The following is a 288,358-nucleotide window of genomic DNA, read 5'->3' on the forward strand; positions in this document are numbered from 1 at the left end:
CTAGGGCGCCCTTGTGAGTCGGCCTGACTACTGAAAGTCTGAAAATATCCGATCCTGACTACCGAATCTCGGAAAATGAGGTTCAGTAGGCGGGAGCGAGCGAGCGAGCGAGAGATAGAGAGAGAGAGAGAGAGAGAGAGAGAGAGAGGCTTGCTGGTCCAGGTTGTCGCTGGTCAGGGCCGCCTCCCACTGCTCTTGTGTCGGGCATGGCACTGGTAACGTTGGGTCAGGTTGGGTCAGAACCGATACAGAAAGTGCGGCAGATAAGGGGGGAGGGGGATGGGGTTAAAATAACTCATGAAACATGCTTATTTTACAGCGAGTATTATTAAGGAAGCGCTTCCCGGTTCTGCGTCGCTATTGTTGGCTTCGTCCCTCTGATTCAATAGCAAGATATTCATCACGCATGACGTAAACCACAACTCGCTACCTTGAGCGATTAGAGAGACAAATTGACGTCGCGTTGACAGCAGGCTCTGATAGTGAAATAAAACACAATTCCCCAGCGCAACCAGCTGTAGACGTATCTCTTTTAGAAAGGATCGCATTATAACAAGTGCTTAGGTGCTGACATTGTGCCTCACTACGAGGTCAGATCTTGTTTTCACGCCTCCTTTGAACGCTAACTGATGGTTACTATTAGGCGATGACAGAGTCACCATGTCTGGATGTAATAATTGGTATTTAGTAGTAAAATACATTTTTCTGGTAGGGCAGTTAGAAGCATAGCAATAAGCGTGTGAACTTTTGATAATTATTAGTGCATTGAATGTCTAGCCCTTTCGAACTGAATGCGTGAGAACTAATTACCAAAAAGCTTTTTTCTTTTAAAGCAAAAAAACGAGCTCTGCGGATTATACGCGAAATGCAGACCGCATAACGGAAATTTCTGTAACTTTTGGACGCCCTTGGTCCCGTTGAGTAATACTTCTTTCTTTTCTTTTTTTTTTACTATAAACCAAAATACAGAGGCATTAAGGGCTCTTAAAGTACGTACCTGTAAAAGCGCGATACGGGTCCAGTTAGCGAAAATTTGTAGGGTGTTGGAAATAACGTCAAGAGCCTCGCTGTCTGCAAATCTGCCAGATTCACATCGTTATAGCTAGCGGATTGCAAATCCTTTACAAGTTTGCAGTTTTCGTCAGACGAGTGGGAATAAAATCAACGAAGAAAACAATGGCAGAGAAATTCGCTTTGGAAAATTGTTTTTTTCTGAGAAGCCAAAGCCATTTTCCTCGAAAGTGCGCACACCTTACCCTCCATGTCCAAAACCGAAGCGCCCCCACATCTTGCCTTTCTTTCTTTTTTGAGGGCCATTAAAACTTAACGGGCCATTGAGGGGCGTATGCATAAAGTTTTGTTCTGAGCACAAAGGAACCACCTCCGCAAACTTAAATATTGTATATTGTAAAAGTGCAGGCACGCGGAAAAGTGTAATCCGCTTTCTGCTTTGAAGAAGAAAGCACTTTTCTTTATTGCTCAACAGGGGAGAAAAATCCTTAATACTGCAGTCATCGATGAAGGCTTGCATCACGAAGGAAACCTCAGAAATTCGTTCACGAACCTGTGGATTGTGTTCTTCCTTTGTACTTGTGCCCTTCCAAACACGATGTTATGGCTAACGATGAAACGTTCACTTTTCCTTCAGGAGGGTTTGGGGACGTTTTCCCGACTGGGACGTTGCATTTCGCGTACAATACCACTCCACACCGCAACCCTCTATACCTAACCGAACCGCACCACTTCGCTCCGCACCGCATCGCACCACACTACACCGGATCGCACACCATCAGTAATGGGGAAACAAAATTCATATTGTCATAACCTAATCACAAACGGCACCTTGGTCTACAGCTCTGGCCGACGAAGACTAGAGTATATCAGCATTCATACCATCCAAACCTCTAACATGTGCACTTATCCTTTAACCCTGAATGTGCTAGCGAGCCCCCCCCCCCCCCCCTTTCACAAATAAATCCCCCAAGAGGGCGAACGCAGTAGCCTGGCGCCAGCGCACACTCTCCAAAATCTCCACTATAATCACATGATCTTTCCCATAGGATATCGTGGATGGCGCCCAACATGAAGCAGCTTTATACCCGCACTTTCATCTTTCCCATATGCTATCGTGGATGGCGCCCAACATGGAGCAGCTGTATACCCGCATTTTTCCACTTTCTGTGGGAATGCATTAACGCATTAGAGCCCCAATGATCCATCAGCCATCCCACTTTCCCTTCTTGGAGGGCTGCTCTATTCAGTACGGACCCTTAAGACCATCAATGCCTGATTGATCAGGCGTGCATGATAAAGACAGCCAACAAAATCCTGGACTAAGGACACCAAACGAAAAGGATGATTACCAACCACCAGTCTTCCAGTTGTTGAAAACAAAGTTAATTATCGTCTTCTTATTTAATACCTACAGAATAAAAGGGAATTAGCGAGACTGATGAAGGGGGGGGGGGGGTTAGATTTCGTGAAAGTTGTGGTTTAACCGTGTTTATTCACATCAGTGACAATTATTTCTTTTTTTTTTTATCGTCGCGCTCTCGTGGCTCAAATGCCTTCACAGCTTCGAGTGACTTGATTCATGCTTGTCAGATGGCGCATCCGTGCGCCTAGAAATATACAAGTTTGGTTTAGTTTGTTTCATGGGGTTTAACGTCACCACAGCGATTTAGGCTATGACAGACTCCGTGGTGGAGGGCTCCGGAAATATCGACCACCTGGGGTTCCTTAACGTGCACTGACATCGCACGTATACAAGTTTGGTTTAGTTTGTTTAATGGGGTTTAACGTCCCACAGCGACTTAGGCTATGACAGACTCCGTGGTGGAGGGCTCCGGAAATATCGACCACCTGGGGTTCTTTAACGTGCACTGACATCGCACGTATACAAGTTTGGTTTAGTTTGTTTTATGGGATTTAACGTCCCACAGCGACTTAGGCTATGACAGACTCCGTGGTGGAGGGCTCCGGAAATATCGACCACCTGGGGCTCTTTAACGTGAACAGTGGAAACTTATCCAGTGTCTCTATTTGGAAGCAGCCTCGTTATACGTGTGACATGTTAGTACTTGAGCTCGGACGTGTACTGAGAGTAACCACGTGTTATAACGTCTGAACTGACTACGGTATGAATAGAACACAATGAAGGCAACCATTTCAAAAGAACAGCTGGAGAACGTGGCAGTTTGACAAGCGAGAAAAAAGATGGCGGTGATGTCCGTGAGATTTAAGCAAGCAAGGAACGAAACTAAAAAGTCAATGTTGTCCCTGATTTGCAGTCGGGGCCATATAAGTACGATGTTTTTTTTTTCTGGATTGTGGGTGGGGTAAATGCCAATAGACTGCCACCTCCGGGTTTCCGCAAGACTGAGCGTTCAATTACTGACACATAAATAAAGAATGTATGAAATTAGCGATCTTACTGGAGAAAAGAATGACCGAAGATGCAGAACAAAATGAGGACCGCTCAAATAAACCTGGCCACGATGTCATCCAAGATCTGCCTGGACGGTCCAGAGGGGAAAAAAAAAAAACACATGGAGGTACCTATTATCATTGCAGACAACAGTATTTAGCAGTTTCTGCGAATGGGCTTTACGTCAAACTGCGGAGTTAATAAAAGTATCGTCTCCATGAAACCGCTAGCTTCTGGAGCAGAAACTACGAGCCAGTACTACCACCGCTAAATCAGCATGCACTTTCAGAGGCGCGACAAATATGACTTGATCATGTTAGGTTAGGTTCGGTTTGGTCTTGGTTGCATCAGGGGAAGAACACAATGGTTTTAACGCGATATGATTAAGGCTTCCTGTCGTTGGAAAGCCGGCGTCAGCGCTGTCGTGGTTAAAAAGAAGAAATTAGAAAAGAAGCAATGAAATCAAACGTCTCTAGCAACTACAGAAACGAAATTCGTTTCTTCAGTTTGTGAGGCGAGCCCGCAAACTAGGACAATTTTTTTTTCTTTATTGCTTGGAAAAGCCATAAAAAAATGAGAACATGTAGAGTTAAGGCCTGAAATGCCTAGAGCTAATGCCTAATGCCACGCTTGGTGTAGATATGGCGATCTCGCGTAACGCGAGCTCGCCATATCTTAGCGATTTTCCACGGTCACAAATGTACTACAGTGTAGCTTTCGCTACAAAACCGCAGGAACAAACGGCCTAGACATTCTCTCTCTTAAGCTCTCGACTACCGTGCCTTCCTATCATCTTCTTTTTTGTTTTGTGGAAAAATAAAAAAGGGGCTAAAGAGCTGAGCTCAAATTTCGCATTAGAGGATGTCGTAATTGTTATGTATACGCACAACTGCAACTCGGCTTCTCATCATGTAGCGCCATCTCTACGTGGCCGCCTCAATCCTAACAAGGCTCCAGACAGCGCCACCTACGTAACCGCGACCCAAGTTCAAATCCTGAATAAACCTTAGTTCCTTTTCTGTTCACAACTGGGCTGGTCCGTGTCGTCAGTCTCTCCGACAATAACCAACATAACAGTAGTTACACTCCGAATTTCATAGTAGGCGGAACGACAAACCATGCCAGCCTCTACATAACAAACTCAAAAACCGATCCCCTTCAGTTAAGCTCGGAACAGTCCCTTATTTGCAAATTTGTACTAGTGGTAGTAGAAGTTTAGATAGTGCGCGCCATGCGGCATAACAAGCATGACAGCAAATGAAGTGGAAATAGCAACAGTGAAGCGAGACAGCTCTATTTGAAGTGCGCTATGCGGTTTGAATTTGAACTCTTTGATCTTTCTCTCAACGGGCCCCACATTTATGATGTGAAAAAAAAAAAAAGCGAGATAAATTCTCTTCTGGTCGTGCCTCTACCCGGCGCTCCAGTGAGGAAAAACATCTATCTTTTGATAATCACTCCCACTAAGAAGCCCAGATATTTTATTTCGACAAAACATCCACTTTGTCCCCGTGCCCCAACGAATAGCTAATAAGCAGCCTATAGCGCCCCACGCAAAGGGTTTGCAAACATGTCTGTGGGATCAGAGGATCTTGTAATGGAACTGGTTCTGGCAGTCAGTAATTTTGTGATTTTGGTATTGCTTAGTTTCATCAAGATTTGACTCCCATCTAGGTTAGCAAAACAAAAAGTGCATCTCCTAGGATTCGTTTTATCTGGATTCATCTCATCATCTTCCGATTTTCAAAGAGCCGTATCAAAGTAGAAAATGGATCGGCGCATGTTCCATCTTCCGCAAGCGCTGGCTACGAAAAAGAAAAAAAAAACAAAGCAAGAAATCACCACCACCACCACCACCACCACCACCACCACCACCACCACCACCACCACCACCACCACCACCACCACCACAATCATCATCATCATCATCATCATCATCATCATCATCATCATCATCATCATCATCCTGATTATACCCACTGCAGGGCGAAGGCCTCTCCCATATTTCTCCACTTAACCCTGTTCTGTGCCAGCTGCATCCATTTGACCCCTGCGAACTTCTTAATCTCATCCACCCACCTGACTTTCTGCCGCCCCCTGCTACGCTTTCCTTCCCTTAGAATCCAGTTTGTTACCCTCAGCGATCATCGGTTATCTTCTCTTCGCACTGCATGTCCTGCCCATGTCCATTTCTTCTTCTTAATTTCCACTAGAAGCAGTAAATGTACAGGTTCAACTGTCATTGAACAAGGTTTCACGAGCGCCAGCAATCGGTCGCAGCCGCAGTCGCCTATTCGATCTTAGATCGCTTCCACGTTTGGTAAGCTTTTATGCGGTGGGATACTTTGGCTTCTCGTTGCCGGATAGTTTCAGCAGCCTATCTGCAGGGCACGGCTGCAGCCTCTGTCTTTAGGGAGATGACGCATGTGCATGGCATATTAAGCTAGGTTGAATTAAGGAGCGGTGAAGATAGAACTTCGTGAAAACGATGATGAGCAATGCAAGACGTGAGAATGTGTTGCAGTTGGAATATGATGAGACGACAATGCTGCGCAGCTCTAGAGTTCAAGGTCAGGTTTTCACTACGCGTTGATTTAATTATTGTTTCGTGCCGTTAAAGACCACGTGGCAGGGGTCAACACCTTGTTCCATTGGTCTTCATTTCGCTCTTACTAGCATATTCCTTTGTTTGCATTGAAGACCCGAAATGCTGTTGTCTTTCGTGGGAATTGCATGATAAAATGGGAAAACAGGGGGTTGCAATAGCAAGAATTTTAGGAACGAGAAACAGGCACAACCAACATGGTAATAAAATTTAAATATCTTAGACTGTAAGGGCGGAACCACACAATATTGAAAACTACAAAACTCCTAGGCAACCAAAACAATAAGGGTTTGCGAAACCCAAAACATATAATGGATAATATCATTTTAGTCAGAACGAACAACTGGGAAGGCATCATCAATGCACGTAAAACAAAAATAAGAAATTATTTAAAGACGAATCATTTCTTCTGCTGTGTATTACAGTGTGGGAAGAATGTTAAAACCAGGCTACAACATTTCGATTGCTTCTTTCTGTGTGACGATTGTAAATGTCGCCAAAGCTGTCTTTGCATACATGATATTGTTACGAGATGGCATGACAAGCGATGTAACACGGTGACACAACAGAACGACGTGATGACATGACGATGAAATATGCTTTAATGACCAGCGGGCCTGGCGCGAGCACTCCGCTCCGCGGCACTGCCCGCTTCGTCATCTTTGTAGCACTACCCGGGGCCACCGAGTCCCGGTCGGTTGCTAGAAATCAATGCGTGAAGTGACGATGAACACATACACAGGATTAGGACATGAAATGCTGGACACCTCAATGAATGCGAAGATGTAATGAATGCTTGCCCCGGAGCATCAGGTCCAATCTTCACCGTTTGCCGAAGACCGTTTTTGAATTTTGAGCTTTGCAGTATGATAAACACATATCTCATTGTTGCCAAAATATGTCACTTGTTCACGAGATCCAAATAACCTCAAACTCACCATGACCAGACCCGTATAAGACGAAAATTTGGTGTACACTTAACGTGCTTGTGTAATCGCATTAGAATTCACATTTGCGTTTGCTTCTACTTTGTTGTTTCTTGCTCCCTTTCTTTTCATTTTTTGGTGGTTATTTGTGGTTGCTTCTTTTTTATTTGCCTTCTCCGATTCTCGCGTTCACTTAAGTTGGCTTTGGGAGCTTTTCAATTCTAGCAGAAGCCAGCTTTCGTGCCGAATTTACCTGCTACGTTGGATCAGCATACGAAATAAATCAAAATGCAGCTCCTCCATTTGAGTCCTGAGTGTAGCACATTGTGCACTCAACCTAGTTTTCAGAAACAGGATGGTGATTTTATCTCTTTGTATTTTCCAGCATCCAACGTTTTGAGAAAATATGATGAGGTTTGAACTTCATAATTTAGATGAACCTTCTGATTTTTTTTTTTTTTTTGTGAATGGCAGCTTTAGGGGTCATGTAATCCTCGCAATAAATGTTGGCATTCTGCGAAATTATGCGTACTACATCGAAGAGTGAGACTATGTGGCTCATTGTTATAGTTAATGCATTTTTTTTCTCAGGGTTTACTTGCCGGATGGGACGCAGGCTAGGAAAGGCGCTGTAGTGCAAGACTCCAAAAATTTTGACCACCTGGGAATCCTCTAACGCCCAGTATGCGGGTGGGTTGCGCTTGCTTTTTGCCTCCATCGAAAAGCTGCCGCTGGGGCTGGGAATCGGTCCCGTGTCCGTCGGTTCAGTGTGTTATCGTGAAAGTACGCGACTATGCTCAACCGCAGTGTTGCCTAATGTACACCATTACACTATGATTTAAGAAATATACATATGCATCCGTCGTTTCCCTGCTCTATATAATTTATTCACGGTGCGTAAACAGTAATACATCTTCACGCCAAGAACGACTGACATAGTAAGGCATACTATTCTGATCGGTGCTACTGCGAGCTGAGATTTGAGTGCTGAGTGTACTGTGCTACAAGAAAAGACATTTCGGTGTTTGCAGCACCTGTTCCTACAGACATTCCTGTTGTGTATGGTACGCGTCCTCGGTCACAGCTCACAGTCTGAATAATTAATTAGACACTTCATTCTATTACTACGCTAGAATCAACAATCGCTTGTTTCTTTTGAGAACGAGTATTTCTCATAATTATTTGACTTGGCTTCGCGAATGCCACAATCGGACGCGAAGGGCAGATGCTTCTGCGTGTTTGGGAGCACTTCCATCCACAGGATGTGATTGACTCTCGTCCCAGCTGGTTACACTCATAACGAGGTGAACACCAATATCCCTTCAAAGCCGATGTTAATTTGAAGGCCGTTTTGTACAGCGAACAAGAGATTCTGATTCGGTATGGTTTAACACATTCAATCAGCCCGTGCATATTAAACACCCTCATATTTCTTATAGGGTCTAAGTCTATGAGCAAGTTGTTGTGTAGCCGTTTAGGCAGACTTATACATTCTGTTGGTAAATGAGTGTTCATTCATTTGGAGCAGTATAAGACGCGTAGTTGAAACCTGCAATAAGGGGATTTCAATCTGGCCGCTCCAATCGTGAGGCGACAATGTTTCGAACTAGAAGACGTGAGAAATGAAGATGCGCAACCAAACTGACATTATGCAGTAGGTCCCAACAGCTTTGCCACGCTCACAGACAAAACATGTATTTTGGGGGGAAACTTTTGGTTCGCATTTAAGGGCATGACGCGATAGCTTATGTAACCACCCATATATGGTAAAGCCTCGCTTTAACCAAGTCGCATGAACGTACCTGAGTGGCCTGGAGGTAGCGTAAAGCGAATGCAGGGGTCCTGGTTTGCTGATTCCGGTATCACCCTCTCTTGTGAAAGTAGAGGCCGTAGTAGCTCCTGCCAATCTCAATGTCGGATAACCCTACTTTCAGTCAGTGCGTGGCCAAGTCAGTTACCAGCGCCATGTTCTCAATTTTTCGCTTATAAGGCCAACGGTAAATTTTTGATGAACGAGGGTTTTAATATGATATCGCGGTAATAATGCTAAAAGCTAAGCCGAATGACATCCAACAGTGCTGTGTAGAGACAAGCATACCATGAAGAAACAAGCAGGAGAATGAAATTAGAGGTTATAACAATATGCATAAAAAAGTCGGGCACGCCAAAATGTCGTATAGTCGTATAATTATTTTCCAGGACGACAGCCGTAAGACAAGGGCCTAGACAATTAGTGTAACAGCCGGAGAAGCATCACAATCTAACCGGTGTTTCTTACTCCAATGGTAAACGTGGTAAATCCTGTTAAGTGAGATCTTCCAGGTTTCGTGCCCAGCGCAATGGCGTCGAGGAGAGAACCAACGTAGAGAAGCTGAGCTTGTTGCAAGATATCGGTACCTAAAACCCAATCTCGCAAGTGCTGTGTTTTTCGCATATTAAAAACAAAAAAACAAAAAATGTGATGAAGGAGAAACGGGAATGATACACAACGTGCGAGCGTTTCTCGAGCTCTCCAACGCCAGGAGCCCGCAGAATTAATTTATAATCGCGATTTATTTGTCTGGGGCTTACTGGAAGGCATTTTAATAAAACAACTGACGTACGAGGCGCTGCTTGTTTGATAAACGTGGTTTTACTAGCTTTCTTTATCTCATTCGTTATCTCTATTGCTTTACGTCTTCCTTCCCCCAAGGATGCGCGCAACACGGTCATGCTCATAACATTAAATTTATTAGAAAGGAGTTCTTGTTCGTTTTTAGCTCTTCCTTTAATCCTGTTTTTTCTTTTTTTTTGTTTCTCGCTCGCACGATGATGAAGCAAATGTTCATTCCTTGCAAAAATATTTGATTGTTCGCTTATCCAAGCGGTTACTTTGGCTGATTGATGGCGATGCTGTTAGTTCAGCAAACATTAGACGATTTTACTAATAACGGCTCCAGAACACTTTCCTATGTTCTTCACTCTTCTGTTGTTCCAGAGTTCTCACTCGTTTATTCGCTACATAATTTTTTTGTTGCTCGGAAAAATTGCGCCTTTACGCGAAAAAGAACGCTCTCATCCATGACAGATATCAGGTGTACTCATTTTGGCTTATTTCATTTAACTCTGGGTAGTCAAAATAAGAAAGAGCTTGTACAGATAACCGGGCTTCCTCTCGTGCCTTTTGTCTCATTTGATGGTTTGGTTTAGTTTGTGGGATTTAACGTCTCAAAGCGACTCAGGTTATGAGAGACGGCGTAGTGGAGGACTCCGGAAATTTTGATCACCTGGGGTTCCATAACTTGCACTGTCATCGCACTGCACACGGGCGCCTTGATTTTCGCCTGCATCTAGAAGCGGCCGCCGAGGCCAGGATTCAATCCCGCATCCTTGGGAACAGTAGTCGAGCGCCGTAACCACTGTGCCACCCCGGCGGGGTTCTCTTTTGATGGATAGGGGTCCTTCGTAACAAATCGAGAATTTGTTGTATGACGTTTTGCTTGTTCAGCGATGTTAGAAAGCTGTCGGCAGCAGATCGAGCTCTCGCGTGGTCCGTACTGAAGCGCAAAAAGGCGCCCTGCGCCACGTGCGAAAGTCTAGGCTTAATTAAGCTCCACATGTATTGGGCGCGAGCGCCACCACTGTTGCGAATGGCGCTAGCGTCGATCTAGGGGAGCAAGTGGGATCACGTGATTCCTCTTATTCCTGCTGAAGCAGTCGCTCGATTGAATTTGTGCGTTTTAAAAGCTGATAGTAGCGTTTATTTCTGTAGTTTTGGTTGATAACGAGTACCAGCATTGCACTTTTTGATCTTGGATACTTACTCAGGTTGGTGAAGTTTATTTAAGCTGTTGCCACGCTCCTTTATTGCTCTGTACCCAGACGTACGCGACGGAACTCGGCGTAAGGCCCAATTGCTACTCGAAAAAAACAAAAAGCGCAAGGAATCTTTTTTATTCAAGATTTTAATGGCCAACAAAGCGAGTGATCATTTTCATAATGAGCGCAGCAGATATTTCAGCGAGATTACGTCCGTGCATGATTTGGCGCTTGGAGCGCCAGAGCGTCATTTGGATTTGGAGCGGCAGAGGGAACAGCGCGCGTTTTGATTCGCGCTTATTCCTTGTGAAGCTAACGAAGTCCTATTTCTAGCAGGATGGAAAAGATGCTGGCTTCTTCACGGAGCAGTGCCCTCCCAGTGAAAAGAGGGATCGCGAGGAGGCCAGAAGGTCTCAAATTATTCTAAATGAACGCGTTGACACGGAAGAGTCACAGAAGTGAAGTAGAAAATTCTGCCGCCACGGGCAGCGGTGCATGATGAGTCGTCTCAGGCAGCATGTGCTGTGCTTAGCAATTTAAAATGACGAAGTACGTGATTACGAGAGAGGTAGTGCATTACAACTTATGATGTGCTCAGGTATGCGTCAGAAAAGCTACTTTGCGCGAGGAAAACAAATGTCCGCCTTATTCAAGAGTGCCTGTGACGGTAGCCAGTGTGCAAGAATTCGGTGCGTGAAACGCACTTCTTCACACTTGCTATAAAAAAGTAATCAACGTCTTCCACACTGTTCAACTTGTTTGCCCTACTATGTTTAAAGGAGCAGGTGAACGGGGCCGCTTCCGGCGGTGCTATTCGAAGGCGCACAGCATCTGTCAGTCCCATGACATCTGCGCTTCTCTTGCAGAGAAATAATATCAATCAATCAATCAATCAATCAATCAATCAATCAATCAATCAATCAATCAATCAATCAATCAATCAATCAATCAATCAATCAATCAATCAATCAATCAATCAATCAATCAATCAATCAATCTTTATTTAATGTGCGCAGGAACAACCACGTGGTCTTTGTGCTGCAGCACAAATAAAAAAAAGAAACAGAAATGAAAAAGCACGAACATGTTTACACACACAGAGAGAACACAAAAAAAGAAATAAAAAATACATGAAATGAAACTGAAACGAAAAGTATCACGGAAAGTAAACAATCAATGAGTAGCATCACTTATATGCACAGTGAGAGAATTTTTGAGCACACCAGGAAAGAAAAAAAAAAGAACGGTAGACAGAAGAGAAAGAAAAAACAACAACAAATAACTGACATTGATTATAGCAACATAGAAATATACATAGAATAAACAACCATTCCAAGCGTAACAAGTGCATGGTACTTAAAACACAGGCTAGAAATACAGAATAATACAATAAAGAAGTAAAATTGAACAAGGGACAGTAAGATTCGAATCTAAAGTTTAAAGTTGAAATATAAGTAAGAAACGGATAAAAAGTAGTTCAAGGTACAGACAGCATTGAACAGGAGAAAAGGCAAAAAGTGAAGTAAATACAATATTGAGGCTAGAAAGTGGGAGTTATATGTGATAAAGTACTATTTAGAATACAACGCTACGAACATCCAATGTAAATGAACAGAGAGAGTTTTGGAAGATGTCAAGGTGAGGACTGGCCATAGGGTTTTCTTGGCAGGAAATACTGGAGTGGGTTGCCATTACCTTCTCCGGTCTTTCCAGTTGTGATGTATGGATGCGAGAGTTGGACTGTGAAAAAGGCTGACCGCAGAAGAATTGACGCGTTTGAATTGTGGTGCTGGCGAAGACTCTTAAGAGTTCCGTGGACTGCAAGAAGATCAAATCAGTCGATATTGTCGACCATAAACCCTGACTGCTCATTGGAGGGTCAAATTCTAAAGTTAAAGCTCAGTTACTTTGGTCATCTGATGAGAAGAGAGGAGTCGCTGGAGAAAGATTTGATGTTGGGAAAGGTTGAGGGTCGCCGAAGAAGGGGTAGGCAGCGAACGCGGTGGTTAGATGGCATTCTCGAGGCATTGCAGATGAAGCTATGTGATGTTAAGAAGATAGTGAGAGACCGGAAAGCGTGGCGTGACATGGTCCATAGGGTCACGAAGAGTCGGACACGACTGAACGCCTGAACTGAACTGAAGGTGAGGACAAAAAGAGTTAAATAACCACTGCATCCTGTCCAGAGGGGAGTGGGGATGAAGAGGAGAAACCTGAAATGGTCTGAATTCCCTCATGCTCTTTCGCGGAACGCGCAGTAGGATGTACTCTAAGAGCAGAGGGCACATAATGTGGCCATGAAGGAGTTTGTACAGAAATATGATGTCAAGTCTGATACGACGGCAGTGAAGAGAAGGAAGATTCAGTTGGGCGCTCCTGGTGGAGCGAGAGGGGGAAGTTGCGCAAGGAAAACGATAATGACATATCCGTAAAATTTTTTTTTGTACTCTGTCAACCTTGTCCAAGTTCGATTTGCAAGTGCCATTCCAAACAACCGACGCATACTCCAAGACCGGCAAGCATATGGACAGGTACAGTTTTAGGAACGGAAGTGGAGTATGGAACTCTCTCGAAAGTCTGCAAACGAACCCGAGTGTGCGCATAGCCCGCTGAGCAATGCGTTTAGTGTGAGAGGAGAAGCTGAGGGTGCGGTCAAAAAGTACACCAAGGTCATTAATTTCATCAACCCTGTCCAACAGCACAGAATTCACAGAATAATGGTAGAGAAAGCTATGTGTTTTACGAGTAAAGGACACAACCCTAGTTTTGGAAGAATTGAGGGTAAGTCGATTCTTCGCACACCAATCAGAAAAAGCAGATATGTCCGATTGCAACAACAAGCAATCTTGAAAAGAATGTATTACCTTGAATATTTTTATATCATCAGCATAAAGAAGAAACTAGGAGTTCTTTATCGCCGAGGAAACATCATTAATAAAAACGGAGAAGAGAAGCGGGCCTAGTGCACAACCTTGAGGAACTCCACTCGTTGCAGGGTAAACGAAAGAAGTCTGTCCATTGACACTGACAAAGCAGAAGCGATCAAGGAGATAGTTGCGTAGGAGGGCTACGAGTGAGACTTCAACGCCAGAGAGTAGAAGTTTTTCAAGAAGTAGTGAGTGAGTAACAACGTCGAAAGCTTTGCTCATATCACAGTACACAGTGTGAACCTGACCCTTCTGAAGGACTGCTGCAGAAGCATACGTCATAAACGTGACTAGGTTGGTAGAAGTAGAGCGACCCTACATGAAGCCATGTTGATTCGGTACTATGATATGTTTGAGATGGAAGGAAAGTACATTGTGCAAAGCTAATTCGAAAAGCTTAGAGGTTGCACATAGAAGAGAAATCGGACGATAGTTGGAAACATCAGATTTGTTTCCAGACGTGAAGACAGGAAACACGCGTGCCATTTTCCACACGCGAGGAAAGGCAGCATTTTTTAAACAGTTATTAAATATGGCAGTCAGTACTGGTAGAAAGATATAACTAAAGGCTTTTATTATGGCAGCTTGAATGGCATCAGGTCCAGGAGACAAAGATGGTCTCAGACGCTTAAGACTCTCAGTTATCAACTCCTCGTCAAAGAGAATGGAATTAGATAGTGCACCAGATGATGATGATAATAATAATAATAATAATAATAATAATAATAATAATAATAATAATAATAATAATAATAATAATAATAATAATAATAATAATAATAATAATAATAATAATAATAATAATAATAATAATAATAATTCATTACCAGTATCCAGTGACCGCTTACCTTTGACTGGTTTTGTGGCAGCTCCAGTATTTGTTTTTTTTTTCATAACAGCAACAGCGATGCTCCAGTCGGTGCGCGCCGTCGTCGCAGTAGTTAAAACTCGCCAACTTCGACAACCTGCTGTTTCGGTGAAGCGCTTTCTTACCGAATGAGTGGGTCTAATACCTTGAATTAAGCTTATCATAACCAAATTGAGATGTATATTAAATAAAGAAATAAAGGTAATATTAAAGCACAACTAAACTGCCTAGGAAAGGATCCTACAGCAGCAGTTCAACGCGGGTTATCCCACCTACTGCATGGCGCGGGCGCTTCCGAGAGATGGCGCCACGGTATGTCCTCGCGTAGAAAAGTTTACGAGACCGAGAATTGTGCGAACATGCCCAGCTCTTTTTAGCGTCTCTTGCGAAGCTATTTGCAATGCGCGGAATACGGGCACTTCAACCAATATCTGGCGACGAAATATTTGACGGGCAGTACGTGCAGAGGGAGGCTAAATTTGTTCCTCGATAATGTTTTCAGAATGAGCTTCTGTTTTATTTGGCTTGGTTGATGGCGTTTAACGTCCCAAAGCGGCTCAGGCTATTAGAGACGTCGGAGTGGAGGACTCCGGAAATTACGACCACCTGGGGTTCTTTAACGTGCACTGACATCGCACAGCACACGGGCGCCTTGCTTTTCGCCGTCAGCAAAAAGCGGCCGCCGAGGCAGGGATTCGATCCCGCGTCCTTGGTCACAGTAGTCGGGCGCCTTAACCACTGCACCACCCAGGCGGATTAGCTTTGATTCAGGGAATTTGATAACTAAAGGCGAAAACATACAAGCTAATGGCCGCTTGATTAGGTTTAGTTTGCGAAACGTTTCCTACGCAACTTGCTTGCACTTTTGCCCGGCAGGGGTGGTGCAGTGGTGAGACGCCCGACTACTGTGCCGGAGTTCCCGGGTTCGAACACGACCTCGGCGGCTGCGTTTCGTTGTAGGCGAAACGGAGTGGCGTCCGTGTGTTGTGCGATGTCAGTGCACGTTAAAGAACCCGAAATTTCCCGAGTCCTCCACTACGGCGTCTCTCATAGCCTTAGTCGCTTTGGGACGTTAAACCCCACAAACCAAACCAAACCTTTCTTGCACTTTTTCTTAACGATTTAGTTTATTTGCACTACTCAATATTTACTGTCAGAAAAGCAGCAGGGAACGGAATAGAGAATGTTTAGGACGCGTCCGTTCCACCTGTACATGTCTTCCTCGACGTATAACTTCTGAAGCGACGTGATCACCGAAATCCAGCTCAGTATGGATCATGATATGACACACTGAATCTCTATGGAGCAGAGCATGTAAACATGTAAAGGCACTCGGCAATTGGTTTCCCTAGAACTGGGTTTAGAAGACTTAATATTTACTGAGTGATAGGCACCCTTTCATTGTGCACCCGTTGATGTCAAAATATTTTCTCTCTGGAATGTTGCGAATGTGTTACGCTACCAGTTCTATCATGCCAGCGCCATGTGCGCAAAACATCCCAGCGAGCAATGTGGGGACGCAAAGGGAGCATTTGTCTGTAACTCATACAAGAGAGTGGAAGTTGTTTATAAGTTTTTAGAGGTGCCTTAGGGCTGACTTTGATGTCTTGGAGAAGAGAGGCGAACGAGCTCTGGTAACCCAGGAAAAGGAGAGCATCTTTTAGAAATTACAGTAGACGATGTCGCACAAACCATTTCGTAAACTAGTAGGCATAAACTTTACGCTATTTTAGGCAGCTTCGGGGGACAAAAGCCTTCTCCGCTAAGCCCGCACGTGTGAATATTTGTAATGCTATGGGGGATGCATAAGTCCAGAATAGCAGAGCAAGCTTTCGGAACATTTACATGGCGTTTCTTTATATTTATTCTATTTCACAAGTTATCTTGTATTCTAACATAAATATCATCACTCATGTGAAGGTTGTCAAGAATGCCTCTGCTTATATTACACATTATCCAGAAATTTATACGGGGTAGGTAGCGGCATTTACAAGCCTGAATGATTAATGCAACTAAGTTAGAGGCAGGGTTTAAGAAACGTTCACTCCTCCTCAGCATAGGATTCTATGCCCATCGAATCATTTGGCCTCAATGTTTTTCTTTTTTTTTTGTTGTTGTTGGGAAGAATTAAGCAATGAGTCTCTTCTCCCTTTTAATGTGCAAATTATTCACGCTTCGTAAGTTACATATTCAACACACGAAATATCTACCCACAGAAGCACTTCTTCAAGACACGATCAACCTAATGAGTTAGACGCGTCCGCGATTATTCAAGTTCCACACATCCTTTGGCCTTAACTCTTCACATAATTGATTTTAAGAACAGCTATTGTGTTGTCACAAAGGAAGCGGAATGTCCGGAGAATCCCGGAGCGACCTCGACGGATTGAAACCACGACCAGCCAACAATGGCCGAGGATACTCAAGTGGAGGTTGTGCTGTATCGAACAGGAGGTGCACCACCCGGCGTTTTCTAAATTCAAGAACACCGGGGCGCCTTATCCTTGGTGCGTTTCATACAAGAGATCATTGTGCGGATATCTACGTGTGAGATGGAATAGTACATGCCTTTCCTTGAGAAAAGTGACCTAGAGCCAATTTCTGTAGCATCACTTATGTAGAAGGTCAGATTATTGCTTAACTTTCAGGAGACTTCCCAGCCACGATGGTGCAGTGGTTAGGGCGCTCGACTACTGTGCCCAAAGATGCAGGATCGAATCGCGATTGCGGCGGCCGCTTTTAGATGGAGTCGAAAAGCAAGACGCCCGTGTGCTGTGCGATGTCAGGGATTTGAAATTTTTGAAGCCTTCCACTACGATGTCGCTCATAGCCATGACGTTAAACCCCGCAAACCAGATCATTCTGGAGACAAACAGGCTAACTGCAGGTACCGTGAAAAGCTTATTTGACTCACCTGAAAATTTTTGATTATTCTTCCACATTCAGATAAATGTTCTAAAACACAACTCTAATCAAACAATGCCTTTTTATTTTGAGACATTGCGCCACAGTTTGTGGCAGAAATAAAACAGCCAGTTGGGCTTTGTTAGCCAAATGAGAAGTATGTGCACTTGTGAAGCTCTTCCTAACTCGTGGCTTGTTGTTCAGGCACTTTCTTTGCCCGAGTAATGCAGTGAAGCAAAGAGCTGGTGTACATTTAGTACGAATGGATACACTTATACGGACGCTAGAGCCGAGCAATTATCTTTTCAACTGTCTTTCTTCCTTGCTCCTGATTGGCCTGCCAGATTGTGACATCAAATTCAATGTACCCTGCTATTCTGCGTGTTTTCGCATGTTATTGTCGGTCTAATCGGGATAAACACTGAATTCTTTTAATAAAATGCACTACGGTCGAACCAAACCGAGAATGATGTAGCTTGAATATATCGAGCAAGGAAGAAAAAAAAATCCTTGGAGCTGAGCAGATTCTAATTCGGGAATATCTCGTGGAAATCGAGTACAGAATGAAGCAGCTATCGCGGCAGCTTCTTATTTTTTCTTTATGGCGTGAGAAAAACTGCCGAAAATGAGAAACCAAAAGGCTCATGACTCAAATCACCATGTTGCATAATTTCTAGCTCGCCATACCCCCAGCAAATCCCCACCGTGACGGATGTCAAAATTCTGGAAGGCCCACAGTCGCTATCGCCGCAGCCAGTTGCCCTGCGCATTCAGTTTGCAACGCACTTTTGTGTCGTGCAGTGTACGAGGTCGTCCCCGTCACCTTTCATCTGAATGCAAAAGCACCCGCATGTTCTACTCTGTTTAACTACCTAAAACAGTACCCTTTTAAGGAATAATTCATTCGCCCCAGAGTATTTTTCTTCGTCAAAGGTCAATGCAGACCCAGGTTTCATAGTGTAAGAAATAGTAAAAAAAAAAAAAAAAAGATCGTTCATCTAGGATCACACGCAAATGAAATGCGTCCTGCACTGTTCTATATTCCGCTTTATATTTTCGTCCCCTTACAGGCTTTTTTTCCTCTTGGGTTTCATTCGCAAACTAGCACGTGCCGGTGAATGAAAAAGTGAAGAATTGCTTAGTCCTTTGAAACGCTACATACTGGAAAACGAGGCTATTATCAAAGATGAATAACACGCAATTTAAGAAATGGGTTCTAGCCCCCCCCCCCCTCCCCCCCACCAAAAAAAAAACAACAACAAAAAAAACCTCTCCTTCTCCTTCTCTTTCTACGTTCTCGTTCTTAAGGAATTCTCTCGCGTTATTTTTTTCTGTCATTCGCACGTGCACACAGATTTTACTCTCTGATATGAATCGGGGTCTTCGGAAAAAGCATATTGTTTTTTCGCCCTTCCGATTTCTGGACACACGATTGCTTTTTTTCTCGTCAACAAGAAAAATGGTACTCTTGCAGATAATTGGGATTCGTTGAGGGATGAAATATTTGAATGTTTCCGTTCTCAGTCTTACATACAATAATTTGGGAGTACTTCGCTTGACAACCCATCAGTTTAAAAGCCTGTAAAAGAACTCCTGAGCATATCTCATCAGTTTGTCTTCTCTTAAAGACATCGAAACGAGAAAAGAAATAAGAAACAAGTGCAAAACGAAATAATTCTTGCTTGACAATTTAAGGTTAAACACTGACGCCGAAAAACGAGCGAGACACAAAAAAGAAGTAAAGGAAGCGATCTCATTAAGCTGCTACTGATATTGTTAGTTTCTTATGCAGTATTATCTAAAGGAACACGAAAGGAAACGAGGAAATCTAGCGCCATTTTCAAGTAGACTATTACGCTGTCACCTAGGGCATATGCCTCCACCAGATTTGTAAAGAAGCCCGCCACATGTTAAAAAAAAATTAGCTGTGGTTTAGCTTGTGGTTATACCTGGAGTTACGCGAGAGCAATCTGCATGGCTACGCTTAGGTTCGGCTTGAAAGTAAATAAAGACACATGACTTTTGAACATACTAGTTTACTCTATAGTTTCGGTTTTATTTAAGCCATAGGGGAGTCACTTCACGTATGAGCACCCCTTGCCTCTCGTCGTTGACCATTCTTCTTGTTCTTCGACAAACATCCTCATCTAGATCTCACAGTGCTTTTCTTAGGTTTGGAAATTTTTTCTAACCATTGTTACGAACGAGCAAGAAAACCTGGTTGCCGATAGCCTCGCCAAGTGCATCGTGTGTGGGCATTAAGTTTTGAACGTCGATTATAGGCAACGCGAAGCAGTTTCGCTTTTTGCCAGCTTGGAATGAGGGGAGCCAGGTGGCAGCATCCACTTTTAAGCGCGCCGAAATCGTGCAGACGTCACGACTACACAAAACGAAGGGGAAATTTTATGCCCAAGGTTTCCGAGAAATAAATACGCCTTTTCTTGTTGTAAAAGCACGCCAAAACATGAAAATAAATTGGTAAGATCTGTAAAAATGGTTTCATGCTTGAAACAAAAATGGTATAGAAGTTTACTTTTTGCCGCTTAAATAAAATTGATTTCAGTGTTTTTCACAGAACAAAACAAAACTCAGGCCACTCTTTGCCGAGGATTGCCTCCACTTGCGTCCTTGTCTTATGCAGGCTCTCTTTTCGGTCAGCAGAAAACAAACATCGTTATTTGCTCAACCGGAAAGCGGCTTCCGCTTACTGGTCTCAGTACTCGTTATCCACAGGACGTCTCGTTTCGCGCGCATCTCCCAGAAGTAGGAGAAATCCGAACGAGCCACATAGTCTTCTTCAAATGCTTCTTTTTGCCGAGGTCAGCGTACTATCGGGCAGCAAAGAAACGCGATCCAACGTAGTCCCCCTAGTCGCGGCTACGTGGTATTGCCCCTCTTGCTTCACTCAGCGCGCTTCTGTCGTTTCGCAAAAGGTCGCCCCCTAAAGAAACCGCCTTTCTGTTCTCTCGTGGAGGGGAGACTTCTTCGTATTCGCCATCTGCCTGCGTCTGTTTCGAGTCCTTGTTTTGCGCGCGCTGCACGTTCTCTCTTGGATATCGTTTTCCGCGTCTTCTCTCAGTGGTGAATATGTTTTCTTGCTTGCATCGTCCGTCGTCACGAACGTTTTGCTTTGAAATGAAGAAGAAAGCTTTTAGTCCTGCTCTTTTCGAAAGAACGAAGTTCCTCTCTTTGACAGTCTGTTTAAGACCTGTCAATTGCGGCACTAGCCTAAAGTATACCCCTTGATTCGTTTTCCCGTTTAAATTTTGTTTACACTCTAACAATGACTTTTTGTCTTTGAACGCTAGCTTTTCGAGTGTGATAGCGGAATGCCATATCGTTAATAGTGTCATATAGGCATCTCCATATATCCAAATGCCATATTTCTAAACTTCCGCCCTGTTGACGAGTACTAACAAAATGCAGCTGTTTTAAATTGTCTCTTTCTCTTACTAATACTGGTAAGGTGTCCGTCTGTCGCAACTTCATTATTTCAAATTGACTTTACATGGGAAGACTCGCCTAAACACTCCAGGTATTCCCGATAGCATTCGTTCTATCTTTTATTGCGATAGCAATACTACGCCAGGTTTCGGCCCGTTGCGTAGTTCCGGGAAGGGCCCCGTTTGACCTTGAACAGCCGCGAAGAAGACGAAGACGAAGAAGACGACGAATAATAAGACGAAGAAGAAGACTACGAAGAACGTTCGGTCACCCGCAGCTAATGCTTTCGCTCCACGTTCGGTTCAGAAGCATTGAACCCTTCTCATTTATATGTCGGGTGGTAGCTTACGCTCTCGCGTCATACCCTTAAAGGATGGGCTTAAGCGTCCCCAATGATGTAACACCTTACACTTATAAGGCGTGATAAGGGAATGATGTAGCAGGCAAAAGAAGCTTCCGCCATTGCTTTCGAAATTCAACTAGGGTTAACCAGAGTTAAACCAGAACTAAAGTTTTTTTTTTGTCGCCCTGATTCCTACGCTGTTTTTCCAATGCATGCAATTTCGCTTAAACTTTGACTCTCGGTCGCATGTGGCGAATCTATGCAATACAATACAATAAAGCACAATACAATACAATACAATACAATACAATACAATACAATACAATACAATACAACACAATACAATACAGTACAATACAATACAATACAATACAGTACAGTACAGTACAGTACAATACAATACAGTACAGTACAGTACAATAGAATACAATACAACACGATACAATACAATACAATACATTTTATCCAACATCATCAGGATGTTGGGTAACACACGAATTGCAGAGTCTCCTTTACGCTCACTCATTAGTGTTTCACATGTACGCACTGATCTGAACAGTTGTGGGGCAAGTTAAACGTATGCTAGAGTGCCTCATCTCTGCACATTGCTGTGCATAACTCCCCGCCTCATTAACCCAGCCCCTGGTTCCGCGAATCCGAAGGAATGTCATCCGGACGCCTCAACACTAGATCGAACTAACGAGTTACTTATTTTTAGTGCGCTTCTTGCGAGTGACGCGGACTGGGGCTCTATCGGCACAGGATGTTTCCCTTTGGTTCGGAGTTGTTTATCTTAAGTGGCATGGCTAATATGAAAGCAGTGGATGTTTTCGTGTCCATAATACAGGTTCAACGACGCAGCCCTAGCTTTTAGGGCCATTTTTTTAACCTACACCACCTACACCAGTGCAGCAAAAATACATTGTAGGTATAGGAAAGTTTCTACACTGGTGTAGCTGGTGTAGTTTAAACAAATGTCCCTTTTGTTCTCTCTTGGTCGCAGGCTTACGACTAAGTCCCTGTTCCCACTAGAGACGTTCAGAGCAATGCTACGGTGACGTCAGCGTAATCCGTTGCGATACTCGTGTCCGGGATATGCCGATTCTTTCGCGTACTCGCGAATACTTGTTCCAATTAAGCGTGTCCGTGTCTTCCCGCGAGGTGCAAGGAAGCAGGGAAGGTTTTGCTCTGACGCGCTTTTCTGGCCATACCGTCATCCTGCGAATTCTAGGGTACGATTGTGAACAGGTGCGACATAAAAACTGTGATATATATGCTTGGAGACCTTGTGCAACTGCAATAGCTGAATATTTGAAGATGAATGCAGAATAGATTCATTAGATTCCGCTGAAGCTGGGATTTTTTCGATTTCTGCTTCACTGCCGTGTGCCACGTGTGGAATACGCCCCATTGGTAGCTATATAGAGCACGGGAAATCGAATAACGTAGAGTATATTAATATACTTGTATTTTATTTGCAGTATGAACAGAATGATTGTTGCATGGTGGACAGAGCGAAGCTGCAATTACAAGATGGGAAAAAAAGAAAACTGCAGAAGCGAGGCAATACGGACAACCCCGAGGTAAGGAAATCGTGTGAATAGTATGGCATTTTTTTTTTTACAAGCCAAGCAGTAAGAGCTATAATACATAAATAATGCAACATATACAAGCCAAGCATATATACAAGCATCGGTACCATGCTTACAGTTTAAGGAGGATTGCATTTGCCATTAGAAAAACAGTTTAGGAAACACTTATGCCTCAATTATAGGAACTTATCGATATCGTTTTCCTGAATTATTTTGTTATTGACTTTGTTCTATTCCACTACTATAATTAAATGCATTATATTTGGTGTATAGAGGGAGAAGTGAGGGCATTGAGACCTAATAGAAGAAGAAGAAGAAGAAGAAAAAGAAGAAGAAGAAGAACGCTCGGTCACCCGCAACTACTACTTTTGCTCCATATTCTGTTTAGCAGCGTTGAACCCTTCTAATGTTTTTTTTTTTTACATCTACCAGTAGTGGCCTGCACTCAAGCAACAGTTTCTTAAATGAGACTAGCACGACAAGAAGAAATCAGTGGAGGAATGAAATACGAAGCTGAAGAGGGAACATAGGAATAGGTCCTTTTGTGTAGAGCTTTCACTAAAATTGATCAACATGCGTTTTACATGGAATACATAGGGTCGCTAGTCCTTACTGAAACACGGCACCCAAGGCCAGGATTCGATCCAACGACTTTTTGTTCTGTACCTGAACGCCAATGCTGATGAGTCTCAGCAGCGTGTGTCCTCCACCTCAGTGAAGAGAGGATCTATTCACTTGGTGCGACGGCTAATGCTGGCAGTACATCGGATTCAGCAGAGTAGAACCACAGGCCATTTCTTCAGTGCGAGAGAGATGGGCGCCGGAGACAAGCGATGACGATAGAGATGCCACGGGACTGACTGTTCTTCGTCGTCTATACAATGCAATTATTTATTGATACTGCTGGCCCCTTTGGGAGAGGAGGGGCGTGGGACGGTGACTGTGTCAAGATTGGGAACAGTAGTTCACAACAAAAATTTGCGTTCGCTTAAATCTGAGAACAGCGCACTCTGACACTATCCAGATATATAGAAGGACAGCGTAAGGATTTACACTGAAGAAATACACGTTCACGCGAATAAAAAAACATACCCTGCTGCAATTTGCCACAAATGAAAATAGACTTAATGAGCTTAGTAGACTACTGAAAAGTGCTTCTTGCGATAGTTTAAAGTTCTTGAAATAAAAAAGAAATGCATATAAAGGTAGACGACATCATGAAAGGTAACTCATCATGTCGGCTATTGCTAATGAGGTTATACGTCTCGGTTGACAATGGCTGAATAGCAAAAAAAAAAAAAAAAATGGTACAGATGACCAACGCTGTCCATGCGGTTCTGTGTGCGTTAGCATTAGCCAGCCTATTAGACAGTTTGAGTTTCACGTGCGTACAGAGTTACGTACGCAAACGTGAGAAGTCTACGTGCGCTGCGCGCATTTCGACGGGACTACTTTTAGTTTCACGTACGTGGTGTACGTGAAGCAAAATGTATGGACCTTTCATACAAGCCTCGAAAAACTGTGCGTACGTGTTATGCCGCGCCATCTAGTACAGATGAACCAAACTAATTTTGTTTAGTCGAGCTCACCCAAACTCACCCAACGGCTTAGCAGCAAGAGTGGGGGCGCAGGGACGGAGGTAGCGCGTCGCCTCACCGTCGCTATTCTGCTCGCTAAGCTCCGCTACGGTGCCCCTTACTTTGACTTGACCGCAGCCAATTACAAGACACTTGGCTTACTTTATAACTCTGCCTTGAGGGTTATAACTGTCTACCCGTACACACGCGCATCACGGAGCTCCACAGATTCGCTCAGCTCCCACCAGTGGATGCACTTATTGCTACGCACCGAGCCAATCATGAAACTCGCCTGCGTCACACACCCAACGGGCATCGCCTCCTCACTCGAATCTTTGACGAAGCTAACCTACACTTGTCCATATTGGACCACCTTACAGCACCATGGACAGAAACATTGGTAACAGATCCAAAACCCCTTCCAACCAACACCAGATGGCCAGGAAGAGATCACCGACAACGCCACATAATTGATACACAAGACCAGCACATCGGTCTCCGCATTTATACCGACGCCGCCCTATATCATGACGATGACACCGGCATCACGTTTGCAACCACCGCTTACTACCAAGAGGGTTCACAGCTGCACGCTACTAGCCACAGTGGTCGCAGGTACTGGTCCGCAACTGAACTCGAATTAACAGCCATCGACGAGGCCCTTCAACACTGCACCAAAGGAACAGATCGTTTCATCAACATCTACACCGACAGTCAAGAGGCTATAAAAACCCTGCAAGCCCGTTCTTACAAGACCTCAGTACAACACAGCATCAAAGAGCGCTGCCGATACCTGCGAGAGACCTCACAAGTCTCGGTACGAATTCATTGGACACCTGGACATCACGAACAAGGAACGGGGAACAGAATGGCCCACGAGGCCGCTGGCGCGCAGCTAGAGGAAGACCGCCGGCATAGCCTTGATGTGGGCCCGTCCAATTCGGACCACCCTTACTGTTCTCCCGTCTCCTTCATCATACCGGACTTTGTCATCACGCGGCTTAAACATGAGTGGAGGGGTTTGTTGCGGGACCTTATCCCCGGTATTAATCCTCCGATCCCTTCCGGCCTCTCTCGTCCAGCCCAAGTTCTAACTCACAAGGCGCGAGCCGGTGCAGCGTACACACCGGACATCCTGAGTCAATGACGCCGAACCAAGATCAGCTGCCCCAACTGCCCTGCTGACTCCGTTGACCTGCAGCACTTGGTCTGGACCTGTCCTGGCACGGCTGGCCTCCGCGCACGCTACACATCTGCTCACCACATTCAGAGTTACGAAGACTGGACAGCCCCCAATACCAACGCCAAGCGCAAGCTTAGTGCCCTGCTAGACTTCATGTCAGAGTCTGGCGCCCTCCACCTCACCTAACCCACCCCCTTCCCCTCTAGGCCTCAGGTCATCCTCATGAATAAAGGTTTATGAATGAATGAACTGCCTTGAGCCGAGCCACGCTGCGGCCGTAGCCAAGAGTCGGTCGAATTGGAAATTGCAGTTCTCAACGTCGTTGCTCTACAGTGAACAATTAGCAAGACGCATACCTATATGCGTCCACCGCACAGCGTGTCGCATGCAGTCTTCGAATGGATTGCATTCTCTCACGTCGCGAAGCATATCCAGATCGTCGCTTTTGGAAAAGCGAATTCGCTGGGCAACAGAACCAACAGAACTCATGCTTACAACTTCACAACCTTCCCCCTACAACGGATTGGCTCTGGTTGGCTGCCGGCTTGCATCTGGCACTCTAGCCACTTCTCGCTCAACTCTGGTCTGGCGTGACCTCGCGAGATCGTTGCTATGACGACGACAAACGCTTCTGCGTCAGGCTTAGCAGCTGAAAAATCGTCCTTCTATCTAAAAAATAAAGGCTATTTGTCACTTGAAACTTTACTCGAGGGTAAGATTGGGTAAGCTTAAAGCGAATACAACAGTTTAGAACACGATATCGCACCGAGGAATTAGCGGCGAAGCTGTTATTGCTGTGAAGCGGGCGGGCAGGGCGTCGCCATGTTGTCAACTCTACGTACGCCAGCAACGTGAAGACGCCAACATGAAAATCCGAATCTCACGTACGTCCGTGAAACTCCCGCGGACTCTTCACGTTCTGCGCATGCGCACTGGTCACACGTAGGCGCTTCACGTACGTGAAGCTCCCACGTACGTGAAACTAAGACTCTCTATTGAGTCCAGTCGAGTTGCCGTTGGCTGCTTACGTTTGCTGTTTTCGTCACAGCTTCACCGCTAAGTGACCTCTTTGCATCATGTAGGTTCATTTTAACGATTTTTCTATGATGTACAGAGGCTTCTTAGATGTGCTTCACGCCTGTTATTGAAAGTAGAGGCTTATGTGCGGGTGTTTGGTGGGCGCTCGTAATCGGGAGATGCACGATCCGAGCCCAGAGGAAGCCCAGAAGGTGAAGGCATCAGCCAATGGGGTCAACTCCAGATAATGTTTGCCACGATGGGTGTTTTAATTATAACGCATTGAAAATTATAAAAAGGATCACAAAAAAAATGCGGCATCAGTTGTTCTGTCACAGAACTCGCCACATTTGTGAAGCAAATATTGCTTGCAGACCCTCGAGCGATCACAAAAGCATATCGAAATCCCAGCGAATGTCGTATCTATATGAAGAATATGGAATTGTTATAAAATCTTGAACAGCGCTGTTGAAGACCGGAAGATTAGGTAATATGATATGACTTCTCTTTTCCGCGTGAGCGAGCGAGTCATGTGATGCTTGCCATAAATATCCTCAATTTTTTATTTTGCTGAGTAAACATGTTGCGAAACCGCGCTCATCATGTGCCTTCTATGTTTCTCTCTGCTTCGTTGTTTTGCGCTGTTTCCAACCAAAATATAAAAGTGGCTGCGCAGTTTTCCAAAAGGTTGACGGAAGCACCATTTTCATGCACCCACCATTCTTTTGGTATTGGCCTACGGGGTTACGTTCTCGGATCAGCTCGGGCTATGAGGGAGCCTGTAGTGGAGGGCTCCGGATTGTTTTTGATGACCTAGAGAACGTAACGAGCCCTGCCACCGTAGAAGTCACGGCCGCATTTCAGTTTTGCCTGGAATAAAACGTGGCCACCACGGCCAGATTCAAACTCTGGTACCTCTGCTCAGTAGCCGAGCGCCTAAATAATGAGCGAAAGGGATGAATAATCTCTATTGAACATTTTAACCATCTTGCGGACAATAAAAACACATCAAAAATAAATACCGACTTCGGAATCTCTTGTGTCGGCGTGTCCGCAAGCAAGCAGTTTCCGGCCAATTCTTACGTTTCAAAGCTATATGCAAAACGGAAGTATGGAGCCGTAGCGGAAGAAAAGCGACATATGCGACAAGGATTCCGAATGCAGGCCTGCAACAGAGTTTAACTGCTTTGAACATACGTGAGCTCTTGCTTGCTTACGGCGGTATTCAGAAGCTGCAGTGTCTCAGTGCCGCTTCCGTATTGGCAGAAGGCGTAGTTCCGCGCTGAAAGGCGATGAATAAGTACCCGCGCTCCCCTCTGGCGTGGCTTCCGCAGCGGGCAGCTCCTGGAGGTAACATGGCTTGAGGGCGACGATTTTCCCTGGCTCCTGTTTTATTCATGGGGAGCGAAGGCATATGCCTCGTAAGGCAGTGCGAGTTCCTTCGTGGAGACGACGCGTTCTCGATGCGCGCCTTTTGAAAGCTCCCGCAGCGGCTCTGAGGGAGACGCTCGAGCGCGAGGGAAAACTGCGTACGGCATACTGTGTATAACGCAGAGCGTGAAACGCAGTGCACTACCAACGTTTACTTTTTTTTTTTTTAAAAAGAGAGCGTCACTATTGAAATTCGACTAGACTGCGCGATGAGAGGAAGCAAGCAGTATAGAGAGAGAAACCGAGCGTTTTTGGCTCTGGCCACGGAGTGATAGAAGCCTCCGTCATCCGGGGCTGAATGAAATGCGAAGAACGATACGATTTATTCTCTTCGCGGTGCTATCATCGGTTCTTTTTAATTAAAAAAAAAAAACATTTTTGGACCACTACGTACGTGCCTACGTGCCTTTCGCAACGAGCGCCGAGCGCCGCGTTTTGTCTTAACGGCACGATGGTTATCTGTGAGTAACCGAGCAATGCCTAACTTTAGAGACTACAATAGCGATCGCCAGTCTCGCGACGGCATCGTTCCTACTTCGTGTACGCACAGTTTCCAGTTTATAACAGTAGCTGACAAATTTCATTTCGCCAGCCTGGTGCGGTATTAGTGGTGCATTAATCAACATTTAGAATACGTTGTGCACATATTAAGTAAAATATGAAGGTAAAGCTGACAAAAGTGGTTCAAGTGGTTTTATAACTATGCTCAGCTGTTCAAATACATTAGGTAACCGGGATAAATTCTTGGAAATTTGCTGCCTCCTTCTCCTCTTTGTATTGATGCACGCATGAAAAGGAAGAGGCGTCCGTGTGCTGTGCGATGTCAGCGCACGTTAAAGATCTCCAGGTGGTCGAAATTACTCCGTAGCCCTCCACTACGGCTCCTCTTTCTCTCTTTTCACTTTCACTCCCACCTTCCTCCCTTCCCTTACGGTGCGGTTGAGGTGTCCGCAGAAAACAAGTGAGACAGTTACCGCGCCTTTCCCAATCAATCAATCAATCAATCAATCAATCAATCAATCAATCAATCAATCAATCAATCAATCAATCAATCAATCAATCAATCAATCAATCAATCAATCAATCAATCAATCAATCAATCAATCAATCAATCAATCAAAGCACAACACGACGGGAAACACGCCGTGTACTGCTTTCATGAATGTATAATATTGCCACGTGCCTAGCGCCGCGCGGCTGCCGTGCTTGGAGCCGACGACGACGAAACGGTTGTTGGCTCGAGAGGCGCGCTGGTGCTCGACACTGTCATCGGAGCTAGAAGCAAACCTGACTCTCTTGTCTTACCTTCACTGTACCGTGTACCTTCACGGCTTCCTGTGGCTTGAGTCGTAACAATATCCGACGCATAATATTCACTGCCACAAAGTGGCACTTTTTGAAAAACGTGTGTCCAAATTATCGACAGCTGCGAAATGGTATGCGGCAACACTTTACAATTAGATGCAGTGTATTCGGCAGGCATTCTCGGCTCTCATATAGAATCTCAACATTGATTCACGGTAACTAGTGTATACCTACAAGAGCTAGTTAGCGGATTAGTTGTTTCTGCGTGGTGATGGAACAGAGCAGGAAAGTAAAGAAAAAGGAATAATGAAAGACCACGAAAAGATGGGCAAGAGTGAAAAAATAACGGAATGGCAGAAATAAAACATCGTCGAAAAGAATCGCAGGCAACAACTCGCAGACAAATGAGGAAAATAACAGGTCGCCATGTTGAAATGGGCGCAAGACATAGAATGAAAAGGAGACATACAGAAAAAATGTCAACCTTAGGAATACTCATAACCAAAGCAATGAATGTCTATAGATGAAAAACAAAATACAACGATTAAAGACCGTCGGCACAATGAAAAAGTTATAGGCGTGCTCTTAACTCTCCTTACGTGAGGAAATATAAAAGTATTTCCAGTACCAGGCCTGGTTGCGTTATGAGCGCGCTCTGAATTTCTTTACTTTTTAACGTTCGTGTCCACGCAAGGCGGTTCGTGTCCTTGCGTGAACAGTTTTCTTTAATTAATCAATGTCAGCAATATGTGTAAACACTCTGTTTACATATCCTGTCCACAGCTCGTGGTGACATTCTCTAATGACTTTACTTTTCTACCTCTTGAGGCAAGAATGGTTTCAACTTATTAAATCCCGGTTTGATGGGCAAGAGAAATCGAACGTTATCTAACAAGTCTTGTAAAAGACCAAATTGAGCAGAATGTATTCATCGTTTTTAAGGTAATTAAAATAGCCAAGTGAACGCCGTTAAATCTGCATACCAATCCGCTGCATGCAAGATGTGGAAGTTGTCTTTTGCCAATGCTGAGCAGCTGCTGGCTACGTCTGTACCCCAGGAGTTTTCGCAGTACTGCACGGCTATTCCGAAACAATGCGTACCATTGATGCCGTCCCCGCGGCGTATCCATGGAAGGCAGCATTCTTCCTGGCATGCATTTTTCATTGGCCGCCCTTTTGTCGTACACGATTCACCGCTCTCCCTTGATGGCATTCTTGTGCTATACTTGGTGCGAGCACTGTCCGCAACCAAGCCGTGCCTACGTTGTTTTGAGTGGGAGCGTTTTTTCCCCGCTTGGTCTCCACGCTGGGGCGATATCGATTATTCCTCTAGTCGCTGAACCTTCTGTGCGATGTACGCATTCTGCGTGCTTTTGCATCGATGACGTGAACTGCTAGCAGGAAAACGGAGAGCTTGCAACGGATATTGCGTGCGAGAACTGGTTCAAAATGCCTGAAGCGAAGAGAGAAATGAAAGAACGGGATTTGAGATGCCGCATGACTCAGTTCCTTTTATCAGATACTTTTGCCAATGCCCTTTCTTGCCCTATCAAGTCTTGGAGCATCAATGGACAAGAAGTGGAAACTGCGACAGATTTTCTGTTCTTGGGCTCCAAGATTACATCGGAAGGAGACTGCAGCCATGAAATTAGGAGACGCCTGCTTCTGGGAAAGAGAGAAATGGTTAGCCTTGACCGCCTAGTAAAGAGCAGAGACATTAGTCTGCCAACCAAGATCCGTATAACTCGTGCTATGGTCTTTCCAGTTATGATGTATGGATGCGAGAGTTGGACTGTGAAAAAGGCTGACCGTCGAAGAATTGACGCGTTTGAATTGTGGTGCTGGCGAAGACTCTTGAGAGTTCCTTGGACTGCCAGAAGATTAAATCAGTCGATATTGTCGACCATAAACCCTGACTGCTGATTTGAGGGTCAAATTCTAAAGTTAAAGCTCAGCTACTTTGGTCATCTGATGAGCCGAGAGGAGTCGCTGGAGAAAGATTTGATGTTGGGGAAGGTTGAGGGTCACCGGAGAAGGGGTAGGCAGCGAACGCGATGGTTAGATGGCATCCTCGAGGCGCTGCAGATGAAGTTATGTGAAGTTAGGAAGATAGTGAGAGACCGGAAAGCGTGGCGTGACGTGGTCCATAGGGTCACGAAGAGTCGGACACGACTGAACGACTGAACTGAACTGAATCTAGTTGAATATTCTACGTTTATGTTAGTAGTTAGCAGGGGCATTCCTTGGCAGTGTGAAAGGAACAGAACGCCCAAATAACTGATAATATGGTTAGGTTATAGCTTTGCCGTACGACGCAATTATACCACCGAAGAGTGATAAGGCGTTTTGCGACACGCATACGACACGCGTGCTTAGTGGGCAATCAACACTGTATTTGATGCGAACAACTGTCGTCGTGACAGTAACAAGGAAATGTTTTTAATGCGGAGGAATCATATGGCTATGTCCTGTTGGCAAAATTTGTCCGCCGGAAAACGTCGCACCATATAGGTGAATTGAAAAAGTTTAGTTACCTTGGGTAGAATATTATTGATTGTGTAATATGTAGTATTGAGGTTGAGCAATTGTAGTTATTTAAGTAATTAAATCAACTGAATGAATTGAATGTTTCGCTCGAAGCGGCATCTTGTGTCAATGTGTTGGTGAAAAATATTCTGTAATAGCGGATAAAAAGATTTACGTGTTTCGTAAAATATACAGGGATGAGATTGGAAACAAATTTTTGTAGTAATTATTGAAATAATAATAATTAATTAATAATTAAAATCTTTATGCATTACTTGTATTAGTTCACTACTCATACTCAAGAAAACCTGGCGGATTCCATCTGCATCAGGACTGCTTCGAAGGGAGGGGACACGGTTGACAAGATTAAGTGGGTTTGCGAATAGGGAACAGAAGTCAAGACACGGGGAAGTGGGGACAAATCTGGGAATTTCACGGGGACACACTGATAATCCGACGTGATTATTCTTCCAGGGCCCAAGTTTCATGCACCGCATGTACGGATTCTGGAGTTTTGACCAGAGCTTTGACAGCCAGATCTCAGGGGCATTACTGCATCTACTGCATAGCACACCTTACAGTATTGTACATTTATGTGCATGTGGTAGCACGTGAACCGCTATAACCGCTGTTCTCTTCTTCCATATTTACACCTCTTGTTTTTTACACCTTTAGGAAACCAAACGGATAGCAGATGTCATGGAGTTGACCTGTATTTGGAGCAGCTTCGTAAATTTATAGATTGGCAGGAGCAATCCCACGGTGCGCTTTGTAATTATTCACAGCATTTAGAAACTGCAATACTTTACATTCCTGCGAACCGCATTGTGAGCATCACGCGGAAATATGTTTTCTGTTTGTATACCCACGACGCGATTATTTCCTACTTGCTCTGTGGAGGTACGAAGTCAAAAAAGGAAGTACCTACCAGCCTTACCCTGCAGCCGAACTCGGTTACATCGAACTCAGTGAGAACGACGAAGTATTTCAATACAGCGATAACCCCTTCTAAAAAGGGCAACAGAAAATCTGACCAGCGAGAATACACACGTTCCACGCAACTGAAGGATAATTGCCATTTACAAAGGCACTGCGTGCGCTCGATATATGGGATATTTCATCGACTGTGGGTTCGATAAATGCGAACAATAGTGCTATATCATTGTGTGCAGTTTTCAAAGAGCTATTCTGACTAGTTTTTGCTTATTCAAGGTCGATATTTTCGACTCCGAATAATTGCGATCTCGACTATATACACGGTGTCCCAGCTAAGATGAACTAATATTTATGACGAAAGCTATGCGTTCTTCACTGAAGTCATGTGAGCTTGGTAGGAGTCATGTAAATTACCCACTGGTATTTTTCGTTCCACCTGCTTGAATAATTAGTCGGCGTACACTATTACCTCTTTAAATATAGCTCTAAAGACTCAAACGTGCACAGGAAAATGCCGAGCGCCACCGAAACAGTCCAGGTCGGGTGTTTTTGACGAGGCAGACTTAGCGTAGCTCTCTTGATTGGGACAAAATGAAAGCCCGCGAAATTTAAAATAATTGTGAAGCCTCAACTTTCTTTGAACCAAGTTTCACGAGCTTTGGCCATCAGCCACAAGCGCACTCGCTGCTGCCGCTTCGATCTTCGGTCGCTTCAGCGCTTGGTAAGGCTTGAATAATTAGTCTTGAATTAAGGCTTGAATTAGGGTTAGTCTGGCTTCTCTTTGTTCAATGGTCTCGGCAGCCAGTCTTGCATGGTTACGGTCTCTGCCCTTAGCGAGATGGCGTAAGTCTATGGCGTATTTACCTAGGGGAAATGAAGTGGCGGTGCAGATGAAATTTGTTGAATTGACGATGTTCTGTGCAAAGCGCAGGAGTGTTTTTCAGTTAGAACCGGGTGAAGTGGACGATGTTTACTGCATAATGCGAGAGTGTGTGGCCGTTTTACACGAGGCATGATCGGCTCTAGCGATACCATAGTGCTTCCGAGTCGGGGTACCAAGATGAAGACCACGATGTTTGCTGCGGAGCGCAAGTTGAAAAACAAAAACAAAAACATGCGGCGCACGACTACGTGGCGCCATCTAAGGAACACATGAGGTAGTACAAGGTTCAGGAATAACGCATTGGCTCCTCGTAAAGTAGCACGGTAGAGCTGACGTTCCAAAATACCGCGTAGCGGCGGTCTCTGCGCGCCTGTACGCGCCGCGATTGCAGAGCTTTCATTCCCGACTTTCTAAAACGCTGCCGAATTCCCCCTTTCGGCGATGCTCATGACAGAGCTTCGTTTTGCTGCTGGGCACAAGATAAGTGTGCAGAACTACTGACAGTGCGCTTTTCGGCGCACCGGCTACTTCCGCGGACAGTTATCTTCTAGCCAGCAGCAACGCAAAGCTCTCTTGTACGCATTGCAGAAGGCTCAATATCGTAGTTTATTCAGTTGCGCCTGTGAGCGCTTTGATCACGGCACAGTCGAGCGCATGGAGCCCGCTGTTACGTGGTAATTTTTAACTTTGCAAGATTTCATTTTTGCTGAATAAAAAGGGCTACAACAACGCTGCCGAGTCGAAAACACTTTGATAGGACTATTTCGAGGCGCTTGAAGACTTATCTCTTCGCATGTGAATATTTATAGGGATAGGTAAAAAGTTTCTTCTTTAATAGCGAATAACTACTCAAGTAGAGGTAAAGAAAATATATCAGGGGATACCTATATGACTCGCAACAAAGCTCACTTGATCTCAGCTAGGAGGATGCTTAGGATTTCGTTGTCCATCTTCGCTGCAACACCATGCATGTATGTTTGGTTTGGTTTGTGGGGTTTAACGTGCCAAAGCGACTCAGGCTATGAGAGACGCCGTAGTGGAGGACTCCGGAAATTTCGATCCCCTGGGGTTCTTTAACATGCACTGACATCGCACAGCACACGGGCACCTTGCTTTTCGCCTTCGACAAGAATAAGATTTTTCAGAAGTTATAAGTGTGGAGGCGCTTCATCTTCAGTCAAATTACAATGCACCATCTAGCCCAACTTCAAGTTTTGTTAAACGGCCTTAAATTTCTGCGGCGAAAGCGTTGCGTGCTAAAACAGCGGCATGACACAACATTTTTTTTCAATGCCCAAGGTTAGACCAAGAAAATGTTTTTCAATGTACTTCATTCTAGTTAAACCTAGCACTAGGCCGAGGGAAATCCTTTGCCTATAAATTATGTCAACCGTGGGTGCTGGCTTGTCTGCAGAATGAAGCCCGCCCATACCGCTTGCTGCCCTACTGCAATTTTGTGATGCTCGCACTCCTATCTTTATAGGTACCACTACGCTTTCTTAATTTTTGATTTCGAATAACCAGAAGTGCCTGGGTGAATATCCGATAACACCAATAACAAAACTGAGTACCACTTTCTCCGTTCTGACTGTATAAACAGCAAGAAAGCAGTAATGAAGCTGCAGTAATGAAAGCAGTGCTGATATCAATAAATGTCGTGAATCTGCCAACGAAGACATCAGCAAGCATATTCTTCTGCTGCTAGAAAAGTTGCCTTTCTCGATCAGATATGAAAGCTGCAATGTTACACAATATCTTAGCGAGTAGGTGAAGCTACTCATTGAAGAAAGCTCGGAGACGGTGTACTGCGCCAACTTTATGATGTTTTGTTGTCTTCTCTTTACCGTATCTCCTCACGCTTACAAATATATTCTCGGATCTGGAAGCATCACTCTGCTCACCCAGTAACCATTCGCTCAATGTGTTCAAAGTAGGTTGTGCATGAATCTCCAAATTGAGCTTCACAGTGAACCGTTCTTTCGCTACATGGGATCGCAAAGATCGCCAAAGTATTGTGACGCTCATGGTGGATGAATTTCACATCAAGCCTTATTTGGATTACAAAGGAGGCAATGTTACCAGTGCTGCTCTGAACAGCTCATCAGGCGCGCCAACCAGCTCACTTGCCTTTTTGGCACAGAAGCTCCTTTACCATCCTAAAAGCAACAACGCTACAAGTGACACGCATAGTCACCCGCATCACCAATAGGCGGCCTGGCATGCGCGAAGAGGACACACTAAAACTAGTTAGCAACCTGGTAGTGAGCCGAATTATGTACAGCCTACCCTACCAGTGCCACAAAGAGAGCTAAATAAAACAAGCTGATGCCCTGCTACGTAAAGCGTATAAGAGAGCGCTCCGACTACCGCGCAACACGTCGACAGAAAAACTCATGGCGCTTGAATTTCAAAACAACTTCGAAGAGCTTTGTCAGTACAAGGAAGTCACTCAAAACGTCCCTTTCCAAAAACTCGACTCAAAGTATCTGCACAGGTTGCCGCGAAATGTAAATGTGAACTAGAAGAGATTGGCTACAGAGTAGTGTGTGTGTTGTAAGCAACAACAGTGTCGTAAACGCAATGATTAAGTATTACTTCCCATACCCTCCTTCTAAACAAATTGTTTATTCGCGTCCATCGACCGGATTTTTTTTGTAATACACCCTTTACACATTCTAAAGCATAAGTGGAGTTGTTGGCTTAACAGCAAATAAAACAATAACAAAAGACGAGCATTGTTTCTACCTTCCAGAATTAAAAAAAGAAGATATCACTAGAAGAGAGCGAATGCTTTCTGCATCGTTTGATGCTATAAGGAATTTCTACAACTTAGAGGGCGGGAGGCTACTAAGGTACGGCTACAACCTGTGAAGAAAGGCTCTTTGCCCATCGAACACCGAAATACAAAATGTCAAGTTAACTCTGCACATTTTCAACGATTACTTTCCTCAGACCCTGTGAGCCCTCGGGATGAATCATAATCCCCTGCTTATCGAGGGAACCGCCACGGTCATTGAAAATGGCGGAAGATTGTTAACATGAAAACCCCTTTGAAAGGAAAAAAAGGCTCCGGGACAAGTTTCAAGAGCCACCGTTTCCTTCGAAAAAGTACTTCAAAACTGATCTCTTGTGAAATATTCTGGCTTGGTATGAAGAGTGGAAGAGCAAAAATTTGGACAGCGGCACTCTAACAAAAGATGCCTATGCCGCTATCAGCCACATTAAATATACTTTTGAGGAGTTCATCAAGTACTGCTTCGAACAGCTCAAGCTATACGTCTTTCTAGGAAAGATCCGAACAGACAATCTGGAGGAGTGCATCAGAAAGTATAGGATGCTAGCTGAATCAGTATCATGCGTCAATAGGACAAGTGTGAATGTGAGAAGAAGCTATTTCTGCGAAGTACTTTATCAGCCAACAGTAAAGATTAACGATGGGATGAGCTTCGCTTGCTACCAGACCGTCGACTCCCCAGCTTAAATGTTGTGGCGACAGAAGAAGCATGTGTCCGAACTAAAATTCATCAGGCCGATACTGGTCTATATGGTAGAGTATGCCGTGCACGGGACACTGAAAAAAAAAAGAAACTGCACAAAATGTAGAGACGCGCTGACAGAAAAAAAAAAGGCATCAGTATCAGACACGGATGGACGATACGACCTAGTTAAACAACTTGACAGGGGAGTACTTGTATGCCTGACTATATTTGCCGTCAACGCTGTCGCACATAACTACGCAGTTGTAAAACAGCTACAAACTAACGTGGCTGTGGTCAATCTGTCGAGCCAGCGACATTATAGTCACAAACCCCGCGCTTGAACTGCTGGTCAGTGACGATTCCTCAGAGTTCGACCCTTTGCGGATGGCCACAAGTGTGAACGTTTGTTGAAGAACGGGAGGTGGTGGAGCACAAATAATTGGCTGAAAAACTACTGCTAGAACGATAGATATTGGACGCTCACGCTAATAAGGCAAAAATTAGGGATCACTGCGGCCAACCTGCATAGGAGGAATGCGAATGCGAAAGAATTGACACCTCCTCCACACTCGTCGCCTCTCCTTGCTGCCCATTGGAAGCGTATAGAAGCGATGGTCAAGACTTCAATTCTACACTTCAACGAGTTCTGCAACGAATCTGCCAAGGAACGCCACGCGACAGGAACACTGCAACGAACGCACGTCAAGGAACGGAAATTTCCACTGTGCGTACGCGCAGTTATATAGCACATGATAACGCGAGCACTTGTCGGCAGCAAGGCCACAGCTGGCGCGATCCAATCGGAAGCGGAGGCGACGCGCATGCCGCCACCTCTCCGATGACGTCACGCGTTGAAAGTCCTCATAGGTCACGTGACCAGAACACGTGACCGGAAGTGAGGTATTACGTGACCTCCTTGAACGTCGCCAATACTACGGTTGGCTATTTTGATGTCCAATCGACTTATTTGGCTCTAATTAACCATCTGATTACCCCACATGCACCAAATTTGAAATCCAGGAAAGATTTTTCGTGCTCTGCCGCATAAAACCATTCGTTTTTCTCTAACTCGTCGCTGCCAGACATACAGGTCTAGACCAATTTCTGGTGACAAACCCTTAAAACATAGCCACTTAAGGCTCTCGCCTTAAAGGGAAAAAGAGAGAGAAAAGCTAAATATTTGCGTAACACGGTAGCTGCTCCTTTATAATTATCTCCATCAGTTTTTATACGTCAATTTGCTGAAAAAAGGCCGCTGCAAGATAAACGATAAAATATTTGACGCTAACGCTAAGGCAAAGAAGCAAATGAGAGAGAGAGAGAGAGAAGCTGAAACTATGCGGAATAAGGCAGCTTTCTCTTTATAAATAGCTACCTCAGTTTTTATACGTCAGTTTAATGCGTCAGTTTGCTGAAAAACTAGTGCTGCAAGATAAACGATAAAATATTTGACGCTAACGCTAAGGCAAAAAGGAGGACAGCTGAAACTGAGTACAAGGTCCCCTTTTATGTGTCAATTAAAAATTCAGTTATGTAGTGAATATATGAGCAGAAATGATATTGTGAGCATGTCTCTAAAGCGATCATATTCATTTTAGGTATATAATCTTGCATATAATTAATACATGTGTCGCCAATAAAACTGTACTTATGGAATAATGAAGCTAATTGAGTGTTTTATTTTTCCTTATTGCTGCGCTTCATAACACTGCGTTAAAGAAAAGGGAAGGGAAAGTTTTAAAACAATGGTCAGTTTATTTAAAATAGTCCATAAAGAAACCGTTCATTGCAAAGGGCGAGAAAACGCAACGCGATAAGTAGTTGAGATGAATGCTCCATAGTCTTTACGCAGCAGTTTTGTTGCTAATGCCTTTAAATAAATGCCACGCAAGGGGCCTGCTCTTCATTATAGGTTTTTAACGAAAGAAAAAAAAAAATTGAAATGACCAATGGAAGGCCATTGCTGCTAAGTGATTCTTGTCGCGATTCCTCGTGCTTCGCTGACTGTGGGCTTTTTTTTGTAACGTAGCGCTCAGGTCTTCGCAAATTCCCTATATGGAGCTGACTCCACTCGTGTTTTTTTTCGCTTTGCGAAACTAAAGTCGAGTTTTAACCTCCGTTCTCTTAACTCTGTAAAATTGTGTCTAGCCAGGTCAGAGCTACCGCATGACCTTTTTTTGATGGGTGTGGTCTTCGCGGGCTCCGAAAACCGCTTCGCGGACCCCCAGAACGGGGAGCCTGGTGTTGAAAGTAGGGCGAAGTGGAACAATGGCGGTTTCACGACAAACTGATTTGCGGCCAGCAGGTCTGTGCTCACACGCGGCGGTGAAGTTGCCCAAACACGACACAACAGTTCCTGTCTTCCTCAGTCAGCGCTGGCCATAGGCTGCGGTGGCTAGCCGCGTGTGCTAACGGACCAAGTGCCACGCAACTCCCTTGCTCGGTTCCGTTCTGTTGTCAGCACGACACATCAGCAGCCAAGCAACGCTTCTGCGCTCATCTGGGTAATCAGCGGACTACCCAACGGGCTCGACCAAGCAAGCCGTGCGTACCAACCGGCGGCACAGACCGCTTCCCGCTCCTAGTCTTCGCGGACGCGGCGATTTCCCCTTGGACGATGGCCGCGATGTGCTGTTTTCCGATGAGGCGAGCAAGTGAGAGTGAAGCAGAGCCACGCAACGACAGAGCACTCAGATCGCATCGCCGCGATAACGCAGGCGCTGTCTGTTGTCGTAGCTGTGGAGGTAATGGCTCAGTGAATATGACGGTCGAGAACTTCGGACCGGCTGCATCCATTTCGATGGAGTAGAATGGGGAAACAACGCATGTATTGAAATTTCGGTGCACTTGAATGAATCTCTCTTGGTTCAGGTTAAGTCGTAGCCATCCATCAAATTTGGCTCTCAACATGTTCTTAGCGCATGCTGTTCTTTGCCTCTACGTTGCATGTATTGTTCCAGGTTGCTCCCTGAGTGATATTCCAAATACCTGTCACTTAAAGCTGTAGGTTTCGGCAAACATTCAAACCACTGTCATGGCGAGTGTGTAGATGCACTTGTAGCTCCCCTCGCATTTGTCTAGCAGTATGTTAGTCGATGCATTATACAGAATGACATGGGAGATATTTGAGCAGTCGGTGCGCTGAACAGAACAACATGAGAGATTTTTGCGCATGATTTACGTTGTGGAGATGAGCATCTTTCCAAAGAAAGTCGCTGAGCTAGGCAGCGAAAGCGTTGCTGGCCGTGCTGGTTTGGCCATTTTAGTATTGTGTTGGGTTTTATGGCACATACACAACTTATTCTATCTTGCACCAGTTACGATGTTGAAAAACTGTATTTCTTACCAAAAAAAAAAAGAAAGAACGGAAACAGTAAAGTTTACTGTTCGTTAAAGAAGTAATAGTTGCTTTATGCAATGCCTAGAGTGCCCCACTACGGGAGAACATGTTTGGTGACTCGTGTCGGTACACCCTTAATTAAACAAACATTTTTGAGAGAATCTTCGTTTATTCTTTCACGTCATCGTGCTGTCGACAATTACGTTGAGCAAAACATGTGGCGTATGAAGGCCGATGAATAATTGGTGTCGGGAACATAGGCCTAATGTGCATACCTGTAGCGTACGCAAGGTGGTTCAAATGGTTGCTTAGACATACTTGTTTGCAACTGAAACGCCGAGGATTTCATGGATGAACTCCGGTATACCACAATAATACTCTGGTAACCCTGTGAATTTTAGACTCTACGTTAAGTCCTAGCTAATGAAGAGTGGAGAACTAATGTTTCTGCTATGCAGCTATTCACGTTATTATGGCGCATGAAGAAGGTTCCGTCTGCGTCGTCGACATCTGCTTAGTTTATAACAGTGCAGTTAGCGAGTGAAAGTTTCAAAAGACGGGCGCGCTGAACAGTCTTGACCACCACGACCCAGCAGCAGCAGGCGTGTGGGCGACATCTGTGCCCTGACAGTAGAGACGCGTACTGCGGGCAGCTAATGATTTCCCGTTGAGAGCTTTGCCACGTCTGGATTCGTAATTTAATTGTAATTTAATTTAATAAATCAATTATTCGAGAAGGAAAGCGGTTTCATGTCGAATTCCCCACCGAGAAATGTCTATTTTTGCTTCACTGGTTGTTTAACTGTACTTCGGTACAGCGTTGAATACTTTGGAGGTGTGGTTTAGAAAGTAAACAGCCTCTGATTTTTGTACTGAAAACTTAAATCCATATTTTTTCTGTCCACGTTTCTTGGTTTATATTCTGTCAGCTGTATTTTATTTTCACGCTCCATAACGGCGGATATATTCAAGTTATAGCTTGAACAAGCTCTAGCTTGAATATATCCGAGATCTTCACCTCAACTTAATAAACACGTAATAGAGTGTGCAATCATTTTCGCTCTAAATTTCATCTTGACTGTTAAACCCACAGTACGTTGAGTACATCCCTGTCAAAATCTACTGTTCTGCCGGAAGTTTTTTGAAATTGTTTTACCTAGTCTAATGGGAAACGAGTTGTCAAATGGTTCAAATTCCTGTCATGGACGTGTAAATCTGCTGGGTTACTTAGGAGCCCTAACTTCCAAGTTGTGTCATGGGCCTTCTCCAGATCGTACAGCCCTGCTAGAGAGAATACTCTGTGAACAAATGTTTATCGGACTGCATTTTCAGGGCGAACTAGCACCAGTCTCTTATGAGCACGCTTTTTCGATGCCGAGCTGATGAACGTGGACATGAAGTCGCAATGCGACAGTTGACAATCAGGCTTTTTTGAACAATCTATCATATGATTTGCGAACTTCTTACTACCAAAACCTCATGACAAAAGTGTAATGTGTTGGATTAATTCGTTACTTTCTCGTGTTGTCAAAAAGGGCGTTCGAGATTGGTGCAGTCTGCGCAAAAACAAAAAACAAAGACAAAAAGAAGACATTTCACCAGAAACTCGTTAATGTTGCGTCGCGAATTTCAGCCGCCCATAATGGGGTGCAAAATGCAAATAACAGAAATAATGTTCAGTATTTTTCTAGATTTAAGGGGTATATAACTTTTCGTGCCTGTCCCTGTACATAATCGTAAATTCCTCGTAGCATCGCGAAAGCCGTCATTGTATACGACGAATCAGTTGTTACTATCCGAGCCAGATAGTCTTGGACGCTGCCATGGCGCCATTCGTGAAGTCACTCATTGTCGACCAATGAACGCGGTTCGTTGTCATGACGTCATATGCTATGTCATGCTTTTCGTACCAGTCAGTCTTAAGCGCTGAAATCAGCGTTTTATACTAAAAAAAACCGAAAGTGCAAAATCAGAAAACGTGGCTTTAATGCCTTGTTTTGTAATGTGTTGTAATGACAAAACAATGAAGCCTGGGTGTGTTAATGTCCTGCATTATTGCGCAGAACTGCGGGTCTTTCTCCTTTATCCTTTATAACTCATTCATGATGCGATCATGACTGAGCACAGTGGCTGTTTAGGTGTATGGTTGCTGGTCCTTGGGACAGGAGTTCGAACCAAGCTGCGCCAGCCTCGTTTCAAATAGAGGTGGAGCGCTAAAGGCGCCTGTGAGGTGCGCTGTGCCATTGCGATTTTATTCCCAGGCGGTGTGAAATTTTCCGGGGCACTCTACTGCGTAGACTATTGCTTTATTTTTCTTTTTTTATTCCCTTGTCTATAGGCTTCCTCTCGACGAGGGTCGAGTGTGCCCGGTAAGAATTAAGACTGTTACTCTGATTCTCATTTCTTCGAAACACGTAGTATTAAATAGCTATTCATTTTATGCTGCTCGTTGATCTTCTTCCCAAAGCTCATCTTATTTGCAGAAACTGACCTTCAAACTGGCGTAAACTTTTCGTGATGTTTCCTTTTTCTAGCATCTGCAGCAGCAATGGTATAGGGAAGAACAAATGCTGCAGCATTTCTGTGACTAAAAAGAAGGCAACATAGAAGAACAGAGAAACAATCCCATTATGGTTCCGTAAAACAAAAGTAGCGTAAACTGGCGCTAGTAAACTCGCGCGAGAACTAACCGTGGAGCTAGTGTGGAGACCATGTAAATAGGGATAACTAAAAAGAAAGTATGACTTCTCGGTAGCCTCTAAGGCAGGAAACGAAGCTTTCCAGATGTGTGTGATTCTTTCTTTTGGTGCGAATTATGACCGATGCAGCTGACACAGAGTACACGTGTGGCATGAATCTGAAAACAAGGACCAAAGTTGAGCTCTTTTGAGCGAAAGACCGGCGTATCTCTATTTCTGGCTGGCTGATATTCACCGTGGGAACGTCACGTCCGGAAGGTGCTGTCAAGCTGAAAAACGTATGCTGTATAAAGTAGTAGCGAAAGCACACAGAAAAAAGTGATGTGTAGGCTCCGATGAGGAACGCCTTATTATGAGAAGCATAATACTTTACGCCACGTGGAGAACATAGAGAAAATATTTGTACATTTCATGGCCAGCCGGCCACTATAGCGACGCTTCAACCGCTCCAACATGTCCACTAAATGCTGAACCAGAATTGCAATGATGGAAATGTAAGGGATTCTTTTAGGTGGCATGAGCCGTGGTAACCGTAATCATGGTTGCTAGTTATTGCAATGTGTTCACTACATACAAAAAAAAAATACATTTATCGTCATTGTCTATCGACGTAGTCGGACAACGCATGTTCTTCCAATATGCTTGTTTAAATTGAAAAGTGCTCAATACATACAAAGAATAAATTTATCGTCATTGCCTATCGACGTAGTCGGACAATGCATGTTCTTCCAATATGCTTGTTTAAATTGAAAAGTGCTCAATACGTACAAAGAATAAATTCATCGTCATTGCCTATTGACGTAGTCGGACAACGCATGTTCTTCTAATATGCTTGTTTAAATTGAAAAGTGCTCAATACATACAAAGAATAAATTTATCGTCATTGCCTATCGACGTAGTCGGACAGCGCATGTTCTTCCAATATGCTTGTTTAAATTGAAAAGTGCTCAATACGTACAAAGAATAAATTTATCGTCGTTGCCTATTGACGTAGTCGGACAACGCATGTTCTTCCGATATGCTTGTTTAAATTGAAAAGTGCTCAATACGTACACAGAAAAAATTTATCGTCATTGCCTATCGACGTAGTCGGACAACGCGTGTTCTTCAAATATGCTTGTTTAAATTGAAAAGTGCTCAATACATACAAAGAATAAATTTATCGTCATTGCCTATCGACGTAGTCGGACAACCCATGTTCTTCCAATATGCTTGTTTAAATTGAAAAGTGCTCAATACGTACGAAGAATAAATTCATCGTCATTGCCTATTGACGTAGTCGGACAACGCATGTTCTTCTAATATGCTTGTTTAAATTGAAAAGTGCTCAATACATACAAAGAATAAATTTATCGTCATTGCCTATCGACGTAGTCGGACAACGCATGTTCTTCCAATATGCTTGTTTAAATTGAAAAGTGCTCAATACGTACAAAGAATAAACTTATCGTCATTGCCTATTGACATAGTCGGACAACGCATGTTCTTCTAATATGCTTGTTTAAATTGAAAAGTGCTCAATATATACAAAGAATAAATTTATCGTCATTGCCTATTAACGTAGTCGGACAACGCATGTTCTTCTAATATGCTTGTTTAAATTGAAAAGTGCTCAATACATACAAAAAATACATTTATCATCATTGTCTATCGACGTAGTCGGACAACGCATGTTCTTCCAATATGCTTGTTTAAATTGAAAAGTGCTCAATACGTACGAAGAATAAATTCATCGTCATTGCCTATTAACGTAGTCGGACAACGCATGTTCTTCTAATATGCTTGTTTAAATTGAAAAGTGCTCAATACATACAAAAAATACATTTATCATCATTGTCTATCGACGTAGTCGGACAACGCATGTTCTTCCAATATGCTTGTTTAAATTGAAAAGTGCTCAATACATACAAAGAATAAATTTATCGTCATTGCCTATCGACGTAGTCGGACAACGCATGTTCTTCCAATATGCTTGTTTAAATTGAAAAGTGCTCAATACGTACAAAGAATAAACTTATCGTCGTTGCCTATTGACGTAGTCGGACAACGCATGTTCTTCCAATATGCTTGTTTAAATTGAAAAGTGCTCAATGCGTACAAAGAATAAATTTATCGTCATTGCCTATTGACATAGTCGGACAACGCATGTTCTTCTAATATGCTTGTTTAAATTGAAAAGTGCTCAATACATACAAAGAATAAATTTATCGTCATTGCCTATCGACGTAGTCGGACAACGCATGTACTTCCAATATGCTTGTTTAAATTGAAAAGTACTCAATACATACAAAGAATAAATTCATCGTCATTGCCTATTGACGTAGTCGGACAACGCATGTTCTTCTAATATGCTTGTTTAACTTGAAAAGTGCTCTATACATACAAAGAATAAATTTATCGTCATTGCCTATCGACGTAGTCGGACAACGCATGTTCTTCCAATATGCTTGTTTAAATTGAAAAGTGCTCAATACGTACAAAGAATAAATTTATCGTCGTTGCCTATCGACGTAGTCGGACAACGCATTTTCTTCCAATATGCTTGTTTAAATTGAAAAGTGCTCAATACATTCAAAGAATAAATTCATCGTCATTGCCTATTGACGTAGTCGGACAACGCATGTTCTTCTAAAATGCTTGTTTAAATTGAAAAGTGCTCAATACATAAAAAGAATAAATGCATCGTCATTGCCTATTGACGTAGTCGGACAACGCATGTTCTTCTAATATGCTTGTTTAAATTGAAAAGTGCTCAATACATACAAAAAATACATTTATCATCATTGTCTATCGACGTAGTCGGACAACGCATGTTCTTCCAATATGCTTGTTTAAATTGAAAAGTGCTCAATACATACAAAGAATAAATTCATCGTCATTGCCTATTGACGTAGTCGGACAACGCATGTTCTTCTAATATGCTTGTTTAAATTGAAAAGTGCTCAATACATACAAAAAATACATTTATTGTCATTGTCTATCGACGTAGTCGGACAACGCATGTTCTTCCAATATGCTTGTTTAAATTGAAAAGTGCTCAATACATACAAATAATAAATTCATCGTCATTGCCTATCGACGTAGTGGGACAACGCATGTTCTTCCAATATGCTTGTTTAAATTGAAAAGTGCTCAATACATACAAAGAATAAATTCATCGTCATTGCCTATTGACGTAGTCGGACAACGCATGTTCTTCTAATATGCTTGTTTAAATTGAAAAGTGCTCAATACATACAAAAAATACATTTATTGTCATTGTCTATCGACGTAGTCGGACAACGCATGTTCTTCCAATATGCTTGTTTAAATTGAAAAGTGCTCAATACATACAAAGAATAAATTCATCGTCATTGCCTATTGACGTAGTCGGACAACGCATGTTCTTCTAATATGCTTGTTTAAATTGAAAAGTGCTCTATACATACAAAGAATAAATTTATCGTCATTGCCTATCGACGTAGTCGGACAACGCATGTTCTTCCAATATGCTTGTTTAAATTGAAAAGTGCTCAATACGTACAAAGAATAAATTTATCGTCGTTGCCTATCGACGTAGTCGGACAACGCATGTTCTTCCAATATGCTTGTTTAAATTGAAAAGTGCTCAATACATTCAAAGAATAAATTCATCGTCATTGCCTATTGACGTAGTCGGACAACGCATGTTCTTCTAAAATGCTTGTTTAAATTGAAAAGTGCTCAATACATAAAAAGAATAAATGCATCGTCATTGCCTATTGACGTAGTCGGACAACGCATGTTCTTTTAATATGCTTGTTTTGCTTTAAAACGTAACTAACTCATTTATTAAGATGTGTTTAATGCGTCCCATTATTATGAACCGACCAACCAATTCGCCATGAATTCAAAGCTTTATCACAGCATCGATGTAGAACGGGTTTGCCGTAACCTTCGAGGGCAAGTTAACCCAAGAGACCGAGACAGAATAATAATGACTGATAATTATATGAAGAACATAAGGTTAGAGAGTGGAGGTAAGAAAGGAGTTAAAGCACCACCCAACACTCGTTTTAATTCTCGCACGGGCAACCATGGTCCAATTCACATTTTTATTACCAGCGATTGAACTAGATGAATTGGGCTAACTATGGAATAAGGGGAAACGATGATAAATGCTATCCATATGGCGGCGTAAGCGCTAATTAACATTATTCATGATTGACAAGCATTGCCACTGGCGTGCAGGTTCACGCAGTGAGAGCACGTGCCGGGATCTATTACGCCAATAACCTTGTGCCACGCCCTATACCCGCTCTTCTCCTTCGCCTCGACTCAGATCTGGCTTTCGCCCTCGCTCCCATTTTTTTTATGTCCGTTTTCCTTTTGCTCCAGCAATTCCCCTAAAACTTATTGAGGACGGAGTTGTCTCTCTTCGTTTTGCCGCTTCTCCATGCAGGTCTCATGCGCTGCCGCGAGATCCATTTTTTCCTCCTCTAATCTTTGTTATGATGCTTATGGATTGCAATTAAGTAGCGATTACATGGCTTTCAATGCTGATAACCGATCAGGTTCACCCGCATGCGAACTTGAAGTGCATATTGAAGCAAACACGTCGTTCTCGAAAAGGCGCGACTGCTATAACTACTACGGCAATAAACGCGTTTCAGATCAGTTCACTTTTAATTCCTTAAAAGGCCCCATATCAGACGTTGCTGCATAAGGGATGGGAGTACACTTACAGTAGGGTTAAACAGCGCTTATTATTCGCACTGGAGATGATCGGCAACCTTTTCCTTGAAACCAGATGTTGAAGCCATGCTGATGACGCCATAGGGCCGTTACAGTCTGCAGCTGCTCGAAAGGAGAGCGGAGCGTAAAACGTGGCAGTGAGTGATGGTGGGTGTGCAACATGAAGGCGGTGACTGGTGAGTTGAGATATGCGTGCTATCAGCTGCTATATACGGTGCTTGATTTACAGAAGAAGAGAAAAAACTTGTGATAAAAAGCGACGCTTGCAATGCGGCGACGAAAAGTGATGGCTGGTTAGCTTTTGACGTCTTGTGACTATGAGGAATGAACAAACCGTGCGGCATGATTTTGAACAGCTTCCAGTGCAATGATTAGACGCGCTTCGCCCGGGGGACGAAAAAAGTCGTGTGTGTGAAAAACTAAACAAATTACTACTTAAAAGAGAGAAATGCCTCGCGCGCTATAAATACTCATCAGAGATTCCTTGAAAGCAAAATTAAAAACCTCGAAATATATAGCTTATTTGAATATGCTTATTAATTGCAATGCAACTGCTTGTAATGTTATGCAGTTATAAGGTGCAAACGTGCCTAAAATCGCAGTGAAGCAATGAAGCGTTAAGTGACACCTGCCTATCTAATTAAGTACGCTAAGAAGAAACTTGAACGCTTGGCCGCGCAAAGCTATCGCAACTCTTATTAAAAAAAAATGCGCGTGGGGCGCTCTTTGCTGATGTGTTCACACTCGGTGGAAGGTGCTTAGTTGGTCGTGTAAATTATTTAAAATTCTAACGCGTTTCCTAATTAACAATCAGCGTTAATAAGTTCTTGATAACACTTTGTGAGCTCATTGTGCGCTCATTATGCTCAGAAATGCGGCACACGTTTCAGCAGAGTGCTGAAAATACCGTTTGCCTTTAGCTGCTCATAGTAGCCCGAGAAGCTTATCGATTCTATATTGGTATCAAGTCGATGCTTGAGAGAATAGAACTAATCAGGTAACGGATGAACCAGTTCATTACCTGACGACTAATTTTTTAACTGGAATTCACTTTTTATGAAGGATGCTGTAGTTGAGGGCTACCGATTAATGGCGGCCATTAAGGGGATTTTACAAGAAAGGAATGTGAACAGTTAAGTGCTTCACATTTCGCTTCCATTAAAATTCTGCTGCCAATATCAGGCTCGAACCCACGACCTTGTCCATGGTGAAAGAGCGTCTTTGCAAATAAATGACTGTGACAAGTGCCGAACTATATCTGGTCGCCCAACCCAGTTATTTCGAAATGCTGCAGGGCATTTACCGGCGTTGAACTGCGGGTACAGCACAAAACTGGTACAACGACTTTCGGAGCAAATAGGCAAATGAAAGGCAAGACACACCTCGGTCGCACAGCTCTCCGTGCTCGTGTAGGGCTAGCCCGGAATATGGTACCCGGAGAATGACCCGGTCCATGAGCCATCCGAAGGCAAAAATGTGCGCTAGTTTACGGATATGTGAAATCCAGGGCTCGAGACGGAATCTCATTTGGTGAACGAAATTAATACTTGACAAGAAGTATACACTCATCAACGGATGCAGAAGAAAGAGAGATGATTGACGTTTTGGTGCACGTTCACAACGAAGTGAGGGACCGAATAGCGCATTATATGGAGGCAATTTTTCGAAAGGCGTGAGTGTACGCCTCTGAATGAATGCTTCATGTTATGCTAGTAACGTGTCGTGTTCATTGGATGTACAGAGGCTACACAAGCAAGTGTTTCGGCAAGAATATTTCGGTGGAAATCACACGAGCAGCGTCTCAGTCAATGCCATGGGCAGTGCCTTGATGATATTCTGGTAAAGCTTTTGTGCAGATTTTACCTAGACGACGTCATTATTTTCCTGTTTCGACTCTCTAGGCAGGGTCACAATCACGAAGAGAAATCTTATAGACAACTACTGGGCAGATACCTGGGTAAAAGGGGTAACTGACCTATGCAAAAGACGTTGTTCTATAGCTTGCTTGAAGAGCCTTGCTCTGCGCCGTCGTTGTCCACTTCTCCTCTTTGTCACGTCTTTGTTGCGCACTTATATTACTGAGCCTTGCTCTTTGGCGAGTGCATAATGTTTTCAAGTTCCCTATGCAGATAACACTATTTGAGAATTTATATAAAAAAAAAAACGGAAATTTTTGTGTTGTACGTACGCGCTTTGTAATCCTCTTACTAGATGTAGATTCTTGAAATAGGAACTGTCAGGATTTCTTTACCAGTAGGGAAAAGTGCACTGCAAAAAAAGTGCGATTCTTATGACAGACCTTTGCTTTGTTGGAAGCCACAACCTTATACACACATCACCGTATTGCTTTATCTGGACACATAACTTAATTCTCTGCTATCCTGAAATATTTTATTAGTCTCTTACTATCTACTTTGTGACCTTGCCTATTTATTTATCATTAATATTTTACTTCGTTTCTGTTACCCCTTCTGGAAGTAAGTAGCAGAAATGCAAGAAATTTATGTCAAAAAATTTCAAGCTTAAACATCAAGACTTGCTCCTGGTAGTATTACGCCCAGTCATGAGGCTTCAGTTTTAAAATACTAATCTAGACGTCTATTTGCATGTACAAAGTCTTTCCTGCAGTTTCGTTATGTTCAACATGCTCTTCGCCTGTCAGTATTGTATAATTTCCCCTAACAACAAAATTTAATCTGAAAATTATTCTAGACGAAGGTATCCTTTATCGAAATAATCATAGATATAGAGGGCAAATTTTTCCACAAGACAAAATACCTTAGCTTGCAGGTTTTGCAGTTCGTTCACTCAACTTTCATATGGAGTTCATTTTTGAAGGGGAGCACATAACATATGCATATATAACAGTATAAATATTCAATGATGCTTCGTGGATGGAAATCATTAGAGTGTTACTTTGTCAAACTATTTTGGAGCATTCTTCCGTTCTCAACGAAAGGCATCTAAGCCTCAGGTTTCGGTAGCACAGAAAACTTAAAGTATTGCATTCTAACTCAGGGTATGGCAGCTATTACTGCCATCTTAAACCTTTCCTAAGTTTGAAGTCCGTGCAGAGTAATTGTTTAGTAGATATAAGTTTATACATTGTGAATTAGTTCAATTGTGAGCGTCGTGCACCGTCATGGTACGCAGAAGATTCCAGCAAGGCATTTGAACACCGACATAGAAGTAGCTTTGTCAACAGGCTCTCTAATTAGTATGAATTTGGCAGGGCAAGCGCTGGTTTACATTTCTGGCCGACATAGCACCCCGAAACGAGTTTCTTTTAAAATGAACTCCAAAGCTTTCGACAAAACGTGTCTCTTCATAAGTAGTGATTCTACCCCACCAAAACTATTACGAAAAAAAGATCCATGTCGATTAAGCCTTAAGGTGCTTTAAGGTCTCAAACCAGCCTAGTTTTCAATGGTATAGATTCATATCCGGAATTACCATTGGTGTTCACTGCACACTTCAATCGCCGGTGTTGGTTGAAAGGTAAGCTTCCCGATTTTTCACAATGCTCTTGTCATTTTTTCTTATCCAGCTATAGTTGTGTAGCAGACATTCTTTAGAGAAAGATGGCATTCTGTCTTAACCAGAAACTGGTGCGCTAACCTGCTCAACGATGATAAAATTATACAGGTGAGCCGAATAGCGGCCGCTCACGGCTTTGATAACCTCTCGGATACAGACGGATTAGCTCTCAACACTTGCTCACGTTATTAGCATGAAACGTGATCTGCCTTCAGTTGAGCTGATCATTTGTGTGCCCGATTGCGGACAGGGTCAGTATTCAGTCGCCGCTATACCACTGGCACCCCGACAAACATTACTCTTGCAATGTTCTCATTTAGAGGCGTTAACTTGATAGGAAGCTATTGCTGCGTAGAACGCAAGAAAGAACGCAATGGCGTCGACCTATTCCAGAGAACAATACACTTGGATCTGCTTGCGGAGCAACGCTTGAGTGTGTCAGATGAAAAGAAGCTTACTACGCTTTAATCCCATTACCCACAGCATTCTGAATGCCGATCAACAACCTTGCAGATAACCCATGCACTTTAAAGGATGCGCAGCAGACGCGTTCATCACTTGTGTACCATTTTGGAGTAGTCTTCCCTTTTGCGTCAGCTCCTTCATCTACATGTTACAAGGGGTCAAGGGGTGGTGTCACAAACCCATCGTGGTGGTGCAGTGGTTAGGGCGCTCAACTGCTGTGCCTAAGGATGCGGGATCGAATCCCGGCGGCGGCGGCGGCGGCCGCTTTTTGTTGGAGGCGAAAAGCAAGGCGCCCGTGTACAGTGCGATTTCAGTGCACGCTAAGAACCCCACGTGGCTGACATTTCCGGAGCCCTCCACTGAGGCGTCTCTCATAGCCTGAGACTCATTGGGACCTTAAACTCCACCCACCAAACCAAACAAGTGGAGGCCACCAGCTTTCAGGCTACAATTGACCTTACTTATGAGATAAAAAAGAAATGTATCGAGCACTAATTGAGGTGGAGGGTAGAACGAGAGGAAGAAAATGGGGCTAGGCAGTATGAAATAACACTGAACAAGAGTACAGGAGGAGCTTCAGTTCGCAAGCCGAGGTAGTGTTTCGACAGGTGGACTTGTCTTCGTCTAGGTGACGGGTTTAGCCTTCTTTTTTTTTTTTTTTTGATTTCTCTTTTCTTCTTTTTTTGTATAGTCGCCTTCCTTTTTCATTTTTGAAGGTGATTGTGTTAGAAAGTGGTAAAAGCGTTGGAGCAGCATGCCGGTGTTAGTACAGACTCTGCTCACTTCTGCCTTTCCACCCCGCCGGGGTGGCGCAGTGGTTACGGCGCTCGACTACTGTTCCCAAGGACGCGGGATCAAATCCCGGCCTCGGCGGCAGCTTTTCGATGGAGGCGAAAAGCAAGGCGCCCGTGTGCTGTGCGATGTCAGTGCACGTTAAAGAACCCCAGGTGGTCGAAATTACCGGAGTCCTCCACTACGGCGTCTCTCATAGCCTGAGTTGCTTTGGGACGTTAAACCCCACAAACCAACCAACCAACTTCTGCCTTTCCTTTTTTTCTGGGATTAAGATGCATTAGCCATCAGACTAAAGAGATCCTTTTGAAGACAAACTTCCCCGTTAGTAAACATCCCTGCGATTCCGGACCAGATTCCGGACCAGATGAGAGCAAGGAACAAGGGTGTCCGCTGACCCAGAAGCCATCTGCAGATAACAACGAAAGAAGTGACCATGCCACGCAGCTTTCGGGGTGCCAACAGAGATGGCGCCACTAGTCCACGAAAAGTCGTACAAAGGGGGCCGGGGACTCCAGGCACGCTTCGTTCCGCGGCCGCATTTGAAGCAGACGCCGTGAAAGCGAAGTTGTGGCAGCGGTGGTCGCGTGCTTGTGTGGTCGTTTCCCCTCGGAATCATCCGGCGGCTGCCGTGTGCGCGCTTTTCGACTTTCGTTTTTTCGTTCACCTGCGCAGAGGGACTGCGACGACGCAGAATTGAGGCAAGGATGCGGCCTCTAACCCGGCTTTGGATACTTTATGCCACAGGTGAGCGGCACGCCGCTTCACTTGCTCGTCTCGTTTATTTTCAGCGGCACATCCACGTGTCCGTACGTAGCCGAGCACATGGTCCTGAACGCACCAGATCGATGCTCTGCAAATTGATTGACGCGCCTCTTCCGGCACAGGGGTTTGACGATTTCCAAAACTTCTGATTAGGGCTTCGAACCAGAAAAATCAAATCGAGAGAAGAAAAAAAGAAACAGCCTGTTTTATTCTTTGCACGAGGCGTGCTTAATTATAGGCTACAAACAGTGCCGAAGACGGTTCATAGATGCTATTCGGTGGCGCACTGGGCTCCTAACTGTCTGAACGCGAACGATCTAAGGTAAACCATTTCAGCTCCCGAAGCAAAGAACCCGTCCATTCGCTTGCATCCAAGGAGTGACGCGAAATGCGGGGAGATAGAGCAAATGACTCCATTGACTTTCCTGACTCACAAAGAACTTGATTTACAGGTGGGTTTAGCGTGAGGCAGAGGAGGGCAAGAGAGGGACACAGTTTGCTCGCAAAGAACTGACTGCGAAGTAAATTATTCCGGTTGATGCACTGACAGTTCATGTATTATGTCCTCTTTTCAAACAGTGCCTCTTACTTCATGCGCAGCATGACATTTCTGCGGCCCTCTAGATTTCACTTAATAGTTGTGACATTCCTGTTGAATGTCAGATCGAAGCTCGCAAAATGACGGGGCCGATCACGTTTATCATATTGTCGCGAACTATTTAAATCTTTATTTGTTCTCATTCGACAGCCGTTGGCATGCGGCCTTTATCATTGCGATTCTAGCGCGCTTATCGATTCTGTATTCCGTGTTTGCTCATGCTCGTTGTCGCGAGACGACGCTTTATCATTTAATTCTTTGTCGCGAAAGATGCGTATCTCGAAGATTCCAGCCGCTCGCGTGTGTTTTTACGATGTTCCAGGTCATGCTAGTACTGTTTGTGGCTTTATCTAGATCTTTCCTGGCCGCCTTTAAATTCAGTGCTGACATGTGAAATGGGCATTCTTTGTTCGACGACCGCCGAGCATGATTGCTGCTATCGCCGCTGCCGAATCACTAAGTTTTTTTGCGGGCGTAAGTCAGCCCACTAAAGAGTTTCTTCAGTGCACTCACAGACTCTTCATTTGCGGCATCAACCTTGTCACCACCACGTGACAATATGAAAGTGAAAGTATACATCTTTGCTTACGCCTCTGAAAATACTTGTAGAACACTCTCTATACTTTTGGTTTCGAATGCGAATAGGTGAAGTGTCTATATATTTTTTCGGTCATGTAATCGATGGAAAGGTACGAGTGAAGCGGCAGTTCATGTGCGTAAAAATGCGATTTACTGGAGCTTATATCGTAATCAGAACAACCGCACAATGTCAACATTTACAACAAACAAAATATATATTGAAAACAACAATACGCGTCATGTGAGCCGTTCTTATAATGAACAGAACCTAGCTCAACGACATCACACTCGACATAACTGTCCCCCTCATACGTGAAAGCGAAACGGGAAAGAAAATGCGTCTAACGCTATCACATCTCGCGTATAGTGTGCGAAGCGTTAGGCATGCGGAACATATGATTCAACTATTCGATACTTTTCTAACAATAAACGCATTTTCCCATCTCTGTCATACTCTGAACTGTGGTAATGTAGCGGCTCTAAAAAATGACGTAGCGCAAGTTGGTGATTGCTTTTCGCGATGCTTGGCAAGCTTCTGTGGATGTCAGCCATTAAGTTTGATGCAATCACCTAATTCGCCAAACTTCCAATTCATGCCATATTCCAGGAATGCATTAGCAAATGAACTAAGGAAAGGTCGATGCGGTGCCATTTGTTTTGTACGATCTTAGTAAGCCTATGCATAAAGATGAGTTATGCTTATATTTCTTTATTTGAACTCTTTGATACACCGCGCTCTCGAGAAACTCGGGCGTAGTCTTTCTGAGCAAAAAATATGGAGTGGTTTAGCTCAGCAAAGGCCAGGCTATACGTATATCCTGGATTTACGTATACCCTTATATACGTACACATTGCCTTACGCATATCCTGGATATACGTAAGGCAAGGGTTTGACTTGATTCAGCTCGGATATCCAATATGTTAGACTTCGCAGGTTAAGCAATTGAGACACTGTCAAGGTTTTCGATGTGTGTAAATCACAAGTTTATTCAATGTTAGGCTTTATGCACACGAAGACCAATCGGTGGTCTGTAAAGTAATTTGCCACCGTCTCAATTTTGGATACACTGATCCTGACGGTCTCTCTTTGGTATGCAAGATCAATGGCGGTTCCCCATTAGGATGTGATGACCTCTCGGTCCGTCGACGTTTATTTGCATAGCCTCTGTTGATGGCGTTCACAGTACGTGCGGTCACCGTCCGCTTCTTCATCCACTGCGCGTTTACCTAGCGAGCGCACGCGCCGCGGCTTATATTCTCAGCTGCACGGTAATCAGATGATCACGCAGGGCGGCGGAGTAGTGGAGAGAGCCCTGCACATGCGCAATGAGCCTGCATAGCGGAGATGTACCGTGCTCCGCGAGGAGATTGGCGCGCAGCGGCGATGGCGGGACACCTGCGGCTCGGCGCAACCTGTTGTCATGGTAACGGAGCATGCGCAGTTGTGGCTCCGGCTAGGCACGACTAATTGCGCTTTTGCTAGCCTAGTGTAGCTTTCGCTACAAATGACGAGCATGCATCTGGTAGGTAGTAGTTGGCTGGTGAAATGGCCGGGCGCAGATTGGCCGGCTAGTTCTGTGACTTCACGAGACCACATGACGTGGCCGAGTTGCCAGGAGCTGTGAACTCATGGGCGGTGAGATGGGAACCGAATCATAAGCCTAAATCAGGGGTTTAAGTCTCCGTCGGTTAGAATTTTACATAATTTTGTAGCTTAATGTTGTATGCTAATCAGTATGTGGGAGACAAATAGGGGCACGAGTTACGGTACCAGTGATTGAGCAAATAGCAAAGTGCATGCTTTCGAAAGAGGATTGGCAAAAGGAGCCGCAGACGGCAACCGCTAACGCTGCCGGGTCGTAACTCTTAAAGGCAGATCTTAACGGTTCCCCAACTTTTTCACTTCAAAAGTTTTAACTTCCACATTATGACCTTAACAAGTGTTCTAACAGCGCTACTGTAACGAATAATGTATTCAGTTTTTTCCTAGAACTCAAGAACCCTACTCGGTATACCGTAAGAGCCCCGTGTCGCAGAATGTGGCGCCTGCGGCGTAGTCGACGTCAGCAGCGAATGTGTCGTTAGTTGCCGAATAATCCGAGGCACCTTAGACTTTAAAACAGTAAAAAAAAAGTTTAAGAATGCTCCAAATGAATCGTGCTCGCGAGGAGGTTTCATTATAATTTTCCGAGACGGTAAATTGGGGCAGTTAAATCGGGTACTGGGAGTCTAAACGTGTCTATGATGCGAGACGAATGCTAAAATCATTAGCCGCGAAGGCTCGCTGGTTATGACGTGCTCTATGGGCTCTAGCGAATGTGTTCTGGTCTTTGATTTGGTAGCGTTTCGTTGAGGCCGACTGTAACTAAAAGTAATCCAACTAAGAGTCCGTAAATAAGCAATGAGCGGCGTTGCTATCGAAAGCAAAATCCGTTCTGAATATATATAAAGGAAATTAATATAGAGACCAAAATAGGCTTGTTTTCTGAGCCAATCACATAATAAGCATACGGTAGCGAACGGCAACCCGTAAAGGCGACGACGCGGTTAATCAAAGCTGTAGCATTCCGGCTCACGCGTCTCCCAAGTTTACTTTTTTCGCAATGAGTTTAGTTAATGCGCTCGTAAAAGGAACATATATTAACGTAAAAACTTGTTTGACAGGGAGTCAAATGTCATGCTCAGTGACGACTTGCTTCTTTAATGTCATGAGACATGCGCTGTTCCACTTCCGTTGGACGCACTCGCACATGCCAGCAGCATTGCTTCGGAAATTAAACATGCTGAACAACTTTAGAGAGCCTAATGTTTAGTTTGATTGTGCTCATGCAATAAATAGTAAATTTGCTATCTGAGCCTTATATCTAAAGGTTGCCGAAAGAAAGTGCCATTTAAGATGCAAGCATTAGCTGCAAACGTAGAAAGCACTTCTTGCAACTCCCGCGCGCGCAAGTACAAGGTGTGCGGTATAACCTTCCGTGTCATTGCGAAACCTTTTTGTTGAGATCTCACGATTCAAGGGAAGCCTTTCACTCGCTATTTTTGTCTGCATCAAAGACAAATACTCTCCGGCCTGATCAGTGTATTCAAATTCCATAACCTGTTATATTTCCACCGCAAACAAATTGGGGGGCATTTTTTGCATGAATGTGCAAAAGTTTTTACAAGGTAACACAGGTGATGGCAATAGCAAATAAACGTATATCTGCCGCGATTTATAAAGTAAACAATTGGTCACCGCAATATTTCGGATTTAAAAGGTGCATAACACGCTTCAATGTGACGTAAAAATGATGTTACGACTGGTGCCAAAATATGTCTGCACATAAGAAACTGACAACATACTACGCACTCGCTGCATCACGAAAAATTATTTGCTGCGTTGACTATATGTCATAAAAACCACCTCACTTACATCATGAAGGATGCGAAATCCACTGGAAATAAATGAAGGGGTGTAGGTGCTACAGAAAAAGCCGCAGTTGACTTTGGGGACAGTTATGTACATACATAGGGTGCTGAAGGATTCCTCTATGTAATATCGAACATAGTGCCGATGTGTATCTTTCAGGCCTATTGTTTATCAACGAACAACCGACATACCAGAAACGAGTGAACGAGTAGCCACGACGGGTTTACTTTTAACGCTACCGCACAACTCATCTTAGTACATTGCTTGTACACAAGGGCCTTATCATCGCTCTCTCCGGAACTTTATTAGAACAGCCAACCTTTTTTCTTTCATTTAATAACGCTTTAAATTTTGTTTTTGCATATTCCATTATGCCCTGAGGCAATAAACAAAGTTATTAAAAAAAAAATAGCGTCGATGCGACAGAGTAACGCCCCGTAATTTACGCCACGTCTTTCATCTTTTTTTTTAACGCCGACTTTCTTTTCTTTCTTTTGAAGCGAAAAGCTTCACTACGAGGGTGACATGATGTCACAGCCAAGGCCAGTTGCGCGCCCCCTCGCCGGCGAAAAATTGAACATCTTTATTACCATTTGTCCCGTTACGTGTCACCCAGCTTTCACTCTTCCACTGTTTAAACAAATTATACCAATATTGAAACGATTCAAAACAGACTCCAATTGGAGCAGAATTAATAACGCTGAGAATCCAGCTAGGGTACGGAAAACGAAGCCATGCGTTTCAATTCTTCCTGCTGAAAATGTAGAAGTTACTTTGCAAATATTGGGCTCGTTTTTTTTGCAGTACTTTATCAAATAACTCATTTTCGGCGATCCTATACGTGTCGGTCACACGTTGTTGCTGCCGTTAGCGATGACTGATGCGCCACGCTTGCCCCGTGATGAATGAGCGCACTGCGGTGCATGGCCCCGGTGATCCATTACGACTGACGGGAAACGACTCTCTTGTGTCCGAACCGCGTCAGACCAGAAAGATGAAGAGGTCATACATACGAGACCTTCTACCCGACGTCCTCCTCTGCTGCCCAAATGAAATCAGAATGCGGTGATCCTTCTCATCTGCCACTTTTATCGTTATTCTGCCCTTAGTCGTCATCATTATTTGGCATCTATTGTCCTGAACAAACTGAAAACATTGTCGCTATCATTAAAGTGTCACTTCATGTCGTGAAATAACTGCGTCTATGAATTATCTTTTGTTAAGATTGTCACTGAGCAGGTTCGGCTCACTAACCATGAAATTTCAGAAACTTCGGCTCCCACTACTGACTGCTCTTTTAGTTCGCGTAACGTTTTCTCTTTGTTTCAGGGCAACTGTTGATGGTTATTCTGAATTTTTTTCTTGCCCAACTAGAAATTGTTCTTACTGCTAATGCTTGCTGGTTTGGTCTTACGGCTCACTTTCTTCTCACTTGCATCTGATATTATAGTATTGTGGCCTTGCTTGATTCCTTTCATCGTTACTTGATGTGAGAGGTTCTTGCAAGTTGTCAGCAATGGCATATTTTTTTAAGATCTGCTCCTCTCAGCATTTATTTTTATTTTACTGGTAACTTTCTGATCCTCAATTAAATATTTTGTACTCTGGCTTTGCTCGAGACGGTTTTAGGGGCGCTAATTTCCTAAGTGTGAAAAATCGAAACGGTGATGGGAATAAGAGGCTGGGGTTAATTATATAATGATTTTTTAAGGTTTTATGTGCATTTATTTTCTTTCCTGCATTCGCGTCCTGAGAAAGATGCTAGTATAAAGAAAGTAAAATTAAATTAACAAAGAAATATATGGGCCTAATACGCATAGGACGGGACACAGAAACAAGGGGTAGATATATGTCTTCTTAGCTGGCCATACTATTACTCGAAAGTATAACGAAAACGTTTATTTGCACTTACACTAAAGTAACAATTGTGGCGAGTGGAGCAAATAAGTTTTCGCTCATATAAAAATAACAAGTGCGCAAATTATCCTAACGATGAGTAACGTAGTTCACTTGTAGTACGAGCGCACGCCTATGCTGAAGGTCTAAATTATATAAGAGCGCAGCTTTGCTCGCGGAAGCTCTCTGGCGAACACAGCTGTCTTACAGCTTATTACGAAATTAGTACGTTTTCACCAACCGCATAGAGGAGCTGATAACGTATTTTAAAGATGGCTGTGGGGAACTTCAGTTAATTCACTGCTGTGCTCTATAGAAGAAGGGAAGGAATGTCTAGCAGATATTTTGCGCTGATAACGCATTGAAATTATTAGGCCAGAACACTCAGTAATTCCTCAGGAATTGGTAACAAGTGACAGTGTTAACAGGCTGGTTTGCTCCATTATGCGGAGATTGTGGCACACAAGCAACTACAATACCGAGGTGCTGAATCGAATGTAAGATACGTACGACGCAACGGAGAAACCCAAAACTAGTGTTTGTCTTCGGCAGAGCATCGGTAACTAGTTACGAAAGCGTGATGAATTAGGGCGCAATAGAGAAGATAAGAAGAGAGGATAACCGATGGTCGTTTAGGGTAACCAACTGGATTCCAAGGGAAAAGAAGCGCAGCAGGGGGCGGCAGAAAGTTAGGTGGGCGGATGAGATTAAGAAGTTCGCAGGGGTCAGGTGGATGAAGCTAGCACAGAACCGGGTTAAGTGGAGAAATATGGGAGAGGCCTTCGCCCTGCAGTGGGTATAGTCAGGCTGATGATGATGATGATGATGATGAGAAGCAGAACAGAGCAAACGGAACGTTTATTTCTTTGAAAACGAAGATTTCATTTGTGAGCCGACGGAGTTACGGTCTACCGTCGTTGCGTCAAATTAATGACATGCGAGAACTGGCTTTTTCTGCCATTAAATGTATTTATGCACGCGGTAGAACCGGAAGTAATTCGTTTGGTCGATCATCCAAGTTACATTGGAAGCGGACGAAACAGGAAGGCATAGACAACAGCGGGCTACGCATTGTGGATGATAGACCTATAGCGCTCTTGAACGCTTGAAGAAGGCGCGAACATTTATTTATTGCAGCGAAGCAACACAAAAAAGCCCGCAAAGTTCGCAATTAGCGAAGCTCTCTATATTACCCAAAACAAACAGAGCGTTCTATCCATAGTCGCGCACGATTACAGCGATTGATCGGGAACGCTTTATACGGTGCCGCAACAACGCAGTTTTTTCCTGCTATGCCACTAAGTGAAGCGAAGCAAAACACGACAATACGGGCGCAGAGGAAGAGAAAGAGCGTAACCCATTTGTAAATAAAAACATGGTGGCCATGTGCGGAAAACTGCTACACACAAAGCATTGTCGCCACCGACCATGCTGAAAAGGATGAACCAATCTGCAGCTAGCTTTGGGAGCGAGAAAAATGGGAAAGTTCGTCTAACTAAGCACTTGCAACTGTAAAGCAATATAATCAGCAAAACAATCGCGAAGAGAACTGAAGTGGCAACACAGAAGCGCGAGCATTTCAGATTGGGGAAAGTAAATTAGAAGTAAGTCTTTTCGCAGCCTAAAATTAAATAATATAAATTGCAACATTATTGAGCTGCTTTCAAGTAACATCTTATTTCGCTAGTCGGACTTCATATGGCTTGTTCACACTTCATTTTTCAGAGGCAGTGCGAAATAGCTGGAAAAAGTTTCTTTGTAGTCCTCGCTGGAAATCTTCCCTTTGGCGGACCGGGCAGAGCGTGACGCTATTTTGTTGTTTTTAGCCTGAAAATGGCAACGTTCTATGTTCTTTTTTTTTTTTTGTGTCTGAATAATGCAGGGTAAAAGAGAAGAGAAGTTCTAAGAAACTCGCTCCTTCACTGTCTCACGCTTTTTCAACATATGCACGTTGTGCGCATTCGAGGGCACGTTTTTGATGCCAGACCTACGTTACAGATGTGGAAGGCCCCTGTTCAGTTGAGACGAAGATTGCAAATACGAAAGGCCGAAGGCTCCAATATCGGGTCTCACCAAGCGAATGACCAGAAATGAAGTACCTCCATCTTCCATCTCCATCTTCTTTTTGTGCGAAGTACTTGCAGTGCAAGAGGCGCTTCGCTCTGTGACCGCCATTCCCATGCTTCCCACGGCCCATATTATCATACGTACAGATGCCCTCCAAGTGACAAAGCTACTTAGACGAGTTAGTAGTAGCCCGGAAATCTGCCAGAACATACACAGTCTAGCGGCTCGCATACCAAATCCAATTCGTATTGAATGGACCCCGCGTGACCTTTTAAGTGCTCAAAGCCAAGCAGATTCTGCTACCCGCCTTTCAAACTCAACCTCGACATCACCAAACCTCATAAAATTGGACAATGCCACCCTGCTTTTAACAAGAAAGGAGCACCTCCGGCGCCGTACACGTGCTCTTATACCTCCGTGTACGGTAAGCCTCCCCCGCGGTCTAACCCGTGCAGAGGAGGTGGCGCTTCGGAGGATTCGAGTTGGGGTGGCCCTAACACCAGCAGTGATCCGAAAGTGGCCACAATTTCGGTATTTATATCCACACCCTGGTTGCCCCATCTGCAAGTCAAGAAATATAGAAGCTGACATCCATCACCTACTGTGGGATTGTCCAGAGTTGAAGCCAACGCGGATCCGGCACCTGGTGGCAGCTGGCCTCTCCCCCCATAATCCGCAGTCATATGCTGTTTGGACACTGGGACCGCATCATCGTTCACTCCTCGATTTCATTGCATCACCCAGCCTTTTTTCATTTATTTGACCTTCATCCATCATAACATTCCTTTTATGCCCTGAGGCAATAAACTTCGCAAAAAAAAAAAAAAAGTACCGAGACGATTGTGACCCGGCATAAATGAGTCTGTCAGCACTGACCGCCTTGCAGACAGTCGATATTCTTGAGCTCAGCGACTCCGTGTATACAGATTCTTTAGGAGAGCAGCCGAGCGTAACTTTCCGAACGTTAAATGTCTGGAAATGCTCGCACTCTGGCTCGGTTGGCCCGACCATTTAATATGGATTTTTTTTTCTTCAACGTCGTTGTCTCTAGGATGATAGGCGGCTATATCTATGTAGTTCTACGCTACTAACAATTTTATATTTTTGGCTGTAAAGGTCTGGTATTATTTTAACTTTAAGCTGTATTCGACTTCGATTCCGCAGTAGAATATTGCGGAGATACCGTTTAAATTTAAGCCGATAACCGGTGTAAATAGCATTACGTAGTCATTTATGGTTTGCTTTGGTTTGTTTTTGTGGGGTTTAACGTCCCAAAGCGACTCAGGCTATGAGAGACGCCGTATTGGAGGACTCGGGAAATTTCGACCACCTGGGGTTCTTTAACGTGCACGGACATCGCACAGCACTCTTAATCTGGCTCCAGATGAGCTGAAATTGTAATGGAGCTTTAGACATTTCCGCTTAAGTTTCATTTCTAACTGGAATTTACGTCGAACGAGGTTAAGAGTGTGATGTTATTGACAGGTAACAGCGAAGGCGCAGTTCAGTTTCTTACCGTGGCTACAAAGGCCACTTGGGCACATACTTTGTACAGGCACATATCTCTCTGTCTTTAAATTCGCAAGAAATTATGTATTAGATGTAAAGGCTTCTCTTTCTTAAAAGTTTTGATTTAATTGCCGAGATTTGTTTCTAACCAGAGCGTAGTAACCCAGTCTCCTCTTTCCAACTTCCCCTCACCATTACTTCCGTTTGAAGCAACCTTGGCGTATACAACGAAAGTGCTTCTTCATTTTACAAACCATTTTACAAACTTAAATGTTTTTCATCTAAAACTCTCAGTTAGGTTTCTACAATCCAGTTGTGTGTAGCTTATACCATAGGCCCTCAATCTCAATTTCAGGGAATGCTTAAGAATACTAATGACTAAAAACGCAGTCGACGAAAACGGCCAAACCTGTTCGAACGCTACGGGATTTCGGCAGGAAAAGGAAGTAAACCACAAACAACTTACAAAAATACTAAATAAAAATGACACAGACCAACAAGATGTCGGCATTTCTTAGCTGCTCCAGCTCACCCTCTATTTGTTCTTGTTTATCAAGGTTTGCACTCTTTATTTCTCGGAAAATAACAAGGTTCACAAGGAAGATACAGCACGTTTAATATTTAACGACAGGAAATGTCATTACAGGTGGGCCAGGTTTCAAGCAGTATAATTTAAACTCTGTATCCGTTTAGTCCACACTCTTCCTGTGGTTAGTACTGTTTTCAGACTTTTGCTTTAGCTTCGCAGGGGTAGAAGAACCGCAGGTGGACGGACATCGCGGTTCTAAAACTTATTTTTGTGGAAATTTCAAGCAGTATGCGGTATCTGTTAGTGTGTCGTAAAAACGTTTCTTAATATAACCTATTATTCGAGTCTAAGAGTACGACAGCAAGACGTGATTACTGTATGCATTTATGCTTTCGTTTTCGTAGCTTTGTTCGCTTTAGCATGATGAACATGCGCTTACTGCAAGTGCAGAGTCTAAGGCAAGCATACATACAATAAAAACAGTCGCTTTCGACGGTTTCTACAGCTACAAAACCGAACACTGCCTAGCCACGTATTGTGTACTGTAGCTTTGCTTTGATGAGTACATGGAGACGTCAGTTATTTTCTGATTTCTTCGTAAGTGCAAAAGGAAGTGGCCGGCATTGCTGTGAGGCTCTCATCTCTTCTTTTATATCCAGAGCAAAGAAAAAGAAATGCCTGGGCAATGTTCGACCTCTCTTATTAAACAGCTATGCAACGTTCGTCATAACTGGATGATTACCGTCTGGCTGCCAGTCTTATAGCGTCATGATGCTACGCTGAGAACGACACTATTTTATAGTGCAGATCTTTACGAGGAAGACGTACTGGCGTGTCTCTTGACGTCTAGGCCACCGACCTTGGCCGGAGAGTGGCGCCAGTCAGTAACGCAATATGGGGTTCCGCTGCCGCCGGCCCCTATCTCGAGAAGCGAGAAGCGAGATCGCATCGCTTTCCTGCCTCACTTGACCCTATCTTAACAGATGCATTTTTAATAGCAAGGCTATCCGGCAACCCAAGCGCCTCAGAGTCTCCAGCAGGTATAAGTGCGCTACTAGCGGTAAAAATGTTATAGTTCAGCCAAATGAATACGGAAAGAAAGCAACACTTTTACGAAGGTACGAATGATCGAATTCTTGCATGCGGAGAAACGATTTGATTCTAAATTGCACCTTTCATATCGGACATAACGTAAGAAAGACAGGAAGTAAGAAGCTTACTTCTAGAGTTACGACATATTAAAAAGCATCGACGGCCTATATTTTTCGCCGGCGTGACCTGTTGAGATCAATACTGATATCAGTGCTGTGGGAATTTATAAAGAAAGGAAGGGAAAGGGGGGGGGGGGGGTAACCACCTAAATGAAAATTTCAAGTCAGCATTAAGCGTAGGTAGAATGATAGGCACTGAAGTGCGAAGTCAATCTATAAAACAAAAGGCCCCGAATTATATAAATTCCTCTCCACATGCATGACAGCTAAGGAAGTGAAAATCAGTGAATGTGCAGGAATCACAGAAGAATAAAAACAACCGAATTCATAGCCTTTAGAAAAAATTAAATATCATGCTATAATATACGATCAAGGTATAAGTAAATGCAATTTCAATAAGATATAAAAGTTTGATAATATAATCCGTTATTCTTGGTAATGAACAAAGTTGCTTCTTTATTTTTTATTCAGAGATTACCCCGAAGCGCCGCGCAGCGTAGTGCTGGAGCACTCGGGCTCGATCCCGACCGTCAGCGGCTGCGTTTTGATGGAGGCGAAACGGAGAGGCGTCCGTGTGCTGTGTGATGTCATTGCACGCTAAAGATAACTATAATAATTGGTTCACAGGAAGGGAAAGGAGCAGTATCTGTCACACTTGCTATGTAGACACCTGAACCGCGCCGTAGGGGAAGGGAGGAAGGTGGCAGTGAAAGTGGAAAGAGAGAAAGAGGAGCCGTAGTGGAGGAATACGGAGTAATTTCGACCACCTGGGGATCTTAACGTGCGCTGACATCGCACAGCACACGGACGCCACTCTAGCCACCGTAACGTCACTTCGTTTCGCCTCATCGAAACGCAGCCGCCGTGGTCGGGTTCGAACCCGGGAACTCCGGCACAATAGTGCGGCGTCTTACCCCTGCATCACGCTGGCGAGGCCGCTAAAGATCCCCAGGTGGCCGAAATTACTCCGTACCTCGCCACTACCAGCTTCTCTTTCTCTCTTTCAACTTTAACTGCCACCTTCCTCCCTTCCCTAACGGTGCTGGTTAGGTGTCCATAGAAAACGTGACAGATACTGCGCCCTTTCCTTCATGGAAACCACATATTATTACTATTATTAGGTGTGCTTGTCAATTCGAAAATGTGTTGGCATCGGCATGTTGTGTATATTTGTGAAAAACGATGTAAATGTTTTTTGCAGCGTAACGCAAGAATGCTTCCCCGCCAGAATCGAGGGATTTACCTATGTCTGTGTTAGAATGCGCCTGTGCTGCATTATATTAACTTGCAGATTCTGATAAATGTAAATTAGAACGGGTCCAGAACATAGCTGGCCTATTAATTGTCCGGGCATTATAGCCCACACGCCAGTATAACAAGTGTGAAACAAATATTACATCGGGAACCTCTTAAAGTGGGGAGGATAAAATTAAAGCTTGGACTATTCCATAACATCAATTTATTTTTCACCCACTCCGCAGATCTGAACACGCTGACCACAACCACATCATAGCCTGAGTTGCTTTGGGACGTTAAACCCTACAAACCAACCAACCGCATAAATTCAGTCATAGGAAGAGTTTGTTCATTTTTTCCCCCACACTGTTCATGAATGGAATGTCTTACCTTCATGTATCATCAGTATTACTGACGATGAAGTGTTTACATTGATATTGTGATTTTTTGTGTGTCCATACTTTGTTATACGACACTTTTCCCACTGTAATGCCACACGAGGCGCTGTAGGTAAATAAATAAATAAATAAATAAATAAATAAATAAATAAATAAATAAATAAATAAATAAATAAATAAATAAATAAATAAATAAATAAATAAATAAATAAATAAATAAATAAATAAATCTTAAGGCGTTATCTGCATTTTCGCTTTGCCCCTCCGCTTGTCAGGAGAATATCTCGGCAGTCGACTTCCTCTTGGTCTGCTCGCGTCAAGGCACCCTGTTTGTTTCACGCGGAAGCGCTGTCTATGATTCACTTCGTATAGCGTCCTGTTTCTGGCCTCTGGTTGCTAACGAGTTTCCTGTGCCAAGTGTAGCTCCAAGAGCGCATAAACACGCATCAGATTGCCGCATCGGTCCCAGCCAGATTGTATCGTATTGCGCGCCGAAATGTTTTCAACGTCACGGCTAGTCAGACCGATAGTCTCATGTGACGGCTATTTTGGTTCCCAAGCAATCCGCCTTTTTCACAAGGTCGATCAGCGCATGCGCGCCTCTCAGCTGGTTGAAAACAAACCCCCAACCCAAGCTACGCATGCGCAATTTTTGGCCTCCGTGATTGGCGTAGCCGGAGCTGATCTCGGAGACCATGCGCAGTTAATATTCGTAACATACGTATGCGATAGGTGACGGTAGCTGTCAAGAAAACACACCACCATTTCGCTGGCGGCTACGTTTCCCAAGGACGTTTTCAAACAGTAGCAGACGAATTTTCAATCACTCCCAGAGGGCGCCACACTTTGTGGAAAAGGCAGATTGTAAGGGGCGATAAAATATTTTTGGAACACTTATGGAGCTACAGCTTTAATGCCTTTCCTTGCGGATTCTTATCCGCATACCTGCACTTAACTACTCGCTTAATCGCTATGGATAATCCCTTTTCGTGCCTCCATTGACTTACAAATACACATTATCACACAGTATTAAGCTACCAAATTATCTGAAAGAGCGCCTGATATCGACATAAAGCCTCGCATTAACCAAGCCTGGAATTCGTGCCCGCGTAGCCGAGGATATGCTTGTCTGGTTCGGGATCCATTGGTCTTTGCGGGTTATATAAACAAGCTCGCTACCTGCAGTCGTTAGGCAATTCATTGAACGATATTAGGTAATTTAATATTAGTTAATTAGTTAACAAAAATATTTTCTCTTCGAGTTTCTTTGTCCACGTAGTTTTTGTTTAGATGCATATTTCTATGGTACCTCTCGGCGCTTCATTTTAAGAAATGTTTGAAGTTTTATTTTGGTCAGCCTATAATGTACCTGGCGGAAGCTTCAGTGCGTCATGGACAGCTGAATCAAGGGCTCCACGCGAGAGCTTTCGTTTAGTAAGTTATATCACAGCTGCTTAATATATTGTAGCGGGCCTGTTTAAAATGAATGTACACACCACTGGGTTTGAGATTGCGGCCTTAATAAAAAAGCTTTACTTAACAGGGGAATCGAAAACAAATAAGCAAGAAAAACAACAGGCATCACAAGATAAAACGCTACTTTTATAGTTTACACGTGATATATTTTTGAACAGAGCATAATCCTGATTTCATAGAGGCGAGAAAAGAAAAGCTTCGAAATCGCTCGCTACTTCAGATGTCAAAAGGATCACTGAGATTGTGTCTTACACACAACGGGGACGTATTTTTTTATCTCTATTTGTTAGGCTGTTCTCTCTTGTGCTAGCTCGCAAATGATCATAAATTCCAGGTCTTATCAAAGGTAAATTTCCCGTCAGGGTTCGCTTCCATGCCGTATGATGGAGCTTTAGCATAGCGTCTACGGAAGTTTCATCTTTGTGATGTGAGAGGACTATAGCTTATCTCACCTTAAAATGAGACTTCACTAAGCCCTTAGCACGCTAAACGAACAGCAAAGTGTGCACGATAAGGCATTGCCACTAGTACTTGATGTCATCCTCGTCAAAGGCCTCGCGGGTGATCGTGGCACGAACGAAGTTTACGAAGCAAGCTGGGTCGGATACATCAGCTTGTACTCGAATGATGGGACTTAAGGGCAACTCAGTGTCCTTGCAACTGTCCTTCCTTTGTTGTTATGCTTAGATGCAGACAGATGAGCTCGGACGCGCAACACATGCTACCACAAACTCATCAGATGAAGCTCGATTGCCCGGGCTCTATTCCAGACCGTACCGGAACGTTGGCCTTCCATCCACAAGCAGCCACATCACCTATACGAGAAGAAACCTTGAGAGGATTGCTCATGCACCCCCCTCCCCAACCTTCCTTTTTCTCGGAGCACCTGAGCCAGGTGCAGTCACGTGGTTGTCATCATCTATGCTCTGGGGTTGCGCCAGAGCAGAGCTCTTTAGATGGATACGCAAAAAAATAAAAAAAGTAAACGGCCGCTCACTAGAGCTGATTCCGTATGCAGCGACGCGGCGCAGCTCAACGATCGAATGCGCTGCAATCGGAAGCATGTAGATGGGGCTGCTTTGCCGAGCGCGTTGACATGACTGTGGCTCTGAAAAGTGACGCATCATTATTTCCTCCTCGTAAATTTCCTCTTCCTCTTTCTCCACAGTCGAGCTCAGTATGCCGTTAGTACTTTTTCCTAATCGCCTGCTCACTCATTTTGTTCACAAGCACACTGTATACGTCGCTGAATAAACTGGGTAGACACCAGTCAATCTGTGTTGAGCTGCCTTTGTGACGGCTCGTCTTTCGTGTTGATGTTACTCTAGCCACTTTCAATGCCCCGAAGAAAAATCAAATGTTTCTTAGTTACTTTTGTTTTGTCTGTGAAACACAACCTAACAACAACGATTTCGTTCATTTGGCTGGAAATGAATAGTCCATGACTCTAATTGTGCGAAATGCGGGGTGAATGCTGAACAGTGACACGACAAGGCTCTGTGTATGCTATGCATGCGCTGGTTTAGTCAAGCGTTCTAAAAAAGCCGTAAGACGTGCTATCCAGCTGGCTCTTCGTTACGTGGAAACCATCCATGTTGTTTACACAGGGGAAAAACCATAGAGTTTCTTACTCTTACCTTACTCTTAGTGTAAGAAACTCTATGGGGAAAGCATATTACGCTACTATTTGGCCATTGATCAGCGCCAAATTTCAATAAAAAAATAAGTTATTACACAATATTTGTGTGTGTGTGTGTATGGGGGGGGGGATTTACATTAAACCATTGTATTTCTTGCAGTTCACGTTGTATAGGCAATTTGTCGAAAAAAAAAAAGAAAAGGAATAGCGTTCCTGAAGCAATCGCGCAGAATCGGAAATATTGCTCTACTTATCTCGAAAGCCTGCACTTCCTACTATGAACAAGAAGGCGCGCAATGATAGGAATATAACATACACACACGCGTAGGCATATAAGCCAGAGTTCAGCTCTAGCGTATAGATGTCGTTTACAATTTTCAGAGCCTACTCTGCATCCGCAGCGACAATACACACCACCTCAGCTCACTAAACTATGAGACGGCCTTGTGAAAGTTCGCAAATAACGTCGTTTGCCTCAGTCAAGAGCGAGCCTGGTCGACGACCGTTTACACTTAGAGATCATGATTGGTCAAAACCACTTCACCTACGCAGTCATCATTGCCAGCAATAACAACAGTCAAGGCGGGTGAGACCTCCATCGTGACTGTTCATCACAGCACGTATTTCGCCTTGCCGTAGGCTCCCAGAGATTCCCGCCTGTCCTCTCAGTTAATCCTCGAATAAACGTCATCACGTCGCCACTTAACGGATGTTTGCACCCACGCTCTCGTATTGCATCGCATTGCTATCGCAGCCACTGTGTGCTGTGCGGACGTCACAGCTCGCGCAGATGCCTACGCGAATTCAGAGGTCGTGCCACCGCTGCGGGCTGCAAGAAATCAACAAGAGCAACGCGGGTGAGAAACAAGGAGACAGCTAAGCGATCGGATTCCGCATTAACCCCTTTGCGTCACAGCGGTCTTTCGCCGTCCACGGTAGCTCGCGAGAGCCGACAATGTAATTTGCGTGGGCGTCCGCAGGGGTCGTACGCTGACGCCTGGTAAGAGATCCGTGCCGATTGCAGAATCAGCCTCAATCTGGAGGCGTTCTGTTGATAGAAACGCCGAGGGTTTATCTTTATTTCTTCTTCCGGCCTTTCGAAAGCTCTTCTGAATCGTCCTCGTACGAGTCTCCGCGAGAACAGAGAAGGCTAAGGGCTGTGAGTCGCTACGGAGGTGGTTGCATATTTTTTTGGCGTTTGTGCATTATTCCTTAACTAAACGATCAACTAACCATTCCCTCATACGTTGGCTCTTGCGCTGGTCTATGCTCTGCTAGGTATGACGTCATACACGTTGTACATGGTGCAGTGCCTAATGTTTCATCTTCTTTTATTCTGTTCGGAAAATTATATGCCCCCGCGAAAAAAACAAAAGAAGAACAATATCGGCCGATTTAGTGTGGTTAGGTTAAAATCAGATTAGATTAGGTAGCATTTAGATCCTCACTTCCATTTCAAACAGTGATTAGACATTAGCGTGCAGGTGGAATACAACGGCATGAAAGACAATTAGGCGCAGATATACCTATAAATCCCCGCATTATCTCAGCCTAACGAACCTTCCTGTATCGTGTCTGACGTGGGATTCACCTGTCCCGGTTACCATCTAAAAAAAAAAAAAAAAGGCTGCCAAATGTGGCAGCTCCTGCCAATTCGGCCAAAACACGTGGTCTCATCACGTCATATGCACCGCCCACACAGACACAAGCGTGTCACACAAGCCTCACCTCTGCACAAGACAGGATGCCTCGGACATCACCCAACTGCCAGATGGAGGAACGTCTAGAGCTAAAGCACTGAAAAACATCCTTGTTTTAAAGCCCCTGCAACCTGCCACTCGGCAGGTGGCTAGAACCGCTTGTGGACTACGACAGATGGCACACGGAAGAGCCACTTGCCACCGGCTACGGTTGACAAGTGGCAAAAAGAAGAAATGGAAATCTTTTCTTTCCTCTTGTAGCGGAGAAGCGGGAGTGAAGAGGGTCGAAATTTTTGAATGTAACGAAGACCTCGAGTACTACGAAAACCTTGCATCAGTCAAGTTGATCGACCCAAAATTTAAACAAGAATTGGAGGTCCTAGGGCGCATAGGCAAATAATTACATTGCACAATCACAAGTTTACTTGTCTCGCAGTCGCAGATACCGCACTCACCACACTAAGTACATTGTTGGCGCATGTGTCGACGCATGAACCGTGATCGCCGACTTGGAATTAGTTTCAATTTATTTTAACCTCGCATCTTTCAAGGCATACATTCTATTGTCCCATATTTTACAAAATTTGTCCCCGAGGTGATGTTAAAGGGGGAAGGCAAAGCAACTTCCTGACGAAGCCTAAAACCCGGATTACACGTCGTGGAAACGAGTGACCAACAGACAAAAGCAAATTCTCCGAACGTGCTTACAAAACGATACACTGATAATGACACAATAGTCTATTCTAACTATACACAAAAGATATAAAAAATGGTGCGGTGTGCATTCAATGGAAATGGTACTTGTCAGCACTAAGAGCATCGCCTCTTCCTCGGGAAGTTCTTAAAATAGGTGTGCGCATTTTAGGCTTTGGAAAGGCGCGTACTTCTTTCGAGACGACGTGCGGTGTATAGAGGTCTCTGATGTAAAGTCACGTGCCGGTTAAAATTTTGAATTGCTCATAGTTTTGTACTCATTCAAGCGATTGATTTTGAACTGACTGCATCGGTGATGGGCTGAACATTCAAGTGCTTCATTTTTCGACCTTTCCAAAAATAAAAATAAAACCGTTACAAATTACTACGGCTGAGACGTTTTGCCGGAGATGCGAATATTGAATTTGATTGTCTTTCGCTCTCTTTTTTTTTTTTTTTGCGGCTGTTTTGTATCAAGGCCGCTAGTTACATTCGTGAAGCTCATTTCCTGCCATGACTATGTTGAAAAGCAGGCCATTGTTTTTTCATATCTTAAAGCAATATTTCTGCATTTTGCTTTGCTAACAGTTGAACCATCCTTTTCAATACAAACAAACCACCTATTCTAAAGAAATGGTGCAGGCCATCACCGTCCTGTCCATCACACCCTTTTTCTTTACCTTGCTTTTGCGTTGAGAACTCATGAATTAAGCTCAATCGAATAGCAGTGATTGAATTTGAGTGAAAAAGTATAGGGCCGCGACATACGATGATGACCCGAGGCGAGATCGTTTACTGCTCCCATAACTGGATTTGATGCGGAAGCGGGAGCACCGGTAGTGAGCGTGTCTCTCCAGTTTGGTGGGCGTCCGAAGCGACAGCGAAGCTACCCACTTGACCACATTAGTTTTTCTTTCTTTTTTTCCCTCGTCTTTGGACCCTGCGGTAAAGCGGTGGTGTGGCCCACTTCTTGTTATCGCATCTTCGGCTCCTAACCGTTCGGGCAGGCTGCAGCAGAGCAGGTCCAAGGGCTTGCCGTCTGACGGCTTTCTACATTCCTGCAGTAAAGGAAGAACTGAGCGGCAGCATCACCGGTGTAATTACGTTCAGTGCGGCCGCTTGCCCCGCGTACAAGCTTCCGCAGCAGGCTTTACCTATACGAGTCAAAATCGGACACGACATTAGCGTAGGGTGCACATTAGCTGAATTATTCTTTTGTTTCTCGTTCTCTCGACTGCTAGTACCCAGTGCACACTGTTCTACCATCAGGAGCTGCCCCCAATTAGTGAGGGGAGGAGAGGGGGGGGGGTGCAGAGATGACCTTCTACTAAATGCACCAGCTTGAGGATGTAAAGTGAGCGGACGCGTACGCTCCTACCTGACTTGTAATCAGCAAAAATAATGCACGGGATATTTGGGGTGGATTGCGTGCGCCACTGTTGACTTCCTGGGGCGATCAAGTTCTTGCATGAGAATAAGCGGAAAGGCCAGACCCCAAAATTAGGTGCCTATACTCTTTTAAGCAGCCGCCATGCCTATAAGGGTCTGCGGCAGGGTGAAGTACAGGTACGGTGACTAGAGGCCCTGCTAGACTATGGGACATTATACCCTAGATCATGGACGGCATCATAAACACTGTCATGTGAGCCCCCTGTGGAGTGGCTTAGCTCAGCAAGCAGAGAGACCATACCGAAAAGTAGTGACGGCGGGAGGAGCACTTTCGAATAGCTGCCTCTCTTCTGCATGGCATACAACGTGAGATGAAGTATGGTTCTGAATTCGCCAGTTCAATATCTGTTGCAGCTTTACCCAGCATTCATCGGGGCTTGCCTGAAAGTAATAATTACTGTTTATTTGCTGGTCAACAAAACGAACTGCAAAAGGGAATATTGTTGGGTTAGTTGGTTCATGACCTAGAATAAAACAGCGCGAAACCACGGGACGGCAGGAAAAAAGCACAGACACGAGCGCTGATTTACAAGTTCTAAGTTCGAAGTTCTAAGTAGTAAAACGAAGCATGACGCTTGTTGAACAAACACGAGTTCAGACAGGCTCCACCGTGGTATTGAAGTTGTTAGGAGGATCGGCTGCTGAACCAAAAGACACGGGATCAACTCCCCTTGCTTTTCGCCTCCACCGAAAAGCAACCGCGGCGGTCACTTTTCGGTGGAGGCGAAAAGCAAGGCGCCGGGGGGCTGTGCGATGTCAGTGCACGTTAAAAATCCCCAGGTGGTAAAAATGTCCGGAGCCCTCCACTACAGCGTCTCTATAATAGCCTGAGTCGCATTGGAACATGTTAAATCCCGTAAACCAGTCCATGCCAAACAAATTCAGATAGGAAGAAGTCCATTCTATAGGCTCAAAAAGAAGATTGCGCTTTTCTCGATCACTCCGATTGTGTCAGTCGTGATTGCGAATTACGGAAACAGTGAGGAGATCATGTAGCAGATACTCCTGTGTATACAAGACAAAATGAATGAATGAATGAATGAATGAATGAATGAATGAATGAATGAATCAATGAATGAATGAATGGAGAGCTGCTTTTATAACGTGTAGAAGGAATTTCAAGCAGGTGCTGCGTCCTTGTGCTGGTTGGCTATAGCTTGTACAGGCCGTCACTCTCAATATGCAAAGAATGACATATGATTGCATCTCAGTTCTTGAAGAGGTAAGTAAAGACTGGAGGCACAGAAAATATGCATACTTTGACGTCGCTGCAAACAAGAATCTACGCTCAGTATATGTCAGGCTGAAAGTGGCGTGAATAGTCATTAGCTTACTCTAAAATGTTACCCTGAAATGGGTCCCCCCTGCCGTCCTGCTAGCCGTACTGCGTCCATTTCAGAGGCCATAATAACTGAAAAGGCACCGAAAGAAAGCGAGGCTCAATCTTGACACAAAGAGCACGCGTAACAGGTAGTAAATGGGGCCCGCACTACGGAGTAACATAATTTTATGAATAAATCGCAAGAGACCCAGGGTGGGTATTGAGCAGTAACTCTTACTATAGCAGCGAGGACGATAATATTACAGCACGAAATAGTGTTGAGAGAAGCAATAATGATGATAATGCTTTTTTTAACTGGGAAAGGTATAGTATGTTGCAAGCACACGGGGCTGCCGAAAAAGGGGGAGAGGCGCAGTTAGTGCTGTGCGTTGTACTGGTTACTCGGACGTTTGTTAGTATACGCTAATGCATAGCAAGTTTCCAGGTGTTGAGAAACGCAGGTACTAACGAGGTCCATATATCTGCGTAATGTTGGACTCACTTGAGGGTACTACTGTAGGCGGAGGGAAGGTTAGTGCGCTTGCTCTCACTTGCATATCTCAGTCCTCGCCTGCTTGCACGAGATGTTCCACTGCTTTTACGAAATGCCTGTCTCTTATGCTTAATGTTCAAGTCCCGGCTATTTGTGCGTTGCAAGTAGCTGCATATATATTTCTAACTGTGAACTTTTTGCCGTGGTATGCATACTTCGAGTTAACAGGGACTTATTTATTGGTTAATTGACTGATTGATTATACACGATAACAACAAGAAACGGTGACGTTGAGTATTACCTGAAATCGCGGGGAGCCTCACTTTGGAGTTTGACTCGAAGTTGTGCTTTCTCATAAATTCGTGACCTTCTTCCTTTCATGACATATTAGCTTATTCTGTGGGGTTCATTGGAAATGCTTTAAGTTCATCACATTTTTATTGTCTTAAATGAGTAACACTGCGTAGTCGCAGTGGCACACTGGATAGGGCGCTGGACTACTGTGCCAAGAGACCCGGGTTCTATTACTTCCGCGGCGGCCGCATTTCAGTGGAGGCGGAACGCAATGCGTCTATGAGCTGTACTATACCAGCGTACGTCAAATAATCATAAGTGATTGATTTAAGCGTAGCCCTCCATTGTGATGCCCTCTATAGCCTCAGTCACGTTAGGGCATTAATCCCCACAAAAACATACTAAACCCATGTTTATACCCCTGCAGTAATGCGTCATATGAGAGATTGCCACAGTGTTTGCTCACACAGCACGAGATTCCAATTCATATTTCAGTTCTCTAATAACCAATTTCGTTATTATATCTGCACGCTTTTGCGTTGCCTTCCGCAACAGTGAAGCAGCACATAACGGTTTGATGAGGCTTGGAGCTTCAGTTCAGTTCAGTCGTGTCCGACTCTTCGTGACTCTACGGACCATGTCACGCCACGCTTTCCGGTCTCTCACTATCTTCCTAACATCACATAACTTCATCTGCAGCGCCTCGAGGATGCCATCTAACCATCGCGTTCGCTGCCTACCCCTTCTCCGGCGACCCTCAACCTTTCCCAACATCAAATCTTTCTCCAGCGACTCCTCTCTTCTCATCAGGACTTTAGAATTTGACCCTCCAATGAGCAGTCAGGGTTTATGGTCGACAATATCGACTGATTTAATCTTCTGGCAGTCCAAGGAACTCTCAAGAGTCTTCGCCAGCACTACAATTCAAACGCGTCAGTTCCACGGCGGTCAGCCTTTTTCACAGTCCAACTCTCGCATCCATACATCACAACTGGAAAGACCATAGCACGAGTTATACGGATCTTGGTTGGCAGACTAATGTCTCTGCTCTTTACTAGGCGGTCAAGGCTAACCATTGCTCTCTTTCCCAGAAGCAGGCGTCTCCTAATTTCATGGCTGCAGTCTCCTTCCGAGGTAATCTTGGAGCCCAAGAAGAGAAAATCTGTCACAGCTTAGCCCGGAATAATTTCAGGTGTGCTCTCAACCCGTAACGAAACTCGAAAACAATGAAACGAGGAACTACTACGTAGAAGGCCAGCGTGTTCGGTGGCAGCGTGACGCCGCCGACGAGCTGAATAAAACAGAACACGACTCTGTCGAGTGCCCATCTAACCGTGTGAGATGTAACGGTGAGTCAACGCTTGGCGGGCAATTGACGTCACAACTGCGTGACGCCGCAGCGCCACTCATTAACTTCGCTTCATCTGCTGCTCGAGGACAGGTCCTATTCTCTGGCACCTAATTGTTGTCGCGTCGAAATCGTCGGGAGAGCGAAACACGATCGTCCTGCTCCATCGCGGAGAGAACGTTTGCCTAATGAACTCCCTCTAAGGCACGTACGAATAGCAGCATCGCCCACTGAAGCTCGTTTCACCAACCGTTAGCTGCCGGGATTCACTAACCGCCGTGACCACTTGACTTCCCAGATTCCCATGGATTCGCCTTCCTTATTATTGCGACAGCGTCCAAGGTCCTGTCCGGTGGAAAATGGCGCGTGAGGGCTGAGTAGTGAAAATCCTGATTGACCGAGAGCGACATGACGTCATAGCTAGTTTGCTTAAAAAGTTAAACTGTTTCGTCAAGTGCTGGAATCCAGCCCGTGTCAGTTAGAGCGTGAGCCGGGCAAGCTCCCTCGGCGTAAGCAGAGAATGTTGCCGTTCTCGTTGGTGGTGTTGCTGGAATTCTTACGATATACTATGGGTCTTTCCTATTTTTGTTCGGATCCAGCCTCGCTGGCAATTTCTGCCGCTTCGCTAAGTAGTCAGTGGGACACTTGCTACAAAACTTGTAAATTACACCACTGACATCGTCATTTGCAGGCTCAGTGATTATACTTAAACGAAACATATGACGAGTTTCATATTTCCATATATTTTCCATATGGCTCAGACGGCGTCCGCATTGAACATAAGGAGTCGATCTGGATTACATGGAGAGGTCGTTTAGAAATATGCATCGTTCATGCGACGTCAGGCCCTCCATGCGGAAATGATGTGAAAATTATACAGCAAGTATTAGGACGCAGAACGAAGATGTAATGAAGAGAACATTGAGTTCAATACGCTTTTCGCTTTCGTATGGACTGCAATCCTCGCTTCAGTACTGTAGGAGCCTGTAAACGGAAATGAGAGACATACCAAAAGACAAATTTCTTCGTTAAACGCAACAAGGGTATTTGGGACTATCATCATCATAATCATCATCATCATCATCATCATCATCATAATCAGCCTCATTATACCCACTGCAGGGCGAAGGCCTCTCCCATATTTCTCCACTTAACCCGGTTCTGTGCTAGCTGCATCCACTTGACCCCTGCGAACTTCTTAATCTCATCCGCCCACCTAACTTTCTGCCGCCCCCTGCTACGCTTTCCTTCCCTTGGAATCCAGTTTGTTACCCTCAGCGACCATCGGTTATCCTCTCTTTGCACTACATGTCCTACCCATGTCCATTTCTTCTTAATTTCTACTAGAATGTCGGTAACTTAGGTTATTTATCTGACCCACTCTGCACGCTTTCTATCTCCTAATGTTACCCCTACCATTTTTCGTTCCATAGCCCTCTGTGTTGTCCTCAACTTAAGTAGAACTCTCTTGGTTAGCCTTCACGTTTCAGCCCCATAGGTGAGTACAGGCAAGATGCAACTGTTGTATACTTTCCCCTTGAGCGATACCGGTAAGCTGCTAGTCATAATCTGCCAGTGTTTGCCAAATGCGCTCCATCCCAATCGTATTCTTCTTGTTATTTCCTTTTCGTGGTCCGGATCTGCGGTTACTACCTGTCCTAAGTAGACATATTCGCCTACTACTTCCAGTATTTTGCTACCTGAAAGATTTGGGACTATACAAAGCTATAAACTGGTGACCCAAACGCGGTGAGCCCTGTATTAGTCCTTGCCGGCAGTGTCGTTGTTAGTTTGCAGGAGCGCTTTAAATAAGGGGCAGGCATACAGATATACTGCTGGTTATGTTTTCTGCTCATAGGGACTTGCTGACGTTGTTCTTATAAAAATGGCATTTCTCCCCTGCGAACTTCATCTTCCATGTGATATACAGTGCGCCTAAACCCCTGTGTGCACGCTCTCCTCGTTTGGGATGTTAAGTCCTGTAAATTCTTGTGCACAGCCCGCGGGATAACGATGTATAGAAGTTCAAATTTTAGGTTCTCCATAATATCGACAGTTGTGCACAACAAACCGTAAAATTTTAACAACGTCGCCGAATGGGAGGCGAAATACTTACTACTAGTGGTTATATTTATCGGATGGGTACTAACTTTACACCGCGTAACGTTTATACAACTGTTCCGGACAATATAGCCACAATAAAGCCAATAGTAGCCAAGTTTTCAGTCAAAATTGAGCCTTCCGCACTATATACCAGGCACGGACTATATACCGAGAAATATGGTATGCACGCTTTCAAGGTTCGTTTCAAAATTGGTTACGCGTGGTGGTGCTCAGCACGACGTCCTAACAATTCGTAATGCTCTGCTTACCTCACCCCTTAATCCCCTTCTTTTTCTCTTGCTCAAGTCACTCAATCTCCTGTCAATAAGAACAGGTGTTTCCGGTCACTCTTTTGCCGTGCAACGTAGTACTTCACTTGATCGTTCAACACGATGGACTTCGCAGTGCGTGCCCTTGGCGAGCTGGACAGGAACAGCTGGCAGCCTCAATTCGCTACCGCCGTGGGAAGGTGTGGGAAAAGAAGTGGACAGACAGCAGTGCTTGGACGAAAATTGAGTCCGCTGCCTTGGGACGGAGGCGTTGGGGAAAGAAGGATAGCAAATGGGACGCTGTCGCAGTTCCGTTAGCCCTGATGTCAGTTCTGTGCAGCTACGCGTACATTCTAGCCGCAGAGTGTGCAGAAACAGCATTCACATAAGGTCTGCGTGCAGGGCCTCGGTGACCCGTATACGAGTGTCTCTGACGTTGACGTTGTCTCCGAGTTTCAGACAAGTAACGCGGAAGGGAAATGACTGAATGAAAATAGAGACAACGAGATGATGGAAGGTGGTCACGGAAATTTCTTTCTCAAAGCCTTAACATGAGTACTAAGCTAGTAAATATTCCCTGAAACGCTGAGAAACTGAGCTCGTCGGTCAAACACAATGATGAAAAACAGTGCGCTGAAACAGCATTTTCTTTTCACCTCATAATTTCAATTTTCGGCCACCTGGGGTTCATTTATGTGCACTAACATCGCACAGCACACGGGCGCCTTGCTTTGGGACAGTCCTTTGAACAGCAGTCGAGCGCCGTAATCACAGCGCCACCCTGGCGCAGTGGTTACGGCGCTCGACTACTGTTCCCAAGGACGCGGGATCGAATCCCGGCCTCGACGGCCGCTTTTCGATGGAGGCGAAAAGCAAGGCACCCGTCTGCTGTGCGATGTCAGTGCACATTAATGATCCCCAGGTGGCCGAAAATTGAAATTTCTGGAGTCCTCCACTACGGAATTACTCCGTAGCCCTACACTACGGCTCCTCTTTCTCTCTCTCTCCACTTTCTCTCCCACCTTCCTCCCTTCCCTTACGGCGCGGTTCAGGTGTCCACAGCTACAAGTGTGAGAGATACTGCGTTTTTACCTTCCTGTGAATCAATCAATCAATCAATCAATCAATCAATCAATCAATCAATCAATCAATCAATCCACTACGGAGTCTTTCATAGCCTGAGTTGCTTTGTGACGTTAAGCCCCACAAACCGACCGACCGACCGACCGACCAACCAACCGAATAATGAACATGGCGACAAACTGCGGGGGTTCCCCAGCTTCTGCTTGGCTGGTTTATGTAATTGATCATACGTTGAGTGTGTTAGGACATCGCCCTTACGCGCTTAGGCTGTGCGTGACTTAAAACTGCTTTCGCTTTGACATCTTCCCTAGGATCGCGGCATCGCAGTAGACAGGTCTCACACAACGTCCATTTTGCGGTGGACTATTGTCCTCTATTCAACCTTCATCCTCCTTTCCCCGAGCGTTCGATCATTGTTCGCCCCTCCTTTCCCTTGGTTTCTGAAAAACTAATTACGTGCTCAGAATGAATCTTGAGTACTCGTGGTCTCTTGCTGCTAAACATGCAGATGTACTACGCGACCACAGACTCGGTGATAATATAATGAAGAAAATTATGCTGACGTGATGCGAGTTAAAAGCAATTAAACAGCTTTGAAGGACACTTACACTTCGGCTGCAAGGTTGTTAAGCGACGCCGTTAATGACTCCCTTCTGCCTGCTCTTCGTGCAGATCCTCTTTCAAGTACATGCGATTCGCTTCTCACTTATCAGTACTCTCTTATTAGCTCCTCTATTGTCCCATACATACTCATTAGCATACTCATTAGCATACACACACATTAGCATAAGACTCCACAACCTAGATATAAAGCCCCGTTTTCACCCAACTGTAGAAATGTCCCTATACGTGCCTGACACAAAATTCAAGGGTAAGAGTGTGAATCGGACTTACTTCCCCCCCCCTCCCCCTCTCAAAGGAGTAGCCCAATGTGACAACACCTGTCAACTCAGTCATGCTACACGGATTCGTGACGTCACGCAACCCGCCCACCAATCAATGGCCGGACATGTGACGTACAAGCCGCCAGAGTCACGCTCCTTATTTTTCGCTCATAACGCCAACGCCGGATTTTCTGGAGAACGACGTACTTTAACGATGTTGTATTAAAATTGTCTTACAAGGCGGCGAGCCAGAGAAGAGACAGAAGATGACCGACGATGCTGAAACGATTTTAATGACTGGCGGTGGGCTTAGAGCGATCGGTCCAGTTCGCACCATCGCCCGTTTCTTCTTCCTCGTCCGTAACACAAGCCCGGGCCTCAGAGAGATCTTGCCGATCTTGGGAAAGGGAGCAAGACGAGGATGAACAGATGCATAATATGACGATGGGCGTGACTGTCGTGACGCTGGGACTAGGTTGACCCGGCCTTCACTTGGTAGCGTGCAGAGACTCGGGGTTGATGAAGGATTGAATCTTCGAAGTTGGTACAATATATACAAGCAGGTTTAATGGCACTGTGAGAAAACTTATTTACAGGATTATTTACACGAAAAAGAAGGGTACATCAGCAATATGGCAAGCGTTAAGAGTTCATAGCGAGAAGCGACTGGATGAGCCGTTTACCCAGGGCCCAGAGCGACATTTCGTGCTCTGCAGCGTCCTTAAAACCCCTTATGTCCAGCCCCTCTCTGAAGATGCTGACCAACCAAATCCAGGGCACGCCCCTCAGGTATCGGCATCCAATCGAACACATCACTGCACTGATGGTCTGAAGCACTGACTGGTCCGGCATTCATTCGTTGGGCGTGATCACTTGTTGGCGGGAAAAGCTTGGGAACGGCGAGGAGAGGAGGTACATTTCTATTCTTCAGCAAAGAAACCACAGGCTGGTTCTGACAAGTGGGTTTACTTCTCAGAAACCCGAGTGCACGTGGGCGCCGCTCCCAGCATTGTCCGTTTTCGACAATTGCAAATCTTTCCTGCATTCCTGGGAAATCACTTAATGGCTGTATGCGTCATGCTCCTTTCTTGTCCTGCACGTCAGCGGACATGTCACTCTGTCGTCTCCTTTGGAAAGTAGGCATTCCTCACTGGACGATAGGGCTTATCGACTGGAAGGGTGAACAAAAGAAAGAAAGCACTTCCTGCATTTCCCGCAGGGGGACGTTTCTTTGTGTTTTTCCAGACGTTCTCTTGGCAGGGTCAATTTGGCATTTGCAGAGTGTCCACAAAGCAAAACAGGCTTACAAAACAGGATTCCTGGAAACAGGCTCACTTAGAGCCATTGGACCATCACCACATATTCACAGCACTTATCCATGCCCACAGGCGAACAATAGAGCGCGCAAATGCGGATGCTTGGTCGTAACAGCCTCCTCCCCCGCCAGAAGAGTCTCGGAGGGCAGCAGTCCCAGCTGCTGCATGAAGAGACGACTTAATGGCCTGCACGTGAACGCTTGAAGCTCGCTGTTGCTTGTCGCGTTGTCTTGATTGTTGTAGGCCAAATTGCTCGAGCTGTCTGAAACTCAACCACATGTCCAAGCAAGCACTCGGCTCCCGTCTGAAGAGACCAGGTTAAAAGAAAACTGCCATTGTTGTTCGAGAAAAGCCCACTCTCAAGACGTTCAGGACCCACGTATGCCTCGAAAACCAAACGTGCTGCTTTACATAGTCACATATATTCAAGCGCACGAAAAAAAAAAAAAAAAAAGAACCTGAGTATCAATTTGGATACCTGGCGAGGAACACCTCGGACCGCTTAGAAACAGCGGCTAAGCGCGTCCGCATTCCCATTTAACTTCCCCTTTTTGTAACTTATTTCAAAATTGTACTGCTGTAAAATCAAGCTCCACCTAAGAAGGCGACTGTTCTTCGATGTCGCAGTTTGCAGCCAAGCCAGGGGACAATGGTCCGTCTCTACGGTGAATTTGGCCCCTCCAAGATAGCACTGCAATTTTTGAATGGCCCATACAATGCAAGCGCACTCTTTCTCTGACGCGCAATAAGCCCTCTCTCTAGAACTCAGTTTTCTGCTCAGATAGAACACGGGGTGCTCATTACCGTCGTAATCTCTCTGGCAGAGAACAGCACCTAGCCCTCGATCACTGGCATCACACTGGACCGTGAATTCTCGGTCATAGTCTGGAGCTCGCAATACCGGACGGCTAATCAGCACAGCCTTCAGGTTTACGAAGGAGGCTTCCTTTTGTTCGTCCCAGACTACATTTGTCGGTTCTGTCTTGCGGAGAGCGTCGGTCAGAGGGCTAGCCAAAGCTGAATAGTTAGGGATGTAGTGATTGTAGTATCCCGTCAGCCCCAGGAATGCCCGAATTTCCGTCTTCGTGCTCGGCCGCGGGTAGTCTGAGAAATCTTAATCTCGCTGGGTTTCCTGAAACCTTGACCTACATTGTGACCCAAGTAGTCCACGGTCGCCCTTGCCAGGCAACATTTCTCGGCCTTTACGGTTAGCCCAGCTTGACGCAAAAGGCTCAGTACAGCTCTTAGATGTACCATATGGTCCGCCCATGAGTCGGAAAAAACCGCAATGTCATCTAAATAAGGCACCGCGAATGTTTCACACCCCTTTAAAACCCTATCCATGAGTCGGGAAAAACAAAATGGAGCATTTTTGAGCCCGAAACTCATCATTGTTGGCTGGTAGCTGCCCGTCGGAGTGACGAAAGCCGCATATCTGCTGGCGCGTTCAGTGAGCGGTACTTGCCAGTATCCTCGAGTAAGGTCCAGCGTAGTCACATATGCCGCTCTACTGACCTGTTCTACTCTCTCCTCAATATTCGGAATAGGATACACTTGATCCATGGTGAGAGAATTTAGCTTTCGGTAGTCTACCACAGGCCTAGGGTCTTTACCTGGAGCTTCTACTAAGATCATAGGCGAAGCATAATCGCTTTCCGAGGGTTTTTTTACTCCCAATTCCAGCATGCGAGTTACTTCCCTATCCAGAATTTCTCTTTGCCTTGGAGAAAATCGGTAGCACCTTGATCGTACTGGCACGTCTGAAGTCAGCTCAATATCGTGCTCAGTCAAATCAGTCCTGCCTGGCCTGTCCACGAAGCAGGCCTCAAACTCTGTTATTATTTCGCCCAGATCGGACAGCTGGGATTTCTTTAGTTCTCCTCTCTGCTCCGTCTTTCTGAGAAGCTCCTGAGCGTTGCTTCCTTTTCCGCTGAGGCAAATCAAGTTGTCCCCCATCTCCTCGGGAAGGTTTAAAGTTAGATTTACCACGGCTTCCCTCTGCACATAAGGCTTCATAAGATTGCAATGATAAATGCGCACTTCTTTACGCCTACCGGGAATTTTCACTGCGTAGTTAGTGTTAGAAAGCTTTGCAACGACTTCAGCCGGTCCTTCCCACTGTACTTCGAGCTTATTCTGCCTTGAACTTCTCAGCAACATCACCTGGTCCCCGATACAAAACGTCCTTTGACGGGCTGTCTTATCATAGTACACCTTGGAACGAGCCTGGGCTGACTTCATGTTGGCCTCAACGAGTTCCTTAGTGTTATGTAAGCGATTCAAGAGGTTCAGAATGAATTCTACTACTGTTGGGTCTTCTCCGCGCCCCTCCCAGGCTTCGCGCACCATTCGCAAAGGTGAGCGCAGTGACCTTCCGTACACCAACTCGGCTGGGCTAAATCCAGTGGATTCGTGCGGCACTGACCGCAAAGCGAAAAGCGCTGCAGGCAGGCAGGTATCCCATTCGCGCTTGTTTTCATAGCACAGTCCCCTCAGGACTCGTTTGAGAACAGAGTGCCATCTTTCTACGCTGTTGCTCTGCGGATGATGGATCGAGCTATGCACTACCTTAATGCCGCATCGCTCGAGAAATGAGGTGGTGAGGACACTCGTGAAAACGCTACCCTGATCACTTTGGACCTCGGAAGGGAATCCAACTCGTGCAAACACTGACAGCAGCGAATCCACTACACTCTCGGACGTCACCTCGCGCAGCGGAACAGCCTCTGGAAACTTTGTGGCTGGGCATAACATAGTGAGGATATAACGGTACCCTGACTCTGTCACAGGAAGTGGCCCAACTACATCTATTACTAACCGGTGAAACGGCTCGGTAATGATTGGTACTAACACCATCGGAGCTTTCCACTTATCTTGCGCCTTTCCAACCCGCTGGCACGTGTCGCATGACCGTACAAAATTTTCCGTGTCCTTAAAACATCCAGGCCAATAGTATTCTTGCAACAGCCTCTGCTTTGTTTTCTTTATTCCAAGGTGACATGACCACGAGCTGCCATGGGAAAGTCGCAGTAAGTCTCCGCGGTACTTTTGGGGAACGACTAATTGGTCCCGCTCTACTCCGCGCTTATCCTTGAATAAGCGATACAGCACTCCCTTTCTCATCTCGAAAGAAATATTGTTTGCTGTCTTAGTGGCGCTCCCTTATCTCCTGTATCTTGGGATCATTGGCTTGCTCTATAGCTAAGTCCTCTCGGGTTCCACTTAAAAGTCTCGTGAGATTACTAGACACTGGCGGCAAGAGGTTACTCTCAAGAACGTCCTCATTCCGCGTCTCATCAAGCTCACTTTCAAGTTGACATATCTGAGATGCCTCGCTCTCAAAGTTTTCTGACCTGCTATCTTCCGCATTTACCACTGTTTTAACTGCCGTTTCCTCCGCTGTGGATTTTTCTGGAATGAGCAGTGTAGCTAGTTCTCGCGCCTTTGAACGTGTTAAGGCTTGCACAACTCTGTCTCCGAAAAGGATGCCCCTCTTTCGCAGCAGCATGTCCGATTTGTTGGAGAACAAATACGGATAGCACTTAGGAAGCTTTCCTGAAACGGCAGCCTCGGTTGTTAATTCGCCGAAAGGGCCCTCGATGACCACGTTCGCGATCGGCAAGCACACACTCTGTTCCTCAACTACCTGTCGGATCCATGCACACTGTCCTGTATAGTCGGAAGGCGATACATACGCCGGATGGACAACATCCATCGTTGCGGCCGAATCGCGCAGTACCTTGCAAGGCTTCCCGTTGACTACTAGGTCATGCAGGTAGGGTTCTAAAAGCTGCATATTTTCATCGCAGTCCCTGACATACGAGAAAGCAATCTTTTCTTTCCGGCAGTTGACGGCAATGTGACCCTGCTCATTACACCTAAAGCATGTGAGCGGCTTCCTAGCCTCAAGCTTAATCTTTGTGTTCTGCACGTTGGTCACTTCCCCACTTTTCTCACTGCCGTCCTTTCTAGGGAATTTGCCTGAAGAAACCTTCATTTCTTCGTTTCCAACTCTAGCAAAGTGCCTTTCCTGACGGTTTTTCACACTGAACTTGGGATTGCGGGGCCTATCCACTGCTGGGTTGCTGAATTGTCGGCGCGAAGCATACTCCTCAATAAGTTCGGCAGCTTCAGTTGCCGACTTAATTTCGCCTCGGTCCTGTAACCAATTTCTTTCTTTTTCTGGGAGGCAGTTATAAAACTGCTCCAAAAGAATTCGCTCGACTACAGCGTCCCTATCACTGTAGGAATCTGTGTTCTTTAGCCACTCGCCCAAATTTACTCTTAAATTGTACAGGAATTCAGGGTAACTCTCGTCCCTGGACTTAGTAGCGTTCCGAAAACGTTGTCTGAACGCCTCGGCGCTAAGCCTATACTTTCTCAGAAGGCAAGCTTTGACCTTCTCGTAGTTGTCCGCGTCCTCCTTGCTTAGCCGCGCGACAACCTCCGCTGCCTCGCTGGGCAGAACCGTCAATAATCTCTGAGACCAAGTGTCTCGCTGGAAGGACAGTTTTTCGCAGGTTCGCTCAAAGTTAGCCAGATACAGACCGATATCCCCTGTTATCACATATGGCTGCATGTACTTTGACATCTTGAAATCTGCCTCCTTGTTGAGATGAGGTACCGCTAGCTGGGGACAATCGCCCGACCTCTTGCTCAACTCTAGTTCTAATTTCCGGAGCTCAATTTCTTGGTCCAGCTTTTTTGCTTCTCTTTCAAGCTTCTCACGTTCGTGCTCCCTTTCCTCTTTTTCCCTCTCAAGTTCACGCTCCCTTTCCTCTTTTTCCCTCTGACGTTCGCGCTTCTTTTCCTCTTTTTCCCTCTCAAGTTCACGCTCACGCCTCTTTTCCTCGTTTTCCCGCTCTTTCTGCTGTCTGAGCTGCTCCTCCTTTTTTTGTCCGATGAGGTTCCATGCTTCACTGAGCTCCTCATCATCGGTTCCCAAATCAGTGATTGCTTTTATAATCAAGGGTTTTCGTGCCAAACCACTTGTATTAATTCCCAATTCCTCACACAATAGCAACAGTTCCGGTTTCTGCAGCTTTTGTAGGTCCATGATCGCTCCGAGTGTCGGCTACTTCCAAAACAGTGCAAACTACCAAACCTAAAGGCGTTTCAACACTTTTTACCAGTTCTAAAATCTAACCCTGTTCTAGAACCTGGTCCACATCAGAAGAAAAGCCAAGCACTCACCCACACATGCGATCGATGTTCCGAGCTGCTCTCTTGTTGGCCGATTGTTGCGCCTGCTTGTTGCTTGAGATGCCACCTCCGATCACAAGATGTGGCTTGTAGATTCTGATCCACCTCGAATCACCAGATGTTGTAGCTTGTAGATCCAGATCCCACCTCCAGTCATCAGATGTTGTGGCTTGTAGATTCAGATCCCACCGCTGGTCACCAGTTGTCGTGACGCTGGGACTAGGTTGACCCGGCCTTCACTTGGTAGCGTGCAGAGACTCGGGGTTGATGAAGGATTGAATCTTCGAAGTTGGTACAATATATACAAGCCGGTTTAATGGCACTGTGAGAAAAGTTATTTACAGGATTATTTACACGAAAAAGAAGGGTACATCAGCAATATGGCAAGCGTTAAGAGTTCATAGCGAGAAGCGACTGGATGAGCCGTTTACCCAGGGCCCAGAGCGACATTTCGTGCTCTGCAGCGTCCTTAAAACCCCCTATGTCCAGCCCCTCTCTGAAGATGCTGACCAACCAAATCCAGGGCACGCCCCTCAGGTATCGGCATCCAATCGAACACATCACTGCACTGATGGTCTGAAGCACTGACTGGTCCGGCATTCATTCGTTGGGCGTGATCACTTGTTGGCGGGAAAAGCTTGGGAACGGCGAGGAGAGGAGGTACATTTCTATTCTTCAGCAAAGAAACCACAGGCTGGTTCTGACAAGTGGTTTTACTTCTCAGAAACCCGAGTGCACGTGGCGCCGCATCCGCTCCCAGCATTGTCCGTTTTCGACAATTGCAAATCTTTCCTGCATTCCTGGGAAATCACTTAATGGCTGTATGCGTCATGCTCCTTTCTTGTCCTGCACGTCAGCGGACATGTCACTCTGTCGTCTCCTTTGGAAAGTAGGCATTCCTCACTGGACGATAGGGCTTATCGACTGGAAGGGTGAACAAAAGAAAGAAAGCACTTCCTGCATTTCCCGCAGGGGGACGTTTCTTTGTGTTTTTCCAGACGTTCTCTTGGCAGGGTCAATTTGGCATTTGCAGAGTGTCCACAAAGCAAAACAGGCTTACAAAACAGGATTCCTGGAAACAGGCTCACTTAGAGCCATTGGACCATCACCACATATTCACAGCACTTATCCATGCCCACAGGCGAACAATAGAGCGCGCAAATGCGGATGCTTGGTCGTAACAGTGACTAGATGAGTGAAGACAGAAGCGAAAGCCAGATTGCATGAGCCCTTTGGCTGGTTGAAGCCCGCTCCTCCAAACACTATGAAACACGTAGCCGCAACAATAAGAAACGAGAGCTATAAACAGCAAATGTTAGGGATAAAGGGGTCTGAAGGGAGGAAATAGACGTTCGCATTTCTGTTCCCCGAACGCAACAGCTGCTCCAGTTGAAACGGTGGTACAGTGCGAGCGAGGGGCGCGACAAACTCCGTCAGTCACAATGTGACACGTATTACTCTTCCTGTTCCAGTGGCCTCACTTGAAGCCCACCCTCTGCTCGTTTTTATTGCGAAAGATATAAAAACGGCCGGTAGCCACGCCTTACCCCCGTGACGCTGTAACGTCACACCCTACGTGACACTAGGGTGAGAGCTGGGAGACCAACTCAAGCGGTTGGCAGGAGCTGCCAACTTGGGTCTCTCGTTTCACATGGGACGGTTACGTCAGAACCAGCCTGCCAGGATCCTGGCATTCACGTTACCCCTATAGGCGACTAAGGCACGCTCATACGGCTTGGTTAAAGCGGGGCTTTATATGTGGGCTGGGGAAGAAGAAAAAGAGAAGAAGAACGCTTGGTCACCCGTAGTTAATGCTTTCGCTCAATATTTGGTTCAGCAGCGTTGGACCCTTGTAAAGTTGTAATGTTTTCTCTCCCATATATGCATATGCAAACGTGGTTGAGATATTCCTTACAAAAGAAAGGATTGCGCTCTTTGTTATCGTTGAGTTGCTCGAACATAAGAAGTGTGATAATTTAAACAACCCGAGTAATCGCACAAACTTGGATTATAATACCATTTTGATACTCCATCGAATTTGTAGTTAAAAACACTTTTATGCACAATGTGAAAAATAACGCCCAGCTTTCTTCGGCCATCAGAACTAGAGTATCGTTTGTTAGCCGTAATTGATTGGAGTGTTTTAAACATGGGATTTAAAACAAAAACAGAAAAAAAAAGGCGTGGTTGGGGGTGTAAAAGGTGATCCTGAACTATCAAGATTACCGTGATCCCCATTTTGATCCTTTCCAAATTCTAGACGGTCTCTTTTGCCACACCAACTATTTCCGACGCCATTGGAAAATTAGTGGTATGAACCGAAACCTCGGAACTGCCGTGTTGGACATTTGCGTGTTCAGTGCCACGCAGCACAAAGTGGCAGCTGTTGAAAAACTGGAAGTGCCTGTCCGTATTTTCTGGGGTTGCTCCGACTTCGTAACGCAGCCGTTCTTATCGAGGTCAATACCTTACCGTTTGTGAAACGCACAATTCGAGTACAGTTTCAAATGCGGCCTCCCCGTTGCCATGCGTACGCAGTCAACAAAACTGGGTAGCGGGCTTTAGGTTTCCCAATTACGCGGCACGCACAGAGCTAAAGCCGTCCGTTCATTACGGAAAAGAAATAAACGAGAAAGCTTGCTGTGCTTTTTATTGCGTACACTATATACAAAGCCTACGCTCTTCTCATTCCGTTGGCGGAATGACCCACTCTCCGTCTCGGCGTCGGTGGGTCATTCCGCCAACGGTTGGACATCTACTGGGAGTACAATGCCGTCTCGCTCGTTTTCTGTACACCCGTTCACACAAAATGGCACAAACATCGCGTGGACATACACACAAAAAAAAGTGGATCAACGGCTGAGTTGCAGGTTCAGAGAAGCTTCATTAGGATGCTTACGTACTTCTGGTAGATTGGTATCCCCGTTACGTTAGGTTAGGTTAGGTTTGGTTTGTGGGGTTTAACCTCCCAAAGCGACTCAGACTATGATAGACATCGTAGTGGAGGCCTCCGAAAATCTCGACCACCTGGGGTTCTTTAACGTGCACTGACATCGCGCAGCACACGGGCGCCTTGCTTTTCGCCTCCATCGAAAAGTGACCGTTGTAGCCCGCATCTCCGTTATTCGAACGCGTTACTTCGAAAGAATCAATGAAATGCGGGAATCGAAAACTGAGTGAATGGCGAGATGCTTAAAGTCGTCTACGTAGCTCCAGAAACAAAATCTTTAAAGCTGAAGCCTTACAGTTGAGTTTCATAGCTGCAGGTAGTTGGTGCATGCATACCTGACACTGGATGTGAACATTTAGTACTTCGGACCGTTTTCTCGTTTTAAAAATGTCTCTCTGCTCCTTCGTTCAATTAGCAGCGAGAGAGAGTTGCCATTCTACAGAATATCCGGACACTAAACAAAATATTCTTTCTTCTTGTCATATATTCGAAACCAGCATGGACACTCCATTCGCACCAACTGAGGCGAATATATTCTTGGGAATTCTCGAATACCAAATACTAAATTCATTTCAGGAGAAACCACTCATATATTTTCGCCCTATTAACCATATCTTCATGATATGACTGCATGAATCGGAATCACTTCATTCGTTCACCTCATTGTAATAATAATCACAGCAACACTAAATTTACTTCTCAGTCTCCGCAATTGAAACTCGATTTTCTCGACAGCATGTTGTCGGTGAAAAATGGAAAACCTAAACTTTCCTTGTACAGAAAGCCAATGGATCAACAACCATACTTAGATTTCACCAGGCATCATCTGAGACATATTCAGCAAGTAATATTTTTAGGGCAGGCGACACGGCTTAAAAGAGTATGTAGCGATGGTAAGGATTAATTGAACGAACTACATTCATTGAAAGAAATACTAACTTAAAGAAACTAACCTTGTAAATCCCACAAGAAAGCATGCCACATTAATTATTAATTTAAACAGCGCGAACACGAAGACAAAGGACAAGATAAAAGAAAGCCACAGTACAAGCGCTACTCACAACTATGCCTAAGCCCTTTACTTCAAGGCCCAGAAAAAACAAACATGAAGAAAACGAAACAATCACGTGAAACAAATAAAATATGATTCCACTATCTCTCTCGTCATCTTCTCTTTGTGGCGATACATAATCCTTACCTTGTCAAACTTAAGGGTGCACTTCTTCTCCTTCTTCTTTATTTCACATGAATGGCAATGTGATACCAAAAACGTTTTGTCGTTTCTGCTTTCCATGTTGTTCAGGTGTTCCTGTAGTCTCTTATTAATACACCGTCCTGTTTGTCCTATATAACAGGCTTCACAAGAGAGTGGAAGCCTGTACACAACACCTGTCTTGCATCCAACAAACGGGCGTCTATGTTTCATCCCACATCCTTGCTTCTTCGCTTCTCTTTCCCTTTGAATAGCAGGGCAAATCCTCTTCATCTTGAGCGGGGTGGTCAATGCGACGTCAACACCATACCTCTTGCCTACATTTTTGAGGCCATGTGAAATTTTGTGCACATACGGTACTACCGCAACCTTCCTCTTCCTCTCATCCATGCTGGGCATCGATTTCAGTTTGTGCGTTCTTTTAAGGCCCTTCAGTAACCGGCAACTGGCCTCATTAATAATCGACTCCCGATAACCGGCCTTTGCAATTCTCTGTATAAGACAAACAGGACGATGTATTAATAAGAGACTACAGGAACACCTGAACAACTTGGAAAGTAGAAAAGACAAAACGGTTCTGGTATCACATTGCCATTCATGTGAAATAATGAAGGAGGAGAAGAAGTGCACTCCTAAGTTTGACAAGGTTAGGATTTTGTATCGTCACAAAGAGAAGATGACGAGAGAGATAGTGGAATCATATTTTATTTCAATGGACAATAAGTGTGTCAGCAAGACGTCTCTTGCTCTTTCAAGCAAAGAGGTGTCTTTTTTAAGTGACGTTTTGTGCAGCAGGTAAACCCAGGGGTTGTTTCAGGTGATTGTTTCGTTTTCTTCATGTTTATTTTTTCTGGGCCTTGAAATAAAGGGCTTAGGCATAGTTGTGAGTAGCGCTTGTACTGTGTGTCGTGACGCTGGGACTAAGTTGACCCGGCCTTCACTTGGTAGCGTGCAGAGACTCGGGGTTGAAGAAGGACTGAATCTTCGAGTTGGTAAAATATATACAAGCAGGTTTAATGGCACTTTGAGAAAACTTATTTACATGATTATTTACATGAAAAAGAAGGGTACATCAGCAAAATGGCAAGCGTTAAGAGTTCATAGCGAGAAGCGACTGGATGAGCCGTTTACCCAGGGCTCAGAGCGACATTTCGGGCTCTGCAGCGTCCTTAAAACCCCCTATGTCCGGCCCCTCTCTGAAGATGCTGACCAACCAAATCCAGGGCACGCCCCTCAGATATCGGCATCCAATCGAACACATCACTGCACTGATGGTCTGAAGCACTGACTGGCCCGGCATTGTTTCGTTGGGCCTGGTCACTTGTTGGCGGGAAAAGCTTGGGGAACGGCGAGGAGGTACATTTCTATTCTTCAGCCAAGAATCGATAGGCTGGTTCCGGCAAGTGGATTTACTTCTCAGAAACCCAAGTGCACGTGCGCGCCGCATACGGCTCCCAGCATTGTCCCTTTCCAACAATTGCAAATCTTTCCTGCATTCCCAGGAAATCCTCTAATGGCCGTAATCACCTTGCTCCTTTCTTGTCCTGTACGTCAGCGGACGTGTCACTCTGTCGCCTCCTTTGGACAATAGGCATTCCTTACTTGACCATAGCGCTTCTCGACGGGAAGGGTGAACAATTGAACGAAAGCACTTCCGGCTATTTCCCGCAGGGGGACATTTCTTTGTGTTTTTCTAGACGTTCTCTTGACAGGGTCAATTTGGCATTTGCAGGGTGTCCATAAAGCAAAAGAGGCTTACAAAACAGGATTCCTGGAAACAGGCTCACTTAGAGCCATTGTACCAACACCACATATCCACAGCACTTATCCATGCCCACAGGCGAACAATAGAGCGCGCAAGTGCGGATGATGCACGGTCGTAACAGCCTCCTCCCCCGCCAGAAGAGTCTCGGAGGGCAGCAGTCGCAGCTGCTGCATGAAGAGACGACTTAATGGCCTGCACATGAACGCTTGAAGCTCGCTGTTGCTTGTCGCGTTGTCTTGATTGTCGTAGGCCAAATTGCTCGAGCTGTCTGAAACTCAACCACATGTCCAAGCAAGCACTCGGCTCCCGTCTGAAGAGACCAGGTTAAAAGAAAACTGCCATTGTTGTTCGAGAAAAGCCCACTCTCAAGACGTTCAGGACCCACGTATGCCTCGAAAACCAAACGTGCTGCTTTACATAGTCACATATATTCAAGCGCACGAAAAAAAAAAAAAAAAAGAACCTGAGTATCAATTTGGATACCTGGCGAGGAACACCTCGGACCGCTTAGAAACAGCGGCTAAGCGCGTCCGCATTCCCATTTAACTTCCCCTTTTTGTAACTTATTTCAAAATTGTACTGCTGTAAAATCAAGCTCCACCTAAGAAGGCGACTGTTCTTCGATGTCGCAGTTTGCAGCCAAGCCAGGGGACAATGGTCCGTCTCTACGGTGAATTTGGCCCCTCCAAGATAGCACTGCAATTTTTGAATGGCCCATACAATGCAAGCGCACTCTTTCTCTGACGCGCAATAAGCCCTCTCTCTAGAACTCAGTTTTCTGCTCAGGTAGAACACGGGGTGCTCATTACCGTCGTAATCTCTCTGGCAGAGAACAGCACCTAGCCCTCGATCACTGGCATCACACTGGACCGTGAATTCTCGGTCATAGTCTGGAGCTCGCAATACCGGACGGCTAATCAGCACAGCCTTCAGGTTTACGAAGGAGGCTTCCTTTTGTTCGTCCCAGACTACATTTGTCGGTTCTGTCTTGCGGAGAGCGTCGGTCAGAGGGCTAGCCAAAGCTGAATAGTTAGGGATGTAGTGATTGTAGTATCCCGTCAGCCCCAGGAATGCCCGAATTTCCGTCTTCGTGCTCGGCCGCGGGTAGTCTGAGAAATCTTAATCTCGCTGGGTTTCCTGAAACCTTGACCTACATTGTGACCCAAGTAGTCCACGGTCGCCCTTGCCAGGCAACATTTCTCGGCCTTTACGGTTAGCCCAGCTTGACGCAAAAGGCTCAGTACAGCTCCTAGATGTACCATATGGTCCGCCCATGAGTCGGAAAAAACCGCAATGTCATCTAAATAAGGCACCGCGAATGTTTCACACCCCTTTAAAACCCTATCCATGAGTCGGGAAAAACAAAATGGAGCATTTTTGAGCCCGAAACTCATCATTGTTGGCTGGTAGCTGCCCGTCGGAGTGACGAAAGCCGCATATCTGCTGGCGCGTTCAGTGAGCGGTACTTGCCAGTATCCTCGAGTAAGGTCCAGCGTAGTCACATATGCCGCTCTACTGACCTGTTCTACTCTCTCCTCAATATTCGGAATAGGATACACTTGATCCATGGTGAGAGAATTTAGCTTTCGGTAGTCTACCACAGGCCTAGGGTCTTTACCTGGAGCTTCTACTAAGATCATAGGCGAAGCATAATCGCTTTCCGAGGGTTTTATTACTCCCAATTCCAGCATGCGAGTTACTTCCCTATCCAGAATTTCTCTTTGCCTTGGAGAAAATCGGTAGCACCTTGATCGTACTGGCACGTCGGAAGTCAGCTCAATATCGTGCTCAGTCAAATCAGTTCTGCCTGGCCTGTCCATGAAGCAGGCCTCAAACTCTGTTATTAGCTCGCCCAGATCGGACAGCTGGGATTTCTTTAGTTCTCCTATCTGCTCCGTCCCTTTGAGAAGCTCCTGTATCTTAGGATCATTGGCTTGCTCCATAGCTAAGTCCTCTCGGGTTCCACTTAAAAGTCTCGTGAGATTACTAGACACTGGAGGCAAGAGGTCATTCTCAAGAACGTCCTCATTCCGCGTCTCATCAAGCTCACTTTCAAGTTGACTTATTTGAGATGCCTCGCTCTCAAAGTTTTCTGACCTGCTATCTTCCGCATCTACCACTGTTTTAACTGCCGTTTCCTCCGCTGTGGATTCTTCTGGAATGAGCAGTGTAGCTAGTTCTCGCGCCTTTGAACGTGTTAAGGCTTGCACAACTCTGTCTCCGAAAAGGATGCCCCTCTTTCGCAGTAGCATGTCCGATTTGTTGGAGAACAAATACGGATAGCACTTAGGAAGCTTTCCTGAAACGGCAGCCTCGGTTGTCAACTTGCCGAAAGGGCCCTCGATGACCACGTTCGCGATTGACAAGCACACACTCTGTTCCTCCACTACCTGGCGGATCCATGCACACTGTCCTGTATAGTCGGAAGGCGACACATACGCCGGATGGACAACATCCATCGTTGCGGCCGAATCGCGCAGTACCTTGCACGGCTTCCCGTTGACTACTAGGTCATGCATGTAAGGTTCCAAAAGCTGCATATTTTCATCGCAGTCACTGACATACGAGAAAGCAATCTTTTCTTTCCGGCAGTTGACGGCACTGTGACCCTGCTCATTACACCTAAAGCATGTGAGCGGCTTCCTAGCCTCAAGCTTATTCTTTGTGTTCTGCGCGTTGGTCACTTCCCCACTTTTCTCACTGCCGTCCTTTCTAGGGCGTTTGCCTGAAGAAGCCTTCCTTTCTTCGTTTGCAAATCTAGCAAAGTGCCTTTTCTGACGGTTATTCACCCTCAACTTGGGATTGCGGTGCCTATCCACTGCTGGGTTGCTGAATTGTCGGCGCGAAGCATACTCCTCAATGAGTTCGGCAGCTTCAGTTGCCGACTTAATTCCGCCTCGGTCCTGTAACCAATTTCTTTCTTTTTCTGGGAGGCAGTTATAAAACTGCTCCAAAAGAATTCGCTCGACTACAGCGTCCCTATCACTGTAGGAATCTGTGTTCTTTAGCCACTCGCCCAAATTTACTCTTAAATTGTACAGGAATTCAGGGTAACTCTCGTCCCTGGACTTAGTAGCGTTCCGAAAACGTTGTCTGAACGCCTCGGCGCTAAGCCTATACTTTCTCAGAAGGCAAGCTTTGACCTTCTCGTAGTTGTCCGCGTCCTCCTTGCTTAGCCGCGCGACAACCTCCGCTGCCTCGCAGGGCAGAACCGTCAATAATCTCTGAGACCACGTGTCTCGCTGGAAGGACAGTTTTTCGCAGGTTCGCTCAAAGTTAACCAGATACAGACCGATATCCCCTGATATCACATATGGCTGCATGAACTTTGACATCTTGAAATCTGCCTCCTTGTTGAGAAGAGGTACAGCTAGCTGGGGACAATTGCCCGACCTTTTGCTCAACTCTACTTCTAATTTCCGGAGCTTAATTTCTAGCTCCAGCCTTTTTGCTTCTCTTTCAATTTCAATTTCACGCTCATGCCTCTTTTCTTCTTTTTCCCGCTCTTTCTGCTGTCTGAGCTGTTCCTTTTTTTGACCGATGAGGTTCCATGCTTCACTGAGCTCCTCATCATCGGCTCCCAAATCAGTGATTGCCTTTAAAATCAAGGGTTTTCGTGCCAAACCACTTATATCAATTCCCAATTCCTCACACAATAGCAACAGGTCCGGTTTCTGCAGCTTTTGTAGGTCCATGATCGCTCCGAGTATCGGCTACTTCCAAAACAACTGTGCAAACTACCAAACCTAAAGGCGTTTCCACACTCTCTTTACCAGTTCTAAAATCTAACCCTGTTCTAGAACCTGGTCCACATCAGAAGAAAAGCCAAGCACTCACCCACACATGCGATCGACGTTCCGAGCTGCTTTCTTGTTGGCCGATTGTTGCTCCTGCTTGTTGCTTGAGATGCCACCTCTGATCACCAGATGTTGTGGCTTGCAGATTCTGATCTACCTCCAATCACCAGATGTTGTGGCTTGTAGATTCAGATGCCACCTCCGATCACCAGATGTTGTGGCTTGTAGATTCAGATCCCAACGCTGGTCACCAGTTGTCGTGACGCTGGGACTAAGTTGACCCGGCCTTCACTTGGTAGCGTGCAGAGACTCGGGGTTGAAGAAGGACTTAATCTTCGAGTTGGTAAAATATATACAAGCAGGTTTAATGGCACTTTGAGAAAACTTATTTACATGATTATTTACATGAAAAAGAAGGGTACATCAGCAAAATGGCAAGCGTTAAGAGTTCATAGCGAGAAGCGACTGGATGAGCCGTTTACCCAGGGCTCAGAGCGACATTTCGGGCTCTGCAGCGTCCTTAAAACCCCCTATGTCCAGCCCCTCTCTGAAGATGCTGACCAACCAAATCCAGGGCACGCCCCTCAGATATCGGCATCCAATCGAACACATCACTGCACTGATGGTCTGAAGCACTGACTGGCCCGGCATTGTTTCGTTGGGCCTGGTCACTTGTTGGCGGGAAAAGCTTGGGGAACGGCGAGGAGGTACATTTCTATTCTTCAGCCAAGAATCGATAGGCTGGTTCCGGCAAGTGGATTTACTTCTCAGAAACCCAAGTGCACGTGCGCGCCGCATACGGCTCCCAGCATTGTCCCTTTCCAACAATTGCAAATCTTTCCTGCATTCCCAGGAAATCCTCTAATGGCCGTAATCACCTTGCTCCTTTCTTGTCCTGTAGGTCAGCGGACGTGTCACTCTGTCGCCTCCTTTGGACAATAGGCATTCCTTACTTGACCATAGCGCTTCTCGACGGGAAGGGTGAACAATTGAACGAAAGCACTTCCGGCTATTTCCCGCAGGGGGACATTTCTTTGTGTTTTTCTAGACGTTCTCTTGACAGGGTCAATTTGGCATTTGCAGGGTGTCCACAAAGCAAAACAGGCTTACAAAACAGGATTCCTGGAAACAGGCTCACTTAGAGCCATGGTACCAACACCACATATCCGCAGAACTTATCCATGCCCACAGGCGAACAATAGAGCGCGCAAGTGCGGATGATGCACGGTCGTAACATGTGGCTTTCTTTTATCTTGTCTTTTGTCTGCGTGTTCGCGCTGTTTAAATAATAATGAATAAGTACCAACTCGCCCAACAAAGTATCTTGGTATGCCACATTAAACGGCAACGATGTGCTCAAGAAATAACCAAAAGCTAACACTGAACGCCACGCTTCTTTTGTAACCAAATACTCCAATGCCTTTCCAAACATATATTCTGCTGAAATACCGCTCCATGCTAACGTCTAATGAACGCCAGAAGAAAATATTCCCGGAGACATACAAGGGTAAGATACAAACGTAACACAAACCGCAGAGATATTCTAGTACATACTAAACTCGACAACAAGCATCCAACACAATCCATCCTTACCATCCTTGCTCTCAGCCCAGACGTAAGACGTGCAATTCTTTTAAAAAAGAGCACCACGGTTAAAAGGACTGCAAGCGATTTCATTTTTCACATAAACTTAGGCACATCGTCAAAATCTATCTGCCTTCTGAATGCTCTTTCTGTCATAAGCAGCACATCGGAGAGGCAAGGCAGTCAATTAACATAGGGTTAAATTGTCGTCGGTCATACGTAGGCAAAAACCTCTCGAAAGCAGCATCCCAGCAGTTCAATCAGAAAGACCGTAAAGTTCGAAGAAACTAAGTTATTTATTATCCACTCTGGCTTATCTTCAAAGAACAAAAAGTATAAGGAGACTTATCTAATCCATAAATTTTGAAATTTGGAGCATTGAGGAATAAATATCTCGGAAGGAACATTAGAATCCCTTAAATATATTTCCTTGGCGCCATGAATATTCGAGAAAACAATCCCCTATAGCGTTAATCGTACGGTTTATTCACAGCAAGTGTCCCCTCTATTCCTTCTCCTCAATATCATAAGCTACACGTGTTTTCCAATCATGCTTCCTTCTTTTTTTTTAATAACGTTTATTGCCTCAGGGCATAATGGAATATGTAAAGAAGTTAAAGGGGTATTAAATAAAAGAAAAAAGGTTGGCTGTTCTATTAATCACTGCCTACTTTGGTTCCTCCTTGAATCCTTTGTTTCAGGTAATGGGCTCTGCAGGAGTGATTAACGTGATCTGTTATTATTCTGTTCTTTTGTAGCAATCCCCTTCTTGCAGAAAGCTTTTAATAAATGTTCCCCTGTAGCTGTGTTCTTTATCAGGACCCTTAGGAATTGCCTGTTCCCTGTCAAGAAAGGCATGTCAGCATCGAACCTTTTTTAGGTGCTGGCATATCATCCACCTCGCATTGTAGTTTTTTACGGCTTCTGCCGCTTTTTATTTTCTTCTTCAGGTCATGGAATCACCAGTTCCAGGCTCCAAAATTCATACCGAAAAAGCTTTCTTTCAGTCCTTGTGCTACTATCCGCCCCCAATTTCTCCCTCCCCTGGCTTTTCTTCTTCGGAAGCAAAAGCATACTTAAACCTGTGTCAGTGATGATCGCGCTGCCCAGACGAATACAAGTATACTTGTCGAAACGTTGTCTCGGCTCGCGAACTCCACAACCCTTGATCAATGCCTCTTTCATACTGTGTAGCCATCCTCTTTTTCTTGTTCCACTCCGGTTCTTCTTGTTTTGTTGCTTCTTCTTTTTGTCGCTGTTTCATTCTGTGCTGCCTTGGGGATGAACAGAAGCTCCAATACCGTAAAGCCAATGCTTCTTGCATGCTTCTTTCGCTCTTGTTGCTTCTTTGCGCAAAAAAAAAAAAAAAACAACAACTAAAAACAATAACACGCGAGTTCGAAGGGCGACTGACTGTTGCCGATCGCTTCGAGAAGGTTAATATATTGGATAATCTACGCGCAGACTGTCGTCGCTGAGGGTAGCATCTGTGGAATCCGTGTGTTTCTTGTTACCTCTTCGGTTGTCCGAATCATTCTATGGGATGGAGGGGTGGCTGCTCCTGGCCCTACGGTGCTGGGACTGGTAGATCACTGCTGCTTGCGGAGGGGGCTAGCCTGCCACCATATTTTTATTTGTTGCAGGCCCTCATTGCACCCGATACCCTTTCGGTGGTGGACGACGGTTGTTGCGACGCGCGTCTTTCTCTCCCTATTCTTTTTCTTTCTTCTCTATTTGTTATTCTGTCCGCACGAGGCAGCGGAGGTGGCTCAACTACAGAGCCAGCAGCAGACCAGTGCATCTTCTTTTCCTTGTTCCTTCAGTCGCAACAACTACAATCATTCTGTCTAACATGGCTTGTTTCCGACAGTATTCTTTCGCGGTCTCAATATCCGACGTTGGCTTAGTTTACATTGCGGTAGCGTTTGCAGTAAAAATCTCTGATACAAAAAAAAAGGAACAATCGTCGTTGACACTCAATTCTTGTGAGCCGGCTGATCCTGCCACTTCACTCTTCCTCCGTCATCGGCGCACACGACGACAAACGCTATAGAAATCGACTACAAGATCGAAGCGGATCGCGCACTGGGCCTGACTTCCGACGTCGCTCCCACGAAGCGCCGCCAACGGCGCCGCTAGAGGAGATGACCCGGAACACAAAGGAAGCAGTGGACGGCGCCTCCGCAAACAGTCTTGATCGCCTCCCCCCTCTCAGTTTGGGCTCGTTAGTCGTAACGAGCTCCCGGGAACAAAGCGGCTTTCCTCCTCCCTTTCGCGTCTTCGCCCTTCGCTCCTTTCCTTTTCGATAAACCTTTCCTCCGTGTGCTGAGTACGGGTGCAAGCTAATTCACGCGATTGGTAGCGGCTTCAAGCTGATGGATTGCGGTCCCCTTTTCCTTTCACTTCCCTCGAGGCGTTGTATTTATGCTTTTGTTAGAAAGCAAGACAGATGACAGCTCTTCGTTTCACCGCAGTTTTTGAGTGCAGGTGAATATATGGGTTACCCCGTTTCTGGCAATGTGAGTCCTCAGGACGATTTGAACCGCTGTAAACTACTTTCGGTGCTTAACAAATGATAGCGTGGGTGGCAGGTACGAAATAGGAAACATCCGCATGCGCCTCGAGAGGAAACTAATTGTAGTGACAAGTAGTAGCAGAATCGAACTGATATGCGTTGCAATAAAATGATACGATAATTGTCTAAAATTAGAGGACAAACGAGTGTTCATGGCATTCGATTTGAACAATGAACAACATTTTGGCGGTGACCTATGACAGTCGCCGCCACCAAAATGCAAGTACCTTATGAAATTTGAGGATAAGGACAGTTTTTGGTTGGCGAAAATAATAAGAGGGAACTAAGTGGGAGTGTGCCATTGACGTGCGACGGGCTTAATTGAAGTAACGAATAAATTTCCTAAACGTGAAAGGCGCTCGTCATAGCGGCGTAGGACTAAGAACATCGCCAAACACCCGTCTGCTAAAAGTACAATTACATACAATTACAATGCACGTGTAGCCAAGTTTGAATTACTCTAAAAACTGAGATGTTGCTGATGCATTTCTTCTGGTGCGCTTTTTTGTCTTCGCCGCCCACGTCTTTCTCCCGAATTAAAGGTGCAAAGATAATAAAGCTTGTAAAATCGCCAGAGCCGCAGAATGCATAGCAGGCAGTGAAGAAAGCGACCTGTCCTGCATAACGCCCGTTTTGACGGTTCGCGGGACGAGGCCTGCTCTCGTTCGCCGAGTTTGTCGTGATTTCAGCGGCCTCTTCAACACAAGCAGCTGCTTTCTCTGCAGTACACATTGGAAGCCTGAAAATGCCTACGCCAACGCAAAGCAATGCCTCATCTCTTAAACGTCAGCATTTCCGTTTTTTAATACGATTGTCTCTGACCAAAGAGGTTCTTTTTTTTTCTAACCTAAGGCTTCAGCAGGGATACTTCCACCGTTCTTGTTTAAAGTATATATATTTGAAGAGGTGCAGAAGAGAAGACAAGAACGTCGCATTCGTTAAAATGAGACAACTTCATTAGAGAGTACAAACGACATCCGTTTATTGCTTGTTACATGAGACGACTGACTCTCCTAGCGGCGCTCGGTGGATTCATTATTGAAGCTTGCTAGACTTGGCTTGCCTTCCTACTTGGGGCCGTCGTGTTTCGGTTTCGCAACAAACAAGCTGTCTTCTGTCCGTTTTTTTCAACCACTGTATCGTCTTCCATCACGGCATGCAGAAGCATTACGTCACAGTTCTGCTAAAAAGACAAACAGCGCATGACGTCACAAAGGCATTTTGCTATCATTGCAGGTAGAAAAAAATTGCGTTAGCCCCTATACGATTGGTATAGAAGGGCATGTAGTTCTCAAGCATAAGACAGCCTACACTTTCCGACAGACCAAAGCATAAATGGCATATTTTTTCTTTTTCTTTTTTTTGTAGTGGCGATGGCAGGCGAAGCAATCCGACATAAAACATTCAGGTTTTAGGGAGCATTGTGCTCAGCCTTCGTTTTCTGAGCACTTGCAACCGTTTTATTGAGAAAAATAATCGCATCCAGCAGTTCACATCCTTCAGGATGAGCTGAATGGGCGGTAATTATATTCACACGCAACACTTTCTCCCCGCCGTGCACCGATTTCGTGTCGCAATCTTTGCGTTGCGAACGTGTTCCAGAAAATAGAAAAGTTCTGAAGCCCCACGATTTCAAACGAAATGTTTTAAACATTTCATATTTTTTTTTTCCTTTTCGTACGTTGCGAAAGTGATCTCATTTCTTGTCCTTCGTCCGCGTTAGAATTTGTGGTGCCTATTATGTACGCCCATTGAATCTACGACTGTCATTATATTCTCTTGCTTTTCACTTTAGTTCGTGCATCCGTGCGTGATATATCTACAGGACTGGCTAATGAATGACAAGGTTATTTTTCGTCATATATTAAGTTATTTGAGATGATATAGGTAGCAGGAAAAACTAGACTACGTGTTTTTACTCAAGTGCGTTTTTTTTTTGTCGTCTTGATGGCTGTGTCGGGTTGCTGATTCGCGAAGCAAGCGGCGTACCGTATAAATCGTTCCGGCTGTCGTGATCTTTCTCATCAAGCGATATCCCTGACGAGGGAACAATTTTCGTAACACGAAGAAATTTACTGAGGCGACGCATACTGCAGGGCTTTGCTGCATGTATGATTCTGCAGCTTCAAATTTGGAGGAAAACACCACTTTTTTTCGAAACTAACCTCTCTTTACTTATGTTCTTGGAAAAGGTGAATTGAAATAGGTTTTTTTTTTTTTTTTTTTTTTTTTTTTTTTTTTTTAAGGAATGCATAATAATTGCCCAGAACACACGTGACTTAGAGCACTGAACTCACTCCGGCTCGCTGCTATCCTTAGGCCATCCGGTCATGTGAGAGACTCCTCTAGCCCGCAGCGTAATCGCTGTCAACGTTGCCGGTATCAGGAATCAGCAAATTGCAAGACTTAACACATACGACTAAACACTTAAAACAAATGTAACGAAACATAAGCGAAACAAAACTTTGCTGTAACAGTATCATCAATCGTAGCAAAAGCAGTGCCAAGTATTCGAAGCAATAGCAGTCAAAATCTAAACCGTAAAAACAAGACTGTCAAGGTAAAAAAACAAAGGTAACTAACAACTGACTGCTATTGCTGCCATTAGTTACCTTTGTTTTTGTTATTTTACCTTGTTTTTGTTTTTTTTAAACGGTTTAGATATTGACTGCTATTGCTTCGAATACTTGACACTGCTCTTGCTACGATTGACTGACTGCTACAGCCAAGTTTTCTTTCGTTTATATTTCGTTACCTTTGTTTTAAGTGTTTAGTCATATGTGTTTAGTCTTGCCATTTGCTTATTCCTGATACCGGCACCGTTGAGAGCGATTAAGCATTGAACACATGAGTGGTCGAGGGTTTACAGTATGTCCCTTTTTCTTCCAATAAACAATTGGTAGTGTGCGCATGCGGTGTCCCTTTTTCTCTTGTGTCGTCTTCTTTGCGAAGTACCGGTTTTCAAGTAATAATCCAGCTCGCCCCACAGGCCGTCATTCTAAAGTAACGTCTGGCTCTCCCTCGCTTTTTCACCTGCAATTTTACCCAGGTCTTTCATTTAAGAGTAAGAAAATACAGACTAAGGCTGCCTCTTGTGCACGCTGTTCACAATCAGGCTTCAAATTATAAGGCAGCGAGTGAATTGATTCTCGTGAAGACATCTTTATGAAACCCTTCGTCCTACAGTTGCATAGGTAGAGCTCGTCCGATAGGCACATGGCTTTTTCCATACATGGCAAAACTACTTTTGAAAAGGAATTAAATTACATTACTAATTACTTTGCTGAAGATCGCAGAAAAGTAATTAAATTACATTACTCATTACTGCTCCCCAAAAGTAATAAAATTACATTACAATTACTTCTGAGTAATTCATTTACTTTTAAATTACTTTCTAGTTTCCATAAATGCAAAAACTAAGTAAAGCTATTAAACAAAACAACTTGTTCTCCAGAGTATTCTAGTGCTGCTCAATTCTGTCTCCTTTTGCCAATCCGTTACGCTAGCTTCGGATTGCAGCACGTCGTTCCTGCTTTCGCGCACTCTACTTTGTTGTCTATTGAAGGAGCGATGGCGCACTTTAGTAAAAGTAATTTCGAGAGGAATAATTACTTTGCTGCGAAATTACAACCAAAAAGTAATTCACTACATTACTAAATTACCAAACTGAAAAAGTAATTCATTACATTACAAATTACCGAGAAAAGTAATTAAATTACAGTAATTTCATTACTGTAATTCAATTACTGCCATGTCTGGCTTTTTCGTTCGACATGTTCAGTGCAATTATTCATCGATTGATAAATTGATTTTTTTTTGCATACAGAAGCAACACTCTAAGTAACGAGGCACATACTCCTTTGTGGCTTGAAACTGAAGGAATAATCAACCAGGGAGCCACTCAATGAATCAAACAATCAAAGCAGATCTTAAATTGTATTCATATGACTATCGCACACCCGCAGTGCATGTCTTTTGCCTATAAGCGCGCCAGCTATGCATTTCCATGTATGCGTAGCGTCATTTAATTTGCTGACGCGTCAGGTTTGGATGCCTTGCAAGCAGCGTAGTGTTCGGCTACGCTATGGCACAGCGCCATGTGTTTACACGGGACGCGCATTCCAAGTAATGCACACGGCACGACAAGGCCCCGACGGGAAGTGCCAAATCTCGTCTTGCCCGAATATGTCCTTCACCGCGATGGTTTGAGTCTCTGCAAGGCTTTTACGCTCAGCGCAGATGCCGGTGTTGTGACAAGCACAAAAAAAAAAAAAAAAAGGGAAGCGTATAAAGACGGTTGACTTACTCGGAGGACGTTCTTGGCGACACGGCGTCCACAGCACTAACTGGTTGCATGTCGGGACGCGTGCTAGTTTACCGCATATCGCAACCTTAACCTCAGCAGTCGCCCACTTCGCTGAGTGGCGGCGGGTGGGTGTGTAGAGCTTTACATCTTTGACAGGCGAGAGTGTGTTGCCAAGTTTCTGTCTGCGTAGTGAAAAGAATTCGAATTTGCCGGCGAAGAACGACCAATGTTCTCAAATATACGCCGCTGTCTTCATCTTACTTAATGTGAGTTTGAGGAGAAATATAAGCGGGCCTCTATCGATAAATTACCTGATTCCTATGATGAGGAAACTACTTTTAAAGCTGCAGCTGATTCTGAGGTCATGAGTCTGGTACCGGCCCCGGCGGCTGTATTTCGATGGAAAGAAAATTCAAAAGCATTTAAGTGCTATGCGAGGCCAGACCACACTAAAGATAAAATAAACTAGTGCCATATACTCGACGTCCCTCATAGCTCATGTCGAATCGGCCGGATATTTATAAAGTTCTTAGGATTCTTTTTAAGAGATTTCAATAAAAATCGAAGGTATGTTAGTATTTTGTTTTTGAAATATAATCGAATATGTCCATTTGTTATAGTCTCGAATTTTGTCTGATTTTGAAATAATATGGAGAAAGAATGGGCAACTCTAGAGCTTCAAATGTTTCCAGGAATAAATAACTGGGCCTGAATAATCTAGAAAGAATGTTTCAGTGGCAACACTTTATTAAGTCGTGCCAGAATGTAGGGCTGAATATTGACAGTCAGCTCAAGCGCTAATTTTCATATTTATTTGTGTAATTTAAACAATATTATGCAACACCTCTTAGACTTTTATATTCTTGAGATACTGATGCCTCTCCGTTTCATCTCCATCGAAACTCAGCTGCCGGCGATGGGGTTCGAACCCGGGTACTGCGGCAAAGTAGTCGAACAGGTGACCACTGCGCCACCGCGGCGGGCACTGTCTGAACGCTTCCTTGGAAGGCGTTGTCGGCCCGAGACTTAATATATGTGGTACGCATATGCTAGAAAGTTCGACATCAGAATGGACATTAAAAACGCTGAAAATTTGAGGTGGATTAGGTAGATAATTCTTCGTTAATTACTGAGGTTGATAAGTTAAAACTATTTTAGGAAATTATAAAATAAAATTACATGATCAATTATGGCAAATACTTCCCACATGTCAACGCATAATAATGCTCGAGCGCCCCTGTAATTTTTGTAATCACTTTCTTGTTCTGCTTGCATAAATTAACTCCTGAAAATTTTTCAACCCTTTTGTTTTCGGACCGTGGGCCGTCTGTGGGAAAAAAATAAGGCGCACAATTCCTCTCTTTGTCCTAAGCCTCTCGAAGAAGGTTAACTTCCCTTTATTTTTTTTTCTTTCTCTGTATTTGGGTTCCTGTGTCCTAACGGAACGCATCCTCTTTGGTGTCAGACATTTATGCAACTGATTTTGAATATCTGAGTGCATTGCCTAGCGTTGCTGGAAGAATTTTCGCTCTCTCCAAGTGGCATGTGACTCCTGCTTTCTTTACCTTTACCGTAAGGCGCTCAGAAAGAATTCAACCTCCACTCGCACAAATACTGCGCCCAAGGGAAGACAGGATGGCCAATCGTTATACTGAAGGAAGCACCCTATACATACCCACAAAGGGACACTGGATAACTTGAAGAGACTTGAGAGACAACAGCTTGAGGAGTAAAAAGACCGCAAGCCGACTCCCTTGTGTTAAGAAACAAAGAGAAAGAAATGTTGACGGGATCGAGAGTGGTGTTAAAAGCCATGCCCTGAATATTTTACTTGAAGGAAGATCGCAATAAAAAGCGGACTTGGGGTAACTCGCACGAGAAGCAGTATTTCGATGTGGCTTTGAGAGCATGAAATGAAGAAAACTGTAAAAAGAAGAGATTTTTTGTTGTTTGAACGCATGCAAGAGAGGTATTTTATCGCATTCCGTTCCTCCCGAGAAAACCATTCCATGTCTCCTCAAAGCTTCCTGAGGAGGGCCTTGCGAACACTTGCAAATATTGGGCGAATTTTATGCCCCTGTGGAGGACATGGTTGTGTAGAAACAAAACCACACAAAAAAGAAACAATATTATAGCGTTGGCCTTACCATCTACCTGCCTCAGAATGCCGTGAAACCATTTTCGATGCGGTCCTTTTTGGCGGAAGACAATGTGGGGCAGGTTGCACGGAGGCCAAGAAAATGGCGTTGAGCTTTCAACGTCTATGCGTAGATGGCGACCATGCCTTAGTTGCTAGCTCCCTACATCTTCCCTGCATCCTGAGAGTCGCTTAAGTGTTCCTTGCTGCCACTTGCATTAGCGTGCCACATTCACAGCATTAGATGGGGCTATAAAAAAAAATAGAAAAAGAATGGTGCGCGCGTGTGCGTAAGGCAACAAATGCCTCGGGGTTTTCAGCTGACAGCGAGATTTCAGCGTCACCTTAAGATGACACCCTAACGGACAAGAAGCATTAGCGATGACTTGCTCTTAGTCCAGAATGTCAGTCAGGAACTGGACACTCATGTGACGTGTCACCCTGACCCTTGCCCGCGGGCGTCAGAAACAACAAGAAAAATAGACAAGACCTGTCAAACTGGTTTTCGCTATCGGGTTGCCTTGATATATCAGGCCAGTTTTGGTAGGCGTTCGTAGCCAAACTGTGTGAGATTTAGTTTTTTTTATTCTGTTATCGTATATTCACATGAAAGAAAAAAAAAACGAGAGAAACCAAGCATAAAAAAAAAAAAAAGTAGCTATCAAAGTAGGGGATCTCTTACTTAAGGCCGGTAGCAAAGACTGCTGCCACGCTCTCTCCTCGTAGAGATAAAGAGATGGCTACAGAAGAAGAGGCTAGAAAATCGATCGGGTTGGGGGCTTGTTTACTTTACCATGCATATTCGGCAGGCGCAGAAAACAACAAAGTGCCAAAAGGAGCAATTTAATGTAGGGAAGATGTAAAATAGGGCAAGAGATAGTGGAGAGACGTAAGAAAGAAATTGAGGAGGGAAGGAAGCAAACAAGTAGGAAGCGTTATAATGGCCACGCTAGAACGTGCGCGCTAAATAAGCACTATAGCAGGAGCCTCAATACCCTAGTAACAAAAAAAAAAAAACTATGAGTCACAATAACCTCATACAAATTCTCACATTAAACTCGTACAATACTCATACAAATCTCATATAATTTTATACGAAGCTTGTTCATCATATGAGAAATATATGAGATTTATTGAGACTTGTATGAGTTTAGTATGAGAAATCTGTATGAAGTTATTGTGACTCATACGGTTATTTTCACTAGTGTATCTACGTTCTGTGGCCTTACACATAACGGGATAGTTTAGACTGCATACCAGTGACTACGTGCGAGAATAGGGAGGCACTAATTAAAGGAGTGGATCGATTAGCGAACAGCAAGACTCGTGACGGTAAGGATTCGCAAAAGGAACCGCACACGGTAATCAGCGTTGTCTTATAATACAGTCAAAGGCGGCGATCAAGTGTGCACCAGATGTCTCTCTGCTCTCGTCTAACACCGGCTATTAGCTCTTTGTTTTCGTGGCATTAAACGATGTCCTAAATGGTGACGCTGCAGGAGTGGTTGAAAGTTTAGCTAAGGGAGTTGACGAGATCAGGGAGATAGCACAGCAGACGCAGATAGTTGTATGCACAGTACCAGAAGTGCTAGGATTGAACGGAAAGATGGAAAAGGACGTGGTGACAGTTAATCAGGACATAAGAAAGTTAAGCCTGGAGAAGCGTTTCGAAGTGGTTGAGGTAAACAGGGAGGTACATAAAGCAGGTTTTGGTAGGGCATTTTCAGCGAGATGGCATTCATTTTAACAGAAGGGTCGGAGCAGCGATCGGCTGGCGCTTGGCAGGCAGGGCTGTAGCTTTTTTAGGGGTCCGCGAGGACTCCGTGCACAGAGGTAGTTAGAAGTGAAGCAGAAGAAAGTGTAATAATGGAGGCTGAGCCCCCCAAAATGGCAAAGAGTAGGTCGAGAAAGAAAAGTACAAAAAAGAAATTTAACACTAGGATCAGCTACATAAACATGCAAGGAGGTAGAAAAAGAGTTAAATGGCTAGAGATAGAACAGCAGTTGAAGGATGACAAAATAGGTGTGTACGCTCTTTGCGAGACTCATCTCAGGGATCTAGAAGATCCGCCGTTTATAGAAGGCTACGTCTGGGAAGGGTGCGACATAACGAGAACGGAAAAAAAGGGTGGAGGGGTAGGTATGTTGATACACCAGGGAACAAATTGGCAAAGAATTAAATCATCTTGTAAAGAACATATCTGGGTTTCAGGAACCATTGCCGGCATAAGGACATGGCTAGGGGTAGTTTATTTAGGAACAGGACATCAATGCAGGCAAGAAAACAGGGATCTTGTTGAATGTCTCAGTGACGATATAAGCCAGTTTGGAAACGGGGACAATATTCTGCTGGGGGACATGAACGGCCACATCGACGATCTGGATGGATACACGGATTGTAACGGGAAGCTAATGCTAGATTTCTGCGAGCGACACGATCTAGTTATAGTAAATAAAGAAACAAAATGTGAAGGCCAAATCACGTGGGAATTCCGCAACAGGCAGACGACCATTGACTATTGTCTAATGTCGCAGGAAATTTATAGCAAGGTCACAAAAATGGAAATAGACGAAGAAGGGGATTGTAGTCTGGGAAGTGATCATAAACGTATTAGTCTGCAGATGGGGCCCTTGATGAAAAGAGAAATGGAACTTAGACAAAACGTAAACGCAAAATTAAACGACGATCAAATAGCGCAGATAGCAGCAGACATAGAGGAAGCAATAGAGAAAAGCCCCATGGAAGACTGGGATTATGAACAGGTAGAATTACTCATAAGGAGTAAAATTCAGGAGGTTAAAGTAGCAAACCGCTGGAATGGAAACAGGAAGCCACGGAGCTGGTGGAATAAGGAAATCAGGGAAGCTATTGAACAACGACGGGCTGCTTCAAGGGAACACCGAATGGCAAAGAAAGCACAGGCTTCTCAGGAGGAAATCGACCAAAAATGGGAATCATATCGAGAAAAGAAACTTCAAGTGCAGGCCCTCGTCCAAAGTAAAATAAGACAGTCCACCGATCGCTGGATGGCTGATATACACGATGCCTCTAGAGGCGGAGCAAGAAAATTCTGGAACCATATAAGCTGGCTAGGGAAGAAGAATCAAAGAAAGCAAGATCGGATTCAAGATAACGAGGGAAATTGTTTAAAGGGAGACAACGCGGTGAACTACATTACATCAGTTATAGCCGAGTCATTTAAGAACGACGATAGGGTAATCTCCGCAAATCAGGAAGCAACACAAGGTAGCAGAATACAAAGCACCTTAGAACTGACCAATCTAAACTGGAAAAAGGCAGAAAAAAAATATTCCTAAAAACACATCTACAGGAATAGATGGAATTCCGATCAAGCTGATTAATGAACTCGGTCCAAAAAGTAAGGAAACGTTGTTAAAAGCTTTGGAAACAGTCATAGCGAATAAGCAAATTCCAGACAGCTGGCGGCAGAGTAAAATGAATTTGATTTATAAAGGGAAAGGAGAAAGGATGCACCTAAAATCCTACAGGCCGATTACCATAACATCTGTAATGTACAGGTTAGCCATGCAGGCGGTGAAATTAAAGGTGCAAGCATGGGTTGAAAGTAACAAGATACTCGGAGAACTTCAGATCGGCATTAGAAATGGTAGGCGCTTAGATGATTGCCTGTTCGTGCTTACCCAATGCATCGAAATATCTAGAGTGGAAAATAGACCTTTGTATTTGGCCTTCCTGGACATAAACGGGGCGTACGACAACGTAAGCAGGGAACTCCTGTGGAACATATTAAAAGAAGAAGGTATCGGTTATGAGATAATAGAGTTCCTACAGGAAATATACCGGGATAACAAAGTAGAAATTACGTGGGAAGGGATAAGAAGTACGGAGGATGTCAAAGTATGCAAAGGATTAAGACAAGGCTGTTCGCTATCACTGCTGATGTTCATGCTTTATGTGATAAACCTGGAACGGACGATACAAGACAGTAACCTAGGTTTTAACCTGTCATACAGATTAGGTGGAAAGGCGGTAGAGCAGCGCCTCCCCGGTTTGATGTATGCAGACGATATTGTGCTGCTAGCTGAGAGTCTGGAAGAATTGCAAACTCTAGTTAAGTATTGTGGAGACGAAGGGGACGCTCTAGGCTTCAGTTTCAGCGCAGTTAAGTCGGGTCTGATGATTTTCAACGGCTCAACTGATCAGGGTCTTAAAATTCAAGGCCTTGAAATACCTAGAGTAGCAGAATATAAATATTTGGGGGTATGGGTAAACGAAGGATTGGCATACATTGGAAAGCATGAGCAATCACTTAAGGCCAAAGGGCGAAGGAATGCCGGGATAACGAAGCATAAGGCATTGTGGGGATACAATAGGTACGAGGTATTGATGGGTATTTGGAAAGGAATTATGGTGCCCGGACTTACTTTCGGAAATGCGGTTTTGTGCCTAATATCAGAGGTACAGTCGACATTAGAAACAAATCAGAGATCCGTTGGACGATTAGCACTAGGTGCCCACGGCAAAACTACAAATGAGGCGGTACAGGGAGATATGGGCTGGGCATCTTTCGAAGTACGGGAAGCTCAGAGTAAAATATTATATGAGGAACGCCTGAGGAAATTGGACAGTAACAGATGGGCAGCTAAGGTATTTAAGTACCTGTACCTAAAAAGCGTTGACTCACAACGGAGGAAAAGAACTAGGAAACTAACTAGTAAGTATGCTAGTAACAAGGACGGAGAAATAAAGAGCATTAAGCAACAGGTGAAAAACATAGAAGGTAAAAATTAGATAAATTCGATGGAAAAAAAAAGAGTGTGGAATTATACCGAAAGTGGAAAATGCAGATCAGGAAGGAAGATTTCTTTGATAACTCAAGAGCCAGTGCCCTACTTTTTGAAGCTAGATCAGGGTGCCTTAGAACACGCAGCTACAAAAAGAAGTTTAACAATGGAGATGACGCATGTGCTGTATGTGGAAACTCCAGTGAAACAATTGACCATATTATATTCGAATGCAATGGTATCCATCCGGAAGTTGGTGCAGGCGCAATCACTGTTCCTGAATCTCTGGGGTTTAGAGATAACAGTGGCCGGGTGAATAAACCGGCGGTGGAAACTAGCAAAAAACGGCTGGAAGGTTGGTGGCTTAAAAGCAAAGAAGTGAGATAATGTTAGTAATGTAGGAGCAAAATTTAATAAATAGAATGATGGTTTAGTTAACCATTCTAAATCAATAATTAAGATATACGGAAAAAAATGGGCATGATAGCTACTGCTACCACCCCGTTTCAAAGGGGACGCTCCTATATTCCATCCATCCATCCATCCACTTCGGCGGTCAAAGCATCGAACAACCCCCGGAAGGTCATCTCCGGATACTTGGCGTTCCAATCAATCAACATGGTACTGCTCAGGATTGGATCCAACAGCTAAAATCTCAATGGAAGCCAACGCTCCACTTAATCAAACGGCTCAGCAGCTAGAGTGAAGGCGCAGGGACGGAGGTAGCGCGTCGCTTCTCCGTCGCTATTCTATTCGCTAAGCTCCGCTACGGTGCCCCTTACTTTGACTTAACCGCAGTCAATTACAAGGCAATTGGCTTACTTTATAACATAACTATTCTACCCGTACACACGCGTATTACGGAGCTTACAGATTCGCTCAACTCCCACCAGTGGATGCACTTATTGCTACGCATCGAGCCAATCATGAAACTCGCCTGCTTCACGCACCCAACAGGCACCGCCTCCTCACTCGAATCTTTGACGAAGCAAACCTACACTTGCCCTTATTGGACCACCTTACAGCACCATGGACAGAAACATTGGTAACGGATCCAAAACCCCTTCTAACCAACACCAGATGGCCAGGAAGAGATCACCGACAACGCCACATAATTGATACACAAGACCAGCACGTCGGTCTCCGCATTTATACCGACGCCGCCCTATATCACGACGATGACACCGGCATCACGTTTGCAACCACCGCTTACTACCGGGAGGGTTCACGACTGTACGCTACTAGCCACAGTGGTCGCAGGTGCTGGTCCGCAACTGAACTCAAGTTAACGGCCATCGACGAGGCCCTTCAACACTGCATCAAAGGAACAGGTCGTTTCATCCACATCTACAACGACAGTCAAGAGGCTATAAAACCCCCTCAAGCCTGTTCTTACAAGACCTCAGTACAACACCGTATCAAACAGCGCGGCCGCTACCTGCGGGAGACCTCACAAGTCTCGGTACGAATTCATTGGACACCTGGACATCACGCACAAGGAACTGGGAACAGAATGGCACACGAGGCCGCTGGCGCGCAGCTAGAGGAAGACCGCCGGCATAGCCTTGATGTGGGCCCGTCCAACTCGGACCACGCTTACTGTTCTGCCGTCTCCTTCATCATACCGGACTCTGTCATCACGCGGCTTAAACATGAGCGGAGGGGTTTGTTGCGGGTAACCAATATTACTCCTCCGATCCCTTCCGGCCTCTCTCGTACTGCTCAAGTTCTACCTCACAAGGCGCGAGCTGGTGCAGCGTACACACCGGCATCTTGAGTCAGTGGCACCGAACCAAGATCAGCTGCCCCAACTGCCCTGCTGACTCCGTAGACCTGCAGCACTTGATCTGGACCTGTCCTGGCACGGCTGGCCTCCGCGCACGCTACACATCTGCTCACCACATTCAGAGTTACGAAGACTGGACAGCTACCAATACCAACGCAAAGCGCAAGCTTAGGGACCCTGCTAGACTTCATGTTGGAATCTGGCGCCCTCAACATCACCTAACCCACCCCTTCCCCTCTAGGCCTCAGGTCATCCTCATGAATAAATGTTTATGAATGAATGAATGAATGAATGAATGAATGAATGAATGAATGAATGAATGAATGAATGGAGAGTGGTTTTTATTTAAGGGCGCACTGGAGAGAGCGCAAAATATAATAAATTTTGACAAGCATTCCTACAATAAAAAAAAGAACAGTGTGCAGTTACAAAAATTAGCGATATTTTGCTGACATGTAGTCATGTGGGTACTATACAGTGAACTAATTGGGTTGCTTCGCTAGAAAGTGCTGCAGTTGTTTTCATGCGATTTTCAATGGCGAATTAAAATTGTAAAGCCTCTTTTTTGATATTGTAGTGCTCGATCTGTACTGTATGAGGCAAAATCCTTTTATCTCCACCATATTCTCATGACATATTTTGGCCAGAGGTCTATACTTATAGATGCATACTTGAATGCGGCAGATCGCGTTATGCCACGGAGCACAGCCTGCAGCTTGGTGGTGTGATTTTAATGGGTGACTTCAAAAACGGCAGTAGCAATACGTCTACACTGTCGGAATCACCGTCATCGAGTGTTGATTCTGTTGAAAGCCAGGTATCCATCAGTTATCTCACAGTTACGTAACTGAGCGCTGAAGAAGCGTTTCATAGCAGTTGCACTCGATGCAGAGTATGCGGATATAGCTATGATTAGATGTCTTTAATAGACGCTTTTCCTCTGATAGATCAGTGCGCTTTGCAATAAACAAGTAGCACCTTCAGTTACAGATAAAGGTAGACTCTGTTACCGCGTGAAACTAAGAAACAATGAATACGAAGAAGAATGCGTCGGTAAGAAGTCGTCATCTGACCAGACTAATTACTCCATATCTCTTTCGCTTCGTTATCTGTGCAGAGAGGATAACCTCAGCGCTAAGCTCTAGCCTTGAGAGGCATCATGTTTTGCTATCTCTGCATGTCTTACGAAACGATCACAGTTGCTTTTCATACAGAGCGGACGTTCACGCATCCCTTTCGATATCGCATCAAGCGCCATCCGCCCAAACGACATGGAATCACCGTTGCACCCAATGCCGCCATTTGTCTATGCGGAGTGCTATAGGTATAAATGGGTATATGCGGGACCTTATGTTCCCTTCCGCTTTCATCACCTCGTTTCTGTATTCGTATTTGTTTTTTTTTTTCTCACGCATGGCTGCCTTGCCACTGCCGATCGTTTGTCTGCTGAGAGACGTCAGTCACGCGAGCGGCACTGGTCATTTCGCGCTCTAAATCCTTCTTTTCCTCCTCGTTCTCTGGCTCCTTACGACCTTTTCTCATTCCCTCGTTCTTTGCTGGTCAAGCCTTTGCGTCCATTTTTATTTGATCTTACCTAGCCCAATGCCGCCGTTCGGGTCGTTCGACGAGGTTGTTGCCGGAGCTGCCGATTGCAGGCAGAACAAATGTCCCAAGTCCATCCGCTAAGCCTGTCTCCGTCTCTGGCCTTTCTACACCACGCTCGTTTTCATTCTTTCCCACCTTTTGTTTTCTTTCCTTCGTTTTGTCAGCACCTCGCTTTATCGGTGGAGTGAGCAATCGTCCAGAACGACCTCTCCCGCAGACGCGTCGCCTAGCGCGCGGTGGTGATTTTGTTCCGCACCGTTACACTTTATGTGGTTTCATTTTGTCTTAAGGTTCCAGATTGCTCGTTTTTTTTTTTTTGTTAAGTTGCTCGACGACATTTCGCTCCCCCTTAATGCTCTGGTTCTTTTATCTTGCGCTGTGATAACCGTGTATTTAAAAGGGCAATTTATAAAATTGCAGCACAACTTTTCTAGAGAGCTAAGTAGGCTCTTGGGCGCTGCTCATCGGGAAGCCGTCTGTTATCTTTTTCGTATTAGGTAGGTTTTACCTACATGATGGGCATGTTATGTCATAAATTGTCTCCTGCGGTATATTCCGCACCATGTTTTTTTAGCACTGTTGTTCCCGTAAATGTAGGCGTTATCGGTAATATTTCTGCGGGTACAAACCCTCTGCGCGGACAAAAAATAAAAAAAAAAATTCGCTGGCAGGAACCAAAAAAGAAGCTTCTTCAAGCGAGATGTTTTAAGCTTGTTTTTTTATCCAAGGAGCGCGGTAGTAGTATAACACATTTTTTAAAAGAAAAATAGTTAAGGGGTTAGGAGCGGGGTTGGTATTGTCTGCAGCGGTGGCGTAGGAGGGCAGCGGTGGCGTAGCGGTAGAACATCCGCCTCGCATGCAAGAGGACCGGGGTTCAAATCCCGGTGCCGCGCAATTCTCCACCGGATGAAAAAAAAAAAAAAAAAAAAAAAAAAGTCCGCGTGTCGATGGAATTGCATATACAGGTTTGGGGTGCGACCTGATGCCGGTGAACACCTCCGGCAACGCACTCCCTCACCAGAACAGGAGTTGGCCACCCTGGTGCAGTAATTGGCCACAACCTCCTATGATAAGCTCCATAAAACCCCGGCCCTCAGTCACCAGCGGCTGCGGAACAACTGACCACGGCGGCGGTCAGACCTGTGACGCAGCAGGGGGTGCTAAGAAAGCCTGGCTCCGCTGGACAGGCCGCCATTGGAAACTGACCCTGGCAACGTTTAATGCTAGAACCCTTGCTAGTGAAGCTAGTTTAGCAGTGCTGTTAGAGGAACTAGAGGGCATGAAATGGGATGTCATAGGGCTTAGTGAGGTTAGGAGGCCGAATGAGGCATATACTGTATTGAAGGATGGGCATGTACTGTGTTATCGAGGTTTACCAGAGAGGCGACAACTTGGGGTAGGTTTTCTTGTCAATAAGTATATAGCGGGTAATATAGATGAATTCTATAGCATTAATGAGAGGGTTGCAGGCATCGTAATTAGGCTTAATAAGCGGTATAAACTGAAGGTTGTACAGGCCTATGCACCTACATGTAGTTATGATGACCAGGCAGTTGAAAGCTTCTATGAAGATGTAGAATCGGCAATGCGAAAAGTAAAGACGCAGTATACTGTACTAATGGGCGACTTCAATGCCAAGGTAGGGAAAAAACAGGCAGGAGACAAGGCAGTAGGTGACTATGGCATTGGTTCTAGGAATAGCAGGGGGGAGTTACTAGTTGAGTTTGCAGAGCGCAATAACTTACGAATCATGAATACCTTCTTCAGCAAACGGAAGAACCGGAAATGGACATGGAAAAGTCCTAACGGAGAGACTAAAAATGAAATCGACTTCATAATGTGTTCAACCCCCGCCATGGTGCAGGATGTAGAGGTAATCGGGAAAGTTCGATGTAGTGACCATAGGATGGTGAGGTCCCGAATTAGCCTAAATCTGAAGAAGGAACGCAATAGATTAGTAAGAAAGAAACCCATCAACGAATTAGCGGTGAGGGGGAGGGCAGAAGAGTTCAGAATTTCGCTACAGAATAGGTTTTCAGCTCTAACTGAGGATGGCGACATTACCCTAGAGGCAATGAACAATAATTTCAGAGATATCATTACTGAGTGCGCAGTAGAAGTAGGCGGTAGGATAGTTAAAGAGGATACCGGTAAGCTGTCTAAGGAGACGAAAGATTTGATTAAGAAACGGCAGAGTATGAAAGCTTCCAATCCAACAGACCAGATCGAATTGGCCGAGATATCAAAGCTAATCAATAAGCGCAAGGTGGCCGATATAAGGAAGTATAACATGGAGAAAATTGAGCATGCTGTAAAGAACGGGGGAAGCCTTAAAGCGGTAAAGAAGAAATTGGGCATAGGCAAAAACCAGATGTATGCGATAAGGGACAAGGCGGGCAACGTCATCACTAATATGGACAAGATAGTCAAAGTAGCCGAGGAGTTCTATACAGATCTCTACAGTAGCCAAAGTAGTCAGGACCGTAGTGAGATTGGCGGTAGGGAAAAACAGTCAGACGTTCCACCAGTGACGAAGGACGAGGTCAAGAAAGCACTAGAAACTATGAAAAGGGGGAAATCAGCTGGAGAGGATCAGATAACTACAGATTTGCTGAAGGACGGGGGGGATATCGTGCTAGAAAAACTGGCCACCCTGTATACGCAGTGCCTGGTGTCATCGACGGTACCGGAAGCATGGAAGAATGCAAACATTATCCTCATTCACAAGAAAGGGGACTCTAAGGACCTTAAAAATTACAGACCAATCAGCTTACTGTCTGTTACGTATAAGATATTTACTAAGGTAATCGCCAATAGAATCAGGACAACCTTAGACTGCAATCAAGCAAAGGATCAAGCAGGGTTTCGGAAACGGTACTCTACTATCGATCATATCCATACCATCAATCAGGTGATAGAAAAATGCTCGGAATATAACCAGCCCTTATACATAGCATTCATTGATTACGAAAAAGCATTTGACTCAGTTGAAACCTCGGCGGTGATGCAGGCATTGCGAAATCAGGGGGTAGACGAGCCGTACGTGAAAGTGCTGGAAGATACATATAGTGGCTGCACAGCAACCATAGTTCTACATAAAGAAAGCAATAAAATTCCCATAAAGAAAGGTGTTAGGCAAGGAGACACAATCTCCCCAGTACTATTCACAGCTTGTTTAGAGGAAGTATTTAGAGACTTGGAATGGGAGCAGTTAGGGATAAGGGTAGATGGAGAATACCTCAGTAACCTGCGATTTGCTGATGACATTGCCTTGCTAAGCAACTCGGGGGATGAACTGCAAATAATGATTGATGACCTAGACAGAAAAAGTAGAATGGTAGGCTTGAAAATCAATATGCAGAAGACTAAGGTAATGTTCAACAGCCTCGGGAAGGAACAGCAGTTTACATTAGGTAGCGAAATACTGGAAATAGTAGGCGAATATGTCTACTTAGGACAGGTAGTAACCGCAGATCCAGACCATGAAAAGGAAATATCAAGAAGAATAAGATTGGGATGGAGCGCATTTGGCAAGCACTCGCAGATTATGACTAGCAGCTTACCGGTATCGCTCAAGAGGAAAGTGTACAACAGTTGCATCTTGCCTGTACTCACCTATGGGGCTGAAACGTGGAGGCTAACCAAGAGAGTTCTACTTAAGTTGAGGACAACCCAGAGGGCTATGGAACGAAAAATGGTAGGGGTAACATTAAGAGATAGAAAGCGTGCAGAGTGGGTCAGAGAAATAACTCAAGTTAATGACATTCTAATGGAAATTAAGAAGAAGAAATGGACATGGGCAGGACATGTAGTGCGAAGAGAGGATAACCGATGGTCGCTTAGGGTAACAAACTGGATTCCAAGGGAAGGAAAGCGTAGCAGGGGGAGGCAGAAAGTTAGGTGGGCGGATGAGATTAAGAAGTTCGCAGGGGTCAAGTGGATGCAGCTAGCACAGAACCGGGTTAAGTGGAGAAATATGGGAGAGACCTTCGCCCTGCAGTGGGTATAATCAGGCTGATGATGATGATGATGATGATGCAGTCCGGGACTCCGTTGGCTGAAGCTGCTGTCCAAGCTTTCTCAACTTAGGAACTCTTGGCCGCTAGGTCGGATCTGGACAAGGCAGCTTTCCAATCCGCCAACGTTGGCTTTTTTTTTTTTTTTTTTTTTTTTGCAAGATGTGGCTTGGTTTTCTTGGCAAGCCATTTCATATCGTAAATGTGTAATTTCTGGCCATAAAGTGTGAATTCAGCTTGAAAGGAGTCTGGGCTAATTGCGTGCTGTCTAGCCGGGCTGTTGTACGACAGTATTTGTAAACCCCCAAAAAGCACAGTGATCCGGCGATTCGTGGCAGCTCCCAGCATTACGTGGCTTTCGGCTCTTTGGTCTTGGTAGCTATACACCTCAATTAACGGGCGCTGTGAGAGAGAGAGAGAGAGAGAGAGAGAGAGAGAGAGAGAGAGAGAGAGAGAGAGAGAGAGAGAGGTAGAGAGAGAGAGGTAGAAAAAAGGGCAAAAATAACAGGTTGACAGCGTAGTGGTTAGAGGGGGGGTGGGGGGGAGAATCGATTTTTCAAGTGGCCGACTTATTTGCCTTGCACGTATTTGCAAGGTTGCGTCAATCTCAAAACGCGAAGAACATTGGGCACGCGCTTTCTCAGAGAAGGATGTTTTCTATTTTTATCGTTCTTTTGCTGCTGTCTGGAGACTTAATGTGCGTTGATGACTTCCTTGGGACTCGCAAAAGATTTCACATGACAGAATTTCACGCTCACATCGGAAGTCCAAATTGTTAATCGGTTTCATCCGTAAGGGTACGCCGCTTACGTATACGCATATGGTGAGTTTTACAGAACCGATGTATACCATACTTTCACAACTATTCTAGATAGAAAAACATTTGCTGATATTAGTGAGGAAATTTTAACCGCAATGCTCTCGTCGCTTCAAGCGCCACATCCATCACTGCAACTTCGATGAGAAAGGTTAGGCATAAATTTAACATATATATGTGTTTAAAGGAGCCTCTTGTCATTTACTTCAATGTACAATAAATATTTCCTTTTTCTTTTCTTCTCAATTTAAGCTGGCCGAACCTCTTAGCAAATTCTGCACGCTTCTAAGAAGATGGTGCGCATTTTCTTAGAGCCTTGCGTGCTACTCAGCTATCCATCATCTAAGCTTCTGCATGCTATATTTGCGGCCGCCGCCAATGATTGGCGCTTATATATGGCATCTGCTAAAAGAACTCTTTCCCACAGAACCAAATAAGCCTCGTTGTAATTTTAAGTCACGTGGTCTCCAATGTTTCTAAAGTTGTTTCTCAAGTTTTCTCGAACTGCCTCTCGTTCTCATTTCAGCAGTCCACGTGTTTCTTGTTGCTGAATTTTTTGTCGCAGTTTGCAACACTTCTTTTCTTTTCTCCTTATGCTAATCAGAGTAAAATAATATAGAGATGAGGAGATAATTGATTAGAAAACCGGCTCAGTCGACTCGTAAAACCGGAACAAGTGATTCGAAATACCTCGATTGGTTTTAAACAACTTTTTGAAATATATACACGATGCATCTGAAAAATGTTACATCTGCAGGAGGCTTCTAGCAAAAGCTCCAAAAAGGCGCCATTTTAAAAACGCCTTCTACGCGTTCTTATGTCCATCTGACATGTTTCCTTTATATATATTTTCGAAAATATCATCTGACATGCAAACCTCATAAATTTAGAACATTGGAACCAGCAGGAATAAACATACCTAAAGGAACGTTAGAATCCCTGAAATATATTCTCTCCACACCATAACTATTACGAAAAACAATCCCACATTGTGATAATTGTACAGTTTATTCACAGCATATGTGCACTCTATTCCCCTCCGCAATAGCGTAAGCTGCATGTGTTTTTCCAAACACGTTTCCTCCTTATCCCTTTCTACTTGAGTTGGCCGTCAAACCTTTTTTTTTTTTTTTTTGCGTGTCAGTTGTGGTTCACTGTGCGGTTATATCTTCAGCAACAAAGCAAAATCTACCCAGTGGGGTAGCTTTTACGAAACTTTCAAAGCTTACAAAGCAGTGGGATAGCTTTTACAAAGTACAAAGCTCTGGGGAGCTTTGTACTTGTGGTGGCCTTGTGGTGGCCTTGTGGTAGAGCATCCGCCTCGCATTCGGGAGGTACGGGGTTCGATCCCCAGTACCGCCGGGTACCCACCGGTTTCCAATGGGTACAAGATTTCCCTCGGCCTGGTGCTCGGCTCTTCTGGGGTGAAATGCTTGGGAAAAGGGGCCATGAACCAAACATGTTGGTTCAAGAAAAAAAAAAGGGCCACATAATGGGCTGTTGCCGCGCAAGGCGGACTTATTGTTGTCCGATGGCGGAACGAATCACTGCCACATCGGCGCAACTATTTGGGCCGTGACTACAAACGTACAAGCTCTGGGGAGCTTTGTACGTTTGGAAACAACCATCCGCTGCCTAGCTTGCCAACCCCCTTTCAGTTATCGTGCCTTTTTTCGTTACCCCCCCTTTCACTCGTTTTTTTGATTTTTCCAAGTGTTTTATTCCATCTGATTCACTGAAGCGTGCGTTGCCTCATCTATGTTGGAGGAAAAATCCTGCCCTTGTCCATCCCGCGCCAGCTGCTCACAGCGACTGATTTTACTTTCTCAGGTGAAAGTAACCTGCACACATATAAGCAAGTGGTTACACATGCATGGGTGGAGCTGACTCGCTTCTCTTCAATCGAAAAGTGGGCCGAATGCTATTAAATCTATTTAGTTCCAAGCAAATCCGTTTGAAAGCGTGTGTTGTCTGGTGTTTACTGCTCAGTTTATCATTGTTCATAGCTTCGTTCCATTTGGTATTGCGCATTTCTGAATCCTCATACCCAGGACCACTATGCCTGGCTGTGGAAGCACAAAAGTAATTAGCGGTCTTTCCAGAGTCATTCATCACATTTAAAAGACTCGGATCTATTTCGTCGCCGGCAGAAAGCGCATGCATTAAAGGCTTTGCAGATCTGGCGTTGAACAACTTCAAGCTGGTCATAGACGCTGTTAGCCTGCCATTTTCAGGGCAAGCTCTGCATCCGGTTAAAAAAAATTTCTTCTTTGCCCTCACTGGTTGCGACTCCTCACAGCCGCCATCGATTTCTCTCAAAATAAACCGCAGATATCCAGGCTCAAGTAATGCATAAAAAAAAAAAAAAAGAACATGAGTGAAGATTTGCAAAGCTAATAATGCCTGCTCTGTAGAAAACCACTCGACTTGTTTCAAAAATCTGCGGGCAAATAAATTCTGGTCGTTAATAGCACTATACGCGATAGCGTTGATGTATACCGTTTGCGGCTACCTTTGTGGATCAGATCCCCGTTAACGTACTACCTGCTCTTTGCTATTTGTTTCTTGTCTAGTTTCTTCATCTCTGCTTCTGTTATCTATAACATTTTCATTATGCGTACAGTCGTAGACTACCACACTACGCCAGAGACCACCCGACAGATATAAAGCAATGAACGAGCCTGCGTGGCTTATAGCAGTTGCCTGTCTGAATCGGTATCCAGGGGTCCCGGGGAGAGCGATCACGATATCTTCCTACCATCTCAAACATACTGCCTGAGCTGACAGCTCCCTCCAACTCGCTCGCGCCATGTGAACTCATGAAGTCTCATAATTCGGCGGCCTATCAGTGCTCCTTGGCCTTGACACGCGCCGACTAATATACGTACCTCCGGTCAGAGCTATGTTCATATTTTTCGATCACCACTCCGGTGCCGACACCGGTTTCTTTGCTTTTTTTTTTTTTTTTTTTTTTTTTATGGGGAACAGGGCTCCTAACACTGTCGCAGTAAATAAAGCACTCGTTAAACACGTGTACAAACAAAATGCGGCCATTGGAGACTGAAGTAAGCTGCGAAACACGTGTAGCACCTCATGAAGGGGCGCTTATTAAGGCGTACACCTTTCTGCCGTGTACAGTGTTCGAGTGGGCAAGCCTCCAGCGTTGAACTCATCACGCGCTGGCGTGCCTTTTCCCCTCGCTGCACTACACGCCGCAGACGCGAATAAAGACCTGTGCCTGGAACATAATTATCTTCTACTTCCGTTCTCTGCTCGTACAGCGAAGCACCTTGTCCCGTTGCTATGTTGACTCTCGAGATCTCTTTGTCTCGAAGCGAAAAGAAATCTGACGATGGCCGCGCTTCTTTTCTCGAGCGGACGGCGGAGGGGCGAGGAAGTCAGCGTACTATGGAGAGAAGGATGTGAGTCGTGAGGAGTTGGGGGGAATCGAAATAGGTGGACGTGTTATTTCTTGCCGGCGGTCCGTCGCCACGCTGTGCGCCATTACTCGAAGTGAGGTAGCGCAGATCCTCATCTTCTTTTTCCAACAAAAGCTCGTCCGCGCGCTTTTCTTAATTCTTTTCTTGCGCACACACTCTCACGAGTCTCTTGGTCTTGATTCATTTTGTTTCTTGTGCCAACAGGTGTGCCTCTTTTCGTCTTTTCGCGCACGTGTTGTGCCTTCACACTTGGAGGAGCGGTCGTTGCAGAAGAAATGAAAGAGGGCAGGGCGAACAAGATTAAGAGGGAGTAGAGGAGGAGAGTGCAGTATTTCATAGAAGCGCTGAGGGCACTTCGCGAACGTCTGATTAGCACCGAACCCGAGAGCTTTTTCCCGGGCAGTTGTTGGTTTTCGGTACCACAAAGGCCGCCTTTCTGGCGCTTACTTTTGAGTACTGGGTCTCTCGCCACCGCCATGTTTGTCGTCTTTATCATCACCATAATCATCGGCCTGATGACGTTTAGAACGGGACGAAGCTGGACCTCCATAATTCTTTCAAATGGCACTGCTGTTTCATGGTTGCATTGCTAACCCCAATTCCTGTTGCCTCCTCCTCAACAACTACGCAATTTTGTGCCCTCTACTTCTTCTATCCGGCATTCGCTTCACGCTGTCAGCTAACGTGTTCGTCACATGCATCAAAGGTTCAGCCCTGGCCAGCTTCGTTTTGATAAGGACTCAACTTTGACTGATTAACTTGGTCGGACGCTATTGACAGTGCTCCCATCTTGTCTCCGGTTGTTAGGGTTATCGTCCTTCTTGTCAAGGCTGTTCAACTGTTCGAGGTTGTGTTTATAGGTGGAAATGAGGACAAGTAAGGCTAACCGCTTCCGACCAGATTTTCCCCCGGTCGGCTCGAAGACTCAACCCCCTGCGCCGCCTTCTCCGCCAAATCAACTGCAAGGAAAGAAATAGATAATACTAAAATAACGCTCTGCTCCCATTTTGCCGCTAAGGACTGGACACGGTGAACGATTATGCCACTTGGCGTCGGTAGCCATTTTTGTTTCCCTGCTTGATGTTACGTATATTTTTTTCGTTTTCTTTTCTTTCTACGGCGTCGAATTAGGGGTGATGGGAGCGTCAGATTGGGTCGTGCGCTTCAGTTGCTGTGCCGGTTTAATGCCGCAGACGTCGTCAATGTGGCTGTGCGTAGTGTGTTTTTGCGAAGGCGGTCAACGGAACTTGCTTCCGGCTCATTTCTGGCCCCTCTCTGCGGCGCCTGAGAGCCACGTAGAACGCTGGGCTGAACGCACAGTTAGTACTCAGTCGCTCGGCATTCTATGAAGACGGGCCGAAACCACGCGACTACAGCAGTGGGCATTTTCGAAGCAGTCGAGTACGCTTTCCGCGGCTGGTTCACGCGCTCTGACACTCGAGTGCTGCTATATAGGTCAACGCCTGGAGCAACACGGATCGGTGAACAGCTTCGTCTTCAGCTCTTAAAGCGACTTCTACAGTTACTGGTTTACAAGTGTAGGATGAACAGCTCTTAAGTACTGCTCGTTTATAACGTATTTTTTTTCTTTTTTGCCGCCATTTCGGTGGCTTCTCGGGCTTTCGAGGGGTGCTCTCTTTTGACTTAGGTATGTATTTGCTTCGTGTTGAAGGAAAAACAAAAAAGTAGGCGATGACTTCCGCCGTGGAAGCGAAAATGGTAATCTACTTCTTACAGTATGCAAAGAACACCATTTTAAATAAACGTTCAGGTAAAACGGACTTTGCGAAATAAATCGTTAAAATGTGAGTAGTTACTATTGAGGTCAACCGGACATCATAGAAGTCATACGGCTGCAATTAAAGAGCATTGTTAGTCGAATGCAGCAGACAGAATCAAACAGCTCGTTTAGGCTCATAAAGCAAGTCAAATAGATCAAACTTCGTCGAAAGGAAGGAAAAAAAAAATCAAATACTACCTTTATTGGTGCGCAGTTTCTAGCTGGAGAATTGTATACAGGTTGTTGCATCGTTAGAACGTTTTGCGACAATTAGACTGCTTTCACGTACACTGTTCACTTATCTAAGCGAAAGGGAAATGCAGTGAAGTCTCCTGCCGAAAAAAACAAAAACAAATGAACGAGAAATACCGAGTATCAAGAAAATTCATTATCAATGTCATTAGCATGCAATTGTGGCACTACCACCAACATACGAATGAGGCTTTCCCGATTGCTTGCATCTGTCGCTGTCTGTATATTAAATTTTACAAGTAAAAACTTTGCCGACTTTTCCATGCCTTATCTGACACCTAATCCTGCCGCAGCTTAAGTTCTTAGAGTACGCATGCGCTAACCTATTTTTTTTTTTTCTTTCAGAACTGCGAAAAATTACACTGAATAATAGCGCTGAACTCTCGAATGCATGATCGTGCAGCCTCGTGCACTCAACTATAGAACATCGCAACGTACACTGCTCGCTCCTCCTCCTTGTTGGATTTACCGATACCAGTTTTACGGATGTTCTACTACCATGTTCCGTCGTGTCTAATTCCGTAATCAATATTATTTTCTTCGTGCTGTCCATGCACTACGCCGCGTAAGGCCTCTAGACAGTCTACGCGCGTATTGTGTGAACGTGAATTGGCGACTGTGCACATAAAAATGCAAGTTGCTCCAAAATATATGTGCGTGCATAATTGACACTTCTCTGCACTACTACAGCTACCACCACTACAATTGTCATATTTGTCATCATCATACCAGAAACCTCAGTCAAGACAGCTGCATGACTCAGTTCTGCTCTTAGGGATCGCTAATAATAAACTATGCTTAAAAAGGTACAGCCTTAGTCAAACGTGTAGAGCCGGGGTCTGCTTCTGAGTCATGTAGTGCGTAGATTTAGCATTAGTGTAGGTCCATCCTACTGGAGAGGGAAGAGCAAAAAATCTTACCATCAAGAGATTCGGAACACTGGAAATGCATTACAAGCCGCACAAGGTGGCTCACAAGCAGACCGCATGGGCTCTACACATTTGACGAAAATTGCACTTATAGGAAATTTGAGGGTTCGCTTTAGGTTCGTGTTGCTGTTTTTTATAGCAAAATTTACAGCTCCCAACACTTTCTAGCGCTCAGCATAGTATTTATTTCTCCGTTTGGCAGATACGGAGCGCAGACGGTACGAAACGAGCGTGCTGCACCACTCAGAAGTGAGCTCGGAGGCTTCTCCGCAGTTTCAGCGGCGATATATTTTGAGGACCCATTTCCCAAGTTCTTTGTTGGTGTCAACCTTGTGAGCTAAACGTCTGTGGCAGGTGGTAGCTGGCAGGCAGCACTGCAGATCCCTGATAGGCCAGTGAGTTGTGTACCGTCAAGAGACCGCAGGACATGGCCGAATTGCTAGGAGCTGCCAACATGAGCTACATTTTTTAGTGGGAGGCTGAGATGGGAATCAGTCCCTCTGGCAACCATGGATTTATAGTCACACACGCAACTCCTAACGACGCAGACGCGATCGTACGGCTTAATTAAAATGGGACAGTATGCATCGAGTTGTATTTCATACGATGTGGTAGCTTGTGACATTAATGGCTATATGTAAGAAAACATAGGCACAAAAAAAGTGAATAATGGTTAAGCAAGTGCAAACAAGATTCGTGGACACGAACAATGGTGTACGCCGCGGAAGCCTGCAGTCACAATACATCAACACTTTTACGTCGTACCCTTCGTGGCAGAGCTTAAGTGCCGTTTTAGGATGTTAAACCTAATAAACCTAACCAAACCACAGCTTAACTGCGCCCTAGTTTACACAAGTGCTTGCTCTTTGTTCGGTGTAAATAATCAAACAAGGGACCCGTGGAGGTTTAAACCAACGGACATGCGTTCACCAAGTGTGTTTTTATGGGCTTCCATGTGTACCTCTAGGTCTACACTTTCTCTCTCTTTACAAAAGTGCCGCCCGTCAGACGACCGACCGACCGGCCGAGCAGCGGCCACGGAATTCAGAAGACAAGGCTTTCGCTAACCGGAATACAAACAGCCTGCTCGGAAGCCTCTGCGTGACGGTCCGGGAAGCAGCAACAGCACCAGCGAAGCCGGCATGCTTCGACCACTTTTTTTTTTTTTTTCTTTCTTTCACTACGTAAGGCCTGCTCTTGGCAATGCCGTCGATTCCACGGTGGCGTGGCGGTCGCGTGTTCCTGCTCGGAGAGCATGGGTACTCTCTGACATTGCACGCGCTTTCTTGTAAGAACCGAAAGTGCTTGAGTATGTGCGGTCCTGTGCCGTAAGGGGGGGGGGGGGGGGAGGGGGAGGTTGGGCTTGCCGGGGAGAGGTCTCGATCGCGTAATGGGATAGAAGCCACGTGGAACGAACCACATGCGGAGGGAGGAGGGTTTTGGCAAGAAAGTGACTCACCAATCCGTTTTTCTGGGGCGCTGCCGAGTGTTTATCCGAATATACATTCCTTGCATTGTACCTAGCAGGAAATTTAGAAAGGTAGGCTTGACAATAGATATGCAAAACACTAAGGTAAAGTTCAACAGCATCGGGAAGGAACAGCAGTCTACGTTAGGTAGCGACGCACTGGAAGTGGTCGGCGGATATGTCTACTTCGGAATGTTTGTTTTTCCAATCGAGTGTTCTCCGCTCATTATTTAGGCGATACCAGCCGGCGGTGTCTTTCTGGATACTGCTGAACGTTCATCACGCTTTAAACTGCTAAAGTAACTTTGACCATTGCATATGCTCGTCTTTTAGGGCCTTGATCCTGAAGCAAAAGCCCCGCTCATGTCCTGAGGACCAACTCTAGGTGCGCCGTTTTGGTAACTATGATATTTCAGTTATGGAAATATACAATACACTGACCTCACTCTGCTAGTTGAGGCTTTCTTTGAGCGTGCCCTGCAGGAAAAGCGGCAACAATTCTCTCTCATTCCCGCACCTCTGACAATGCTTATGTCCATTAACCTACGTGGGTTGCCCGTGAGCGTATGTCAATTAACCTAAGTGTGTTGCTCGTGATACCACCCGGTAAGAAAAAAAAGATTTTTTCTGCATTAAGGCAATAGGTACCCAGCTCTCCAATCTCTTTTTTTTCGGTAGTATCACTTCGTCGCTGACAAGGTAGCCGTTCAGCGCACCGCACAGGAGCACAGAGGCTAAACGGTTGACAACACCCGCATGAGCACACAGCGTTAACCAATTACAGCGTCATTGATTCAGCTCTTCTGTAGCCAGGTTCTATAACGGGCAAGAGCGTCGTGTGCATGCGCGTGGTCTTATTCGTTTTATCTCTATACTCCCTCAATATGTGATCGCCATATCAGAAATAAACGTTTTTCACTCACACACTCTATACTCCTGTGTGGCGCACTGAACGGCTGTCCAGTCAACGCTCCAATGATACTACTAAAACATTGGAGACCGGTAAGGAACTTTCTACCCATAACAGTGCGCCGGTTTGTCACTTCGTAACCAAGACGTGCTTGAATGACAAGCGTCTCACGGGGAACGCTCTCAGTTGTAAGAAGTGAAGGAAATGATCCTGCATAACCTGTTATGGTTTGGTTTGGTTTGTGGGGTTTAACGTCCCAAAGCAACTCAGGCTATGAGAGACAGCGTAGTGGAGGACACTGAAAATTTCGACCATCTGGGGTTCTTTAACGTGCACTGACATCGCACAGCACAAGGGCGCCTTGCTTTTCGCCGCCATCGAAAAGTGGCCGCCGAGGCCGGGATTCGATCCCGCATCCTTGGGAACAGCAGTCACTCGCTGCGCCACGCCGGCAGGTACAACCTCTTATGTTCATACTGGCTTTGAGAAGTGTGTAAGAAGAGCGGGAGGTGTAGCTTAAAGGTTTTATTCGCTGCTAGCAAAGAAATTACATTCAAGATCTACTATTTCTATCGCGAAATATTTGCTCGAGTGGGCGCTCCTTCGACATCTATTCCTGTCATCTACCAGGCAGAAATCTGCTTGTTCTTTCTTCTTTCTTGGTTCTGCGGGCAGCCCTCGCAGCTACAATTTCAAAGAAGAAAGATAAGCGCACGATGTTATTCGCCGTGCTCTAATTGTTAGAATGTCGGAGACGATTCATGCGTGTACTACATGAAGCGTGTCGTTCTGAGAGCCTCACTCTCTACAGAAGCAGCGTTAGACACGTACGTTCATCGTCGCACTGGAGGCGGTGTAGGTTTGCTCAAACACTGCCAGCCCATAACTTCGGCGACACGCGGGCCGGGGTACCCTCTGGGCGAACGAGCGAAACGCGATCTGCGATGCAGAGCGGGCTCTAGTATACGACGCACCCTTTCGAGTGAGCCGAAGGAGGGAGTGGAAAGAATATGCATATCTCGCTGTATGCGCCCGCCAGCATAAACGTTTTCACTGGCGTCAAGTGGAGCGCTTCGATGCCTGCCAGGAAAGATTGTTGAAGCACGCAAAAGTGTTTTATGCTTGCTTTTACTTTTTACTCCTACAGTGAAAAATGCGGGCTATGCGAAAGCAGCGCGCGGAGACATCTGGGCATACCGGTATGGATGAACAAAATATGAGGGTTCTCGCTTGTTGCTGAGTTTGTTTTCCCGGGGCGCCGGGTATTCGGAGCTGCGATGCGAACAAAAGTGACACTTCGTCGTCGAGTGCGATAGTATACGCAACTGTAGAGTTGAGAAATTGCCAAACTATAGTGGATCGTTGCGTCGCTTCACTGGGTTGTTAACTGAGCTCACCCAGAAAAGTTTCACTTTGTGCTCGGTAAAGATATTTATTACCACATTTATCTAGTACAGTCATTCGTTTTTTGTTAACTCCTTCGGTTACGACGAAATTGTGTACACCACTTTTGAGGACGGCAAACTTCAAACATAGACACTTAATGCTTACGCGTTATTATATCGGATATAACAATGAGCTAGCATGGCACCGTCGGTTTTGTATGTTTTGTACTTAAAAATGGGCCGCCTACAATAATGTAGGAATAGCACATTATCAGTTTTAACAATTGAATCAAGGTGACTGAGAGTCGCACCTAAAAGAGACAAACACAAAAATACTACAGTCGCACCAAACAAGCACACTAACAATGCAAGAGGGGGCGGATGAGCAGCTGGCGGTACGGACCGACATATCAGCAGAGAAAGTGAAAACACCACATGCTCACAGATGTCTCGTGTTCCGGGGTCGGTTACATGTTGCATAAACATAGGGCAGGACAATACCGTAGCAGTCTGGGCGTGTTGGTTATTCATGATGGAAAAATACAGCGCAGAGAAGGACGAGGACAAAATGTTCAGCGCTCGTGTGTCCTATGTGTCTTCATTTTGTCCTCGTCCTTCTCTGCGCTGTATATTTCCATCATAGGGCAGGAGAAAAGACTGGGACTTTCTGATTTCTCCTCAGTGGAGTAGTTGGTTATTAATGTTTGTGAGGGCGCACACAGCTCTTTAAATAATTCGCTTGAGGGCCGGCGCCGATGCATCGTTGCATAGACCACATGCAATTACTGCGGTGCACACGTTTTGCAAGCCTGTTTTCTTTCTCGCAGTTTTTTTTTGTTTCTTTTTTTTACTTTCCGCCTTGTCTGTTCACTTGGTCGCGCAAGCTCATCGCATTTCCCGCCAAGAATTGCTTCTGGAAAGCAGGCTTTGTTCGGAATGCAATCGAAATGAAGGTTCACGAAGCTCCCAGCGATGAAGTAATGACGGTGCCGTGTCAAGACTGGAAGAAATATTGCTTGTTGATAGTAGAGTAACGAATAATGAAGATTTCTCCGACGAGGCAATCATCTCAGCAGCCACCGATGCTGATGACGATGACGATGCAAAAGAAGCATTGCGAATGATACAGTCTCATGAGGACTTCGTTTTTCCTGAAGAGAGAGAGAGAGAAGGCAGAGAGGTTAACCAGGAAAGCTTCCGGTTTGCTACCCTGCACAGGGGAAGGGGAATGAGGAGTTTAAAGGAGAAAGATAGAAGAGAATGATAGGAAAGGTAAGGCGGCGAGGAGCACAGTCACAGTTTCTCAATCAGGTTTGTGTCTCTCATAAAACACATAAGTGCTTTGAAGGCTTTGCCGTTTAGACGCCTTCTGTGGCCATGGGCCGAGGATTTTCTCCTCTGTGAAAGGACGGCTGTCAAGATGGTCCAGAGCCGAACGCAGCGCATATCTTTCGCTTGAAAAAGCAGGGCACTCGCAAAGGAGATGCTGTGTGGTTTCTTCGCAGCCGCATCTTTCACAGTTGGGGCTATCCGCCATTCTCATCACGTAAGCGTATTTTTTGGTGAATGCAACACCGAGCCACATACGGCACATCAGTGTTGTGTCGCGCCGCCCTTTGTTAGGGGGAACACGAAGTTTGGTTAATAGCTTAAGGGTGTTAACGGCTTGAAGCCACTCTGGCTATGAGAGACGCCGTAGTGGAGAGCTCCGGGAATTTTGACCACATGAGATTATTTAGCGTGCGCTGACATTGCACAGCACACGGGCGCTTGGGTTTTCGCCTCCATCGAAAAGCGACCGCCGGGGCCGGGATTCGATCCTGCATCTGTGGACACAGCAGCCGAGCGCACTTACGACTGCACCACCACAGAGGGGCGTGTTTGCTACATGTGAGCTCCCACTCGGGCACGTGCAGTAGTTGGGCGGCCTGCACATAGATGTGAACGAAATATGTCGTGAACCTGTCAAAGCTGGCATACGAGTATAATGATCTTTTCCTGAAAAGGAAACAGTAACGTAAGCTACTATACTGTCGTGGAAGGCTACGATATCTATTAATGTCTTTAGATTTTTTTTTTTTGCGTAATCCGATTATAGCAATTATCGGTTATAAGAATGACTTGTCTTCGCCGCTTAGTATTGTTATAGGTGGGTTCGCTTACTGCAAAAATTGTCCCTATCGAAAGGCAGTCCCAGTTTATATGAAGTGCGAGACTTCGAATGTGGTATTCAGGGCCAGGGAGATGACAGCGGCATGTTTTCTGTGAAGCCCTGAACAGGAATTTTCTTCTGCTCAGTCTAGTTTTGTGCTACATCTCCGGCTTTAATCTGGAGTATGCTCTTGGTAAGACTAGGATTGCTTGTTAGCTTTGCTTTGGTCGGAAGAACAACATTTTAACTTCCCGTGTTTTGTGAACTTCTGTGACGCTTGCAGTCGTTGTTGTTTGCCACGTATTCTTGTCTTTATGATGACTAGTTTATAGCGGTGACACTGCTTATGTCGTCTGTATTGTCACGTTTTGCATGCCGTCCCCCATTACAGTGCCAGTGCGTGTTGACACTGCTGGTAAACAAGTAAACAAGTAAATAAGCAGACATTTACTCCTGTATTCATCCAACCGAGGACCCTATGGTGTGAACTACCGTTTAACGCGAAATACCACACAAGGTTCTGACGCGTCCGGCCGCCCCCTGACCCGGAAAGCGACTCCCGAACCAGCAAAGAAGAGAACCGGCGCCCCCCATGGAAAGCAGCGTCAGAAGTCCAAAATGGTGCAGGTATAATTAAACTCCAGAGGGGCACAAAAAGAGCGAGCCAGGAACGAGTCGCCGTTGCGTGCGGCTGGATAATTCATGCAAATGCGTCTTGCTGCGACGCATAGTTCGCTTCAGTCGTCCCCGCATTTTCTCGTCGCCACGAAAAGACAGATTTGTGTCACACGGGGGAGCGAGCCGGGAAAGAAAAGACCAAAACTTTATTCGCTTCCTGTGTTTCGTGTTTGGTGTCATGTTGCCTTATTTTCTTTTTTTAGTTGCGTGCAGCGTGGTAGCGTGTCGTGTAAGTCGGTACCTAACGGTTTTTACAGGCTTCCCGGCGGATATCACCTTCACTTCATGATTTCATTCGCAAAGCCCACTACTTGCCGCTACGTTGGTTTACTCTAACTTGAGGTAAAATGAGATACTTTTCACGCAACAGTGCCGTGACAGCGCACATAATCACGTTACAGATCTTGCGCAAAAGTGAAGTGCACTATATCTAAATGCGTTTTGCTGCACACCATTTACCTTGTGATACAATGCGTTACGTAGACGCACACTGAAAATGGCCTTCGGTGTTGTATAATGTAAGAGCGGCATGAAATGAGAACAAAGAGACAAAATAAGGGAAAAAGACACTCAAATAGAGTAAGAAGGATAATAAATTCATGAATGGTGCAGACGATAACGCCGAATTAAGCGATGCCATTTTGCGCGAGAAGTACTTGTAGCTGTGCTCATGGCTGCAAATGCATTAGTACACAGGCACGCAAAAAAGGTACACGAACGTAGGAAGGGATATAAGGACGAGCGCTAAGCTGCAACAGGTTTTTATTAATTATTATTATTAATTAGATATGATGGATTACTTAATTAGTCACCCATTAGTAATTATTTTATTTATTTAATAATAATTCATTATTAGTAATTGATCATTGATTGACATATGGCCATATAAGGCACGCATACGCGCAACTGTGGTAATGCTCTATGATTGGTCGAGACCTGTATGACGTCATCCCGCCTCTGCCAATCAGAGCCGCCGCAAACGCGGGACACTTTTTGTCCACGATAGGATGAGCCATGACATGTTTTCGCCTTAAAAAGAAAGAAAGAATGGGGAGGGGTGGTATTAAAGCCTCTGGCTACAGCGGTAAGGCTGCACGGAACATGAAATTCTGAACTGTATGCAGCACAGCAGTTTTATGGCGGTGGCACAACGGTGTGTGCGCGTATTTGTGTGTCTCTGCTGGAACGTGCCCAAAGGACTGCTGGGGATTTGTTGCGGCCCGGAGCCGCACCCTGGCAGTGAAGTGGTGCTCACTGGAGCTCCGGAAAAACAAGGAAGGCACCTCTGCGGCACCCTCCTAACCACCGCTTTAAAGCATCCGTTCTGGAGGGCCGGCACCTTGCGCACGAAACTAAATTTAGGAAAGTCAGATAAATCGTGCGCGCGACATTCAGGATGGAGATTAGAACGGAAGAGAGGAAGGAAGAAGAAGAGATAAAAAGAGAACGAGCAGCTGCGAAATCGCTAAAGGCGAAAGTCAAGAGAGCAAGGTGAGGGGTGTTACGACCTTGCATCGTTCGCACTGGCGCGCTCTATTGTTCGCCTGTGGGCATGGATAAGCGCTGTGGTTATGTGGTGATGGTCCAATGGCTCTAAGTGAGCCTGTTTCCAGGAATCCTGTTTTGTAAGCCTGTTTTGCTTTGTGGACACCCTGCAAATGCCAAATTGACCCTGTCAAGAGAACGTCTAGACAAACACAAAGAAATGTCCCCTGCGGGAGATAGCCGGAAGTGCTTTCGTTCAATTGTTCACCCTTCCCATCGAGAAGCGCTATGGTCAAGTAAGGAATGCCTATTGTCCAAACGAGGCGACAGAGTGACACGTCCGCTGACGTACAGGACAAGAAAGGAGCAAGGTGATTACGGCCATTAGAGGATTTCCTGGGAATGCCGGACAAGAAAGGAGCATGACGCATACGGCCATTAGATGATTTCCCGGGAATGCAGGAAAGATTTGCAATTGTCGAAAACGGACAATGCTGGGAGCGTATGCGGCGCGCTCGTGCACTTGGGTTTCTTAGAAGTAAATCCACTTGCCGGAACCAGCTGCCTATCGATTCTTGGCTGAAGAATAGAAATGTACCTCCTCGCCGTTCCCAAGCTTTTCCCGCCAACAAGTGACCAGGCTCAACGAAACAATGCCGGGCCAGTCAGTGCTTCAGACCATCAGTGCAGTGATGTGTTCGATTGGATGCCGATATCTGAGGGGCGTGCCCTGGATTTGGTTGGTCAGCATCTTCAGAGAGGGGCTGGACATAGGGGGTTTTAAGGACGCTGCAGAGCACGAAATGTCGCTCTGAGCCCTGGGTAAACGGCTCATCCAGTCGCTTCTCGCTATGAACTCTTAACGCTTGCCATTTTGCTGATGTACCCTTCTTTTTCTTGTAAATAACCTTGTAAATAAGTTTTCCCAAAGTGCCATTAAACCTGCTTGTACATATTTCACCAACTTCGAAGATTCAATCCTTTTTCAACCCGGAGTCTCTGCACGCTACCAAGTGAAGGCCGGGTCGACATAGCCCCAGCGTCACGACAGGGGCAAGAAGAACGCAAAGCCAAGAGCCCTTCCAACCACGCTGGAGCTCGCAACAACATCGTAACTCAGGCCACGGGCGCGTTTAATTTCAGCACGTGTGTTCCTGCGAACACACCTCCGTACGTGCGGGTGTCTGTATGCGCATTTCTCGTTTGCGTGGTATGGCAGGGGAGGCGCTAAAAATCCCGTTGGCGACCGCCATGTAATCAACTTGGCGCGAAAGCCGTGGCTCTACGCGGGAAGCGAAGAGCGCTTTGCGCATAATGCGTTTATTTACCGCCTTGCCTTTTTCTTTCAGGCGAGGGCGTGCTCTCTGGAACGGCGCAGATGCGCTTGCGTTGCTTTGCTTTCGCAAGCACGGACTCACGTTTGGGTTTGCGTTGCTGAAGTTGGAAGTGGTTGCGGCTGCAGCGTGGTGATGAGGGCCAGAAAGAAGGAAACGATTGAAGAGCAGCCGGAGAGAGAGAAGAAAGGAGATTCACCCTATCGGGACGAGATGGCTGGAACTTCTGGGCTGGTTTTCCCTAGAATTTCTCATGCTCATATATGCTGCAGCTTCGCTTGCCCATGCTTGTGCATCAGTGCGCTTATGCCTTTGCGCATACGCTTTCGTGGACGTTTAGAGATTATACTGTCGGAAATAGCGGTCTTGATTATCAATGCGATACCATTAGAGTCCACGCTCTCATGAAAATCAGGCGTTTGTCAGGGAATTCCCTGATTTGGCTCCAGAGAGGTCACGCGGCCTCTTGACGTCACACGCCCCGTCGACCAATCAGAGCTTGACTAGGGCACCTAATCTTGTGATGTCATCAAGCTTCCCACGAATCAGGGAACTTCAAAGCCGATTTGTCAGGGGGAAGGGTGCAGGTGATATGTCAGGCTTCTGCAAGGTTGTACGGCATCCGAAGGATCGCAACCTTTGCCAAACAGCATGCTTTATATTATTAGTTTACACAGTCCGAAGGAAGATGGTGGTGTGTCCAGCGAAGTTAGTTGATTGGTCAAGAAAGTCTAGCAACGTCGCACATTCCACCGCACAGTCAACACTTGGCCAGGTTAAGTCGTCTTCTGGCACCATCAACTTGTCAACCAATGGGGAATTTATTACCTCACTTTGCAGCTGGACTGCCAGGTAGTGATTTTTAGGTAACATGGCAGGCTTGTGACAGCCTTCACACGTCGTAATTTCAGTCAAGCTGCTTGGCAAAGTACCTATGAAGAAAGAAAAAAAAATACACTTATAGGCAGCTCAAGCGATCTCGAACCGCCGGCCTTTACGTCGCGTACCAGGCAGTGGTACGCTACCTCTCTATTACTGAGGACCATTCGTTCGGTGCGAGAGTTGAGACTTATACTACTACCTCATACTATAAGCAGAAACAGTCGTAGGTTGGATTACATCAATAATGAGACTACCAATTAGCACCGTTAACGAGCGCTTTTAAGTTGCATTCGAGCTTAGCTCCTACTGTTTCATTTCCACTAGCAGTGCCAATGAGGACTGGCAAGGCATGACTACATTTTTCTATAGCGGTTAAACAATTTATGCGTCAATACTGTCTCATAAAGACTTTTAAGAACAATTCAGCGCGCCAAAATTTTAATACATTCTTCAAATATCTAAATATTTCAAACATTCGTTCATCGATGTACCTACATGCGTGCACTTTGCGGGTCTAGGTGGCAATGTATTTTTTTCCCCTGGGAAGTAATACTACGATCCGTCACTACCTTGAGAGCGCCGCAATTAGGCTCCCGTTTCTAGATTGCGCGTGGTCGGCTTGGCTGTCACCGTAGTCGGCGTAACCGGCACCTTCCCGCCGTGGCAGGTAGCACCAGAGCGAAGCGCAACCTGACATGGCTTGGAGGCGGCCCAGGGGAGAGATGGAACTCTCCACATTTAGAAAAGACGGAGGGAGGGTGATATGCAACACATGGGCCAGAGGGCTTGCAGATGTGGTGAGAATGGAGGAATATATAACCGTCTAGAATGGGTTCGTTGGGAAGAACATGGAGTGGGCCTACAGTGGAAGAATGCTCAACCTGAAGGCGGTGCTTCGAGAAGAAGGCTAAGGGTGGCTACCAGGGCCACATTGTTATGGTAAGAGTGCAATAATTCACAACAGGATGGTGACGATGAAATGCCGGTATACCGCTAATGCAGGGGACAGTCACGCTCATTTCGCACCGGCTGATGCGCAAATTGCAAAGGTGAAATATGACAGCGCAGGAGAGAAACGGGCTCACTTCACCTACATTATTAATCCCGTTCCACTCTCGTTTTATAGAAGTTCCCCTTATAAGCGGAGCTCTGAAAAATTTTACCTATGACAGGAACTTACGCGAAACCAGATTAAGGATGCACATAATGGTCAAAGCAATGTCAGTGAGGCACGGTGGAGGCTCATGCAGGTGTCACGCCGGCGTCTCTGTGGTAACATTAAAGGAGCTAGAAAAGAATTGTCAGTTGAAGGATGGTTACGTGGGAAAAAATAAACAGCGGGCTTCAATAGCACGTGTGTTTGCATGTCTATCTCAAAATTGTTACCTTTGATATCGAAAAACGTGAACACCCGTCGTAAGCAACGAGACCGGGAACCGAAAAGAAACGACATCATTTCTTTTTGTGATTGTGTCTGAAAAGGTAGCGCTGCATTCTTTCTAAGAACGAAAGCAAAATTGTTCATTCATTCATTCATTCATTCATTCATTCATTCATTCATTCATTCATTCATTCATTCATTCATTCATTCATTCATTCATTCATTCATTCATTCATTCATTCATTCATTCGATCTGCAGGTACAAGCACAAGGGCCCCATAAGCCTCGTCTTTGTAAGAATTGCATCCTGGATGCTGTGATCTCCATAAGAAGATTAAGAGAAGCAGCGAAGAAATAGGCAAACACCGACACAAATCCACTCGGTTTTCCTAGACGCACTTCCTGTAGGAGGTATGGAACCCAACTCTTGCGTTTAGCATTGCTCCTAGTATGCATGCTAACAAACGACACGTGTCGTGGAAGCTAGGTACACAGATGCGGCGAAAGTAATTTGCAGAGGAAATAGCGGACATGAAGTTCGGAACTGCCATTAAACCCTCTTTTTCGACTTGCCCCAGCCGCTGCGCGCCCCATGAATCGCGCCGTACATTTTTTGCCTGTGGCCACGTAAACACGATGCAAATCAAGTCCCCTGCGGTAGGCCCCAATCGGTAAGCTGCTTCCACGTGTTCATTAGCATATCACTCGAGCTGCCTCGCTATAGGTAAGAAAATTAGAATTCTTTCTCGAGAAGCCGAAGAAGTGGTTTCTGTTTACTTTAATGTTGCCTCACATAGGAAATGCGTGGAAATCCTCTCCGCGCGAATGAATGGCCCCGAGACCGGAATCTGCAGAAAGTAATGAGTTTCTCCTAGCACCTGACGGCAGTTTCTAAAGCTTGTGGTGGTTTATCTGGGTAGTTTGTTCTTCAGGATGCGCTTGCGTGCGCACCGGAAGATTCGTTTTGGTAGGTGTTAGAAATATCTGGAATATGGGCATTTTTGAGTTTTTGGGAATCCCCTGAGGTGATACTCTTTTCTCTCCGTGCTGTGTTCTGTTTACGGTTGCGCTGTGAATGTCAACGTTTCGCAAAACCCTTTTAAAGGTTTACGCCGCATAAAATTGTAAAGCTATCCGCGTGTTGCAGGCATACGTCACATGGGAATGGTGCTACACTATGAAGCCGTCCTACTGTAGTAAAAAAATATGTTCACCAAACCAGTCTCGTTAGCTCTAGGGCTTTCTCGGCCTCCTTTTATTACTTAACGAAGGCGAAATCTCTCTTATAACGTTTACCAAGTAGGCATGCTTTGTTCTTTTCTTTTGGCATAATCGTGAATTCTTAGCAGGTTTGGTCAATTTATGGAACGCTGTGCTTTTAGACATTGAGCACAAAAACAGGACAATGATGTACGGGCTTAGTGGGACAGATTTGAAAAATGCAAGAGGAGTTCGAATCACTGAAATTACACGGAAGCCTCCACTATTAACTTTGTCCAAGCCTGTGTGTAGGGTTAGCATGTAATGACACAAATATATTACTGTACTGTAGTTAATTTACATCCAGTTTGTATTTTAACAGAATAGTGGTATGGAACACGTGTCGTCGCCGTCGCCCTGCGTCTGTCATCCGGATCTCAAAAATAATCTTGGTACACTGAAAACGGAGACGAAAAATAAAGGAATGAAGGTGGGGGGGGGGGGGGGGGAGGGTATGACGCCAACATTGGTAAAAGGGTTCCTGAAGAAGTGGTACTAATTTAGAATTTTCAAATATTTTGTTCGAAGGTTGCAGGCTGCGCTCAAGTCTTAAGAGCGGAAATGGCGAAAACCAGCTTACACAACTTCTTCACATTAGCTGCACGGTCATCAGTACTATCATCCATTATCACTGTCAGTACTATAGTACTGTCAACTAAATGCAACGTATTGTCATAGCTATTATCACCATTATCATCAACACTAACTGCAGCGTCACTGCCATCGCTGCAGTTATTCTTATGCTAGACAAGAAGAATGCTAGTATATTTATTACAATTCTCACTTAAATGCACAGTCATTGTAATCACTACTATCACCATTATCATTATCACTAAATGCAGCGTATTCGTAACTGTTGCTATACCCTCACGCTAGGCAAGTAGAATTGCGATCTGTTGCGTACAAGCCCGGCGTGGCGTAGTGGTTTGCGCGCTCGGCTGGAGGTCGGAAGGATAGTGGTTTGATTCCCTTTAGAGAAGAAGACAGATTTTTTTCACTGTGACAATTTCCGATCACGCTTCCTGCACACGGCGCTCCTAAGCCTAGAAAGGGTTTTGCTTTAAATTCAACTAATGTTGATTATGTGGGTATGAGCTCCAACCCCGGGTCCTCTGCTTGAGAGACGTGCGTGCACGCTATACACATAGACTCGTTCTTAGAATCGTGTTAGAGGGAGATTTAGTGAGTGCGTTGTGGCTGTGTGAGTTCGTAACCTGTGTTGGAGACATGCACTGATTATAAGGTTAATATCAGTATGCTAATCAGTCGTGAGATATTTGCACGGCATGAAAGACAGTGGTATGGTGGTTCACTGTTCTGGAAAAAATGGTGTCTATGTGTAGGCGCATTGTAGTAGCACAGAATGTCGTGCAGCGTAACCACTCAGTAGTTTGTAATTCCTGTTTGTACTAGTCGGTAATCAGGATTTTTAATTGGCAAGCAGAAAGATGACATAAGTGTAGGAATAAAAGTTTGATAACTGAACGGACGAAATAGCTGAGGGATGTATAAGAACATCCAACATAAATAGAAAAAAATTGCCGAGCACGGAGGAAACTGCTATCACCCCGTTTCAAAGGGGATCGCTCTTATAATCAATCCATCCATCGATCCTTGGGAAGCTGTGTAAAAGCATTCTATACCATGCGCGCGCGCGCCTTTTTGGAGGTGATGCGGTGTGATTAAATTATGCGAAGGTGATAGAAAAGTGACATCCATTCGCACAGGAAAGGCACATCCAAGCATAAGTCTCGTCCATGATTTTTGTTGTTTGTTACTTTCTTGTATTCGAGCCTGCAATAAAGTGATTTCTTCAAAAGGGTAGATACACCAAATATTTCCCACATTTTTCTTTATTAGGACTGATGAGAGAGACAAATTAGGATCGCCGCATGAAGTTCAGATGCTTTAAATACATCACTTATAGCAGATTTTCTTTTCGCGAGCGGTTTCGATTTTTGCTTTCAGCACTTCAAAGCGGTAAACGCTACTGGTAGGCTTAGATTATGCATGGCATCAAGAACTGCAACATGATACCACTTTGTTCATTCGCTTTTTAACGGCTCCTGGATTGGCTAGTGTGAGGTACCGAGGGAATGAAAACAACCAAACAGCGGTTGGGTAGCAGATCTCAAATTCGCTTGCGACGCCACAATCACAATTCGGCTGCTGAAACCAAATCCAAGAGAAGAATCAGTTGAAACATAAACCATTTACAGGATGACCGGGGGAAGTAGGCGCGTGGTGACGTATGTTTACTACCGCGGCTACTCAAGCAGAAAACATAGCAATAAACAAGTGGTCCCTCCGATAGTTTAAGACAGAGTGACTATTGATTGCTTTGCTGAATAACTTATTGACTGACATTTTATACGTTTGTTCAAGTAATCCTTTAGGACAATACTACCTGGGTGTAATCACATGACAAAACGTGGGAAGCGAAATCACCTAACGGACGAAAGCCAAAGACGCCGAGCCGATTCACCAATGCGTTATAGTAAATATCGTGCTCTGGAGGAATGATCGGTTGTGCGTCTATATGCACATGATTAAAGGTCAGAAAGAACGCCGCATATTTAATCCCCATCTAATTCTATATCGCCTCCCAGTAGTTTTGATCAACGCAGCGTCGTGCATAAGACTGATTAAGCCCGGCAGGCTGGCGTTCATCGTCAAGTAGTTTCGTATGCAGAGTTAGCAGCACTGCATTGCCTGCTTCCGTGCTCTTGTGCTTTTTCCGCGCTGCCGTGCGGTGCTAAATCGGATTAGCTGCAGCGAGAAGACGGCCCTGCGATTGTACACTTCTGCATGGCTCAGTTATGAACCACACGGGTTAATCATTGGCATCGCTTGCCGTGACCGGTTTCTTTGATTTTATCTGTCGCCGCTCCTGCAATTAGTGCGGCCTTTTTTTACGGGCGCCACGGTTCTGCAAATGAAAATGCTCCAGACCAAATCTTGTGCTTGCAGAATGGCGGAGTGGTAAGAGCCACGCACGTTTCTAGCTGGGTTTTTTCAGTTGAGGTCAGGTTAGAATTGAATCCTGCGTACTTGGTCGACTGAAATCAGAAACAACAGGCCCTGCTTCTAGCTTGTTTCTTAACGCTGGCAGGTACTAACGAAATATTACTCCCTTATTATATTACGACACTTGGTGTAAAATATAATGATAACAAGAAAATTATCTGCACTTTTCGTTCCGTGTACAGTTTGTTTACAGAAAGTTATGTGTTGTCATTTCCGTGCCATCAATCCTCTGGGCCCCAAGCTGAAGGAGGCTTTCGGTTGGTTGTGAATCCACTTTTGCGCCTGCTCGGATACTGTTTAAACCACCAAGTTGAATTGTGAGCTACTTCGACATCCTATATTATTGTGCCATCGCTCCCTTTAACGTTCAGCTATTTGGGCCACTCAAAGGTGCTTTGTGGTGTTCATTTTTCAGCAAAGCAACGTGTGCGGAAAACGACGCTAAACTGGCTCTACGACCAATAGAAACCTTTTCCAAACTCTAAAGCTTGACGAATTATCGTCTGGTCGGGTAGTAGGTTTTCATTCCCTTGTTCCTCAGAACACCTTAAAAGCGCCTTAAGGTGCCCTTAACTATTTAGCTCTTTATCCTTCGCTTTATGAGCAAGCTTTCTAAGAAGAACATGTTTTCAGAAAAGGTGCTTTTTCTGCTAGACAGTAGGTTGCATAAAAAAACTTAGATGAATTTCTTATTTCACAGCCGTACCAATACACGCAACGATATTATAGGCACATTAAAGTTAAAACATAAAACAATGTAAGTGCGAAATCTGAATCACATTTCCTAAACGCTCAGAAACGCTCTTGACAGCTGCGTGTTCCCTTTCGAATTCATTATTCCAAACACCTCGTTTCCGTGAAGAAGCATTCAGTGTGCAGCGGCTGCGGCTCTAAGACCAGATTTTTCTGAGGAGGAAACGATGAGAAACGTTGATATCGTTTCGTCAGAATTCCCCAAGTGCTCTTAAAAGAAGAACGTGCACGAGCGCTTCGAAATTCTTAATGCCTGCAAAGCGTATGCATGCTTTTCTCGGCCATTTCTTCGTTTATCCGATCCTCTTCGAATATAATAGCGATGGCATCCACACGCGTGACAGCGTCCCCGTGGTGCGTGGTCGATGCCTGTTTTGCGAACCACGGTCGGTTGTGTCGCGTTTACGTGTTGATGATTCTTGTTTACGCGCGTTTCAATGGCTTTTATTTGTATTCGGGCTGGGGAGCGCGAATTCATTTCCTTCCGTTTGCAATACTTTCTCAAGACTTGAAGAACGCCTCGAGACTTGAAAGAAAAAAAAAAAATCAAGGGCATTCCAGTGTAGCTTTCACGCATTTCTCTCGCGGTAAAAGGGTGATTGACGGACACGCAAACAGGAAAGAGAAGAAAGAAAAAGGCTTTTCCTTGATATGTTATCGATCATAAATTCTGTCTAGTATTTTTTTCTCGATCGATACGGAGACAATCTATCAAGAAACGAACAACAGTGTCTACCGCAGGGCACGCCGGCTTTCTATTCGTCGGTTACCGCTTATTTTAGTGTTGTGGGTTATGATTGGCTGGCCGCAGCGCGCTATAGTCGTTGGCAGCCAGACTTTTTGGTGGTTGCAAAATCGGGCCCACTATTTGTCGGCATAAGCGGTTCCATAATTTTAATGAACCGAGCATACACATAATTGTTTATATAGTTTTTATTTTTAAAATTTATATTTTTTTTCTAAATATAAATTGTTTATATAAATACAAATATAGTTTTTGTAAATATCGCAAGAATATAAATTTTCTCTAAATATAAGTTATTTATATAAATACAAATATAGTTTTTATAAATATCGGAGGAATAAATTTTGCAAAAAAACAAACAAAAAAAGACAGCAATTGGGAGGGAAAAATAGTGACCTGCGCAAGAAAAGACAGAACGTTTCCATGTCTTGAAAGCAATAGTCACAATCTTTCCTTTCTTACACACAGCGGCGCAGTCCCAGATGGGAAAGCTCACAGTGAAAACAATGTTGCTTGAGAACACTGTTACAAACAAGCACAGCTCGAAAAATGCTTGCAAACATATTTATGCGGTCACATGCAGAAGTATAAAGTGTACAGTGTGGCAATAAAGTAACTGATATTCGAGAAATCCGAGAATTAGATCGCTCTTCATCATCATCATCATCATCATCATCATCATCATCATCATCATCATCATCATCAGCCTGACTATACCTACTGCAGGGCGAAGGCCTCTCCCATATTTCTCCACTTAACCCGGTTCTGTGCTAGCTGCATCCACTTGACCCCTGCGAACTTCTTAATCTCATCCGCCCACCTAACTTTCTGCCGCCCCCTGCTACGCTTTCCTTCCCTTGAAATCCAGTTTGTTACCCTCAGCGACCATCGGTTATCCTCTCTTCGCACTACATGTCCTGCCCATGTCCATTTCTTCTTCTTAATTTCCACTAGAATGTCGGTAACTTGAGTTATTTCTCTGACCCACTCTGCACGCTTTCTATCTCTTAATGTTACCCCTACCATTTTTCGTTCCATAGCCCTCTGGGTTGTCCTCAACTTAAGTAGAACTCTCTTGGTTAGCCTCCACGTTTCAGCCCCATAGGCGAGTACAGGTAAGATGCAACTGTTGTATACATTCCTCTTGAGCGATACCGGTAAGCTGCTAGTCATAATCTGCGAGTGCTTGCCAAATGCGCTCCATCCCAATCGTATTCTCCTTGTTATTTCCTTTTCATGGTCCGGATCTGCGGTTACTACCTGCCCTAAGTAGACATATTCGCCTACTACTTCCAGTATTTCGCTACCTAATGTAAACTGCTTTTCCTTCCCGAGGCTGTTGAACATTACCTTAGTCTTCTGCATATTGATTTTCGCTCTTAGTTTCACATTATTTTCTAGTGGATTCTTTAAGTTGGAAATTTCTGTAATTTGATAAATGCACTATGTTATAGCTTGCTGAATTTAATGTCGTATAATTCTTGCTTGGACGCCACCCCACTTCTTTCAGAACAAAAATTGCCTGGCCTTTTTCTGCTTACAACGATTCAGACGTGCGATCGAACGCACGGTTTTCCATGATTCTCGCTTGGTGGTTTCTCACTAAGAGTCTAGCAGAGACTTTAGCAAAACGCTAGTATTTATTGCACAACACATTATTGGTCGTACATATGCTATAAGTTAGACTCCCTGTGGCAAATTAGTCCTTAAATTGACTAGCAGGTGGGCATCAAATGGGAAGCAAAATGTATGACACCATATCGAACGCCGTGCACAGAATGGAGGCATGACGTTTTTGATACGAAAGAGTTGAAATTTGGCGTCATATAGATGTCCGTTAGATGTCCGTTAAATATGTCGTATAAGCAAATGGCGCGCCGGAGGTGACAGGGTTGACGGGGCCTCCAACAGGAAGGATCTGTTTTGAATGCCGTCGTCCCACTTGCCCCTTCAATGTCTAGACAACGACTGACGTCACAGTTGCTGTAGCAACCAGCGAGGCACAAGCAAAATTTGTGCTCGGCTCCAACAGTCATATCAGCACTCTCGCGTCAAAGGAAGTTAAAATTATGTTTAGTTGTTCTGAAACTCTCGCCTTGAATTCACTCTGTGCAATGTTTTTCATTAAAACGAATGCAAACAGAGTATAAAAGATTGAGCAAGGAAAATAAAGAGTGAAATAAGGATTATTCACGAGTTTATTGAATTTAGGTCTTTTGGTTGCCCTAGAAGTTGCCTTGAGTATGGACGAACGCACTGAGAGGGCGGACTTTAATTATGCCTTTACCGTCGCCGTATGTTGGTGACGTCTTTCATCTCTGCATAACTGGCATGCTACATTGACTTCCGCAGCTAAACTTTTATAAAAGATAGACAAGATGTGGCCTCATATTTACCTCGTGTGCCCGCAAACAAGGATTCATTCCCCTTTTCTAGAAACTGCCATCCCTGGAAACAAACCGCGCCATCTCAAGGCGCCGTGCCCTCCTCCTCCGAGACGCATCAGATATGGAGTCAAATATCCGGTTCGCGCGTCTGCGAGATGATTTCCCTGCAGGTCCCGGAAGCAGCCTCTGACGGCAAAGTCCTACGGAGTGCATTTCTCACTGGCCACACTTCAGCAAGCGTCTTCCCATAGGTTGCGCTGGTGGTATTTTCGTCCAAGCAAATCAAGGCTGAGCATATTCCTCCAAAATGGGAGCCGTTTCTTTTTTTTTTTTTTTTCATGCTTTAAGCTGTTTGCCATCTCTAAAGACACAGAGAAAGCCCTCTACAACAAAGGGTTTGCAAGCTGTCTCCATTAGCATGCTTACGCGGCGGCATCAGAGTCGTCTTTTTTTTGCCCAAACTAGATGTGCCAGCTATGTTCCGAAAAGTACCGGACCTTACCGTACCTGCCCAGTGCAGTGCTTATAGCTGATTGATCTAGTTTCTGGCCAATTGGGATTTTAAGCGGCTTCTTCAATGAGGTGAATTTATCTTGCGTAACGCTCTAGATTCGTGCTCATTCTCGGCATGTACGCTGGTGGTTATGTGCCCAGAAACTAGGCTGCTTGTTTTTTTTTTTTTTTTTTTTTTTTTTTGTGTACACTTTTGCTTTTTGCCGCTTGATAATCGCTGGCATTAAGTGATCTTGGAGCTCCGTTCTGTACTCGTAGAGAAACTCCCCAATTGACGAAGCACACCTTTTATTACCCCGCACTCGCCAATTCCAGCTGCGGACACGGGTCGTGAATTCAAATGAGCTTCGCCTGAGTGGACAGCCTTCTCCACCAAGAGGTGGCGGAAAAAACGATGGGCACTAGGAGCTTCCACATGAACGAAGAACAGGCGTGCGTGGCATTGTAAATGATACTACAAAACACGTAAAAAGAATGTTAAGGAAGGATATCTAAGAACCCTCAGGGGCTCATGGATAAAATATGTAGTTACTTTTCTTGAACTATGACTGTAGTGATACGATCGCCTCAAACATTTTGTGGCGTTGGTTACATTCCATATCTTTGAAGGCGATGCTGCTCTTGAAACTAGGCTATAATGAATAGCTGTTGTGGGCAAAAAACTTGCTTGGGCTGTAAGCTCCGGACGTGCACCCCGCGATACAATTTTTATATACGTTACATAAGTTATATATGGTATATGTGTATGTATTACATATGATATATATATGCCAGAGTGCTGGTTTTGTGCTTAGCGCTTCTTCCAAACTCGCGTTCATAGTTTCATTATTCTTGTTATAAATAGTGGACAACACCCCACTGCGCTCCCGACAGGTCATGCCTCAAATATTTGGAGCATATGGAGGCCCTTAACTGGCCTACAATGCAACGCACTTCACTTGTAAAGTGACAGCCTGGAAGGATTATCAACGATGACATTGCTTATCGGCTCTCGCTTTAGAGGCACACATCAATAGAGTGAAAAAACAAAGAATATATGTGTATCGAAACAAGGTATTGTGTGCGAACCGGGCGAGATCACGTGCATATTTATGTTAATAACATTTTGGATTCATTCTCACCTGTAAAGAGGAACGAACGTCCTTGATGGCTCGGTAATGTCTCCCATGACCAGGCCGAGACGATAGCGCTCATGTACAGCATCAGCCATTGCTTCTCCTCTGCGAAAAGTGCCATGAATTAAATTCCATAGCGGATAAAGTAGACCTCTACGAAGTCGCGCATTTTCAGCAGCGCAACCATATCCAACGACTTTACATTTTTGTGTTTGATGTTTCACCGCAGAAATGACGGCAGAAATGATAGAAATGTATGTGTCATACGTGCGTCATTGTGCTACTTAATGAAAGTGGCGCACAGTTGTGACACCCCTTCAGAACATTCCCTCGTCATATGGTCTAAATTTATGGGCAGCGTATTACATCCGTATCCACATAACAGCCGGCCGTATACAGCGACACTTAATATACTATATGTTTTGCCTTTTTATACAATATAACTATTTTTACTCGGCTGACTTCCCTAAGGCTACCATGACAGCTGCAAAAGGCGTGACAGCATTTCAACCTCCGCCTAAGAACAAAAACAGTGTCAGATTGGAATGAAAACCGAATGGAGCTGATATACAGCCCCATCTAACTGGTCTTGCACTCACCGGCCCTCGCCGTTGCGCATGGATTCCCAGAGCTTCAGCGTCAGCAGCATTCGCGCGCGCGATCTCTTAATTGCGGAAGAAACGTGGCTTCGAGTGGCAGCGCTTTGAGAGGAACGTATACCGCCGGGCTCGATGGTCGCGCTCCAAATGCGATGAAACCGGCTGTGTGCGCCCAGCTCCGAACTGCTGCCGTGTGCATTCTCGAAAGAAGGGCCCAGGAGACCAATAGGCTTGACATAAAGGATGGTCTAGACAGCCTATACGCAAAAATTCACTGAAGGAGCACGCCGCTTGGATCTATATTCCTATTTGTAAAACGGGGAGAGATTTCCAGCAGCAATGTCAACGAGCTAAGTCAGGAAGAGTGCGATTCGCAGGCGTGGAGGGTGTTGGTCTCACGAATGTCTGGGTGAGACACGCAACAGCTGCAGTGATGTTCATGTTTTTGCCGGCAAAGTACACGCGCCGTTTTTACTGTCATGGAGGATAGCTGGAGGTAATAGGGGTAAAAAGGCCGGAAAAGGAGGGGCTCGCTAGAAGTTAAGCGACTGTGGTTCTCAGTACAGTAGCTACTCCGCACTGTGGTTTGAGTGGGCACATGTAAAGCCTGCCAGAGTTTTCATTCACTTCCGGAGGCATCCTTAGGTTTGCAAAACCTACAAGTGCCGAGAAAAAAATACATACACATAAAAAAAAGAGAGAAATAGAAGAAGTATAGAAATGAGACAGACCTAGGGAGAAATGAATGACAGGACAGGACGGGACTTGGACAGGACAGGGAAGACTTGTTGAGCTGACAGACTTGGACATGATAGGACTTGGGCAGAATTTAGAATAGTGGGCGCAGTTTCCCTAGCTGCTGAGTGAAATGACTGCGGTTTCAAAGAATGTGATATTTTAAAAACGGGTAAAAAGCAAGAGTATATGTAAGGTAAGCCATATACTAGTGCATGCCTCCTCACAAGAGACCGACTAAAATAAGGCCATTTCGGTGTCTTTTGTTTATTAAAATGCTCTCAAAGCATACTTGAAACGGCCACAAACTCTTTCCTTTCAGAAATGAACTCGTGGATCAATGGCGTTCCGCTGGAATAAAACAAAGATTTCTACGATGCGGTCGTCGTGCGCTCGCTCGCTCGAGAAATGGTGGCAGCCTGAAATCTATAAGTGGTATATGCAAATAAGTCCTCCCTTCAGCAGCTTTCCACGCCGCTTCGCGAGACGCACAGCGGACAATCATGGAGGAAAGCCTGGAGTCGTTTTGTCCACTTTTTTTTTCCTACATTTTTTCTATCTTCATTCCCTTTCAGCACGATGGACGGGGCAACAGAGGCTGTGCCATTGATGAGGGAGAGCGCCAGACACGAAACTCTACCAAAATGTATGTCAAGGATGTGAATTACTCGCATTCGTGGATTTGTAAAGGCCACAGATGACACCGGGATTTAGCTTTTGATGGGATGCGGTAAGGGCGCTGTAGTGAAGAAGATCGATAGATAGATGAATTTATTGAAAGGAAAAGACAAAAAGGTTGGCCGGAATAATTCAAATCTGACCTGCTACTCTGCACTGGGAATGGGGAAGGAAAGAATAAAGAAGGTCATGATGGGTGACGATGTGGGAGAAATATGAAATATATATACAGATACCGCAGCTTGCTTTACAAGCGCGAATCAAGTCCGCTGGCGCTCAAATAACGGCAAAGAGCACGCACTGCCTGGACGCCCTTCCCCTTGTCCTGCCAAGCGCCCAGCAGCAGTTCCTCCGACAGAGGCCTCTTAGGAAGCGGCTAGCACACTTCTCTCGCACGCATATGTAGTGAAGAAACCCTAGCCTATAGACGTTGTGGCCTTTCGGGCGAAAAATCAGTTGTATCCCTGTGACATGCGCTAATGAGTAACATTGCTGGGCACGGATTAGGTCGGCGAGTTGTCTGACGTCATGGAACCACATGACAGGTTGATTTGTGAGAGGCGTTGACACCTCGGCTACCCCCGCAATATTCAAGGGTGAGGTGGGAATCTAACGTTTTCCGCTGAGGATCTCGACTCAGGCTAAGCATATATACCTTAGGCCTTCCAGGTACGTTGGTACAGCTTCAGTTGGTTAAACCAGGCTTTATATTTATATCGGGTGGTCTTCTACACAATATGGTACCTTACGAATGTGAGCTAATTAGTGTGTGTGAAATAACAAAGGCAGCCCAACTAAGGGATTAGGGATTGCACAATGAGCGAAGTGCAAGTACACAAACGCATGCATTGGTCAGACCTCGAGATACACTGAAGCGGCAATGAAGGATAGAAGTAGAACCGTCAAAAGTTTTAACTATAGCGCGCGGGACGGCCACCTTTTCTTTGCCCGTGCGTCTCAGGGCAGGTAATGCCCTGAGGCGCAAGATTAGTCTAGGGCTTGGTGGGCCTCTCTTAGACGCGATCATTTTGCTGCTTATCTCTTTTTAAATATTGCAGAAGCACATAAAAAGCAGCCGTTGTGCAGGCTAGTTAAACATTTGGGTGGCTGTACAGATGAAGACTACGAAAAACACTAGGTAATCAACGACAAACAGGAGAGAACAGCTTACATCTTATGCAAAGTGTCGTTGATGTGCTCGTTTACTAGCGTGAGTTTATACTGTATATCACTAGGCCCCAAGCAGCCCTAACACAAATATTTAAACAAAATACTATGAGTAAGGTCGGCAACTTCTGGACCGACGGACGCTGCCATCTTGTCATGTTGGGAGGGGGGGGGGGGGGTCATGCTCTGCTGATTTTTGGTATAATGACGCCCGCTAACCCACAGAGCATTTGCACTATGTACGTGGCACAACAGCACCGACCTCTTCTCTTAGTTCTAAAATTGACGGCGTCATCATGTTCTAAAACTCTATTGTCATACCATTTTCCTTTTCAGCAGTTGGTAACATTGCAGCTGTGAGTTTGTTCAGCAGCTGCTTGCATGCGAAATTCACGTCGGTTGAGGTGGCTACCTCACCACCATTGCGATAATGCCGGAGTGCCAAAACACTTTTGGCAATTACCTGAGCAAACTTGACACAAAAATCTCGTGTGAGGCACACGCAAATGGCTAGTGATTATAGGCTAGTAGCGTAGTACACTTCGCGAAAACACGTATTGATAAGAACGCGAATGCCAGGAACATGGCAATAAAAGACGGCGGTACAGATGCAAGCAGCGTAATGAACCGAGAATGCCTTTGGCAAGTTATGCGCTCTCCCAAGACGCGTTCCGGACGACAGTTCATCGATACAAACATCAGCTGGCCGATACAACGTATCACCCCTTGACAGCTGGAGGCAACCGTCCGCCTGTACTTCTGCCCAGCCTCCTACTCTCCCTACCTCCCTCGCAGTCGCCCACTATCACCTAACGATCTGTTTAGGTGATAGAGTCCGTAACTTTGAGCTCAGGAGACGAGTATACTATCCACTAAGCCAACACGGCAGGGGGAAACTTGCCCTCAGCACCAATTTCTCCGGAAAAATAAAAGTAGAGCAAATTGGCGGGCCGACGCAATTAGGAGGACGTGCCACTTTCGCTGCTACGCGTCAATTATTCGCCTTCCCTTAATTTGACAGCGATGCCATTTCGAAGGCATGCTTGGGACGCTCGTGTTTTTGGTCATTAGAGGGATAGCAACGTGCGTGCCACGTGCGCTGGCGGATGGATTAAGCGAACCACTTTCGTGTGATTGTGATTAGGGGCACAAGAGGAGGAACCCGTTTTTTGGTGTTATCGGGACGAGTGGAGTGTTGAGAATGCTTTAAGCCTAACTTCCCCTGGCGAACTCGCGGACACAAATGACGATGAAGAGAGCGGAACCCATCTCAGTTTACAAATTTAAAGAAATATGTGAATATTACAGATCTACGCACCAAACTCTTCCCACCCCGTGCAAAGTGCTGGGGAAGGCTAACGACCGGGTGCTCCTGCGCCTGCTCACCAATACAATTTCGTGCCCGGCTACTCTAAAACATTTTGATCCGCAATTCGACGTGCTGTGCTCGCACTGTGGGGAGGTGTCTGACACCTACCACATGGTGTGGGCCTGCCAGAAAAACCCATATTTGCCCCCCTATCCCCAACCCCACCCGAGAGAACTGGGAGGCGATCCTGTCCGGCTGCTGCACCCTAGAGGCCCAAAAGGTCTTAACGCAGCGCGCCCGGTCTGCGGCAAACGCCAATGGAGTGCCTGTCGAGGCATCCCACCTAGTGTATATACCTCTCTGTAATGTAACAAATGTTTTCACCACCACCACCCATCTCATTATTTTTTGCGTTGTGTTGCGGGATTAGGGAAGTTATAAACGCAGCTGCAACCGCAGCTTACGAAGGGTATGGGAGCAGAAAGGTAATAAGCACATTTTATTCTGGCAGGAGAACTTCAGCATTGCTCTCGAATTCAACACTGAGGCTGCACTTTCTTGGCCGGTTTCCGTAAGCTTCATGATTATTATTACGATGATACTACAAGCTTCTTTACTCGAAAAAGAAATGTTAATAAATACGCAGCCGTAACGGTTCGACTTAAAGGCTCAATAGCAAGGGAATATTCGCCGAAATTGACGCCTACAATATTTACGGACGAAGAGCCATATTTCAGTTAAGGATTGCACAAGAGTGCGTGCCGTATATCGAGCAGTGCGGAAGCTTATATTTAGAAAAGTGCAAGTCAAGACCCGTGTACCTAGAGTGTGCTCTGAAACCTGATGAACCACAAGTGCGCTCCGTAATATTTTAGCCGTAGGTGCACTGTAAGTAGAACACAACGCTGCTTCTTTGGCGGGTAATTTACTTTTTATTTGACAACTAGGACTTGGGTGAAGGTGGAATCGTGCAATGCTGTTGGTTTTGTGCATTTAAGTTTCTTCCAGTCCCAAAATCTCAAGTTATTTTCGGGTCGGCGTGCAAACAAGTCGCATTTTATCCTGCTGCCAGAGAAGAATGCAATACAGCTAGGCCACAGAACAGATGGTTTTCTACAGTGAACGCGGAGTCTAATAGAAGTAGAAGTGTATTTTCTCCATTCTGACTAGACGACCTTTCTTGGAGCTTTTTGTTTACCTCGCCATCTTAAAGCCTTTGGTGATCTGTGTTCGTCGCTGAACTAAGCTTGGTATGAACAGGGCATCCAGAACGATCGCGAATAGAAGGATGTTAGTGCCACCAATTGCGTTCTCAGTACTCCAATTTTTTTTTCTTTTCAACGACCAAGTTCTTTCTCCTGTTTCATACTCGGCTCATTTTGTGGGAAATGAGTGGGGAGAGGGACTATTGGACTCCATCTGGTGCAGATCAAAAACACGTTAGCCAGGAATTGTTTTGGCCGGACTACCCCGACATCATTAAAATCAAATCATCGTCGACAAGGATAGCGTTCCCTGCGCATATCATATTTACGCAGCAAATAGATCCGGGACATTCGTCAAAGCCCCGCCGGGGTGGTGCAGTGGTAAGACGCCCGACTACTGTGCCGGAATTGCCGGGTTCGAGCCCGACCTCGGCGGCTACGTTTCGATGGAGGCGAAACGAAGAGGCGTTCGTGTGCTGTGCGATGTCAGTGCACGTTAAAGATCCCCAGGTGGTCGAAATTACTCCGTAGCCCTCCATTACGGCTCCTCTTTCTTTCTATCCACTTTCACTCCCACCGTCCTCCCTTCCCTTACGCGCGGTTCAGGTGTCCACAGAAGCAATTGTGACAGATACTGTGCCTTTCCCTTCCTGTGAAACAATTATTACTATTATATTAAATTCGTCGAAGGGAAAACTGAATAAACTTGATCAATGATTCGTTTACTAAAAAAATGTATGCCAACGGAAAATCGCCAGAAGCAGTGCTAGGCCATTTTCAACTTTCCTGCAAAGCTAGACAAGAAACATTTCTTGGTACATGGTATGGATGGATTAGGCCTAGCTGTCCAGTGGCGAGGAGTAACAAATTACTCCGCGCAGTGAGCCTATCGTACAGACGGTTAGTGCTAAGGGTGCCATCATCCCCGGTCCTCCATCTTCTTTTGCGTAGCCTAATATGCGAGGTATCCATCTAAGAGATTCCACGAAATGTGTCCACGAGACGTCGCAATAAGTTCTGACGTCGGAATAATTTTTCCGGTCAGGACGTCGCAATTGGTTCGGACATCGATATTATTTCACCGTTCGGCAAGTTAGGCCTAGTCCCTATAAAAAGCCCTGTAAGACCACGTGTGCGTTCAGTCTCACATGACGAGGAGAGGAGTCCTAAAATTGGGCAAAAGAAATGGAAAGAAAGAAGGAAAAGAAATAATAACAAGTACAAATATATGCAAGATAGAGTTAGAAGAGAAGAAGGACGAAAGGATTTCGTCGTTAAGCTCTTAGGGGAAGCTAAGTGCAGCCTGTAATTTAAAAAAGAAGTTTGAATATTCACTTACAGTAATTCGACAAATCAATGCGTTGCTAGTTTTGGTGTCAAATCCATGGGGCCGCGCCGGGCTGGCGGAGTGGTTAGGGCACTCGACTACTGTCGGCCTCGGTGGACGCTTTTCGATGGAGGCGAAATTAAAACAAGTACAAATATATACAAGATAGAGTTAGAAGGGAAGAAGGAGGAAACGATTTCGCCATTAAGCTCTTAGAAGAAGCTAAGCGTACTCCTGTAATTTAAAAAAAGAAGTTTGAATATTCACTCAGAGTAATTCGACAGATCAATGCATTGTTAGTCATGGGGCCCCGCAGAAACATGAACTTGTCCTGAATCTCCTAGTCTGCCACAGCTAAATAGATAATTACCTTTATACGAGAAAAAAAAAGCAAGCTGTAGAGGCTTCAGCGAGAAAACGAAGGAAGAAGGAAGGAAACGAAGGAAGGAAGATGGTTCTTTTTAAATTTTCTAGAGTGCGTATTGGGTGTGGGAGATTCGAAGCGATGTTTGTATTCTTCTTTCTATAGTGGTGCCATCAATCATCGCACAGTATTTTACAAAAGCTAAAAAAATCCCACATTTCATTTCTTATAAATAATCCCTCTTCAAGACGGAACAATATATAAGGAAACAGAGCCGAGAAATTACAGCTTCCTCAAAGGAGCTCCCCTTAAGCTTTGCCTCTATATAGGTGGTCAGTGCCGAGCTCATGGCTGTCATCGCTTTGCGAAAGTGTAGCGAAATAATTTATAGAGCAATTTGCTGTTAAGTTGCAGCTTGCGGAACGCTCATGGTTCTTAACAGCTTATTTATGGCACGAGGAGATGAAAGGAGGCAAATTATTATTTGCAGGGGAAAAAGTGACACTGCCGCAATATATCAGTTTATTCTTCCTCTTCCTATGGTCTAGTGTATGGATAAAGTAAATGGGTATATCTAGTATTTACACACTATAAAAAAAATTCAAAAACCAAACAACATTAATTTGTTGTGTCTGGATCGACTTGATAGCCTTTGAAAAAAGTGCTAGTCATTATTTATCTGTTCTTCCTTTCTTGTTATTTAGTTTTCTGTCGTTAAAAGTTGCTTCAAAAGGCTTTTGAGGGCTGCTTTCGTCTTGCAAGGAGCTGGTACGGGCAGCTTGCTGTTTATGTATTTATTTCTTTTTTGTTTTTGACCGCTTACAACCTACGGCTACTTTTCACCGCATTAATAAATATAAGGCAAAAGAAAAAATGAGCAAACAGTGGCTCGCTTCTTTTGAAGGGAATCAATGCGACAAAATGACCTCATGGCGCATCGTTATTACTTTTTTTCTCAGATCGGCGCCTACTCCCATCTTGAAAACTGCCCCGACTGACACAGCGTTGATAAAGGACCTTTCATTTGTGGCTGTTGGACGGAAACCCTTTGAAAGCGCTGTTCTTACGCTTCCCTGCAAAGAGATGGTGGCGGCATTTCGTTTTGTCAGAGCAAAGTCGAAGCGCTTAAGGCGTTTATTCTTTATATTGGAATTTGAGATAAAAGGAGAGGAATAGGGGTGGTTGCTTTTAGAAGCATGGCCATCAGTGGCGACGAGGGGAGCCAGCGTCTCTAAAAAAGAGCTACGTTTTATACAGCCTGATGTGGACAGGTCCATCTTTTGTGCACCGTCTATGAAGCGGCACCATCGGCCTCTCATCCTCGGCGTCATCGCTTCGCAATAACTTTGATGCGAAGAATTGGCTCCGTTTTCATACGCACCGATGTCGCCACTGACAATTTTAGTTTTTTCCTATGGGCTCAGTAATTCTGGGGAGTTGAGGTGAGAAGTTTCGCCTTGGTCGTATTGGGTAGCCTTGCGCGTTTTCTCTGCGTCTACGCTACATGGGCGGTTGAACGGATTCGATACTAGAGGCGGCTATCGAAGGTGACGTCCCGAGTGGGTTCCATATCAGAAGGTCACAGAAGAAGATTGCGTCCAGTTTAACCAAAATAGCATCATGGCCCTCCAGCACGAAGTCATGTATTTTTCTCGTGATGCGCTTTAGAGGGTAAAGTTATTTTTTTTTTTTAATGTTGCTGCTCGAGAGATTACGATTTATAGATCACCTCAAGGCTTCCTATTTGTGTGAGAGAGAACGCCTATAATTTCATATGGGGCAACTGAATGCAATGATCTGGACACCGTTTAAAAATACTGGCCCTCTGAGATGCGGCTCAGAAGAATGCCAAAAAAAATTACTCCTTTTCAGAAGTAGCAGGTTGTATTTCAGGTTAATGCTCTTGCTGCAGGTACATTTGATTAGGACAAGTGGGCCCACAGCCGCTCGCAGGGTGTTCTGCGGGCACATTTTCTAGTGATCCGCCTGCCGAATCATTTCTTCTCCACCTCGTTGTGGTGGCGCAGTGGTAAAGGCACTCCACTGCTGTGCACAAGGATGCGGGATCTAATCCTGGCCATGGCGGCCGCTTTTCAATGGAGGCGAAATTCTAGGCGACCGTGTGCTGTGCGATTTCAGTGCAGGCTAAAGAACCCCAGGTGGTCGAAATTTCCTTAGTCCTTCACTACGGCGTTTCTCATAGCCGGAGTCGCTTTGACATTTTAAACCCATTAAACCAAACCATTTCTTCTCCCTTGATATAAAATAACATCAAGGCAATACCTAAAGGTTTTGGCAAAGATATCAAGGCATGCATAAAGGTTTGAGTTTTCAGTTGAATTCTTTTATTTCAAAGCATTTCATTCTGTAAACTGCAAAGTATGACTCACCGACTGTCGCGCTAGTTAAGTGCTGTAGCCATTCATTTCTCCTCCAACAATACAAGAGGCGGTGCCTTCAGAAAAGAACGTGTTGGGCCCAAATGACGTCAGAATAACGTCTTATTTTCCTTTCGTTCTAGAAGTATATTGCTAGGTTTACAACAGTAGAGCCATCGTGCTGCGCGCAACTGCTGCCTCTTACGCGCCTCTGTTTGGTGAATGGCTGCCTTATCGTAAACCCATTTGTTACACTTGTTGAAATAATCCTTGGCAACGCCATTTGCTCACGCCTTTGTGACTTTGGCGAACTCTCAAAGGCCACTCTAAAGTCGCCTGGCACAGCGCCAGGTTGCGATTCGCTGTTTAAGGCCAGTTGGAAGACTGGGTTACTCCTTCACTTGGTCCCCTTCTTGTGCGCCGTGGCACTGATTGTTTCGGTCTTGTGGACAATTTCATTTATGTCCTTAGGAAAGTCGCTAAAGGGTTTTCCAATGCAATAGATGGACGTAGCATGTTCAGCGGAGTGGATATGTGTGAAATAAGTGTTCTCTGTGCTTTGTCTCCTACTTGCCTTCGGACACAAAATAAACAGCTTCGTGAACCTTTGGAGATCGAATCAAAAGTTTATTGAAACAATCGGCTTTTGGCGTGTTTGAAATGACAGCACTGCGATTTTCAATGTGTCTGCTTATGTGCCACGCAATCTTTATTTTAATTTTTGCGAAATCAGGAGGTGAAAAAAGGCGCACGACATATATGGTAAACCTGATCAGTATAAGCTCATATTAAAAAAAAAAAAAAATAGCTGAAATTTCAGAAATAGATTTTGATCGTGTGCGGATCGAAACCGACTGTGTTTCTGTCCTCATCGAAAAATAGACCTTATTCGTACCTTCCTTGAACAGAGACGGCTGCGAGCACCACCATGCCTAGAAATTAAAAATAATACTGCATTATTTTGAATACTTCTTTAAAATATTTAACCTCATTCCTGTCCCTGTTGTTACAACCATTTTATTATGTTCACAGGCAATATGGCTTTAATACATCTCGCACTTCTTTTAATTTCTCCATTCTTCACTATCGATTTTTGTATGCTATATATGTTCTATTCTTCTTCTATCCATCTCTACCGCTGATGAGTTATATTTGCTTCCATTATCACTAAAACGCACAGCTCCTGGAAGGCTAACCTTCTTGATATTTGTAGGTACAGTTTTACAGTCTATAAGCATATGACACTAGGTGAGCCTACCAGAACTATCGATCAGGTCAGTACGCCGGTCTCTGGAGAAGGCAAGTATTTATACAAAAAAGTGCCAGTTGAGATTACATTTAGACATTTACATTACATTTACATTATCACGGCCGAATCGCAATGCGGTTGCGCACAGGCGTTAGTGCGGTAGGAATGCGTGGGGTGTATGCGCTGGTTAGCAGTAGTCGAGCTAATTTTAAAGGCGTTTTAGGATAACTTCAACCAATTATTAAATTCATTCTCGGGCTCTTTCGGGGCAGGTTTACTTTCGTACGGCAGCGATAAAAAACAAAGGGATATATGTATGAGTATTTTAATTAAAAGTATTTTGACACCGTCCTAACCACAACCTCCCGTAGCAAAAAAGAATGCATGATAAGCGCTTTAGATCACTGCACGCGGCACAACTTCAAAGGTTAACGAATTGGTAACCAGCGTCCACTTAGCTATCTGCTGACTGGCGTCACGTTTGGAAGATTTCAAATCGTTACATAACTTTTGTATTTCGAGATCAGTGCTCAGCTAAACAGTATGGCTCTATGTGATGAAAAGCTTTACAGATCTAGCTCTCCATTCGAAAATTTACGGGAAAGACGTATATTTGCCGTAGATAAACGTGCACTCGGTGAACGCGATAAAATGGCGGCATGCGTGCATTCTGTGCCGCCATCCGTGTTGTAAATGTATTGTTTAAAGATCTGCGCGCGAACACTACTGTAGTCTTTCAACGGTGTGGAATATTGCAAGAAACGGTGACTAAACGTGAAACCAAAGTCACAAAATAGCTGTAGCGCGTTTGGCGAAGATACGCCGACGAACACGACCCTCTTAATCACCAGTGACTCTGCACGGGGTCGCGGATTTCGAAAGCACTCTGCTTTTCGAGGTGGGTGCCACTATGAATCTATAGTGGGACCGCGTTCAGCCACCCGAAAAATAAAGCAGTTCACGCGGGCAGGCTTCTGAAAGGGAGCTTCAAGTCGCAGTGAGTGGGGCGTCGAATAGGACGCTCTAAGCCATTCATGAACATATTTCAAACAGGCACTACGATATAATATATACTCTCGTAAAGCGTTGACCTCCGACACTCGCTTCTTACTTAGTCCGATGATGAGAGCACGTCAGGTTGACAATACCCTCTGGGTTGCTTAATTCCTACGGTTTTGCTATGGCCTTGCAATGCTCAGTTCACGCATTCTGCCCACCGTAGAATTCGGATGCAATAAGGAAGGGCAGCCTACTGCACAGGCGATGAATAAATGATGTCTGCAGCGTGATTCTGTCTCCTTAGTAGCATACACAACCAGAATCCACGTTTATACATAACTTTTATTTTCTGGAATCTCTATTGCAATGCTTTTCGAAATATTAAACTGAAGGAGGTTTCTTATAATCATCCAATAGCAAGACGAATACCCTGTCAATAGCCACAACGTGACAAAATATTTGAAGTAGTACCCATGAATGATTTCCATAACGTCGAGCACGTTCTGCAGCAAGCGAGTGCAATAAAATGGAATCTTCAGAGCTAGCTATAGCTTCATGCCGAAATAACGAAAACAATAATCAACAACGCAACTTTACTTTCATAGCTCAAGTAGAGGGTGAAAAAACAAACACTCTAAACCACTCAATAAAGTTACGGTGCGTACTAGAGAAACGATGATGGTGGTGTTTTGGGTTGTGGTTTCGACTACAGCGACGCTGAAGCTGGTCTGTGAGCTGACTTTTCGGAGTGTTATTGATTGTACACTGAAGTCAATCAGCAGCTACCCGTGACAGTTTAGTAAGGGTGCTGGATGCCGATGCGCCTGCCTTTCGCTCCAACGGGCTCCAACATTAATGGTATGCAACGATATTGGAGAATGAAAGAAAGAAGTCAGAGCAATACCAGTGAGAGTTTCGTACCGTCAGTGTAGACACGGTTTCTATTCCCGACGTGTAAGGAAAATTAATTCGTTTCTTCCTTCCGGAATTGCTCAATGAGAAGGATGGAGCGTTCGCCGAACTATTCCTTCATTATACCTGCCATCTGTGCGTACCGGCTGTTCCTCCGCATGCCTCTCCTTGGTTTTAATGGCAGAATGTATCTCCTGACAAGAAGGATGTTCGCGAGTCCATTTATCTTTATAATAAGATGAACGTGAAGCCGCTCCTTTGCGACTGAAGCACGCTTTGTCAATTTTTCCAGTTCAACTACACTCAGTACGAAGCCGTTCGAAAGAGCTTCCTATGATAGCTTAGAGCCGTATAAAAATTTTATCAGTATGGTACTCTACGCGTCGTTCGTTTTTGCGGATTTTGCGAGAGCGGTTCCCTCTCGCGGCAAGTTGCAGCAGCACGTGAGCCGTTGGCAGACTGGTGAGCGCTTCCCCGTCAAAGACGAGAAAGAAGACGGGCTCTGCGACGCCATTTTTCGAGAGGCCGTCAACAAGAAGAGTTATCAAGGAAGAAGAAGAAGAAGAAGAAGAAGAAGAAGAAGAAGAAGAAGAAGAAGAAGAAGAAGAAGAAGAAGAAGAAGAAGAAGAAGAAGAAGAAGAAGAAGAAGAAGAAGAAGAAGAAGAAGAAGAAGAAGAAGAAGAAGAAGAAGAAGAAGAAGAAGTTCATGCTCGGTAGTGACGGCGAGACGAACGAGTCGGCGACTGCACCAGGCACAGGAAAATCGCCCCAAAAAGCGTCATCCATGCACTGTGAGCAGCAGCAGCAGCGAGCGGACCCGGCGGGCGATCGTAGCCCGCCACCCATCTGCCTGCCCGAGGCGGACATCAAAGATGTGCTGAGGATCTGGTGCAGTGTGAGCCACCCGAGTCAGCTGACAGCCCAGGGCGGCCCTAGTGCCTGGATGGCCGCGGAGCTGGAGAAGACATGCGGCGAGGTGATCGAGCTCAACCTCAACCATCCCGCCGGGGATGTTTCGCCAGTAGAGGGATGTCCAAAACAGCTGCGACGACGACCAGGACGTCAAGAAAAATTACGTCTACAGGACCACGGAAAACGACTAGGCGTCGTTCCCGAAGGCGTCGACCTTGCGTCAGAAACCTCTGTGGACCAGTCAAGGCCATGGATTCTAGTGAAGAATGCGCACGAGGCCGTAATGGCTCCAAGCTTTGCTCCCCTTGCTGACCTTGAAGAGTCTAGAAGCATTGAAGGAGCTGCAGAGGCAACGTTTTTGACGATAACACGCAGCAAGTAATCGTCAGTATGGATCAGCGGGAAGTTAATGCTCGCAATCTGTATTATTTATTCCTGTCGTGTGCTGTAAGGACAAGAATTTTCAGGAACAGTAGCCGTCAAAAAGTTGTTGTTTTGGAGGTGAGAGTAAATTTGTCTATTGGCATATCTGTTAGCACGACGACAAATGCACGTAGGCACGTGGATGCTATATTGGCCTCTTCGCTTTCTTCTTTTTTCTTGACTGGTATTTTTTTAAACAAAATCAGTGATGCCGATGAAAAAGTCAATCGCTTCACTGAAGTAGTCCTTAACGGTATGCATCGATACATATCGCTGCATACTCCGACTCGTAGTAGCTTTTCTTTGTTATTTTCTGGATGCCTAACAACTGCGATAAAACTTAAGGAGAGGGCTCGCCATATAGAGGAATGGCTTGATATAGGGACAGATGAGTTTCGCAAATTGTGCTCTTTCTGTAAACGCCTGTGTAAGAGTAATCATGACTGATATCTTTAATCTTAGGATAGAAATGCCTGGAATCATCTTGGTGATTTCTGGTGATCACCTACGAAATACAACCTCTAATCCCACGCCAACTGCTTAACACCCGTAAATGGGCTGTTCAGTGTGCGTGTTTATTTGAAATCCAGGAAGGCTGCCTTTCATTCGCTGTAATACACTGGCGAAGGAACAGAGAAGGATTAGGAAAATCATTTTGAAATGTCTTTAGAAAGAGCTAGGTTTTAAACATCTTTGTTCGGTTCATTTTGTTCCCTTTCATTTAAAAGGTACCAAGTGTGAAGTCCGACTCAATATGGCATTAAAGGATTGCTTTTGGCATCACGCTCTCTAAAACGCTACACAGACTGTTACAGGAGCGAGTGTTGCTTGCCCTTGCTCACGGTGCATAGAAAAAGTTAATTATTTATTGCGTTTTTATCTTCGTATGGCTCACCATAACGCAAGCCTCGTCGTTACTTCTACAACCGTCATCCCAGCTATACCAGCTGTCCGGGCTAACAACTCAGTCGGTCGGCAGGTCGGGTGGTCGCTCGGGTCCCTTTTCGCGATTAAATTCAACCTCTCCCTCTTCAAGGCAGGAGCGGGCTTGAAGATGTGAGCGCAGTAGAGCCTCTCGTGAGGCCAAAATTAAGTCGTCGAGAAAGGAGAGATGTCGTTCACAGATGCCCTGCCTTTGAGCCCAACGGGGGCAAAGAAAAAGAAACGGTAGGACTGGATAGTGTTGTTTTTGGAAGAGCGCCGTCCAGCGGAATGAAAAAACAAAACCAATGTCAACAAAAAAGTCGAAGAGGAGGATATTCGGAATTGGAGGGCGCGTATTTCGGTTTGAGGGCGTAAAAGCTGACAGGGCATTCATTATCCGTGCGAGTTCGAGGTTAATAGGACGCAAGAGTGCACAGCCTAGATGTGGCTGAAATTGGCACCCGCCGGAGCGAAGCAATTAAGCTGGTCGCATTTCGGTCACAGCAAAAAGTATGAAAATGGACGAGAACAGATGCAACCTCTGTAATTAGAAACGCGTTATGAGCAAGATAGCAAAAATATATAATTAAGCCAATTTAAGATTTTGTATGCACATATGTCTCACCTACAGGCACTCGTGTCACGCTTCCAAATATATGATGTGATAATTCAAGCTGTTCGTTCAAATTTTCCACCATTTCGTACTTTGGTGCTTACCTTCATATGGCTATTTCTCTTTTTTACGGCCTTATAGTCTCAGTAAAACTTATTAGCACGCTATCATAAGTGACTGCATTATTTGAAAGATCACCGGACATAGATATAAATCCGCGTTTTCACCAAGCCACATGAAAGTGCTTGCGTGGCTTAGACGTAGCAAGTATGACTGGGGATTCAAGAGTCTCGTGTTATATTCCAATTTTGCGTTTCGTGAGTTCTCTTTATAGTGCGAATAGTTTATATTTCAAAAAGCAAGGCGCCCGTGTGCTGTGCGATGCCAGTGCACGTTGAAGAACCCCAGGTAGTTGCAATATCCAGAGCCCTGTCACCGTCTATGCAGCCTGCCCTCTATGCGCCTAGTGCCGAGACAACAGCAGCAGCAAGGTTCAGGCTTTCGCATTTCTCCAGTGCAGGCTCTGCAGTACCCTCAACGGATTTTGTTATCTATTTTGTGCCAGAAAACTTCACTACCCACCTCCTCGGGCAAAGTTCGGCGACGGTTTACTTTGACCTCGAATGAGCCGAAGGACAAAGTATGGCTATATAAGCAAAGACAATGCACCACCCATATGATGCTGCACTACCTTTGACTTTTGACTGGAAGTATGGCTATAAGAAAGTACCATACTTCACTTCATACGGTTCAGGTTGACCTCGAATGAGCCAAAGGACAAAGTGTAGCTATATAAGCAAAGACCATGCACCACCCATATGATGTTGCACTACCTTTGACTTTTGACTGGAAGTATGGCTATAAGAAAGTACCATACTTCACTTCATACGGTTCAGGTTGACCTCGAATGAGCCAAAGGACAAAGTGTAGCTATATAAGCAAAGACCATGCACCACCCATATGATGTTGCACTACCTTTGACTTTTGACTGGAAGTATGGCTATAAGAAAGTACCATACTTCACTTCATACGGTTCAGGTTGACCTCGAATGAGCCGAAGGACAAAGTGTAGCTATATAAGCAAAGACCATGCACCACCCATATGATGTTGCACTACCTTTGACTTTTGACTGGAAGTATGGCTATAAGAAAGTACCATACTTCACTTCATACGGTTCAGGTTGACCTCGAATGAGCCAAAGGACAAAGTGTAGCTATATAAGCAAAGACCATGCACCACCCATATGATGTTGCACTACCTTTGACTTTTGACTGGAAGTATGGCTATAAGAAAGTACCATACTTCACTTCATACGGTTCAGGTTGACCTCGAATGAGCCAAAGGACAAAGTGTAGCTATATAAGCAAAGACCATGCGCCACCCATATGATGTCGCATTACCTTTGACTTTTGACTGGAAGTATGGCTATAAGCAAATACCATAGTTCACTTCATACGGTTCAGTTTGACCTCGAATGAGCCGAAGGACAAAGTGTGGCTATATAAGCAAAGACCATGCACCACCCATATGATGTGGCACTACATTTGACTTTTGACTGAAAGTATGGCTATAAGAAAAGACCATACTTCACTTCATACGCTTCAGGTTGACCTCGAATGAGCCAAAGGACAAAGTGTAGCTATATAAGCAAAGACCATGCCCCACCCATATGATGGCGCATTACCTTTGATTTTTGACTGGAAGTATGGCTATAAGCAAATACCATACTTCACTTCATACGGTTCAGTTTGACCTCGAATGAGCCGAAGGACAAAGTGTGGCTATATAAGCAAAGACCATGCACCACCCATATGCTGCTGCACTACATTTGACTTTTGACTTGAAGTATGGCTATAAGAAAAGACCATACTTCACTTCATACGGTTCAGGTTGACCTCGAATGAGCCAAAGGACAAAGTGTAGCTATATAAGCAAAGACCATGCACCACCCATATGATGTTGCACTACCTTTGACTTTTGACTGGAAGTATGGCTATAAGAAAGTACCATACTTCACTTCATACGGTTCAGGTTGACCTCGAATGAGCCGAAGGACAAAGTGTAGCTATATAAGCAAAGACCATGCACCACCCATATGATGTTGCACTACCTTTGACTTTTGACTGGAAGTATGGCTATAAGAAAGTACCATACTTCACTTCATACGGTTCAGGTTGACCTCGAATGAGCCAAAGGACAAAGTGTAGCTATATAAGCAAAGACCATGCACCACCCATATGATGTTGCACTACCTTTGACTTTTGACTGGAAGTATGGCTATAAGAAAGTACCATACTTCACTTCATACGGTTCAGGTTGACCTCGAATGAGCCAAAGGACAAAGTGTAGCTATATAAGCAAAGACCATGCACCACCCATATGATGTTGCACTACATTTGACTTTTGACTGGAAGTATGGCTATAAGAAAAGACCATAGTTCACTTCATACGGTTCCGTTTGACCTCGAATGAGCCAAAGGACAAAGTGTGGCTATATAAGCAAAGACCATGCACCACCCATATGATGTGGCACTACATTTGACTTTTGACTGAAAGTATGGCTATAAGAAAAGACCATACTTCACTTCATACGGTTCAGGTTGACCTCGAATGAGCCAAAGGACAAAGTGTGGCTATATAAGCAAAGACCATGCCCCACCCATATGATGGCGCATTACCTTTGATTTTTGACTGGAAGTATGGCTATAAGCAAAGACCATACTTCACTTCATACGGTTCAGTTTGACCTCGAATGAGCCGAAGGACAAAGTGTGGCTATATAAGCAAAGACCATGCACCACCCATATGATGTCGCACTAACTTTGACTTTTGACTGGAAGTATTGTTATAAGCAAAGACCATACTTCCCTTCATACGGTTCAGTTTGACCTTGAATGAACCGAAGGACAGAGTGTGGCTATGTAAGTAAAGCCCTTACACCAACCATATTATATCGCACTACATTTGACTTTTGACTGGAAGTATGGCTCCAAGCAAAGAATATACTGTGCTAAAATAAAAAGAACTGTCTCCACCAAGAATCAACCCACTGTCCTACCAGTCACCAGCTAAGCGCGCAACCACTCTTCCACGCCGGGCTCGGGATAAACCGATGTTATTTCTCCTTATCTAACGTGAGGATAATAGTAGCGATAACAAGTACGATGCATGCAGTTACTGAAAAATTATGACAGATACGATAAAGACGATGCAGTTAGCGATAATAATATTGATAGTACTATCGATGGCAATGCCAGAAAATGTAGGTGATAATGATAGTGTCTATAGTATCGAAAGTGATGATTATGACGAGTAGCAAGAAACGTAACGAAGCTTTAGCTTCGTCTGTGCTCCTGCGGGTTAAAGCACACCAGTTTTTAAAGGTTTGTTTTGGTGGAAAAGAAGGGGCAGTACCTGTCTCGCTTCTCGGTTGTTATCTATACTACCATTATCGGCATACTATTGCACGCGCATATGTCGTCGATGCGAATTTCTATCTCAAACGATGCCTCACAGCAGAGAACACAACGGAACGCTTGTGTCGTATTTTCTTCTCTGCTCTGTTCGTCTTTTCGCGCTCATTCGCCGTGAAGTAATATGACACCACCCTGAACGCTTCAGAAACGACGGTTGCATTAGAGTTTTGATAGGAATTAACGTATCTTTTACGCTTTTTCGGACACATTGTTTTTTACACGATATCTCAATTCCGGGCTGGCAGCCAGGGCTTTTTGGCGGAAAGAGCCCAGTACGCGTGAAAGAGTGTGCGCGACACCACTGTGACCCTATTTAAGATCAGATGTCTTATCTTGAACGGTATGATTGATCGTGCGCGACCTTCCTTCCCGGGCAAGCCTTGGCTTACTTTACATTTTCTGGCTTCTCAGCGAATGAGGTTAGATTAAGTTAGCGTTTGTTCCTCGTCTTTTCTTGTGTGGTCTCCATTGCCGGCGCTTTTCTTCCTGCCTCAACGTTTAGAATTTTTTTTACAGGGATGTATTATACGGAGTATATGAAGCCCATACAGGCTGTTTCCGGCACAAGAATCACACAAAGTTCGCGGGTGTAGTGGCAAAAGTTGAGTTCTTTTGGTCTATAGAATATCTGTCACGAATAAAACAGGATAACGGCGACTTTGCCTGAAATTGGCATCTCATGGCATATAGCGAACCATCTGTTTTCGACGTGTCCGCGGTGCACACCAGCGTACTTGTCTATTGCTCGCAGCGATGCAGCATCCAAAAGCAAATTATCATAGTGTGCTTATTAGTGCCAGCTGTCGCGCTGGATTATGTCTCCACGGGCATTGAAGCTCGAAATTAGTTCTTTTGCCCAGTGGCACCGAAAGCGGTTTCGTGATGCTTTTTATGGCTTTAAACATCACCACGTTAGCAACGTCACCACCAGCTTTATGGCCGGTGGTTAGTGAGCTTCTAATAGACGTGCTTTTTAACGTTGCGTCTTTCATTCGGACCTGGCGATGCGTTCACAATTTGACGTAGTGGAATAGACTCAGCACCTGTTTTTTTTTTTTTTTTTTTTTCTTTTTTTTGTTTTTTTTTAGTGATGGCTGGTACTGCGTTTCGCTGTTTTGCGATGTTGGGGAAGCACCATGCTACACTGGCTAACCAGCTCTCAGGGACGTCAATCATGACTCCATGCGCACTTTTCCGTGGAGCGAGAGAAGTAATAATGAATAAAGAACAGTAACGTACTGCCTACCGCAAATATTGGTCGCCGAATCTGGTATTGCTCACGGGTAACCGCGCTGTGAGGTTTTAATTCATCGTCGAATTGTACGGTTTTTCTAAGGATAAAAAGGGGACAAACAAAAAAGCCCAGGGCTTTACACGGTATGGAGAATGTATAGAATACAGAGAGAATTCTTTTCACTTCACTTTCACTTCACTCGCAAAGCGAGATCTATGAGCGGAGAGTATAAACATAACGGGTACGATCTTTTTTTATGGAGAGTTAATGAGACAGAAAGGGAGAAATCGTTTTTTTGAACTTTGATTTAGTTCAGAAATGTTTTTAGATGTCAAAGGAAGATGTATAAGTGTTCCTCCCCACGGAAAAATGTATGCAACTAATCGGCGAGGGTGATTGATAACACCCACCTGTCAGGGTCCAGTGAGGTAGTAATGCAACTATGTACCGCCGCACTGAAACGGGCGCATTGCTTGCAGTGACAGTAGTTCCATGTGACTTTAGCAACCAGGTACAAGACCATGCTAGGCCAGCTCCTGGACGAACCTTGCTATCACCATCAGCCGCAATCACATTCTGCTGCATGGTCTCGAGCCTAGCGACCGACGCTCCGCGGCACCAATATTATTTCAAGCGATGCTGTTCATGTTCTTCCACAGATACTAAAAAAATAATGAAGATAAATATAAATAATTTAGGGCGAAGTTTTATGTCTCCTGCATATGTAATGCATATTTCTACAACTCTTCTCCAGCATCCATCTGCCCTTTTAAAACTTCAGCCGCTGTTCATCGCAGCATATTTACCGTAAGCCCTGTTGATGCAAAAAGGGGAAGTGGTTGGAGTATAGAGCGCCTATATAGATAACAAGCAAGAAACAATAGAGATGCGACTCAACACGGCGACACGTCTTCGTAGTGCTTGTAACCATCTTATCGAAGGTTAATTGCTGGAGAGTCTATCTAGCAAGGAATTACGGTAACAATGAGGCCTGCCTTTGTTAGACAGACAGCAGTAAACTCACGTTATATGAATATGAATAGTGCAAGCGCGCTTTTGAAATTTCAAAAATTATGAGGCTTCCGTTTCTGAAGAATTTTCTGTCCCAGGTTAGTTTCTTTTCGTATTGGTTTAGCATATGCATTATGCGCCTTTATCTACTTTCGCTCATGGCTGTCATCCTGGCCATTATCTTCTATAATTAATTTTCGCGTCCATAATGGCACGAACGTTTCTAAGAAACTGCTGTCTGAATGAGAACAAGGCCATGGATCCTTGCGACGTTTTTAAGTCCTTCACAAACTGAAAAATATGAGTAGTACAAAAACAAGACGTCGAGTACAAAGCATAATCAATGGAAACATTTTTACGCGAAGTTTTCATTTAAGATGACGTGTAAAAATGTTTGTGCAAGCTGAGCGTTTTGCTTCATGGTAACAGGCCTTTCTTCTCTGGGCAGGAACAATTGCTGATAGAATGCAAGGGCAGCCCCCTGTGTCATATCATCACATTTATCTCAGCTCTTACTAAGCATATACAGGGTGGAATGTCGAATGGTACGTTAAAAAAGTTTAAATTTCTATTTATATCGATCGCGGTTGGACACTGGACGACTCATTGTGAAAACGTATAATGACTTAGTAGCCGGCCACGGCGGTCGGACAAGAGCAACTTTTAGAAGTGGTCTTGCATATATATATTCAGAACCGTCGCCTAGGTGGAAGCCACTCCAGGCCCTCCGTTGTGATGGCGCTTCTATTCTATACTGGGCTGAGCTTTTGCGCGTTTGAAAGAATGCTGCAGCGTGCCGGTGGCAGTAATTAAGCTGGACGTAAGCCAGACAGGTGACATTCCATATGGCTGCCCAATTGTTTTTAGCTTTTCCGGTGACGGGCCCCGCCATGATGGCTCAGTGGTTTGGAACCAATGACGCGGGATCGAATCCCGGCCGTGGCGGCCGCTTTTTCATAGAGGCGAAAAACGAGACGCCCGTGGGCTGTGCGAAGTAAGCAAACGTTACAGAACCCCAGGTGATCAAAATATTCGGAGCTCTCCACTGCAGCATCTCTCAATGCCTGGGTCGCTTTGGGACGTTAAACCCCACCAACCAAACGAAACCTTTTCCAGGGGTGTACCTCTTTACTCGTAGTAAGAAACGCAAACCTGAAGGTCCTTAATAACCACACAGAAACGCGCTGTGGAGATGAATAAACTAAGATAACACTATCCTACGAAAAAAAAAAAAGTCATATATTGCCGCAACTTAGAGGAAGGATTGCGTACAGTGGCACAAAATTTGCCTATGCTTGCCAGCATTGATCTTGGTGCGCCAGTTGTTGCTGTTGTTATTGTTGTTGGCGTCTTGAAAAATGGCACGTACCCACCATGGGGGATTGGCCAAGGTGCGGTGTCGTCCACAAACTCAATTACAGGCATAAGCTTGTCGCAAAGCGAGATTGTAAAGAATTATTGCCGTTGTTTCTTTTTACTCTTGTATGATGCACACAGCGCGCTAGCAAAGAAGTAAAGGAAAAAAAAAACCAGTAAAGAGAAACGTCCTTGATTCACAGTGGTTTATGATGCCTCCAACATTCTGAGAGATGAAGACTGAGCCTTAGGTAAAACAACTGAGCCCGGCGATGTCGAACATAAATTATCGTCTCTTTAAATTCTAATCGGTCCAGTATGTAAATGTTAAAGTTACGCTGTCTTCACAGCATATATAGCTATGTCGAAGTAAAAAAAAAAATGTTTTTCTCTATAAGAGGAGCTGCCATCTCCTCTCCGCAACTACAGCAAACTCCAGCACTACACTGAAGTCTAGAGCTATTCCAGGGCAAATGAGACATCTGAATATTGCTGCGAGAAGCCAGATCTTGTTAAGAGCGGAGCGCACTGAAAATGCTCCTCTGCCGACTCTTCGATGTCAGCTTTCGGAGCTCGTCTTCTGCAAAACAAGTTCGGTCTTTTACTTCACCTTCCTCGGGGCTTACCGCTGGCTCGAACAGAACACTCTTGTTAGCGAACTCTTCACTTCAGGCATTTAAGTATTTCGTGTTTTTTTTTTCTCGCCCTATAACGGTAAGTTTAGAGTTGCGTGTACATGTCTTCTTTGCGTCTCTTCATTTGAATATGGAATGGGAGACGGTAGGAGCCTCCAGAGCTGTTGACGGCATCCGTGTCACTTTGCATGATAAGAACAAAATACGAGTGAAAAGAGATGAAGGAGGTAAAGCAGGCTCGTGAGTGATGAAGTTCTCGCTACTACCGCGCCCAAGCACGGAAATGTCTGTTAATACAACACAAGCAGCGCATTTCAAAAACCAGCTAATAAAGATATGCTCTTGCTCGTGGAAAGTCATTAGGTTTAGTGCGAACAGAAAACAGCGAAGGGGAAAAAAGTCTGCCTTCTCATTTATTTCTTCCATCCCTTCTTTTATTTTGTTCTTTTTTTCTTCTTTCTGAACGCTGCCTTAGAACACTTTTCCCTCTCTACATGGCAGCCCGTTTTGTAACTTTCGTTTTGGTTCACCTCACCAACTTTATTCAACGTCACTTCTTTTCAGTTCCATGTTAGAAACTTTCCTTTCAGAGTTACACAAGAGCCGTGCACGTAACATAAGACGCTCTCTGTGCACGTAGGCTGATCCTTTCTTAGTCCTGATCTCGACCATCATCAATTATGCACAACTTCCATCACCACCAATATCGACCATGCATGTTTTGCTTTCTCTTGCGATACTTGCTTTGCGATCCTTATATGTTTTGCAATACTTATATAATTTCACAGTAGGATTTTTGTAGCAGAAGTATTATTCAAAGAATTATTCAATGTCCTGAAAACGTCTTCTGGCAAATTCAATCACAAGACTGACCTCCTAACATTGTGTACACTGTTGATGAAGTGTATATGAAACAGGACTTCATTCTTGAGTACATTTGAGTCGTAGAAGTCCTTGCTCGCAAGCACTGCCCCATCAGGTACCAATGGGTTTCAAGGAAAACAGAACGAATTTCTGCACTTATCTGCATAACTTTATTTGCACCCATCAAGGAATCTCCCCCCCCCCCCCCCCCCCCTTTCAGCAGGCTGGAATCCCTTGAGATTCAGCGGTATCCAGGGCCAGATGGATGATTTACGTTTGGACGTCTTTGTTCTGGCTGATCATTAAATCCCCCCAGGACTCCAAATTCGTGTCTGGTTCGTTACACCTAGGGCATGTCCACACCATGTGTGTCATGCCTGAAATTTCTTTGCAGTATTTGCACCGCGGGCCCTGTATCACCGGAAGCCATCTGCTTAGGGCGAGTGGGGTGGGAAAAACCCTCGCCTGCAACTTTCTCCATATAACCTCTTCTTTTCTGCTTATAATTTTGCCTGCTCGAGGCAGTGTCTGTCTTTCTAATCTGTAGTGATTGAGAATATCATGATATGTTTTCAGCTCCTCGCTCTGAAGGGGCTGTCTTCTCGACGAGACCGCACTGGTATCCCGGTGTGTAAGTCCTCGGACCAGTGCGTGGGCTGTGTCGTTTCCTCGCAACCCCTCGTGGGCCGGAGTCCAGAAGAGATTGATTATCTCAACCGTCGGCGGTCCGGCAGCCAGAATATTAACTGCTTCGGCAGATACCCAGCCTGCGTTGCAGTTTCGGACCGCCGATCGGGAATCGGTTACAATCACCCTTACATTCTGTTGAATTAGGGCCAGCGCAATGGCCACCTCCTCAGCCGCTGTTGCGGCCCTCTGTCGAATGCTGCAGCACGAGACCCGGTCCGCGTCTTCCATATTTTCTAGGGCTACGAAACAAGTTCTGCGTTCGTATTGCGCCGCGTCCGTGTAAACCGCGTCCTGTCCGTTTGCTAGTTTCTTCCGCAGAGCTTTCGCTTTGTCTTTCCTTCTACCCTCATGGTGTACCGGGTGTATGTTCCTTGGAAGTGGTGGGATTCTTATTTTGTCCCTATGTCTGTTGGGATATCATCAGTCAGTTTGAGCGTTGCTCGAGGTTCGAAGCCTAGCTTTTCTAGGAGCTTTAGTCTCGATCGGCTGCGTAGGAGTCGTTGCTGCTCTGCTACTCTGGTAGCCTCACGATCGGTTGAGGTAAGGAAACTTGCAAAAATATGCCTTTTATTGAGCCAAAGAGAATAGAAAAATAAAAACAGCCGGTATCATGTGGGATCTTGATGTATATCGGAGCAATGCTTATTTTTTAAAAGAAGAGCACTAAAATACCTACCACAGGAAAATTTTGGCACTTCCTAGCCATTAACTCGCGGCTACATACCTGGAAAGGATGCTCTGGGCACACGTTTTAATAAGAGAGTCTCTTTTAGGATATGGGCGAGTCAATGTCCGGACACGTTTACAATGACTTACGTTTCCGACAAAGAAAACTGCAGTGATAGCCTGGTACGTTATGTCGCGTATTGAAAATACACACTGCCTTATAATAGGCTAATGTGGTTAGCGAGGAGCAACGTGTGAAATTTCAAGTAAATTCAGCTCAAGTTAAATTCTTTTTCATATCGACTAGAATTATTGCCAGTGGAGTGTAACGCACATAAAATGGCATAGAAAAAAAAGAGTACTACTGGAAATCTCCATAAAGCAAAATGCCATAGGTAGTATAAGAAAGCCCTATTTCATTCACCTTGCGGTCATGCTCCGCTTGGTACCCACGATACTGCAGGCTTAACTGCTTCCACTGCTGTTTACGACGGTGAACTGGTGAACAATGTTAGGGTTAGCTTATATGCAACATTAATTCCGAAGAAAATAATAGCTTAGATAGACGCATCTGAAGCTGAGGTGGCTGATCGCAGGTTCGGTTCTCACTCACATTTTTATGACCTCGACATCGACATATTTAAAGGAAGAACCAACCTTTCAGCAGACGAAAGAAATAAAATTATGCTCGAGGAGTAGGAGGATGACAACATTACGCTCTAATTTTAAGCTCATAACAAAGTACTAGTTCTTGGCACACCATGTATAACAGCTGGCATATAATTAGCAATCTTCGGTACAGAGGTGCGAAAGTTTCTCTTCTATTTCGGGCAGTGAAGAATAAATGCTTCAGAGGAAAGTAACTCAAAAGCATTCGATCTCTCCATTTCCTTGAGAAAAACTTTCTCCTTTACTGCCCCGAAAAGAAAGAAAATTAGTTGTGGTTTAACTCTGGTTAACCCTAGTTGAATTGCGATAGCAACGGCGGAAGCTTCTTTTGCCTGCTACATTATTCCCTTATCATGGATGGTGCTACACTTAAGCTCATCCTTTAAGAGTATGACGCGAGAGCGCATGCTACCAGTCTTATCCTCCTCCTCCTCCTCCTCCTCCTCCTCCTCCTCCTCCTCCTCCTCCTCCTCCTCCTCCTCCTCCTCCTCATCCTCCTCCTCCTCCTCCTCCTCCTCCTCCTCCTCCTCCTCCTCCTCCTCCTCCTCCTCCTCCTCCTCCTCCTCCTCCTCCTCCTCCTCCTCCTTTTTCTTCTTCTTCTTCCTCGTCCTCCCCCTCCTCGGTTGTTCAAGGTCAAGCGTGGTGTCCGCCGGGACCACGCGACGGCTCGAAACCTGGCGCAGTATTGCTATCGCAATAAAAGAAAGACTGCTTCTTCGCCTAAGCACCAGAGCTTCCTAATTTTGCATAGAAAAAAAAAAATATGCTGCGTTTCTTTTTTTCTTGGTTTTTGTTTAAAGTAGCATACTTCTTGCGCAAGTTGCTTTTCGAGCAGGAGATGCTGCTGTGTAGTAAGCTCAGCCCTTTTTCAAGATACAGGACTTCTGCTGGCACATTCTTTCAAAAGCTTCGAGCCAGGCTCCTAAAATTGCCCGCATTTTGCATCTGGCCATCCCATATCAGAGCTCGCTGTTCAATATAAATAACAGTTCCAAGTGCCCTGCCCGGTTGCTCTCAGGAAAACTAAAAGCTCAAACCGGAGGGTTAGGGTCCGGCACGTGGCCACCTGCAAGCAATACGAGAGGATTGAGGCATCTTCTTATATCTCTGAACCTATTACATCGTATTACGAGAAACAGTTTGGCCAGAACAATCTTTCTTTCTTTTTTCGCTCTAGCATCTCAGATCTCCATGCTACGGGAGCCCTGTACAAAATTGCTTCTTGCCTGTTTCCATGGCAACGCTCCATTTTCTCGGGCTATTCGATGCAGCCGCGCTGACCATCTGTCCGCAATAAGGAGAGTAGCTTTTCTGAGTTCGCTTGGTACTGTGCCTCGTGGCGCCGCTCGTGATTGCTCTAGTTGTGTTTGCTCGACTTCTCGGCCTTCAGCGCTTGATTCAAGGCTGGTGGTATTAAACGTGGTACTGTAGGAAAACAAATATAAAGGGTGTCTCTGATGCCTCTTAAGAGGAGAATGCCGAAAGCATGCCCTTCCTCTCCGATCAGTTGCCTCTCATCGTTTGCCTCTTATCGACGTTCGTTGCAGAGCTACATAGAACGATAATTGGTTTGCAGGGAAGGAAAGACGAAGTATCTGTAACACTTTCTCTGGAGTGTGAGTTTGGACGGCACACCATCGCTCCTGTCGCGTGGTGTTCATTGGCGCGTGTTCAAGTCTGGGATTGCAGATGGCAGAAACGCTAGACAAGAACAGACCTCGCGGAATCTCACGGAATATGACAGATCTCGCGCACAACTCTCTCGCATGGGATTTCTTGCTGCGAATATTGGCTGGTTGGTTAACAGCTTAACTTGCCTAAAAGTAGGCTAAGCTTTGTTACTGCGCCTCATAAGAAGAAACTAGGCTATCAGAACACGGATCAGTTCAAACGAAACATTCGAGACCGCATACATAAACAGCTGCTGCAAGTCATGCATCTACCTAAGTCCATACATCTGGAGCATGATGAGGGCAGTAGAATGGCTAGGGCTAAAGCTATACAGGCACAGAGCCGTTCTCAATGCAACGCAGTAAGCGTTGATGCTGCAGGATACTGCTACCGAAACGCCTTCCGATATAGCGCTAGCCGATCAAACCGAAAAGGTGGCTAACAGCTCCTAGATTAGAAATACGTATACAACCTCCCACCAAAATCAGAGACAGTTATAGGTTGGCTTTTGCTGATAATAATTTCAATCATAATAAGTGACTCTAAAATGGCAATATGGAGCTTTGATAAAGGCGTTGTGTGTGTGTGTGTGTGCGTGCGTGCGTTGTGGCCTATTCAAAATGCCATCAAAATTGCGGTGAAGTTCAAGACCTATATTTCTGTTATGGAGCTAACTCGGGCATTGAGGAAAATGCGAAATCCAGCGAATATTTCTGAGAATTTGTCAACAGGCAGTGGGGATTCAGATCTACAATTGGCTAGAGAGAGAACGTTTTCGTCCCATAAAATTACTTTTCATTACAAAAAGTGCACTGGAATTCTTTCCCTAAAACCCGTCTTTCTATAAAAGGCAAATACTGGTTCGGGTGCAGTTACAAACTGTAGCCTTTGTTAATGAGCACAGTGTTTCGGAATTCGCCCATGACGAAGTAAGACCGGACAACTTTATGTGCGGGGTACCTAAATCACTATCAATTAAATTATTTCTGAATGCGTTGCGTACAAACCCCTGGAGCAGTTGCGGCTCTCACACCAAAGGATACGCACAAATTGTCAGCCTGCCAACTAGGACATGTTACGTGGTTCCAATCATATCACACTACCCAATGACCAATCAGCGCCTGGCTATTTTGCCTGTCAACTGCCGCAAGGAATGGATTTCCCTCGATTTTTCACTCACCATGCCAACGCTGACAACGCCGATGCCCGCTTTGCTGGAAAGCTGAATCTTCAATTGTGTCGTGTCAAGAGTGTCGAATTTTAATCTTGTTTCAAATTTTCTGGTATCCTTTGCTAGATATATGTCCGGTCAATTTTCATGCGACACGAAGCGAATGCAGAAAATATTCTTCACCTATGAAACATCTTTGAAATAGCTAGAGAAGTGGGATGAGCACGACCGCTACGTCACTTAATGCACAGGAATTTCACTGGTACACATAGGCATGGAACATATATAGAGTACACGGCTCAGTTTTCTTTTGGAAAACAATAAATATTCTGAGACGCTTTTCGTAAGTGTTGGGTGCACTACTTAGTGCTGCTATTTTTAGGTCGCAGCTCCTGGCGCCTGTTCCTGGCTTTAGCGACGTCGCCGTTGCCGGTGGTGGTGGTGAAAAACTTTATATTTGGGAGCCTTAAGGGATTACATGCTAATGACGGGTCGGCTCTTGGCTGCGTGTTGTGGCCGGAAGCTGGTGCTTCCCAGCGACACACAAAGCCCAGTCCGTCAGCCGCTTTTGAACGGCCGGGTCAGAGCTGGACACCGCAGCCTCCCATCGCTCGAGGTCGGAGAGTTGCCAAGTGGCTGGAGGGTGGAATTCCGAGCATTTGATCATAATATGCTCAAAATCAGCTTTAGGTGCCCCACACAGGGTGCACTGCGGCGAGAACAGTCCTGCATGGATCAAAGATAAGAAAGCAGGGGATGGGAATGTACGGGACTCAAGTTGGCGCAACGTCACCTGTTGTAGCTTAGTCATAGATTTATGAGGAGGAGGGTAGATGGTTCGTTGATCACGGTAATGGAGAGAGATTTCGTGATAGGTACCACGCGCTCGCGAGCATCTCCCCAGGCAGTGACAGTCCCTGCTCGGCTGACGCATCCTCGAGCAAAAGAGTGAGCTGCTTCGTTGCATGGGTGACCCGTGTGAGCGGGCACCCATATTAGGGAGTTTTAGAATAGGGGGACCCAAGGCTTGGGGCCCCCAAGGAAATAGCGTGCGGCGGCGCAACGTGCCAGTCGAGCGGCGAGTTTTAGAATAGGGGTTTTCCCGACGCAGCGGAGCCGGGCTTGCGTTCGTCGATTGCAGCGCCACGACGGTAAACTAAGAAAAAGCATTTAAATATATAAGGGCCAACAACGCTATTTTGTTCATCAAAAAGTGCTACTATTGCACAAAACTATATTGAAACTACCAGTTATATAAACTGTCATACAAGACGAAATCGGCCAATTGTCAATCCAGGCCGAGGCCGGGAAAACTCAATTGAACCTTCCGCGCTTTCCGCCGTCTGATCTCCATGGCAACCAAACGAGGCGAACTCGCTATGCCTAGCAGCTCGGTAAATCCGGAAGCAATCAGAAAATATAGGGCGTTTTATCGCTAAAATTTGGTTGTGCGGGCATCATGGGACATAGCATAAGCTTCGTTGGCCTTTCGTTTGCCATGAACGCGTGACACCACGGAGCGGTGACGACGAATGTGTGCCGAGGCGAGCGGCCGCCGCTTGGCCGAGCGCCGCCATGTTGCCGTAACCCAAGCGACCCAACGGCGGCTTGGGGCGAACGCTATTTTGGAAAAATAGGGGCCTCCCCAAGCGTTAACCCAAGACCCCAAGCGCGCCTTACGTTCTGCGCATGCGCATTTCGACGCCCCAAGCTCCTTGGGGGCCCCAAAGCTTGGGGCCCCCTATTCTAAAACTCTCTATTAGTTGAATAGGGTGTTCGGGTGGGGGGAGGGAGGCGAGGAACCGGAAGGCTGGGGTAGAGATCCGACCGCGGGCGAAGTTCCGTACGGCGGATTTAGAATCGCTAAAGATGGTTGTGGCTCGGGTGGTAGCTATGGCGAGGGCAACCGCCGCCTCCTCCGCCTCCAGGGAAGTGGAGGCAAAAGTTGTACCGGCCGCGACCAGTTGCAAAGAGTTGGAAACAGCGCTGAGGGCGAACGTTGGGCGAGAGGGGTATGAGGCAGCGTCTACGTAAATGGTCTCTGGCTGGAAGCCATAGTGTTTGTAAAGAGCTTCTGCGCGTGCCTTGCGGCGAGTGACATGATGCTCTAGGTGCATATTCTTTGGCAGGGGATGCACCTTAAGAACGCGGTGTATCGCAGGGGGAATTGTATGTTGTGTAGAGCAGTGACCGGTAGGTGACAGATGGATGCGAGCAAGGATGTTCCGGCCGGTGAGGGTAGATGATAATCGCTCCAACTGGGCTGAGCGGTGGGCTTCCGGGAGCTCAGTTAGGGAGTTATGGATGCCCATGTGAAGAAGGCGTTCATTGGAAGTGTAGCGGGGTAAGTTGAGGGCGGCCTTGTACGCCTGTCGGATAAGGGCGTTAACCTTGTCTTCCTCTACCCGCGTGAGGAAAAGATAGGAGAGCGAGTACACAACACGGCTCAGGACAAATGCCTGTACCAGGCGTCTGAGGTCATGCTCGCGCATGCCACGATGGCGATTGGCTATACGGCGAATGAGGCGGATTGTTTGATGAACCATCACCGTCAGCTTAATGATGGTTGCGGTATTCTTGCCATTGTTTGTTGCCGGTGGCGTGACCAGTGGTCCGCGGTAGGGATGCCTGGGGCAACCCTATAACAGTCGGCACTGGCCAACCTAGGGCACAAGATTCTGCTCGCCCTCTTATAACCCAAAATGGTCATAAGGAACACAAATGTTTCGGACAGTGTGATTAACGACCGCGTTTGAAGCATAAAGGACTCATTAACTTTATCGCGTCCTACTCTTAAGTGCGAAGCTTAAGTTTATACAGGATAGGGTGTCCCGTCTGGGCGCCCTATCGCAGGCATTTCATGCTATTTCATGCCAGGAAAGTGGAGTGGGTAGTGGTTGTAAAGGGGAAGGTGGAAGTGTGGTGGAGGAGGACGGGCTTTGCCGGTGTGTGTTGTGAGTAAAAGATCACAATCTTGCCTATGGCATGTGGGGTTTGGCAGGTCAGGTGATTTGCAGGCATGGAAGTGGTATAGATTGATACTCGTGGGTCTAGCTGCCAACTCGATAGCTTACAGCTGGGAAGGGTAGGTAGGAATCCACCCCGGGATCTTTGGGTAAGACATTCAACTCCCAGGCCATGCTGGGATGTTGGGACGGCGTGGGTAGAAAGCGGTGGTTTATAACTATATAGGATTTCCTTTCACATAATAAGGTCGTTTACGACTGTATGTATATATGTACGTCTCGGATGACGTGACATACAAAAAGGGCGCAAATTAGTAACTAGCGATTTAATGATTAGCCAGTGCATGAACGGAAACGTGGACCGGAATTGCCGGAGACTGGAACCGTTAACGAAAGCGCATAACACATTTAAAGGCAGTGGTAATGAAATCTGCAGATTGTCTATGGTAGAATATATAAGAAAGAAAAAAAAACGCACCCACGTGCTGTGTGAGACGAGTTCGTTGAATCTCGACGGCAACGTCGGCAAGTCTCATCAAACACCTAATTTCTAGCAATCAATAAGTAGAAAAAGATTGAATGCAAAATTAGCGGTGGTTATGGAGGACAATATAGAGTAGGCTTAAGCTTCAGATATACAGAAACATGTGTGGAAGATTTGTTACCTTAGCATAATGCAAAACTAAGAGTACCTGAACAGTTATGGTCAATTTCGGATTATCGAGTTTGTTAATGTTTACTTGCTTACTTGCTTTTAATGCTTACTAGTCGCATGCCTAAATATACAGCAATATGTTTTCATCCCAAGTTGAGAAAGCCTTGCACAGTGAAGCGCAACATTTGTGCACGTAAAGAAGCTACAAAAAATGCTTGGCGTGGGTCGTTGTATAGCATGGCGATTCTGTGATGAAAATGTGCGGCGAAGCGAGCTTTCTCCCCAGCAGACTTGATTACTCCTGGCGCGTCGCCTGTGTTCCTCCTTACCCCCCTTTCTCTTCTTGCATCAGCAACCCGATCCTGCACTTCGTTTCCATGCATAATGAAGCAGGTGACGCCTGCTGTGCATGGACTGCTGCTGATCTAGGAGGAGGCACCACGGCACGTTAGAATCCCTTTAGCAACAGCGCCTTCGTCGCTGCTGTTTGCGTCGGATCTTGAGAACCAAGCTGAAGAGAAGGAGGGAAAACTGTTTCTCTCGCTTATTAACATGGTCGTTGAGACTCAACACACAAATTAATTGTCAGCAAAATGTAGAACCTTTCGGTTCCAGTCACACATGTGTTGGAAGACGCAGCATACTTAAATAGGCGTCGCGCAGTGATGATGTCAATATTTCTATCACTGTTACTTGTCATACAGTAGAAAGTCGAGCTAGTTGGTCAGACGACATGATGCACCACGCGGCAGAGTAGGTGAAAACATGCCTCTACGAATTCGGATAAGTCCGGGACTAACCTTGCGTTACACTCCAATGACTGTACTTTACTTGAAAAAGAAATGTCTCGAGCAGAACTTAATAAAGCTGCAGTTTTGAGGAAGAACAAGGACCGATTACCGAGAGAGATTTTGGAAGCCTGGGAGATATCTTTAGCTGGTGATGACTGCGTCAGCATGCCATCTGCTCTCCTATCAAAGAAAGACAAATACTTTTTAGATCACTGGGAGGACCGTCAAAGATGAAGTGGTGTGGGCTTAGAAGCGGAGAAGGAAGAAGATGTTTGTGTTCAATTAATCAGTCTTTAGTGCAGCATCGTCGTTGTTTATTGTTGTGCGTGCGTGTGTGTGTGTGTGTGCGCGTGTGTGTGCGTGTGTGCGTGTGTGCGTGCGCGTGTGCGTGTGCGTGTGCGTGCGTGCGTGCGTGCGTGTGTGTGCGTGCGCGCGCGCGTGTGTGTGTGTGTGTGTGTGTGTGTGTGTGTGTGTGTGTGTGTGTGTGTGTGTGTGTGTGTGTGTGTGTGTGTGTGTGTGTGTGTGTGTGTGTGTGTGTGTGTGTGTGTGTGTGTGTGTGTGTGTGTGCCTCTCCCATGTGTCGTCACCTACCCTGCTGCGTGGTGCATCATGTTACTTGTCAGCCGCGCGGACAAGGCCATTTGCTTTGCACATACGTAGGACAGAATGTTAGAGTTGATAAATCTGTATGAAATCTTAGAGATACCCGCAGTCCGCACGTCAAGATTAACAAATTTGGTTCTTAACAAACTTATCAATCCACACGGAAAGGCTCACGCACCAAACACAGCTGCTAGATCATCACTGGTTGCATCGGTTGCACCAAAAACTATATCAGCGTAAAATTTAAAAGACGCATCAGAAGGTTAGACAATTATTCAGTGCCAAAAAAGAAGGGGGGAGGGGGAGGAGTGCAGTCAGTCTTCACAATACCGACAAAATATCAAGGATTTAAAAGTCTGCGGCAGATTATTTCATTGGAGCCTGCTCTGTTAGAAAGTCCTTAACAGGATGTTTATGCCACATTACTTTGATTTGCCTACCACCGAGATAACGTGCTACCGGTGCTATATATATGTGGTTTATATATTCGGAAAACAATGGTAAAAATGCATTCATTTTGAATGAAGTGTGGCACAGAACACTGCAGTATATTTCATGGTGTGGACATGCCCGGGCGTTGTGCCCGTTTGAATAATCGGCCATTCGGGTCAAAGGCCGCGCATGCTCCGTTACTCCTGGTTCCCGACAAATTAAAGAAGAAATCACGCTTCGTCGCCCTGCTTTGCGCGTGGCAGAAACAACAACTAGCTCCTGCTACCGCTTTTTTGCATATTCGTACCGCCGACGGAACACTGCTGGGCAGGGTAAGCGGAAACCATGGCAACGCAAGCAGCAATAAGGTACCAACGCTCGCGAAGACATCGCTAGCCTGACCCACGCAGCGTACGCCTTCGGGTCTCCAGGCGTCAGCTCTGATTTATGTCGCGGCCTTACAAGCCCGGCGTTCCCTTTTGTTTCGCTTTATTGCGTCATTTTGCATCATAACTCTCTTCTCCTTCTCCACTTTCTCTCTCTCTCTCTCTATCTCCCCCTCTATCTTCATGCCGGATGGCTTGGCTGCTGCACAGGACTCCGCTGTGACCCTTTCCCTCTTGCGACTGGCTTGCTCCTCTGTGCGCCTATGGATAACTTTACGTCTGTGGTACTTTACGATCAATGTAAAAATCGTCAACTTAGCGTTCTCTCATATATATATATATATATATATATATATATATATATATATATATATATATATATATATATATATATATATATATATATAAATTCTGAAGTTGATGTTGGCTAAAAAGTTTCCGTGTAATTTTGTGAGGCGTCACGCGCAGGAGTGTTTTTCCAAGTTTCCTGCAAGACTAAGATATTTATCTCTTTTCGCGCAATTTAAAAAAAGAACTGCATTCTGCTTGTTATGTTTGCCCTCGGATAACTAAGAGTGCTCCGGACGTGTTCGTTGCAGCGCTTGTGTGAACATGTGCTCGATACTCAGCGCTGCGACACGTCGGACAGTCCAGGCAGTCGATTTGGGTTTTTGTCGTTGCGTGTAAAATTTCATTTTGCTTTCCGACAACATGCAACATAAGGTTGCAATGAAAACGAAACTATGCACTTCTAATAGTAAACAGCTCTGACATTTGCTCACCAAGTGCTGGAACCCTACGCACAGAGGGTCGTAATTGAATTCGACAGAGCAAACAAACGAGACGCTGAAGCAGTTACTCGGCCATGAGCTGACGTACAATAACCGATAATTCCACCAGGACAATGAACGAGGGAAGGTATTCGATAGAGCAACATTTCAGGCTAAGACAGTATGACAATAATGCTCTGTGTCATATCACTGATCCTTTATTATTTCTTCTTTTATATGAAAGGCAGACGTATAATGGTATACGTATAATATAGCCACCGAAAAAAAAAAAAAAAGCAACCTTATTTCCAAACTCAGGACAGCAAAATAAATGCTTGCGAAATGCCGCAATGACCTACAAACATAGCTTCATCGTGTCCTATGCGTACAGCTTTCATCGTGCCTTTGTGAGGAAGAGAATAATACAGATGCTATATGTCGATACAGATCAGATCATGTATGTCTATGTTAAACCCGGAACAACTGCCTGGCTTATCTTGCTTCAGGTAATTCACCACAGCATCTGTATTTTTAGATGCGAAAGGATCATCAACCACCAATATTGAACGGTATTAAATATCCGGAAACTAAATACTGCCCGATGCCGCCTTTAGAAATGATATAAACGAAACATTAATTTTGTGGTCTCTTTGTAGGTATAAAGAATTGCGAGCCTCAGAGGTGTTCTGCTCCCTCACTGGAAAAAAAATTTCGATTTCTATAGTTGAATTGCTTCACCATTCAAAATGACGATTCATTTCAAATTTCAAGCTCCTTTTGGAGTGCAAACCTATTTTATTGTTTTGCTGCAGTAAATGAATTGTAAATACTTACCGATGTTTCATTCGACTACTCATGAAATTGCTTCGAAAATATAATATAGTTAATATGAAATATTATAGTTTGGAAAATTTTGCAAGTATATGCTTTCCGCTAACTCGGCTTGTTAGCTTCCCGAGCTCGTGGTATTGATAAAGCAGGTACTGCATATATTTCTCATTATTTATTTCTATAGAAACGAAGAAATAAAAGAAAAGAATTGGTGATAGGTCAACCATACATTTTGTTTTTCTTGGCTTCCATACATGAGGCGAGGAGATAACATAAGGCATAAGGCGGGAAAAGAAAGAAAAGAGTAGTGAAAGTTCAGACCACTATGCTCAAGTTGTAATGCACTCCACAACGGCACAGAACCCTCGTGAAGATTCTCCGCCAAATTCACACAATGTAGAGTTATGTATCCCCTGAACGGCATCGCCCAAAAGCATTGAAGACAGTGTAAGGCGCAAGCCCGAGCCAGTTGCCAGTCGAGAAGCCTGGCCGTACGTAAAGCGATGGAGACTTGAAGCTACCATCAGCCACAACGATCGGGTTCTAACGAAATGGCAGCCAACCATGCAATGACAGCAAGAGACAGACACACAACGCGAGGCTTTGCTGTAGTACTATTCTTTCGAGGCCGCAAATATAAACTGTAAAATGTCACACTGCTCAAGAGCCACTAGAAACACTGAGAACCACAAGAAACGAGTTAAAATTCCGCTCTAGAGAACCTGCAGTGTCCGTCTGGTTTGCATTCCTAACGCGTTCTCGAAAGACAATATTGACTTTTCGTTGTCTGGAAGCCAGCCCGTCGCCTCGAGAGACTGAAGGCTTGCTTATTTAACTCTGAAACTGACGAGAAACAAAGAAAGCATGCTGCAAGTTGAAGTTAGCGCCTGAGTACCGCAAGCAGAGCGGCAGAACGGAAGCGAGACTGGGATAAGCGGTCGCCTCATCTCGGAATTAGTCTTGGGCAAACAGATGCAATAAACAAAAGAATCAGTAATAAGAAAGAAAGAGTGCTCGAATTGAGTACGGCAGAGAAAAATACCAAAATACTTAGTGGTTGAGGCCGGAAAGTAGTTTTTCAGGATTATTATGGGGGTGGTCGTTTTCTTTTTATCGTTTTTTTTGCATATTTAATTCTAAAGCGAATAACTTCAGTGACACTGCCTCAAAAATCAATGATATAAAGTAACAGATCTCCTGTCTTTGAGAAGCTGGAATTAAATATGGAAACAAATCTTATTGTGTGTAAGAGCCTACACCCAAAGGAAGAAGCTTACCGGCTAAGGACGTAAAAATAAACATTAAGCTTTTGGTAAAAAAACTCTAGCCCTCCCAGACCACTCTCTAGCCTACTACACATCCAGAGGTTGTGTGGTAGCTTTGTATGGAGTGCGGAGTGCGAGACAATGCAAGAATATGGATCGAGCTTAGTGACCTAATCAGGTCGCATTTAAACTATGCAAGTAGGAGTTAGTGGTTTATCGTGGCCACATACTAAGCGCCAGAAAAAGTAGTGCTCGGGGTAGAAGAATCGTTTATCTTCAATAAAACGCGGTGCTGGGCTAGTTGGTGATTCATACTTGAAACGAAGAGAGCGCGAAAAAAAAAAAAAGAACAACCAGAAAAAAGGACAGGACACAAAGAACGCTACTATAAAATCAGATAATAGCAGCGCCTCTTATGTCATGCCCTCTTCTCTGGTAGTCCTCTTTCGCGCTTTCTTCGTTCCAAATTATAGACCTGCCCGCCAAGGCGACGCTAGCCAAACGTAATTTCAATACAATACAATACAATACAATACAATACAATACAATACAATACAATACAATACAATACAATACAATACAATACAATACAATACAATACAATACAATACATACAATATAATACAATACAATACAATACAATACAATACATTACAATACAATACAATATAATACAATACAATACAATACGATGCAATAGAATACAATATAATAAAACACAATATGTATCGAGAAACTTGAGTTCGTTGTCGATTGATCGAAGTCATTCTTCGCTAATAACACATCCAGGCTGTCAAACCCTAATGACGGCTGGTTCGTGTAGCTTAGGTTTCTGTTTACATTTGCAAGTGATTTGAACAGGAAAAAACAAAACAAAAAACGAAGGACTTTTCGTGTTTCCTGAGCGAAAATGCTGACGTATAATATAAATCAGGTGTTCCTCTCAAAATGAATTCCGCAGGCTGCTATCTCGGCTTATCCGAGCTCTCATTAAACTTCACTCCCTTTTAGCTCCCATTTACACCCTCTGCTATGTGGACGTTATATACTGCTTTGTTTTGTCCTAACCCAGGGATTATAACCAGCTGTGATGTCATCGTTCTTCACTATTTCAGGTTCATATTTATAACACAATCTATATTTATATATCGGCGTTAATGGTATAGCAGTTTGTGCCTGGAAGAGACTCGGGTGTTAAAAAAAAAAAAAAAAATGGGACATTACATGCAAAGCGCACCGCCCGTTTCTGTGAAACAGTAAGCTTGTTCTTATGTTCAGCTGTTGTTGCCCATACGAAATATCCATGATTAATTATAGACAAGAACAAAGCGTTATGAAATAACATATTCAAAGACATAGGGAACAGTACCGACACATAATGCCGGCTGTTCTAGAAAGTTTATTAATAAAGAAAGTTACGTGGTCGTTCCAGGGCATATGGTCTGAAAGGTATGCACGTAGCGTTTTATTAGAACGTATTTATTCTATTCTGGCACTGTCTATAGTCCAGTAAGGTAAAAGATGGAGCGCTCATTTCTCTGGTCTAGACGAGAGGACAGAACTGTTAATACCCCGTCCTGAGTGAATGGTTGCGCCTGGAAAGAATATGCCTACGACGAACTGCCGGAATGTTTTTTTTTTGTTTCTTTCTGCAGAACATATCTTTTTCTTCGCTGTTGGCCTTTGAATTTGATTCTCTTGCATATATTCACTTCGCTTCTATCCACGGAAAAATTATACGCGCCTCAGAGCAGACAAGTAAACATGAAGGAAATTAAGAAAGCTTTTAAGGAACATCTGGCGATACGAAGGGTGACAAATACGTAACACAAAAAGGGCACTCGTAATAAACTTGTCAAAGTCCGGTCCCAAAGAGAGGATTCGCTATCTATAAAAAGGAGCACTCGATTCCCTTGGTGTTAAAAACGGAGCAGGAGTATGGTGTTGTGGGAGATGTTCGACGAGAGTTCGCAAATCTCCTTCTGTGTCGCGGATGGCTTTTCGTCGCTTTGTGGGATTGAGATTCATGCGGCGTCAGTATAAGGGAAGATCCTTATTGCAAAACCACAGGCATAGAAGAGTGCAGCCAAAGAAATTCCAACGCTGTCAACATGCTCTTCCAAGGCCGCGACAAATCCTTCTTGCTTAGTCCCTGTTTTCCCGACAGCTTTACTCGACAGAAGTAAAGAGGGAAATGGAAAGTAGGAAAGAAAGGAACAAAGAAAGAAAAGGTGGAACGATGAAGAGTAAGAGACACCAGAGCTTCCTGAAGGATTTATCAGGCAAACCCTGCACTTTTGGGTGGGTTTGTTTTCCTTCTAAAAAGCGTAAGTGTTGATGAAAAAAAGCCTAGAAGGCGGCTGTAGACTCGCGTGCAGTACTGGTGGAGCGCCACGAATGTTACATGGAGTTGGCATCTCTAACTTGAGACAGTACCCGCAGAATTCTGTGGCACAAAATCTCATCGTGACTGTTTGCTGAAAGCAAGCGAAAGTTCCCGATTTATTGCCACGGTAGGCTATACAGTAAGAGAATCGATTGGCTAGACGAGAAAGGTGCCATCTCGTAAACAATAGCGTGAATTCGAGCACTAATTTGGGCTTACGTTTAGCTCTTGCTTCGAATGGAGTAAACAATACGGAATAAATAATTCCTAAACAAATTAAGAAGCACGAGCGCATTGCCCTGAGAAAGAAATTATGGTAATTACCCGGTCTTCCCCTCCTCTAAAGTACCGTAAATCCTACACAGACTGCCCCATGCTTTCACTCTAGCTTTACCATGATAGGAAACAAAATTGTTGTGCGCATAGTTGGAAAGTGTTGTCGCGCCTTCTTGTTAATGCCAGCAGAAAACAAATGCAGTCTTAGGATTTGTACAAACGTTGGTATTTGACAGGGTTGCATACAACTTGCGATATCATGGCGAAGCTTTGAACTGCTTGTTTATTCACAAAGAAAGCCATCTGGAAGCTGCTGTATCGCTTTATTCGTATACGAGGGGCCTCCAGATCCATCTCGTACGCCCGCAGCTGTGCGCGATTGCTTGCACATTTTTCTAAATTGCCGTCGTTGCCATTGCCTCGTTATTTCGAGGTTTGTTTCATAGTTTTAAATTGTGTGCTCTAGAGAACGTAAAGCATTCTGTTCACTGGCGCTCGACTAAGGAACCAGGAGTACCCGGGATTGAAACCGACCGCCGGAGAGAAGAGTCAGCCAATTGAGGAAAAATCGCGAATCGCCAACGTCGTTTATGTTGACACCTCCATGAACTACAATACATATTATGCTGTGATGGTGATTGACAAGAACCACAGGCAAATCAACGGCACCTTTACAAACGCTACTAACCGGCAACTGCACAAGCCGCAGTCATAGCTTTAGCCTTATAGCGCAGAGAAAAACGGAAGGCCGTACATTATAGGTAATTTCCGACTAGAAACGTGCTAGGTAGGCTACAAGAATGAAATGATCCCCAGGGTGCGGAAGCCTTGTCTAAAGGAGCCGGGACGCACCCCTCAAAAAGCGAAGTCAATCATGTGCAACACAGGCCACGAAGGGCTCGAGAGAAACGAATCGGTGCACAGCCTTGCTCAAGGAAACACCAACTTGGGCATACAACGAAGCCTGCTTCACCATACTCTCTCGTTAGTATGGGGAGAGGGACTCGACATACTTTGAAGCTTCTACCTACTGTCATGCAAAATCTAAATGCAGAGGAAGCCATCTCTTGTCGGCAACGCACTTTTCCAAGGCTGCACAAAACAGTTTAATGCATCCTACAAAATACCAAAGCTGATGCCTTCGATGCACGCATACACCCAAGCTTTACTATGCAGCGTGGGGATTTTCGAGTAGAATGCCAACAGGTCAAACCCCACAAGCTACACATGAGCATTGGTGGGCAGCCTTGACAAGCTCGGACTTGGAAGACCGGCGCAAACTGACTAACGCGCTCGAGAAGCAGCAAAAGCCACCGCCGCCCTTAACTGAGGGTGGGGAACATGGTTGCCATAGCAACCTTTTATCGCGGCAGCGTAAAAGGCTGCTAGCCGAGAAAATCCAGCACGGAAACTGTCGACGTTGGGAGCAAAAAATCACGGCCATGCCTCTTACCCAGTGACATGGCTATGCTTATTCCTCCATGCCTAAAACGGCGCTGGTCATAAATGCACCATATGAATGGTTGTCGGGTTGTGTGGCCTAAGGAGAGCACATGAAATGCCCAATATGGATGGCGCTACCAATTCTGGTTTCATCTTCGAGATGGAAAGATTAGATCGAAATCCTACCCTCAAGTACCCTTGGAACCGAAGTGGCATCTTGGCCAAGCGGGTGGGCTCGTAGGACATGTTTAATGCTAAGATATATATCTACGTCGGGTGGTATTAATCTCGTAGGCTAATTAGTACGCGTGAGATAATAGAGGCAATTTCTGAAAGCTAGGTGATATACGACGAGCAACGTGCTTGTGCGCGAACCAAGATCCGCAGAAGGAGCTGGCAAACTGGAGCCAATTAAGCGACCACATCACACTGTTCAAGACGGAGCTCAACTAAGCAACCTTTCAATTTTTGGACTCATTGGGGGAAGAACGACGTGACGAAGATGGGAACATAAAGACAAAGGAAATCGAACAAGGGTTGAGGGAGAGCCTCACTCCACTAGCAAATGTTTCGATATCTGTGCTTTTCTCCGTCTGAATAGAGCGGTCTTTACTGACGGGTTTATATTATACGCCTTTGCTACCGAAAAAGAGAAGCGAGGCACAGGAGAGGAAGCGAGTAAGGAAAAAAATTTTGCCTTGGAGACGGTTTTGTTTTAACAGGAACCCTATGATTCCTTGGCCTAAACACGAACATAAAAATGCGGCACAGAAAACAACAGCACGAAGGATCGATGTTGGCTCGATGTTGGAAACTGGTTTCTAGGGAGGGATTCACGATTTGAAAGGGACCTGATAAGAAAGACAGATGCAGCAGAACACTCGAGGAGAGCGCTTCGGAAATAGCGAAATGCCAGCATAGGGTGAGCAAAAATATTAAGGCGAAATAGAAAGGATAGAAAATAGAAGGTTGTTTGGTGACCTGGTAAGAAGGAAATGTGCAATGAATTTTTAGGATGAGATTTGTCAGGAGTCTAGGTGAGGCGAAAATAAGAAAAGATCCGAAAAAAAAAAGAGAGGAGAGCCTGAAAACGCAAAAATTATGCTACGCCACAAGTGCAGAGGGGGGAAACATCAAATAAAAAGAATTCAATAAGAAACAATTAACAATGAAAAAATGGGCAGCTTTTTTTTTTGTCCCCTCACAAAGGCATGCTGCCAGACTGATGAAGACACTGCAATCCGAACTATGGAGGCAAGTCCGTTATCTTCATGGTTGCCTACGGGTCCTCGAAGCATCCCACGTTGGGGGAGCCGAGAACTGTGATACCGCGTATAGAAAGTACTCTCGTGAGTGTAGATTTATTACTGAACTACTGTGGTCGCTATGCCTTCCTGCACTCCTTGATTGGGTTAAAAGTCGGAATAAGAAAAATCCACAGCCAGGTAAAGTTTCCTACATTGGTGGCTGTAGTGTACCTACATATGTTGATGTGGTGTTGTCTAAAACTCCGAAGTTTTGCACAGAACCTGTGGGTTCTCCGGTAGGGCTGTTGTCGCTTGTCAAAAATGTCGCTAGACGTGCCCCAGATGAAGAAAAAGGCTGGTGTATTTGAGAAGGTTGTAATTCTCTTGTGACCAAACGATTGCGATCCGCGTTTTTGTCATGTGCTTTCTTCCATTCATCCCTGTCGCTTCTGGAGGTTGCAATATGCATTCCATATAGTCAACCACCAACTCGCCCGCCTTCGTCTGTTACAGACAGCGAAAGCAAGGTAGGTTTTCTGTTCAGAATTAAAGGGAATAAATATGGCCTTAAATTTAAATTCAAAATTTCCTTTTTAACTTCAATGAAAATTTTGTACATTTTGCTTCCTTAAGATGCACGTGGACAGTGTAAAGTAGCTACCCTTCGGGCTGTCCCTACTGAGAATGGTTCCTGGGAATTAAGCGCGGGCTTAGTTCCGAAAACACGGCCTATATCCGATGAAACTTCTTGTTCTCTTTTCTGAACAATGAAGAAGGTGCTGAAAAAGGGAACTCAGTATGTTGAAAGATGCCATAAGATTTGAGTAATCGATACCCGCGGTGATCTCTCAAATGTTTCTTACTGTACAGAGAGAACACAGACGTGAAGAAAAACAATTCACATTACTGCGCTAGTTGACACTAGGCAAGTTACCTGGGTAACCTGTCTAGTGGTTAAAGATCCGGGCTCACTCTCACGTCTGGTCAAAGCGCGTTCCCAACGTTTGTTCCAATGCGTGAACAAGGTGCCATCGTCGTGTGAAGCAAGTCCTCAATGTCCACGCGTGACCGGAACTATTCATACGCGACAAGAAAGCACAGCGAGAGATGCTCAAGCCAACTATATATTGCGATACCCCGGGAATGAGTCCATTCAGGCTTACATCCGAGAGTCGCAATTACGGGAAATGCAGGGATTTTTTTCTTCAGCGCCTGCATTTCATTAAGTGTCCGTTATCATATATTCACCTAAGTCCCATCTGGGCCCTGCATCCTCTTTAAGATACCATCAAATATGAATTAACCTGGCTAAGAAGCTGACACGTGGTCAAGTTGCACATCTTGGGACTACAAGATCAACTCTAAGCTACGCGCGAAAGAAAGTGCATACATACGAAAGCGTAGGAAATAACTCAGCTTTGAGCAAGCGTGCTGGTAAATCAATCAACTCAGGTGCTTCTCTCGCCATTAAGACGGTCGAACGCCGTCCGAGGTAGCGTAATTAAGGGAGAACGCCACCGACGTCAAGGAGCGATGAACATTGCTCAGCGAAAGCTTGGAGCTGTTATTAGGCGCTCAAATTCAGCGGAAAGCGCTCTTCTCACCCTGGAGACGGCCCAGTCGCTACACTCGACTGCGCAATGCTGCGCCAGGCAATATTGGGCGAAATTATAGGAGCGTAGCAGCGTCGTCATCCTGTTTAGCCGGCGAGATGCGTCGTTCAGTTGCAGGAAAGCGAATGAGGATGCCGTTTTAGGCGCCGGAGCTGTGTGAGAATGTATCGTGCACAGTGCGCGCCGGTTTCATCATCTGCGCAGGCACGGATATTTCAGACACCTTATTATGCAGTTGGTACAGCTTTTCGGGGCAGTTTGGTATTACATTCCCTGCATTTCTTCTTCCTCCTCCTCCTCCTCCTCCTTGTTATTACATAGTTCGGAAAGACTGATCATAGTGGGTGAGCAAATGAAGTGGACTTAACTCATAGTCTGTAAAAGAGGACAGTTTGTTAACATGCTGTTTGAAAAAGGTTTCCTTTTAATATAAGGGCTGGGAGGCGACAGGAAAATTACGGCTAAGTTTCAAACTTCACCAGTAGCCGACTCCGCTGATGCACTGTTAGCAGTCTGACTGCAGCACCTAGTTCCCGAGATTTCTAGTGCCGAGGCAATGGTTGCGAAAATGTAAGTTTTCAATGGCCGTTGAGAAACCGGCTGTACTGAATTCACGGGGAAATCAGAACTTTCTTCAAGTTGTAGCGGCGGCTTCCATGAAAGCAAGATATTAATATATTCGGACCAGGAAATCTGGGCTTTCACGGTAGTAATAATTGCGTTGCAGCCGTGGAATCTATGAACAACTGTCAGCAGCAAAAAACACCTGCTTGTGTGTGTGCTTATGAAGGAATACAGGAACTTTGCATAAACATGGCGATGATTTCTCCTTGTCGTCGCTTCATGCGTTTTCTGCTGACTACACGGCCACCTATTAAACGGCGCTCGAAAAGTTTGTCCGCACAATTAATAATAATTGTCGATGACAAGGCAAACTTTATAAAATAACATAGCTTTTCCATTAACGGCTCGCCTTGTAGCCAGCGCTAAACTTTGTATCTGCATTAAAGTTCACTCCTTCATAAATCAGTGTGCACAGAAAGGGATAAATTGGATTGTTTTTATAATCATATGTTATTACAGTTTGTCTTATTAACAATTTAACGCATCCAAAATGCAGGCAGGCCTTGAACCACGCCATAGCCATGAACTCTAGGTTATGTTCGATCATGTGGAATTATTTAATCAGCCCAGAAGTCGCATTGCACACGAGTGTCTATTGCAGCTTACTCGTGCGTAAATGCGCCTGCCGAGGCAGAAACATGTTTAAAGAACAAACAATTGCAAAAGAGGCATGAAAAACGGCCTTTCAGGCTACGGGCAGGCAACCAGATTCTAAAGAAAAGAAAACAAATCTATAGACAAGGTTTTTGATTTCATATAATGCCCATATCGAGCGATCAAATGCCACAACGCGACTCTAACGTGCTGAAATTGTTTCCTTCCTCGCCTTCATTTTACCAGCGTGCGCTTCTCAAGTGATTTTACGTGCAAAGTAGACAAAATGCTTTTTTTTTTTCCTTCCACAATTTTCAAAATATAACTGGTTTAAAGTAACTTTTGCATGAGCATACATATCGTGGAACGCATCTGTGTGTCACCATCAGAACTTTTGAACCAACCTTTCTGACTTATTTTATTTCGGGACATAGGCCACGCTTTGCGACCGCAGATTTTTTGTTTTAATTTATATTTGTCATGTGGTAACAAGTACAGGGCCTTTGTTCACGATTTCTAGCGACAGCTCTCAGGATCGCCTATGATCCTGATGCTTATCGAGGGAAAACAGCTTACCGAATTAAGCTAATAAACCGAAAATAAACCAAAATAAAAAAGTCTGCAGGTTTATTCCTGTTAAACCTAGTTATGTGAACGGGCGTTCTGTTAGGTATGGCTACGCATTGGACATGCGTCGAAGCGTTGAAGCACTCGGATCGGCACACACTTCACTCGTGGCGAGACTGCCAATCAAGCACCGGCGAAGCGGTTGTTAAAACCCGGCTAATCCCGTGGTCAGTGCCCGTTAAAAATCCACAGTTGGTCGAAATTCCTACGGTCCTCCACTACGACGTCCCTCAGCTCGGGATCAAATGCTCAAGTGAATGATGACATTTTGAGCTGCCGTGCCAAGAGTAGAGTTGACGCCCTGAAAACATTTGTGCGACACTTGACTCCCCTGTAATGTGACGTGCGTCACTTGTGGACGTGTCCAGCAACGACTCCAGTTAGACAACGGCTACTCATGAAGGTGGGCCTGCGGTGGAACCGCGATTGGGATTACGAGAAGTGGACAATGGACAATGACTACACCGCCAACCTTTACGAATACCAAAGCGCAGCTGGACTTCACTCCTTCTTTTAACTTTCTATCTCCTGCATCCCATTACCCCTTTCTCAACTTATGCCTTGTGGCAAACGTTTCGAGAAAAAAAAACAAAAAAAAAAAAAAACAAAGACTCCCCCGTTTAAGGCTACGATGCAACAGTGTTAACAGCTTCCAATTGCCGGAATGGAAGAAACAGCGCACCCTTAAGAAAAAAAATTCTCTTTCTCCCCCGTATCTTAAGGGTGCGCTGTTTTTTCCAGATATGAATTACCAACTAGCCCTTCTGCCACCCTTGCAAGTTAAATTTGCCTGCTCGCCTTGCGCACCATTGCCCGCGTGTATGCGCGTTACTACTGGTTTAATTTCCAGCCTTTTATTTGTGACTATAGTATCCCACTCATACCCCCCGACACGCTAGCACATCGTAATTAACACCACCCGGCATACACATAAATCCTGGCTTTAAACAAGCCCTGGCTGTGAATGTGGCTGCATGGCCTTGGGGCAGTGTTCCCAATTCGGGATCAAGGTCCTGCAAGGCTGTATTCTGATCTTACCCTCTGACCACAAAGGCGAAGACCGAGCTGTCACGTGGTCTTCTGAACCCAACATCAATTAGTGCACGACACGTAACCTGCTAACTACCATTTCTTAGACGCATACCTGTGATGGTTATCTCACAATCACGATGCCTGAATTTCGCGTTAGAAGACTCTAGGTCAACAGCGGGGACATCAGGGCAGTCAGCAGTCTGATGCCAAGCTTGCAGTACAGTGCAGCCGAAGTCTAGGACCATCATCATCATCATCATCAGCAGCCTGACTATACCCACTGCAGGGCGAAGGCCTCTCCCATATTTCTCCACTTAACCCGGCTCTGTGCTAGCTGCATCCACTTGACCCCTGCGAACTTCTTAATCTCATCCGCCAACCTAACTTCCTGCCGCCCCATGCTACGCTTTCCTTCCCTTGGAATCCAGTTTGTTACCCTCAGCGACCATCGGTTGTCCTCTCTTTGCACTACATGTCCTGCCCATGTCCATTTCTTCCTTATTTCCACTAGAATGTCGGTAATTTGAGTTATTTCTCTGACCCACTCTGCACACTTCCTATCTCTTAATGTTACCCCTACCATTTTTCGTTCCATAGCCCTCTGGGTTGTCCTCAACTTAAGCAGAACTCTCTTGGTTAGCCTCCACGTTTCAGCGCCACAGGTGAGTACAGGTAAGATGTAACTGTTATATACTTTCCTCTTTAGCGATACCGGTAAGCTGCTAGACATAATCTGCGGGGTGCTTGCCAAATGCGCTCCATCCCAATCTTATTCTTCTTGTTATTTCCTTTTCATGGTCCGGATCTGCGGTTACTACCTGTCCTAAGTAGACATATTCGCCTAGTACTTACAGTACTTCGCTACATAATGTAAACTGCTGTTCCTTCCCGAGGCTGTTGAACATTACCTTAGTCTTCTGCATATTGATTTTCAAGCCTACCTTTCTACTTTTCCTGTCTAGGTCATCAATCATTGTTTGCAGTTCATCCCCCGAGTTGCTTGGCAAGGAAATGTCATCAGCAAATCGCAGATTACTGAGGTATTCTCCATCTACCCTTATTCCTAACTGCTCCCATTCCAAGTCTCTGAATACTTCCTCTAAGCAAGCTGTGGATAGTACTGGGGAGATTGTCTCCTTGCCTAACACCTTTCTTTATGGGAATTTTGTTACTTTCTTTATTCAGAACTATGGTTGCTGTGCAGCCATTATATATATCTTCCAGCACTTTTACGTACGGCTCGTCTACCCCCTGATTTCGCAATGCCTGCATCACAGCCGAGGTTTCAACTGAGTCAAATGCTTTCTCGTAATCAATGAATGCTATGTATAAGGACCGGTTATATTCTGAGCATTTTCTATCACCTGATTGATGGTATGGATATGATCGAGAGTAGAGGACCGTTTCCGAAACCCTGCTTGATCGTTTGCTTGATTGAAGTCTAAGGTTGTCCTGATTCTATTAGCGATTACCTTAGTAAATACCTTGTACGTAACAGACAGTAAGCTGATTGGTCTGTAATTTTTAAGGTCCTTAAAGTCCCCTTTCTTATGGATGAGGATAATGTTTGCATTTTTCCATGGTTCTGGTACCGTCGATAACACCAGGCACTGCGTATAGAGGGTGGTCAGTTTTTTTAGCACGATATCCCCCCCGTCCTTCAGCAAATCGGTAGTTATCTGATTATCTCCAGCTGATTTCCCCCTTTTCATAGTTTCTAATGCTTTCTTGACCTCGTCCTTCGTCACTGGTGGAACGTCTGACTGTTTTTCCCTACCGCCAATCTCATTACGGTCCTGACTACTTTGGCTACTGTAGAGATTTGTATAGAACTCCTCGGCTACTTTGACTATCTTATCCATATTTGTGATGATGTTGTCCGCCATGTCCCTTTTCGCATACATCTGGTTTTTGCCTATGCCCAATTTCTTCTTTACCGCTTTAAGGCTTCCCCCGTTCTTTACAGCATGCTCAATTTTCTCTATGTTATACCTCCTTATATCGGCCACCTTGCGCTTATTGAGTAGCTTTGATATCTCGGCCAATTCGATCCGCTCTGTTGGATTGGAAGCTTTCATACTCTGGCGTTTCTTGATCAAATCTTTCGTCTCCTTAGACAGCTTACCGGTATCCTCTCTAACTATCCTACCGCCTACTTCTACCGCGCACTCAGTAATGATATCTCTGAAATTATTGTTCCTTGCTTCTAGGGTAATGTCGCCATCCTCGGTTAGAGCTGAATGCCTATTCTGTAGCGAGATCCTGAACTCTCCTGCTCTCCCCCTCACCGCTAATTCGTTGATGGTTTCTTTCTTACTAATCTGTTGCGTTCCTTCTTCAGATTTAGGCTAATTCGGGACCTCACCATCCTGTGGTCACTGCATCGCACTTTCCCGATTACCTCTACATCTTGGATAATGGCGGGGGCTGAACATATTATGAAGTCGATTTCATTTTTAGTCTCCCCGTTCGGACTTTTCCATGTCCATTTCCGGTTCATCCGTTTGCTGAAGAAGGTATTCATGATTCGTAAGTTATTGGGCTCTGCAAACTCAACTAGTAACTCCTAGAACCAATGCCATAGTCACCTACTGCCTTGTCTCCTGCCTAGGAACAGTAAGTATGAAAATGTGTTGCTTTTACAGCGAAAATATTATACACTCCAGATTTGCTAGGACATCGACATTTCGCGCACCACCAATGTTGTGGCGAAAATTTGTATAATCACAATGGTAATAACACGGAACAAATTAAATAAGTCAAAGGGAGCCTCAGTCGGTCGGCCTAAGTTTTGACAGAGAGCATGTCTTTGTAAATTATTCTTCCTAAATTCGTGTCTTCGCCACGCTTCCCACGTCGCGGGAGTTTTGGCTCGAAATACTATAATATGGCATTCCAATCTACAAGGCCTTGTGATGTTAGAATGGTGCTCATTGGTTTAGGTGTCCAGTAAGGCCTTCTAGTTACTTGTCGAGCTTACGGGAACCGCCAGTATTTCTAGTAGGTCTCATTTCTACGTCGGTATGGCGTCCGTCAAAAATATCTTTAGGGTTGCGCAAGGAGAGTACACTCCGTCCCAGTTCCAAGTACTGGTTTCTCCCTTTTTTATATTGTTTAGCTTTTTCATGACTGGCGCATAGCTGCTCGTATTTCAATTATAACAAGATACTTACTGACACAAAGAAAACGGGACACAAAAAAAATACTTATGATGTCTACAGAACTCATTGTTTTTTATCCCCAATCACTCTCGCCTTGTTCTCTTCGAAATCATCAGGCGCCATGCACCTCACGGGTTATAGAAGTTATGGCCCGGAGATATTTCGTTCATAGCTGAACATGTGCCCTTTTTGCGGAGTTCTACTGACATGCTCGGGAAATGACATGTTTCCTATAACGCTGACGGTTCCTGCAGTCTCTCCACGACTTTGTTCTTTACGGGGTACATTGGCATTAGTATGGCGCTACTTGAATTCGGTCGACTGGGCGGCCAAGTTATTGCACTCTGCGTAGCGACGAACTTGCCTTGGTGGTTCGGTGCTCTCCTTCACTTACACCCTAAGGCAATCCATCAGCCGACGCAGATTCCATTATTCAAATTTAGAATTTTGCACATGCTTCTCACACAACACTATTGCACCTTCTCCAATCCAAATAGTCGTCGTAACTTCAGTGGTGTTTGTTTCCTTTGTTTCAAGAGGTTAGGAACCTTGCTTGGCGGACTGTGTTGGCGATGAAATTGACGCACATGATTGCCGGGTTACGAATCATCGGAGGAGATAAAACAGAGCACCATGCAAGAGAAAAATGTCCCATTATTACTTTGTTTTGAGCTAGCTAGTTGATTTATTTATGATAAGGTACATAATTCTTCATTGCGTATTATCATAAACAAATGAACTCCCCTCTCCCCCCTCCCTCGAAAAAAAAAAAAGAAGAAAATAAATGCAACGATTGGCATCTTAAGTAGGTTTCCTCAGGATATTTGCGCTTTGGAAGTATAAGTATATTGTTATAAGACGTCATAACGTTATAATTCTTATAATGTTATAACGTTGTAACGCAAGATTTTGATCGTGCTGTTTTTGTTACCTGGCTACATCGCTGCCTCACTGAAAACAAGGCACGTTGCATTCGAAATCCCGCCAAAAAAAAAAAAAATTACAAACACTTCACTGTTTACTGTACATAAGCTTTATTAACCCCCGTACGCAAGCGCAGTTGGTCGCTTTGGTTATTTGCATTTTGTTTTCGCGAACATAAGTCTCTCATAGCTTGGCGTTCAAACCTAAAGTAAACAAGGCCTTACGGGTAGCACAGAGGAAGCTCCGAGCTCTGAAATTTGAATACGGCACTATCGGAAAGAAGAGCACCAAGTACGAAGATGGTCAAGCTTCCAGATTTCCTCAATTGTTATGACACTTTACATATAAGAAAAGATATAGTGAAGTACTTTGCACATGAATAGACGTCCTGGAATTGAAATATATAGAAGATCCGGACTGAAGGTAAAGGAAGGCTAAAATGTGAAAGCCACCGTAAAAAATGCGCATAAAGCCACTGGGAGGACAAAAGGAAGTCAACTGGAACTGGGTCACGCTATTTAGGGCCTCGGCTTTTGTCCGTTTCGTTGATTAAGCAGTGCCTGTAAAATTCAAAACGGGTAAGAGGAGATATGGTGCGTTGGTAACATCGCCCTGCACTCCAGATGTAAAAATGCAATGTATTTTCTAAATAATGTCGGCTAGAAGAACTCGTGTATTTTTTTCTTAAGAAAAAGACTGCACGACCTAATTAAAGATTATATCAACAATCGATTTCGATATTGCGCATGAATTACAGTTCCCAGAAAAAATGAGCCTGAGCTCAAATTACGTTTCGCTTACTACAGAAAACCTGCTGCGCAAAGTCTACCGGGTCGGCTGACAAGTCTGACAAAATAGCTCACGATAGCTGATATGCGGCAGGCTTCCGATCAGCAAACAATATTGCTAGTCTGTCGTCGAAAATTTATCGCTAGTGCATACACCATCATCGCTACCACTAATATCTCTCGAGAAAAATTCTGATCAGTGCAATGCGCGGAATGATAGTATGAGCGCATGATGAACTCAAGAAGCACTCTAAGCAAACAATGTTTGTGTGACTCGAAGTTGGGCTCAGTTCGTCTATTAGCCTAAAACCATTATCATTCTTCACACAATGCTCAGACGTCTTAGAAGAGCGTAATATCTAATGAAATAATCTCACAAGTCTTCGTGTCCCATCACATTGAACGTAGTGGTCACAAATAACTATCAAGTACCATGGCGCCAGTGCCATGTTCTGCTGAAGAAATTTTGACATCACAGAAGAGCCATGCAGACTGAGCGCCATGGAAAAAATTGACGTAGAGGCAATTAAAGACTGCCTACGAGTGAGAGTGAGAAAACATTACTCCCAGTGGCCGCAGTGTATCTGCAAATGTATTAATTTCATTAATTTTGTTTTGTGGAAATAAAATGTCTGCGTAGAGAGTGCATCACCTGAGAGCAACCAACTGCCCCCCCCCCCCCCCCCCGCCCCCAGCCTCCTCCCTTTTTAAGCGCGCTGACACCTTTCATAAATAAATCCTTCTGCGCTGCCCCTCTCCTCCTTTGCTGTGCGGACGTCTATATGGAGACGGCATTTTTGTTTCTTTCGCATGTCGTCGTGTGTTCTTGCCACCGCCGAATTTTTGTGTAATGGGTCTCGTAAGGAGCCTTAAAGCATTTATTCACCATGGCCTAAATATTACCCAGCCATTCCCACCACTTCATTTCGGTATGAAATTATGGAGAACATGTATTGAATAAGCCTCTCTACCCCTTCTCCATTCGCAGGAGCAGCGCTTCTGTGCTGTTTCCAGTTGGACGGTGGGATGTGCTGGGCCGCCTCCACTGCCTCGTCGAGGGCATCCCGCCCTGCTCGAGCGAACGGCGACAAAGGCGGCTCGTGCCAGAACGAGGAAGTGACCGAGTGCGTGGGAAAGCTGGACTTGCTGTCGCAGAACAAAAGCCTCGCCTTTGCCACCTCCGAGGAAGAGCTGAAGCGCATATGCGAGTGAGTGCAAATTATTTGTGCTACTTGTGGCCAGTGATTGTATTTCAAAGCCAATCTTCTCGAACCACTGCGGCTGAATACGACAAACTTGGCGTTGGTTCTATCTTTGCGCAATCAGCTGTATAGAGGCCTCTTCTCGTCCGCGCGAATCACCCCTCGAAGAACTTTGGCTGTTGTGTTAGACTGGGCAGCGTGTAACTGCTTCCCAGACCTTACAAACAGAGCTACAGAGGGAATGCGGTGTTGGTGTCCAGTAATCGTGGCCTTCACCTCACACAGTGCGTGCAGAAAGGGGTGAAAATCCTCTGCCGTGCCATATGCTTTGGTAAAGACAGTCTCGTAAGGGCGCTTAAGAAACCCTGTGAGTCTGTGTTTTGCAATTGGTCGCAGACAGAAACGAAACAAGAAGATCTTGCCATGACAAAAGATTGAGTTTTTGCTTATCTGTTTTCGGTGTTTGCGTTTTTGGTTGGACGTTTTACTCTGTGTTGCTTTTTGTTAAGTGACGCGTGCGTGCCTCTTGTGCCCTCTTCCAATTAATTTACTCTGTCCACAATAATAGCAGTCTGCTCAGAGGGATCCTCTTGAGACCGGGGTATCGATCTCAAACTCTCTACCCTCGCTGGCACTTGTGATTAAGGGAAGGTGATTGAACCGCTTCTGCTTCTTTTTGGGAACACCCGTCTGGCTTAGATTTGCAGCTGCTCTGTTTCTCATAGCAAGGAGCGCAGAGCGAACGTAGCTTTGTAGATCCACTACTGCTTTGGGACCTTGGTACTCGCTCATAGAAAGCTTGTCACATACGGAGTCAGTTAAAATGAAATATGCATATTTCAAAAGGACGAGGGAAAATCCTTTTAATTACAATGAATGCTCTTGTACTCCTGCAGACGTCTTAGTTGTGCAGGAGTCCTTAGAGTTACTATATAGGATGTGCCTATATAGTAACGTTAGCCTACATAGTAAGCCTATATAGCCTATATAGTAACTCTAGGAGTCCTCTGGTATTCGCTTCTTGTTTGGCCCGGTCTGTCAACCGCATCTTAGTGGTGAGGTTAGTAGTTAGTAAAGCGTCTTCGCAAGGAAGAGCTCGATGAGGAAAGGATGGTGCTCACTGAGCGTGGTTGTGGTCATGCCCATAAGTAGTACTATTGGCCAGATTTCGGGGTTTGTCAAGTGAGGTAGTAGAATGAGTGTAAGGTGCGACGCATTCAGTGTGCCACCATGGGTAGTAGTGTTTCATTTTTAAGCTTTTGCTTACGCAGCTCGTTCGGTAGGAAAGCCGTCGTCGTAGTAGTAGCAGCAGTCAACACCGAGCGTCGGAAATAATTTGGGGCTGCGTAAAAAATAATGTCTTTTTTTGTGGTTTCTAGTAATTGATGATAGATTGGGGTGTGATTGGCGATGATAAGTTATTGGTATTATTGTAATTGATTAATAAATAGATAAAATAAATAAAAACTGAGAAAAGATGGTTAAGAGGCGTCAAAATGCACAGAGTGAAAGGCCTATTCTTGACAATGCTAATAAGAAAATTTAGAGCGCTTAATTGATGAAATGATTGAAATATGTTGAAAAAAATTGAAAAATGCGTTCAAAAGCATTCAAAGGCGTCAACTGCTCAGAACTGAAGGCCAATGTTTGTTGATAAGTATTAGTGCATACAAATAAAGTAAATAGAAAATTATATAGTTAACAATCGAACAGTGAAAAGCATCGTCTGTCTGTGTAAAATTCTATCGCGTCATGCTCTTGAATGCGCACTGAAAGGGGTAACCAATGAGGCTAAAAAGTCGAAATTCTGACAGATATTGAACGATCCATCACCCTCGCGCAAGAAAATTTTATCTAGCTTGAACAGAACCGGGGCAAACGTCAAAAGCGGTTATCCTTTTGGCGATTGATCAAGAGCACTCGTTCTACGCATGGAACAGGTTTATCGGTCGTCTTAAACCAGCCTTTTCTGTGGCCCTCAATAGGCGGAGCTCAAATGCCCCTTAATTTGTTTTCCTCGGAACGCGTGAGTTCATATGTGCGTTTGCTGCTTTGTGGACAAATATAGTTTGCTATATTCGATTGACATGGCGAATAGCTATAGTTTTAGTGAATGAAGACCACATCAAGAAGTAATTTAATTTTGCGTTTTGTTTGCTATTTACATTTAGATGATCCACTTTTTTATTCGCACTGATGAAGTTTCGGCGACGAACAAAGTTGTATACAGCAAAATATTCGAGGACACTTTGGCGACTAAAGTGATGTAAGGCGAAAGCCTGAGTGCTGCATTCTGCTACACGACTGCTGCGTATGTAGCGATGAAGGCTGCTACGAGTAAAGCGACCGACTACTCTTTCACATTCTGCGAGTGCATTTATTCACTGAATTTTGCTTGGCAGCGACGAGATCGCGCTCCTTGTCTCTTCGCAGTTGCTCTACGTTTACTGTTGTGTGGTTGATTTTACCGGGTGCGCAAACCTACGAAACTGTCACTAATAGTAATTATTAACTAAATTAGTCATTATTCATAATTAGTAATTCGTAACAAGTAATTAGTGATTAATTATACATTCATTATTTTTAATTTATAATTGATTGGTATGTGGCCATATGAGGCATGCATACGCGCATACTGTGGTGGTGCTCTGTGATTGGTCGAGACCTCCTTGACGTCATCCCGTCTCGACCAATCAGAGCCACAGCAAAAGCGTGACACTTTAGCTGACGACAATGGTGAGGCAATAAGGGCTTTCGCCTTAAAAACGTACTTGCAAAAGTATATCCACTGTACCCTCAGTGAAGCTTGATAACGGTTTGCAAGTCATGGGAAGATATTTGTCCAATAGCAGCTTTCGCAGACCTCGTCTTAGACATGCTAGCACTGAGAGCTTAGCACGTCAGACCTTGCCCCTTGTTTTTTGGCGCACTATCTCGCAGTCACCTGACGAGTGCCATGGATTGCGTGAACGCGTTCACTCTGAGATGCTTCAATGAGAAGCAGCGGGAGATCTACAAACGGCTCACCAGCGGGGCAGCCCAGCTCATCGAGGACTTCTGCAGGGAAGGCTCCCGCTTCAGGCTCAGTGAGTGGCCCACTTCTTACTCCTACGTTGCATTACATGACGCATTACAATTAGATGACAAAGGATGAGGGTCGTTTATGAAACAAGCGAAGAAGGAACAGCATTACAAGCCAGCAGTATTTAGTTATAGACAAGGACTAAGGTTTTTGTATTGAACATAATGCCTACAAACCTTGACATTACATGATGTATAACCTTTAAACATGAACAGCATTACAAGCGAGCAGTAGCAGTTAAAGACAAGGAGTAATATTTCCGTGGTAAACTTATTATGAGTACTATAAAAAAGCGGTATGCTTTTCAATAAAATTTCGTGTGCTAGGCTTGGCACTGCATGATGTGCAACATTTATTGAAGATCATTATTTTTAAATCGAAATTGTGAAACACTTCTTTTTTGTGTTTTTTTCCTGGCATGTTTGAGGGCTGGAATGCTTCGCCTTCTTGTGTAACTTTGCACAGTGTGCCTTTTTCTTTATAACGTACTCATATAATAAATCTTTCTTGCTATATATCTTGTTTATCTTTTTATTACATACCTAGACATTGATACCCTTATATTATACCTCAACACGCTGGTTAAGTAGTTAGCGCATTCGACTGTTGAGATGGGCAACCGGGTTTCAATTGGGCCGCGGCGGCCGCGTTTCAATGGAGGCGAAAGCAAAGGCGTCCGTGTGTTTTGCGACGTCAGTGCACGTGAAAAAGCCGTAGGGTGCAGTAAATTATCTGAAGCCCATCACTGCGACGTTTTTTATAGTCCGAATCTTTTTTCGACGTCCAACACTGTAAACCACAATTCTTGGTATTATGTGTGAGTGCAACTCCTGACGATGCGCGCTTTCCTGTTTTGTGTGTGGTAGACCCCTTTCCCCTTCCGCTTCGACTGCTGCACTTTTGTGTAATAGCATCTAGCACATGTGTTCGATAACAAAATATAATCACTAAAAGCAGATAAACCTGAGTCTCAAAAGTTGGTTCTCGGCATGGATTTGTGAGCGGACTGTGTGCACTTCATCTAGCTGGTCGGTGGCACTTGACTTCGTAACCAAAATTGAACTCATTGGGTTTAATTTTCCCAGCCAACATAGTAAGCCTTCGCAAAAAAAGACAATGTTGAATGATAGATGAAACGGGATAAACCAGGGAGGAACTGGGAGAGCCGCAAGTTCACTTACACTTCTGGCAAGTACAGTGAAGCACACAACAGTCCGCCTGCATACCATGCGTCGCATTAACCAATTTGTTATAAAATGTAATATAATTTAGCCTATAAAGTTGACCGTGGCACCTTGCGAGTCAAGTGATCTTGTCTGAAGTATTCATTTTTCGTCATCTAATGCCATGATGGTTTCTGATTTTGAAGTTTCGTCCGTCTCTTCCTGTAAGTACTTCGGTATTACTGTAACGCAAAACCTAGCAAGGTCATCTCATATCATGAACATCGCTAACCAGGCTAATCGTACCCTTGGTTTCACACCGCGCAATCTACGATTTGCCACCCCATCCATCAAATCATTAGCATACCCAACTTTTGTTCGTCCTAAACTAAAATACGCTTCAGCAATATCGGGTCCTCACCAGTCTAACCTCTCTTTAACCCGATAAAACAAAAACAAAATCATGCTATCCTTTTCATTTATTTCGATTATTCATACTACACTAATGTGTTTGCTTTAAAATCTAGAACCAGCGTACCCAGCCTTGGAACGCGGCAAAAAATTTCTTGATTGTGCCTCTTTCATTATTTTATCATTCATCTTTAGGAGAATCAGTCATATCACCTGCTTATCGCCTCTCAAGCCGTATTAACCACCATAAGGCCGTCTACGCCCCCACCATAAGAACTACCGCTCATGCACGATCTTTTTTCGTCACGTCATCCCATGACTGGAATGATCTACCACAGGACGCCGTGCATCATATCAACGCCATCCAGTTTAAGAACGCCCTGAAGACTATTGTTGTTCAACTGTCACGCCCATCCCTCATGTAATGCCCCATACCAGCGGCCTTTGAAGTATAAATAAATAAATAAATAAATAAATAAATAAATAAATAAATAAATAAATAAATAAATAAATAAATAAATAAATAAATAAATAAATAAATAAATAAATAAATAAATAAATAAATAAATAAATAAATAAATGCTCATTTAATAATAATTGACTGGCTTTTTATTTATTGGATTCAAAGAGTCAATTCAGTTGTGTCTTTAAAAACAGTTTGTGGCATTTTTTCAAAAAGGGACCAATTACATAGCTTTGTGTTACTAGGCCATAAAATAAAGCTCTCACGTGAGAATTCGCTCGGTCATATCTCTGACCTAACTAGTGCACCTGAAAAGCATGAACAAGGACAACGCTCAAGAGAATGTGGATTTGTTTTCTAGGCATGTTTTCGGGCACTCAAGCAACACCGATTACACATGACAGCTTTTAATTTCTAGTGTTCTTTTAAAGCACTAAAAAAAAATCCGGCTTGCATTAACAGCAGCCTGGTGCCAATAATTCAGTTTTCCTTGTTCGAATACGTTCCACAAATGCAGAGTTTACACTTTGTTCTTGGAGAAAGTAATAAAATTATAGCTACTCAATGTTTACTAACTTATGAAATAAGGAGAACAAGAAATTATTACATACTAGGCCACGTGATTTTCAATCTTCTTCATTTTGCTTGACTGGGCTTGGACACTCCGTGCTTCTTAGCTTGATTACATTTATCTGGGTCAACTGGTATATAGGTGGTTCTTTTTCAACGGTACTTTCCACATTTTAGCCACATTTTAGCTTTTAGTCAAAAAGCTATCTTACGTGTTGTGCAGCCTACCTGAAGCATTCCAAGTGCTACAAGGAGTTGCAGGACGACTACAACCAGTGCGCCTCGGTCTACATGGCTCAGCGGGCAGAGACCCAGGGACAGGCACTCAGCACCCAGGACAAGATTCGCCAGTCATGCTGGTACGCCTGTAGTAGTATTTGTGATTACATGCAACCTAAGTGTTGTCCATATTGTTAAAGTGCACTGGACAGCAAGAACAGGAAAGCGCAGCCACAGCCATAATTGAGATAGATGAGATCGAGAATGAGGGCACGGGTGCATCGGAGATAGGGTTAGTTAATGATAATTGGGATATATTTTTGCTTGTAGATTGTGTGTGGGCGTCATCATGATAGTGTGGTACACATTCCCTAAAGCTGAGGCTAACTGAACTCGGTTGTTGAAAAAGAGGCTTTCAATGATCATCTTCATAAACACCTGTGTTTTATTCCTCCTTCTGTGGGATTGTAGCCCAAAAACTTAATCAAGAAAAGCCTCGTGCTGAAACAAGGGCCCTCTGTAACTCTTATTTTTCAGACTAGCGTGTAGCTGGTGAGCAGGCATGATTGGTGTGATGTTTCCAGGTGGAACATTGGACGGCCAACATCAGACCAACAACCACTGCATGAGAAAGGATTCCGGTTGAACGATAGGTCATCAAAAATGTTTCTACACAACTCTTCATCTCTTCATGCGGATGCCGTACTCTTCGTCTTGTGGAGGCTTCTTGCATTAGTTGATGACAACGCTTAACATGAAGCTTTTTTACCCAGGCTTTAACACGGAGGCATGCGCAAGAAACCCAGGCTGTAACATGGAGGCATACGCATTATTGCTTAGGCGCGTGTGTGCGTGTTGTGAATTTGTTCATATACTGGTATGTAACACCGTCCCCATATTAGTGCGAGTATGGCAAGGGCGAGCACCGTACATTGCTTTACTTCTACCTCCAAATTCCATCAGCCTAATAGAGAGATTTAGCTTACCGTGATCCGCGATCCGCTACCGGGAACCGCCACCGCGCGTTCCACTGCGCATGCCCAGATCCCTTGACGCCGATAGATGGCGCCACATACTAGATGTCGGCACACAGACCTGCCGCGTCGGGACCAATCAGCTTGACCGCCCCGCCCACGCGCGGCAGAGAGCCATGGTGGCGGATCGCTGATCACGGTAAGCTAAATCTCTCTAATGTTTCGTGTTTTCACTGCAGCCAAATGGACGGCTACAAACAGTGTGCCAAGACTGCTGTGCTGCTGCGCTGCGACGTGGAAGCAGCGGAGCTAGCAGAGGACATCATCGTCAAGGCCGGTGGCTACCTTGTGTCCACACACTGCTCGGGATACCGCATCGACGAGCCCAGCTGCAGCGGCTGCTCGGCAAAGGCGGCCTTCGCTTTTCCACTTATTCTGGCGCTGGCGGCTTGGCTGTACCTCTTTTCCAGAAGACCATAGCTTCGGTGCGTGCTGCTTCATCGGCTTTCCATGTGACGAGGAAAACTGCGTATGATAACTTTCTTCACTGCTCTGGACGGCATCGTTGAGGAACAAGACACAGTGCTGAATGTGCCACGGCGTCTGCGTAGAGAGGAGTTGAACTGCCCGCCCTTGGGACTCTGTGGGGTGTTTGTTCTTCTCACCATAGCAGCTTGTGTCCTCGCGTTGTAGTTGCCCACCGGACCGGCTGCGTCACAGCTACAGACCCGTGTAAACAACAGACCGGAAGCTGCATAGTGCGCTTCTGAGAAAGCTACAGACGTGGACTTTACAACGGTGCCAAGACATTTCAGCCTTGAAGCACATCGAACATTGCGCCATGACGGCGCCGAAGGGTGCGTTGTTTGTGGCATTGACAGTGAATATTCTGGCACTGAAAGCCTTTTTATAGACTACTGCTTTCCGCACACAAATTACCTGGCTTGTTTCTTTAATTATCAGTTCATCCGTGTTTCTTCGGTTGAAGATATAAGACGGTAGAAAGAGCCTCTGACACATACTTTTTTGTACTTAAGATGGCCCGCTATAATTTCATGCAGCAGTGGCATCAGCATGCATAGTTTCCTTTTTCATACATATGTGTACCTGTTACTTCAACTTCGATCGTTGTGCTGCTGCAAGGATTGTTTATTGTGCAGTAAAGACGTTCTGTTGTTTTGTTACGGGGTTGGTGTTATTGCTGGGGTCGGAACATATGGAAGCGAACATAGCTCAACAGAATACCACTGATCATATGGGCGGAAGGGGGCCGGACGAAAGTCGTTGTCGTTTCATTTCCTACGCTTCACTGCTCGCATCTTCACCGCTGTCACATTTTACTCTTGGGTAGCCGGAGCCTCGAAGCAGAGATAGCCCACCATCTCCGACGAGAGCGGGCGCTCTTCATACGGGCTCCATTGGCGACTTCGGGTGTGCCTGAACGATAATTGTAGTCGGGGAGGCAAGCTGTGGTTTAAATCAATGTGTTGGCACGGTCGGCGACCACGTGAGGTTCAGCCTAAAGCGCCAAGATTTTCGGCGTTTGTTGTATTAAAAACACTCTATTACATTTTAACCAGGTGAAAAGTTCACAGCATCGCGGTAAGTTAAAGCATCACCTCTTCTTATTGTATTAAGCGTTCTGCCACCTTTAAGAGTCCTAAATAAGGTTCCTAAAGAGGCCTCCAAAGTCAGACTAAATGACCAGGAGCGTAGGTAACAAGGAAATAGCGGCTGTCGTAGCCAGCTTTGTGCCTCTGTTGCGATGAGGGACGGTGCAAACAAGCGAGTTTGCTTCTCTGACCAAACGAAGTGTTTTGGCTCGTGTACAATTGGCGTCTATGGCAAAAGGGCTGATGGTGTCGGTAGTGTACCAAGAATGTGTGAAGAAGAGGAAGAATGGTCTGCAGTCAGTCGTGCTAGGCGTCGCGGTGTTCAATACAAACGAGATAACATCGAGAATGAGGCCCCGTTTGGTGTTGTCGGCTGCGGTATACACGGATAAGCGTGTTAGGAAGTGTCCAGGACGCGAGCTCTGCAAACCTGTCTGAGGATGATAGCGCTTTACGTGTCTGAAACAAGACCCGTTCATATCGACTTGTTGTTCTGCGTCTTTATGCACTAAATTGGCAGCCTCAGTCATTAAAGAGTTTCAGATGCCGCTGTCGCTTACCATGGCCGTCTACCGCTACCGCGCGCCGTCAGCATCGCACGCGCTGATTGGTCCGTGCGTGCGGAGTCCACCGCAATTTGACAGAAACGTGACGCTATCTGTTGCCCTCGGTATGATCTGTGCATGCGTAATGACGCTCGCGTGGTAGCGGTAGATGGTAGCGGTAAGCTGTAGCGTTAAAGTCGGTATTGATTAGCACTCGCGCATACATTTCACTGGATCCCAGAGCATAGAATGAAAAGCGATGCTTAGTACGGGGTGGCCGGGGTTTAGCACTTGTCTCGCATTTGAGGGCGAGGTACTCGGCGCAACGATTGAAGCTTAGACATGGAAAACTGGCATTCCAGGGATTGCCCTTGAGAGAAATAGGGAAAACCCCATTAGCTGGAGTGTGACTTTGTCAAAAGTATCGAGTTAAAGAGGCGCAGGGTGGATCATAGGGGCTAAAGTGGTAGTGAGTTTGCCGGCCAAAGTGGTCACAGGTGCGCGCATGATCGTTCCAGAGGAGCCTTAGCGGCCAGAAGAGGGATCATTGCGAACGATGCGCCGGATGAACAAAAGATACCTCTCATGAACTACTGGAATGCTAGGAGAGTGTGCGGTTACCCCAGCAGGTCTGTGTGTACAAGAGACCAACATGGACACAATAGTGGCAGCTAAGAAGAGAATCTCAGGTACTGACCAAATATGTTTTGGATCTTTTATCCGCATATTACGCACTTAGGACAGCGGAGACTACGGCAACACCTGCACCAAAGAATCATTACAGTAATGAAAGGTTTGAGATTCCCAGTCTGCCGAGAAACAACAGGAAAGTGCGAGACGCAGCCAGCGTCCGCGTGGCTTCGATCACTCCTATACATACTGTGAAGTCGTACTCTTGCAGACCGAAAGCCTAGAGTGTCAGACAACAAGATCGAGCGCACATTTCTGTGAGATAGGAGGATCTCGCGTGATCTCATGCAATCCGCCATTGCAGAAATACCTTCACAGGGGAGATCTGTTGTGAACGACAAGATTGCCCTTTGCGTATAAAATGCAGAGCGCAACCTCACCGCCAAAACAGTAAGTGCCTAAATGTGTGCGAAAGCTGTTGACTTTCTTCCTCTTGTCTTCCGCTATGGCCTAATGCTTAGAATAAAGGCTTAGGTGTGTAGATGTTGGGGCAACCCAGTCTGCCACAATATCCCAGTGTGCTCACAGTAACTTGTCTGTGCTGACTGCCTGATGACGTGCTTACAACGCTACACGTGGGTGTCCGCATGAAGGAAAAATGTGCTGTGAATCGTGAATCTCCAAGTGCGGGCACCTTAAAAACAATTTCGCTACATTAGTAACAGGCCTAGATTTCGGTTTCCTCTTCTTTTTTTTTTGTGTATGAAATCAAATAATATACTTCATTTTTTAAAACTCGGAATGCCCCATTAGATCAAAAATTACGAGAGACTTTAGCGACTTAAGTAGTGAAAGGCGAAAGCCTGAGTGCCTCATTCTGCTACGAAACCAGCACTAATTAGTAATTCAAATAATTAGTAATTAATTATTATGTGTTAGTAGGCAGTCAGTTAATCAATAAATAATTCATTAATTAGTAATTGTCATTGATTCATATGCCCATATAAGGCACGCATTCGCGCCTACTGTGGTGGTGCTCTGTGATTGGTCGAGACCTCCATGACGTCATTCCGCCTCGGCCAATCAGAGCCGCCGCAAAAACGGGGCACATTTTGTCCACGTCAGCATGAGTCACAAAAGGCTTTCGCCTTAAAAGTCGCCGCTCTCAAGTGTTACCGCAAGTTCAGCAAAAAGAGATGCAGTAGGTCCTCAATGAAAGCACATCTGTCGTCCGGCAGACATTTTAACGGGACAGCAGGAGTTCAATATGATATCGTGAATAGAGTCGAAGTTAAGCGACTCTTTCATTTACAACCCGTAAGCACATCCGTTGTTCTACAATAACTCTTTTATCGCGGTCTCCAAAACAATTCAGCTGATGTGGCACTCTCTTGGGAACGTGAGCCTGCACCGATTTTGTTTCCAGCCTCCGTCACAACCAAAGTCGTTCCTGCGCAATCGCCTTGTCTCTCGTGCCATAATCATGTTGCTGCGCCGCTGGAGAAACTGCCTTTTGATTCCAGGCAAATGTTAAAATACACCACGGAATCTCTTGTGCACCTTCTCTGGTGTTGAGGTCTCGTCCTCTCATCCTGATTCTCCTAGAAAAGAACAAAAGAAATTGATTCAAGGCTACTCGTTGCTTCAATAAAATGTTGAGAAACACGCGCAATGGTAATTCTGGTGCCTATTAGCCCCAGCATCTCCCAATATCCCGGCGATGCTACATCGTCATCATCATCAGCCGTGTCTGAGTACGTAGTACTACTGGCTGTAAAAACTGATTTTCCTGAACTTTGTCCGAGACCGCACTCTCTCTCTCTCCTTTTTCTCCTGAACTTTAGGCGCGAAACAGAAGATGGCGACGGGTGCTTCAAGCGGCATAACCAATGAGGAAGCGGAACGGCCGCAAGCTGCAGCCAATGAGAAAGGGATGCGTATCGAAGTTGCGGCCGTAGCGGCCATTACCAGGCAGTATTGTACAAATGTTTGTTACTCCATACTGAGAAGTCGCGTGTCACTCGCGCGCCTTAAACGTCGTGCTCGATTTCCTTGCCTCAGATTTCGCACATCCTTCTCGGATATCATACGTGCACAGGCGGTGCTCCCTTGACCTTGGACTCCGCGCCGTTCGCCACATGGGGACGCAGCTTATGCTCACTCCACGCCTTGACGGGCGCTCGCCTTCAGGCGCGCTTCCTTACTCTTCGATTACTTTTCTTCATTCTGGTTATCTTCTTTCACCGATCAAAATGTATAGTGACGCCAAAACAGTAGAGCAGCTGTATAGCATGCACAAGCGAGGCTATAGCACCTATTTCGCATCTTATTAATGATGCAGATAGCTGCATTTTGTTCTGTCGTAGTGAAAAGACCATATTAGTCACAATAAACTCATACAGATTTCTCATACCAGACTCATGAAATGCCATACAATCTCATATAAATCTCATGCGGTGAATTATATTTGTATAAGATGATATGACATTTGTACGAGTTTAATATGAGAAATCTCTATAAGGTTATTGTGACTCAAAAGGGTTTTTTCACTTGGGATTATCATTCCTTAACATTTGCTACAGTATTGCAAAAAATGAAGGAATCCCATCGACTTAATCACAATAAAGTAGTATACCCGCCATCCGCAAATACCACTGCACATCTAAATGCTTTTTTCGTCCAGACAGCAAAGGACTGGAATCGCCTTCCTGCCGACGCAGTTCATCACGCTCATCCAGCACACTTCAAAGCATTCATTGAAAGACTCGCCAATGAACTGTAACAGCCCACCCCTCATGTAATACCCCACCAGGGGCATTTGAGGTATAAATAAATAAATAAATAGATAAATAAATAAATAAATAAATAAATAAATAAATAAATAAATAAATAAATAAATAAATAAATAAATAAATAAATAAATAAATAAATAAATAAATAAATAAATAAATAAGTAAATAAATAAATAAATAAATAAATAAATAAATAAATAAATAAATAAATAAATAAATAAATAAATAAATAAATAAATAAGCTTATTTATCCACCCGTTAAACGTAGTTTAGACAGGCAACAGTCAGCAACTTGTCGCCGGAGGAATAACTGTTCGGAAATATGGCACCTTGAGCGCGGTCGTAGATTTTTTCTTCGCGAAGAAACACACATTGTTCCAGCATAAACAACGACATAAATGCGTGAGAAGCACATCCCTCGAATGTACGAGTGCTGTGCGAGGAGTAAACGTATACGTGCGATGCTGGAAGTTCACCATGCATGAAAACGGAATAAAAAAAATGTGCTCAGAAAGAACTCCCTTTTGTGCTTTCTTTTCTTCTGTTTTGCGGGGTGTCAAAAACAAGAACAAAACTTTTTCCTCGTGTTTGAAATTATGTATGGAATGACCTTACCGAAATGAAGGAAATGTCAGTTGGGGTTTTATGGAGGTAAAACCAGCTGCCCTGTCCGATGTCCTCTTTTACCATGTAACCAGGTGGACATATGTTTTGATATTCTAGCAGACCTCTGGCCGCAGGCGGGCGTACTCAAAACGAAATCACGAGAGACAGCAAGCTACCTGCGCCTTGGTATCTCGCTGTCCTTTTTTCTTCTATTTGTGGGGAAAACTGCGTACAGTTCCATCATGTGGCGCTGAATATTTCATATCCGAGATCAATTGGCTTATTGGGCAGTAGCGTGTTTTTGCATTCTCCACAACAGCTCGTTTGCATAGCACGCCATCTCGAGTCCTCCTCCCTCTTCTAACCCTTGACACATTCGAATTCTCCTTTTGTTGGCCGACTGGGGAATAGAAATTTATTCAGGCTTTTCTCACACCCTGCACCGACATGCCCGCTGCCAAACGTCGACGAGAACTTTTCCTCTCGATGTCGGCATCCTATAGACTTAGGCGACAAGCCTCTGACGAATGCGGTTGACTGAAAACTCAATGGGGAGTGCTTTGAATTCATAGGATTATCACTGTACAGGTTGTAAAGAAGAAAAAACCACTCGAAGTTCCGAGTGCTCCAAAAAACTTGCATTCTTCCTTGAGCAATTGCCATTGTGCGAGCATTCGGTATGATTGACAGAAGAGATCCGTCCAGCTCTCTGCAATTTTTTCATAACTCTTTAGTTTCCCCATCCTGATCGGATGTGCACGGAGCAGCGATGTTGCTCTCGACGAACGTTATTTTGGAAAGCCCGAACCTGGAGGATCAGCGTAGTCAGGTCAACCGGACTCGGGAGATCGCTCGGGTCCATGGCTTCCTGGACTGAGGAGGCTGCCCACCTAGGGCTGAATCATTCACACCTGCTTATTATAAATGTTTGTCTCTCTCTCTAGGCACAAACATTTAAAACGTTACAGGGGACACTTCAACTCTGTCTTTACGGATATGATGCGACAGCGTAGGCTACCAGACCGCACATGCAGACCCGCTTTAACGAGCTCCAACTTCGATCTCTTTCACATTGGAAGAACCTAAACAGCGTCGACAAGTAATTTTTTTTCCACACAAACATGCACATGACACGTATTTTGTATGCTCTAGCAGAGCATCCGTAGCACCTTTGCGAGCCCTCACTGAGTGTGCAGATGTCAACACAGGTTTACAGGCAGCCTGCACCCCTGGCTCTATGAGCTTCTACGAGCTCGCACAAATGCGCGTTCAGTCTCTCTAAGGCTCACACATTCTCATGCATTCTAGCACACTGGTTCTACGTGCTCTGGCGAGCTAGCACGGTTGCGCATTCGTTCTCACAAAAGTTCATACATTTTCGTGCATTTTCTATCAGTGGTTCGACGTGCTCTCACAAATCCATGTTCAGTCTCTCAAAAATTCGCATATTCTCCTACATTCTCATTTATTCTCTCAATGCTCGTACAGCTCACGAACAGATTTTCAGTAGAGCAGTCTTATGAACATGTCTGCATAGCCTAGGCGTAACGTGAATTCAAGTTCCTGGCAGCCTGATTCTGATATCCTCCCATATGAAATGAGAGGCCCTGTTGGCAGCTCCTGCCAAAAGGAATGTCAGACAAACCTAAGTCCAGTTAGTGCTCGGCGATGTCAGCTACCAACTACCATCTACCAGCGCCATCTTCGGGATTTTTCCGCTGACAGGGCCTTTAATGATGTAGCGTTAAAATGTTCTATGGCCCGTTTACTAGACGCGCAGCCAGATGCAGTTATTCACAAAACAATTTATTGGTTCACTTACTGATGCTGATGATTCACTTACAGATGAACGGTCGGTAAGTCAATCAATCAATTAAAATGAACATTGTTTATGTAGGTCTTGCACAGCCACGCACAAAAGTGAATGCTTAAGGTCGCCGTGAAGAGGTGTACCTAAATTGGCTCATATCAAATCCCTTTGCTGCAGAGAGGAATAGTCCACCTTGCCATTTCTAACAGTACGGACTCGCAACCTTGCCTTGAATACATCCTTCTCGCTTACTCTCTTTCTCATTCGACCTCTTATAAAATCAGGTTGTGCCTAACGTTTGCCTTCGTTTCGTTGCGTTACTCACACCTTCAATACTATCTTGGAGTTCTATGGTTTCAGACATCTCTGATCGCAGGGACCTCCAGGCGTTCCAAATGCATTACGTTTTTTTTATGGGGTTTAAAACGTCCTAAAACAACTCAGGGCAGGTAGGTCGCAGTAGTGAAGGCTCCGTCAAATTTTTAGCTGTGTTCTTGAACGCGCCTTGACATTGCTCAGTATACGGTTGCCTTGAGTTCCGCTCTTATCGAAACGACGCTGAAGCCGCTCCTGGATTCGAACTCGGGTCTCTCGGGTCAGCAGTCGTGTGCCCCAACCACTGCACCACCGCGATTTGATTAACGACATTCTGGAAGTTTATCGCTACCATGAAATCGGAATAACACATAAGCTTTCGTTAGTCGGGGTACGACACTGTGACGAGTGCCTTGTTAGGTGATATCGGTGAAACCATTAGCGCCTGACGAGCATTAGAGGCGCAAAAAGATACCTCGGAATGCTATAAGAGACATCAGCTATGCAGTCTATATATTACAGCTTGCTCAGCTGCCCATCTGTCACGTCTTGTACCCATCATGATTTCTAATCCAGTGCGCACCAAAATCAATGATTTATTCTGCTTCCAACACAGTGATGCATCGTTTCCTCGGAAGTTTCGAAACATTCACCAAACAAATATGTTGCAAAAGTTGGGGGAGGAATAGATATATGAAGCGAGTTACTTTACGACGACATGTTTGCTTTGCCCATTTAGATGGCAGCGACGTCTCCTCAGTTCCACACTGCCTTGACAAGGAACCATACTCGGCGTGTATTCCTTATGAGATTGCAGCTCCTCTCCCTCACGGTTGGGCAGTTTCTCTGGTAACGTGCTGAGGTCGGTGATTTGTTGCTTCCTGTAGGTTGTTTATCTATCTTAGGCCGGCAGACACCATCGGGCCATTTGCTTGAGCAAGTTCCTGGGGCGTCGTTATTCACGTATTCGCACTGTTATTTACACTGTTAGCAATGCGAAGACATTTGTTTTTTATTTTAGAGGGTTTATTTGAGCACGCAATCGGCGTCTTTTTCTGCGGCTGGGAAGAAGCCCCAAATAAAGAACAAATGGGCGTTTGGCTGGTGTTTATATCACAATGTTCATTTCTAACGAAGAGGCATGTAATTTCTTAAAATATATTAGCGAGAACGACATCGACGAATAACGAGAAAAGACACGACGTTATTCGATTTTGTGGGGTTTAAGGTGCCAAAGCGGCTGAGGATATTAGAGATGCACCACGTGATTGGTCCATGCCGTTAGCAAGTACTACATTTTCAGAATTCAAATACCAACAAGCGAAATTTATGCGTTAAAAGACGCATATACTGCCTTTGTCAAAAGCATGGAGGAAGGAAAAAATTACCCACGATTACGTTACTACCTGATGCGAAATTTTAGCGCAGCTCATCACCTGTTCACCTTTTCGATAGATTGAGGCAAATACTTCGAGCAAGACACGTATGTACAATTACAGACAACGTTTTTAATTTTTTCACACGTATCCCTTGAAGAAACACTACTAGCAGTTCTTGGCTGTCATGGAAGAAGCTTTGTGGTCGGAGAAAGGAAGAGAGCAATTGACCTATCGGGAGGTTGCGGGAAGCAGCGCGTGGGCCCATAGGAACGTTGCGCGACGAACAGATAGCAGCGACTGACTGATGCCACTGACGCAGCTAGCGACTGAAGCGAGTGAGAACGGGATGCACACATCGTGATCCGCTGATAGCGAGTCGGCGTTTCGGCAACCGGAAAGCACCCTCGCCGCCACGCAGGAAGAGGGGGGACCCCATCCTCCTCTTTCTGCATGGCGGCGATGGTGTTCTACGCAGTCACGTTGCCTTGACTAGCTAGCGGCGGCAGCGGCATCAGTCAGTCGCTGCTAGCGCTGCCTCCGGCGATCCCCCCTTCCTTTCCCCGTGTTCTCCGGTTGCTGCGCGCGCTCGTGCCCACATCGTTCGCCGCTGAGTGTACCTTCTCCCCCTCCCCCCTTCTTCCTGCGATGCTCTGGTTGCCGAAGCGCCGGCTCGAACTGGGGGGATGAAAGTGGGGCGGAGCTGGTCACGAGGCCGACGCGGTCGACGCCGACGCGAAACCCAGGAACGGACGCTAAAGAGCTGCGCTTTAAAAGTTGTTTCCTTCCTACATGGTCAAAAGTAATCGAGCAGCCTCGCCGACTGGCGGAGCAGGCACGGGGCCGAGCTGCGGCGCTACCATCGCCGTCGCTGGCCGCTGCTCTCCGGTGACGAGTGCATGCTGACTGACTTAAGCATGCTCCCTCGCTCTCCTTCTCGGGATGATAAAAAGTAAGGAAGTGTCACGTACGGTGTCTGACTTGGCGCCTTGGAAACGCTGTGCTACTGAGGAAGGGTGCTCGGCATAGCATCGCTCGCTCAACGCTCTTTTGGCTGGCACTGCGAAGCTGCGCTCTTCGTTAGAATGCCTTCGCGTTTAATATCGGTGCCGTGCTCCCGTAGTGCAACGAATTGGCAAATGCACGCTTTTCTACTCGTTTGGTCTGTCGGGTAAGTAAGGCGAGGAATTGATTTCGAAAACTCGATGCACTTTTTTCCGATTGTTCCTTTAGTCGTCGGTTGTGACCATTGCCGGATTTATTGTGATGCTCCGTTAAGCTGACCGAGAGAAATCAGATTTCCAGCTGTTTCTCAAGTGCCCCTCTTGCATGCATACCGCATTTACTACTATTTGGTGACATACAAAAAAGTGCGTAGTGCTTTTTGCATTTGAAACCACGTTCATGCGCTAGCCTGCGGCCTGCCTCTCTGTTTAGTCAGCGAACTGAGTGTAAAAAAGGCTATTCTCACACCTCAAACATACGTCGCCCATTTTCTCAAAAAGAGCGCCGGTATTTTTTCCTTTTTTCTTACAAGGGAACGCCATGTGACCAATATAACAGCAATATGTTCTGGAAATTAAGAGAAAACCGGGCAAGCTGCATTTGGACTGCGAACAGTTTTTCCGTTTCTCGCTATTACCTATAGTCACCTGACTGGTAGTTTTGTGCCCGCGCTGGCGGAGTGTGTAACAGTAACTAGCTAAATAAGATGCTGCAATGCTACCGTCAAGTGCAACGCAAGATCAAGTTCACGAACCTGAGACTCCCGCCCTTGCTGAAATTCCTGTCTGCAACAGGGGGAAGCTTCAGAGGTAATTTAAATGCAAGTAGACGGAAAACGTCACGCTGCAGAATCATGCTGGTCAAGGAAATGTCGCCTTCCTGGCTGTTCCGCTCATTTGGAAGCAATCACCCGGATCATGTTTGAGGTCCGAAATTTGACAGCGCTTGTTCTATATGTGGTGTGTTCTTTTAACTTTGATTTGCGGAAACTTGTAACCGTCCTATACTACTGCGCGTGTGCCCAGTTTCATTTGCGACTGCTGTCAAGAACAGTTTTTTCTTTGAATTATTTATTGTGCCGATATTTAACTACGTCCACAATTATTTGTTCCAGAAGTAACGATGGCAAATAGTTATAGGCATGTACAGCAAGTTGTACTATGTAAGTTAATTATTGCAAATGAGTGTTTTTCACAGATAATATTCTGTACAGCAGATAAAAAATTACCGACGATTACGTTACTTCCTAATGCGAAATTTGAGCGCAGCAAATAAGCTGTTTCACCTTTTCGATAGATTGAGGCAAATCCGCCGCCACCGATCTGGCTCTCTGATTGCCACCGCACAGGGGTTGCATTGGAGGAGGAGCGAAGAAAGGAATTAAGTTCGAGCCGGCGCTTTGACAACCGGAGACTCGCAGGAAGAGGGGGGAGGGGGGCGGCGTGTACACCCAGCGGCACACGATGGGGGCAGAAGCGCGCGCAGCAAGCGGACAACGCGATAAAGGGAGAAGGGAAGAGATAGCAGCGACTGACTGATGCTGCTGACGCCGATAGTGAGTCAACCCCAGCTGCGGAGTTGGTTTCAGGGACAACGCCGCCGATGCCGACGCAAGCAATATGATACCCTCGCTTCCGCAGCGCCAAGAACCAGGTCTAGCCGTGGGAAGGTGGTCACGTATTCGTCGACGTGCCGGGGCCTACGTGAAATAACCGGCGCGTCGTCAACTGAAGAGCACCCTATCCGCCACACAGGAACAGGGGGGGGGGGGGGGGACCCTCCCCTCTTCTTTCTGCATGGCGGCGACGGTGTTCTATGCAGTCACGTTATCTTGACTCTCTAGCGGCGTCAGCGGCATCCAGCGGTATCAGTCGGTCGCTGCTAGCGCTGGGGGGATGAAAGGGGGGCGGAGCTTGTTACGAGGCTGACGACGACGACGACGCCGACGCGAAACCCAGGAACGGACGCCAAAGAGCTGCGCTCTAAAACTAGTCGTGCCAGCTTCTTGGCGTGCCAATGCAGGCTAGCCGATCGCAGACAGGGGATGATTCGCGCTAATCATAACAGCCTAGCAGACGAGGCTCACAGCAGCAGCAGAAATTGTGTGCATGCCCTTGTCCTCGCCAGCTGCCTTGTCATCTTCTACGTTTTCCGGCGCAGCAGCGCCCTGTAGTTGATGATTGCACGGTGCTGTTAAAAAATTGACTGGGTATACGCCAAGAATGTATGCGCAGTGCCTGGTGTCATCGACGGTACCGGAACCATGGAAGAATGCAAACATTATCCTCATTCACAAGAAAGGGGACTCTGAGGACCTTAAAAATTACAGACCAATCAGCTTACTGTCTGTTAGGTATAAGGTATTTACTAAGGTAATCGCTAATAGAATCAGGACAACCTTAGACTGCAATCAAGCAAAGGATCAAGCAGGGTTTCGGAAACGGTACTCTACTATCGACCATATCCATACCATCAATCAGGTGATAGAAAAATGCTCGTAATATAACCAGCCCTTATACATAGCATTCATTGATTACGAAAAAGCATTTGACTCAGTTGAAACCTCAGCGGTGATGCAGGCATTGCGAAATCAGGGGGTAGACGAGACGTACGTGAAAGTTCTGGAAGATATATATAGTGCCTGCACAGCAACCATATTTCTACCTAAAGAAGGTAACAAAATTCCCATAAAGAAAGGTGTTAGGCAAGGAGACACAATCTCCCGAGTACTATTCACAGCTTGTTTAGAGGAAGTATTCAGAGACTTGGAATGGGAGCAGTTAGGGATAAGAGTAGATGGAAAATACCTCAATAATCTGCGATTTGCTGATGACATTGCCTTGCTAAGCAACTCGAGGGATGAACTGCAAATAATGATTGATGACCTAGACAGAAAAAGTAGAAAGGTAGGCTTGAGAATCAATATGCAGAAGACTAAGGTAATGTTCAACAGCCTCGGGAAAGAACAGCAGTTTACGTTAGGTAGCGAAATACTGGAAGTAGTAGGCGAATATGTGTACTTAGGACAGGTAGTAACAGGCAGATCCGGACCATGAAAAGGAAATAACAAGAAGAATAAGATTGGGATGGAGCGCATTTGGCAAGCACTCGCAGATTATGACTAGCAGCTTACCGGTATCGCTCAAGAGGAAAGTATACAACAGTTGCATTTTGCCTGTACTCACCTATGGGGCTGAAACGTGGAGGCTAAACAAGAGAGTTCTACTTAAGTTGAGGACAACCCAGAGGGCTATGGAACGAAAAATGGTAGGGGTAACATTAAGAGATAGAAAGCGTGCAGAGTGGGTCAGAGAAATAACTCAAGTTACCGACATTCTAGTGGAAATTAAGAAAAAGAAATGGACATGGGCAAGACATGTAGTGCGAAGAGAGGATAACCGATGGTCGCTGAGGGTAACAAACTGGATTCCAAGGGAAGGAAAGCGTAGCAGGGGGCGGCAGAAAGTTAGGTGGGCGGATGAGATTAAGAAGTTCGCAGGGGTCAAGTGGATGCAGCTAGCGCAGAACCGGGTTAAGTGGAGAAATATGGGAGAGGCCTTCGCCCTGCAGTGGGTATAATCAGGCTGCTGCTGCTGATGATGATGATGATGACGCCAAGAATTTTGCCATGAGTGGCCTTTTGCATTATTCACAAACACGTGCCCGTCTCTTGAAATTTCCAGCTTTCAAAGGAGGTGTTTCCATACGCTTGATCTCTCCTTCAGAATCTGACACCTGATGTAGTTCCGTCACGTGGTGTTGCATCTGCTAATTCAAATGACATTATTTTGCCTTTTCTTGGCCTATTACTCTTTAGGGTTCTAACCTCTTCCCCTTCAGCGTGTGCCTTCTTCTCAAGAGGAGCAGAGATCTGACAAATAACCAAGCAGGCACACGAGAAAATGAAGATAACAGAACGAATGGTAGATAAATTCTGCACTGCTTTAAAATAAATGAAGGTGCCGTTAATATATAGGACAGCAAAAATAACCGCATTTCTTGATTCATTGAAACCTAAATCATGACATTGCTGGCGTACCTGTCTGTCTTCACAAGCTATATTCTGCCTTATAACCGCAAATAGCTAGGTCCTTGGTTAATTAATAACCTATATAGTACAATTATAAGTACCGCTTCGCTTCAAAACTAGTGTTACAATAAGCCATGCTCCGACGAGGGTAGAGATCCTTGTTGTTGCAAGAAAAAAGCGTCGTAGTCCCGACCGACCTAGGCAGTCTCTTTTGTGACGAATAAAGTGAAATAAAAGATTAAATAGATTAGCGGCGATTAATTGGGTTAATGGGAAGGAAATGCCCGCTAATATACTCAGAATTTAAATCCCGATTGCCTTTCAGTTATCGACCTCCACAATTTTGATTTTGTTTTGATTGCAATCCTATTATGTTACGGACTTTGATCCTAATCCGCTTGTGTTCGCCATCGCTTCTTTTACTGAGTTAGTCATTTCCGTTGTGCTGAGTTGCCACTCGCAACGGTTGGCATGTGAAGGACTTACGCAGACGACCTTTCGCCTTCATGATACTTGTCAATGCCGTAAGTAAAAAAAAAGAAAAGTAAAGCGTGTGCCTGGCATCCATTAATATGTACTTCAAGAGTATTCATCAACAGCCCGATGCTAGCTTTGGCAATAGCCATCACGACTACCACTGATGAGACGACGTCACGCGTAAGAATTCTTTACAGCACATTTTTGTGTTCATGCTACAATATATGTTTAGAGCATCAGCTCATGCTCTCCAGGGTTAATGTGACCGAGGGCCACACTCATGGACACGTAGCTCGCCTTAATTTGAAACTAAATTATTTTCAGGGAAAATCTGCCACCAACCACTGCGTTTCAACTGTGTTCAAGATTAACTTGCATGATAGCTCGATCATGCAGCATATGTTATCAATGCCATCATTGCCATTGTCCATCGTGCACCGCTGTGCAGCTGTGTGACCTTAGAAGAATTTATATGCACCTGTACCTATGAATAGGTGAATGACTGCGTATAGAAGTCTGACGAAGAGGAGATGGGTGAGGAACGGCGACAGTGATAGCAATGGTAGCAGGTACAGCGTAAGGTTACTCGTTCAAAAAGTAGTTTCAAATTAAATCTTCCGAAATTAATGGGAAAGAAAAATTGCCTTTTTATGTGACAGCCACACAGTCGAGAAACGAAGCGCCGCCCACAGTTTAACGGCCATTTACACCACCTGGTGTTTGTTAGTGCTCGCTGATATCGAAGCAAACGGGCATTTCTGCGTTTCTCGCAGTAGCCAGTATTGAAATCGAGACTTTTGGTTTAGCAGGCCAACGCCAAAGGCTCTGTCATTACATTTTTTTTACAATTAAATCAGCTGTGACATTATACGACTGCGGCCACGCTGAGGTATGCATACATCCAGCCGTTGCCTTTAATCCAACGTCCATCATAGCGCAGCCGAAGCGACTGGTACATAATTTATATATAACATATGCCCATGCTACAAACACACGGAGAAACCGAACACTCAGCGAAACCAAGAAAAGCAGAGGGAAATATTTATACTTTAGAGCGCTGTGACAATAAATCCGCGTGTAATTGATTTTGGTACATTTTTGCCCCGCCGGGGTGGTGCAGTGGTAAGACGCCCGACTACTGTGCCGGAGTTCCCGGGTTCGAACCCGACCTCGGCGGCTGCGTTTCGATGGAGGCGAAACGAAGAGGCGTCGTGTGCTGTGCGATGTCAGCGCACGTTAAAGATCCCCAGGTGGTCGAAATTACTCCGTAGCCCTCCACTACGGCTCCTCTTTCTCTCTTTCCACTTTCATTCCCACCTTCCTCCCTTCCCTTACGGCGCGGTTCGGGTGTCCACAGAGCAAGTGTGACAGTTACTGCGCCTTTCCCTTCCTGTGAACCAATTTAATTGATTTTGGTGGTGTTCGTCAGTCTGAAGACAATTGCAGGCGCTGCTAACTTGGGCAACACTTTTGAGACTGCAATCAAACCCGCCGGGACCTCTGGGATCCCGTGGCAGACACGCTGACCCTAAGCCATGCAGGAACGTTGAAAGTATTATTCTGGATAGGGACTTTTTATCTGTGTCGGGTGGCATTTCACATAATGTGCTAGCTTACGAATGTATGCTTAGGAGCATGTTTCATTCCTTTTAAAAGTAATTTCTTAACCTCAATTTTTTATTTCAATCCTAATTTCAATTATTATTTATTTCAATTTTTTATTTAAGGTGTGCGACCGGAACCCGAAATGAAAACCAAAGGTCTACCGCACCTATTTCACATTTGGCCTAAGAACGCTAAACCGGTTGTATTTTTTCTTAATTAACATAAGATGATAGTGGTTAATTAATGCTTTCATAATTTCATACCTCAATAATTGTGAATCAGAAATTAGAAGAAGTGCTTTAGCTGCATGGAGTGCCATGTATTTCAGCCAAGAATGCACGCTGTCAGAATGCATACTGCAGCCAAGGAATGCATGCGGCAATAAAACACCTGTGTAGTGAAAAAAAAAAAAAAAATTAAGCGCAGCCAGATGCAGGTCAATTTACCATTTGTACTTTCTACAGCACTGTGAAGCGCTCGCAAGTTTTCAGGAACTTCGAATTGGGTTGTCAAGCCACGGCCGCCTAGCTCGAGCGCTATGCGTCAACCAAAGGGGGAAAGTTTCGAGCTTGTCTGCGCGCTCGAGTTTAATTTACGTAGCCCTGCGGCTACATTTTACCAAAAGGTTCCCGCGAACAAGTCGCAGCCACTCACTAAGCACGCCTAAGGCCATCGAGTTGATAGGGAATTACCACCCTGTACACAACAAAATGTAGAAAGGCGGAATGCTGACACGGGTTTCCTCTCGGCGTCTGTCCTCCTTGCCTATTTGTCCCTATCTTTTAACTTCCGTGAAAGCGGAGGAGTTCGAATAACAATAAACGTTCATGTACTCGACGCCAGTTCGCTATAGTTCTCATTTCTGTTATTGCGCTCTTGTGCACCCGTTTAGTATATGCCTATACCTTGCAAACGTCTCTCTTAACATTACCAGACTGTGAATTTCGCACCTCCTCTCCTCTTCTACCCTCCCCCTTTAATCCCCCATTCACCTTCCCCAGTGCAGGATAGCAACCGGAATTCATTTTTTCTGGTTAACATCCCTGTCTTCCGCCCTCCTTTTCTCCTCCTCCTCCCTCCTCCTTGCGAGCTTCCAAAGAGAACAGTGAAGAGTAGCGACGCACTACGAGAACCCCTGTAGGGTCGCTGTTGACTGAAAGACTCACTGCGGCCACCGTTAATTCGATTTGTTCGCACAAACAAAAGAGTTTCTTTTCTCTGATAAATTGTAATCCGCAACGCAGGCCCGATTTACTAACGTCGGTTCGATTCGTGAATTGGCTTCTTTGCAACTTTCTTTTACCCCATGCTGTGCAGAGCATTCTCCTTGGACCGCCTTCGCAAGGGTCGTGACACCCAGTGATTAAGAGCCTTGTCTGTCGCGTCTACAGCTTTCAGAAGACTCTCCTCTTTGACTTGTTTCCCGACGCAAGCCTTGCTTTACCCTACCGTTCCCTTGTTTTTCTTTTCACAACTTTGAACAGCTCAGCGGCTTGGAAAATTCTCTTGCAGCGAGACCAGGCGTTAGCGTCTTCTTCACTAGAGCGTGAGCAAGGAAGGCGCGCGAACGAGTTCGCATACAGTTGTGTATAGCCGTTACGAGAAGGCACATTATTTTAACGAGCCCGTTGACAGCTTGATAACTGGATAGAAGTGGGGTGGCGCTGCTTGCCGTTCTTCCGAAAGCGTTGTCTTTGTCGATGTCTTGCGGAATTTCTCTCGCCGAAGCACTTTACTGAGTGCGCTTCTTTTTCTTATTATACTTATTCGTAGCGCTCAGGCAGGTTCCCTTCGGGTAAATGTGAACCGGATGTCTTTTTCCGAACTGATAATGGATACAGGGCCGTTAATAGGAAAATGAGGAGTGCCGCATTCTGACTTTGCAAAGTAAAGTTGGCGTTTAAATCAGGCGGTCGAAATTTCCGGAGTCCTCCACTACGGCGTCTCTCATAGCCTGAGCCGCTTTGGGATGTTAAACCCCAAACCCCCCAAACCAAACCAAACCATTTTACGTTTTCATCATAAATTTAAATCCACTACTGCCCTTAGGGTAAAAGGGAAGTGAGATAAGAGCAAGACAGCCTTAGGCACTTTACAAAAGTGGAAAGGAAAAATCAGAGTTGTGAAAACAAAATTTGTAGAATGAAATTGAAGAAGAGTGAAGTTGAATGGGCCTTAGCCAGCCTTGCGAGAACAAAGCTAGCGGAATTGAAGGCATTCCAGCTGAGTTGCTTCAAAACTTCAACCATGACGCTGTTAACATTCTGCATACATTATGCCAGAAGATTTGGACAACCCTGCAGTGGCCACAGGATTGTAGAAGGTCAGTTTACATCCCCATTACAAAGAAATGCAGTGCCAAAGATTGTTCCAACTACCGCACGATCGCGCTTATTTCGCATGCTAGCAAGGTTATTTCGCATGCTAGCATCACCTTGCTAGCAAGGTGATGCTAGCAAGGTGATCCTCCAAGGTAGGCTGCAGCAGTATGTGGATCGGGAGCCTCCGGACGTGCAAGCTGGGTTTCGCAAGGGCAGAGGAACTAGAGATCAAATTGCCAACCTTCGCTGGATAATGGAAAAAGCAAGAGAGTTCCAGAAACCTATCTACTTCTGCTTTATTGATTATGCGAAAGCGTTTGACTGCGTAGATCACAGCCGATTGTGGCAAGCTCTCCAAGAGATGGGAGTTCCAATTCACCTCATCTGTCTCCTCAGGAACCTGTATGAAGGACAAGAGGCCACAGTCAGAACTGGGCATGTTCTTACTGATTGGTTTCCGATTGAGAAAGGAGTGAGGCAAGACTGCATACTGTCACCCTGCCTATTTACCCTTTATGCAGAGTGCATCATGAGGAAGGCCGGTCTGGACGAGTCTTCAGCTGGAGTGAAGATTGCCGGAAAACGTATCAACAACCTTAGATATGCGGATGATACCACTTTAATGGCAGAAAGTGAAGCGGAACTCAAGAGACTTCTGATGCGCGTACAAGAGAGTGAGAAGGTTGGGCTTAAACTGAACATTAAAAAGACAAAGATCGTGGCGTCTTGCGCTATCAAGTCCTGGAGCATCAAGGGACAAGAAGTGGAAGCCGTGACAGATTTTCTCTTCTTGGTCTCCAAGATTACCTCGGAAGGAGACTGCAGCCATGAAATTAGGAGACGCCTGCTTCTGGGAAAGAGAGCAATGGTTAGCCTTAACCGCCTAGTAAAGAGCAGAGACAGTAGTCTGCCAACCAAGATCCGTATAACTCGTGCTATGGTCTTTCCAGTTGTGATTTATGGATGCGAGAGTTGGACTGTGAAAAAGGCTGACCAGCGAAGAATTGACGCGCTTGAATAGTGGTGCTGGCGAAGACTCTTGACAGTTCCTTGGACTGCCAGAAGATCAAATCAGTCGATATTGTTGACCATAAACCCTGACTGCTCATTGGCGGGTCAAATTCTAAAGTTAAAGCTAAGCTACGTTGGTCATCTGTTGAGAAGAGAGGAGTCGCTGGAGAAAGATTTGATGTTGGGAAAGGTTGAGGGTCGCCGAAGAAGGGGTAGGCAGCGAACGCGATGGTTAGATGGCATCCTCGAGGCACTGCAGATGAAGTTATGTGATGTTAGGAAGATAGTGAGAGACCGGAAAGCGTGGCGTGACATGGCCCATAGGGTCACGAATAGTCGGACAGGACTGAACGACTGAACTGAACTGAAAGCAATGCAACCAAAGAAAGGAGGAGAGCGCGGCTGGGTAAAGGGTCTCAAAGCTATGGAAATGGAAATACCAGCTAAGGGGAAAACATGACTAAACGAAGAAGAAATTGAAAACCACGAGAATAAAAGAAGCAGCATTTGAGAGGTGGAAGAAAGCGAAAGAAAGAAGGAATAAATGAATAATTGCTGGGAAAGAGAATGGAATATAGATTAGCGATGGAAGGACGTGAGACGTGTTATGAGAGAGAGAAAGAGAGAGGGGTAAAATTATGAACATGGTTAAAAAAGACGCCACGCTTCCTAATCAATGTGGCATTTACAGAGGTGTTCTTAGCTGCCTGCCGACGGGCATCAGCAAAAACATCGGCGTTAACCATGCCTGAATGGTTCTTCAGACCCCTCTTCCTCCCTGTGAAAGTAGCAGGAAATTGAAAGAAGTAAGATTTTCAGGGCATGTTTGTGCAACTCAGGGCTATAGAAAAAAAAACAAAAAAAAAAAAAACCTGTGATCAGCGACTTGCCTTTCAGCGGGTCCGGGGCCCATATTTGAATAATTTGTGCGTGTGGCTCTTTAGGATGGTCTTTCGTATTTGTGCGTTAGATATGTAAAACTAAGGTTTGTAACTTGTGTCTGGCATATTACTGTTGAGCCGAGGACCTGTGCTAAGTGCCAGAAGCCTTACGAATTACCCACTTGATAGTCTAGATGCTAACCTGCGGTTAGTTATCACTTCTAGTTATCACTGTAGCCTATAATTTTCAAGTTGCGATCATTTCAAAGGTCATTAATTCCAATGACATGGGAGATTAATCAATGGGAAGAAAATAAATGTGTGTATCGTTTGAATTCTGAGTAAGACCTTCTATTAAATGGTCGCTCTTAGTGTTTCAGCCTCGATTCAGTCAAATGTGTTCTCTTTCTCATCTTTCATCGGCAACTCCGAAGCGGCGCCTTTATTATAGCCTGTAATAATATTTCGACCCAATAATACCCCGCATTCAAAGTTATATTTCATCGTCCTGCAATGCGAAACTATTAGTTTACTTAGTTAAATTTGAGCGCAACGACCACATTTTCAGATGTGATGATAATAAATACGTGCCGACCATGAAAACCAACTTCCAATGGGTCCATTTAATTTCCCTGTTGAAACTTAAGGCATCTTCATTTTCAGTCGAAGCTAAAACCGGCATCTTGCTTCCAGGCAGCTGCTTGCCAGTGTAGTTACGTAAAGGGACTTAAGTGTAAAGCTTAATCCACTGTAGGTGAATACAACCGTTCACTGTTCTTAAGGTGCTAACCTTTGCACAAAGAAAATCCCTGGAAGCAGTATTCATGTTCAAGGCGATGTTACCCTAGGGGCTTGATTTTCCCTTCGCTGAGCTCCTCTATTTCGTCCGGGGCAGAGTGCATGAACCTATCCGGCACCTGCGTTAATTTGTCACGGCTGATATATAGAACACTACAGGCTGACTCAGCAGAAGTCTCCGCCCAGCCGCCTTTCTTTCTCTTGGACTCCGAACAATAAAAGGACACAAACAGCGATGCTGAGCAGCCACCATAGTAGCCCGCAAATTGCATGGGACAATATTTTGTACTCTCAATCCCAAGAGAGTTAAAAGAGCAGTGACAGGGATGAGTACGGCACGTTACAAATTCAAACAGTTTTTTGTCCAAATAAAAAAAAACAAACAGAACTTTAACCTAGTTAGACTGATTTTATGTGACAGTTCGCACTGTTTCGAATGGTTTTTCAGGCCTCGTGCACACTGAAGTGCCTTTTTTACTTCGTGCACGCCTTTTTTACTTTCGGGCGTCTCGGTGACGAGTTAAACTTACCATATCTCCTTTCTTGCCTGATAGTGTACAGGTTGGATCGCCAGCCTCTCTTGTTGTTCCCGCGTATCCCTGGCCAAAGCTTCTCGGCGTCTCCATGGTTTCACCACAAGCTTATCAAACCCAGATTTAGTTTCGCTGCCAAGCTTTTGCAAAGCTGCAGCCACTGACTTCATTGCTTGACGCCATAGAAAACAATTGCGTTAAATGCACCCATTCGCTCATGGGAATGATTGAACCTATTGCTGCCGGAAGTAGCTTTAGGGGCTGGCTCAGAAAAAAAAAACTTGCTTTTAGCTTTGAAATATTATAATTGCCAGTTGAAGCCTACACTCGATCCAGTATGGCGTCGCGATACAACTAAAAAAAAAAAAACATTTATTCTTGAAGATGCTTCTACAGTTAGCCAAGAACCGTTGTTGTTACTCCGTACCGCAGTGCTACGCCAGTTTCCAAGTCTGTCTACTCTTTCGTTGCGCAATTCTATATAGTTGACCTATATCGAAATGGGGAGGCCAAAGTCAGGTGTGCGATGTCAGTGCACGTTAAAGATCGCCAGGCAGTCGAAATAATTCCGGAGCTATTTACAACGGCATCACTTTCTTACGAAGAAGTTTTCTCCACCGCCATGAAAACTGGAAGCGTGCAGGTGAGGCGGCATCCTTTCTCTTATGGCGCGGATCAGATTTTCACCGAGAACTGTGAGGGCTACTCGCCTTTACTTTCCTGTAGACCAATTTACAAATAAAGCGCAGGTGTCCACTCAAAAAGTGAGGCAGATCCCACACCTTCCTTCCCCCAAAATCTACTTAAAAACACAATAATGATTTGTGGAATGAAAATGTGGTGTTAAAAGCTTCTGTTTAATCTTCAGGCAATGCTTGAACGTCCCCCAGTTTTTATTTCTTTCCTCTTTATTAGGTACCACCATACTAAAGTTTCCGCCGCAGAAAACAAAAGCGGGTAACCAGACTAAGTATGCTTGTTAAGTAAAGCTAGAGCAATGATTAACGGAGTGGCAGGTGGGCGGCAAAGCAGAACGTTACGGCGGTTGCATGGCTGACGCTGTGAGTTCCCTGCGAAAGGGGTCCGTGGGCGAATCCGGTGTCCTCTTCCATTCCTCCCTCCTTCCCTCCCTCCTCGGCGGTGGTGGTTGATCACGTACGCTAGTGGACCAAGCGTAACACGTGTTCACGCTCGAATCCGCCCTGTTGCATCCGTAGGCCAACCAAGCTTACGCTCTTATTTCGGTAATGAGCGGAAGGTAGAACGTGCTCGACCAAGCAAGCACCGCGCACTAACAGGAAGCACCCGCACAGCCCCTCGTTCTTCTCTTTGTGACCACCTCGATTTGCCCGTGGCCGATGGCCACGCTGCGCTGGGGCACCATGAGGCGAGTAAGCGAAAGTGGTAAAGAGGGTGACCGAAAGGGGCAAAGAGAGAGAGAGAGAGCGAGGAACACAACATATTTAATCAAAGTAGCAAGTCCTGCGCTATGCTGTGATGACAGCTATTCCGTGTTTGAGAGGCAGTCCAGAAAAAGCCTACCCGTCGTGGCGCTGCAGTGTTTAAGGCGATCGACTTCTGTGACAAGTTCGAACCCCCGGCTGCAGCGGGTGCTTTTCGGTGGAGGCGAAAAGCAAGGCACCCATGTTCTGTGCGATGTCTGTGCACGCGAAAGAACCCCAGATGGTCGACATTTTCGGAGCCTTGCACTACGGAGGCTCCAAAACTTAGTCTAAGTCCAGCTGTCAGTCCAATTGCTTGTGACAGCCTAATTTACCTCTGTTTACCGCCTGATGCTTTTCCATTCCTAGTAGTAGAGAACATAAAATCGCATCGAATCACATTAGGACAGCTCACATTGTCTTATTACGTCATATAACATCAGGTCATATTCTATCGAATCGCAACTCGTTCATGGCATCGCGCTGTGACACCTCACGTCGTCTCACGAGTTGGGAGACAGCGCAGAAAATGAAGTTTTGGGAGCTACCTTTTTACAAATCAAATGTAGAATACAGTTCATTGTCATGAAAAATTTATTTATGCAGATTTTGTGCAAAGTAAACATCCGCTTCATTGAATGTTTTGGCAGGAAGAGATTTTATAGATTCGATATTTCTCGTCTGTGAGGAAGCTATGTGTAACCGTTTTGAAAATACCTTATCATTGCCGCTGCTTTCACAACGCAGGAAAATTTCTCGCGTATGTCTATGTAACAAGGAATGCTATAACCATCCCCCCTTGCATGCTACCTATAAAGCAGCCTTAACATGTTCTGGCCCCCGTCGATCACGTCCACAAAGTAGGCTTTTTTTCGGCCATGCCAAACAGCGGTTGCTACGTAATAGTTACCAGCCGGCTGTGCGAATTGAAACTCCCTTCCCAGTTATGAGGTTGGCAGCGTGACTATTTCGTTTAGGACTGCTGTATGCGATCTCTTTAAAAAGGTTTTTGAGAGTCATCATTGCAGTTGTTCTCCTTGCACTTTTACTCCCCGCTTTGATTGTCTTCTTACCATACTTCTTTCGCAGTGTTTTCTTTTTCCTTGTTGGGCCGCCTCGAACCTTCTTATAATTTTTCTGCCGCACAGCATATGACACATCGTATGCCCTGTCATACGCTTATGTAATGCTTTCTGGCCCAGGATATATAAGAATGAATGATCGAATGAATAAATGAACACTTATTTTTGCAGGAACCTGGGACCTTAGTTTGAGGATGTGGAAGAAGAGGAAGAGGTCGGTATAGTCATCATCTAATTATAAGTCATATGTACAAAAGTCGGAATGACCTGCTAAGCAAACTGAGAATTAAAATATTCTAGAATTCTCCTTGAGGTTCTACTCATACATTTTAAACCGTTTTAAAAGCCTGAGCACTACTGCGTTCACTGGCGAGTTTCGCGTTATTCCGACCCCTATTACTTCATGGGTTCCACAGATGCAACCACGTGTTCGTCCACCACATGTTTCATCACGCGTTGAGCAGCCACGGCCGGTTTCGAGGGAGAGTGCTCGCTCCTCGAGACCGGCCGTGATGCAGCAAGCATCGTATTTATTGTCGTGCTCCAGCACAGCAGCACAATGCTATCGTCGCATTTTGTCACGTTTCATGTAAAATTGCAACATACTCTTGAGCTGTCGTCAGTAAACATCGTCTTCATCGAGTTCCAACTGCATAACTAGCTGTGCATTAAGTACTAGGGCCGTTTTTTAACCTCCACCAGCTACACCTGTGTAGCAAATCTCCAATACCTCTAACAGTTTTTTGCTACACTAGTGTAGCTGGTGTAGGTTAAAAATGGTCCTAATGTCGTCTTCGCGAAGTTCCATCTGCGTCGCTCCTAGTTATATTATTTAACCTAGGTAAATACACAATTCACATAGGCCATCTCGCTATATAAGGATAGAGACCGAAGCCGTGCCAGAGAGGCTGCCGAGACCACCGAACAACGAGACGCTAGATTAGCTCGTTGCCGAGAAGCTTACCAAGAGCGGAAGGGAGCCAAGAACGAAGCGTGGGCAGCGACTACGCCTGCGGCCGCAGGCTTAAGCTTGTGGAACTTTGTTCAAGAATAGTTTAACCTGTAAATTGTTTTTATTCTGCTTCATTTACATTGCAGCCTGTATAGGTCTCAGATTATTCAAGAATTTTTAATTTTCATTTCTGTTTCTCCTCCACCTAAGCTCGGATGTCGCACTCCCGGGACTGAATGCGCGCCTTCGATTTCAGCAGCTAGGCGCCCTAACCACAAAGCTATCGCGAACGCATTCCATCTAATCCAGTCCCGCATTCCTCCTCGGTGCTACCACCGAAAGCGAAATGGGCTTCTCCATATGTCGGCAATCAAGCGACGCTTTGTTTTCGCACCAGCTTCATTTGGCGTTGACGAGCAGTCGACACGCCCAACGGACGGACCATCAGACGCACTTTCCGAAGCATCGTTGGAGGGGTGGTGGTAAAGCATCTATTGTGGGAACCAGGGTGCATTACAAGGGTTGAGGTGGTTCCTGATCCCGGCTGGTGCCTGTCAGGCCGTGCCTGACAGCGACCGCTTCAGCCCAGTCAACCAGCATCTTTTGCGCTTCTGGGTCCGAGCTGGAGACCGCGATCTCCCAATCCTCTTGGTCCGTGAGGCCCCATTGGGGCGGTGGCTTGAAATCCTCGCATAAAAACATTATGTGATTGAAATTGGCTCTAGGTGCGCCACCTAGAGAGCATGTGGGCTCGTACCAGCCCGGGTGTGCCAAGGCCAACCAAGCTGGGGAGGGAAAGGATTTGGCTCAATTGTAGCTGTCGCCAAATTATTTGATGGGGTTTTGAGAGAGAGGTATGTGGTGGAGCATATAAGAGTCGTTGTTCTCGGTAGTGAAGTGTTATATCATGATAGGTGAGAAGTCTGTCCCGCGTGCGTCCCCAGCCTTCGTTATGTCCCGCTCGGTTGACGTGCGCTCGAGCAGTTGAGTGGGCCGTCACGCATGCGTTGGGGGTTAGTGAGGAGATTCCTTTTGGAGTTCGATTCGTGCGCACCACGTGACCCCAGTCACCTAAATCATGCTTTTTTTATTTTTATTTGCTCTTGCGCGCGCAACAAATATTTTGTGATGGCATTGTACGATGGCCACAAAAAATGTGCTTGCCATGAATGTTTGGTTTGTTTTTATTTTTTGCACTCAGGACGGCTTGTTGTGGGAGTCATGCCATATACGCATTTGGAACGGTCGTGCGGTCTCGATCATCTCTTCTTCCTCCTCAATCTCGCTACTTTAGTTCATCCCATAGCACCTAGTGAAGCGGTGTGTGTGTGTGTGTGTGTGTGTGCGTGCGTGCGTGCGTGCGTGTGTGTGTGTGTGTGTGTGTGTGTGTGTGTGTGTGTGTGTGTGTGTGTGTGTGTGTGTGTGTGTGTGTGTGTGTGTGTGTGTGTGTGTGTGTGTGTGTGTGTGTGTGTGTGTGTGTGTGTGTGAATAATCGCGTTGTGTTTCTTTTCGAATCGACCTTGTCCTCCTTGCTTCGCAGCAATTTGCTCAAATATGCAGTCATGTTAAAACCAAAATCAAAAAGTACCATTCATATGGACGTTGCAGCGCTTTCGCTGCTTATGTTTTCGTCATGCTGAAGTTATGCTAGTGGTCCTCCCACGAGCATGTCTGATCAAAACGGCTCATTTGGCTTTGCAGTGGGTTGCACGCTATGATCGACAACTGAGAAGAAGGTAAGCCGAATGTTTTCTTTTTGTCCGCGTTGCATTAAAACGCGTCTATGAACTATTGCAGTACTTTGTTGTTGCCAGCACACGTATCCGTTTTCGAAAGTATATCACTTCGAAATCAAGGCAGAGTGGATCAGATGGGCTAACACAGAATTTACTTTGCATCTTTTAACCTTCAATACTACGCGCTAGAGAGTGATGTACTTTAGGCAGCCATAGCGGTAGTAAATGGTGCGTTTATATAAAAACAATCAATAAAAGACTTGTTTTGATTGCTAAACTGTCGAACTACATTTACAGTATTTTGCGTTTTTATCGTAAGGATTTTTAAAACTTTTCCCGCTTCAATCGATGCTCGTTTGCCGTGAAACTGCGCACAGATCTTGCGTACTGCGGTAACCTTTGTATCGTGGAAGGTTTTACAACGATACTCACTTGGTAACCCACGCATAATGTAAAAGCGCAATCGTCCATGCCGAGATATACGATCCAAAACCTTCAAACGCCATTTCCTCGCTAAAGAGCGTGGGTGGCGCCCTCTCAAAATCGGCCACAACATTGCAGTCTCTTTCTCTTTCGCACTTGTAAGTTGGCATACCGCAGTTCCACACACCCACCGCAGTGAAATAAAATCTCGACATCATAAAATAATAAGACCCCCACACTATACGATGAAATAAATGTGAAAAACACAGCTCAGGAGTTCGCGACGTCGTCCACGGTGCTTGAAGGACAGCCACGAAAGCAGGCTATATCAGCTGAATTAGATGAACTCACCCGTGAAAAAAAAGGGTAAACAATACCTTTTTATTGGTAAAACCCCGTATAACCAGTTGTATTTGATATTGCATTCCTAAGTTGGACTCAAATGTTCAAACGGCTTCAAATGAAGCAGGCGAAACGATTGAAACGGCGTGTTTAAAGAGCCTGTGCACCTTGTAACGCTCCCCTCGGCGCCTTGTGGCACTTTCCGCTGCAGAAAAGCGATGATGCCTCCACCTGTCGTCAGCGAGGAAACGGCGTTTGCGGGTTTCGGATCGTTGATCTTGGGGTGGGCGATTACGATTTGCGTCATGTACGCCTCGACCAAGTAAGTGTCGTTCTAAAGCTTCCCACGATACAAAAGTTACCGCAATACGCGAGCTCTGTGCGCAGTTTCATTGCAAACGGGTCGGGTCGTCAGTTGAATGGAGAAACTTTTTTAAAGTGTTCACAATAAAAACGAAAAGTACGGTATATGCACTGCCTGCATACCGTTGTTTTTAGGAATTTCTTGATGTTTATAAGTTTTCCAGGAGGAAGCCATATTGTTTTATTTATTTATTATTATTATTATTATTATTTTTTTCATTTCTCGAAGCAGTCAAAATCTCCGGGAAATTCATCTTTACCTTTCGCGTATTTTTCATCCGCGCTTCTCCCCCTGTTTAATATAGAGGAGGGCATTCTACGGTCAACAAACGGGTTTCACTAAAACTGGTTGCTGGGCTGTTGGTGGCACATTCTTAGAGTACAGAGGTAGCGCAAAAAGACGAGGACAGAGGAAGGGACCACAGATGCGAAGGCTACTAACAACTGGTTTTATTTCCCGCAGCAGTTAAAAATATATAGGGCTACACATCACATGCGCATATGACACTAGAGCAACTACAGCCTTCCCAACTGAAAAAGAAATTTCATGACATATCTAATAATCGCTGAAAGAACCGGTAACAAGGTAATCAGCCGAGAAAGAGCCTCAAGAAAAGACACCGAATAAACCTAAAAAAAAAACGAGCAGTTGCGTAAACGAGGGTACACATCTTACAGGTAGCTCTCCAGGAAGGCGGGCTCGGAGGAATACAGATTTATTGAAGCATCGCCAACACAGTGAATCGATTTTTTGTGGATGTGAAAAACCTCCAGCGAAACTCTGAATTCGTGCTCAATCAAGGGGGAGCGCCATGTGACTTAATATCATCTTGATCTGCCGCCAGAGTGTATGGAAAACGAGAATGGTTGTGAGACACGCTGATATGGATGCTCGCTCAGCGAGAGGGTATTGCATTGAAAACATTGCTAATCTCAAAGCAAGGTATAATCTGAAAAATGAAAAACCTGAATGGATGCCAGTTTTTATTGAGCTGGTTAAGCGAACACGTTTCTGAAACAGACTTTTGGCTTACTTTTACCACAGTGTAATATTTATTATGAGAAGAGCATAAAGTAAAAAAGAAAAGCATGGATTTCACTTTTCTTTTGTGTTGATAGCTGCATCAAGCTTACCCTTACCCATCAATCAAACGAAGTGAGCTGTTGCCACTGATACTCGAATCGTGCGATTATATGTTAAGTATTTTGGAACTGCAACAACACAGGTTGTTTCACGTAATTTGAGAAAAGGTTTCAAACACGATGGCATCTCTACGGGAGTAGAACCGAATGCATAATGTTGGCACCAGCTTATAGTTACTACGGCTATTTTATCCTTGAAATAATTAGTAACTATGTTTACTTACTCAACCTAACAAGTATTGGCTGCAGTCATTTAACGTGAAGCTGAACTTTGTACAGCACTTTCAGAAACATCTCAATAAATTGTTTTCTGCGCGATATATCTCACGTGACATTTTCCGCGTTCCAAAGAACGCCCGCAAAATATAAATATATATATATATATATTCATAACCAGCTCTCGGTCCGCTTGCACCCTTTTGTGCAGCTTTCGTTTCACCGCCCTGGAATGTTTACTACGCGCATTGCACAATCATCGCAGCCGTTCGATGAAAGCCAAGCGGACTTCACTGCTCGTCTCACGCGTGTACAACACCTGCGCGGTGTGACAGGCCCCACAACAAATCGGCAAAAGCATCGCGGAGGAAAACAAGCGATCGTTTGCGTCACCGTCACTCTTTGCCGTTCACGGATGGCGGCGGACACCGCTGTTTGCGTGGGCGATTGCGAAGGTTTGCGTTCACAAAAGAGGAATGGAGTTTCCGCCCAGTGCGCTAACCACAAGCTGGCGAGGACGAGGCTTCAGGAGCCGCGCTGCTCACGTGCGAATGCACCGACAGTTTCTTTTATTTTTGAGTGCTTTCAATATATGTGACGACTTTGATGTAATTTGGGAATTAGTACTACCACATACTGTGCCAAGCAAATTTACGGCATCTTTCATAGTGCAACGGGATGAGAGCGATGTAGAATATTCAGAGCAGCGACAGATGTATATCCTCTTTCTGGCTCATCCCACTGCGCTGCAAACGATTTTGCAAGTTACTGTGAGCCTACAATCCCAGCCTGTAACTTTGTTAAGATAAATTTGTACGGTCCTATAAAAGGGCGATTTTGGAGCACTTTTCTAGTAACCGGCAGAGCGCCCGAATCTCACATCGATTTGCGCGAAATTGAGAATGAACGGGAGAAATTGGATTCAGAGGCTTACTTCACAACCATGATGTCCATGCTTTCGACGGCAATTTAGAACGAGTGCAAGGGGCAATCATCAAAGTAGATCTAATACAGAAGACTCGGGCCGCGGGCGACGAAAAGGGGGCGCCTACTAACTGCCCGGGTGTCCGCGGCCACGGAAAAGGCAGCCACTCGTGCTTGCCTCTCGCCCTCTCTCTTTTTATTTTTCTTTTCAGCCTCAGCTTTTTTTTTTTTTTCTAGTGGCAGTGCGGAAAATTCGCTATTTACCTCTTCGGCCTCCAAATCAGTTCACGCCACCACCTGATAGAAGAGGGCGCAGCGCCGGCGTCAGCCTGCTGTACTTTCCGACCAAATAAGTATAGAAAAACGCGGAGATAGTTCCGCCAATCTGGCATGTTGTGTGCAGTGCTGTTCTGTGCAGTGCGTGTATGTAGCAGAGCTTCATCATGCAAGGCTTCATTAGGAATGGGTACATTATTGCAGCGAATTCATTCCGCTCGCACTAAATGGGTTGCGTGAAACCTGTGGGTACTGTTACGACCAAGCATCCGCAATTGCGCGCTCTATTGTTCGCCTGTGGGCATGGATAAGTTTTGTGAATATGTGGTGATGGTCCAATGGCTCTAAGTGAGCCTGTTTCCAGGAATCCTGTTTTGTAAGCATGTTTTGCTTTGTGGACAACCTGCAAATGCCAAATTGACCCTGTCAAGAGAACATCTGGAAAAACACAAAGAAACGTCCCCCTGCGGGAAATAGCAGGAAGTGCTTTCTTTCTTTTGTCCACCCTTCCAGTCGAGAAGTGCTATCCTCCAGTGATGAATGCCTCCTATCCAAAGGAGACGACAGAGTGACATGTCCGCTGACGTGCAGGACAAGAAAGGAGCATGACTCATACGGCCATTAAGTGATTTCCCGGGAATGCAGGAAAGATTTGCAATTGTCGAAAAGGGACCATGTTGGGAGCCCTATGCGGCGCCACGTGCACTCGGGTTTCTGAGAAGTAAAACCCCTTGTCAGAACCAGCTTGTGGTTTCTTTGCTGAAGAATAGAAATGTACCTCCTCTCCTCGCCGTACCCAAGCTTTTCCCGCCAACAAGTGATCACGCCCAACGAATGAATGCCGGACCAGTCAGTGCTTCAGACCATCAGTGCAGTGAAGTGTTCGATTGGATGCCGATACCTGAGGGGCGTGCCCTGGATTTGGTTGGTCAGCATCTTCAGAGAGGGGCTGGACATAGGGGGTTTTTAAGGACGCTGCAGAGCACGAAATGTCGCTCTGGGCCCTGGGTAAACGGCTCATCCAGTCGCTTCTCGCTATGAACTCTTAACGCTTGCCATTTTGCTGATGTACCCTTCTTTTTCGTGTAAATAATCTTGTAAATAAGTTTCTCAAAGTGCCATTAAACCTGCTTGTACATATTTCACCAACCTCGAAGATTCAGTCCTTCTTCAACCCGGAGTCTCTGCACGCTACCAAGTGAAGGCCGGGTCGACATAGCCCCAGCGTCACGACAACTGGTGGCAGCGGTGGGATCTGAATCTACAAGCCACAACATCTGGTGATTGGAGGTGGATCTGAAGCTACAAGCCACAACATCTGGTGATCGGAGGTGGCATCTCAAGCAACAAGCAGGCGCAACAATCGGCCAACAAGAGGGCAGCTCGGAACATCGATCGCATGTGTGGGTGAGTGCTTGGCTTTTCTTCTGATGTGGACCAGGTTCTAGAACAGGGTTAGATTTTAAGAACTGGTAAAAAGTGTTGAAACGCCTTTAGGTTTGGTAGTTTGCACTGTTGTTTTGGAAGTAGCCGACACTCGGAGCGATCATGGACCTACAAAAGCTGCAGAAACCGGAACTGTTGCTATTGTGTGAGGAATTGGGAATTAATACAAGTGGTTTGGCACGAAAACCCTTGATTATAAAGGCAATCACTGATCTGGGAACCGATGATGAGGAGCTCAGTGAAGCATGGAACCTCATCGGGCAAAAAAAGGAACAGCTCAGACAGCAGAAAGAGGAAAGGGAGCGCGAACGTCAGAGGGAAAAAGAGGAAAGAGAGCGTGAACTTGAGAGGGAAAAAGAGGAAAGGGAGCACGAACGTGAGAAGCTTGAAAGAGAAGCAAAAAAGCTGGACCAAGAAATTGAGCTCCGGAAATTAGAACTAGAGTTGAGCAAGAGGTCGGGCGATTGTCCCCAGCTAGCGGTACCTCGTCTCAACAAGGAGGCAGATTTCAAGATGTCAAAGTACATGCAGCCATATGTGATATCAGGGGATATCGGTCTGTATCTGGCTAACTTTGAGCGAACCTGCGAAAAACTGTCCTTCCAGCGAGACACTTGGTCTCAGAGATTATTGACGGTTCTGCCCAGCGAGGCAGCGGAGGTTGTCGCGCGGCTAAGCAAGGAGGACGCGGACAACTACGAGAAGGTCAAAGCTTGCCTTCTGAGAAAGTATAGGCTTAGCGCCGAGGCGTTCAGACAACGTTTTCGGAACGCTACTAAGTCCAGGGACGAGAGTTACCCTGAATTCCTGTACAATTTAAGAGTAAATTTGGGCGAGTGGCTAAAGAGCACAGATTCCTACAGTAATAGGGACGCTGTAGTCGAGCGAATTCTTTTGGAGCAGTTTTATAACTGCCTCCCAGAAAAAGAAAGAAATTGGTTACAGGACAGAGGCGAAATTAAGTCGGCAACTGAAGCTGCCGAACTTATTGAGGAGTATGCTTCGCGCCGACAATTCAGCAACCCAGCAGTGGATAGGCCCCGCAATCCCAAGTTCAGTGTGAAAAACCGTCAGGAAAGGCACTTTGCTAGAGTTGGAAACGAAGAAATGAAGGTTTCTTCAGGCAAATTCCCTAGAAAGGACGGCAGTGAGAAAAGTGGGGAAGTGACCAACGTGCAGAACACAAAGAATAAGCTTGAGGCTAGGAAGCCGCTCACATGCTTTAGGTGTAATGAGCAGGGTCACATTGCCGTCAACTGCCGGAAAGAAAAGATTGCTTTCTCGTATGTCAGGGACTGCGATGAAAATATGCAGCTTTTAGAACCCTACCTGCATGACCTAGTAGTCAACGGGAAGCCTTGCAAGGTACTGCGCGATTCGGCCGCAACGATGGATGTTGTCCATCCGGCGTATGTATCGCCTTCCGACTATACAGGACAGTGTGCATGGATCCGACAGGTAGTTGAGGAACAGAGTGTGTGCTTGCCGATCGCGAACGTGGTCATCGAGGGCCCTTTCGGCGAATTAACAACCGAGGCTGCCGTTTCAGGAAAGCTTCCTAAGTGCTATCCGTATTTGTTCTCCAACAAATCGGACATGCTACTGCGAAAGAGGGGCATCCTGTTCGGAGACAGAGTTGTGCAAGCCTTAACACGTTCAAGGGCGCGAGAACTAGCTACACTGCTCATACCAGAAAATTCCACAGCGGAAGAAACGGCAGTTAAAACAGTGGTCGATGTGGAAGATAGCAGGTCAGAAAACTTTGAGAGCGAGGCATCTCAGATATGTCAACTTGAAAGTGAGCTTGATGAGACGCGGAATGAGGACGTTCTTGAGAGTAACCTCTTGCCGCCAGTGTCTAGTAATCTCACGAGACTTTTAAGTGGAACCCGAGAGGACTTAGCTATAGAGCAAGCCAATGATCCCAAGATACAGGAGATAAGGGAGCGCCACCGCGCCACTAAGACAGCAAACAATATTTCTTTCGAGATGAGAAAGGGAGTGCTGTATCGCTTATTCAAGGATAAGCGCGGAGTAGAGCGGGACCAATTAGTTGTTCCCCAAAAGTACCGCGGAGACTTACTGCGACTTTCCCATGGCAGCTCGTGGTCATGTCACCTTGGAATAAAGAAAACAAAGCAGAGGCTGTTGCAAGAATACTATTGGCCTGGATGTTTTAAGGACACGGAAAATTTTGTACGGTCATGCGACACGTGCCAGCGGGTTGGAAAGGCGCAAGATAAGTGGAAAGCGCCGATGGTGTTAGTACCAATCATTACCGAGCCGTTTCACCGGTTAGTAATAGATGTAGTTGGGCCACTTCCTGTGACAGAGTCAGGGTACCGTTATATCCTCACTATGTTATGCCCAGCCACAAAGTTTCCAGAGGCTGTTCCGCTGCGCGAGGTGACGTCCGAGAGTGTAGTGGATTCGCTGCTGTCAGTGTTTGCACGAGTTGGATTCCCTTCCGAGGTCCAAAGTGATCAGGGTAGCGTTTTCACGAGTGTCCTCACCACCTCATTTCTCGAGCGATGCGGCATTAAGGTAGTGCATAGCTCGATCCATCATCCGCAGAGCAACAGCGTAGAAAGATGGCACTCTGTTCTCAAACGAGTCCTGAGGGGACTGTGCTATGAAAACAAGCGCGAATGGGATACCTGCCTGCCTGCAGCGCTTTTCGCTTTGCGGTCAGTGCCGCACGAATCCACTGGATTTAGCCCAGCCGAGTTGGTGTACGGAAGGTCACTGCGCTCACCTTTGCGAATGGTGCGCGAAGCCTGGGAGGGGCGCGGAGAAGACCCAACAGTAGTAGAATTCATTCTGAACCTCTTGAATCGCTTACATAACACTAAGGAACTCGTTGAGGCCAGCATGAAGTCAGCCCAGGCTCGTTCCAAGGTGTACTATGATAAGACAGCCCGTCAAAGGACGTTTTGTATCGGGGACCAGGTGATGTTGCTGAGAAGTTCAAGGCAGAATAAGCTCGAAGTACAGTGGGAAGGACCGGCTGAAGTCGTTGCAAAGCTTTCTGACACTAACTACGCAGTGAAAATTCCCGGTAGGCGTAAAGAAGTGCGCATTTATCATTGCAATCTTATGAAGCCTTATGTGCAGAGGGAAGCCGTGGTAAATCTAACGTTAAACCTTCCCGAGGAGATGGGGGACAACTTGATTTGCCTCAGCGGAAAAGGAAGCAACGCTCAGGAGCTTCTCAAAAAGACGGAGCAGAGAGGAGAACTAAAGAAATCCCAGCTATCCGATCTGGGCGAGATAATAACAGAGTTTGAGGCCTGCTTCGTGGACAGGCCAGGCAGAACTGATTTGACTGAGCACGATATTGAGCTGACTTCAGACGTGCCAGTGCGATCAAGGTGCTACCGATTTTCTCCAAGGCAAAGAGAAATTCCGGATAGGGAAGTAACTCGCATGCTGGAATTGGGAGTAATAAAACCTTCGGAAAGCGATTATGCTTCGCCTATGATCTTAGTAGAAGCTCCAGGTAAAGACCCTAGGCCTGTGGTAGACTACCGAAAGCTAAATTCTCTCACCAGGGATCAAGTGTATCCTATTCCGAATATTGAGGAGAGAGTAGAACAGGTCAGTAGAGCGGCATATGTGACTACGCTGGACCTTACTCGAGGATATTGGCAAGTACCGCTCACTGAACGCGCCAGCAGATACGCGGCTTTCGTCACTCCGACGGGCAGCTACCAGCCAACAATGATGAGTTTCGGGCTCAAAAATGCTCCATTTTGTTTTTCCCGACTCATGGATAAGGTTTTAAATGGGTGTGAAACATTCGCGGTGCCTTATTTAGATGACATTGCGGTTTTTTCCGACTCATGGGCGGACCATATGGTACATCTAAGAGCTGTACTGAGCCTTTTGCGTCAAGCTGGACTAACCGTAAAGGCCGAGAAATGTTGCCTGGCAAGGGCGACCGTGGACTACTTGGGTCACAATGTAGGTCAAGGTTTCAGGAAACCCAGCGAGATTAAGATTTCTGCGGTAGCAGACTACCCGCGGCCGAGCACGAAGACGGAAATTCGAGCATTCCTGGGTCTGACTGGGTACTACAATCACTACATCCCTAACTATTCAGCTTTGGCTAGCCCTCTGACCGACGCTCTCCGCAAGACAGAACCGACAAATGTAGTCTGGGACGAACAAAAGGAAGCCTCCTTCGTAAACCTGAAGGCTGTGCTGATTAGCCGTCCGGTATTGCGAGCTCCAGATTATGGCCGAGAATTCACGGTCCAGTGTGATGCCAGTGATCGAGGGTTAGGTGCTGTTCTCTGCCAGAGAGATGACGACGGTAATGAGCACCCCGTGCTCTACCTGAGCAGAAAACTGAGTTCTAGAGAGAGAGCTTATTGCGCGTCAGAGAAAGAGTGCGCTTGCATTGTATGGGCCATTCAAAAATTGCAGTGCTATCTTGGAGGGGCCAAATTCACCGTAGAGACGGACCATTGTCCCCTGGCTTGGCTGCAAACTGCGACATCGAAGAACAGTCGCCTTCTTAGGTGGAGCTTGATTTTACAGCAGTACAATTTTGAAATAAGATACAAAAAGGGGAAGTTAAATGGGAATGCGGACGCGCTTAGCCGCTCTTTCTAAGCGGTCCGAGATGTTCCTCACCATGTATCCAAATTGATAATCAGTTTTTTTTTTTTCGTGCGCTTGAATATGTGTGGCTATGTAAAGCAGCATGTTTGGTTTTCTAGGAATACGTGGGTCCTGAACGTCTTGAGAGTGGGCTTTTCTCGAACAACAATGGCAGTTTTCTTTTAACCTGGTCTCTTCAGACGGGAGCCGAGTGCTTGCTTCGACATGTGGTTGAGTTTCAGACAGCTCGAGCAATTTGGCCTACAACAATCAAGACAACGCGACAAGCAACAGCGAGCTTCAAGCGTTCACGTGCAGGCCATTAAGTCGTCTCTTCATGCAGCAGCTGGGACTGCTGCCCTCCGAGACTCTTCTGGCGGGGGAGGAGGCTGTTACGACCAAGCATCCGCAATTGCGCGCTCTATTGTTCGCCTGTGGGCATGGATAAGTTTTGTGAATATGTGGTGATGGTCCAATGGCTCTAAGTGAGCCTGTTTCCAGGAATCCTGTTTTGTAAGCATGTTTTGCTTTGTGGACAACCTGCAAATGCCAAATTGACCCTGTCAAGAGAACATCTGGAAAAACACAAAGAAACGTCCCCCTGCGGGAAATAGCAGGAAGTGCTTTCTTTCTTTTGTCCACCCTTCCAGTCGAGAAGTGCTATCCTCCAGTGATGAATGCCTCCTATCCAAAGGAGACGACAGAGTGACATGTCCGCTGACGTGCAGGACAAGAAAGGAGCATGACTCATACGGCCATTAAGTGATTTCCCGGGAATGCAGGAAAGATTTGCAATTGTCGAAAAGGGACCATGTTGGGAGCCCTATGCGGCGCCACGTGCACTCGGGTTTCTGAGAAGTAAAACCCCTTGTCAGAACCAGCTTGTGGTTTCTTTGCTGAAGAATAGAAATGTACCTCCTCTCCTCGCCGTACCCAAGCTTTTCCCGCCAACAAGTGATCACGCCCAACGAATGAATGCCGGACCAGTCAGTGCTTCAGACCATCAGTGCAGTGAAGTGTTCGATTGGATGCCGATACCTGAGGGGCGTGCCCTGGATTTGGTTGGTCAGCATCTTCAGAGAGGGGCTGGACATAGGGGGTTTTTAAGGACGCTGCAGAGCACGAAATGTCGCTCTGGGCCCTGGGTAAACGGCTCATCCAGTCGCTTCTCGCTATGAACTCTTAACGCTTGCCATTTTGCTGATGTACCCTTCTTTTTCGTGTAAATAATCTTGTAAATAAGTTTCTCAAAGTGCCATTAAACCTGCTTGTACATATTTCACCAACCTCGAAGATTCAGTCCTTCTTCAACCCGGAGTCTCTGCACGCTACCAAGTGAAGGCCGGGTCGACATAGCCCCAGCGTCACGACAGTACTCTTTACACCATTATCATCTGCCGCAGGAGAGCAGTTGAAAATTGCGATGGCCTCCGTTTAATGACCCATTAGGCTTGGTTGGGATGATGGCTCGTACTTGGTAAAGTATTGCCCGGGACAAGAGAACGGAGGGCAGTGCTTCGAGTACTGAGATGAGTACAACCTTGCAGAAGAAAAAAAGTTGTGGCTAAAGAAACCTTTTTGGAGGCACATACGCGAAAGCTATTTGGAACTCTTTTCACGCCTATATAAAATTATTTTAGTAATTAGCAATAAGGTGTTCTCTAATTGGTTGCTAATTATCATTAGCCACTAATTAGGTGTCCCTGAAGTTGGTTAATCGTTCTCGTAAAGAATCACATTGCTGTGGCGTCATCATCCCCAATTATTCATTTCTGACACATTTTGCTCAAATCATAAGTTGCTCGGCTTTCGTATTATTTACGCTTAATATCATAGCTTTAAATGTAATTTGACACAAATTCGCCGTTTTATCACATATTGAGGGATATTTTCACCCTGCTTGGAAGGCATCCGGCTAATGTGACGTCACAACCCTTCTTTCGCTCTTTTTTTTTAACCCAAATTATATCTTTTTCGGTTATGTTAATTATGCCTCTACTGAGTCTCAATTGAACATTCCTAATCCAATTGAGCACAAGCGCGGTGATAATAACCACATTTTGACGTTTATTGTGCTATTCCGGCGTCCGCGCTCTTTGCACATAAATATAGCTATATCGATGTCCGCGTTATTTGGACGAAAATTTGATGTTTTTGACTGTAAGTAATTAAGTAATTTTTCTACAGTCATCAAACTTGAGTTATATGATTATTTTTAACTCCTCTATTTGATGCGATTATTTCTTATCTCTATTAGATTGGCGCTAGAAGGTGTAGACAGGTTTTGGGACCACACCCATTAGCCTAAAGATCAACATAAAAACATAACTTAGCTTCTCCCAGACCAACATCCGTTCCTTTAAACGAAAGCGACCGTTTCATTGCGTCACTTGATGCGTACCACGAGTTGGAACTTAGTCACGCCCTGTGTCATCAGAGCAATTCTGAACACATAAAGCTTTTCGAAACAACGAAGACTATTTAGGAAGTCATGTTGATTCCAGAGCAGTTAATAGAGCGATTCGTGTGATCGCACTGAGCGACGTTCCTCCTCTGCGATTAAGATAAGACTGGCGGAGATAGCAGAAGCGCCGATATGTAAAGCAGCCGCTTGCGTACTATGAACGTTACCAAGGGCCCCTTCTCTTTTCATTCGATGTGCTTTTTAGAGGAACAGAAATAGCAGCAGTTAAATTAGGTTGGTTTGGTTGATTTAGGCGGTTTAATGTCCCAAAGAGTCTCGGGCTATGAGAGACGCCGTAGTAGAGGGCTCCCGAAATTTAGATGACCAGGGGTTCTTTAACGTGCGCTAACATCGCACAGCACACGCGTGCACCGTTTTCCACCTCTTTCGAAAAGTGGCTCCCGCGCTCGGGATTCGATCTTGTATGCTTATGTAAGGCACTCGAGTACCCTAACCACTGCGCCATCGCGGCGGAGTACAGCTGTAGTTAAATTACTCGAGGGAGATCGAGTTTAACTTTTCAAGCAATTTGTAATGAAAAAAAAAAGATTTTCTTGTGTAGTAATTTTGTGACTCAAATAATTACTTCGAGGCGGCATTCTTGTTCGAAACACGTTTAACTTCTTGAAAATTGTATTTTATAACAACACTTTGGTCTCTGCCGGCACAGGCTATTTGGTGAGTTGCTACGGAGGTAGAGTGAATAGGAACCTCATATATAGCCAATTGTTGCAGCTGTCACCAATGTACTTTTTCTCTCCGTCAAGGCAAAAAACAAAGGATTTCAAAATAATTGGATTACATTTGGGAAGTAATACCACTTTAACGTCCTCGATTTTTGCAGCGAGCAAGTGGTACTTATGTTGATATGCTTGATAGTTATGTTGGTAATAATCAATACAAATTAACGGCCTTATTAAATTTAATTGTCTATTGTAGGCAACAAGCGCATGCAGCTTGGTCAAGGATCAGGGATTTCAAGATCTCTGGCATCGTAGGCGAAAATCCACGCCACTTTCAATATAGTAATAGAAATAAAGAAATCTAATTTTTACAGTGACCGACAAATGGAACAGCACCACTCACTGCTTGACTACGAAGTCGGGACAAAAGAAATTGTCTTTTCTTTCTTCAAGAGACAATGGGAGAAGGTAAAATATCATAAAAACGTCTTCGTTTTTGTACTCAAATGCACCACGTGAGCTATAAGACTGAAAGAAAGCCTCCCATTGCCAGTACTGTACTGCCGCATTGACGGCAGAACACTCCTCGTGCCACACAAACGGAAACTAAGGGCATTCATGTCTTCCCGTGCGCGCGTTCTAAGCAATGTTGACTGAGAAACACTGCGCGACTGAGACTCAACTAACACCTTCCCAAGGCTGATTCCCTTGGCTTGCAGCGAGCAAGACTGCACCGAAAGAGAGAGGCTTCAAGTAACTACACGCATACTGATTGCGGGAGACGACAGCGCACTAGGACGGGTCAGCTTTCGTTTTAGAAGGGCCTGAACGGGCGCCAAAATTCCAGTGCGCCTTCTCGTTTCCCTCTTTAGCCTCTGGTCCCGAAAACTATTTACAAACAGCTGCTGCTTTGTGTATGCGCTGACATGTGGGTGTTAAGCGAGGGTGTCGCTTAGCGCCGTGTCAGCACGAGCAGGAGCCGGCTTCTAAAAAAAAACCGCTGGCATCTACGTGACTAAGGGGCCGCATGGGTTATTTCTTGTTTTTATTTATTATGCAACTAAGGGTCATCGGCATTGCGGAGAAAAAGAGCCAAAGGCTCGCACGTGGAGAAAACTATACACTGCATACATGAATATTATGCAGCACACGCGTAGTAGAGTTCGCTAATGCGTTTCAGAACTGCTTGCAGTAAACGTAGACAAAGTCTACGGGTTCCAGTTTCCAGTCGCTTGTTACTCGCCATGGGATCATTCAGTATTGCATGTTAAAATGCCCATCTTGGGATGGTGATCACGTACAGCAGGATGATGGTAACGCTTGTGGAAAAGAGCAGCGCGGGACATTCACCGACCCGATGTCAACGTTAGGCGGCAGTGCTTGTGTTTAATATTAGTTACACTCCTTCGGTAGTTGTGGTTAGAAATAATCAAACAACAGTTACTGTTGGTCTGCTTTGGTTCTGTTAATACGGTTCAACCTCTCGAAGCGACCCGGGCTATGAGGGACGCAATAACAGCTGCAGTTTCGAAAACCTCGACCCCATGGGGTTGTCTAGCATGTCCTCTCTTCGCACAGCACTCGGACGCCTTGCTTGTCGCATCCGTCGAAGCGTGCTTGTCGCCGTCCAAGGTTCCCCAAGAGTCCCGAAAGACACATTTCCTAGCAACCTCCCGTATCAAAAGATTGCCAGATAGTCAGAAGTCTCATGCAGTCTCGTGACGTCACATAACCAACCGATCCATCAGTGCCATTTCACCTGCCAACTACTCCCTTCCAGATGAATTCCCATAATTTTTCGCTTACAACGCTTATCTGTTTTCTGGGAGACCGAAGCTTTTACCGCTGCCGCTTTGATTGACGTATAGACTGTATAGTGGCGGGGCAGTTCTCAGAAGTAATTCCTCCGAAAGTTTAGTCTGCGAGGCTCATGCAAGCATCTTTTGAGCGACAAAAATATCAGGCTGCGATATCAACCGGCTCGGCGGTTCCGAAAAATCTAATCCATTACTGCGACGACCCCTGCTTCTATACGGCCCTGCCGAGGTGCTGAATAGGGTATAGGAGCGAACTTCAAGGCGCCTGTAGACAGGACCTCTTGTCATGCCGTGCCCAAACACTTTCACCCTAACATCAATGGGCGTTACCGGCGGTGTGGAGAGATCTGCGATATCTATCGCATGGTGTGGGAATGCGCTCAGAATCCTCACCTTCCCTTACTTTTATCCGAGAGGCATGGGAGACTGCCCTCCTCAAATTCTCTACAGCACAAATGGTTCTGGTAAAGCGGACACGGGACGGAGCCTCGTCGTGCTGTGTCCCGGACTGGTGATACCATGTAGCGGGGTCTTCAGACTCCGAAACTCGCTTTTGAGTCTTATAAAAGTTTTACTTTGATCATCAGATTATGGACAGCATCTGAATGGACAGAATTAATTGTGTCATGCGCGGAAAACTGCCTGGCGTTGACGTCTGGGCAAAGGTTGCACTTGCTAACTGTAGGGGGTGGTGTTCAGCGAGGTGTACGCACATCTTTCCGCCTGCCATGGTTGGTCGGTGGCCAGGAGAAACAGGAAAACGTCCTCATCTGCATTCAGGGGCGAAGAATAAAGGGTCGAGCTAAGAATGACTAAGAATAAATTAAGAAAAAAAGCGACTACAAATTGAAATTCCCTAAAAATAGAATTAGGTTTAGAAAATACCAAGTTGAAGAAATTTGAACACGAGTTGGAATACATTAACGAGGGAAAGGGAAATGTAATCGCATTTACTGCTCAGAATACAATTGATCGCCCCCAAATAATTCTTTTTTTTTCTGTTAGTTTTTGGTATACATAGAGAGTTTGGCTCGCTTGAAGCTGTATCATCCTGTGCTGTGAACATCGCTTGTCTCTCTCTCTCTCTCTCTCTCTCTCGTTTTCACTGGCCAGGTATTTATGTTACCTCATACAGACAAGAAATTGAGAGCACATCTCATCTCACCGGCAAGCGCCTGCGCAGATACAGGCTTACGCGATTGATTTACCTCTTTTTCCTGGCTCTGCAAATGCCTGCCGTCTCCCCTTATTGCTTGTGCAACAAGCGCTCATGCGCGACTGCCTCCCCAGCGTCTCAAAGTGCGCTACCTTGAACATCACTCTGGCGCCAAGTAGTGTGTATGCTGCGACTGTTTGAAGCTAAGACAAAAAACAGGCGCATTGCGCCTGTAACTGGGGCTGGGAAGTAACTGCCCCGATTTAGGAACACGATTAAGCCCGCCAGAAGTCTACGTTGCGGAATCACTGAACTGAACATTAGTGGGAACAATATGATTGTATATGTTTTTCGTATTAAGAGTAAATCAACCGCTTTACCAATGAACTGGTAAGTTTTTAGCGTTTTATTTACACATGCAGTCAACAAAGACCTAGACTCATGCTGCACCTTTACAAACACATATTATAAACTTCGATACTGTGTCATGAATTCGACAGACAAAGAATCAGAGCAGATAACACAAAAAAGTTTAACACAATACAGACAAAAACTGCAGCTTCAACCCTTACTAAAGCAGAAGGTATACCTGAGTTCTCCGACAGAATAGTCGACGAGGAATGACCTCGAACCTAGTAATTTGTCGCTGCAAGATGTGTACGCGACTTCGCAACTACGTAGCTCCGCAATCAATCACTTCGTGTGTTTTACTACCGTTTTCTTGCGCTATGCATAGCTTAAGTTGTCTCCATTGATTTCCATTCTTGTGTAATGGATCATGGTCGTCAAATGACAATCCAAGCAAGGCTTTCGTTCGATTAAGCGTTTCAATACTAAATCATTAATACATTCGTACATCTGCTCACTTTATTGCTATCTTTCGCTGCTAAGACGCAGCAAAGACTACGTAGGCAACGGAGTCTGTTCGGCTTCCGCTTTGACGGAGAGAGGGAAAGGAAGCAATGAAGAAAGGGGATTAGGAGGTCGTCGTGCACGTCCAGCAGAAGGGCATTGCCGTAGATTGAATTCAAGCACTGGGAACCATCCCTAACGAAGTCTTTTAAATCGCGTTGGGTACAAACGGCTCTTCAGAGCTGGCAGGGTAATTGACGTCAGAGATAAATGATGTTGACGCCGCTGCACCAGTAATCTACCTCACGTCCTGAGCTGTTCGCGCACAGGCTTCTTCGCGCGCGGTTATTTCTTGTTGAGCAAGCTTTTGTTCGAACAGATACAAGATCGCACTACCACCCTAGGATGCATCGCAGATTTGTCTAGTGAACCTGCACTTGTCGTGAATGTCGGCTGCAGACAAGCGCAAACCTGTCCATATACTCTATAACTGGCGCGACTATTTTACCTATTGTCGAACTATTAATTAGGCTATAGATAGTATAGATTCATTGCTGAAGAGTAGCGCGCACTGACGGCGGGCAAGAAAGAACACTCAACAAAGCGTTCGCTATCAAATGAAGTTTATTTGGAAAAACTATTTCCTTCAAATGTCGTTCTCCTGCAGGTCATGCGGTTATATACCACGTGGCTATGTTCAATCAACACACCTGCCAATAAACATGAATTACTTTTGTTTTCGAGCAAAGTCGGAGTGGTGGTGCAAACCCAAGATTATTCAGCTTTTCTTATATGATGCGCTTCTGTTTAACCGCATGACCTGTAGGACAGTGACTAATAAAACAGACCTTTTTGTCTTTAAATGATATCGTGAGCGTATTGTTGCATGCAATTGTTTTTAATAACCTTGTTTATGGTATCAGGGTTTTGAGCTTCTTATGCGAACCTCCTCTTGTGTTGTCCAATTTGAAGGGTCCAATTCTGTATAGCTCTACGTATCACCCCCATTCCAGACTGTAACGATGTGAAATAATTTTCATTTATGCTTCCAGACCTACGTCAATTGATAACATTTTTGAAGAAGCTATTTTTTCCAGGCATGGTAAATGAAAAGTCGAACTGTTGGTATCAAGGTAAAGGAGGAAGCTTTTCGAAAGCGCAATAAATGTTACCGCTGACAGCTGTGCCGAAATCGACGCACATTTCGGTGGTCTCAATGCTACTTTATAGATGATAAAGCAGTTATTAACTATATTTGTTATTATTCTTACTCTGTGTGTATGCGTTTTCTGCAAATTTTAATCATTAAAATATATTAAAAATCACAGGAAACATCTTGGGTAATTATGTCATAATAATACTTTTGACAAACCTCCAACTTCTATATTTTCTTCAATTCAGGAGTTTTTGTGATCATATGTTAGAAGTTCATTGCTGTTATCCAATGTTTCTCGAATAAGAGGGAGAGAGACGAACACTTACGTCTAGTTGGCAGTCTCGGCAGCCTTCCGATAAAGGTAACGCGACTCTTGCAACAAAACTTCTCTATCCCACAGCTGCAGCTCGCATATTCTTGAATTTTGACTCATAATTACGAAATACTATTTGATATTTCCCCCGCAGATACCAGGAATCTACGAAAGCCAACCCGTGTTTCATCGAATGAACAAAAAAAAAAAAAACAACAAAAAAACTAATGATGCGACATTTAGTGCATTAGCTGTAGAGCTCCATTATCGCAAAAAGTGTCTCCACGTTGGTGCTGCCGGTTGAAGCCTCCGTTGTCCGCAGGCAAAGAGGAGGAATGGAAATCCCGCTTTCCCCTTTGGGGAGAGATGAAGAAGAGGGAATAAAGATGAACAAATGATAGGAGCGCGGAGGGACACCGCGGTCGCTAACCAGTGTTGAGGGTTGAGGAGAGTGGAGGGGCTACGGCGTGCCACACTAACCAATCTCATTGACACTAACACTGACCACACTGACACTGGTCAGTTCTGACGAATAAGCGTGACCTGTTATTACGCCAACGCCAAAGCCGCCGCTGCACAATCTAGGAACGTGTCATTAGGAGCTTTCGGTGTAAAACAAGCAGCGGTGGCTCTCTCATCTATCTTTGCCAGCCTCCTCTTTCTCTTCTTCTGCCGGCGAAGGAAGCGACGACAAACGACAACGACATCGCCTCCGAGATCGAAGAGAATTCTGCACCGTCACAGTGTGCCAACGGTGACTCCGGCAGTGGCTTGAACGCGGTGGTGTATATGACCCGGAACACAATGACAGTCATCGGTGGCGCCTCCACATAGCGATCCCCCCCCCCCCCCCCCTCACCCGCCCCCGCCTTCTTCTCGATGTGTGATCGTTAGAGTTAACGAGCTCCGGAGAACAAAGCGGCTTCCACCACAACGCCCATCACGGCTCATTTTATCTTCAACGCTTCGCGAAGAAGGGCCAGGAAATCCTCTTACCTCTGTCTTTCTGCCAGTGTGTATGCGTTGTCAGACGCTCGGCGGTGCGTGTACGTTATTATGTTGCGGTTGCTTTTTTTTTCCTGCTAGCTCCCATAAAGCCGTGCATTCGTGTGTGTTTGAAGAAAGGGACGATTGAGGGGGAGGGGGGAGGGTGGGGGGAGTCCACTGTTTTTTCAACCGCAATTAGGCACTGTGGGCCGATATTTGATTCTTTGGTTCCGGGAAGCGTCTTGTCACGGACAGGGGACAAATTCGCCCGTTGTGTGTTCGTTGTCCTCTAACAAATCAGGCCACAGATGGCAAATGTAAAATAGAGAAACAACGGGGTACGCTTAGAAAGGAAACAAATAGCCTTTCGGAGTAGCGCAGTCAAACTGGAAATGATTGGCGTTATATTATTAAGCCACAGATGGTACACAACACCAGGCATCAGGTAACAAAAAAGGGTAGTGATTGGATTTAGTTGAAAGGGACATAAAGTGAATGACCGTTCAACCTGAAAACAGAGCGTACGACAGAATAAGGGGATGTGAAATAAGAGGCAATCTTGGCTAACGATGTCGACAACAAGGATTATGAAACTTTAAATACACAGACTTGCGGGTGTTTCGTCCAGTGCTTTTAAGTTAGCAGCAGTTGTGACACGGCCAATGGCCGACTTGGCAGGTGCCTTGGTAGGTGCAAGCTGGCAGATGACATGGCTGCCTATGTGTGGGACGTGAGGAGGGTAGGTGACATGGCCGAATTTGCAGATACGCTGGCTAATAGCAGATGTGCCGGAATGACGGAAACCTTTACAGAAACGTTGCTTCTAATGCGGTCCAACTAAACTCTCAATGTGACGTCGGCATCCCGACAGTTTATAATTTCTGTGACCAGTGAAGCGGACGCAGGGCCTCTCTTTGTGCAGATTGGTTTGATTAGGCGTCTGTTGGTAGAGTGAGGAAATATGCATTACCTCTTCTTTTGGCCTCTTTTGTAGAATGCTTTCTTCGAGAAGCTTCAGAGGCAGGCGGCTTAATTGGATGAGCACAGCCGTTTCTTGTAAAGTGAGGAAAAGGAAACGAACACTTTGAAACTGTGGACTTATCCATCGAATCTGCAGACTTCCACTTGCGACGAGTTATGCACTCGCCTACTGCATATTACGGTTTTCAAAACAAACGATTCCAAGAGTACGCTTTGATTGCAGCCTATCATGGCCGTTCGCACTGAACCTGCATCAGAGCAGTGCCCTTGCTCTTACCCCAACTAAGTAGCCCGATCGGATTCTTCGATAAACAGTATTCTTTGATAGTTTATCGAAACCTTTTCTGTGAATTATTTGTGTCACAAAACCAGGCGAATAATTTTATCCGCATCGATATTTGCTCGCACAAGGTGGAGCTGCTTGCGGTATACTAGGGGCACATCGTTTCCTGAACCGGGGTGACGCTACGTCGCATTGTTCTAGCCAGACCCTAATAAATTTACCTTTTTTTTTTGCTAACTTTGCCGCTCGTCTAATCGGCTCCTACACAAATAACCAGCCGGAGCATTATCATGGCACCGTTGTCATCGAACTCCCCGAGGAAATAATTTGTTTAAATGCTACAATTCATTCAATGTTCGTTAGTGTTCTTTGCAGAAAAGCTATCTGAGGAGCTATAGGTTACGCCTTAGAATATTCTGCGCGAGCCGTCACTGGTCGCAAATGTCACGTGGGCAGGCGGGGCTTAACGCCGGTGCTTCCTAGACCCTGACTACTGCACAGACTTCATAGCCCATACGTCGTCCAAGAGGGCGGTTCAAGGTCCGTCCCGTACATTGAAGTAGTCGGAGTAATCGGGACCACCTGCGGTCAATCATCAGACACGGACGTTTGTCCCTCCCAGGAACCCGCAGGTGAATGCACTTACGAGCACCAATCCAATGGCACGGACTTGTCACAAGAATGTCCAAGCTTCGCTATGCAGAACAGCCCTCTGAAAAGCCTATGTTGTGGAACGGCCGAGTCGTGGTAACCAGGGTTCCGCTGCAGCGAAAGCTGTTAGACGCAGGTTCCGGCTTCTTCCGCTTCGTTGGCGCTAGACATTCTGAAATTCATCAAGTCGATTGTTAAGATGAAAGACGTCATGCATGTATGACGCCACGAAAACACGCCGAGCTGATACACCATAGCGGAAGAAATCACGTTGGTATATGTGAGCCCAAAGACGACACTCGTGACGTCACAAGGTAACCACAAGAGCTTACTTGCAGCCCTGAATTCGAATGTGCAGTGCAAATGCGACATACATCAGAACTGCTGTCGACTTCGGCCACCATCTGCCTTTCAAATCGCCAGTCATTTATGTTCGAAAAACCGCGATGATAAACGTCTGGGCAATATTTCTCTGATGGCGGCTGGTCACACGGAGAAGACACCCGATACTAAACATCCCTTTACACGCGGTGGCTCTGAGAAAAAACTGCTCAAAAAGCAAAAAAGTATTTAGATCAAAGGAAATATTGGAGAGGTCGGCTGGCAGTAAAGTGACGCTAGTAGTTTTTCCACGCTATAAAGAGGGGAAGAAAAGGGAGAGCTAGAGCGCAAATAGGTGGTAAAGATGCATTTATGAAAATAATTTCTCGGGGTGAACAGGAAAGTACAGCAGTCCACCCATACGCTGACTGAAACCCCTCTTGAGCAGATTGCGACCGTGACCTGCGTGTATGTACCCGCAGTCCATGGCCTCAATCTGCTCAAGAAGAATTCCTGCCAGTGAATGGGTGGACTGCGCCTTGGCGGCGAAGACCATGATCTTGGACACACACACCACGCAGAGTTGCAAAGAAGAGTTCTAACTAGCAAAAAAAAAAAAAAAGAAACATGTGTGGGCGCAGAGCACATCATGCGCGACATATCACACATAGTTTCCACATAGTATCACAGATAGTAGAATAGTTTCCAAAGACCTCCTCGCACCAATGTAGTGAGGGCACACGCTAATAATACGACTGTGTCTAGAGCATTGCAATGCTATTGATTAGGGCAAAGTTAAACCCCAACGTTATGCTGGCAGCATTTGGCGTACGTAACGCCAAGCCATAAACGCCAAGCCATAAAGAATACCTTGGTGTCGGACAGTCACAAATTGTAGATGAAATTTTTAACCTGCGTCAAGTCAAGACGTGCTGATGACTGACATCATTCCAGCTGAACTACAAAGCAGGTTGCATAGAATGTGCCGGCAAGACTGCTATGCGACTTCACAACAACGCATTTTTGATGGAAACCACTTCAGTTGAAGCCAGTATCATCATCAGCGTGCTCATTTCCTGATATTAAAAAAAATGGTTAGCTACAAACTGAAACCTAATGATATGACCACATTCATGACTCAACTAGCACAAGCACAATTTGTTCAAGTAGCAGTTAGCACGTGCTTGGCTTCACATATGATTTCGTAATGCGGTTCGTGAGCCGTAGAATATAGTTCATTGATTTGCGGATTTATGACTAATATAACCGATGGCATCTCGATATGCTTGTCAGTTCCGCTGCTAGTTCAGCTACTGTCATGTACTACGTCGCGATGCAACTGATTCTCATTGCTCAGCTTAGAAAATCATGATTTGGGCCGCCATACGTATAGACGATAGTTATAGCAGCAACAGTTGCTTCTGTCAGACTGGGGCTGTGTGCGTCTGCTCTTTTTTTATTAGAATATAGCTTAACTGTGGTTTTGGCAGTATTCAAAATGTTCCCACGTCAAATATCAATCAGCAACACCATCACTGCGGCGCGCGTGATTACGAAAGGTAGCGTGATGCATAAATGACTGCTTGCACTAGTTACTTTGAGGATTGGACTCCCTCCAATTTCCTTTTTCCTTTTTTTTTCCTACTCGGATGTCTCGAGCCAAGAGGAGAAGATGGCATTTTTTCTTGTTCCGAAAGCGGAGCACGGATTTTCTGCCCTTTTTACGTCTCTCAGCCGCATTAGATTCGGGAAGGATGCAGTCTGTCCCAGTTTTCTGAGCACAACTGGAGGAAAATGATGTCCAGACCAGTGCCTAATGAGCGCCGTGATTAGAACTATTCCTTGTGCAAAAAGCTCAGAGAAATAAAGAGTGAAGCGAACGGTAAAGGAACAAATTTTTCTTGACTCGGGCAGAATTGTATGCAAGAAAACTGTCGGTGGGGCCTCAATTTAGAGAAATAAACTCTGTGTACTCGAACCTATTATGATTCGCGTAATCCTCCTCATCTACCCGGATGCCGGGCGAACGCTAAGTTTTTACAAACTTCTGACTTACTTTATTCGGAGAACTTTCACGAAAGTACTCGCTTGACGTTTCTGCGGATCATGCCTCGCACGCATACGAAGAGGACACTAATCACTATTTTCCTAGAGACTCCAGCGGTTCTTCTAGAAATTGGCCCCTTTCGTATAACTCCTGTCCGAGATGGGTATGTCTGTGTCGCTTCTGGAATGACGTATTGGGTTCCAGGATTAACGTTCAGAGTCAATTCTACTCTGTTTTTCTTCCTCATCTTGCTTTCAAGTATGCACACTGTCCAATGTACGCGAGTTATTGCTTCAGTACATGGGGAGCTCGGTGGAAGAATTTCGATGCTATTCCCGTATACTAATTTTTGGGAAATAATTTGGATGAAGCCATCCGGTCCTATGGAGTTTGGATGTTAGTGTTCAAATGTTCTTTCCAATGGATTTCGAAACACAATCCTTCAATGCAAAAGCTAACCTCGGTAGCTGCTCGTACCGGTGAAACTTTCATCTCGAATAGCCGGTTATTCCGAAATAACCCCATTCAGTTACGCGTGCAGCCCGCGGAAATGTCTATATTGTTAACTGCGAGGTCTCTTGGAGTGTTTAGAAGGCCATGTCAAGCTATCCACGGCGTTTAAATTTTTTATAAAGTAAAAGGAAAAAGAAAGTCACATGTATTGAACACTTTAGGCTTTTCTATTTCTGTTATTTCAACTTCATAGACAAATTAATCGTTCGGTTGCTTCGTTCACGTCCCCTCTAAGAATTCACTTGGTGTGCTCATTTCTGGTTAGGTGGAAAATGCAGCTTTGTGTAACTGAGAGCTCTTTTTTCTTCATTAACTCTGCTACCAGGAAGATGTTCTAGCTCCTCTAAGAAGCGACACCGCCTATTCAGTCCTCTATTTTATTCCCAACTCATTTAGTATTCTCATGAATCATTCTTCTTGGGGCTTTCTTTACAGCATTTTATTTTCGTTTGTTACCTTGCTTCTAGTACCAGTATGACGTGCTACTATGTCCTGAAATTCTTCTTTTTATATAGTACAGTACAACTGATACAACCATCTCAAAAGAGGTCGTAAAAAAGTTGGGCGTAGCTACACTTAAAACATACGAAAAGTGTAAATTAGCCTATTTCTATCCTGAAAGCAAAAACACTGCACTAATTCGAGGGACACCTCTCATGCAGCGACGCACTTTCTTCGTTCGTGCTTATAGCGATCACTCCACTAGGAATTGTAAGGCTGAGCCTCCTTTCTATCGAAGCTGCAGAGAGCGGTCCTTTGGAACTATATACTGCGGGGCATGTCTATTACTTTCCCCAGTGCACTATTCAAATAAAAACCGCAGACGAAAACTAACGTACTGTTAGTTTTTGAGATGCCTGTCAATGAGAAAAGTGGTCGAGCAAAGCACACCAGATGAGAGCTACCGCGAGGCTAGGTTGGCTTAAACGCCTGACACCGGTTTGACATAAAGAATTCGCAAAAGAGACTAAAGGCGAACTTAAAAAACACAACTCATTGACTACGGGATGCATTCTCGTCAGCGCCACCAACGCATTCAGAAAGGGGCTGCAGTCGTATACACCCCCCCGCCCGTGCACATCGGTCAAAGATGCCGTTAAGAAGGTAGCACTTGCGGCACCGCTGTGAAGTCCGATATATCAGATGAGCGGTGAGATTGGAGCTTGATATATCGCATGACGTCAATAAATTCTGGTTTAATCTAAGTTTTGTTAGAGCAGGAAAGGCAGTACCAAGAGTAGCTAAAACGGGTTGACACGGGTCCTGTGCACATTTACTAATTGGCATTCACATTGATACGGCTATGACACAATTACTTCACAGGTAAAAAAAAAAAAAAAAGCAAGAGCATTAAAAACACGCTTGAACAGGTATTTTGCACGGAGACAATATCTAGGATGGAACAGAGTCACTTGAACGTGCTGTATATGAATAAAGTGTAGTATCTATACACGTTTTAAAAGATTTAACAAGATTCATGTAGTTTTACATAAACATTTCGAGGGAATAATGCACGAGCTTGATATAGCCAATAATTTAAAAAAGTTGGGTACATTCAGGCTCCGTCTTTAATTGGACGACGCGATAGCGGTAATGACTGCCGTTTGCTAAGTCTCCTTGTGGATAGTTGCTCACGTACATGCACTTTGCCAATCGCCTGATTAGTAATTCGTTAATTTCTGCAACTAAAACCCAAGAATGTTCTTCATTATACAGTCGTATGTGAAATACCACCCGAGAACGATATAATGCCCCGCTTGAACCAAGTCGTACGATTAGTGTCTTAACAAGCTCAGAGGTAGAGTTCAGGCCGAGAGGAGCAGTTCGGAATATAAGTACTAAGGCGTTACCCAGCAAACCACACCAAATATGTCACAAATAGCCAGCTAGAGATAGCTCAGCTGGGACCCTGCGGTCAGCGCTCGTAGAACCCAACAGCGCAAGCTTCTTCTTCTTTCTCTGCTAATTGGTAAACCAGGTGTAAATATCACTAATTCACTCTTTGCCATCCTTTGTCATACCTGCCTTCTCTAACGTCCATCGTTATCTAGCCTTTCCACTACGAACCTTGTTCATGCACAATTCCACTCTAGCCTACTAGAAATTAACCACTGCATTGAAAGTTGTCACTAGTTCACGTTTATTTTCTGGCTCACTCTATACTCTCTTCCTGTCTTTTAAAATATGGACGACTCATTTTGGTTTTCATAGCTCACTGTGTTTTCCTAATTTTATGTTCCAACCTTTCCACTAATTTCTGTGTTTCTGACACGTTAGTTTCTACGTTTAATCTCTGACCCATTCCCATCTCTTCCTGCCTCTTCGCATTGCATCTATACAGTCTTCCTTTCTGCAGTTCACTGCACTTTCCTGGCTTTTGGCTCAACTCTGTTCGTTACCCTCCATGTTTCTTTACAGTTTCCTCCTTAAGAGATTATGCTCAAATTTTATTCGTTTTCTGAAAGTACCTGCTGAATGCACTCCTCCCCATTCTTATTTTTCTAGTTATTTTGACATTCAGGTTAGAATATGCGGTCACTTCTCGCCCCAAACAGGTGTATTATATCCTATCATTTTCAGTTCTTCTCTCCCTAGATGTGGTTAACTGTAGCAATACAATTATGTAAATTTCAAGCTTTTCGGTCTTCCTGGCTAGCATATGTACGAATCTCTTTTCCAGCTGGCTTCCCGCATATTTGTAAACAGAAAATTAGACGTTCCCCATATATATGTGTCAGAAACAAAGTTAGCAAAGCCATAAATGGGGCCAGTTGGTGGTTCATACGGGCATATAAGTGCGCTGAAAGGAATACACATATAACACAAAAAGATTCATTTCTTTGTTTTGTGTTGTCATTTGTGTATTCGTTTAAGCTCGCTTATGCCAGCAGAAAAAAAAGGAAAGATTAAGAGCGCAACAAAAGGACACTCACAAATAGGCACACAGGACAGGCACAGGGCAGGCCTAAATTGCTATGCATATGTTGCTGACTCTGTAGGGGCATTTGGTTGTTGAAGAAGACGTTTGTATGTGGTGTTGTGTCGAGAGAGAAGTTGGAGTATCAGCGCCTGTCCTGTGTCCCTATTTGTGAGTGTCTTTTTATGAACAATGCACCAACTAGCCCAGCAATCAGTGTTACTTGACAGCAGGAAAAAGTTTATGTATACGTTAGCATTCCGTATACTTCTACGCGTAGGAGTTTAGGTGAGCTGCACTTTTATAATCCATAGCATAGCCAATACGCAGAGTACAACAAAACTAAAAGCCAGTTTTCTCATATGTATAGCAATAAATAAATAAATAAATAAATAAATAAATAAATAAATAAATAAATAAATAAATAAATAAATAAATAAATAAATAAATAAATAAATAAATAAATAAATAAATAAATAAATAAATAAATACAAATTACACGCCGTCAAGAAAGAAGTGTTTTTCCTTTCCAAAACTCTTGCATAAAATCTTTTTTCTTTTTTTTTTGGCTGACCAAGCTTCTACTACACCCAAGAGGCAGACACCATCCATGCGATCGCCCAGGCTACAGTGATGTATATGGGTGCTCGCTAGTGCAGATATTCCCGCTCCCGCTGGTGTGTAGAGTGTTGTCCCTATCTCCTGGTGCAAGCATAGCAGATCCGCCAAGGTGTTTTGGAAGCCTCGTTCAAGGCCCCCGTTGGTGTGAACAAAAAAAAAACCAAAAGTGGTCGGCATCATTGCGCACCTTGGAGGAGAGCAGTGCACACCGGGATGCTGCTGCTCTGACTCGAGCAATGAATCTCACTCTTGCTGTTGACCATTGCTCGTCGGCAGGGGACTTCCGCGGGCGGCGGTAATCTTTCCGCGTTGTTTCCTCTGCTCTTAGCCGGAACAAGCTTTCCTGATGAGACCCAAGCAAGCAGAAAGCAATGTCAACTTCGACATATATATACAGAGCTGCGCAAACTGAGAAAACAAGGCCAGAGTTTGTGAGAGCGCGACGCTGCTGTTTATTTATTTATTTTGTGCCGCGTTTCTCGAAACATTAGTTTGAAGGAAGAAAAAGCAGGGCAATTAAAACAAACATGATAGCTTTGACGAAAACTAACGCACCAAGAAAAGATCAGTTTTTGTCTTGTTTATTCTACATATATTTCGTTGCCTCACGACAAAAACCATCTAGGTGTCGAAGAAAAAAAATCAACCAAATAATGTGCTGATACTACATTTTCCGTGGATATATACAATTTCAGCATTTCTGAGCGACTTGATCATTGCGAGTCTCGACCAGGTTATTGCGGTAGCGCTTGGGAGGAGCGAGTGTGGATGGATGGATGGAATACAGGAGCGTCCCCTTTGAAATGGGGTGGTAGCAGTAGCTTATCATGCTCATTTTTCTCCGTATTTCTTAATTATTGTTTTAGATTGGTTAACTATACCATCATTCTATTCATTGAATTTTTGTTTCTACATTACTAACACTGTCACTTTTCTGCTTTGAAGCCACCAATCTTCCAGTCGATTTTTTCTAGCTTCCACCGCCGGTTTATTCACCCGGCCACTGGTATCTTTAAACCCCAGAGCTTCAGGAACAGCGACTGCGCCTGCATCGACTTCCGGATGGATACCATTGCATTCGAGTATAATAGGGTCAATTCAAATTCAAATTCAATAATTAATCCAAATATTTGGCACCAATTAGGAAAGGGTTGTGTTTTATCTCTGTTTTAAATTGATGGGCATTTTATCCTGTAGCCTAAACGACCCACGACTTGAATATTGCTTTGATATCGACGTAGGTTGGCTGTGAAAACGACCTGTGATGGGACCTTTCTGTGCCGTGTTTGTTTTTTCTACCAGAATATAAGTCGTCCGTCAAACTACTCTGTCGCAAGACTGCAGCAAATTATTAGTGCAAGGCAACATGAGCTATTTGCCCTTGGTGACTGTATGACACGCCTTATACGACACGGTTTATAGTGGACGCTCATTTTCACCCTGCTCCTCTATCAGGACGCCGTAGCGGCTGCATGGATCGTACCATAGACTTCAGAACCCGAGTTCAACAGCTGAGGCCAGCACAGCCTCAATTTCAGGGAGAGCGGCGTGAGATGAAAAGCTACCGCAGATCTTTAATCTTGGGCACGTGTCCCAACAAGAAGGAGACACAAGGGGGTAATAATGCTGCCTTCCTTTCTTGGCCGGTTCGTTTCACGAAACCAAATTGCAAAGCAGGTAGGATGCGCTCTAAGTCCAATTTCGCGCCTCGCCGACTCCAACAAATGCGTCCCGTTCTCGAGCGTTCCACTTTGTTGCTCGCAGTGCTTTTGTAATAGGTGTGAGCGTGCTGGCACATTTATTTTTCACCACCGGCAACTTCCGCGCCAGAAATGACAAAACATTATCTCGCTTTGTTCAAACATTGATAAAGAATACATCTGAGCCATTTTAGAGCAAGTGCTAGCTAGTTCCTAGGTCTTGCGATCTCGTTCGCATCCACGGACACGTAGCTCAGTACAGCGAAAGAAGTATCTATATCGAAATTTACAAGGAGAGGGAAATCGAAAGTGGGAGAGGAAATAGAATGAAAATACGGGGAAGCGCGCGCGCGAGATAGAGAGAGATAGAGAAATGGCTGAAGAGTTCGCCTCAGCTGCTGAGGCGACTGGATCAAAGCCAACAGCCGGGCAAGGACGGGTGCAGGTGATTTCAGCCCATCGTAAGGAATTTTTTGAGATTGCCCCCTCCAAAGAAGCGCCGAAAACACCTATGCGCCGTATCGGCTGCGGGAAACAGTGTTAGGGACACCTAGTTTGTAAAGGTCATTCGTATTAGCGTTCTTCACACTTAGCTTAGTTGAATACTGAATGCACTAACCAGCGCATATAAGCAGGTAACGGTCACTGCTACGAGCGTTCTTTGGCAAAAATGCCCCTTCAGAGGATCACTGCAGTCCTGGACAAGCCCGGATTCCACTCATTGTGTGAGAGTTAACGAAATTGGTCCCCAATGGCAACATATCCATCCTCATAAACTCGGTTGTCCAATATGTTAGAAACATATTGGGCCCATCTATGCAGGATTGATGAAATTACATTTTCTTACTTCTCATCACGAGATGAGGACATCACATTATACTTTAGAACACGTTGTTGTGTAACGCTACGGTTATAACGTTAAATCTAAGTCAGGCTTCAAAAAGGAGCATATCCAGTAATATCGGAGAGACACTAGAGCTCTGCGTTAATAGCATAAAGCTACAGCGTCAGTGACTCTAATCAGCGGCTCCCTTTGCGAATCTTCGTTAGCGTGCAAGCACTTTGCCTTTTCCTTATTGAAGCGAAAGCTTCCCCAGCTATGTTTCAGCCAAAGTCAACTTGTCGGGCCGCTTGACCTTCAACGAGGTAGAGTTCACAGTACGGTTATATAGCTCAGCCATGTTATCAATACTACACCTTTGACTTTGCCTTTTGACCTTGAACTAAGGTCAACCTGTCCTACTGCTTCACCTTCAATGAACCAGAGGTCACAGTGCACTGTGGTTCGTTCTGATTTAATCTTCTACCGTTTCTACTTTGCACAGGGCCACATCTCATACAATCTGCCAACAAAAAGGCGTCCTTTGAAACGAGGGTCGACTTGACGTCAGTGCGGTGGAAGCGGCAGCGGAACCGGTTTGCGGCAGTCCAGAAAAGAGGCGTTTGAACTTCCTCCTCGACCGATGCAAAGATATATAGCTTTACCGTAGTACCACCTATAGTGCACCACCATTTGACATTTGACATTTAACCTTAGATCTTAACCTTTGACGGCAGATAGAGCATCACGTGTTCTCCCAATGGGCCCCCAAGTTGGAAGTAATTACCATATAGATTTTTGGTACCCAAAGCTTTACCCTAATTAAGACTTAGAAGGGGAACAAAGAATATCGGCAAAGCCTTTCGAGACAGCACACCAGGAGCAGACATCCAGAAGCCCTGGGAGGGTCCAAGGACCTCCCACTGGTAAAGAATTTCATTTTTGCCAGCCTAGCAATATTAATATTTTATCATTCACATTTTCTCCTTTACCTTTTCTTACTCTTTGGTTTCCACGTTGTCGTTTTTCTTTATATTTATTCTCTGCTGATGTAAAACTTCTGGTTTGGACTTATTTCTATTTCGATTGAAACTTTATTTCTATTTGAATTAGCTCACCGCACTAATACAAATAAACAAACGCTACTAGGCAGTGCAGGCTTAAGCGTATGGCTTGGTAAAGGTACTTGCTTTATATTTCCTGCAGGCTATTTTGCAAGTAATGTGGGATGATGTGTTAATAAGCAAACAAATTAGTACGACTGTATGGTAATGGGTATGCTAATAAATGGACGCTAACGCGTCCGTGGCAGCTTCTTCTTTGCGTCGCAGAGCAGAGGACACGAATTACATGCAGCTCCTTCTCCAAGAGTTGCATAAGTTACGGGTGTCCCGCGAGCTTAACAGAGTAGCCGCCGGAACAGCTGTCCGCTTTGTCCGTGCTCGGTCCATCGCACGATTCTGCGCCTGCTAGGCGCCTACTAACATATGAACAGCGTGCTCGCCAAGCCAAACGCCACCAAGAACGACGCCGCTGGGCCTGGGAGTGCTTCCCTGAGTAGTTTGCGTTCAGCAGTGCCTGAGCGACAGTATTTTTCCTTTGTATCGCTTGAAGAGCTCGCCGTTCCGTGTTCGCGAGTGTTTTCTCGCCATATGAAAACTCTGGGCGGCAGGTGCATTCTTTAGGCCTTACGGCACCTTCGTAGTCGACAGCTTAGCAGAAAAGAAAAATAACAAGTCGCTCACAGAAAGACTCCAACATCACTGCACAAACCTTATTCGCAAGGGAGGCAGGTGGCGTGTTTATGTTTCAAAAGGAGACTAACACTTTCATTTTTGCTACTTTAATACTCGAGGTCGGGCTGCGAGCTGATCTCTCCTGGTGAAATATTTATGAGCGCTAGGGTACGCCGAGCAATGCAGATGCTCGAGAGACAAGAAAGGAAAGTGAATGAAAAGAATTTCAAGCTGACATATCCGCTTTTGTGTCGTGCACGAAACGACGTGGTAGAAAGCGGCGTCAAAAAGGCCGTAAGTCCAATTCTCTCCAACAAATAAACGTCCAAAACAAGGGGAAAAAAAACAAAACAAAACAACACTGGCGGAAGAGCAGCAGAATAAAATAAAATAAATATTTACAGGCACTGGTTCAAGAGCATGAAAAAAAAAAAGAAAGATTTGCAAGAAGGAATCTGCTCAGTCGGGTGCATGTTTACATGCTTCAGTAGCCCGTATAGTGACTGGCTCGGTTTATAAGCTTTAAAGTTCTGAAGCCACTCAAGCTGTGAAGCATAGCCGGGTGTAAGCAAGTGCCCTGCGAAGGCAAGTAAGAAATAAGAGGGTCATAAGAGAGAAAATGGCTCTGTGTGTGGTGGCGTAGTAAGCCCCGACATGTAGTTAACGTGCTTTACGGCGCTTTTAAAACGCTGCCAGATTTTTCATGCCCAATTTGGGATATTTGATAGAGAACTATTTGAAAGGGCCAGAAAATGCTCATAGTCTTAAGTTGTCGTCTCAAGTCGAGCTTTCTTGGACACTACTTTTAAATGTGACGCAGGTGTGGGATACTGTTGCGGATGTACAGATTTTGAGGGAGCGGTCTAAACTTCGGATGCATTGAAAAAATTTCCTTTTCAAGTTTTTTTTTTTCTGCGCAAGCACTAAATAGCTTAGGCTGTCAATTGGCATAGGAAACCGGGCTGATTTATAAACAAATAACTAGATACTAACAGTTGAAGAATTTAATATACTATACTGAACCATATCGATATAAATGATCTATAATTTTCCTATGCGTAGTAACATGTGTTGTTTCTGAGGGTTTTTTTCTGCACTTACAACAACTAATTAAAACTGCTACGAAAAAACTAATGGGGTATATTGTTTAAATAAAAAGCAAAAACAACATCCTGTCAAGGAATTATCCGCTGGCGTATTCATTCTTGTCGTGCAGCTCTAGAATATGTGAAAACCTTATGTTCAAGACACATTCTATCCTAGAATGTGTCCAAAATATCTGTTTATGTGCCGAGGGCCACAGCTTGCACTCCGTGTTTCCTGACAGTGCTGAGCGGCGCACATTCATTCGTCGTCGGCTCTTGCATCAAGCTGATATTTTTGAATGAGTTGCGTGAAAGTGAAAGCAAGAAAAGAAGGGAAAATTTTGGGATTTATTCCTGTCCAGCAGGGAAGACCTCAGCCTATGGAATCGCGAGGTCAGCGCTTTATTTGCCGCCTAAAGTTGACGCCCTTGCAGACACGAAGCATATGCGTGCACTCTTTCTCAACATCAGGACACTGCGCGTTGAGGTGGAAAGCTCACTTGTGTCTGTGACCAAAATATACAATATTCAAATAGCATAAGCAGGCATTCATTCGCCACCAGCTTTGATAAATGTGGCTTGCTTTAGTGGGTACCGGAGTTGAGACACGCTCAGGTTCGCAAGCTTATATATATATAAAAAAAAACAAAAAAAAAACAAGAAAAATCTCACGAGAGGTTTACCTCTGTGCCACCTGACGTTCAGCGGCAGCTGCTAAGCTATATTCTTTTTCTGAAGTAAATAATATTAGACTGACACGGATATACCTACAGTTACAGAGCACTATGTTTAGTTTCCCACGCATGCGCGTTCCTAGATTTGACCTCCCTTCAGTTTACCATTCCAGGCACGCTGAGCAACAGCTGACGAGGCTCTGTTCGGGCGGCACGTTCTGCAACTCTCGTTTTACTCCCTTCGTTCCATAGAAGACACCCCCCGGGCGGTTCTCGTGCATCACCCTTCTTTTGCTCGTTTCTACTTTCTTGCGATATCCCTCATTCCACGCAACCTGCCTACTCCTCCACCCGCAGTAACCTCCTTCTGGTTACATATTTCCGTCCTCTCGCTACAACTTCCTCCTGATGCGTTCACCACCAGGCGGTCTCAGCGACACCTACCTGACGGTGGCGCTTTTTTCTACTCTCAACATAACTTAGCTCCTTCTCGCATAGTAACCTGCAACTGGTTGCGCATCATTGCGCTCTCGTCTTATCCTCGTCCTCTTTTAACGGTAGTCACTCTTTGGATGTTTCCGATGGTGAAGTCCCTCCAGTTACTGCATGCTGCTGCTGATAAAGAGAAAACAAACCAAAACACGGGTATTCAACTGCAAAGAACTGTAGAAAGCGCTACCGAACGTACAGGGGACTGGCGCAAGAACAAGTCACGTGGGACCAAACTGTTACGTAATAATTCACTTTCATCTATGCACTCAGACAGGTGTATAGTTAAGGAGTTCAGTTCAGTTCAGTCGTTCAGTCGTGTCCTACTCTTCGTGACCCTATGGACCATGTCACGCCACGCTGTCCGGTCTCTCGCTATCTTCCTAATATCACATAACTTCATCTGCAGTGCCTCGAGGATGCCATCTAACCATCGCGTTCGCTGCCTACCCCTTCTCCGGCGACCGTCAACATTTCCCAACATCAAATCTTTCTCCAGCGGCTCCTCTCTTTTCATCAGATGACCAAAGTAGCTGAGCTTTAACTTTATAATTTGACTCTCCAGTGAGTTAAGGAGAGCAAGTGGCAAAAAAAAAAAAAAAAGCGGGGCGGTTATTAGGACACTTACTCACTTTGCTATTTCAACTGAATGGACAAAGGGGTAGTAGAACTCTTGTTTGCGCGACAGACGAGCAAAAAGAAGACGTATAAACGACAGAACCAGCGCCCTGCTAAGGAGGCGGCCGTTGATGGCACGAACTGGGACTTATACACTGGCTGATTTCATGAAATGTTTTTATTGCGCAAGCAATACTACTCTATGTTTCAAGCCTTCAGAGTAGCGCGGTCGGTAGCCACGTCTTACCCACGTGACGCTGTCATGTCACACCCCACGTGGGCTGGCAGGAGCTGCCAACTTGGGTCTCTCGTTTCACATGGGCCGGTTATGTCAGAATCAGCCTGCTAGGACCCTGGCATTCACGTCACTCCTGTAGGCCACTAAGGCACGTTCATACGGCTTGGTTAAAGCGGGGCTTTACATGTGGTCTGAGGAAGAAGAAAAAGAGAAGAAGAAGAACTCTCGGTCAGCCGCAGCTAATGCTTTTGCTCAATATTTGGTTCAGCAGCGTTGAACTCTTGTAAATTTTTTGTTTATACTTAAACAGGCACAATCGAGTGATAAGACAAGAGGCAAAGGGGCTTTTTTTTTTTTTTTTTTTGCACTCGGCGTAACTTGAGTAAAAAGTGTGATGGGGTTAGGGAGAGCAGGAAACAGAAAGGAATGAAACAAAGAAAACAGAGGGGAAGAAGATAGGGCAGATGAGGTATTACATTTTAGCAGTGCAGGAACTCTACGCCTTCCTATGCGTTCAATATAGTTCCACAACATGTCTGCGTTATTTAGCGACAATTTCAGAGGGATTTTTGCAACTCCACATAGCGTCGGCATGTGTTCGACCTTTCGCAACGGGGATCTGAATGGTTCATGTATGTTCCCAATATCCCCATACGGAAAACATTCAGAATCTGCACACAAATTTATACTGTCACGCGGTTGCGACGATGCGGTAGACGACAAACGAACAGGCAGGTCTAGGATTAGAATCAACTCTTTATTTGGCTGACTTACTTGAGCCTGCAAAAGTGTTCAAAATTGATAGCAGCAATCTTACTCAGCGTTTGTCAGACTGCCAATGCCCGTTGTCTTCGGCAATGCTCAATTTAAAGTAGGTGCGAAAACTTCTAAATAAACATCGGCAAGAGATACTGGAAAACACCGGAATAATACGAAAGCAGTTGGGCTTGCCAGTTATTATTCCAGATGAATCCCGGGGTATCTCACGCTAGAATGGAAGCGATAAAGGGGTGTTTCGCAGTACCGGGCATGAACAAAGGCAAAAACCCGGTCGATGCGCCACAATCAAGGTGACAAGGCCGCATGCTGGCGGCTGTTACCAAGCAACAAATACTTCGATGATTAGCGTCAAGGTGGTTTCATTTGGTTTATGGAGTTTAATGTTACAAAGTGACTGATGCTATGAGAGACGCCGTAGTGCAGGGCTCTGGAATAATTTCGATCACCCGGGGTTCCTTAACGTGCACTGACGTCGCACAACACATTGGCGCATTTCGTTTTGCCTCCATTGAAAAGCTGCCTCCGCGACCGGGATTCGATCCCGCATCCTTGGACACATCAGTAGAGCCCATAACACTGAACCACCACGGCGGGGTCTACAAAGTGATTGAGGAAGAGAGGGAAGTGGAATCTTAGGATGGAGGTTGGAGCAAGAGTAAGAGATAACTGGGTTGGCAGCTTTCGCTAACCCCGCCTCTAATTATTACGGCACTCCTGCCCTGACAGAGAAAGACACGTGTAGCAATGTCTAAGAAACCATCGGGATAAGAACCACCACTTTCTCTTGACTATGGTGAGATAAATGTTGAGTGTTTCTTTGTTTAGCAACGCAGCGACAGAGGTTTGTTCCTAATAGATGCTTCAAATGCTTGTGTTAAATAAGACTTGAAATTTCTCCAACCAACACTTTTATTTTATAAAACCCGACGTTTCGGAGCCGGCTCGGCTCCTTCTTCAGGGGTGCATGACGCGGGGCTGCGTGCAGCTATAAGTAAAGGAATGGTCGAGGGGGAGAAGAAGGTGGGGGGGGGGGGGGAGAATGGGGAGGGGGTAGAATGTGTGTGAAAGGAATGAGAAGGAGGGAGGGGGGTTTAGACGAGTGAGGGTGCCGCAGGTGCAGGTGTGCTCGCTGGCGACTTTTTTCTTTTCTTCTGTGAAGTGGCCAGGAGAGAGCGAAGACCTTGCAAGTATACAGCAGGGAGGTTGCCTGTTGTCCGGTTGATGTTATTTGCGGTAGACTGTATGTGCCATGACTCGAGGAGGCGTCTTTTGCGGTAATTGGTCTCGGTCTCCAAGATGAACGTTTCTTCGAAATTTATTCTGTGGTCGGAATCTTCTGAATGTTCAGCTATGGGGTTGCGTTCTCTTGAAAAATTTCGTACATCGTTCTTGTGTTGCCGAATTCTTTCTTTTAGGTTTTTTGTTTCGCCAATGTAGCTAGCATCACAGTCGGCGCAGGGAATTTTGTAGACAATGCCTTGGGCTCTTTCTCTTGGTGGTCGATCTTTGGGGAAGGGTAGCAGGCTCCCCAAAGTGTTTGAAGGCTTGTGCGCCACTCGAATTCCCTCTTTTCTTAGAATACGGGCGATGGTTTCGCTGGTGCCTCGGACATAGGGGACAGTGACGGACTTTTGAGATGTAGTTGTTTGCTGCTGGTTATTTTCTTCCAGGGGCCTGTCGTTGCCAGGCCCCGGGAAGAAAATAACCAGCAGCAAACAACTACATCTCAAAAGTACGTCACTGTCCCCTATGTCCGAGGCGCCAGCGAAACCATCGCCCGTATTCTAAGAAAAGAGGGAATTCGAGTGGCGCACAAGCCTTCAAACACTTTGGGGAGCCTGCTACCCTTCCCCAAAGATCGACCACCAAGAGAAAGAGCCCAAGGCATTGTCTACAAAATTCCCTGCGCCGACTGTGATGCTAGCTACATTGGCGAAACAAAAAACCTAAAAGAAAGAATTCGGCAACACAAGAACGATGTACGAAATTTTTCAAGAGAACGCAACCCCATAGCTGAACATTCAGAAGATTCCGACCACAGAATAAATTTCGAAGAAACGTTCATCTTGGAGACCGAGACCAATTACCGCAAAAGACGCCTCCTCGAGTCATGGCACATACAGTCTACCGCAAATAACATCAACCGGACAACAGGCAACCTCCCTGCTGTATTAGCCCCGAGAGCGAACACTGGCGCCGCTGCGATCGCCGCAGTCTGACGTCACGGCAAGGACTCCACCAGCCGGGCTGCTGCTAGCCTCCCGGACGATGCCGGCTCCTTTCGTTCGTTTTCGCTCGTGAATAATCATGGTGACTTATTGCTCAGTGCGCAGTGAAAATCACGGAAGAAAGCCGGTGTAAGCTTCCACTTTACCTAAAGTTGTTCAAAATGAAGGAGGTTAGATTGATAAAGGCAACCGTCAGCATTGCCACTAGTGTGCAGTAAGCACTTCAAAAAGGAAGACTTTGTGTAGCCGGTGAGCCGTACGTGTAGCGACGCTTTTACGGGCTGTTTGTCAACTAGTCTTTTTTTTTTTTTTTTTAATTATCAGTGTACAAGAACAAAACTATTGCCAGACGCTGTTCCATCCGTCAACCTTCCCGTGCGTCCTAGCGATGCAAGGCGATCGCCCCCGGGATCTACGAAGCGACGGCGTAAGTAAATCAGCCATTGCTCAAACTTTCGTTTCCTCGATCTTTGTGTCAGTGAGTGCTCAGACATTTTGCTCAGTAGCGGAATGTCCAAGCTGAGTCAACTGAGACCCTGCTTAAGTTTTTGTTTAAAATGTGTCTCACGGCAGTGGTGTTCTCGTGTTCATTCATGCCGCGAAATTTGACACAGCCCGCACAGCTGTGCTGGTCTTTTTGTTTGAATGCTGATATTTTTCAAAATTTCCAAGACATGGGGCGCAGATTCAATGCAACGCGTCCCTAAAAACAGCATTTCAGTAAGGGTTGTGATAGGTTTTTTTTTTCGGGCTCCGTGAAGCCCTGCCTTAGCTACGTCTCAGACGTGTGTGCTATGCAACAAGCGTTGCATTAAAGTGCACGTGATGTGCAGCTGTTCTGCGCTTTTCTGAGGTAATGCCCAAACTTCGTTAAGGCCTTGTTTCAGTGTTTTTTGAGGTTGTAGCCTGAATCACTCTGTCTGATTCCAGGTGAAAGAGGCGTTCCCGCAAAGTCGTACCAGTTCTGCGCACACGCAGAGGCTTTGACGACACGCAAGAATGGGGACAGTAGTGAAAATTCGAGCGCCGTTCCCATAGACAATGCTGCACGACTAGAAGAGGAGGTGGAAGTTATAGATTGAGACGGTATGTTTACCTATGGATACACTATGCGGCCACTATTCCTTTGTGATGATTCACATTGTCGTGAATGATTTTTATCAAGCATTCAGGAAAAAGAAAAACATTTATATATCCCGCATTGTCTTTAATTCTGACCATGAAACTGAAATACATGAGTAAGCTAGAATCGTGATAAATTATCAGCTTTTGCTTCCTCACCACTACTGTTGATTAAAACAAACAGTTAATACCTTAAACAATCTCTATTACTGCAGTTAATTCGAGTGGAGAGCTTGTTACAACATAAAAATGAAGTAATGAAACCACAAGTCATCCGTAGATACACGAGGAATATTCTCTTATCTAGCCACGTCACCAAATGTACATGAAAATACTGCATTTCAACCTTATCACTCTAAGCATAATGTTACCCTAAGAACAGAGAAGGACATATACCTGTTTAAACAAGACCCACTTTTCATCCTCTTCACATATGGATTCAATGAGCTGTTTGTAGTACTTAACAAAACGAAAAAGTTTTCAATGCGTGACGGAAATTTAGTGATATCTCTGTATCTGTAAAGAGTGGTTTAGATGGCATAATAATTCTGTCGTTTTTTTTTTTTCTCAAGGACCAACCCACAGCGCTAACCAACGCACAGGAAGTTCTGAAGGTATGTAATACAGTTTTATACACTGTTTGCCTGTTTCACCTGCAGCTGTTTTATTTTTATTTTCTTTTTTTTTTTGACAGAGCTTGCGTTTTTTTCTTTTCAGGAGTTACCGTGAAGGTTCAGAAGCTTTTCAAGGACGCTGGAATCCAGCTCAGCGCGAATGACATCTTCAAGCAAAAACAGCTAATAACGGTTGCAAAAATAATTGATGAAAGTGATTTCTCTGCTTCACTACGGCAGCGACTTGTTTCGCACGCTTTGTCCACATAGGAATTTATGCTCCTCAGTGAAAGGGAGACAAATTTGCAAATTAGCAGTGCCCCCAAGACATCCCATGCGCGCACGGCTGCGGCGCAATAGGCAGAGGCGAACGGAATGACGGAAATGTTTACGACATGGTTAATAACTCATATTTCTGGCCATCAAAGTGCACGTTGCTCTTGGCAAATCATGCGTAATTGCTTCTCAAAAATGCTCGACAAGTAAGATGATTCTAATAAAGTTTTAATCAGTAGCCGTTTTTAAATAAAAATCCGTGCACAAATTTCACAGCGCGCAGTCCATAATGCGCGCTCGAAGCAACGTCCACAGCAAAACGGTACAAATTTATCGCATCGCAGGCATATAGACCTATCTTCATGGTTGTATTACATTCGTAATACAATCATGAAGATAGTGACTCCACGCACATCATCAGTTTCAAGGGACGACGCACGAAAGGCTCCTGCCGCGGCGACGGCACCAGCTGCGCCCGTCGCGGCGAGCGCTCGGGCACACGCGATTCTTGCGCTCACCGCGACGAGCCCATGTTTCGTGTTTTGAAAGCAAGAGGAATCATGATTAAATACTTTTTTTTCCTGGCACTCGATCGGTACTGTCTGCGTTTTTCATAACGCTGTTGTTATGAGAACAACCGAGGCCGCAGACTCGAAGCTACGCGGAAACCCGGAGAAGCCAGAGCGATCGGCGCAGGCAGTCCTTGCCGTGACGTCACGTCGGGCTGACCGCCAGAGGGCGCCACTCAAACTTCTCGGGGCTAATACTTGCAAGGTCTTCGCTCTCTCCTGGCCACTTCACAGAAGAAAAGAAAAAAGTCGCCAGCGAGCACACCTGCACCTGCGGCACCCTCACTCGTCTAAACCCCCCTCCCTCCTTCTCATTCCTTTCACACACATTCCACCCCCTCCCCATTCTCCCCCCCCCCCCCACCTTCTTCTCCCCCTCGACCATTCCTTTACTTATAGCTGCACGCAGCCCCGCGTCATGCACCCCTGAAGAAGGAGCCGAGCCGGCTCCGAAACGTCGGGTTTTATAAAATAAAAGTGTTGGTTGGAGAAATTTCAAGTCTTATTTAGTTATCAACCCAACCAGACAGGCAAATCTGTCGAAATGTTTAGCTTTCAAATGCTTGTGTTGTTTGCTGAGAGTGAGAATCAAACGAAAGTAAACGCCATGAAACAAATACAGGAGCAGAGACAAGTGAGCGCGAAGTGGAAAGCATGGAGGAATAAACAGCCTTCCAATTCGCGCGTCTTTTACCTGACCCCCGTGTTTGTATTTTCCCTTTACAGTGTGTGGTTAGATCGTGGTAAAAAAAAAAAAAAAAAGCAGCTTGTCGTCAAATGTTGATCTTTGAGCAGGGAGTGTTTGTAAAGAGGAGAGGGGACCAGATGTGCCTCCCACTACACCACTTCATCCTCACACGCCACTCCAAGGACACGCAATCCAATGCACTTCAGTAATATGCACCATTCGGCAGCTGTGCCTCGGGGGAACGGCTGTTGCTTTTAGCATAGCACATCAATACCCTCTCTTTCCAGCTTATCGATTACACGTGGCCGAGTGTCCCATCGATTCATCCCCTCAAATAAATTCGTTGGAACTGCTCAAATGCAGCTGCTTGTCCCTGAACATGAATGCACAGCAGGCCTGGGCCTGTCGGGCGAGGAATCTGGATCAAGAGGAAGCAAGCCGACCTTATTACATCAGCGTCGATCGAAATCGATGAAAAGGGTTTCCAATGAAGGCGTCCACGACCACGTAAATTACCGAAATATAACACCTTAAGACTGTGACGGAACAATAGAAGTTCGTCTTTGAACAGCCCAACTGTTCTTTACGCGCCAGAAAGAAAAAAAAGTTAATATTTGTACTGTGGTATAACTTAACACTTTTACTCCAAAAGAGAGAATATGGCATCTTGGCAGAAGTTGGGCTCGGCAGACTGGTCGTGCTGGCCGAATGTAGGCGGCATCGGATGGTAGTATGCGTCAATATATTTCAAGGTCCACTAGGCAGAGCAAAAGAGCAAAATTAAACAGAACGTGGGGAAATTTTGAGCAATGGAACCTGCCAGAAAGAAAACGTTCTCCTGCGAGGGAACCGCATTGTTTAGTTGGTTACTTCGACAAGCAGTTAACGGAATAAAACATTCCGCTCGAGCCTTATCGCTAGATAAGATTGGAAGAAGTAGCCTTGATTCGTTGACTGCAAAGCGCAAAAATCACATATAAGGCCAGTTGTATGCCGTTTGTCTCGTGTTTTTGCGTAAATAATCTCTATACGGAAAGCTCGCAGACCAAAGGCGACTTTCAGAGAACTCCGATAACGCAAGGGTGTTTCATGGTTCACCAAATCGTCTGTAGATATATACCCTGGTTAGCCAGTCCCAGTATTTCGACCCAGATCACGTAGCTCTCTTACGTCATAGCTTTATTTTTCGCACTGGCTGGCTTGTTTGGTATGATATTAGGAAACTAAATCTGCTATACAATACTTTGCTGCCAGTTTCACTGAACTAGTGTTGAATGTTCTTGCTTCTTTGAACGAATGTTACTAATAACATCAACATTTTTGCTCGCGATCACCTGTAGAACTTGTGTGCTATTATAGCAGGAATAGGCCAGGTACGCTCTCGTGGCTTGAAGCATCACATGGAAAAAATGAAGGACCCTCAAGACTCGCATTCTTTTAGAGGGCAGCGTGTGTTAATTGAACTTGTCGTATGCAAGTGAATGAGATCTCAAACCCCATGACTGCAACAGAGCTCCATTATCTTAAACCGTATGAAAGGCGCGGGCCATTGGGGGCGCATTAATGGCTCTTCATGGTCGCTGCTGACTTCTGCATGAGTTTCAGCTGCCATGGCTCCGAGGTATTTGTCGGGCTTCAGACCTCAGTGCTGGCCTGAAAACAACGCTCGGCGTTCGTTCATATTAAGAATACGAGCATCACAGAATAATGGCGTAGTGCAGTTGGTGATTGGCAAGGTAACCAGAATTTCCTCCTTCTTCGTTTTTGCGAAGTATACGTACATTACCCCTCCTTGAGCCATATAGCAACCTCTGTGATCACAGCAATGCCGCGACCATCTGCCTTGCACGCGAAATGCAGCCAAAAGAAACTGGGGAAAAACAATTCACAATTATGCTTTTTCTTTCACTCCTTTCTAACTCCGCATTGCAGAGATTGTGAGAAAATCGGCCTTTCTCTGATTTCTTTTAAAGAGTATCCATTACATGGAGCATGATTATGATGCTGGCGGCAGTAGTAATAATGATAATGTACCATGATCATCCGCATCACATGAGCACGCAGGAAACATTATAAACGTCGGCATAAGTTTCTCGTTTCAGACGGCATTCTTAGCGCAAAAAATACACATGCACACAAGAGAAAAGGATTGAAAATTACGAGCGCTGCGACGGAGAACAACAACGAGAGAGTAATAACAAGGACAGACGCTACTATCAACTGAGTTGATAGCAGCGCCTGTCCTTGTCATTACTCTCTCGTTGTTGTTCTCCGTCGCAGCGCTCGTAATTCGCAATCATGTACCAACTAGCTCAACTTTCCGTATAAGAGAAAAGGAAGGACACGGGAGCTGAAAACTATCTAGCCCGTGGAATAATCCATCTGCATGGAATAATCTGCCCAGGAAACCTTTCTTTTCAGGGTGTTCTAAGACTGATATCACGGTTCCAAGCTCCGTGTAGTCCACGTATACTCAAGCCTACTTATTTTGAACGTGACAAAAGCCGCAAATAAATCGTAAAAAAAAAATAGCCTTCCCACACATTTCCTACTGCGCTCAGCAATTAGCCTTCTCCAGCACTTTTTTTCTCGCAGTTAATTAAGTGTTAGACACGCGCCACCTTAGGCTTTGCAACACAAGCTTCAATACTATTTTTTCCCTTACTAGTAAGAGCAGATCCCCTTATCGTGGTTTTTCATGGTCCGGATCAGCGGTTACTACCTGTCCTAAATAGACATATTCGCCTACTACTTCCAGTATTTCGCTACCTAATGTAAACTGCTGTTCCTTCCCGAGGCTGTTGAACATTACCTTAGTCTTCTGCATATTGATTTTCAAGTCTACCTTTCTACTTTTTCTGTCTAGGTCATCAATCATTATTTGCAGTTCATCCCCCGAGTTGCTTAGCAAGGCAATGTCATCAGCAAATCGCAGATTACTGAGGTATTCTCCATCCACCCTTATCCCTAACTGCTCCCATTCCAAGTCTCTGAATACTTCCTCTAAACAAGCTGTGAATAGTACTGGGGAGATTGTGTCTCCTTGCCTAACACCTTTCTTTATGGGAATTTTGTTACTTTCTTTATGCAGAACTATGGTTGCTGTGCAGCCACTATATATATCTTCCAGCACTTTCACGTACGGCTCGTCTACCTCCCGATTTCGCAATGCCTGCATCACCGCCGAGGTTTAAACTGAGTCAAATGCTTTTTCGTAATCAATGAATGCTATGTATAAGGGCTGGTTATATTCCGAGCATTTTTCTATCACCTGATTGATGGTATGGATATGATCGATAGTAGAGTACCGTTTCCGAAACCCTGCTTGATCCTTTGCTTGATTGCAGTTTAAGGTTGTCCTGATTCTATTAGCGATTACCTTAGTAAATACCTTATACGTAACAGACAGTAAGCTGATTGGTCTGTAATTGTTAAGGTCCTTAGAGTCCCCTTTCTTGTGAATGAGTATAATGTTTGCATTCATCCATGGTTCCGGCACCGTCGATGACACCAGGCAGTGCGTATACAGGGTGGCCAGTTTTTCTAGCACGATATCCCCCCCGTCCTTCAGCAAATATGTAGTTATCTGATCCTCTCCAGCTGATTTCCCCCTTTTCAAACTTTCTAGTGCTTTCTTGACCTCGTCCTTTGTCACTGGTGGAACGTCTGACTGTTTTTCCCTACCGCCAATCTCATTACGGTCCTGACTACTTTGGGTACTGTAGAGATCTGTATAGAACTCTTCGGCTACTTTGACTATCTTGTCCATATCAGTGATGACGTTGCCCGCCTTGTCCCTTATCGCATACATCTGGTTTTTGCCTATTCCCAATTTCTTCTTTACCGCTTTAAGGCTTCCCCCGTTCTTTACAGCATGCTCAATTTTCTCCATGTTATACTTCCTTATATCGGCCACCTTGCGCGTATTGATTAGCTTTGATATCTCGGCCAATTCGATCTGGTCTGTTGGATTGGAAGCTTCCATACTCTGGCGTTTCTTAATCAAACCTATCGTCTCCTTAGACAGCTTACCGGTATCCTCTCTAACTATCCTACCGCCTACTTCTACCGCGCACTCAGTAATGATATCTCTGAAATTATTGTTCCTTGCCGCTAGGGTAATTTCGCCATCCTCAGAGCTGAATACCTATTCTGTAGCGAGATCCTGAACTCTTCTGCCCTCCCCCTCACCGCTAATTCGTTGATGGGTTTCTTTCTTACTAATCTGTTGCGTTCCTTCTTCAGATTTAGGCTAATTCGGGACCTCACCATCCTGTGGTCACTGCATCGCACTTTCCCGATTACCTCTACATCCTGCACAATGAGGGGGGGGGGGAGTTGAACACATTATGAAGTCGATTAGGATGAAAAGGAAATAACAAGAAGAATAAGATTGGGATGGAGCGCATTTGGCAAGCACTCGCAGATTATGACTAGCAGCTTACCGGTATCCCTCAAGACGAAAGTATACAACAGTTGCATCTTGCCTGTACTCACCTATGGGGCTGAAACGTGGAGGCTAACCAAGAGAGTTCTACTTAAGTTGAGGACAACCCAGAGTGCTATGGAACGAAAAATGTTAGGGGTAACATTAAGAGATAGAAAGCGTGCAGAGTGGGTCAGAGAAATAACTCAAGTTACCGACATTCTAGTGGAAATTAAGAAGCAGAAATGGACATGGGCAGGACATGTAGTGCGAAGAGAGGATAACCGATGGTCGCTGAGGGTAACAAACTGGATCCCAAGGGAAGGAAAGCGTAGCAGGGGGCGGCAGAAAGTTAGGTGGGCGGATGAGATTAAGAAGTTCGCAGGGGTCAAGTGAATGCAGCTAGCACAGAACCGGGTTAAGTGGAGAAATATGGTAGAGGCCTTCGCCCTGCAGTGGGTATAATCAGGCTGATGATGATGATGATGATGATGGTGATATCGTTGTTTAAAGAGGCAATTGCGGTAGTTATATAATGTCATAACTGCCACTGGAGAACTATGTCACTTCTCGACAGCTACCACAAATATCCCCATTCGCCTACTTTCCTCCTTCCGCCAGGTACACGTAGCTGACGTAGCTACGCATATTGATCCAAACCTGCTCGTTGGCATCTTTGCTGTTAACCAGGCAGTGCGGGTTAGTGCAGCAAGCGTGTCAGGACCAGGAAGAGCGATGGTGGCTCGCCTAACCAAAAGTGTCATTTGCGTCGCTCCGGAGTTGACGTCGGCAGCTCCACCTTCGGTCAGCGATCAATGGCGCGTCGGGATTCCCTCAGTGTCGCCGACGCCGTTGTTGTGTCGCCGTCGTTGTTTTCATCACCGTGGCGCCCCCTCTTGCGAACCTCCAGGTTCTCTGATTTACGGCGCTTGATTACAGCAGCCGATTCAGCGCCTGATTTATGACCTCCGCGTACTGGTACTGGTACGGGTACTGAACTACTGTGGGCGCCCTCTTCCAGCAGACGGATGTTTTATCGAGTACCTTGAGTTGTCGGGATTTGTGCAAGCACTTGTATCGTGCAACTTCACTCAGAAGGTCACGTTACTGTGCTTTCTGAACGACTCTCACGACTTCTGGATAGAATATGCAAGGATAAACAGAACTGCATGAAGCATATTTTGCCGTTTTGCGGTTCGGGCTGCAGCGATAGCCCCATGATCAACATCAGCAATCGAGTAGTTGAGTTGGCGACTGTAATAAGACCTCTTGCGATTCCTCCCAGCCTCTCAATTATCTAAGATTCTCGCCGAGCATGATCGTGTTATTGGAGACAAATTTCACAGCTCCTCATAGTACGGTTAAAATTCGATTTAACGAAGTTGAGGAGAAGCACGAATTATGTCGTTAAATTGGAAATTTCGTCAGAATGACGGAGGCATTTCTGAGTCTCTTAGTACGATAAATTTTATTATAGGTATAGCGGAATTCACAAATCTACCGCAGCATTATGTTGGCAAAACGTATATGCTCCAAAAACGAAATTGCGGCCTGCGGAAACAACCCACACCACCAGCGCGTATGAAAAGAAACAACAAAATTATTACCTCAAAAAAAAAAAAAAAGAAGCCCCAGAAAACTATTAATTTAGCTCCAAACAATGAAGTTGGTGATCATTGCTGGCGCGTGCTTTGTAAGAAAAGACCGCAGGAATTCCTGTTAAGTTTGAAGTGCGGCCAGCACTGCTTTCATCCCTCATGAGTTCCGACAAACTGCCTTAGCATATCGAGCGCATCGACACTCCCCACACCATCTGGTGGATTAAATTAAATATTATAAGTCGCGTTTTGCACAATTCAGTTTGGTAAAAACGGTGTGGAAGCGATCCGCGATGTTGCCTTTGGTTCAGACAACAACGTTTGGGAATCCTGTAGAAAAAAGTCAAAACAATAAGCTTTTTTCCCCTTCATTTAGAAGCAAAAAAGGCGCGTTAAATCAGCACAGATCACGATATTGGTTTTGTTATTTGGAGTTGATGAAAGCATTAGATCCGATTGGCGCCTGAGAGGGAATCGAAATATATTCGTTACATCGGGAGGTTTGACTGTGGGCTAGTCACTTAATCACCTTCAATTTTCTTCAGACTTGCACAAGTTGGATCAACTTAATGCTGTTGGGTTCTTTAGACTCAGTTTTACTTTAACTCCCACCTTCCTCTCTTCCCTTACGGCGCGGTTCAGGTGTCCACAGAAACAAGTGTGTCCTATCTCCTCAGTTTGTCTCCAATAAATCAACGTACCATGCTCATGTAACAGTTGCTATGCCTAGCGTCTACAACCCATCGAGTCTTTTTTATCTAGAGCTGATATTTCCCGGCAAAGGAAGTTTTAGGTTCCTCTTTAGGAAAGTACTTTTTGAAGGTCGTGACCAAACCCCCGCAGAGATAGCTTCCTTTACTTTTGGAAGAATGGAAACATCGTGGCCTAACGCGGCTGCAAAGCAACACACACACACACACACACACACACACACACACACACACACACACACACACACACACACACACACACACACACACACACACACACACACACACACACACACACACACACACACACGCACACACGCACACGCACACGCACACGCACACGCACACGCACACGCACACGCGCACGCGCACGCGCACGCGCACGCGCACGAACACACGCACGAACACACGCACGAACACACGCACGAACACACACACACACACACACACACACACACACACACACACACACACACACACATGCGTATATATATATTGCGGTGCATTAGAGAACACATCAGTTAATCCCCCAATTATCTTCTCAGAACAGAATTGTAATTTCTTGTATGCTTATATCATGCACTTGGCATTATCGGCGGCAATTGCAACTGCATGTCGGGAATGCGCATACTTAAGGGCGCTATTTCATTACCCCTAAGAGTGAGGGTAACCGCTCGAAAAGCGTCAAACGACGGTATCGGCCCCTCGTTACCCGGACATTAAATCTAGACATGGCTAAACAACTTCTCTCACTATCGATTTCCAGAACGGAGAAGGGGAAGGGGGAAGCATGTGGCGTTAACAGCACATAGTTCAAGGGATGTAAAAAAAAAAAAAACGGTTTACAAAGGAATCCAATTTCAGACGCTTGCGAAAATGTCCGACGAGCTGAGTAACATTTCAGATGCGGTATAGTTCCACCGCTCCATTGGCTTGAAAGCCTACCCTGGCGCCTTACGCCGCAAGTATTCTCGGTGCCTGGCGTCAAATCCGGCGGTGTGCTCGCGCTGTTCCGAGGTCCCGATAATTATTGCGCTAATCCTCCATTCTTCTAATCCTTGCGGTGTTTTCGTTTTTTTTTTTTTTTTTCTAGAGTTCACAGTCGGTAACAGGGCAATGTTCTAGCATGTGGGGGCATTGGGGAGACGATCGTTCTTAGGCCAGTGCATGCCTGCGAATGTCGGAGGCGGTTTATATATGGCTGCAATTAAATCTCGGCGTTGGTATCAGATGAGCTCAAGTGCCCTTCGGCCTAACAAATTGCCTTGGAACTTAGTGGGCAACAGTGTAGGGGCAGAAAGAGCTGCAATTCGTGAGAACGCCACTGGAAGTCAGGCAAGGGCAACTGCAGCTATTGACCAGAAAACACAAACTAGCGGTGTTCCTTTGCGGAATATTTATTATTATTATTATTATTATTATTATTATTATTATTATTATTATTATTATTATTATTATTATTATTATTATTATTATTATTATTATTATTATTATTATTATTATTATTATTATTATTATTATTCCTATGACGCCGGTATGTACTAGTAGAATAGCATGTTTCTTTTTAAGGCGAAAGCCCTTAACTGCTCATACTCGAAGCCATGACCCTGTCCGTCCGGCCACGAGAAGTGTCGCTCTTCTTCTCGAGATTCCGCGGGATACCTCGAGATTGTGACTTCATTACCTGGCGACGACATCGGCCTGTCCAACGCGGGGAAGATAGTCAAAATAAATAAACAAATAAATCCTGTTTCCGCCGGGAATCAAACCTCCATCAATTGAATCACCAGCTGAGCGTTTTAACCAACATGCCCGAGATCGTGAAGCACACATCAGCATTCTCGTTGTCTACCGTGAAGGGGATAGTAGCGATGAGAATGACAGTGTAATTAGTAATAAGAATGGTGATGACATTAGCCAGGATAATAACGGTCCATTTAGTTGATAATTATAACGAGAGCAAAAGGGATGCACCGTGTGCACGAGCAACACTTAAGCTTTCGCATTTCTGCATTGTAGATTCCACAGTGCTCTCTAAATTTTTGTTTTGCGCTCCAACCTTGTTCGTCTCTTGATTTAAACAGCGGTGTAAAAGCAAGGAAGCTATTCGATTTACTAGCTGTGATACAAGCGAATCTCCGTATACTCCTTTACGCCACAGTTCCTTCAGTGTCATGCTGCAGCCGTTACTATTCTGTAATGTTAAGCTGACGATCTTCTGTTATCATTCTGAACAATAACAGCACGTTCGGCTGAAAAGCCGTTGGTGTTGTATTAGTAGTTGTTGCATCAGTGGTTTCGTGAAGAAAAATGGTTCCATTCTAGAGATTTATGATTGGTTGATGTGTGATAGGCGATGATGAATTAATTAAGTCAATATAGTTAATAGAATAATTGGTGATTTAGGGAAAACATAATATGGACAAAAGGGGGATTCAAAAGAGTCAAACTGCTCGGAATGAAGAGCCAGTGCTTGGCGATGCAATTAAAAAGTTTATAGTCTGTAATTGATGAATTGATTGACGGGACTATCTGAAAAAAAAAATGAAACATTGTAAAATGTGGGTACAAAGGCGTCAAAATGATCAGAGTGGAAGGCCAATATTTCTGATGCAAAGTAACGGTGCATAAAAAACACAAATTTAAAGCATGAAAAATGAAAAAAAAAAGTTCAAGTGGTGAAACTGTATTGCATCATACCGTTAACTGTTTAGTCCCCCGGCGTTGCATCCAACTCAAACAGCGCGTTCCACCGAGCGTGCAATGGGAAGGATCAAGTTTCAAAACGTGCCGTCCGAGCTTACCGGTGT

At 45.1% G+C, this 288,358-nt stretch overlaps 1 protein-coding gene and 2 long non-coding RNA genes across 5 annotated transcripts in view; all 3 read left to right on the forward strand.

Annotated features, from left to right (window-relative positions):
- The first annotated feature begins 48,022 nt into the window (after positions 1 to 48,022).
- On the forward strand, positions 48,023 to 211,291 carry LOC146179541 (uncharacterized). Of its 3 annotated transcripts, XM_084579197.1 has the most exons (6): positions 53,254 to 53,464; positions 139,841 to 139,992; positions 203,022 to 203,241; positions 206,176 to 206,321; positions 209,148 to 209,283; positions 210,357 to 211,291. In XM_084579197.1, the coding sequence occupies exons 3-6, from the start codon at positions 203,060 to 203,062 to the stop codon at positions 210,595 to 210,597; spliced, it is 705 nt and encodes a 234-aa protein (XP_084435323.1). In that variant the 5' UTR covers positions 53,254 to 53,464; positions 139,841 to 139,992; positions 203,022 to 203,059; the 3' UTR covers positions 210,598 to 211,291. The 3 variants fall into 3 exon arrangements, with proteins under 3 accessions (XP_084435322.1, XP_084435323.1, XP_084435321.1); XM_084579196.1 differs by lacking the exons at positions 53,254 to 53,464; positions 139,841 to 139,992 and adding an exon at positions 48,023 to 48,099; XM_084579195.1 differs by lacking the exon at positions 139,841 to 139,992.
- A 9,503-nt stretch (positions 211,292 to 220,794) lies between these two features.
- LOC146179542 (uncharacterized) overlaps positions 220,795 to 288,358 on the forward strand; it is a 189,096-nt gene continuing 121,532 nt past the window's right edge. Inside the window, exons 1-2 of the long non-coding RNA XR_014700932.1 lie at positions 220,795 to 220,975; positions 237,643 to 237,677. This is a non-coding gene — a long non-coding RNA (uncharacterized LOC146179542). The remainder of the gene's footprint in view (positions 220,976 to 237,642; positions 237,678 to 288,358) is intronic.
- Positions 276,364 to 278,104, forward strand: LOC146179543 (uncharacterized). The gene is made up of 3 exons (XR_014700931.1): positions 276,364 to 276,631; positions 277,240 to 277,281; positions 277,385 to 278,104. It is a non-coding gene; the product is annotated as an uncharacterized LOC146179543 (long non-coding RNA).

This window comes from Amblyomma maculatum, chromosome 9 (assembly GCF_055883805.1).
Source record: "Amblyomma maculatum isolate TAMU_Amacu chromosome 9, ASM5588380v1, whole genome shotgun sequence".
Taxonomy (NCBI): domain Eukaryota; kingdom Metazoa; phylum Arthropoda; class Arachnida; order Ixodida; family Ixodidae; genus Amblyomma; species Amblyomma maculatum.

Excerpts from the sequence above, each read along its gene's own strand:
- LOC146179541 (XM_084579195.1), top strand. The coding sequence starts at position 53,425 with ATGCGGCCTCTAACCCGGCTTTGGATACTTTATGCCACAG. Across the intron at positions 53,465-203,021 it reads TTGGATACTTTATGCCACAG|GAGCAGCGCTTCTGTGCTGT; the intron begins GTGAGCGGCACG and ends CTCCATTCGCAG. Across the intron at positions 209,284-210,356 it reads AAGATTCGCCAGTCATGCTG|CCAAATGGACGGCTACAAAC; the intron begins GTACGCCTGTAG and ends TTTTCACTGCAG.